Source organism: Rhinatrema bivittatum, chromosome 2, assembly GCF_901001135.1.
Source record: "Rhinatrema bivittatum chromosome 2, aRhiBiv1.1, whole genome shotgun sequence".
NCBI classification, from domain to species: domain Eukaryota; kingdom Metazoa; phylum Chordata; class Amphibia; order Gymnophiona; family Rhinatrematidae; genus Rhinatrema; species Rhinatrema bivittatum.
The window spans coordinates 548,146,748-548,435,105 of NC_042616.1; the positions used below are offsets into that span (position 1 = coordinate 548,146,748).

The 288,358-nt window shown below is 44.9% G+C and overlaps 2 protein-coding genes across 2 annotated transcripts; one reads left to right on the top strand and one right to left on the bottom strand.

Annotated features, from left to right (window-relative positions):
* Positions 1-17,802: 17,802 nt before the first annotated feature.
* LCMT2 (leucine carboxyl methyltransferase 2) lies at positions 17,803-123,911 on the bottom strand. Its single transcript, XM_029590891.1, has 14 exons — positions 123,765-123,911; positions 123,167-123,291; positions 122,706-122,787; positions 114,940-115,129; positions 113,363-113,519; positions 112,899-113,088; positions 98,032-98,139; positions 93,512-93,599; positions 93,060-93,314; positions 82,291-82,521; positions 60,750-60,847; positions 51,710-51,897; positions 37,535-37,670; positions 17,803-18,839 (listed from the first exon to the last, which is right to left on the bottom strand). Exons 1-14 carry the CDS (start codon positions 123,879-123,881, stop codon positions 18,681-18,683), a joined length of 2,124 nt encoding a protein of 707 aa, XP_029446751.1. The 5' UTR covers positions 123,882-123,911; the 3' UTR covers positions 17,803-18,680.
* CBLN2 (cerebellin 2 precursor) lies at positions 123,892-211,883 on the top strand. Its single transcript, XM_029590893.1, has 5 exons — positions 123,892-124,001; positions 205,110-205,197; positions 206,450-206,945; positions 209,916-210,035; positions 210,718-211,883. The coding sequence occupies exons 3-5, from the start codon at positions 206,604-206,606 to the stop codon at positions 210,913-210,915; spliced, it is 660 nt and encodes a 219-aa protein (XP_029446753.1). The 5' UTR covers positions 123,892-124,001; positions 205,110-205,197; positions 206,450-206,603; the 3' UTR covers positions 210,916-211,883.
* Positions 211,884-288,358: the final 76,475 nt, after the last annotated feature.

The following is a 288,358-nucleotide window of genomic DNA, read 5'->3' on the forward strand; positions in this document are numbered from 1 at the left end:
TCCCTGCCTTGTGGCCTATCCAGGCCTTCTCTTACCTAGAGGCTTTCAGGCCTTCTTCCTCCTTGCCTTGCAGCCTATTCAGGACCTACCTATGTGCCTTCTTATTCCTTGCCTTGTAGTCCTCAGACTTTCTGCTATCGTACCCTTCCCTGTGGCCTCTAGGCCTGCTCTCACTTCATATCTTGTTCTGTGGCCTACTCTAGGTTTTGCCTTGTCCTGTGACCTTCGGGCCTGACCTAATCTTGCTTCTGGTTCCGTGGCCTCTCCAAGCCATTTCTTGCTTACTGGCCTTCAGGCTTTATGCCTAATGACCAAATTTCTCTTCAGATCCCAGCACATTGGAAATGCAGTAAATGCATGCCAAAATATGTTCTGCTTTTTCCTGATTGTTTGTAATGTGGCTCCATTAACCCAATTTGATGGAAGTGTAGGTATTAGGGATGTGAATCAGGCTTCGGACGATTGAAAATATCGTCGATATTTTCAAAATCGTCTGAAATTGGGGGCTCCCCCGAAACGATAGGAAAACCCCACGATATTGTTCGTGGGGGTTCTCTTATCATTTTGGGGGAGGGCGGGAAAAACGTTACACAAAAATAACCCTAAACCCACCCCGACCCATTATGTACGTAATTTTGTATATCGCTTAGGCCATTTGTGTTAAGCGATTAATACATTTCTTTAAATGAAATGAAATGAAATGAAATGAAAATTAATCCCTTTGCTTCCCCCACCCTCCCGACCCCCCCAAAAAACATTTTACAGGTACCTGGTGGTCCAGTGGGGGTCCCGGGAGCGATCTCCCGCTCCCGGGCCGTCAGCTGCCACTAATCAAAATGGCACCGATGGCCCTTTGCCCTTATCACGTGACAGGGTAACCGTGCCATTGGCCGGCCCCGTCACATGGTAGGAGCACGGCCAAGGGCATGGATACCCTGTCACAGGGTAAGGGCAAAGGCCATCGGTGCCACTTTTATTAGTGGCAGCCGACGGCCTGAGAGCAGGAGATCGCTCCCGGGACCCCCACTGGACCACCAGGTACCTGTAAAAAGTTTTTTTGGGGGGTCGGGAGGGTGGGGGAAGCAAAGGGATTAGTTTTAAAGGGTCGGGTGTGGTTTTTGTTTATCGGCTCGGGCACAGCCGATAAACAAAACCGTGATCGGGCCCAATGAAAAAAAAACCACATGTGAATCGGAACAGGAATCCGAACCGATTCCGGTTCCAATTCAAATCTCTAGTAGGTATATCCCCAGGTACCTTTCACCAGAGAAAAGCCTCCAGGCCAGTTTTCAGGAGAATCACAGAGCCCTGTGGCCTTCAGGTCTGATCTTACTTACTTCTGGCTCTGTGGCTTCTATAATTCTCTTCTTGCTTACTGGCCTTCAGATCTTTTACCTAGTGGCCTTTGGATCTTCTACGGTATGTCACTGCCTTTGTGCCTTTGTTCTCTGTTTTCTTGTCTATTTCTTGACTAATCATGTCCTGCCCAGTTCTAATCTTATTATCCTTTCCCTGCCTTGCCTATGTATTGTCTTGCCCCAGACTGTACCTAGTTCTAGTCCCTGCCCAGTTCCCTCTTGACTGTATCAGTATTCATTTCCAGTCCCAGCTCTGTGTTCTCTCCCTATATCGATTACTCATATAAGCCAGAAGCTTAAGATATTGTTCTTGCTCTGAGTAGCAAAGGTGAATTATATTGCAAAGGGAGAACCACTGTTCACTCTCTGAAGTAAAAAACTGCCAGGGAAGAACAATAAAGGTAAATGGTGACATGTGAACTACTTGGCAGCACCTTTGTTGGTCGAGACAGAAAGGGATGAATGCAAATTATTTCCTTTGAAGCCTACAGAAGTCATTCTCACCTATGCAAATGTTAAATTACCCTCTGGCTCCACTACAATGGGGAGGGTGCATTGGCTGGAAGCCAGTGGTATTATCCCCTGAACTGCAGTGACACCAAGTGGACCTGACTACAATTGCTAGGATTAAATGGATATTTCCACAGAAGGAAAAGTTTGAGTTGAATGGACCTATGGCAATTCATGGAATCAGAGCTTGGGGTATAATCCCTGCCAGAACCAATGTGTGTCCGTGTGCGTGCGCCGGGAACTACGAGCACATGGACACGCACGTGGTCATTTTAAAATCTACCTTTTTGCTATACAGTGTTGTACTTTACACAGAATAAACCAATGTAAAGAAATAGCTGATCTCCTATATTCAATTTACATTTTACCCATATCAGGTAATACCCATCTGAAGGGATTCTTCATCTGCCTGGGCATCTAACAATTGAGGGACCATTACACTGTATAGCAAAAAGTGAAAGTTTGATTTCTGTTCTTGTTGATACTTTTTCAATTCAATAAAAAACATAAAAAAAAAAAGATCCTTGAGAATTAATAAAGCATACATCATCCATATTTGGAGAAGTCTATTAAAACTTCTCTTACATTCTTTGAAGGGATGAGTTCTTCAGGGATGCAGATGAGTGGAATAGGTGGGAGAGTAGTTGCTTCTATGAAATGTGTATTAATACCATCTCAGTTTTCTCCAAGGTAACTCAATTTATACTGTAGTTGAAAAAATAAATGTGGTTGTCATCATCTAACTTCTCCCAGTGATAAATGCTGCCACCACTTACAATATTGCCCTTAAATCCCCAGTCCTTGCAGCAGTCTTCTTAGGCACTAGTTTGTATGATAGTTATTCAAATTGGTCTTTTTTTCCCTCTTTGATCCTGTCTCCAGGAATTTGTCTTCTCACCCATAATGTCCCTTTCAAATGTCAAAATCTGAGCATAACTCTAATTAAGTGCACTTTAATAACAATTATTAACATATTATGAACTTAGAGCATTAGATTATGAATGGTGTTTTCCCAACATTGGCAATCAGTGGAAGAAATAACCAGCTAATAAGGTTTAATTGAGAAATTATTGCATTCCCACGGAGTAGATGGGAAAATAAATGGAATGAACATTAACAAAAGAGGAAACCAGAGGCTAAGTAATTTATTTATTCAAGTACCATTTACTTCTAAGTTTATTTTGCATCAAAACAATTATCAAGGCTACAGTTCTTCATAAGGATACACTTTTTTCTTCACAAAAAAAAAAAATCCATTAATTTCAATCATAGCAGCACTTGCAGCTGAAACATAGTTTGTGTTGCTTTAATCTCTTTTTCACTGCACCTAGTCAGATGTCAACATTGTGTATATTTATATACAGTAAAACCAACTGCTTAAACAATAGTGGTCTCAATCAAACAGGATGGAAATCCATCTATTTCTCACAGGACAAGCAGGATGGTAGTCCTCACATATGTGTGACATCACAGGATGGAGCCCAATCACAGGATGGAGCCCAGTAAGAGCCAGGCAAAGTTTCCAGAACTTTGACTGGCCCCTACTGGGCATGCCCAGCATGGCACTAACCCTGCAGCCAGCAGGGGTCCCCCTTCAGTCTTCTTTTTTCCGCACAGCAGTAGCCTCGCGGTTAAGGAGCTCTGTAGAGATTCCTGACAGGAATTTTCCTCATGGAATTATTAAAAGTTAAATTGCCCCACAGGGGCAATAACATTTTTCAAGCCGTGGTATTCCGGTAAGTTTCTACCCGTTTTCCATCGATTACTGTCGAGTTTGGCCCTCGCGGCCTACTGGCCGACGACCGTACCGCGGCTCGATTTTTTTCTATGGCCATGGCATCGGGGTTCCGTTGGTGCCCGGACTGTACTCGTACCATGTCCATTACAGACCCCCATACGGTTTGTGTAATGTGCCTTGGACGAGAGCACAATGTCTTGACCTGCACCAAATGTACCCTAATGACACCAAAAGGTAGCAAGGCCAGAATGGAGAAGATGGAACTTCTCTTCCGTGCTCAAACCCTGACTCCATCCATTGCATTGACGTCGTCCGAACCGGCACCGTCAACTTCGCGCCAGCTTCGACCACCAGCCGGTGACCGCCCAGCATCGACGACTTATCGGCCTTTGACACCCTCTACTCCCTCTCAAGACCGAGGGGATCGTAGGGAGAAACATCGCCATCAGCACCGAAAGACTCAGCCCATCGAGAGAGCGAAATCATCAACCTCGCCATCATCCAAACCGCCGTCGAAGAAACCCCGTCCAGAAAAGGCACCGACCTTTTTGGCTACCGGGTCACCAAGGCAACCATCCCCTGATGAGGCATTGGGAGCCACGACTCCACCTTTAATGGTGGTCCCTTCCGGCTATGCCTCTGCCTCCTTCTTCTGTTCCGGAGCCGGGGCTGCTTGCTCCAGGTCTCCAAGAAGAACTGGACTGGATGGTTCAGGAGGCTATCGACAAGGCGATGCAACGACTCCAGGTTCCCCCAGCACCGACAACGACACCAGTACCGATAGTGGAACCGACCACCGACCCGATTCCGGCAGCATTGGCACCGCTGCTCTCCAGGATGGAAGTGCTTATCACCACTTTTCCACCGATGGACCCCGCTTGCTCTGTCATCTGGAGGAGAAACACGTTCCGCATCCCTCCATCGGGAGTTCTGCCTCAGCCTTCGAGACCGATACAGCCATTGCCACCGATTCCATCTGTGCCGATACGTCCATCGGCGCCATCGAGCCATCCATCGAGGCCCTCAATGCCTGCGCCGAGATCTTCAATGCCTTCATCGGTGCCTCCGGTAATTCCTTCAATTCCTTCGGAGTCTAGACCGGGGCCTTCAGGTATCCAACCACCCCATCCCCTCTAGTTCCTAGAGGGACAGGTGCTGATCCTTATGATACCTGGACTGATGACTCTTCACCAGACACTGATGACTTGCCATCACCACCTTCACCCACTGAGAGTAGAAAGCTTTCTCCTCCAGAGGACCTTTCTTTCATAAATTTTGTGAAAGAAATGTGTGAATTGGTTCCCTTCCAATTACAGACTGAACAGGACGATAGACATCAGATGATAGAGTTGCTCCAATTCCTTGATGCTCCCAAGGAAATAACCTCCTCCAGAAGAACTGGGAACATCCTGGCTCCATTGCCTCAGTCCACAGAAAAGCTGACACTATCTATTTGGTGCAGTCAGCTCCAGGTTTTCAAAAACCTCAATTGGATCACCAATCTGTGGTAGTTGAATCTGCACAGAAGAGAGCAAAAAGATCAAAACCTCATACTTCTTTTCCCCCTGGAAAGGAGCAGAAGTTTCTAAATGCCATTGGTCACCGAGTCTTCCAAGGATCAGTGCTCATCCAGAGAGCAGCGCCAGTCTCCTCTTTGTAAAAGAGGAAGGAGCGAGCCTAAGGTTACCATCTTGAACTTCTCTTGCTAGATGTACTTGTTGAGGGCCCGTAGGTCCAGGATAGGACGAACGCCTCCCGATTTTTTGGGGATTAGGAAGTACCGGGAATAGAACCCTAAGCCGTGCTGAGAGCAGGGTATGGGTTCTATTGCCTTGGACTGGAGAAGGAGGGAGACCTCTTGATCCAGAAGGATGGAGTGATCGGATGTTCACCACATCGGTAGAGGTGGGGAGTCCAGTGGTATGGAGAGAAAGTTCAGATGGTAACCCTGAGAAATTATCGCCAGTACCAATTGGTCTGAGGTGATTGAGTGCCATATGTTGTGGAAATGGCACAATCAACCTCCCACTGGTATGTGAGGCAGTGGAATCTGGCTTCTGCTCTCTAGGTGGAAGTCAAAAACCTGAAGCAAGCCCTGGCTGAGGAGCTGCTTGTGGTTTTTGTTTACGTGTTTGACGAGTTTGTGCTTTTTGAAAAGGTCTCGTGGCTCGAGATCTGGTTGGTGGCGGGTGGGACTTCTTCGGGCGGAAGAATTAATTTTTAGAGTCCTTTCTGAAGGGCTGTTTAGAAGAATAGTCAGAAGGCATCAGAGAGAGCTGTCTTAGGGTCTCATGATGGTCCTTAAGTTCCACCACCGTTCGCTGAATCTGTTCACCAAACAGATTGTCCCCCACACAGGGCAGGTCTGATAGCATGTCTTGTACTTCAGGGCGAAGGTCAGAAGACTTGAGCCAGGCCCATCTTCTTGCCGAAATAGCGGCTGAAAATACCCTAGTGACAGTGTCAAAGAAATCATAGGATGATCTGATCTCATGCTTGTCTGCCTTGAAACCCTTGTTTACTAGGCTTTGAAGCTGATCTTGGAATTGTTGAGGCAGGGTATCTGAGAAGACTTGTATCTACTTAAAAATGACCCTATTATATTGGGTCATATAGAGCTGATAGGTGGCAATCCGGGAGAAGAGCATTGAGCCTTGGAATACCCGGCGACCAATGGCATCTAAAAACTTCTGTTTTTTGCCCGGGGAAAAGAGGTATGAGGCTTTGATCTCTTTGCTTTTTTTTGTGCAGATTCAACAACTACAGATTGGTGATCCAATTGAGTTTTCTGAAAGCCTGGAGCTGACTGCATCAAATAGGTAGTGTCAGCCTTTCTGTGCACTGGAGCAATGGAGCCAGGATGTTCCCAGTTCTTCTTGAGGAGATCCAGAAGAACCTGGTGAATAGGGATGGAGGTTATTTCCTTGGGAGCATCCAGGAATTGGAGTAACTCCATCATCTGATGTCTGTCATCCTGTTCAGTTTGCAATTGGAAGGGAACCAATTCAAACATTTCCTTCACAAAATTTATAAAGGAGAGGTCCTCTGGAGGAGAACGCTTCCTACTTTCAGTGGGTGAAGGTGGTGAAGGTAAATCATCAGTGTCTGGCGAGGAATCATCAGTCCAGGTATCATAAGAATCAGCACCTGTCCCTCTAGGAACTAGAGGGGGACGGGGTGGCAGGATACCTGAAGGCCCTGGTCTAGGCTCTGAAGGAATCAGAGGAATTATCGGAGGCACCGATGAAGGCATCGAGGGCATTGATGGATGGCTCGGTGGTGCCGACGGACATATCGGCACCGATGGTTGGATCGGTGGCAAGGGATGTATCGGTATCGATGGCTGAGGCAGGACTCCGGATGGAGGGATGCAGAACAGTGTTTCTCCCCCCGATGACAGAGTAAGTGGAGAGGGCACCGGAGCCATCGGTGACCCGGGGTCCATTGGTGGAAAAGCAGCAATGAGCGCTTCCATCCTGGATAGCAGCAGTGCCAATGCTGCTGGAATCGGGTCAGTGCTCGATTCCACAATCGGTACTGGTGTCGGTGCCGGAGGAACCTGGAGTCATTGCATCGCCTTGTCGATGGCCTCCTGAACCATCCGGTCCAGTTCTTCTCAGAGACTTGGAGCAAGAAGCCCCGGCTCCGGAACAGAAGAAGGAGGCAGAGACATAGCCGAAGGGACCACCGTTAAAGGCAAAGTCGCGGCTCCCGATCCCCTGTCACGTGAGGGTTGCCTCGGTGATCCGGTTGCCGAAAAGGTCAGTGCGTTTTCTGGATGGGTTTTTTTTTTTACGGTGGCTCGGATGATGGCGAGGTCGATGACTTCGCTCCCTCGATGGTCCGAGGCTTACAATGTCGATGGCGATGCTTCTCTCTGCGATCCCCTCAGTCCTGAGGGGAGTAGAAGGTGTCAAAGGCCGAGATGTCGTCAATGCCGGACAGTCACTGGCCGGTGGTCAATACTGGCGCGAAGTTGATGTTGCCAGTTGAGATGACGTCGATGCAATGGATGGAGTCGGGGTTTGAGTACAGAAGAGAAGTTCCATCTTCTCCATTCTGGCCTTGCGAACTTTCGGTGTCATTAAGGCACATTTGGTGCAGGTTAGGACATTGTGCTCTCATCCAAGACACATTACACAGACTTTATGAGGGTCTGTGATAGACATGGTGCGAGTACAGTCTGGGCACCGACGGAATCCTGACGCCATGGCCATAGAAAAAATTGAGCCGTGGTGCTGTCGACGGCCAGTAGGCCGTGAGGGCCAAACTCGACAGTAATCGATGGAAAATGGGTAAAAACTTACCGGAGTACCACAGCTTGAAAAAAGTTAAAGGAGGGACCCCTGTGAGGCAAATAAACTTTTAGTAATTCCGTGTGGAAAATTCCTGTCAGGAATCTCTGCAGAGCTCCTTTACTACGAGGCTACTGCTGCAAGGAAAAAAAGAAGACTGAAGGGGGACCCATGCTGGCTGCAGGGTTAGTGCCATGCTGGGCATGCCTAGGAGGGGCCAGTCAAAGTTCTGGAAACTTTGACAAAAGTGTTCCGTGATTGGGCTCCATCCCGTGATGTCACCCATATGTGAGGACTAACATCCTGCTTGTCCTGTGAAAATGGAAAATACGCATGTGCTGTCAACTTTTTTAAAATAAGCTACCTGCGAGTACATGCTACTTATATGCATATATGCTAAATTTACATATGAAACCCATTTGAAAGTTTACTCCACAGGTTGTAAGGTATGATAAATGGAAACTTTCTAAGGGCCATGAGTGATGACATTACAAAACAACCATACTGAATGACATCAGTTTATGGTGCTATCCATTCTGTACCTTTCATAAGCACTTAAAGGTTAATTTTAAAACACGTGGGCATCGATGTGTGTGCGGCTCCTGGTGCGTGCACATAGATGTACTGACAAAAGCATTTTATAAAATTTGCTACTCGCATGCATGTACACACCCACTTTTATATCGGCACGTGTGAGTGCCGATTCACAAGTGTAAGGTGGGGGGGAGGGGTAAATTTTCTAAGGGCTGGATTTTGAAAAGGTTATGCATACCAGGCCTATTTTCAAAAGACCTAGTGGTGCATATAAAGCCCCGGGACGCGTGTAGGTCCCGGGGCTTTACAAAAGGGGCAGTCCGGGGGCGGGGAGGGGTGGGCCGGGGGTGGGGCGGGGCCGGGGATCGCACACCGGCAGTCAGTCAGCGCGCACAATTTACTTCAGCCCAAGGGCTGAAGTAAGTTTTGAAATAAAAAAAGAAATCATCAAAGGTAGGGGGAAAGGGCGGGGGAGGCAGGGGAAGGGAAGATGGGGGGGGGGGGGGGGGGGTAAGTTCCCTCCCAGGCCGATTTCAGAGCGGCCTGGGAGGGAACAGTGGAAGGCAGTGCGGCTCGGAGCGGGCTCGGCGCGTGCAAGGTGCACAATTGTGCACCCCCTTGTGCGTGCCGAGCCCGGATTTTATAACATGCATGCGCGCATGTTATAAAATCGAGCGTACCTGTGCGCATGTTATAAAATCTACCCCTAAGTGCGCAGCGACGCAATAGGGCCTTTCCCCAGTTCCCTCTGGAGCCGATCTTCAATGAGTATCGGGAGATGCGCACTGCTCAGCCACCTGCGTAGCTCCCGGTTTTAACACATGCCGGCCTTTTAAAATTAGGCCGTTAGAAATAGAAAATGAGTCTATCGATCTCTTACTTTTTAGCACATTAAGGCAATGGTAACTGCAGTGAATGTGCAACAGTAAGTTGTTTGGACTTAGAGACTCCATAAAGTAATTGGATTATTACATTTGGCCTAAGGAATGAATCTAAAATTCCATATGCACAGCTGCAACAAAAAGGTGCAATTTACAAGTTTAGTGATGTAGAAATTTCTTGTGGCAGCAAAAAAAACATTTTCAAAATCCTTCTTAAACTTTCAGCTGCAGGCCAATTTTTCTATTTCTGTTGCAGTCAGAAATAATTGAAAAAGTTTCTCATCTCACCATGTCTCTATTCTTTAAAATTTGATTGATTCTTTTCTGTTCCATCAAATGCATTCCATATGATCTTCCCTGGTATATATTTATACCATTTTCTACTGAAAAACACTTCAGTTTGGCATCGATACTCATTCTTCTTGACTTCTCAACTGCATCAGATACCATTATTTCTCTTGGTGCTTGAACTTTCAGGATCCATTTTAGGTAGGTTAACATGTACATCTCTTTCCACTTTTACAGAGCTGACTTCTACCCCTGCCCTGCCCATTTGTTTTCTGTTAGTGTTAGAGGTCTGTACTCATCCATTTCATTTCTCTAGTTTACAACAATTCTCTGTGTCACCTTCATGCCACTGTTTGGTGCAGCATGCCATTTCTATGCCTATGATACTCAAATATTTATCTTTTTATCTTCAGTTCTGATACTCAGTACCAGATGTCCTTCTGCCTTATCATTGTATCTAACTGGGTGCTAATTCATCACTCAAATCTCAATGTGCATGATTCACCCCTAGCTTTCTGTTCATCTCATATTGAGATTTCACAATATATTTTGAAACAACCAAAAGGTTACTCAGAAAGGCCTGAAAAAGAAACTCGGAGCATGCAAAATGTGGACTCTGCCTATTCTCTCTATTGTCTGTTTCTACTTTGACTTTGGCCACTCCCTGCCCCAAAATGGTTATTCACCCACCTAGTGAACTGCATAAAAAGCAAAAGAGCAGGAACCTCAGCATCCCACAATTTATATCAAAAAAAGCTTTCACTAATACATATACATTACATCTAAAAAATATCTCAAAACAAACTCCAAATTCTTTAAATTGTTGAACACAGAATTAGAACTTTTCTGCCATGCTTTTAGTATAATCTACCATCTCTTGCCACACAATGGGCTACAGATGGTGTCACAAGAAAACAACCATGCAATCATTTATTTGCAGGTTCAAAATTTCTTCCCAATGCAATCCTATATACAACATTTATCTTAAAAAAAAAAAAAAAATCTCTGTCAATCGCAGTCCAATGGTTCAAATGGCTTTGCTCAATCCAAACCCTGAACCCAACATAGGCCCAAGTTTCAGTGTGAAAATGCCTGCCTCAGGGCTTCAAATTACTTATACCATATCTCACAAACGGCTTCACTGAAAGCTTAAAAAATGGCAGCTGGACAGAGATTTTTTGAGATAAGTGTAATGTATATAGGATTGCATTGGGAAGACTTTTTAAACCAGCAAATGAATGAATGATTGGTTGCTGCCTTCTTCTGACACGGTTTGCAGCTCATTGCATGGCAAGAGACAGTAGGATTGTATTAAAGGCACTGCAGAAAAGATCTGATGCTGTGTTCAATAATTTAGAGTTTGTTTTGAGATATTTTTTTTAGATGTAATGAAGTTATGAATTCTTCATATTTTGCACATACGTAAACTGCACATGTGCAATCACTATTTAAAAAACAATGAAGGTATGTGCATACTTTGGGTTTCACGCACGCATATACATGCAAAAAAAAAAAAAGGTGCAATCCAGGGATGTTCCAGGGCAGGGTCAACAGTTGCTCAAGTAAGTTGCTATTTTACAAGAAACTTATGTGCATACATTTATCAACTTTTGTAATTTTACACCTGCTAATTATCTTGTGTAATTGATATCATAGTCTTGTTTACATTATACAACTGTCTGGGTGAGAGATATGGGTGAACTGGTGGGAGTGCAGGCTGAAGAACCAGGAGGGTCTCGATGACCTGGAGAAGGACTGGGAGAACTGGTGGAGGAATTGGAAAACTGATAATTTCAGTTACATATGCATGTTTTAAAATATACCGACTTAAGGCCTGGATTCATCATTCATCGCTGAATGATGAATCCAGCGAAAACGGGGGGCGGGGGGCAAAGGGGAGGGGCAGGCCTGTGAAAACCCACAGCCTTCGCACCACCGCAGTGTTCGCTGCCGGCTTTCACACCAAATAGCGCCACCGTGAAAGGTAGCGCTATTCAGCGCGCTACTGGTGACGATAATGTTACTAACCTTATCGCCGCCAGCGAAGACACCACCGAGTCCACCCCCTCGCTGCCCCGACTCCACCCCGAATTAATTTTGCATGCTATCACACGCGATACAGCCTTATCACGTGCGATAAGTCTTTAGAAAATAACCCCGTAAGCTTGTAAATTGAATTTTATGTGAGCAAGTCAAACTTTATGTTCACACATAAAATGTATGCACAAATATTTTTAAAGTTGGCAGGAAAAGTGCGTGAATTAAAAACATTGAAATACTCGCTTTCAATGGATTGCATCTATTTGCACCTAAGCAGATATATTTATTTTAAAATACACACATATCTGATCACACGGGTTATAAAATGCTATCGTAGAGCTCAATGTGGCCTATACATATGTATATGTAGCCACACAGAGTTATTTGAAAGTTGTCCTCATAATTTTTTTTTTTTTTTTTTACCTCCCTTAGGTCCTTACTCCAAATAGATTGTCCTAGTTGCCCCTTTTGCTAATGTAGCTCTTATTATTTCCTATGGAAAGAAAAATAATATTTTTCATGGAGAATCATGGGAGTCAGTCCCATCACCTTTTTTTCTTTCACTCTTTTCCCAGTTCCTTTACAATGGAACTGCATAAGGTGGTGCTGGAAAAAGTCCCATTTCAAAGCAATGTCTTGCTTTTATTAGACAGTACCATGTGTGCATGCTTGTTCATATAAGACAGAGAGGATTAAAAGAATTATAATTGTGAAGTAGAGAAGCAAGTACATAACTAACCCCTAGATTCATCAAATTGCTTAAAAATTGTGCCCGTGATAAAAAATGGGGGTGGTTAGGCAGAGTCCTATCACACAACTAAGAGAGAGAGAGAATAAATATGACATGCTATATATATATATATATATATATATATATATATATCACTGTAAGAAGGGACACTTTCAACTCAGGGCGGATTAGGAGGGGATGGTTTTACATACACAGAGGAATTAACTGCAAATTTGATATGAATCAGTCATATCAAATTTGCAGTTAATTCCTCTGTGTATGTAAAACCACCCCCACAAACTTGGCCTGAGTTGAAAATGTCTCTCTCTCTCTCTCCATTTTCCCTGCTAATGTAGGAAGAGTGCACAAAAAAAAGGTGTAGTTGCATTCCACGCTAGCAGACCCTCATTTCCATTAAATCCTCCCACTTGCATACTAAATATAAAATTTGCATACTAACATGCGTTGCAATATTTATCACACGCAGTAGGGCCTTATCACATTTTGATGAATGACACAGTAAATGTCAAGGCCAGACAATTTGTTTGCTTGTACACTGTTCTCTGGTAAGCGAGACAGTTTTATGTTTCTGCAACTTTAATAATAAAATAGCTTTAGATTATATTCTTTGTATATTCTTTGTACTGTTATTTGTAATAACGTAGCTAACAAACCTCCCAAAAATTAACTCATCTATAATGCTGCTGGATAGTCAACAATCTACTTTCTATAAATGAGGGACAATACAAATTATTTTTCTATGGCCAAGATTCATCATTTTGCTATAAATTTGCAGGAATAATGTTCGCATCTCTATCTAGCTGCTATCAAGTTAGGTCGAGATTATAATATACAAATATCATCTTTGTGTACCTTTCCTCATTCCAAATCACATCAAATCTTCACTGATGTATAATGTGCTGTTCGTACTTCTGATTGTGCATGCAAAACTGCCCCCCAAACCCTAGACCACCACCAAAACCTTACCTTGAGTTAATAGTTGACCCTCCTACAGTGGTATAAACAGTTTACTAATATGTGTGCCACCCCAGAGGCTCTCTCTCTCTCGCTCTCTCTACTCCACTCCTCTCCACTTCACTCCCCCTCCCCTCTCCCTCTCCTGCCCGAAACGGGATTCATGATAAATATCGCAAATCCTGGTTTGGGCATATTGCACAGCATAATGCCAGGAAGAAGGTGTAGTTATTTCCAGTGCTAAAATATGCGATAACATGCATTATGCTATCGCCCACAACGTTAAACACCCCTCATTTTCATAAACTCCACCCAAACCCTTCCCCTTTGACACAATTTTGAAAATTGGCAGACACACGATAAGAAAAATAGTGCCCTAACGCATTTTGATGAATGATGAATGATCTTCTTGCAAACACATAGGTCATATTTATAATCAATCATTTACCGCACAAAACATTTTAATAAAAAAAAAAAAGACAGCATCACATTCTCAAAAAAAAAAAAATTCCGTCCAATTTATATCAAAAAGACTCACATAAAAAAAATCCAATAACATAAAAAGGTCAAGATAATTCCCTCATTAAATCCATAATTGCACAGGATTCTACTTTATCCAAAACCCTACAGAGGAATCTCTGTCAAGATAACATAAAAAATATGTTAAATGTCTTCTACTTCACCAGACCCCAGCTGATGTTTCAGTGTTGCCTGACTCATGGGAGAGATTGCAACAGCTTAATTCACATATGCAGAATCCTTAAACAATATTCATAGATAGTTTCCCTTTGAAAATTGCCTATGATAGAAAGGACCCGCAGACTCTGTACCTGCTTTTTTTCAAGTCAGATTTTTGCTAGAAAACAACACATGTAGATTTGAAAATCTAAACTATGTGCATTATTTTCCATCCTCGCACTAAGCACACTCCCAGGAATGCTTCCCCCTCAATCCAACTAAAAATAAATACATTATGGAAACACTATGTGTATTTTTAGCTGGATTGAAAGCAATTTTCAGACAGTCAATTTACATAGTAATTTGTTATTAACCTGGGTAAATAGCTTTGAAAACAGTCCTCTAAGGAGATACATTTGAAACAACCATGCGTGCACCCCTATGCACAAGTATACAGGCAATAATCAAGAAATGTAAACCAATTTCTTACTTGAATTAGTTTGAGTGGACTAATTAAGAAACTGTGTTTAAGCAACCTGTTGCTTAAACACAGGGTTCAGTAATATGTTATCTGGTAACCCATAAGCGCAAGCTTCCGTGTGCTTAAGGATATAATCATCAGTCGCTAGAACACAGATGATTTTACATTTATTTGCTTTTTGTTTTTGTTTGCAATTGAATTTATAGCATGAGAGGCACTTATCTGGTGCTGGTCGCTGAAGCTCTATATAAATCGAACTGTGCTTGGGTTCATTGTAGTTTAAGAACCATATGCCTGTTATGATAGGGTATATCCAAATATTATTATGTTCCTTCACCCTCTTAACGCCGTCTGAACACCTGACACTGCAGCGTTTCGGAGAATTCTCCTTCTTCAGGGGAAACAGCCAACTTGTGAAATCATCACTTAGGGCCTTAATTTCTAAGGCTAACGCATGCTTGCGCTAGAAAAACGTGAAGCCCTGGGCTTTTCCTCCGGGAGCTTGTAAACTTTATTGTCTTCCAGGTATTTAATAAGTTGCTCCAGCTGTTCGCCAAACAGCAGCTTACCCTTGAAAGGAAAGGAACCCAGCTGAGACTTAGATGTAGAATCCGCCACCCAATGACGGAGCCACAATAGCCTCCTGGCTGAGACTGCCGAGGACATCATGTGCACAGAAGTCCTGAGAAGATCGTATAATGTGTCAGCCGTGTAGGCAACCGCCGACTCTATGCGGTTCGCCTGTTCAGCCTCACCCGGAGAAAGTTCCTGTGATGTGAGCAATTGTTGAACCCAGCGGAGGGTAGCTCTTTGCATAAGGCTGCTACAGACAACTGCCCTTACCCCAAAGCTGAAACCTCAAAAATACGTTTAAGTAAAATCTCCAATTTCCTATCCTGAAGATCCTTGAGTGCTGTCCCTCCAGTCACGGGAATCGTGGTGTGCTTGACGACAGCCTTAACAGCAGAGTCCACCTGAGGGATCTTGAGGAGATCTAAAGATTCCTGAGGTAACGGGTAGAGCTTTGCTATAGCTCTACTACTGACCCTTAAGGATGCTTCAGGCAAATCCCATTCTTTAGAAACAATCTGAAAAAGTTTTGGATGAAAGGGAAAGGTTTGAGGTGGAGGTGAAAGCCCTGACAAAACAGAATCCCCCGGGGAGAGGTCCAGGGTCTTTGGGGGCAGGGGAACTTCCAGCTCTCGGAGCACATGCGGTATCATGGGATCCAACTCCTCCTTACTGAATAAACGCAGCACCTGCGGATCATCTCCCTCCACTAGGACAGCAGTATCTACTTCAATATTCACATCCAGATTGGCCAAGTCCTTAAGGGAAAGATCTGCAGGTGCCGAGGGCCCCGGAATCTCAGGAACTGCAGCAGGAATAGAGAGACTCGGCCCAGAAACCCCCGGGTCCGGAACAGGACTCAAAAGTCTGGCTCGGGTAGCCCCTGTATTATTTAAGTCCACTTCAGCCTCTAAGTAGGCTTTATGCATTAAGAGAATAAATTGGGAGGAAAAGGGGGGTTGTTTCTTTAACGGCCCCCCCCTGGAGGAAAAATCGAAGGAGGGGCTGTAAGAGGGAGCGAATCGTGCTGCCTCTGGGGGCTTAATGCCAGCAGGGAGAGAGGAGGAACCTCCTCCTCCTCCCCAGTGCTGCTCTGCATCGGCACCCGATGCAGACAAAATGGCCGCCACTTTTTCCCCTGAGCGTGCCCGGCCTGAATCCTTTGGCTGCCGGCACCTCCGATGTGCCGCGCAAACGGGAACTCCTCCCAAACATCGGCCTCCACGAGGGTCCCTCGACCCCGGGAAGACAGCGGGAGCAGAGACCCTCGCGGGAGAGCCGGCTCCCCGACTCCCCACAAGCCGCACAAGTGTGTCCATGCGGCATAAAAAAGGCACGAAGGAACTGCTTCAGACTGGATGAGAGAAGCTCACCCCCTCCGGAGGCCCGGGAAACGCGGCAGGCGTAAGTGCTGACAGTAATAACAATGAATATTTAATAATAATACCTTGCTCTTTATTTTATTATGCCTCTTGATTCTCCTGTTTCTCTTTTTTTTTTTTATCTGTCACAGCCACCAGAGGACTAAGCGTCTCTGGTCAGGGCCAGAGGAATGACCCTTCTCTGGTGCAAGGTAGAAAAGGGGAGAAAGTGACCGGCCCACCGGTAAATAGTCTCCTCAGTCACCAGGCTAGCAGCCAAAGTCTCCGGGTATAAAGGCTTAAGGGCAATGCCCTGCCTTAGAGAGAAATTCTTAAGCATCTTTCTTGTTTTTTTTTTTTTTTTTAATTGATCTAGTCAAAGGTAATAGACAAGATATCAATAACCAAACCTGGTCATGTCAAATACATGTAATTTGAAAATTTGACAGGGATCAGGACCGCAGGTCATGCCTCTGCATCTGCTGGAGTCAGAGAGATACTGAAGGGGATGTAGGTGGCACACCGGTATGTATGGGGGTGCCTTTTTAGTTTTCTCTGACTCCATCTGCTGGAAGGGACGCATAACCCAGCAGTCTGGACTGATCCTGGTACTTACAGGGAACGGTTATTTACTGTTTTGGATAATAGAAAGACTAGGGGGCACTCCATGAAGTTAGCATGGGGCACATTTAAAACTAATCGGAGAAAGTTCTTTTTTACTCAACGCACAATTAAACTCTGGAATTTGTTGCCAGAGGATGTGGTTAGTGCAGTTAGTATAGCTGTGTTTAAAAAAAGGATTGGATAAGTTCTTGGAGAAGCCCATTACCTGCTATTAAGTTCACTTAGAGAATAGCCACTGCCATTAGCAATGGTAACATGGAATAGACTTACTTTTTGGATACTTGCCAGGTTCTTATGGCCTGGATTGGCCACTGTTGGAAACAGGATGTTGGGCTTGATGGACCCTTGGTCTGACCCAGTATGGCATGTTCTTATGTTCTTACTACTTGTTTTGTTTTGCTCTGTGTTATGTGAAAAGCATTTATGTGTGAGAAATGTAAACTGTTGAGATTTTCTGATAAACAATATAGAAATAAAATAGAGGATATCAGGACATACCAAAGGCGCATGGGTGCCTGGAGATGTCGTTAAAGGTGGGTAGGATTATCTGTCCCACAAGGTAAAAGAGGGAGTGATGATGCAAGACGTGGAAGATAGCGAAGCAATGACAGAAGGCTCCAAAGGAGTCATAGGAGAACTGCAGAGGCAGCCTTTAGGCCAGATGACAAGGACTCTTTAGGTAAGAACTGATCTCTGCATGATGTATTGCTATGTCAAACAGTACACTGTTACCCTATCACAGTTCTCTTTAATAAGTATATTACACATTTTAAAAAGCATTTATGTACAATAGTAAAATACAAGGTACAATTATTGTAAATGAGCCTGACTTAACAACATGACTGGATGAGATCTACAGTTTTCTCCATATCATCCCAACAAAAAGTGTCAAAAGGTTTATTATAAATGTTTCTGCAGCAAGAAATTTTGTTTCTTACCATAACAGCACCATACTAAAATTAAATAAGAGGAATAATGGGTAGAATTTATTTCATATGGATTTAGCAAGCACTGCCAGGGGAAATGGTGTTCCTTAAATGAAAACTCAGACACATGCCTTATCTTTTTTTTTTTATCTGGAGAGAATGTTACTTGTTAACTTTTAATATTAAGCAACCACAAAAAACAAATTGCATTGTGATTGCTTAATGTACATTAATATACAACTCTGGTTGTACTGACGCAAGCCATAATGAGTCAATACAATCAGTTGTATATTAAAAAAAACTAAATGCTTCCATGTACTTTAAATATAAATAGCTACTTTAGGCAACTCTTGGTAAAAGCTAAAACAAATCTCAAGTGATCAAAATGTATATGGAATAACCTAACTTGAGAGTTTGCTGATAGCTGCTGACTCAAAACATGTATCAGCTCTCCTAATGCTGCTTTGTTCTGTTATCACTGCTTTCCAATCCCAGATGACAGCTTTACAAAGAGGTGCAAAGCATGTACAGTATTTCAAAGGACATAAAAAGCATACAAAACAAAATCTTCACTGAAATGCACGTGAACTGTTTTAAGATAATTAGGTATGATGCATGTGTTGATGAATATGATAACCCTTTACATGAAGTTTCATAAATTGTTCTTGCAGCTGAGCTGCCTGCTAGCAGATCACAGAATACTTGTTAAGTCCAATAACACCGGCTGTCTGTTCAGGTGGGTCCCAAACGAGAAACAGTTTCCTCCTCCACCAAGTATCAGCAAATGCCTTTCATCCTGTAGAAGGACACTACTGTGATTGTGCAGCATTAAAGGCCACTGGAGCAGAGACTAAGAAAAGAAAGATAATTATTATTAGCATATTAGTGACTTTTACAGTACGTATAATAGTGCCACAAATTGCCATGTACACACTAATGGATCTTCATGTAGCTAGAGGTCACCAACAAGGAAAGGTGAAGGAAACAGGAAGAGGCCCCTACCAGCATAAAAGGCACATAAGCACAAAAATGGTTATTTCTCTTAGATATCCATGTAAATGATTAGCTAAATATCTTGCACATTTAGATATAATTGATTTCTCCTAAGCAGTTATGTTTTTTTCTAGATCAAAAGATTATCAACATTCCAAATGGATCTTGAGGCTTTACACAGAAGTGTGCTGGATCCTGCATGTTAAGCCTTTACTTTGATAATCTGTATTTGGGAATGATTAGCTCCCAGAATATTCTTCTTCCCCCCCCCCCCCCCCCCCCAACACACTTACGATTGAGGGCTAATGGGAATGAATACAATTTTCCTTAGAATGTTGTAAGTCTGTGTTAAGAGCACTCCAAGTTCTACAATACTCTGCGGCAAGATTGAGCTCCGGTCTCCCTAGATGGGTGCACATCTCTCCTGTTCTTCATGAGCTTCACTGGCTCCCTATACATGAACGTATTTTGTTCAAAACTGCATTATTGATTCGTAAACTGCTAAAGATTGATTTTTTGCCCTGGATTAACCAACAGATGGGTATATGTAGGGGCTTTTTGGATATACCATCCTTTTGACAGGTGCGGCTTACTGACATCGGGGCACCTCTTCTTTGTCACCGGCCCCACATTCTGGAACTCTCTACCCATGGACCTGCGCATGACTGAATGCATGGCTACCTTTAAGAAGCTGCTTAAGACACTTAAAACAGTTCTCACGTTGTCATGCTGAGCTGGAAGTAATTGTAGTTTTTACTTTGAAGTTTTACTTTGTTTGCTTCGGTGTTTACTGAAGAGGATGTTGGGGAGGTACCCGTAATGGAGAAGGTTTTCATGGGTAATGATTCAGATGGACTGAATCAAATCACGGTGAACCTAGAAGATGTGGTAGGCCTGATTGACAAACTGAAGAGTAGTAAATCACCTGGACCGGATGGTATACACCCCAGAGTTCTGAAGGAACTAAAAAATGAAATTTCAGACCTATTAGTAAAAATTTGTAACTTATCATTAAAATCATCCATTGTACCTGAAGACTGGAGGATAGCAAATGTAACCCCAATATTTAAAAAGGGCTCCAGGGGCGATCCGGGAAACTACAGACCGGTTAGCCTGACTTCAGTGCCAGGAAAAATAGTGGAAAGTGTTCTAAACATCAAAATCACAGAACATATAGAAAGACATGGTTTAATGGAACAAAGTCAGCATGGCTTTACCCAGGGCAAGTCTTGCCTCACAAATCTGCTTCACTTTTTTGAAGGAGTTAATAAACATGTGGATAAAGGTGAACCGGTAGATATAGTATACTTGGATTTTCAGAAGGCGTTTGACAAAGTTCCTCATGAGAGGCTTCTAGGAAAAGTAAAAAGTCATGGGATAGGTGGCGATGTCCTTTCGTGGATTGCAAACTGGCTAAAAGACAGGAAACAGAGAGTAGGATTAAATGGGCAATTTTCTCAGTGGAAGGGAGTGGACAGTGGAGTGCCTCAGGGATCTGTATTGGGACCCTTACTGTTCAATATATTTATAAATGATCTGGAAAGAAATACGACGAGTGAGATAATCAAATTTGCAGATGACACAAAATTGTGCAGAGTAGTTAAATCACAAGCAGATTGTGATAAATTGCAGGAAGACCTTGTTAGACTGGAAAATTGGGCATCCAAATGGCAGATGAAATTTAATGTGGAAAAGTGCAAGGTGATGCATATAGGGAAAAATAACCCATGCTATAATTACACGATGTTGGGTTCCATATTAGGTGCTACAACCCAAGAAAGAGATCTAGGTGTCATAGTGGATAACACATTGAAATCGTCGGTTCAGTGTGCTGCGGCAGTCAAAAAAGCAAACAGAATGTTGGGAATTATTAGAAAAGGAATGATGAATAAAACGGAAAATGTCATAATGCCTCTGTATCGCTCCATGGTGAGACCGCACCTTGAATACTGTGTACAATTCTGGTCGCCGCATCTCAAAAAAGATATAATTGCGATGGAGAAGGTACAGAGAAGGGCTACCAAAATGATAAGGGGAATGGAACAACTCCCCTATGAGGAAAGACTAAAGAGATTAGGACTTTTCAGCTTGGAGAAGAGACGACTGAGGGGGGATATGATAGAGGTGTTTAAAATCATGAGAGGTCTAGAATGGGTAGATGTGAATCGGTTATTTACTCTTTCAGATAGTAGAAGGACTAGGGGACACTCCATGAAGTTAGCATGGGGCACATTTAAAACTAATCGGAGAAAGTTCTTTTTTACTCAACGCACAATTAAACTCTGGAATTTGTTGCCAGAGAATGTGGTTCGTGCAGGTAGTATAGCTGTGTTTAAAAAAGGATTGGATAAGTTCTTGGAGGAGAAGTCCATTACCTGCTATTAGGTTCACTTAGAGAATAGCCACTGCCATTAGCAATGGTTACATGGAATAGACTTAGTTTTTGGGTACTTGCCAGGTTCTTATGGCCTGGATTGGCCACTGTTGGAAACAGGATGCTGGGCTTGATGGACCCTTGGTCTGACCCAGTATGGCATTTTCTTATGTTCTTATGTTCTTATATTTGTATTTGTTTACTGTTTTTTTTTTTGTTTTTTTTAATATATTGTGTATGTAAACTTGTAAGCCATTTTGGGCTGTGTATAAGCGGCATAGAAATCAAATAAATAAATATTTTTTTTTGTATCCTTATGAATCCCTTAGTTTCTGGAAAGGATTATTCTTATTTGCATTTGAAACATAATTTAAAAAATATATGGCAATTTCTGGCACTCATGTTTGTTCAAAAATGCTGCTTCCTTTCTCTTCTAGATTTTTCCTTCCCTCTTCTTACTCCACTGAAAAAGGGATGCCTAATGGTTAGAGTAATGGGCTGGGAACAGAAAACCAAGTTTCAAATCCTGTTTCTGCCACCGACAGTTACTCTAGGGAAATCATTTTATATCCCATTACTTCTGGTACCATTTAGATAGTAAGCAATTTGTGGCAGGGACTCATGCCTACATAAAATATGTTGTACAGCATACTGGTGTGCAAGGTGCTACATAAATACTGAAATAAATGGTTTTCCTCTCATCTTTCTACTCTTTCACTACTACCAGTAGTATTTATCATTTCTAAAGCTCTACTACACATATGCAGCATGGTACAGAAACAAATAAGATACAATCCCTGCTTCAAAGAGATTACAAGAAGAGCATAAGAACATAATTGCCATGCTGGATCAGACAAAAGTCTATGGAGCCCAGCATCCTGCTTCTGACAGTGGACAATCCAGGTTGCAAATAGCTGGCAGATCCCATAAAGTAGATCTAATTCCTATTACTCACTCCCAGTGATTAGCAATAGCATTCTGTAGTCTACCTGGTTAATAATGTGTTATCGACTTTTTCGCTAGGAGGAACTTGTCCAAATCTCTTTTAAAGCCCACTATGCTAGTTACCTTGATCATATCTTCTAGCAACAGATTCCACAGCTTGATAGTGTGCCGAGTGAAAATCTACTTTCTGTGATTTGTTTTCAATCTGCAGGTTGTTAGTCTCATGGAATGCCCCCTTGTTTTAGTATTATTTGAAAGAGTAAATAACTGTCCTTTATTTACCTGTCCCATCCCACTTATGTTTTTATAAAAAATCTATCATGTCCCCTCTCAGCCGTCTGTTTTCCAAGATAAAGAGCCCTAGCTTGTGTAGCCTCTCATCATAGAAGAGATATTCTTTCCCCTTTTTTCATTTTTATCGGCCTCTCTACACCATTTCAAGATCTGCTATGTCTTTCTTGAGATGGAGCCAACACAACTCCACACAGTACTGAAGATATGGTCGTACCATACTTACCTGATAATTTCCTTTTCTTTAGAACAGAGAGATGAATCCAGAACCAGTGGGTTATGAATCTCTACCAGCAGATGGAGACAGAGCAAAGTAGACATCACAGTATATATATACCCCTGCAGTGACATCAGCCTGCCAGTATTCTCTACAAAAGCCAACTGTGGACAAACTAACAAAAACTTGATTAATATCAAACACTCATTCTAGTACTCAGCCAACAGGAAATACTAAACTCAGATAAATAATGTATTAACACTAGTCTAGGGACTAGATTAATATTTATTGGTAACCCCTGGAACACGTAACCATGCAGGAGGACCATAGCACAATCATTCGGCAACCAAGGGTGGGAAGCTGGATTCACCTGTCTGTTCTAAAGAAAAGGAAATGATCAGGTAAGCAGTAATTTCTCATTTCTTAGCGTCCAGACAAATGAATCCAGGACCAGTGGGAAGTATGCAAGCTACTCCCGAATACGGTGGGAGGCTGCCCGCAGTCCGGTCAAAAATGCACGTGCAAAGGCTGTGTCTTCCCGGGCCTGCATATCCAGACAATAATACCTGGAAAAGGTGTGTAAGGAGGACCATGTCACAGCTTGGCAAATCTCAACAGGAAACAATTTAATTTCCGCCCATGACACTGCCTAAGCCCTAATGGAATGAGCCCTAATCTGACAAGGCAATGGCTGCTCAGCATCCACATACACGGCCGTGACTGCCTCCTTAATCCAGCGATCTATTGTAGCCCCCAAAGCAGGCTCACCCTGTTTACTTCCACTGTGGAGGACAACAGGCGATCTGTCTTCCTGAGAGGTCTAGAAACCTCCAAATATCTCACGATTATTTTCTTAACATCCAAGGGTCACAACAGGCGATATTCCTCCGCATCTCTCTCCCTATCCAGAGACGGAAGGGAAATGGACTGATTCAAGTGAAAATCCAACACCACTTTTGGCAAAAAGGAAGGAACAGTACACAGCTGTATCGCCCCTGAACTCACTCGAAGGAACGGCTCCCGTTAAGACAAGGCCTGCAGCTCAGATATTCTACGTGCAGAACAAATTGCCACAAGAAACACCTTTTTCAAGGTTACTGCAAGGAAAGTTTATGCATTGGTTGAAACATACAGCTCGCTAAGAAATCCAAAACCAGATTAAGACTCCACAAGGGCACCGGTAACTGCAAGGGAGAAAGAAGATATTTCACACCTTTCAAGAAACGGGTCACATCTAGATGAGCCGGCAAGGGATCATCATTCACCTGACCCCCTGAAACAGTCGAGAGATGCTACTTCTACCTTTAAGTAATTAAGGGCCAACCCATTATTCAATCCATCCTGCAAAAATTCCAAAACGAGTGGGATCTTACCTGAATGAGGAAGAACTCCTCAATCTTCATACCAAGCCTCAAATACTTGCCAAACCCACACATAGACTAAGGAAGAGGAGAACTTTCTCGCTCCTAGCAAGGTGGCAATCACCACAGAGGAATATGCATGCTTCAACAAGCGAGCCCTTTCAAGGGCCATATCGTAAGATAAAATTGAGTTGGATCTACATGAAGAACAGGCCCCTACTGCAACAGATCCATGTGCTCCAGAAAAAGGAGGGGGGAGACTACCAGGAGTCTTCACGGATCAGCATTCCATGGTCGCCTGAGCCAATCTGGTGCCACCATCCCTCTGTACCATTCTGCCCAACATGGGCCACAGGGGAAAAGCATACAGCAGCTTGACTCTCTGGCCATTCCTGCACGAGAGTACACTAACAACCTTTCTCCATTTGGAAAACTGACTATTTAATACTACCCTCTGTTTCAGGACTATTGCGCCCGGTCGCAGATGGCTGCGACCTCTCATACTCACCTCTTTTTTCCCTGCTCCGTCTATTCTGGGAAGAATGGCGGCGTCTGGCCGCGAACGCCGAATTCTCCGGACGTGGGCACTGCCGCCCACCATCTTACTTCTGGAATCATCTAAGGTGAGCGCGTGCGCGCAAGGGCCTCCTTTGTACCTGTCATGGCAGGAACCTCGGGGGCGTCCCCTCCCGATGACGTCAACTTGATGTTGTACTTAAGTTGACCGGCCCATTGCAAAGACGAGTTAGCAAGGAGTTCCCTCGTTGCTGAATCCGCTCCAGTCTCAAACTCTGTTCCAGATTCCTTCTTGGCGTGTGGACGCTCTTGAGTACCTGCTCCTCGGGGGCTCTTCCGCGTCCTGGCTATCCGCTCCTCGGAGGGCCTTCTGCCTTGGACTTCATCTTGTCCCGCTGCTCAGGACATTCTCCTGGGACTTTCTCATGTGAGTACCTATTACAGATTTCTGCGATTCCAGCCTTACTGAAGCTATCCTACGGTGTACCCCGTATCTCGTGCCACTACCTTTCTCTTTTCAGTTCTACTGATTCCATTCTACCTTGAGCTGCAGGGAAGTGCCATTCCAGCTACGAAGTCCACTTACAGGATCTGCATCTCTGACTACCTCACTATTACCACGACAGATATCCTCGGTGTACCCCGCACCGTGGGCCACTACCGGATCTGCACTTCTGAGGTAATCTCTATCCATCTACAGACACTTCCTGGCATACCCCGCTCTGCGGGCCACTACCGGATCTGCACCTCTGAAGCAATCTCCAGTCATCTACAGAGACTTCCTAGCTTACCCCGCTCCGCGGGTCACTACTGGACCTTCTCTTCACTGGCACCTCTCTGGGTATACCCCATGGCTCTGAACCATCTATTTGCATTCCCCGCTCTGCGGGCTCTGCCTTTGTCCTGCACAATAAAGTTTCTACTTTACAGCTGTGTCCTGTGCTGCCGAGACTACGCCTACCGATGGCGAGGCTCACAGGGCTCCTCCCTGTGGGTGGAGACAACTCTCAACTCGGCCTAAGGTTCACATCCGTACAGAAACATAAAGACTTTTAACCAGTTACAAATCCACAACAGAACAATGCCTCCTCTCCCATGAATTTGTAATTTCCTGAGGAATCTCTCATAGGGGACTTTGTGAAATGCCTCTTGAAAGTCCAAATACACTATATCAATTGGATCATCTTTATCTATGTTTGTTTATACCTTAAAAAATTTGTAAAAGATTGATAAGACAAGACTTTTCCTTGCTAAAACCATGTGGACCCTTTCCCACTAAGCCATATCTGTCATGGCTAGTGATTTTGTTTTTATGAATGACTGCTACCATTTTTCTTGGCCCAGATGTCAGGCTCACAGGTTTATGGTTTTCTCAGATCACCCAGGGCCCTTTTGATATTACATTAGCTACCTTCCAGTCTTTAGGAATCATGGCTATTTTAAATGAAAGGTTATAGATTACTATTAACATGTTAGCAATTTCAAATTTTAGGTTTTTTTTTTAGAACTCTGGGGTGGATGCCATCCGGTCCTGGTGATTTAATACTCTTTAGTTTATCTATTACATAACTCCTCCATTGTCACGGATATTTGTTTTAGTTGCTCAGAATCTCCATCATTAAAGAATGTTTTAGGTGTGGATTTGTTCCCAACATCATCTTCTGTAAAGATGAAGGCAATGAATTCATTCAATATACTATTTATTTATTTATTTATTTATTTAAAAGTCTCTTATATACTGCTTATTCATAGCATGGTCTAAGTGGTTTACAATTTAGGTAGCACATACATAATTTATAGAGTAAAAACACAGGCATTGAAAATAAAATAAATTTGATTGAAATCATATAAATATAGTAAAAAAATTAATATTTTAAGCAAAGCAAATAAAAGTAACAGACAATATAATGCAGGGAAGGTATCGTAGGTGGAATGGTGATATTAGTCTGTGTATGGTAAATTGAAGGCAGAGCATTGTCATTTCTAGTCTCGCGTTTTTAACTGTTGGAACCTTGAGGAGGTTTTTGTTTAATGATCGTAAATGACGCTGAGGTTGATATAAGCGGAGAGTTGTTCATAATCAGATAGCCAATGGATTGTGAATTAAATTGAATATTAAGATTAAGATTTTATATTGAATTCTTTGTTAACTGGCAGCCAGTGTAGGTTTAATAAAACTGGAGTTATGTGGTCTCTGAGTCTGGAGTCAGTTAGGAGTCAAGCAGCAAAATTCTGAATAAGCTGAAGCAGACAAAGTGTTGAATCTGGAAGGCCATTATTTAAGGAATTACAGTAATCTAAACTGGAGAGAATAAGTAATTAGAGTACAAGTCTAAAATCATCTTGGAATAGTAGAGGCTTGAGTCTTTAATAAGTTGAGTTTATAAAATGAGGTTTTTGTTAATTTTGATATATGTTCTGACATTGACAGTTTTGAGTCCATGATAACTCCTAAATTGTGTGCTTGCGTGGTAATTGGAATGGAGTGTGAATTAAATGTAAAATGTGACCGGGGTGAGCATGAAGAGTTTGGAATGTTTGATATGTATATTAGTTCTGTTTTTGCATCATTAAATTTCAGTCTGTTATGTGTGAGCCAGGTTTTTATTGTGTACAAATATAAGGTAATTAATGAAAAGGTGTGTGCCCATGAGGAAGTGTAAGGGATGAGCAACTCTATATCGTCAGCATAAATTTTGAAATCTAATCCCAAACCTGATAGTATATGACATAATGGGAGAAGATAATTGTTGGAATACATGGCAGATAATGCAGAGTCTTGTGGTACTCCAGTTGTTGTGGTGTACCAGTCTGAGTGATGGGTTTGAGGTTTATCTGCTGAGAACAATTTGATATAAAAGAAGTGAACCAATCTAACACAGTATCTTGAATGCCAATGAACTGTAAGCTTGTCTTCTCTGAGCACCTGTTTTGCTCCTCAGTCATCTAGCGGCCCAACTGACTCCCTTCACAGACTTATTGCTTCAAATGTATTTTAAAAAGTTTTGATTAGTAGTTTTTGCCTCTCTGGCAAGATTTTTCTCAAAGTCTCTCTTGGCCTGTCTTACAACTATTTTATATCTTGCAAGTGCTTATGCTTTTGCTTGTTTTCATCATTTGAATCTGCTTTCCATTTCTTGAATACTGCCCTCTTGGCTTTAATTGCAACTTTTACCTCAACATTAAACCATGCTGGCAGTCATTTGGTCTTCCATTGACCTTTTTTAATGCATGAAATACATTTTATCTGGGCTTCCAAAATTATATTTGTAAACAATGTCCTTGCCTCATGCAATCTTTCAACCCTTGCAAACACTCCTTTTATTTGTTTTTAACTAAATTTCCTCATTCTATCATAGTCTCTCTTTTTAAATTTATATGCTACTGTAGTAGTTTTACTTAATGTCCTCCCCTCTAGTGATTATGTCAAATTTTATTGCATTATAATTGTTATTGCTTAGTGGCCCCACCACAGTGTTGCACCCGGTCGCAGATGGCTGCACCCTTTCTTTCTCACCTCTTTTCTTTTTCTTTCCTCTCCTCTGGGCAAGATGACTGCCTCCGCCTCTCTCCGCCGACCTCTCCGGCATCCCCGGACTGGCATAGGCGATTGTGTTCGCCATTCTTACACTGAGATCACTTAGGACGCATGTGCCGTCCTCTTTTTTGAAGACGTCATGGTGGGAACCTTGGGGGCATCCCCACCACATGATGTCACTATCTCCGGGTACTTAGCCTCCGATCCAGCTACGAGTTAGCAAGGATTTCGCTCCAGCTAATTTCGACTCCTTCAGAGACACCCGCTCTGAATAATCGCTCCTACAAACCCTCCGGGGTTACGCTGGCTACACTAGGGCGTTCTAGGTACCCGCTCCTCGGGGGCCTTATTCGTTCCTACCCACCCTCCGGGGTTTTGCTGTTCCAGCAAGGACGCTCAAGGGACCCACTCCTTGGGGGTCTTGCTTCGCTCCTATCTACTCTCCAGGTTTCCCAGCTCATCAGGATCCTAGGTACCCACTCCCCGGGGTCTTGCACTCACCTGCCTTCCTCCTGGGTTAACCTGCATCTACAGAGGATATCTTGGCTCCGGTGCTCCGGGCCTTGCATCATCTCTACATCCATTCTGCACAGGCCATCTCTTCAGCAGCTACCAGCCTTCATGAGTACCTTCTCTCTTCAGTCTCTCTATCTTGTCTCACCACAGAATAGATTCTCAGCGTACCACGCTTCGCGGACCACTACCGGATCTACCATCGCTGACTACATCATCTGTGACTGGGTTCTCGGCCTACCTCGCTCCGCAGACCACTACCGGACCCTTCACTTCCAGCTTCTGGTGAGATCTTCCCTGCACTTGATACAACTCAGTGCCTGGGCTGAACTAATCAGAGACCTACTCCACTGTCTGAGGAACGCAGCCTGCTTCTCAGGCCTTGCCAACCTCTGTATAATAAAAGCTTCTATTCTCTCTGTGGTCATTACTGAAGAGTTAGTCTATTGCTATATTTTTCCCATGGGGCTCCTCCCCGTGGGAGGAGTCATCAATACAGCAACCAAGGGTCCACAAACATGTCAAACTTACAACACCCGCTTCTGATAATCTCCTGTCCTACCGCTGCCAAGGGGAAGCCCCAGCAAGGGACTCCCCGCACTGCTCTTCCTGCTTCTCTACTTTTTTTTTTTTTTTTTTAAACTTTAGGAACAAAACAAAAAAACCAACTACTTCCCTGTAGAGTCCGACAGAGGCAGTGGTAGAGGAGAGAAGGAAGGGGAGAGGGAGCTGGACCACCAGCTATCACTCCGCCGGTTGATATGAGGACAAATAACGGGGTTCCCAACCCCTGCTCGTCCAAAACACCTACGACCAGGGGGGATGGTCCCACCAGGACCTCACAACCCCCTGGGAAGCTCCAAGAGAAGACTAAATCCCTTTTTTTTTTTGCTTGGGTCATAACCGCAGGTTGTGCACCACCTCCATTTGCTGGAGACAGAGAAATACTGAAGAGCAGCAGGTGGCTCACCAGATTAAGAGAGGGCGCTCTCAAAGTTTTTCTCTGTCTCCATATGCTGGAAGGGAGGCAAAACCCAGCAGTCTGGACTGATCTGGGTAAGTACAGGGAAACAGAAGATATCAAAATGGCTCTGAATCAATCCATGGTGACACTGTACCAGTTCCAGTCACTCCATCTTAAAGATACAGCAGAACTAGAAAAGGTACAGGGAAAAGCAACCAAGATGATAAAGGGGATGGAACAGCTTTCCTATGAGCTAAGGTTAAATAGGTTAGGGTTCTTTAACCTGGAGAATAAATAACTGAAAAGAGATATGATAGGGGTCTATAAACGCTTGAGTGGGGTGGAACAGCTAAATAGGGAACAGTTGTTTAACCTTTCAAATAGTACTAGGACTAGGGGACACTCCATGAAAATAATAGCACTTTTAAAACAAAAATTAAACAAAGCATTTTTTTCATTTAATGCACAAACTATGGAATTTGTTGCCAGAGGATATGGAGAAAAGTTAGTATAGTTGGATTTAAAATGGATTTAGGCAAGTTCCTGGAAGAAAAGTCACGTAGATTTGGGAAAGCAACTTTTTATCTGTAGTTATGAGCAAAAAGGACTGGACCTATTCTTTAGTATCCAGCCGGATCCTTGTGACCTGGATGGCCACTGTTGGGCTTTTTCTTTGGCCCAATATGGTATTTCTTATGTTCTTATAAAAAATGCAACTTTTTTTCATGTTTTCATTTCTTATTTGATGGCTTTTGTACATTACCTTAACAGAGGACAGGACGTTTTCCAAATACATTGATTAATTGAAGACGGTACCATTATCAAAGTGTTTCTCCTTACTCCTTCTGCTTACTTTATTGTTGCCAACTATATGCTGGAAATGTGCATCAGCAGCTATATGGCAAATTTAAGGCATTGCAATGTATACAAGCAAATGCTGAGTAAATTCTTAATCCCAACCCTTCTAATATTACTGGTCCTGCTGCTAAAGAAGGAGCAGCTTGCAAGAGGGAGGTAGGAAGCACTTTTGTCAGCTGCAGTCAATCCTGTCTCCTCTTGTGGTTTATTAGTTGTCAGGAACTATACTGACTACATAATAAGGGGCAAAAGTGGCAGCATTTTTTGCCTCCCTCCTAAGCCAGACCCGCTATAATAAACTGTGGAAGGCTGATGTGTGCACATTCTTCACCATCACTATTAAACTAGATTTCAAGGCACCAGTGTGACACACAGGTTTGGTTTTCAGGATATTCCAAATAAGAAAAATGTAGCCATGTGGTATAGCCAACACTCATGAATACAAATTCAAAGCAAATAAAGCTCTTGATTATTCATTGTAGGGCGGATTTTAAGAGCCCTGCTTGCGTAAATCCGCCCGGATTTACGCGAGCAGGGCCTTGTGCGCCGGTGCGCCTATGTTCCATAGGCCTACCGGCGCGCGCAGAGCCCCGGGACTCGCGTAAGTCCCGGGGTTTTTCGAGGGGGGCGGGTCGGGGGCGTGTCAAATCGACGCGGCGTTTTGGGGGCGGGACGTGGCTTTTCGGGGGCGGGCCCGGGGGCGTGGTTTCGGCCCAGGGCGGTCCGGGGGCATGGCCGCGCCCTCCGGAACCGCCCCCAGGTCGCGTCTCGGTGCGCTAGCGGCCCGCTGGCGCGCGGGGATTTACGTCTCCCTCTGGGAGACGTAAATCCCCCAACAAAGGTAGGGGGGGTCTAGATAGGGCCGGGGGGGTTGGTTAGATAGAGGAAGGGAGGGAAAGGTGAGGGGAGGGCGAAAGCGAGTTCCCTCCGAGGCCGCTCCGATTTCGGAGCGGCCTCGGAGGGAACGGCGGCAGGCTGCGCGGCTCGGCGCGCGCGGCTACACGAAATCGGCAGCCTTGCGTGCGCCGATCCAGGATTTTAGCGGATACGCGCGTATCTACTAAAATCCAGCGTACTTTTGTTTGCGCCTGATGCGCCAACAAAAGTACGCGAAGGCACGCTGTTTGAAAATCTACCCCTGTGGATATAGGAAAATTGGTTTTTTACTTGCTAATTCTCATTCCTGTAGTACCACAGATCAGTCAAGATTGCTGGTTTTGCCTCCCTGCCAGCAGATGGAGACAGAGAAAATTTCACTGACACTGTACATAACCCAGTGTGCTGACCTGTACCCAAGCCAAGATGACAGCAACAACCATAAACCTCTAAGCAAACACCCGCCCTTTCAAAGGAAGTTGAAGTTGCCCAAAAAGACAATAGAAAATCAGCACTGAAAACCTCCAACAACTCCACACTATATACAAAGCAACAGTACAAGAAGCGGACTCTTCCTCCCAAGTAAATGGGCAGGTTTCTGGACTGATCTGTGGTACTACAAGACAAACATTAGCAGATAAGAACCAATTTTCCTTTCCCTGTATGTACCGAGATCAGTCCAGACTTCTAGGATGTACCTACCTGCCCCTTAACTCAGGTGGGACCTGGAGAGTTCCACTTGTAGAACACTCGCCCCAAAGCACATGGAAGTGGAGCCCAACATCCAAACGATAATGCCTATCAAAAGTGTGAAACAACTACCCTGTAGCAGCCCTGTAAATTTCATGAGACACCTGTTGTGACTCAGCCCAGGAGGTCGCCTGAGAATGCGTTCAGTACGCCCCTAAACCCCCTGGCGCCCTTTAGAAATGTAAGTCAACTCGATTGCTTTCTTCAGCCACTGTGCAATTGAAACCTTATCTCCCTTCTTTTGACCACTCCACAGTATAAAGAGGTGATCCGATCTATGGAAATCATTTTAGTGACCTTTAGATACCTCAATAATGCACACCTCCCATCCAAGAACCTAAGCTCCCCTGCATGAGGTGTAGAGGAATTCAAATCTGGAAAAGCTGGAAGTTCCACTGTCTAAGATGAAAAGCCGAGACTACCTTAGGCAGAAAAGAAGGCACCATGCATAAAGATACTCCTGAATCAGATATTTGTAGGAAAGGATCTCGATATGACAGCACCTAGAGCTCCGAAATTCTCCTAGCTGAATAAATAGCAACCAAGAAAACCTCTTGAAAAGTCAAGTCCTTAAACTCTTTATTGGTTCAAACCAAGCCTCATACAATCCTCTAAGGACTAGATTCAGATTCCAAGATGGACAAATGTTATGCACCTGAGGACGCAAGTTCTTAGCTCCCCGAAGGAACTGTATAACATCCGGATATGTGGACAGAGGATAACCTTGCACCTTACCCTGGAGATAACCTAATATTGCTACCTGGACTCTCAGAGTGTTAAAGGCTAGTCCCTTGACCAGAACTTTCCTGTAGAAATGCCAAAATATGTGACACTGTAGCCTGAATAGGCTGAGGCTGCACTCCGTCAATAGCATACCAGGACTCGAAATCCCTCCAAATTCGCACATAAGCCAAGGATATAGAAGGTCTCCAAGTCTGTAATAAGGTGGAAATAACTGCTTTAGAATATCCCTTTCATCTCAGTCTCCTCACAGAAGCAAAGCCGCGAGACTGAAGTGAGCTGCCTGAACCGAAAAAATTGGGCCCTGGTGGAGAAGCACTGACAGATTGCCGAACTTCAGCGGCCTGTCTATGGCCATGTTGATCAGATCAGGGAATCATTGTCAATGTGGCCACTCTGGAGCTACCAAGATCATGTTATCTGGATTTTTCTCTATCCACTGTAATCCCTTTTCTACCAGAGGCCATGGAAGGAAGACAAAGAATCAAGTCCATGGCAGAACCAGAGCATAGATTCCTTCCATACAGTGTTCCCTTTGGTGGATATAAAACCGTGATGCCTTCATGTTCTTTTTGGTCACCATTAAGTCCATATGGGGATACCCCCATCTTACATGAATGAGACACATCGCTGCCTCCAACAGCTCCCATTCCCTGGGGTTGAACTTTCTCAGACTGAGAAAATCCACTCCGGCGTTGTGAGATGCGACCAGCCGTTCCAAGTGCTGATCTGTCCAGAGAATCAATTCTCAGGCCTCTTGAGCCACCGCCTGTTTCTTGGTTCCACCTTGATGGTTGATGTAGGCCATCGTCATTGCAAGGTCCAATAGGATCTGTACTGGATGGCCGTGTAACCGTAGCAGACATGCAAGCAATGTGAAATGCACCGCTTTCCTAATCAATTGACAGACCATGAGGCTTCCAGTTTCGACCACTGGACCTGCACCGACTGATCTTGACACTCCGCACTCCATCCGGAGAGGCTTATATTGGTGTTGACTATTAACTCCAATTTTGCACCACACTCAAGATTGATGTGAGTAAGTCACCACAAAAGACTGTCCCTGGCTTCCCCCTCTAATGGAAGAATAAGATGGAACTCTTCCAATAACAGATTCCAGCAGGAGTGAAGTGGCCCCTGCAGAGGCCGCATATTTCTCGAACACCCAATGCATTAATTCCAATGTCAATGCCATAAAACCCAGGACCTGTAAATAGTCCCAGACCCTGGGCAATGAAAGCTCAAGCAGATGCCAAATCTGACTCTGCAATTTCAGCAATTTCTCTCCATGAGAAACACTCTCTCTGCCAGCATGTCGAACTGAGCTCCAGATACTCCACAGTTTGAAAGGGGACTAAATGGCTCTTTGTTAGGTTCATCATCCATCCTAGAGACTTCAAGCAATCAAGGTTTTCTGATTTCACACGAATGAGACAGTCATCCAGACAAAGATGCATCAACACATGCTCCTTTTGCAATGCGGAAGCCACCACTACCATCATCTTGGTGAAGGTACGTAGAGCCATCACCAGTCGAAGGGAAGGGCTCGAAACTGAAAATGCTCCCTTAGACTATGAACCTCAGGAATTGCTGATACTCCGGCCTGATGGCTATGTTCAGATATGCTTCTGTCAAGTCGAGAGTTGCCAAGATCTCTCCCTTGCGTACTGCCGCTATGAAGAACCTCAGAGTTGGACCTCAGAGTCTCCATACAGAAACGGGAAACCCTGAGAGCTGCATTTACTTTCTTTAAATCCAATATTGGCTGAAACATCCCTTCCTTTTTTTTTTTTTAGAACCCCGAAATAGATGGAATATTGGAAAATTGATTCTCCCACTTTGTAAACTTGCCTCCGGGACATTCCACTAAAGGCCAATTAACTCTTGATTTGGATACAGTGGGAAAAGAAACAGGATGATAAACTTAAATTGACCTCTGGCAACACTGAGCATGTTCAAGGTCTGAGCCAACAGACTCAGCAAGACATCTCTGCATAAAAGGAAAATATCTGAGCAGAATCCAATGAGGCTCTCAATCAGATGCAATTTCTCACTTTTCTAGAGGTGAGAAAACAGGTTCTCCATCAGAATCCTCTGATGTCTCATGATCCACATACCCTTGAATATTACCAGGGACAGCCTCCCTGCGATGTTTGTCTGCCATAACTGACAAATGGGAGGCCTGTGCATGCAATTCCTATGCTGTAGGTTGCTTCACCTTCACTGGGAGCCCCTGCAGAAAGGTCTGCAGGCCCTGGAAAAATTCTACCCAGGAGGAGGATGGCTCTATACCAAAGCAAATAGGTCCAACTTTCTCTCAAGGAAGCTTCTGCCATTGAGGAGGAAAAGTAATCATTGCCTCGCCTCCCACTCCACTCCCCTCCAGAGACACCATAGACCAATGTGAAGTCCCAACATGGGCAAAAGCTGTAGTAGTCAAATAGCTTTGTGCATTTAAACAGTACCGACACAGACAGAGAGAGAGAGTGAGGACTGAATTCCTGTTAGATGGCAAGCTTCACAGATAGTAAGGCGCTTGGACCTGTTCTTCCCCAGTACTCTCCTGAACTTCGGCTCTAGGTGGCCTCCTGCTTCAGGATGCATGCAAATACACACTCTAGGCTATGCTGTGGTCGTGCGCACAAGTATCTATGCAAATACGCGTTCACATTTAGGTCGTAGTCTTACGCACTCAACTATCTGCACAAATACACACTTAAGTCTAGGTCACAGATGTAAGCGCTCAAATCTAGGCTGCAGCCTTTCGTGCATAGGTCCCTGCGCATGCAACCGCCACGTGGCAAGAATATGCACTCATGCCTATGTGCGTGGGAAAACAACCGCTGCTACGGCCTACTACATGGCTAAGAAAAGCCTGTCTGCACTTTCAGCGCATTTAGGCCCGGATCTGTTCAACATCTGGCACCAAAAATCACCAAATGCCTGAAGAACTTCTCAAAAGCTCAGGTCTCTTGACCGACCGAGAGTAAGCATCCCTCGCTGCATGTTCTGCTAAACAAGCTTTGAGCATAAGCAAATTAAAACTGGCAGAAGACCTCTACCAGAACCAGAAACTCCTCAGTGGTGTACCTCTCTGTACTTCCGCAGGACAAGGAACTGTCAGCGATAGTTGAGGAGGGGATTCCCCTGCCTCTCCCACCAATGCTGCAGACATTGCTAGGGAATCGAAAATGGCCATTGTTCATGAGCTGATGGGGAAAGTCTCCGTGCTAGACCCTGTCTCCCGTGAGGCTCCTTTAGTCATCGGTCCAGCGCTGGGCTCCCCTGAAGTGCCATCCCCACCAGGGATGCACACAGAATACACAAGCTGTCTGAATTTAGGAGTGAACGCAAATCTGCACATGAACAGCAAAGTCTGCCTCAAGCCATTACCAAGCGTCACTATTGCCACCCTGTTTACCTGAACCTCAGGAAACCCCCGGGATCTGCCACAGTGATCAAGGCCCCCGCGTGACCAGCGCAACGATTCTACTCCCTCCCAGTCGCTTTTTTTTTTTTTTTTTTTTTTAACAAGCTTTAAAACTGCAATCGCTGCTGTAACCAGCGCCAGAACAGAAATTCAATACTTCCCTGCTCAGACGGGACACGGAATGCAGAGCTGCCAGCGGAACCAACACTGCCTCATGGGGGATGAGGGATCTGGGCCACCAGATATACACCCCCCACAGAATCTCAGAGCAAGCTGCCATCAAGGATCACCAAGCCGCTGCTCGTCCACCTCAAACCCGAAGGATGGCCCCACCAGGACCTAACAACCCCCTAGGAAGAACTGGAGATCTATCTTCTCTTTTTCTTTTAATATACACTCCCGACTGAAGGTTTTACACCATCTACGATCTGCTGGAGACAGAGAAATACTGAGGGACTGCAGGTGGCACACTGGGTTATGTACAGTGTCAGTGAAACTTTCTGACTCTATCTGATGGCAGGGAGACAAAACCCATGAATCTGGATTAATTTGGGTACGTACAGGGAACTTTAAAAAAAAAACCCTAACAAAAAAAAACCCCAAAACACAGCTGGTCAGGCGCTCTCCATATCTGCGCTAGTTGGAAGCATCACAACACAACTTGTGGCAGTGTGCAAGGCTAAAAATGTATTGTAGCCTTTTGTGGCAACTTCTCTTTTATGAAAAAATGATGGGACAAGGTTATAGCTTTCTTATGCTTTAAGTGGCATTGCCCCATGCGAATGGAAGCTTGCAATTAGGTAGAAAGAACAAACAGTTCTATCCATTGCAATCCCTTCATACCACATTACCAGCATGAACCAGGAAGAGATCACAAGAAGCATAAAATAATTGCCCCATTATGTATATGTATATATATATACATAATTACAAAGGGCAAGTGCAATACTGCACAGCATGTGCATTCCTTTCTTTTTAGAAGCGGGCTACTTAAGGGATATTAAACTTGTGAATAATATCCCTGATATTTCAGAGCAGATATATTACTAGACCGTTCACTGTTCTTTTAAAGCTTATTTATTAGAACACTTAATCCCTCGGCAACATGATGCATTATTGCTCAAGATCAAGGACAATGGTAGGTGAATGGAGGAAGGAGAGAGATTAAAGTTACTCACAACATCTATCTTATACTCATGGGCCTGTCCTGCATTCAGATCAATCACTGTCACTCCTGGAACTGAACGGGAATGAATCCAAACTCCACCGACCAGCAGGAGCTTGCCTTCATGCACATGGGCAGTATGAGAGTACCTGTGATGGAGGAGCAAAGATTTCAGAACACTTTAATGCCTTAGGGAGCTTTGATATCTTCACAAAATAGTGTGCTAGCCATTTGATTCAAGAAATTAAATCAAATTTATATGCAGACATTTTTAAGTGGAAACAAGGAGACTAGAGCGCCTAGCCTTCAGACTGGTGAGCTACCTCTTATTTTTGTACTCTTCAGTGTTCAACAACACCAAAAACCTAGAATAACCTTACTTCTGAGTTTAAATCCCATTTCATTTTACTTAATTTATTTCCCATAAAGTCTCATTGCACCCACAAATAAATTATGGACAGATTTATGCTCAACCTTCCAGAAAAGTTATAAGAAACATAATATGGGAAATCATCAACAATGGTGAGAGCATAACAATTACTTCAAGCTTGGCAGAGAACATACTAAAAGTATCACACACCATGGTAAAGCATAGAAGTCAATTAATATTCTCTACAATAGTCACCAGAAATCAATAGAATTACCGCTCATAATATGAACTACATTGTTTTTAATTTAATTCCCAATCATCTTTATACTGAACGTTATAAGAACGTTAATAATCTAATGGAGTACCTTGATATTAATCATATGATACTTGTGCGATATCTGTGGAAAGTTGGCTTTGAGTATACCATCAAAAGATACCACAAATATAGCGATGAACATACTGATGAAGGCTTCTTTAGGACATTTTTAAGCTTTTAAACTAAACATTGCCAGACAGTTTGCTTTTCTGGTGAATTCAGTAGCTTCATCTTGATTTCTAGCCTTTAGCATGATGCTCCATCTCTTGGTCAGCTATCAATCGTTGTACCACTGAACAAAATGACAGAAGTCTGAACATTAATACAGTGTTTCATTTGCATGTTTTGCTGTATCCACCACATGACCTGCATTAATGCAGAGGGGAAGGTATAACTGGACCACAAGATGACAGCTGGACCAAGATTACTATGCCTACTAGACCCTATACACTGACTACGATTTCTTATGAGCTGAAGAATCAGTATGCAGCCTTCAAAGTGGAGAAGAAGAAACCATCCCCTGATGAGGAAGAACCAAAACATGCAGACCCCCAAAGCTATGAGCTCAACAACCACTGCACCTAGGAGGCAGAGGGTAGTGGTAGTTAGTAACTTGCTTTTGAGGGGCATCCAACTGCCAAGCAGACATGTTGTCCTGGGAAGTTTGCTGTCTGCCAGGTTCTAAAATCCAAGTCATTATGGAGAAACTGCTGAAAATCCTCGTCTATTGACTACTATCTGATATTGCTCATCCAAGTTGGCACGAATGACACTGCCAGGTACCACTCAGATCACATCAAAAGTGAATTCATGGCTCTGGGAGAGAGGATACAGTAGATAGAAGTGTACCTTTGAACAGGAAGAACTTCCTTTCTTGGGATATATTATCTCTTTAAAAGGCCTCCATATGGATCCAGAGAAACAAAAAGCCATACTGGAGTGGCCCCGATCTATAAGCCTCAAGATGCTGCAGCGCAATTTATCGATGATTACTCCTCCTTGGTGGCCCCATTCACAGCCATAACTAAAAAGGGCTCAGACACCAAGAACTGGACTACAGCAACTATTCGAACATCTCAAAAAGGAATTCACCCTTGATCCGTGCCTACACCAGCCAGATCTGTCCAAGCCATTCATCCTGGAGGTAAATACATCCACTCTTAGTGTAGGCACTGTCCTCCTACAGAATAACCATAATGGTACTCTTGTGACCTGCTCCTATTCTTCAAAGAAATTCTCTCTGGCAGGGAAGAATTATACCATTGGTTATCGTGAGTTACTAGTGGTCAAGCTAGCCTTGGAAGAATAGCAATACCTACTGGAAACAGCCAAGCACCCAGTAACTATCTAAATGGATCACAAAAACTTAAAGCATCTAATACAAGCACAGAGACTGAATCTCCGGTAAGCCCACAGTTTTTCTGTTTTGTTGGTTTTTTTTTTTAATCGGTTTGACTTTGAGTTGTGGTACTGTCCCGCAGAGAAGAACTGACAAGCCTATGTCCTCTTGCATTCCTTTGATAAGAACAGAAGAAATTGCCATGCTGGGTCAGACCAAGGGTCCATCAAGCCCAGCATCCTGTTTCCAATAGAGGCCAAAACAGGCCACAAGAACCTGGCAATTACCCAAACACCAAGAAGATCCCATGCTACTGATGCAATTAATAGCAGTGGCTATTCCCTAAGTAAACTTGATTAATAGCAGTTAATGGACTTCTCCTCCAAGAACTTATCCAAATCTTTTTTGAACCCAGCTACACTAACTGCACTAACCACATCCTCTGGCAACAAATTCCAGAGCTTAATTGTGCATTGAGTGAAAAAGAATTTTCTCTGATTAGTCTTAAATATGCTACTTGCTAACTTCATGGAATGCCCCCCAGTCCTTCTATTATCCTAAAGTATAAATAACCGATTCACATCTACTCGTTCAAGACCTCTCATGATCTTAAAGACCTCTATCATATCCCCCCCTCAGCCGTCTCTTCTCCAAGCTGAACATGCCTAACCTCTTCAGTCTTTCCTCATAGGGGAGCTGTTCCATCCCCTTTATTATTTTGGTTGCCCTTCTCTGTACCTTCTCCATCGCAACTATATCTTTTTTGAGATGCGGCGACCAGAATTGTACACCGTATTCAAGGTGCGGTCTCACCATGGAGCGATACAGAGGCATTATGACATTTTCCGTTTTATTAACCATTCCCTTTCTAATAATTCCTAACATTCTGTTTGCTTTGTTGACTGCTGCAGCGCACTGAGCCGACAATTTTAAAGTATTATCCACTATGATGCCTAGATCTTTTTTCCTGGATGGTAGTTCCTAATATAGAATCTAACATCATGTAACTACAGCAAGGATAATTTTTCCCTATATGCAACATCTTGCACTTGTCCACATTAAATTTCATCTACCCTTTGGATGCTCAATTGGATGCTCAATCTTCCAATCTTGCGAGGTCCTCCTGTAATGTATCTCAATCCGCTTGTGATATAGCTACTCTGAATAATTTTGTATCGTCCGCAAATTTGTTAACCTCACTCGTCGTATTCCTTTCCAGATCATTTATATAAATATATTGAAAAGTCCAAGTACAGATCCCTGAGGCACTCCACTGTTTTCCCTTTTCCACTGACAAACTTGACCATTTAATCCTACTCTCTGTTTCCTATCTTTAAACCAGTTTGTAATCCACGAAAGGACATCGCCTCCTATCCCATGTCTTTTTAGTTTTCTTAGAAACCTCTCATGAGGGACTTTGTCAAATGCCTTCTGAAAATCTAAATACACTACATCTACTGGTTCACCTTTATCCACATGATACAGATGGTTCTCTAGAATCTCCACAGCACAGTATCGATCTTGCAAATATTGTGGCTGCTGCCACATTTACAGTTTCTCCTGGGAAGATTGAGGTGCCCTGACGCTGACAACAGAAGGTTCTTTAGTGGGCTCATTACTCTCACATGGTAGGTCACCCAGACATCAACTGAACCTCGGAATTAATAATCCTAGGAATTAATATTGGTGGCTTCAGATGAAGACAGATTTGAAACATTATACAGAATCTTGCTCCACCTGTGCCATGAATAAAATGTGCGAGCATGACCATGGGGTTGCTGCAGCTGCTGACAGTCCATGCCAGCCCCCAAAGAACCCTGGACCCACTTGTCCACTGACATCATCACAGACCTCCCCCCCCCCCCCCCCCGGCAGCAACATCGCTATATGGGTAGTAGTGAATAGATTTTCTAAGATGGTTCATTTCATGCCCCTTCCGGGCCTCCCACCTACACCTAAACTGGTTAAACTCTTTATCCAACATATCTTCCGACTGCATGGGCTCCCCTTCACATCCTCTCTGAACAGGAAGTTCATTTCACTGCTTACTACTGGAGAGGATTATGCAGGAAGTTTGCAATTTTGTTGGAATTCACCTCAGCTTATCATCCCCCAGAGAAATGGGCAAACTGAGTTGGTGAATCGAAGTATCGAGGCTTTTCTAAGAACCTATGTGAATCAATGGTAGGATAACTGAGCATATCTCTTTTCATGGGCTGAATTAACCAATAATATCCACACGAACAGCTCCACAGCTCTATATCGTGTTTGGGCACCATCCTGTACACCTGGGCCTGTTACTATCTCTGACACCTGCTCAGCAGCTAACCTGATGGAATAGAAGCTGCAGGAACCGTGCCAGAAGATACACCATCTCCTCAAACAAGCCACTGAGCATTTTAAAAGACACGCAGACAAGAAACGTCACCCAACATCTCAGTTTCATTCGGGAAACTTAATAGCACTAAAAATCTTCGATTGAAGATGCCATTTCATATTTGCACCACAGCTCGTAGGTCCATTTCCCAATGAGCGACAATTGGGTCCTGTGGCTTACAAGTTTAAATTACCAGCTTCATGACATGTTCCACGTATCTCTGTTGAAAAGGAAAATTAGTTTCTTACCTGATAATTTTTGTTCCTGTAGTACCACGGATCAGTCCAGGCTCCTGGGTTTTGCCCCCCCCCCCCCAGCAGATAGAGACAGAGAAGTTTTCAAAATAAAACTCCGTCTTATATAGAATGGTGCCACCTACAGTCCGGCAGTATTACTCAATGTCAAAGCAGAATGGCTATCAAAAAACCACCATAACTATGTACAATAACCATTCAACAAGAAAAAGAAATAATCGGTTCACTTAACCCTCCTAGGAACTGAATCTGTAGAACCACTTGAGGATGGTCAATCCAATTTCTGCAGATCTGAAAACAAATCAATCAATAACTGAGCGGACTCTCCCTTACTTCCATGCGTTCCCCGAGCGGGACTCTGGACTGATCCATGGTAATACAGGAACGAAAATTATCAGGTAAGAAACTAATTTTCCTTTCCCTGTACGTACCCGGATCAGTCCAGACTCCTGGGATGTACCAGAGCTTTCTTGCCTAGGATGGGATCTGGAGAGGCCCGCTCTAAGCACTGCTTCTCCAAAGCCTCCTTAACCTTCTGAACATCTAGTCTGTAGTGTCTGGCAAAGGTATACAAAGACTTCCAAGTCGCTGCCCTGCAGATCTCTTGCGGTGAGACCATTTAACACTCCGCCCAAGAAGCCGCCTGCGAACGGATAGAATGAGCCCGAAGACCAAACGGTACAGACTTACCACGCAGCAAATATGCAGAGTCTACAGCCTCTTTCAACCAGCGTGAAATCCTAGCTTTAGATGCCATATTTCCTCATTTCGGACCAATCCATAGCACAAAAAGATGGTCCATCACATGAAACGCATTAGTAACTTCCAGATAACGCAACACCTGACGAACATCCAGCTTCCGTCAATAGAAGTTCCACTGACTGATTCACGTGAAAAGCAGACACCACCTTCAGAAGAAAGGAAAGAACGGTCTGCAAGAACACACCAGAATCCAAAATTCTCAGAAATGGCTCCCTAAAGGATAGAGCCTGGAGCTCCGATACCCTGCGAGCAGATTTGATAGCGATAAGGAAAATCACCTTTAATGTGAGATCCTTTATTGTAGTCGTTTTCAAAGGCTCAAAGGGTGCCGTACACAGAGTTGAGAAAACCAAGTTCAGATTCCAAGAAGGACAAGGGTGCCTGATCGGAGGACGTAAATGCTTTGCCCCCTTTAGGAATAGAACAACATCGGGGTGACCAGCCAACGATACATGGAATGGAACCGTGCAAACAACCAAGAGCTGCCACCTGAACCCTCAGGGAACTACACGATAAGCCCTTGGTGAGTCTGGATTGTAGTAAACCTAAAATATTCGACACCAAGACAGAGTAGAAACAAATGCCCGCTCCACGCACCAAGATTCAAAGATTCTCTACATGCGTACATACGCAAGGTTGGTGGATGTCTTGCGCGACCGGAGAAGTGTTGCCACCACAGCATTCGAATACCCTTTGCTCCTCAGGCGGCGGCTCTCAAGAGCCATGCCACTAGACAAAAGTGATCGACCTCTTCCAAACACACGGGTCCTTGATGGAGAAGGTCCGGGATCAGTGGCAACCGCAGGGGACCCGCCACTGCCAGACTGTCCGAGATAAGCAACCAATCGAGACTGGAGCCCGCCGTATCCGTAAGAGGGAGAGGTAAATGAAAGTGTTCGGAGACTGGATTCCAACGAGAAAGCAATGCTGACTGTAAAGGACGCATATGAGCAAAGGCCCAGGGCACCAGCTCCAGGGTGGAAGTCATGGAGCCGAGAACCCGAAAATAATCCCGCACTCTGGGGAGACGGTTGGCCAATAAGTCCCGTATTTGTCCTTGTAGCTTGACAATTCGGTCCGAGGTAAGGAACACTCTCCCCTGTTCAGTGTTGAATAGAGCTCCTAAAAACTCCAAAGACTGGGCGGGCACCAGTCAGCTCTTGGCTAAGCTGGTCACCCAATCCAGTGATCACAGGAGTTGAAGCACTTTGTGAATTGCCAACTGGCCGAGCGACTCCGACTTTGCCCGAATTAGCTAGTTGTCCAGGTATGGATGCACCAGGAACCCCTATCTGCGCAGATGAGCCGCCACCACAACCATTACCTTGGTAAACATTCTGGGCACGGTGGCAAGACCGAAGGGCAAAGCTCGAAACTGAAAATAGCGACCCATCACCGAGAACTTCAGAAATCTCTGGTGGTCAGCCTAAATGTGAAGATACACTTCCGTTAGGTCCAGTGATGCCAGAAACTCTCCTTTTCTTACCGAGACAATGACTGACCGTAATGTCTCCATGTGAAAAAGGGGCACCCTGAGGCAGTGGTTTACGAGCTTCAAATCCAGAATGGGTCGGAAGCACCCCTCTTTTTTTGGGGACTACGAAGTAAATGGAATAACGCCCTTTTCACTGCTCCACCTGAGGAACTGGGGTGATGGCGCCGAGTTGCAGAAGGTGTTGCAAGGTATCTTGTACTGCCTGTTTCTCTTCGTAACCACATGGGGAGACCAGAAATCGCTCCGGAAGGCGGTGTGCAAAATTTAAAGTGTAGTCTTGATTTATCACAGTAAGGACCCACTGGTCCGTTGTCACCTTGACCCATTCCTCATAAAACAGGACAATCTGCCCCTGACAGCTGGAACCGAGGAATGGGTCGGCGTCCCTTCACTGGGAGGTCTTGGTCCCAGATGCGGACTGGGTAGCCTCGGTTCTGCCAAAGCGTCGGCCACGAAAGGGCTGAGACCAGGACTGTTGGCGACCGGATGCTTGCTGAAAAAAAGAAGCTGGAGCTCTGGACAGACAAAATCTCCGATTCCCTCTGAATCGAGACCATGAAGAAAAGGAGCCCCTTGACTTGGGCCTATCCTCTGGCAGTCGGTGAACCTTGTTCTCCCCCAGGGATTGAATCATATCCTCGAGGTCCTTGCCAGAAAGCAATTTACCCTTGAAAGGCAATGACCCCAGCTGAGCCTTGGAGGAAATATCCGCTGACTAGTTTCTTAACCATAGGAGCCGACGAGCCAAGACTGCTAACAACATGGATCTGGCCAAAGTCCGTAACAGATCATAAAGTTCTTCCGCACTATAAGCGATTGAAGCTTCCAGACGCCTGCTTGCTATGCTTCTGCATCGGAAAGACCAGCATTAACCTGTAACTGCTGAATCCAATGAAGGCCCGCTTGCAAGGCAAAATTGCTGCACATAGCTGCCCGCACTCCCAGTGCCGAGACTTCAAATTTTTCTTGAGCTGCAGCTCCAATTTTCTATCCTGCAGGTCCTTCAGGGCTTTAGCACCCATAAACGGGATTGTGGTCCTTTTGGTGACTGCGGACACTGCCGCGTCCACTTTGGGCACCCACAGTATGTCAATTGCTTCCTCCTGAAGAGGATATAGCTTATCCAAAGCCTTGCTAACTTTCAATCCCAGATCCGGGGTATCCCATTCTCTATATAGCAAGTCCATGGCAGAAAAATGAAAAGGAAAGGAAGTAGCCGGGCCCCTCAGACCCAACAACACTGGGTCCATAGCCCCTAGCCTGGACTCCTCTGGCGGCATATCTATGCCTAGCTCACCGAGTATGGCAGGGATAAGTGGAGCCAACTCCTCCCTCCTAAACAGATGGACCACCTTAGGGTCGTCTCCTTCCACAATGTGAAAGCCTTATGCTGGATCCTGTGGATGTTGATAAGGGTCTGTATCCACCTCCATCGGAGGCTTGCCCTGTGGGTCCTGGTCCCCTGGGTCCATATCCTGACCCGTGGAATCAGTATCGGTCTGATGAGCCCCTATACGCAAAGGGCGCTTAGCCTTGGAGGACCCAGAGACTCCCTTAGATTTAGACCACTTTCGAGAAAGAGACTTAAGACCACTAGAGGAAGTTGTACCCCCAGCCTGCAGCTTCCCTTCCCTCTTGGCTTTAAAAGCCTTATGGAGAAACAAAATAAACTCAGAGGAGAAGGAGTCAGAAGCCCCCTCGGGGCTATCCTCCGTTACAGGTGAGAGAGACTGTAAAGGTTCACTCCCTCAAGGAAACCCTGGCTGAGGAGAGAGAAGAGACGGGAGAATCCCCTCCCCCATAGCTGCACGAGTTGCTGATATAAGAGACTCCAAAATAGCCTCCGTTCCTGCGCTCAGCGGGAACTGATCTGCCTCAGCTGATCTCGGTGCAGCTAACATTGAAGGAGCTTGAGCTGCCTTGCTTTTAACCATTTTCACGGCCCCTGAGAATTGAGATACAAATCCGAAAAAGCCGGTAACTCTACGGACTGATTCACCATCAGTTACGCTTCGGAAGGCACCATCCGAAGCGTAACCCCAGAATCTGATATGCGCAAGAACGGTTCTCTGCAGGATAACGCTTGAATTTCAGATATCCTTCTAGCAGAACAGATAGCCATGAGGAACACAGTTTTGAGTGTCAAATCCTTCAACGTAGCCCGCTTGAGAGGAACAAAAGGAGGACCGCACAACCCCCAGAGAACCAGGTTTAAACTCCATGAAGGACACACTGGATGCACTGGCGGGCATAAATGCTTGGCCCCCTTCAAAAAACACTGCACATCAGGATGCCCTGCAAGGGAAACACCGCCAACTTTACCTCTTAAACAGCCAGACGCCGCTACTCGTACGCGAAGTGAGCTGTACGCCAATCGTTTCTGCAAGCCATCCTGCAAGAAAGCTAGAATGTGTACAATAGTGGCTTTGCATGGGGAAACCTTCAACCCACTGCACCAGGTATCGAAAACCTTCCAAACCCACATATAAGTGAGTGAAGTAGAGGTCTTTCGTGCCCGTAGCAGAGTGGAGGTAACCGCATCTAGATAACCTCTCTTTCAACTGCCTCCTCTCATAAGCCAAGCCGCTAGAAAAAAACGAGCCGCCTGATTGAAAAATACTGGACCCTGACAAAGTAAGTTCGGAAGGTGACCGAGATGCAAGGGGCTGACCACCGCCAAGTTGATCAGGTCTGCGAACCACGGCCACCGTGGCCACTCCGGGGCTACGAGGATAACCGACCCTTGGTGGGACTCTATTTTCCTCAAGACTTTTCCCACCAATGGTCAAGGCGGGAACACATAGAGAAGCATGTCGCGGGGCCACTGGAGGACCAGGGCATCCATTCCTTCTGCCCCGTGTTCACTCCTGCGACTGAAGAAACGAGCGGCCTTTGCATTCAGCCGAGTTGTCATCAGATCTAGTCGGGGCACTCCCCACCAATGAGTCAGGAGCTGCATCGCCTCCCCGGACAGCTCCGTCTCTCCGGGGTCTAGTTGCTGACGACTGAGAAAATCCACCTGTACATTGTCTACTCTGGCTATGTGAGACGCCGCCAACTGGGCCAGATGACGTTCCGCCCAGGCCATGGGCTTGTCCGCTTCAGCGGACAAGCCCATGGCCGACTTTTTGAGCCCCCTTGATGATTGATGTATGCCACAGTCGTCGCATTGTCGGATAGAACCCTTACCGACTGATGCTGAATGAGAGGAAGAAAACTGTGCAGAGCTAGACGAACCGCCCTCGTCTCCAAGCAATTTATGGACCACTTGGACTCCTGGGTTGTCCACTGACTCTGTGCCGATCGCGACTGACACACTGCTCCCCAACCTGAAAGACTGGCATCCGTTGTCACAATCAGCCACCGGGGAGTCTCCAGGTTCATCCCCTGTTGTAAGTACTCTAGAACTAACCACCATCCAAGACTGGTCCTGGCTGGATCCATGAGGGGTAAGGGAAAGTGGAACTCCTTGGACTTGAGGTCCCAACGGGAAAGCAATGCCCTCTGCAAAGGCCTCATATGAGCAAAAGCCCAGGGAATCAACTCCAGGGTAGACGTCATAGAGCCAAGAACTTGTAAATAATCCCACACCATGAACAAAGGGAGGGCCAACAGCTGGCGAACCTGAGTCATCAGCTTGTCCATCCTCTCCTGAGGAAGGAAAACTCTGCCCACCATTGTGTCGAAACGGGCTCCCAGGAATTCCAACATCTGGGACGGTACCAGCTGGCGCTTGGAATAATTGACGACCCATCCAAGCGAATGAAGACGGTGCAATACTGACTGAACCTTGCAAAGCTCTTCCAACTTTGCCCGAATGAGCCAGTCATCTAAATAGGGGTGAACCAAAATCCCCTCTCGCCGAAGAGCCGCTGCTACTACCACCATTACCTTGGTGAAAACCCGGGGAGCCGTCGCCAAACCGAACAGAAGCGCCTGAAACTGGTAATGCTCGCCCAAGACCATGAAGCGTAGAAACCTCCGATGATGCTCCTGGATCCCTATGTGAAGATAAGCCGCCGTCAAATCCAAAGAGGCCAAAACTTCTCCTTTGTGGACGGCCGCAATGACGGATCTCAACGTCTCCATGCGCAAAAGGGGTACCCGAAGCGCTCTGTTGACCTTTTTCAGGTCCAATATCAGACGGAGGGAGCCCTCCTTCTTGGGAACTATGAAGTAAATGTGGAGTATTTGCCAGTCCTGCGCTCATCCGGTGGAACTGGTATGATCGCTCCAAGAGCCTGCAATCGGCACAGGGTCTGAAGGACCACCTGCCTTTTTGCCTGAGACCCGCAAGGAGACACCAAGAAAAGATCCGGGAGCGGGCGAGCAAAATCCAAAGCGTTACCGCGTTCTATGATGCTTAGAACCCACTGATCCGAAGTGATCTTGACCCATTCTTCGTGAAACCGAGAGAGACGACTTCCGATCACTGGAATGGAAGAATGGGCCGGCACACCTTCATTGGGTAGACTTGTTTGTGGAGAATCATTGGGAGGCTCCGAAACGAGGAGGCTGTCTGCCTCGAAAGGAATAAGCCTAAGCCTGGGACCTCGCAAATGACTGCTGCAGAGCAAAGGATGGGGCCCTACCGGTACAAAAATGGCGCTGACCACGAAAACGACCCCAAAAAGAACTGAAGGGGTGAGAAGACCTGGGCTTGTTCTCAGGGAGCTTGTAGATTTTGTTGTACCCTAAGGCCTTAATGAGATGTTCCAAATCATCCCCAAATAAGAGCTTGCCTTTAAATGGGAAAGAACCCAGAGACTTTGAGGAGACATCAGCCGACCAGTTGCAAAGCCACAGGAGCCGCCACATAGACACCGCCGAAGACATCGTGTGGGAGGAGGTACAAAGGAGATCATACAAAGCATCCGCCATGTAAGCCACCGCCTTCTCCATATGCTCCGCCTGCTCCATCTCTGCCGGGGGAAGCTCTTGAGTGGTGAGCAGCTGCTGCACCCAACGAAGGGTAGCCCGTTGAATGAAACTACTGCAGATGGCCACCCTAATGCCCAGCGCTGATACCTCAAAGATCCTTTTGAGAAGGACCTCCAATTTCCTATCCTGAAGATCTTTTAGCGCAGCCCCACCTGTCACTGGGATCGTAGTGCGCTTGCGATCGCCAAAACGGCCGCATCCACTTTCGGAATCTTAAGAAGATCTAATGAAACATCTGGAAGCGGATAAAGCTTTTCCATGGCCCTACTAACCCTGAGGCCGGCCTCCGGCGCGTCCCATTCCCAGGTCTTAAGCTACAAAAGACTCGGGTGAAAGGGAAAAGTTGCAGGTGGAGCCCTCGTCCTCGTCCAAGGTGTCCATGTCCCCTATAGAGAGGCTTTTGGCCGGGGAGGGGGGGGGGTGGGGGGAGCACGCCACTGGAAGGCCTGGAGGGCCCTGGGAGGCAAGGGTCCTCTGGTGGCGGTTGTGACTGTGCCATCGGTGGCGGCTGCATGTGGACAAAAGTGTGTGGACCCTTAAAGAATTCTACCCAGGAGAAGGATCCTGGGTCTAGATTAAAGGCCGCTGCGTTCCCCAGGGACACCGTTTGGGGGAGGGACGTGCTGGGGATAGAGAGGTCCGGGGTACTATCGGTGGATCCGGACTCCTGTACTGGCTGGGGAAGGCCTTGTCCAGTTTCTCCCAGGGCTTCCTCACACTGTAGACACAGAGCCGTGGCCTCCTCGTGCTGCGCCGCTCTTATGTGGCAGGCTGGGCAGAGGGCTTGTGCCTTGGTTTTCTTGGCTGGTGGTGCCATGGTTTTGTGCTCGTAGGTCGTTGAAACCTTGGTCTGTGCGTTTAATGTGCACACCGGGAGGCTTAGCTATGTGCTCCGGGTGTGCCCAAGATAAGCGTGTAGGCCGGGATGCGTGCTCACTGAGATGCACGCGCCGCTGTGTGCAGGGCCTTAACGTGCGCCCGGCACAGTTGTGTGCATAGCTGTGCATACAGCACCTATGCACGCGCCGCTGTGTGCACATGTAATTTGTGCTTCCGGCTCGTCCCTGTGCGCACGGTTCAGTTAGGCGGACAGAGCAGCGAAATGGCGTCGGCGACCACGAGAGCAAGATGGTGACCACCTCAGAGGGTCTCCATGTGGGAGGACCCTTGTATCCGATCAGGGTCTAGCCCGGCCTGGGATGATCAACCCGATGGTACAAATGCCGGCAGGCGATCTGTGCGGCTATCCGAGCCTCGGAGACCGGAGACTTAGGAAAAAAGTTTTCTACCTTACCTTGTCTCGGCGTTTCCCGGTTTTGTTACGGGCGGTCTCCGGCTGCGGGGGGAGAGGGGAGTACCTTCAACGCCGTGCTCGGTATTGCACCCGCTGCCTCTCAGCCGCTCCCGTTGCCGGGGGCTAAGTCCACGCTGGGAACCAGCTACCGGACTGAGGCCTACCTCTGAGGGATCTCAGAAATCACCTTAGGAAATCTCAACTGGGGGAGGGACCCTTAGGTATCACCGCAGGAGAGCGGGGCTCCTCTGGAGAGGTAAGATTTCTTCTTTGTTTGGAGTTTTCTTTCTTCTTTGGTTTGAATACTCTAACGCTGAGCAAGTGTGTATAGAGTCCTGAACTGCTATGGAGACGGAAAATACTGAAGAGCAGAGCTTCCTGCACGGGTACATGTACTGGTGCTGACGTCAGATTGAAATCTGACTCCGTCTCCAACTGCTATCAGGAGCACACTATACCCATTGGTCCTGAATCCATCTGCTACACGCTAGGAAAACAGGAGTTCTCTAAGAGAGTGATGGGGATTTTAAGGGTTATATAAATTGAATTGATGGGCAGACTAGATAGGCCATATAGTCTCTTGCTGCCATCATGATTCTAACTTTAAGCAGCATGTGCTCTCACCTCAGTGGAAAACTTTGCATAGTTTTGTTTACACACACATCTTACTTCCTAAAAAGCCATCTTTTTCCAAATTGTAAAGACTTTGATTGTATCTTCTAAAGTGTTTATGGATAGTGTTATATTCAGTTAATATTGACATCATTACAGAACACAGACAGCCCCTCCCCTCCTCTCATGGTATCTAGCTGACCAAAGTAGAAGGAAAAGAAAAAAGAATGTGAACTGGGTTGTATGTGTTGCACCATCAAGAAAAGTGCACCTATTTCTGTGACTCTACTCACAGTCTTAGTAGTTTCCAATACCTTTTAAATGACCAACAAAGAAAATATTTCCTGAGCTTTTGAGACCAGATCTTTTTATCAAAAAGGCTGCATCCGGAATTTTAAAATGATGGTACAAAGCAACTAGGCTATTACCTGGGGATAACAGGAGGATATGTATCTATAGTTTGCCAGCAAAATCCAGATGGTGAGGGTTTTAAGAAAAAAATGGTCCCCAGTGGCAAACCTTCAGCTCCCAAACCACCTGCAATTACTGCTCCCCCCTTCCAGCTGCAGGCACTGTGGGAATGGCGGCCTTCAGGAATGCTCCCTTCCACTGGGATCTGGAAGAAAAATGTAAAATAAAAAGTCACAGTGCACACCATGTCCCCTGTGTGACTCTTCCACAAGTTGTGGGGCAATGGTATCAACTCGCATCTTCTGCTTAAGGCAGACCTGGGAAATTTATAATTATGCGTCCTATGATCAGATCACAAAGTGGAATCCAAACTTCATATAAATTTGTCTTTTCAAGCAACCTTTCTTAGCTGTAAAAACCCAAAAATAATTATGTTAAGGAAAACCTCAGATCAAACTTGGTTACCAAGGTTGCAGGTACATGAGAGCACCATATATCAACTAAATCAAGGGTGCACAACCTTTTATGCATGAAGAGCCACAAAATCAGACTGCACAGTAGCAGAGAGCCTAACCTTTGAGGAGGGTAGAAAAATGTTGACTCCACCCCCCAAAAAAAAGCCCAATTATGTGTCTCTTTCCCCACCATATCTCCACCAGTTTCTCTGTCTCTCTCCCCACATTTTATCTAGCCTCTCTGTCCCTGTCTCCCCCATCCCAACTCTGCCTAGCATACTTCTCTCCACAATCTGCCCAGCTTCTCTTTCCCCAGCCCTTACTCTGCCCAGCCTATCTGACCCTATCTCCCCAACCCCCACACTCTACCCAGCCTCTCTCACACTCTCTCCACACGCTAACCAGTCTCTCTCTATTCTCACACCCCTACACTCTATCCAGCCTCCGTCTCTCATACTCTGCCAGCTTCTCTCTCCTCCCTGTTCCCTCATTCTGCCCAACCTCTCACTCTACGAAGCCTTTCTTATGCTCTGCCCCACCACCTCTGACCTCACTCTGCCTAGTCTCTTTCTCTGTCTCCACATTGTGGCCAACCCCTCTCTCTCTCACCCCACCTTCTATTCTTCCTCTCTCATTGTCTCTCTACACTTTGTTCAGGCTGTGTTTCTCTCCCCTTCCCCCACACTTTCACTCTCCCCACATTCTGCCCAGCTGCTCTCTCCCTCACCCCCAAATTCTGATAAGCCTGTCTCCCCTACCCTTGTCTCCTGCACTTCCTTACACTCCACTCCTCTTCCCCGCCAATCACCTTCCCTTTCCTACTCTCTTCTCTCCTTGGCATCAGTACTTTCTCTTTCCTTTCCTTTGCTCTTCCCCCCACCCGACACCTCCAGCTTCCTTAAACATTCAGCTGCCTCTTCCAGCAGCACTTACCTGGTGTTGCTTCTTTCTTCTATGCCTGTTTCCCTCTTTAATCGGAACTGCATGGGGCCAGCAGGGCTTGTGAGCCCACAGGGTCCCTCATGCCATTTCAGTTGTAGAGGAGAGCAGGCAGAGGGGAAAATAGAAGCAGCAGCAGATAAGCACTGCTCTCTGACTCTCCCTGCTGGCGGGAGGATATCCTGTTGGAGTAAGAGAAACTGAAGATTGCCGCAGCACACCCGAGCTACAGCTATGGCACACTGGTTGGGAAATGCTGCTCCAGGGTCTGCCTTGCCTCTCTCAGTCTTTCCTTCTTTCAGCAATTTCTCAAACTCCTCTCCACCACCGTACTGTTTGTTATCCTGCACAGGCCTCCTCCTCCAATCTTCTGTGGTCGGCAGGTGGGCTCTGGCCAAAGATGTAAATGAAAGGAAAATTGGTTCTTACCTGCTAATTTTCGTTCCTGTAGTACCAAGGATCAGTCCAGACCGCTGGGTTGTGTCTCCCTTCCAGCAGATGGAGTCAGAGAAAAAAGCTGAAAGACACCCCCTCTTATACTGGTGTGCCACCTGCGATCCTTCAGTATAATCCATACCATAGCAGAATGAAACATATCATAACCTCAACATAAGAACCAATGACTATATCAAACCACCTAATGAACAAACTGCATAACTTCTGGAACTTATGTACATGGAGAGAGAACTTCCATATGCAATGTGAATGCTGTCCACTTGAGAATTTTCTGCAGAATGAAAATGATACGGAACGGACTCTCTAGATTCCTTGGGCAGGCATCTGGACTGATCCTTGGTACTAGAGGAACGAAAATTTGCAGGTAAGAACCAATTTTCCTTTCCCTCTACGTACCAGGATCAGTCCAGACCGCTGGGATGTACCCAAGCTGCCCTAAATGGGGTGCAACCTGGAGAGTCTCGCTCGAAGAACACTACTGCTAAAACAGTCGCCATCCGGAGCACAGACGTCCAAATGGTAATGCTTAGCAAAAGTGTGTAAAGATTTCCAAGTAGCCGCTCTGCAAATTTCCTGCAGCGAAACAAACTGACTCTCCGCCCAAGACACCACCTGAGAATGGATTGAATGCGCTTTCAAACCATCCAGTACTGCGCGCCCAAGACATATATATGTCGAAGTTATGGCTTCCTTCAACCATCGGGCAATAGTGGCTTTAGTTACCTTATGTCCTTTCTTAGGACCACGCCCATAAGACAAACAGATGATCAGACAAACGAAAAGCATTAGTGACCTCCAAATAGCGAAGCAGAATCCGCCCACATCTAATCTTCACAAGTCGCGAGCCTGAGGCGAATTCCGATCCAAATCTGTGAAGGCAGGCAACACCACGGTCTGATTCAAATGAAACTCCGATACGACCTTCAGTAGAATGGAGGGCACCGTCCTTAGGGACACCCCTGAATCTGAAATCCTGAGAAGAGGCTCCCTACAGGACAATGCTTGAAGCTCAGAGATGTGCCGTGCCGAAGTGATAGCCACCAGGAAAATTACCTTAAGTGTCAAATCTTTCAAGGTGGCCTGTTTCAAAGGCTCAAACGGAAGAAGCCACGGAGAACCAGATTCAAACTCTAAGAAGGTCACACTGGACGAGCCGAACGGTTCAAATGTTTAGCACCTCTCAGGAAACGCGTTACATCTGGATGAGATGCCAAGGATGTCCCATCAATCTTTCCCCGCAAACATCCCAGGGCCGCTACTTGAACCCTGAGAGAACTGCACGCCAAGCCTTTCTTCAGACCCTCCTGTAAGAACGCCAGAATATGGACAACTGAGGCACGCCGCAAGGACACATTCAACCCACTACACCAGGAATCGAAAACCTTCCAGACTCAAACATAGGTGAGCGAAGTAGACGTTTTTTGCACCTGCAGAAGGGTGGAAATAACCAAATCCGTTTAACCTTTCTTCCTCAACTGCCGCCTCTCATAAGCCAAGCTGCTAGACAAAAGCGATCCACTTGATCGAAAAATACTGGACCTTGTCAAAGAAGATTCAGTAGATGACCAAGCCAAAGAGGACCGTCCACCGCTAAGCTGATCAGATCTGCAAACCATGGCCGCTGTGGCCACTCTGGAGCCACGAGAACGACTGAGCCTGTGTTAGCCTCTATCCTTCGCAAGATTTTGCCCACCAATGACCAAGGAGGAAAAACGTACAGCAGAACATCGCGAGGCCACGGCAGGACCAGAGCGTCAACACCTTCTGCCCCGTGTTTCCTCTTGCAACTGAAGAAGCGAGCCGCTTTCACATTTCTCTGAGTCGCCAACAGGTCCAGGCGGGGAACACCCCACCGACGAGTCACGAGTTGCATCGCCTCCTTGGAAATTTCCCACTCTGAGGGACCTAGATGCTGGCGACTGAGAAAATCCGCCTGAATGTTGACCCCTGCTATGTGAGAAGCTGCTAGACGAACCAGATGGCACTCCGCCCATAGCAATAGCCGGTCGGCCTCCAATGTCACTGAACGACTTCTGGTTCGCCTCTGACAATTGATGTAAACCACCGTTGTCTCATTGTCAGACAATACTCGCATTGATCGATGGCTCACCAGGGGAAGAAAACTGCACAACGCCAGACATACTGTCCTGGTTTCCAAGTGATTTATGGACCATTTCACCTGCTGCTCTGTCCATCGGCCCTGTGCTGCGCTCGATTGGCAAACCGCACCCCAGCTGGAGAGGCTGGCGTCTGTCGTCACGATCACCCACTGGGGCTCTTCCAGGTCCATCCCACACTGCACGTGGGCCGGAATCCACCACCAATGGAGACTGGACCTGGCAGGTTCCAAGAGTGGCAATCGGATCTGGAACTCTTCCGACTTCGGGTCCCAATGAGAAAGTAACGCCCTCTGCAAGGGTCTCATATGAGCAAAGGCCCAAGGTTCTAACTCTAGAGTAGACGCCATAGAACCAAGCACCTGCAAGTAATCCCAAACCCGGGGTAGCGGTAGAGATAACAGCTGCCGGATCTGCACTGTTGACTTGCTGATTCGCTCCTGCATGAGAAAGACCTTGCCGACCAATGTGTCGAACCAAGCACCCAAGACATTCAGCACCTGGGAGGGACTAATTGGTTCTTGGCAAAATTGATGACCCAACCGAGGGATTGGAACTGGTCCACTCTGAACCGCTGACATGCAAAGCTCCTCCGACTTTGCACGGATGAGCCAATCGTCCAGAAAGGGATGAACCAAGATCCCCTCACACCTGAGAGCCACAGCTACTACCATCATTACTTTGAAGACACGGGGAGCTGTTGCCAATCCGAACGGGAGCGCCTTCAACTGATAATGCTTGCCCAGAATCATGAACCTGAGAAACCGCTAATACTGTTCACGGATTCCTATGTGAAGATACGCTTCTGTCAGGTCTAAAGAAGACAAATATTCGCCGGAGTGGACGGCCGCAATGACTGAGCAGAGAGTTTCAATGCGAAAACGGGGTACCCGAATCTCTTTGTTCACCTTCTTCAGATCCAAGATTGGGCGGAAGGAGCCCTCCTTCTTGGGAACCATGAAATATATGGGGTATCTTCCAGTCCTGAACTCCACCGGTGGGACCAGGACAATGGCTCCCAGTGCTTTCAACTGGCCTGGGGTTTGAGACACCGCTGTCCATTTCACGCGGGCCCCGCAGGCGACATCAAGAACAGGTTCTGCAACGAGCGTGCAAAATCCAAAGCGTAGCCGTGTTCAATGATGCTTAGAACCCACTGGTCCAACGTAATCTTAACTCACTCCTCGAAGAAGAGAGACAGGCGGCCGCCTATCACCGGAAGAGAGGAGTGGGCCAGGACACTTTCATTGGGAGGACTTGCCCCGGAAGATCCCTGAGGACCCCCGTCATGAAGAGGTCTGTGGACGCGAAAGGAATGAGACCAAGCCTGAGACCTCGTCGATGGCTGATGTGGAGTGAAGGCCGGAGCCCTGCCCTGCCGAAACGTGCGCTGTCCCGGAACTGAGGGCGTGCCGACCCAAAAGCCCTGGAGGTTTGATGCTTGTCCTCCGGCAACTTGTACACCTTATCGTCCCCTAGGGATTTGATAAGGGCTTCCAGATCATCCCCGAACAAGAATTAAAGGGAAGATTGCCTAGCTGGGCCTTGGAGGAAACATCGGCCGACCAGTTGCGGAGCCACAGAAGCCTTCTAGCCGAGACCGCCAAAGCCATAGTGTTTGAGGACGCCTGAAGAAGATCATCCAAGGCATCCACGGTGTAAGCCACAGCTGCCTTACGTGATCTGCCTGCTCTGCTTCCACTGGAGGCAACTCCTGCGTGGTGAGCAACCGTTGCACCCAACGAAGAGTCGCCCTTTGCATGAGGCTACTGCAACCCTAACGCAAAGCGCTGAGACCTCAAAAATCCTCTTAAGAAGGACCACCAGCTTCCTTTCCTGAAGATCCTTAAAAGCGGCAGCCCCTGCAACCGGAATGGTCGTCCGCTTAGTGATGGCTGAAATGGCCGCATCCACTTTTGGGACCCTAAGGACGGCCAAGGACTCGTCTGGCAGCGGGTAGAGCTTCTCCATGGCTCGCCCCATCCAAAGGCTGGCCTCAGGAGCCTCCCATTCTCGGGTCACGAGTTGTAGTAGCATAGGGTGAAAAGGAAAAGCTTTAGGAGGGGCCCAAAGCCCCGAGAGAACGGGGTCCCCCTTGATAGTCTCTGAGCTCGGCTGCGCCGCCTCAATACCGAGCTCCGTCAGAACATGAGTGATTAAATGATGAAGTTCCTCCCTCAGAAATAATCTGAGGACTCTCGGGTCATCCCCCTCAACTGGGGTGGGCTCATCAACATCCCCGTCAATATCCACAAGGAGAGGGTCCAGCGAAGGGGGATCCAGTGGATCGGAGGCCGGGATCTCGGAGAGATCCAAATCCGCACGGCCCGTCCTCCCCCTGGAGGAATCGGAAACCCCAGAGAGCCTAGCCACCTTCGCAGGCGGAGGCTCCTCAGCCTGCAACTCAGCCTTGGCCTCCAAAAACGCCTTGTGCATTAAAAGCACAAATTTGGAAGAAAAGGGAAGCTGCCCTGGGTTATGTCCCCCTTCCAGCAGATGGAGTCAGAGCAAAAACTGGAAGGACACCCACTTATAAGCAGGTGCACTCTCTGCGTCCCCTCAGTATAAAGTATATCAAGGCAAGAAAGAATGCAGTGGATGGAGCAAGCTATGCAAAGAGAAAAACTGGTACCCTGGAACAAGTAACTAAACATCCAGAAACATCAACTTGCAAAAAGAACGATCAGCAAACCGCCGAATAGTACTGAAAAACCTGAGCTGAGGAATAGAGCTGTCTGTCAGTCTGACACTTTAACTTTTGGGTGGGCGTCTTGACTGATCCGTGGTACTACAGGAACGAAAATTAGCAGGTAAGGAATAATTTTCTTTTCCCTGTATGTACCCAGATCAGTCCAGACCCTGGGATGTACCAAAGCTTCCCTTATACAGGATAGGCCCCTGAAAGCCCGGCTCGAATTACCTGAGCGGAAACACAGAGTAAGATCTTGGGAGAACCAGAGCATCCACGCCTTCCGCGCCATGCTCCCTTCTGCGGCTGAAGAATCGCGGGGCCTTCGTGTTCTGGTGAGTGGCCATGAGGTCCAGATGAGGGACTCCCCACCTGCCGAAAACAAGCTCCACCACCTCCTCGGAGAGTTCCCACTCTCCTGGATCTATGCGTTGACGGCTCAGGAAATCCGCCTGGACATTGTCCACCCCAGCTATGTGCGAAGCTGCCAGACGGGAGAGGTGGCGTTCCGCCCAGTCCAGACTGTCCGCCTCCAGTGAGACGTGGCGACTCCTTGTGCCTCCCTGGCGATTGATGTAAGCCACTGTGGTCGCGTTGTCGGAGAGCACTCTTACGGCCCTGACCTGAATGAGAGGAAGGAACCGCCTCAGGGCCAGTCAAACCGCCCTGGTCTCCAGGCGATTGATAGGCCTCGCCGCCTGAGCTGTTGACTAATATCCCTGTGTGGAGGTCCTGCTGCAAACTGCCCCCCAACCGGAGAGGCTGGCATCCGAGGTTACTATGATCCATTGAGGAATTTCCAACTCCATCCCCTGTAACAGATGGTCCAGCTGGAGCCACCAGGAGAGGCTGTGATTGGCCACCTCCGGTAGCGGCAGGGGTGCCTGGAAATCCTGGGACACAGGCTTCTAGCGGGAAAGCAATGCCATCTGCAAAGGACGCATATGCACAAATGCCCACGGAACCAGATCTATAGGGGAAGCCATAGTACCTAGGACATACAGATAGTCCCAAGCTGTCGGGGGCGAGAGGCAACGAAACTGCTGTAGCTGGCCCAGGAAAGCATGCGCTCGGTCCTGGCGGAGAATAACCTTGCCCACCTTGGTGCTGAAGTGCGCACCCAGGAAATTGAGCTCCTGCAAAGGCACCAGACAGCTTTTGGCAAAATTGACGACCCATCATAGAGAGTGAAGGAGGTGCAGGACCTTGCCGACTGATTGTTGACACTGGGACTCGGATTTTGCTCGGATGAGCCAATCATCCAGGTACGGATGAACTAGAACACCGTCTCTCCGGAGCACCGCCACCACCTCCACCATTACCTTGGTAAAGGTGTGGGGTGCGGTCGCTAGTCTGAATGGCAGGGCTTTGAATTGAAAGTGCTGGCCGAGGATTTTGAAGCGAAGAAATCGTTGATGATCCCGTAGGATTGGGATGTGAAGGTAGGCCTCCGTCAGGTCTAGGGAGGCTAGAAACTGCCCCCGATGCACGGCTGCAATAACCAGTGTTTCCATCCGGAAATGAGGGATCTTAAGAGCCCTGTTGACCATCTTGAGGTCCAGTATGGGGTGGAAAGAGCCTTCCTTCTTGGGAACCACGAAGGTGATGGAATAATGACCTAACCCGTGTTCCGACATCGGGACCGGCAGGATGGCTCCTAAGCCAAGGAGTCGATCCAATGTCTGGCGGACGATCGCCTGCTTCTTCTGAGGCCCGCAGGGAGAGAAGAGAAACCTGTCTTTTAGGGGTCGCGCAAATTCTAAGGCGTAGCCATCTTTTAGAATATCCAGAACCATTGGTCTGAGGTGATTTTGGTCCACTCCTCGTAGAGGAGAGATAGGCGTCTTTTGGCAAACCCCTTCAGGATGCCTAAAGACATGAACTTCTGCTGATTTCCAAAAGTCTAGTTGGAACTAGCAAAACAGAAATTAGACAAGGCAATGGGAATCAGGAAGGTTAACTTAAGTAGATTATTAAGCAAGGTCAGAGGCATTTATAACCCTGGTCAATTATTTTTTGGAGAGAAGAATAGTTCCAAAGAACTGATGAATGGCAGATATGGTCCCAAAAGTGTAAGCAAAGAGAAGGCTGGCATCTATAGACCAGTTCACCTATTGTCAGTGGTTGGGAAATTGATTGATTCAGTACTGAAGGAAAGGACTTTAATTCAGCAAAGAAAATAATCCAAGGGAGCATGGATTCAGCAGGGTAAAATCATATCAAACAAATCTGATGATTTCTTTGACTAAGCAACTAGGGAATTAGATCAGGGAGAGAACTGTACATGGTCACTTGGACTTCCCATTCCTCCATGGAAGAGCCTAAAAAGCAGGCTGATCAGTCAGTCTTGCAGGTGGTAAACTGGGCTAGAAACTCTCTGAACTAGAACATAAGCACATACCTTTTCCCAGCAGAGCTTTTCAGAATGCAGAAAACCCCAGTCTTCCAGTGCCAACTCTGTGACAGAACGACCCCCATAGATGAACAGGTATTTCTGACCTCAGGAGAAAAACATAGTGCATTTTATGAGTAGGAAAGAAGAAAGCAACCAGCAACTTCTCTCTCTTAGCATTATAAAAGAAAATTGGTTCTTACCTGATAATTTTCGTTCCTGTAGAAGCAAGGATCAGTCCAGACTCCTGGGTTTTGCCCTCCCTCTAGCAGATGGAGACAGAAGTTTACCAACAAACTCTGCCTTATCTAGGATGGTGCCACCTACAGTCTGGCAGTATTACTTAATGTTAAAGCAGAATGGATCCAAAAAACCCAAACTAACTATGTACAGTAACCTAACAACCTTAAGCTGACTCGTTAACCCCCAAATGGTTACAGAACCCGTGCTATTCGGAAAAAAACTCGAATGATCTATCAATAAAAGAAAACAAAGATTGAAAAACAGTGCGGACTCTCCATTACCTTCAAATGGACGGGACTCTGGACTGATCCGTGGTACTACAGGAATGAAAATTATCAGGTAAGAACCAATTTTCTCTTCCCTGTACGTACCTGGATCAGTCCAGACTCCTAGGAATTACCCCAGAGCTTTTATTTACTTGGGATGGGATCGAGAGAGGCCCGCTCTCAGCACACCTTCTCCAAATTCTCCTGCCCCTGAAGCCTGAACATCCAGCCGATAACGCCTGGCAAAAGTATGTAAGGACTTCCCAGGTAGCCGCTCTACAAATTTCCTCAGGGGAAATCTGTTGATATACCTCCCAGGAGGCAGCTTGAGAACAAGTTGAATGAGCCCGAAGACCCTCGGGCAAGGACTGACAGCTCAATAAATAAGCCAAATTTATGGCCTCCTTCAGCCACCGAGCTATGGTAGTCTTAGAAGCCATGTTGCCCCTTCTTGGCCCACTCCCGAGCACAAAAAGATGATCCAAAACCCGAAAGCCATTGGTAATCTCCAGACCATCAAGCTTCCGTAGGTCCTTAGACAAGTGATCCGCCCTATCCAAATCAGAAAAGGATGGAAGCTCCACTGACTGATTTAAATGGAATGAAGAAACCACCTTGGGAAGAAAAGAAGGCACTATACACAGAGAAACACCAGAGTCCAAAATTCTCAAAAAGGGCTCCCTACATGACAAGGCCTGAATCTCCGACAGTCGGCATGCAGACACAATCGCTACCAGGAATACCACTTTCAAAGTGAGGTCCTTCAAGGTCGCCCTTCACAAATGTTCAAAAGGTGCCGCACACAAGGCTTTAAGAACCAAATTTAGATTCTAAGATGGACACGGCTGCCTCACTGGAGGGCACAAATGTTTTGCCCCTCGCAGAAAACGAGTGACATCGGGATGTGCCACCAAACACGCTCCTTGAATATTACCGCGTAAAGAACAGAGAGCGGCCACCTGCACTCGCAAAGAATTACACGACAAGCCCTTCACCAAACCAGCCTGAAGGAAACTCAAAATGTCCGGTACCCCCGCGCGAGTAGGTTGGATACCCCTGTTGAGACACCATGCCTCAAAGATCTTCCAGACTTGTACATAGAATAAAGAAGTAGAAGTCTTACGTGACCTCAATAACGTAGTCACAACAGCATCAGAGTACCCTCAGGACTTCAGTCGCTTCCTCTCAAAAGCGCTCGACCTGGTCAAAACAAACGGGACCCTGATGAAGCAAGTTTGGCAGGTCCGGGAACCATAAAGGGCCTTCTATGGTCAGATTGATCAGATCCACAAACCAAGGACGTCTCGGCCACTCGAGAGGGGCCAAGGTGGAAACACATACAGCAGCACATCTGTCGGCCTATGAGGGGCCAAGGTGGAAACACATACAGCAGCACGTCTGTCGGCCAAGGAAGAACCAGAGCACCCATGCCCTCCGCTCCTGTGTCCCGTTGATGAGCGAAGAATTGAGGAGCCTTGGAATTCTTGAACGTCGCCATCAGATCCATGCTGGGCGTGCCCCACCAAGCACAGAGTATCTGAAAAGCCTCTTCTGAGAGCTCCCACTCTCCTGGATCTAGAGAATGTCGAGTGAGAAAGCCCACGTGTACGTTTTCCACCCCAGCAATGTGAGATGCTACTATGGTGACCAAGTTCTGCTCCGCCAACGAGATCAGCAGATGAGCCTCCAATGCCAACGGTTGACTCCGGGTTCCACCCTGACGATTGATGTAAGCCACTGTGGTTGCATTGTCAGAAAGAACTCTGACCAACTTGCTGCGGATAATCGGAAGAAACGCCTGTAGCGCCAATCTCACCGCTCTGGTCTCCAGGTGATTGATGGACCATTGCACTTCCTCCTGGGAGCACTGCCCCTGCACCGATTTCCACAAGCACACCACTCCCCAACCGTACAGACTGGCATCCGTAGTGACCACAGTCCAGTCGGGAACAACTAAAGGAATCCCACGTTGCAAGTTGTCCGGGAGAAGCCACCACTCCAGGCTGGACCGTGCGTACTCCGTCAGTGGTAAAGGAAGATTAAACTGTTCTGAAACAGAGTTCCATCGGGAGAGCAAAGCTGATTGTAAAGGCCGCATATGCACAAATGCCCATGCGACTAATTCCAGTGTCGAAGTCATGGAACCTAGGACTTGTAAGTAATCGCATACCTTTGGAATTCGCTTGGACAACAAGGCTTGCACCTGCCCTTGAAGCTTGACCATCCGTTCCTCCGTTAGGGACACTGTTCCCTGACAAGTGTCGAACAGAGCTCCCAAAAACTCCAATGACTGGGATGGTACGAGACGACTTTTGGATATGTTGACTACCCAGCCAAGAGTTCTCAACAATTGAAGTACTCGGTGGATCACCTCCTGACAAAGCACCTCCGATTTCGTTTGAATTAGCCAATCGTCCAGGTACAGGTGTACTACAAACCCCTCCTTCCGAAGCTGCGCTGCCACTACCACCATAACCTTTGGTGAAAGTCCGAGGTGCTGTGGCCAGACCGAATGGCAGGGCCTGAAATTGGTAGTGTTGTCCCAACACTGAGAACCTCAGAAACCTCTGATGATCAGCCCGAATCCCTATGTATAAATATGCCTCCGTTAGATCCAGGGATGCAAGAAATTCCCCTCGTCGAACTGATGCAATGACGGACCTTAACGTTTCCATGCGGAAGCGAGGGATTCGAAGACATCTGTTGACCAGCTTGAGGTCGAGGATGGATCGAAAGGTCCCTTCTTTCTTGGGTACCACAAAGTAAATGAAATAACCCCTTCGAAGCTCCGCCAGAGGAACCGGAACAACAGTGCTAAGGTCGAGAAGGCGCTGTAGGGTTTACTTTACCGCACGGCGCTTTGTTGCATGCCCGCATGGAGAGACAAGGAAGCTCTGGCGGAGCCGGTGTGCAAAATCTAACATGTAACCGTGTCTTATCACCGACAGTACCCACTGATCCGACGTGATTTTGGCCCACTCCTCGTGAAACAGAGACAATCTGCCCCCCACCATGGGAACCAAGGAATGGACCAGCCACACATCATTGTGAAGGCTTTCCGCCCGGAGCTCTCTGGCCAGAGCCAGGTCTACCGAAACACTGCCCACGAAAGGACTGAGAGTACGTCTGCTGTCTGGTGGCATTGTGCCAAAAGGAAGAAACCGATCCCCAAGAAGTCCTAGGCCTCTGGCCTCCTCTAAATCGAGACCTGGAAGCAAAGGAACCTCTCAACTTCGATCTATCCTCCGGTAAGCGATGCACCTTATTCTCGCCCAAGGACTGAATCAGGTCTTCCAGCTCTTTCCCAAAGAGCAGCTTTCCCTTAAACAGCAGAGAGCCCAGCTGAGACTTAGAAGACACATCCGCTGCCCAATTGCGTAACCACAGCAAACACCTTGCGGACACGGGCAACACCATGGTTCTGGCCGACGTGCAAAGCAAATCGTAGAAGGCATCCACACTATAGGCTATCACCACCTCTAAATGCCCCGCTTGGAGAGATTACTCCTGAGAGAGCGATTCGTTAGCCAAGAGCTGCTGCACCCAACGCAGACCTGCCCTCAAAGAAAAATTGCTGCACATCGCCGCACGGATACCCAGCGCAGAAACCTCAAAATTCTTGAGTTGAATTTCCGGTTTGCGATCCTGCAAATCCTTAAGGGCCGTCCCCCCAGTGACTGGAATGGTGGTCTTTTTCGTGACCGCAGCCACCGCTGCATCACCTTAGGAACTCGTCCAAAGCCTCCTCAGGAAGCGGAGAGTTTATCCATAGCCTTAGCCACCTTAAGGCCCAAGTCCGGCGTGTCCCACTCCTTGAAGAGCAAATCCGTAGCCGAGAAATGAAACGGGAAGGACGATGGAGGACCCCGTAGGCCCAACACCACGGGGATCCATAGCCCTTAAGCGAGACTCTTCCTGGGGGAAGTGGAATGCCCAACTCCCCCAAAATAGCTGGAATGAGCAGACCCAGTTCATCTTTCCGAAATAGGCGGACCACCTTCAGGTCGTCTCCGTCCGCCCCATGAGACGCCCGGATACAGCACTGCAATTACTCCGCCTCCCCCTCCACCCCCCTTGGGGGCTGGGAAGGTAACTCCCAGTCCTCCTGGTCCTCAGAATCCGTGGAGGTATCAGGGTCTGCCAGAGGGTCCGCAAGTTGAGGGGTCCTGTATGGTCCTGGTTCGCTTCTGAGCTCTGGTTTGGGATTCCAGACTAAGAGGCCTCTTCTTGCCCGCCTTCCGGACCTTAAAGGCCTTATGCAAGAGAAGGATAAAATCAGAAAAAAATGACGAATCCGAGGACTTATCATCCTCATCCCCTGCAAGGACATCCCCAGCATCATGGCTGTCAAGACCTGCGGGCCGTTCCCCCTCAGGGACCCTCCGTTTTGCGGGAACGGGTCCGAAACAGATGGGGGCAGCTCCCTGACCGCTCCTGTTACAGTCTGCACCCTAACAACGACCCTCTGCGGGGTCGTGGAGGCTCCCTCTCCCCCTGAAAGGCAATTGCTTCACAGCCCATTCCGCGATAGGCGCACTCACGCGGCACCACAGGCCCGACGCATGTTGAAACCAAAATTAAAATTCTAATTTCACTGCGGCGAAACGGCGCTACTCACCCCCGCGATCGGAAGGGAAGGGAAAGTAAGCCGCAACAAAAAAAAAATGACAATCTGTTTTTTTATTTTTTTTAAAGCAAATACTTGCAGCTAGCCTCCAGGTCCTAGACCTACACTGGGGGAGTGAGCCAGGCTCCCCGGTATCACCCCCAGTAGTCAACTGAGCTAGAAAACAGGCCTTCCACCCAGTACCTCAGCTGCCTCTGAAAACCAGGGAGGATGGTCCCCTCAGGACCTCACAACCCCCTGGGAGGCGGAAGACTCTGACCTGCAGGTAGTCACTGTGGTCCCTCTCCTGGAGCCACTCTTATTGATTCCTTTTTTTTTTTTTTTTCTTTTTTTTTCTTAATATCTAACCAACAAACACTGTCACCAAAGACAAAACCTACCTTAGGCCCTAACACAGACTGTAGGTTTTGCACCCCACCATCTGCTGGAGACAGAAGAATACTGCTAGACTGTAGGTGGCACCATCCTAGATAAGGCGGAGTTTGTTGGTAAACGTCTGTCTCCATCTGCTAGAGGGGGGGCAAAACCCAGGAGTCTGGACTGATCCGGGTACATACAGGGAACTTAAAATACAGGATCATTCAATGAGACTCAGCCTCATCTGGAATAAGTAAAAGCAATGTGGGAAGGTGAAAAAACTCAATGACAATCTCAAGCCCCAGCCACACAAATGTAAATCATTTTCCAGGAAGAGAATCAGGTAACGTAAAACTTCCTCCTCTATCATAGCGTCACACAGTTTTGGGAAATATCAGAGGGCTCTTTTCTCTTCATCATGGGCCACATAGCCCGGGACCCAGCTGGCACCAGGATACAGTTTGATATATGAAGGATTATTACATTACTAAAGCCCCTCCCAAAAAATAAGAAAATTATTCCTTACATGCTAATTTTCGGTCCTGTAGTACTAAGGATCAGTCCAGACGATGGGTTATGTCCCCTGTCCAGCAGATGGAGTCAGACAAGGCTTCGAAGGGTGCTGACATAAGTACCTGTGCATCCTCTGCAGGAGCTCAGTATAGAGAATATCAAAGCCAAAACAACCACTTACCAAGGATGGATCAAGTGTTAAATAATACAAAAATATCACAACTAGGGCAACTGGTGCCAGAACTGTAACTTGCAGAACGAACTAAGTAACAGACTCATGAGTTGAACAGGCTCAAAAAGGAGAGCGTAACTAGAGAAAAAATTCAGAGTGCAGCAAATAGATCGAACAGGGAAGAAAGAATCCCATAAACCCCATGATCAAGAGGCAGGCGTCTGGACTGATCCTTGGTACTACAGGAACGAAAATTAGCAGGTAAGGAATAATTTTCTTATCCCTGTACATACCAGGATCAGTCCAGACGGTGGGATGTACCAAAGCTTCCCTCCACCGGGTGGGCCATTGAAAGCCCTGCTCGAATGACCTGGTCGCCAAAATATCCAGAAGTCGACGACGGTAGATACAATCGGTAATGTCGTGCAAAGGTATGAAGAGACTTCCAAGTTGCCGCCCAGCAGATCTCTTGGGAGGAGACAGAATGTACTTCGGCCCAGGATGCAGCCTGTGAGCGGAGAGAGTGTGCTTTGACACCCAGCGGAGGAGTCTGACCCGTACCTATGTATGCTGTGACTATGGCTTCCTTAAGCCATCTTGCAATCGTCGTCTTCGAGGCCTGGGAACCCTTCCTCGGCCCCAACCACAACACAAACAAGTGGTCTGAGACTCGAAAGTCGTTAGTGACCTCCAAATAGCGAATGAGAGCACGCTTGACATCCAGAAAACGAAGGTGACCCGGTTCCCCCGCTGGTAAGGACGGGAGTTCAACCGTCTGATTCAGGTGAAAAGACGAGACGACTTTGGGTAGAAAGGAGGGCACTGTGCGTAGCGAAACACCTGAATCTGTGAACTGGAGATAGGGTTCCCTGCAGGAGAGCACTTGGAGTTCCAAGATGCGGCGTGCGGAACTTATTGCCACCAGGAAAACAGTCTTGAGCGTGATATCTTTAATGGTGGGGTTGCGTTGTGGCTCAATAGGAGGGCCCGCCAGAGACTTGAGTACCACGTTAAGACTCCAAGAAGGGAACGGATCCCTAACCGGGGGCCGTAGCTGTTTCGCCCCTTTGAGGAAACGGGCGATATCCGGCTGCCCCAAGAGAGAGGAATGGTCTGCGTACTGAAGGAGCGAACCCAGGGCAGCGACCTGTACTCTTAAAGAATTGTAGGCGAGTCCTTTATCCAAACCAGCTTATAGGAACGCTAGAATCTGAGGAACCGAGGCCCTCGAGGTATAGGTATCATGCGCTGTACACCAAGCCTCAAAAACCTTCCAGACCCTCACGTAGGTGGCCAAAGCCGAAGATTTCCGGGCCTTGAGGAGAGTCGAGACTACTGCATCAGGGTATCCTTTGCGCCGGAGACGGCGCCGTTCAAAAGCCAGGCCGCCCTGATGAAGCAATTGCGGAAGATGGCCCAACTGGATCGGACCATCCACTGCCAGATGGAGCAGATCTGCAAACCAAGGGTGCCGTGGCCACTCAGGAGCCACCGGAATGACGGGACCCCGATGAAGCTCTATTCTCCGAATGACCTTGCCCTCAAGGGGCCAGGGGAGTAGAACGTGGTCCGGCCAGGGGAGCACTAGAGCGTCTACTCCTTCTGCCCCACGCTCTCGCTGGCGGCTGAAGAACCGAGCTGCTTTGGTGTTGAGAGACGTCGCCAAGAGGTCCAGGCGGGGCGCCCCCCAGTGATGTCGAAGAAGATGCATGGCTTTGTCGGAACATAAGAAGAACATAAGAAAATGCCATACTGGGTCAGACCAAGGGTCCATCAAGCCCAGCATCCTGTTTCCAACAGTGGCCAATCCAGGCCATAAGAACCTGGCAAGTACCCAAAAACTAAGTATATTCCATGTTACCATTGCTAATGGCAGTGGCAATTCTCTAAGTGAACTTAATAGCAGGTAATGGACCACTCTCCGGGGTCCAGTGGCTGACGACTCAGGTAGTCGGCCTGAATGTTGTCTACGCCCGCAATGTGCGATGCTGCCAGGCGCACTACGTGCTTCTCCGCCCACATTAGGCGGGCCGTTTCGAGCGACACGTGCCGGCTCTTTGTGCCTCCTTGGCGATAGATATACGCTACAGTGGTCGCGTTGTCCGATAGAATCCTCACCGCTCGATTCCGCACCAAGGGTAAGAAATGCATGAGAGCCAGACGCACCACCCTTGTTTCCAGTCGATTGATCGGCCAGGTTGCTTGCGCCTTCGTCCACTGCCCCTGCGCTGAGCTCCAGTGGCATACTGCCCGCCAGCCAGATAGACTGGCATCGGTGGTGACCACCACCCAATCCAGTATCTTGAGAGAAATGCCTTGGGCCAGATGATGCGGGTCCAGCCACCAGCCCAGGCTGTCCTTGGCAGACTGGGGGAGAGGAAGCACCAGCTGGTAATCCTGAGAGACTGGTTTCCAGTGGAAAAGCAGGGCCGCTTGCAAGGGGCGGAGGTGCGCAAATGCCCATGGGATGAGATCAATCGTGGAGGCCATGGAACCCAATAGCTGCAGATAGTCCCAGGATGTGGGATCTGGTAACATAGAAAAACGCTGTATCTGCTCCCGGAGGGACTGGGCCTTGTCCGGGCGTAGGAAGACCTTGCCCTGAAGCGTATCAAAGTGTGCTCCCAAGAAATCCAAGTGCTGTGAGGGGGTGAGGGAGCTCTTGGCAAAGTTCACCACCCAGCCAAGGGACCGGAGAAGATGGACGACCCTAGAAACCGCCGACTGTCCCTGGGAGAAAGACTTTGCTCGAATAATCCAGTCGTCCAGGTAGGGGTGGACTAGGATCCCCTCCCGTCTCAGAGCGGCCGCCACTAACACCATGATCTTTGTGAACGTCCGTGGGGCAGTCGCCAGCCCAAAGGGGAGGGCCTGGAACTGAAAGTGCTGATTCAGAATCTTGAAGCGAAGAAATCTCTGATGGGCCTTGAAAATGGGGATGTGGAGATAGGCCTCTGTCAGATTGAGAGAGGCAAGGAATACCCCTTGATGTACTGCCGCAATCATGGAACGCAAGGTCTCCATGCGGAAACGGAGGACCCTTAAGGACTTGTTAACCTCCTTGAGATCCAAGATTGGGCGAAAGGACCCGTCCTTTTTGGGCACGACGAAGTAAATTGAATAATGGCCCGAGCCCACCTCTCCGAAGGGGATGGGAGCGATGGCCCCGAGGCTCAGAAGTCTGTCCAAGGTCTGTTGTACCGCCAGTCTCTTGAGGCTCGATCCGCAAGGTGAGAAGAGAAACCTGTCCCTTGGGCGGTGGGCAAACTCCAAAGTGTAGCCGTTCTTTAAGATGTCCAGGACCCACTGGTCAGAGGTGATGCGGGCCCACTCCTCGTAAAAGCGAGATATCCGTCCTCCGATCCGCGGAGTAGGTGGGCTCTGCATCATTGAGCGGGCTTGGACGAGGCCCCCTGACTCGTCCCCTCCCGAGCGGGCCTGCGACAGCAAAAGGAACGGGGCCAGGACTGGGATCTGGAAGACGGGGTCCGGGGCCTCTGCTGTTTGTAGCCACGCTGCGCCCGGGACCGAGATCTGGAGGGAGTAAAAGACCTGAAGTTTCACTGGCAGTCCTCTGGCAGCCGGTGGACCGAATTCTCCCCCAGGGACTTGATGATCTGGTCTAGATCTCCACCGAAGAGGAACGTCCCTTGAAAGGAAGAGACCCTAGACTGGACTTGGAGGAGGTATCCGCCGACCAGTTGCGAAGCCATAGGAGGCACCATGCGGACACCACTGAGACCATAGATCTTGCCAGGACACGGAAGAAATCATACAAAGCGTCCGCCCCGTAAGCTATGGCAGACTCTAGCCGGTCCACCTGACGCGCTTCCTCGGGTGGTAAGGCCTGCGAGGTGAGAAGCTGTTGGACCCAGCGGAGGCTCGCCCTCTGCGCCAGGGAACTACAGATGGCAGCGCGAATCCCCAAGGCCGAGACCTCAAAGACCCGCTTGGGGTAGACCTCCAGCTTTCTATCCTGGGTATCCCGCAGAGCTGTGCCGCCCGTCACCGGTATAGTCGTCCTCTTGGTCACCGCTGACACTGCCGAGTCCACCTTCGGGACCTTAATCAACTCCAAGAAATCCTCCGGGAGAGGATAAAGTTTTTCCATGGCCCGTCCGACCTTAAGAGATGTCTCGGGAGTATCCCACTCCCTGGCTAATAACTGCAGAAAGGTGGGATGGGTGGGAAAAGCCCGGGACAGAGGGTGCAAGCCGGCTAAGACCGGATCCCCCTTCCTAGTGGACGAGGCGACAACTGGAGCCGGGGGGACTGGCGGGTCGGGTGAAGGGTCGAGGTCCAACTCCTGAAGGATCTGCGGAATAAGGTCCTCAAGCTCTTCCCTCCTAAAGATGCGGAGGACCCGCGGGTCATCACACTCTAGCTGCGCCTCCGAGATTGGATCGTCCGGATGAGATGGGGGGATCCCCCCCAGATCCAGGAAGGAGCCCGCCCCCCCCAACCCGAGCGAGAGGGGTGCGAAGAGGACTCTGGAAGCCCCATGGGAGGGCCCTGCCCCCCCGCTGAGTCTTGGGTCCCCTGCGAGGTGTCTTGGCGGGAGGTAGGTCCGGAATGGGAACCCTGGGAACCTCCAGGCGCTGCAGATAAGCATTGTGCATAAGCACAATGAACTCTGGAGAAAAAGGTGGGGGACCCGGGGGGGGGGGGGATGATGGGTGAGACATCCGGGGGCCCCTGGGCCCACAATAGGGGTGAGGATCGGTGGAGGGAAGTCGCCGGGATCCTCTTCTTCTTCCCCTAATGGCTGCTGAAAATGCTCAGAGGAATTAAAAATGGCAGCCGTTCCCACAGACAGCGGCGAAGGGGGCAGCCCACAATGCTCGGATCGCGCTGAGGCGCGAGGAGGAAGGAGGTCCAGCGGCCCGGAGGTGCCCTCCCCAACAGGGAGGCACCTGGAACAGATTCCCTCCCTCGAGATCCTCGACCCCGGCTCGCCACAGGCTGAGCAGCGGGACGGCCGCGGCATGCTGACAGGCAGCCAGGGGAGGGGCGAGCCACGGGGGGGGGGGGGGGGGGGGGGGGGTCGACGGAGCAGAAAGAACTGCCGCGGGAAGCGCGGAAGAAGCCCTGCGCTCCTCCGAGTGCCCTCGGATCAGCAGCAGAGGAATGTGCCCTCTCTTCTCCTCTGCCTCCAGGTAAGTGGTTGTTTTTTTTCTGTGAATTTTCTCATTTTCAGCTGGAAGCTGCCTTTGGTTGGGAAAGCTGGTGGTGCCAGCCTCTTCCCCCTTCATTGCCGCAAGTTGCCCCGCAGCCCCGAGAAGTTTTCATTCCCTGGGGCCGCCCCAGTTTTATGCTCAGGTTGGATCAAGTTTGTTAAAAAAAAAAAAAAAGGGGAGGAGCGAGGAAAGTTTTTCCTCCTCCGGGGCTTGCAGGCAGGGCTGTTTCAGTCTCTCCCCTTCCTCGCTCCTCCCCCTTTTTTTTTTTTTTTTTTTTTTAACAAACTTGATCCAACCTGAGCATAAAACCACTAAAGAAAGGAAAAATCCTTCATGGAGGGGAAGCACCAGGTTCCCCTATTCCTATCTGCTGGAGTCAGAGATATACTGAGCTCCTGCAGAGGGTGCACAGGTACTTATGTCAGCACCCTTCGAAGCCTTGTCTGACGCCATCTGCTGGACGGGGGACATAACCCACTGTCTGGACTGATCCTGGTACGTACAGGTACAATATTTAGTTGTGTCCCAAAAGTTTTTGGGAAATTCATTTAGCATGGATATGTAAAGAACGTTCTCTGTTTTCACAGATCCAGCTTCTGAAAGAATGTTTTTCTTTCAGAGTCAGAGTGCATCATTTACTTGTTAGCAGAAAGGAAAATTAGTTCTTACCTGTTAATTTTCGTTACTGTAGTACCACGGATCACTCCAGACCTTGGGTTGATTCTCCTTTCCAGCAGGTGGAGACAGACTAAAACTGCAAAGGTGCCCCATATGAGGACAGAGCCCATCCTGTAACCCTTCAGTATAACCATTGTCAAAGCAGAAAAAAACAACAAACCCAGAATAGGATCAAGCAAGTACCCATAAAGCTCAATTGAGCAACTGTAAAACAGAATAAGAAAAACATGGTAGAACTATACGCTCTTGCATATACTTGGCACTTGAACAATCAAGGCTTCTGGTATAATTGCTCAGGATTATAGTATAGAATTAAGCATCAAAATCTGTGAATCTGTAAAACAAGCTTCGAGAGGACAGGAAAAGAGAATGAAGACAGGGAAGGGCGTCTGGACTGATCCGTGGTACTACAGGAACGAAATTTAACAGGTAAGAACTAATTTTCCTTTCCCTGTACGTACCCGGATCAGTCCAGACCTTGGAATATACCAAAGCTTCCCTATCCCGGGTGGGACCGAGACAGTCCCGCTCGAAGCACTTGCCGCCCAAAGGAACCAAAGACTGGTGCTTGCACATCCAGATGGTAGTGCTGAGCAAACGTAGGCAGGGACGTCCAGGTGGCGGCCCTGCAAATCTCTTGCAGAGAGACCAATTGGCTCTCTGCTCAGGAAGTAGCTTGAGAACGTAGCGAGTGAGCCTTTAAGCCCTCCGGATTTGACCGATTTTGGCAGAGATAAGCCGAGGAAATGGCTTCCTTCAACCATCGTGCAATAGTGGTCTTAGAAGCCGGTTTGCCCCGATTGGGACCACTCCAGAGGACAAAAAGATGGTCCGAGACCCGAAAGTCATTGGTAACCTGAAGATACCCGAGTAGAACGCGTTTGACATCCAGTTTACGAAGGTCGCCTCCAGCGGTACCCGCAATCTCGTCCGGAGAAAACGCAGGAAGCTCTACTGATTGGTTGACATGGAAGGCGGACACCACTTTCGGAAGAAAAGAGGGCACCGTTTTGAGAGAGACACAGGAGTCGGAGATTCGCAAAAAGGGTTCCCGACAGGACAACGCTTGAATCTCAGTGACCCGTCGGGCGGAGCCGATCGAAACAAGGAAAATAGTCTTGAGCGTAAGGTCCTTTACTGTAACCCGACGGAGAGGTTCGAACGGAGCAGAACAGAGGGCCCGGAGGACCAGATTGAGACTCCATGAAGGACAAGTATTGCGAGCGGGAGGACGCAGGTGTTTGACTCCCCTCAAAAACCGAACTACGTCCGGGTGAGCCGCTAAAGGATGACCATCGACCTGTCCAAGAAGAGAGCCAAGAGCGGAAACTTGCACACGGAGAGAGCTGAAGGAGAGGCCCTTGGAGAGACCCTCCTATAGAAAAGAAAGAACTACTGAGACTGGGGCAGAGCAAGCTGAGACACCCAACTTCTCACAGTCTCAAAGACTTTCCACACGTGCACGTAGGCTAGAGAAGTTGACTGCTTTCGGGCTCGAAGCAAAGTGGAGATGACCTCTTCCCTTACGTCTCAGACGCCGCCGTTCAAAAGCCAGGCCGCTAGACAGAAGCGATCGGCCTGGTCGAAATATACAGGTCCCTGCCGCAGGAGATGAGGAAGATGGCCCAGCCGCAGAGGACTGTCCGTCGCCAGATTGAAAAGATCTGCGAGGCCACTCGGGTGCTACCAGAACCACTGGTCCCCTGTGGAGTTCTATTCTCCTGAGAATCTTTCCCACTAGCAGTTAATGGACTTCTCCTCTAAGAACTTATCCAATCCTTTTTTAAACACAGCTATACTAACTGCACTAACCACATCTTCTGGCAACAAATGCCAGAGTTTAATTGTGCATTGAGTAAAAAAGAACTTTCTCCGATTAGTTTTAAATGTGCCCCATGCTTACTTCATGGAGTGCCCCTAATCTTTCTATTATCCGAAAGAGTAAATAACCGATTCACATCTACCCGTTCTAGACCTCTCATGATTTTAAACATCTCTATCATATCCCCCCTCAGCCGTCTCTTCTCCAAGCCGAAAAGTCCTAACCTCTTTAGTCTTTCCTCATAGGGGAGCTGTTCCATTCCCCTTATCATTTTGGTAGCCCTTCTCTGTACCTTCTCCATCGCAATTATATCTTTTTTGAGATGTGGCGACCAGAATTGTACACAGTATTCAAGGTGCGGTCTCAACATGGAGCGATAAAGAGGCATTATGACATTTTCCGTTTTATTCACCATTCCTTTTCTAATAATTCCCAACATTCTGTTTGCTTTTTTGACTGCCGTAGCACACTGAACCGACGATTTCAAAGTGTTATCCACTATGACGCCTAGATCTCTTTCTTGGGTTGTAGCACCTAATATGCAACCCAACATTATGTAATTATAGCATGGGTTATTTTTTCCCTATATGCATCACCTTGCACTTATCCAAATTAAATTTCATCTGCCATTTGGATGCCCAATTTTCCAGTCTCACAAGGTCTTCCTGCAATTTATCACAATCTGCTTGTGATTTAACTACTCTGAACAATTTTGTGTCATCTGCAAATTTGATTATCTCACTCATCATATTTCTTTCCAGATCATTTATAAATATATTGAAAAGTAAGGGTCCCAATACAGATCCCTGAGGCACTCCACTGTCCACTCCCTTCCACTGAGAAAATTGTCCATTTAATCCTACTCTCTGTTTCCTGTCTTTTAGCCAGTTTGCAATCCACAAAAGGACATCGTCACCTATCCCATGACTTTTTACTTTTCGTAGAAGCTTCTCATGAGGAATTTTGTCAAATGCCTTCTGAAAATCCAAGTATACTACATCTACCGGTTCACCTTTATCCATATGTTTATCAACTCCTTCAAAAAAGTGAAGCAGATTTGTGAGGCAAGACTTGCCTTGGGTAAAGCCATGCTGACTTTGTTCCATTAAACCTTGTCTTTCTATATGTTCTGTGATTTTGATGTTTAGAAAACTTTCCACTATTTTTCCTGGCACTGAAGTCAGGCTAATTGGTCTGTAGTTTCCCGGATCGCCCCTGGAGCCCTTTTTAAATATTGGGGTTACATTTGCTATCCTCCAGTCTTCAGGTACAATGGATGATTTTAATGATAGGTTACAAATTTTTACTAATAGGTCTGAAATTTCATTTTTTAGTTCCTTCAGAACTCTGGGGTGTATACCATCCGGTCCAGGTGATTTACTACTCTTCAGTTTGTCAATCAGGTCTACCACATCTTCTAGGTTCACCGTGATTTGATTCAGTCCATCTGAATCATTACCCATGAAAACCTTCTCTATTACGGGTACCTCCCCAACATCCTCTTCAGTAAACACCGAAGAAAAGAAATAATTTAATCTTTCTGCGATGGCCTTATCTTCTCTAAGTGCCCCTTTAACCCCTCGATCATCTAATGGTCCAACTGACTCCCTCACAGGCTTTCTGCTTTGGATATTTTTAAAAACGTTTTTACTATGAGTTTTTGCCTCTACAGCCAACTTCTTTTCAAATTCTCTCTTAGCCTTCCCGACGAAGGGCTGCCGCCACCACCACAATGATCTTGGTGAAGATGCGAGGTCCAGTTGAGAGACCGAATGGTAGGGCCCGAAACTGGAAGTCCCGATTGAGAATGTGGAAGCGAAGATACTTTTGATAATCGTGGTGGATCGGGATATGGAAGTACGTCTCCATCAGATCGAGGGAGGCAAGGAACTCTCCAGGGCGAACCGCTGCGATGACCGTTCGCAGGGTTTCCATGCGAAAGCGCGGGATTTTGAGTGCTTTGTTGACCCGGTTGAGGTCCAGAATCGGCCGAAAAGCCCCATCCTTCTTGGGAACGACAAAGTAGATGGAATACTGGCCTACGCCAAGCTCCCTTTCCGAGACCGGGACAACTGCACCCAGGCTCAGAAGTCTGGTGGGGGTTTGCTCCACCGCTTCTCGTTTGGAGTGCCCGCAGGGGGAGAATAGAAAGAGATCCGGTGGGTCGCGGACAAGCTCGAAAGGGTACCCGTCTCGTACAATGTCTCGGACCCACTGGTCCGATGTGATCTTGACCCATTCCTCGAAAAAAAGGGAGAGGCGATCGCCGAGAAACGGGATCGAGGAATGGGCCGGCTGACCTTCATTGCGTGGCAGGCTTAGGGGTGGTGCGCGCGGGCTGGCCCTCGCGAAAGGGCCGCGACCAAGACTGAGACCGGGAAGAATAACCCCTCGTGGCACCACCCCGTCCGCGTGGGGTATACCGTCTCTGTCCCCAGAAATGAGGACGGGAGGGCGTGAAGGAGCGTGCTGGTCTCGGCCGATCCTCCGGGAGCTTATGGATCTTATTGTCCCCCAAGGAATCCATGAGCTTCTCTAGGTCCTCACCAAACAGTAACTTACTTTTGAAGAGCAGCGAGCCCAACCGTGCCTTGGAGCAGTGGTTCTCAACCTTTTTTCTGTCGGGACACACCTGACAGATGGTTCTCACATGCGTGACACACTGACCCATGATCGTCACAGGGCTAGATGTAAAAGTCAGTTTGCATCCACGGGAACCCCCCTGACACACAATAATGGATATAAAGCAGAATTATGACATTCCCTGTACAACTCACCCTACAAAAAAGATATTCTGGTTCTGGTGTCATCTCAGTAACAGCAACTCAAACTCCTTCTACTTCCAGGCTCAATAGCCCTACTTATGAAAAGACAGCAGTTTACCACCAGTGCATGTCCTCTTGAGAAAACACAACAAATAAGACTGATACAAACGCTTACATGCTGGTAAAATATCTCGGTAACAGACACAGAACCGACCTAACATACTCCCAGGATCTGTAGTAATGCACATAAACTAATCCACACACAGTTACACCTGTATTATGGATTACACTCAAACAGGAGCAACCCTATCTATGAAAAGGCAACACTACAAATATTAAATCAGGTCCTAAAAACCAATAGGAAAACAGAACTAGCAAGCAGCTATAGATCCCCACACAGAAATAATTGTAAAACTATACTAATAAGCAGAATAAACATTTCACAACAACTATGAACAGAATAACATCCAACAATTAAAAACTCATAAAAACTATTAAAAATTCTCCAAACACCGATAACATGTTTCAAAAAAAGCAGACACATCACATAATATTAAATAATTAAAATGGCAGTCAATCAAGAAAAATAAACTTAAAAAGCCACCTTTACTTACCCCCTCCAGCAGCTCTCCTACTTCCCTTCCATGCAGGCTGTAGCACACACCAGAAGCAGCAGTAGTGGTTAAGCTCTATACTCATGGTCCTCTTCCTTAGGGCCCATGTCTCTCACACACACACACCATATCAGTCATGCCCCCATGACCAGTTTCTCTCACACACCAATCATCTCCCAAACAGTCTTTGACAAACACACCAGTTACCTTCCTGAACAGTTTCTCTCATGCCATACACACACACAGGCTTCCCACTCCTGTGTTCCACTTACATATATGGGCTTCTCACTCTCATAATCACTTTCTCTTTCTCACACACACTCACCAGTCTCTCACTCTCATGCTTGTTCTCTCCACATGCACAGGCTTCTCATTCCCATAATCACTTTCTTTCTCTCACACACATACACAAACACACACACCAGTCCTCCTGATCTCTCTCATGCATGCATACATACACACAGGCTTCCCACTCCCATGTTCTCTTTCAGATATACAGGCTTCTCACTCCCATGCTGTGTCTCACACACACCCAGGTTTCTCACTCCCATGCTCACTCTTCATATGCAGAGGCTTCTCATTCACATAATTTCTTTCTCTTTTTCTCACACACACACACACACACACACACACACACACACACACACATACTATTCACTTGATCTCTCTCATGCATACACACACAGGCTTCCCACTCCCATGTTCTCTTTCAGATATACAGGCTTCTCACTCCCATGCTGTATCTCACACACTCCCAGCTTTCTCACTCCCATGCTCACTCTTCACATGCACAGGCTTCTCATTCTCATAATCACTTTCTTTCTCTCTCTCACATACACACAAACACACACCAGTCACCTGATCTCTCTCATGCATATACACACACACACAGGCTTCCCACTCCCATGTTCTCTTTCAGATATACAAGCTTCTCACTCCCATGCTGTGTCTCGCACACACCCAGGTTCTCACGCCCATGCTCACTCTCTTCACATGCACAGGCTTCTCATTCCCATAATCACTTTCTCTCTGTTACACACACACACACAACAGTCTCTCTCTCATTTCCATGCTCGCTCTCCACGTGCACAGGCTTCTCATTCCCTGAATCACATTCTCTCTCATTACATTCTCTCTCTCTCACATTCACATACACACCAGTCATACCGTCACCTTACCAACCAGTCTCTCTCTCTCATACATGCACACACACACAGGCTTCCCACTCCCATGCTCTCTCTCACATAATCAGGCTTCTCACTCCCATGCTTTCTTTCACATACACCCCCACAACACCAGGCTACTTACTCCCATGCTTTCTCACATACCCAGATTTCTCACTTCCATGCTTTTTCTCTCTCACACACACATGCACACACACACACACACACACATCAGTCACATCCCTGACTGTCTCACACTCAGTCATCTCCTTGAGCAGTCACTGTCTCTCACATATACACATACATCATCTCTCTGACCAGTTTCTCTCAATCACACACATGCTCTCGATCAAATACATTCTCTCACTTACACACAGGTTCTCAATCACACACACATTCTCTCACACACTGGCTCTCAATCACACACACATTCTCTCACTTACACACTGGCTCTCAATCACACACACATTCTCTCATACACTGGCTGGCTGGCTGCTTCTCTCTCTTTCTCTCACTCACTTTCTCTCCCCCCCCCCCCCCCCCCGAGCACAAATGGTAGCTGCAGCGGCCTCCTCCTCCAGCCCCCGCAGGCCAAGAAGGAAGAATTCCATCGACCGCAGGAGGCTCATGCTTCTGTCTCCTTTCCCGATTACCGGCTGCTTCAATTGCTCGGGGGCCGGTGCTGCAGCGGCTGCTGCTACTTTATCACGCGGCACTGCTCTTTCTCTTTCCCGTGCACCGCGTATCACTTCCTGTTCCGGGTCCGGGGGGAGGAATGCAGGCGCGGGTGCCACAGCTTCTTTTAGCACTGCTGCCGTTCCCACTGGGCATGAACGTTCTGATAGCCCGGCGGCAACGGCAGCAGGGAAGAAAGAGCAGCGGGAGAGACCGGGAGAACGCAACACACCTGCCGGTGCTTGGCGACACACTGGTGTGTCGCGACACACCGGTTGAGAACCGCTGCCTTGGAGGACGGGTCAGCCGACCAATTGCGGAGCCACAGGAGTCACCTAGCTGACACCGCCGAGGCCATTGCTTTTGCCTGGACGCGGAGGAGGTTGTAGAGCGCATCAGCCCCATAGGCGATGACGGCTTCTAAACACTCGGCTTGCTCCGCCTCTGCCGAGGGAAGATCCTGGGCCCCGAGAAGCTGTTGGGTCCATCTGAGACCTGCCCGCAACATGAGACTGCTGCAGGCAGTTGCGCTGACCCCCAGAGCCAGGATCTCGAAAATGCATTTCATGTGCGCGTCAAGCTTGCGGTCCTTCCCGTCCTTCAGGGCTGTAGATCCCTCCACCGGGATGGTAGTGTGTTTGGTGACCGCAGAAACGTAGGAATCCACAGAGGGATTTCTCAAGATTTCCAAACCGTCCTCCGGGAGGGGGTATAGCTTGTCCACAGCGCGCCCCACCTGGAGTCCCGCTTCAGGAGCCTCCCATTCTCGCAGGAGCAATAGCTTGTGCATGGGATGAAATGGAAAAGCGCTTGCCGGAGCCCTGAATCCCGCCAGGACCGGGTCCATATTTTTAGGCAAGGAGTATGTGAGGGTATCCGCAGAGGGCCACTCCAACCCCAATTCCTGGAGGACAAAGGGGATGAGGTGCTCCAACTCCTCCCTTTGGAACATACGTAGGGCTCTGGGGTCATCCCCTTCCAGGGGAGGGAGGATAGCCGCAGAATCAGAAAGGGGGTTGGATTCCGGGAGGACCGGGGCCACACCCGGGACCACTCACACCCGAAGGGACCCTGGGGCTCCGCAGCCGGGCCGCAAGTCAACGGCGCGGAGTGAGGAATTTTTGCCGGGGGGGGGGCAGGAGGGGGGCTTTCCCCTTCCTCCTGCAGGCTAGCTAGGTAGGACTTATGCATGAGCAAAACAAATTCCGGAGAAAAACGGGTCCTGGAACTCCCGGGGGGGGGGGGGGGGGGGGGGGGCCTTGGGGCTTAAATCAGGGGATAGCTCCAAACAATTTGGCTCCCCAGCCCCAGGCAGCTCCGAAACGGGAGCTGACCAAAAATCCAAGATGGCCGCCATTCCTGGGCTTTGCCGACCCGGGAACGGCCTGGCCATGAGTTGGGGATTCGATCCCCGGGCTAAATTTGCCTGCCCTGCTGAGGAGGGGCCTTCCCCACCCGGCAGGCAAGCAGAGCAAAGTCCCTCCCGCGAAAAACGCAAAGAGGGCAGCCCACAAGAAAGGCAGGCTGCCTGCCGCAGCATTGCAAGAGCCGCACTGAAGAAAAAAAAAGTCTAAAAATAAAAATGATTGGCAGCCTGCCGGCAGGAGTGAAGCAGGGGAGGAACCTGCTGACTCCTGCCTGTCTGGCTGCCGGTTCGAGGCCCCTAAACACCAAACTTTTAAAACTTCTTTTCCTTTTTTTTTTTTTTTTTCTGAGCACAGCACTGGGCTCTAAGCCCCTTCGGCAGCCAGAGGAGGGAGACGAGCACTGGACCACCAGTCTCGGTCCCTACACTGGGAAGCACAGACAGACTCAGGCTATGCAGCGCACAAGGGGCTAAGCCCCCCTGAGTCCGGCAAGAGCTAGGAGACGGCACAGTCTCCTGTACAAGAAAAGGAATCCTAACGGATCTACTTTATTAATTCTACGAAGAGAAAAAAACAGCTAAGAATGAAGTACTTGCTTGAACCAAAATAGATAAGGATAGCCAGTTAAGAAGCCGAATCAGGAGACCGAAGGGAGAGCTGATCCACCTGCTGGGAGACAGACAAATACTGAAGGGTTACAGGATGGGCTCTGTCCTCATATGGGGCACCTTTGCAGTTTTAGTCTGTCTCCACCTGCTGGAAAGGAGGCTCAACCCAAGGTCTGGACTGATCCGGGTACGTATAGGGAACAAGTCCAGTACTGTCTACTGTAGTGTTCTTGCTTATGTGAAATCCTCTAAGCATAATCACAGAAGATATTAGGAGAGGGCAGAGGAAGTATATGAATGGACACATTAGGTATGCTGGATATATCTTAATGGCTGATTTAGTGCCAGTTGCCACACTAGTTTTAAATATTACACCCGCTAATGAGAGTGGTGCCCAGAGAACTGTGTCTGACCTGGTGGCAGGGAATGGAGTAAAGTCATACTTTGCATTATCCAACGCAACGTAAAGAATCAGTAGAAGTCTTTTTTTTTTTTTCTCTTACCACGATAAAACACCTCTGTGGCAGAGTGGCGCCAGCGATCTGAATAGCGTTCCTCTTTGGGATGCATTTCTGCCTTTTCCACCACTACACTATGCTGCTTCTCATCCTGTAACTGCTGGAACTTTAGGCACAAGATCTGCGAGGATGGAGAAATGGGGGAGGATCTCCCTCCCAGCACCAGGCAGCACTCATACTCTGAGAGCCATGTCATACTGTGAAAGAGACGTCCATCTGTAAGAAAGCACCCAACACAACACATCACCCAAGTCCAACCATGAAAATGTCCCACCTGTACTTTGTATAGAATAAGCAAATCATTATGAGTGTGAAGTAACGATATAAAGCCATGTAAATATGAGTGCCTTTTCATGCTTTCTAACATATTTATCCACCCAACTGAGAATAAATAACTCTCCAGCGAAGGGATATGAATGACCAAATTTGACTCACTGGAAGAAAATGAGAATATGTTGGACAAGCCTGAAAGCAAGAAACATCAGCTCAGTATTTTCGGAAAATGGATCCTCTCAATAACCACCCTTTGATTTACTATGGGAGGCACCCACGCCCAGACACACAAATAAGCACCTGAGACACATCTGAGAATTATCACTATTCAAGTGTTTGTGGGTATACTTCTCCTCCATGCCTTTCCAAACAGAGGGAATACAAATTTTGTTTAGCACTGGAGTGCTTGCTCTCTGAAGTTTGAATTTACACCAGAATATTTAGTGGTAACTGAGCAAATTGGGATACTGCTTCAGTTTTTTTCACCATTTGTCTGCCTGTCTTGCTGTGGGAGAAACAGCTGAACAGGGATAGGAGAGGAGCATTGAAATATAGCACTCAACATTCTGCTGCCTCTGCCTCCCATAAGAACCACAATACTACCCAAGGCCTCAGGCATAGAATTTTGGACATTTTCTTTCTGAAACAGTTCTGTCTAAATCTTTTTCAGTAGATTTTTGTTTTCTTTTTAGTCCTAATAAAGATTTGAACATCTTGCAACAAGTGGAAAAAATATCCTGAGGCATAACATACAGGTCCGAAGTGATATATGAAGCCCACCACCCGCTTCTACAAGTCTATGCTGAAAATAATTCCCAATGCCATACTTCTGTCTGCTTTCCTTGCTTCTTTAAAACTGTATGAATTTCATTCTTGCAAAAAACGATGGGCAGCACTGAAAAACGGAAGTTCTCCATTGAACTACAATATAAGTACATTATAGACAGACTCAACGTCAGCTTCCCCCCCCATGTCCTGCCAACATCTGTCAGCAGTATCCATGTCACTTCAATCAATGGTCTCTCTGTTGAGCCAACCAACAATGGTTTTGTAACATTTGCAAAGGAAAATTGTTTCTTACCTAATAATTTTTGGTTCCTGGAATACCCAGATCAGTCCGAACACATAGGTTTTGCCTCCCTACCAGCAGATGGAAACAGGGAAGAAAAGCTTTACTGACATTCACGTTTCCACAAGACCGATCAGATTGGTTTACAAAGGATCACTCCAAGCCCCCCCTAATAAATCCACCAGTCACACTTCCATCCAGAAACGAACCTTATCCACGGCCGGCCCGTATCATTGGAATCTTCTGCCCCCGGAACTTCGAGAAGAACAATACCCGTTTTCATTCAGAAAGAAACTAAAAACGTGGCTGTTCACACAAGCCTTCCCTTAATGGACACCCTACTATCAGCACTGCTATGCACTCTATTTTCACAAATCCGCCCCCTCCTCCTCACTCATTCGTGCCTACAGTTTTATAGACCTAAAGATTAAGCTATTGTCTAAGTTCCTATGTTATACTTTGTTATACTACACTTAGTTACGTTATAATCTATTATGTTAATCGTATGCGTTTACTCTCTACTCTCCCACTCTGTAAACCCCTGTTCATTGTAACTTTATCTTCCTAGTTAATTGGTTACCCCTTGTTTCAATGTAAACCGGTACGATAAGACACTAGTCTTGAGTATCGGTATATCAAAATTATTTAAATAAATAAGTAAATAAACAAATAAATAAATAAATTGCTACTAAACCTAGTATGTCACCTGCAGTCTCTCAATATGACCTGTACCCAAGCCAAAATGAGATTATCTGTAAACACTAACATCAGCCTTTCTCTTAAATTGAGCAGGAGGAAGGCAGAGCCCTTTGAACTAGAGCTCTTCTGATAAGTATGGGTGATAGATCTTTCCAGCCAACAACCAACTCTGCACTATTTACACACCAAAAACGAGAGCAGGATTTCCAGAAAGGACAGGGCTCTGGACTGATCTGTGATATTCCAGGAATGAAAATTAGCAGATAAGAACCAATTTTCCTTTCCTGTTCATACCTCGGATCAGTCCAGATGCATGGGACATACCCAAGCTCCCCTACACTGGGCAGGAACGTGACAGTCTCGCTCAAAGTACACTCTCACCAAAATCAATGGATTCTGATGCCCAGACCTCCAGCTAGAAATGTCTGATGAAAGTATGGCGCGAAGCCAAAGTAGTTGCCCGAGAGATCTCCTGTGGAGAAACTAGCTGACACTCAGCCCAAGAAATTGAATGGGCCCACAGTCCCTTAGGAACAGGTCGACCCCTGCAAATGTATGCCGATCCAATTGCCTCTTTCAGACACCGCGCAATAGTAGCCTTGGAAGCCTTACTCCCTCTCCTTGGTCCATTCCGTAGAACAACCAGGAGATCCGACTTCCAAAAACTATTGGTAATCTTGAGATATCTCAACAATGCCCAACTTACGTCTAACAGATGAAGATCTCTCACATTCGGCATCACCAAATCCAAATTTGGAATAGTGGGAAGCTCCACCATCTGACTGAGGTGAAAGACCGAGACTACCTTCGACAGAAAGGAAGGTACTGTGCACAATGACACGCCCACCTCCGAAATCTGAAGAAAAGGATCCCTAGATGAAAAGGCCTGAAGCTCCAAAATCCTTCTGGTCAAACAAATAACCACCAAAAAGACTACTTTCAAGGTGAGATCTTTTAGAGATGCCCTCTTCAACAGTTAAAACGGAGCTCCACTGAGCACCCACAGCATTAGATTAAGGTTCCATGAAAGACACACCTTTCTCACTGGAGGTCGCAAATGCTTCACCCCATGAAGAAAACTAACCACATCCATATGTGAAGCCAGGGACACACCCTACACCTTACCAATGAAAAAAACAGCCTAAGGCCACCACCTGCACTTGGAGAGAATTGAAGGCCAGTCTCTTCACTAGACCCCTTGGCAAAAAATGCCACAATATGCAAAACTGATGCTTGAGTAGGCTCAACACTCCTCAAGACACCATGTCTCGAACACTCTCCACACCCTAATATAAGCCAAGGACGTGGAAGGTCGTCTAGCTTGCAGCAAGGTGATAATGATCTCTTTGGAATATCCCATCCCTCTCAAACAATTCCTTTCAAAAGCCAGGCCGCGAGACAGAAGCAATCTGATTGATCCAAGAAGTCTGGTCCCTGCTGAAGCAACTTTTGAAGATGCCCAAACCATAGCAGTCCACCCACTGCCAATTTACTAATTGGCAAAGCACGGCTGACGGAGCCACAAGAATCACCTTGCCTAGGTGTCTCTCTATCTGTCATAACATACTTCCCACCAGGAACCACGGAGGGAAAACATATAGAAGGATCCCTGGTTGCCATGGCAGAACTAGAGTGTTGGATCCCTCTGCTCCACTCTCCCATCTGAGACCAAAAAAGCAGTATGCCTTGGTGTTCTGTCTCAGCGCCATGAAATCCATCTGGGGAATACCCCGCACAAATAAGGAGCATTGCTTCCTCTGCCAGTTCCCATTTTCCGGGGTCCAACCCCTTCCCATTGAAAAAGTCCGCCTGAATATTGTCGACCCTGGAGATGTGAGATGCCGCCAGAGCTGTCAGGTGTTGCTCTGCTCTCTTCCATTACATTGTCCAAAAGGACTTGTGTTTGTGGCATAGTGGTCATCTCCTTGGTCGCATTGGAGATGACTCCGACCATGGGGAGGGGCCCCGTGGGGAACCACTGTGATAGGCTGAACTCAGCAGACACAGTATGGATAAAGGCTTTATTGTACTTCTGTAGATAGATGGTGAAAGCAGGAAGGTAAGGCACTGATCCAAGAAGTGCCAGTAAGTTCAAAAGGCTCAGATGTGAAATCTCACCCAGATGTTCATGATAGGCAGGAGTCCGCAGTGCGGGTAACGTCGCAGCTGGTGGGTGGAGCAGGAGCACCGGATCGTAGAGGTACTCACAGGAATGATGGCATCTTTACTGATGGTGGAAAGTTGGGACCGAAGGTCCATGGTGCAGGATATAATGGCTGGTAGGCCCTAGAGGAACGAGTACCCGATGGTCCGATATCCTGAAATGTAGAAGAGAGAGAAAGACCCCCGAGGAGCGGTTGTCTTAGTTAGAGAGGACCCCGAAGGGTAGTTGGAAGCGAGAGACCCCCCAAGGAGCGGGTATCTAGAGCTTCTACAGGAGCGAGGCCCTTGGAGTGAAGCAGTGTCTAAGCGTGCAGCGGTCAGAGTAGCTAAAACCAAAGTCCTTGCTAACTCAAGGTGGTAGCGGAGGCGGAGGCTAGATATACCCGGAGGTACTGACGTCATGCGGTGGGGCCGCCCCCGAGGTTCCCGCCATGACGTGTATTTGAGTGTAGGAGATGTGCACGCTCGCCCCTAGGAGACCACGGGAGTGAGCATGGCGGATGGGGATACCCTTGCTGTTTTGGAAACGCCGAGACCCTCAGCACTCGGTACCGGAGGCAGCCATCTTGCCCAAAGAGCGTGAAAGAGGAGAAAAAGAGGTAAGGCAGAGCAGTCGCAGCCATCTGCGACCGACGGATGCAACAGGACTCTTACTGCCTGCTCATGCAATAGAAGAAGCAAACACCATAACACCTCGTGAACCACTCGAGACTCCACTCAAGTGACAGACCATGAAGTTTTCTCCACTGACCATCGGCCTTGTGCCATCTGCCCCTGACAGATGGCTCCCCATTCTGTCAGACTGGTATCAGTGGTCACTACCACCCAATTTAGAATCTCTAACTCCCCACCCAGCTCCAAATGGACCCAAGAAAGCCACCGGGATAGACTGGACTGAGAATCCCCTTGCAGGGGCAGTTGAAGTGAAAAATCCTCCGACAGAGGATTCACCAAGACCTGTAAATAATCCCAGACTTTGGATATGGCCAGCTATAACAACGTCCGCACTTGCATCCACAATTTCAACATTCTCTCCTCCATGAGAAACTCCTTGCATCGAGTGGTGTCTAAGTGCACTCCTAGGTATTCTCATGACTGGGAGGGGACTAAATTGCCCTGTAACAGATTCACCACCGCAGCCTCTGCATGACCTGATGAATCAAGCATTAACATAGTTCCTTTGACTTTACTCGAAGAAGCCAGTCTTCCAAATATGGATGCACCCATATGCTTTCTCTTTGAAAAGCAATAACCACCACTACCATCACTTTTGTGAATACACATTGGGCTGTCATTGGCCAAATGGAAGCTCGCAGAACTGAAACTGTTCTCCCAACACCATGAATCTCAGAAACTTTTCATGTTCTGCCCGGAAGGGTATATGAAGATAAGTGTCTGTTAGGTCAAGAGACACCAGGAATTCCCCTTTGTGGACTGCCACCCTAACTGAGCATAGAAATTCCATCCAGAAACAAGGCACCCGCAGGGCAGCATTCACAAGTCTAGAATGGGACAATAGGTTCCCCTCCTAGTTTGGAACCACAAAATAGACCGAGTAGCACCCGAGGCCCCACACTCCTCAGGGAACCAGGTCTATTGCTTACAGTTTTCGAAACCAATCCATCATGGACCGGACTGCTTCTCACTTGGCGCTGTAGGTACAAGAGAAGGCTAGGCAGGCTTCATGTGTTAGATGAGCCGATTCTAAGGCATAACCCTCTCTTATGACTGTTAGGATTCACTGGTCCATTATAATGTTGATCCACTCCTCGTAAAAGAGAGCCAATCACCCTCGTCTTACTTCTGGAGAGGAGTGGACCAGCCACAACTCATTGTGTGTTATCTCCTCCAGCCCCTTGGCCAGTGCTCTCCTTGGAGGGTGTATGCAATGTACGAAAGTACTGTGATCTGTCCACCCTCTGGCTCTGAGACGAGGCCTTCTACCGAGGCGGTATAACCTTGCATTTCTGACCTTTGCCTGCTTAGAAAATCTATTTATTTCCCTTTGGGTGTACCCTCAGGCAACTCATGCTTCTGGGTCTCACCTAAGTACTTTACCAACTGCTTCAGGTCCTCACCAAGGAAGAGTTTGCCTTTAAAGGTAAGATTTTCCAACTACGACTTGGAGCATATAATCACCCAACCAATAAGCCGTTGCAATATAGTGTGCTCAGCCCAGTGCACAGCCTGACATACGTTTTGGATACACTAGAGTAACTCCTCATGCAATAATGGGATCAGCATGTCCAAACCATGTGTCCAAACCAGCACATACAGGCCGATACAGTACAGTGCGCTCCGAAGGAGCACACTGTTAACCTGCCCTTGGATGCGCGTTTTCCCTTACCCCTTATTCAGTAAGGGGAGGAAAACGCACGTCCAACCCGCGGCACCTAATAGCGCCCTGAACATGCAAATGCATGTTGATGGCCCTATTAGGTATGCCCGCGGGATACAGTAAGTAAAATGTGCAGCCAAGCCACACATTTTACTTTCAGAAATTAGCGCCTACCCAAAGGTAGGCGCTAGTTTCTGCCGGCACCAGGAAAGTGCACAGAAAAGCAGTAAAAACTGCTTTGCTGTGCACCCTCACACTTAATATCATGGCGATATTAAGTCGGAGGTCCCGAAGAGTAAAAAAAAGTTCAAAGAAAACAAATTTTTTAAATGGGCCGGCGGCTGTCGGGCCGAAAACCAGACGCTCAATTTTGCCAGCGTCCGGTTTCCGAGCCTGTGGCTGTGAGTGGGCTCGAGAACCGACGCCGGCAAAATTAAGCGTCGGCTGTCAAACCCGCTGACAGCGTCGACTGTCAAACCCGCCGCTCCGCTAAAAGGAGGCGCTATGGACGCGCTAGTGTCCCTAGCGCCTCCTTTTGCCCGTTTCTACCGCACCACTTAATTTGAATACTGAATAGCGCGCACCGGCGAGTGGCCGATGCGTGCGCCGGGAAAGCGGGCGTTCGTCTGCTCTCCCGCGGACTTTACTGAATCGGCCTGACAATAAATAATGCTCATCACAAGTAAATGCCATGTAAATGAGACTATTAGCTATTACCCCTGATGCAAAAAATCACCGTGTGCCTGACGCACGCTTCAACGTGCAAAAAATAACACCAACCCTGGAGCTGGCATTAAGTCTTCAAGTGCCCCAAAGCCCCACAGAAAAGCAAAAAACACTACTAAGTAGCAGCAACCACAGAAAGCAGCATGAAAATAAAAAATCTTGATGGCGGTTAGATTAGGAAAACAGACATTCAATTTACAAGTGTCCATTTTCGTAACTTGTGACTGTGCGCGGGTTAAGAAAACAGACGCTCGTTAATTGAGCATCCATTTTCCTACCCCACGACAGGCACATCTCCTGGGTGCCCGATGCCATGGATGCAATAGGGACACACAATTTATTCCTAGCACATCCTTTTTAGTGCAGCCACTCATTTACCTATTACATCAGGCGCCTAGGAGAGGGGATGTGCGTGCATTGAAAAAATGTGCTCCCAGTTTGGACACACATTTTTTCGCGCTTCATATTGCATCGGCCTGCAACTGAGCAACCCCTGAAGTCACCTTGTCGACCCTGCCTACCTCATTTTTTGGGCGGACTACGCAGCAAGTCATCCGAGGCATCCATAACAGAGGTCATCCCAGCCTCCAGTCATTCCAATTGCTTGGCCAGAAGAAAGGTCTCCAACCCTCTTCATCTGAATCTGTCAACACAGGATAAGCAAGCCCATCCTATGAAGCCAGCGCACACCGCCGCACATATGCCCAGTGCCAAGACCTAACATCATCTTAAAATGTATCTCCATAATCCGGTCTTGAGTGTCCTTCAGTGCCACCTATTCCATCACCGGAATGGTACCATCGCTCTATCAACTTTCAGCCTGGCTTCCGTAGTACCCCACTCCAGAACCACTAGCTTCTTATAAATGAGATGGATGGGAAAGTCCTTTGGCAGGCCCTGGAGCCCATCCAGAATAGGATCAATTCCCACATGTGCCGACTCTTCCCAGACCTCGTTCAACACCTGGGGAATCAGTGGGGATATCACCTCCTCCCAGAAACTTAAACACTTCTGCCGAGGCTCCACTGAATGATCTCCCTCACCCCTCCCACCCCTCGAGCCCACTGAATCCTCTGATTCAGCCTCAGTCCTACTAATATGGCTGAGGGAATGCAGAGATTCTATGCAGGGGATACCATGTGCGTCTTACTTGGGCACAGAAGGCTGTTAGACGGGGGTGACAAAAATAAGTTGTGTACCTTACAAGAACATCACTCACTGAAAAAGCCTACTCCAAACCTAAGAAGAGTCCCCCCAAACTTCTCTGAATCCTCCAGAGCCCTATCGAGGACCTCCATGGCAGGGGATAATGGCGGCGGAAATGAAGGCTTCTCCCCCGTCCTTTCCTGCATCGTGGGAGACGGTTCTAAAATGGCTGCTGTTCCAGTGCTGCCAGGCAGAACAGTCTAAACAGACGCTGCCGAACAGGTGGATTTCCTGCCCACGTCCACTGTCCCGGTCAATTTCGAGCTGCCTTCCTATCCATGCGTGCATCTCTTGCACAGCCCTGTTGCGTTTAAGTGCACCCTTCTGGTCCAAACAGGCCCAGCAGTGTTTCCTGCACGCAGCAGTCGCCAACATGTGCGCCTAAGATGGACGAGCTACCCTGTCTTAGAGTGATTCGCCCCCACGGAGGTAAATGCTGGCCCCAGCCTGCACGTCCAAAGTGGACGTGCCACAGCTTATGCATACAAGCTGAATACGCTACCTGGTCTCAGAGGGATTCCCACCCCCGCAAAGATAAGCACCGACCTCCGTCTATGTGTCTACGCTACCCAGGCTGAGAGGGATTCCCCCGAAAAGGCTCACCGTAGTAAGAACTGGTCCCCAGCCTTCCTTGCAGCCAATGCACCAAGCCTCTACCCATGACCCTAGTCGAGTCCAGCCTGTGTGTCCATGTTACCCAGGCTGAGTGTGATTCCCCTGAAATGGCTTGCGGCAGTAAGAAATGGACCCGGCCTTTCTAGTACCAGATGCCTCAAACCTCAAGCTTCTTCATGTGGCCCTAGCTGCACCATTCTCCTTCTCAGCCTCCTTTTTCTTTTTTTTTTCAAAGAGAAGAAATAAAGCAGGAATACTTCCCTGATCTGCCTTCGGTTGTTGGAGGGGAGAGTAAGTGTAATCTCCATGGGGAAAAAGAGGGAACCAGACCACTAGGTTTCAGTGTTCTCACTTTCCACGAGTCGAAACAAAGACAGGGTCACTAACCCCTGTGCTCACCCTGCTCTACCAGGGAAATGTTCCTCCAGGGCACATAACACCTCCGGGAGCAAACTTCTCCTTTTATTCCTTTTTTTTTTTTTTTAATCTCCAGACAGCAGGTTTTGCACCACTACCATCTGCTGAAGACAGAGAATCCCCTGAAACCTTGGACTTTTTCCTGGGCTGCGGACCTACTGATGACTCCAGCCTGGAACCATGCCACCCCCGCGGCTTTCCGGGTCAAATAAGCCTTGTGCATCAACAGAACGAAATCAGCTGAGAAGGTGGAAGAATCATCAGAAGCTTCCCTCAGGAGGTCCTCTTCCCTCCCCCCCCACCCCCCGGCCCTCTACGAGGCGCAGACCAGCCGGGGACAGTGGTGGAGGGAGTCCCCCTCCCCCCACAGCCTCTGAAGCAGCCGCGAAGGAAGACAAGATTGCCACCGTTCACGCGCTAACCTGGAACGGATCCGATGCTTTCCCCGATGCAGCAAAGGGCCTCCCAGACCCGTGCTGCTATCCTGAAGCCGCTGTGGTCTTTCCCAAACTGCTCTCTCCTCCTGAGAGGCATTGTGAACACAGGTTGGCCCGAGAGAGTTGCGGGTGCGACTCATCACACGCAGTGCATTTGCAGCCGCGCGGCATGCTTCGACCCACCCCGAAGGGGAGTGCTGGCAGTCTCCTGAGGAATCCAAACGCGAGAGCCCCTGGAGCTGAGCCCCTGTCCGACGCAGCCCCGCTCTGCCACCGAACAACAAAGAAGAAAAAGACAAACACTTTTCTTTTTTTTTTAAAGTTTACCCAAAGAGACAAAAAAGCATTTCCCTTTACTGAAGAGTGGCAGCAGGCTCCGCTATTTCTTCAGGAGAGAGAACTGGCTCTACCAGCTTTTTGACTCCAGAGGAGAAGAACCACACACACTAAAGATCCCCAAGCCCCTGCTTGTCCACCTCATAACCAGGAGGGTTGACTCCACCAGGACCTACCAACCTCCTAGGAGGAAAATCTCCACTCTTCTTTATTATCTATTTTTTTTAATTAGGTTAAGACTGCAGGTTTTGCACTTCTACCATCTGCTGGAGACAGACAAATACCGAGTGACTGTATGTGGCACACCAGGTTATGTGGCAGTGCCTGCGAAACTTGCTGTCTCCATCTGCTGGAAGGGAGGCAAAACCCAGGAGTCTGGACTGATCTGGGTACGTACAGGGAAGTAACGAATAACCCAGTCTCTCTTGCCTATTAAGAGCATCAATCTCTTTAACAAGTTTATCTTTCATCTTACCCCATCCATTATCTGGTTCACCTATCTTCATACATTCATTTCTCCATTTGCCTTCATGTCTGACAAGAACATGAATATCTCTAAGACGTCCATGTTGTCCATTTTTCTCCCCAAATCCTCCAGTGCTGACAACCACATCAGGTCTGATCAGCACAGAATGGTGCCCGTACCTCCTGAGGCTAATTTCCATACTCCCAGGGCACAGAAGGGCTGGGACAGTACCACACATTGCTGGAGGTTCCATTATTAGGAAACCTGAAACAGAAAAAGGAATAAATTAAAGAAGATCTGAACTTCACTTCATAGAAGTGTAGGTGTGATCTGTCAGGATATTATGTGTTTTTAAAAACAGAGCAATGTAAGTATGCAGTATCTAGGTACTAGTTTTGTCCCAGCTGGACAAAATCATGTTTCCTGCGAAAGGTGAGGATAAAACCCAAATTCCCCTTAACCTGTGGAGGTAGAGAGCGTTGAGTTTCGGCTCAGACTTCCCTTTGATGCGATCAGGATAAAATAATGAGAGCACTTCAGATGCCATTCCTGTAATATAGAAATCATGTAATAAAAATGCAGGTGGACCAAAATTCACCATGCCCTCAGTCCTATGAATGAAAGGAAAATTGGTTCTTACCTGCTAATTTTCGTTCTTGTAGTACCACGGATCAATCCAGACCGTGGGTTAAGTCTCCTGTCCAGCAGGTGGAGACAGACAAAAACTGTGAGGGTATCCTATATTAAGACAGAGCCTACCCTACACCCCTTCAGTATAAAGTACTTTCAAAGCAGATATAATTTCCCAAAGATCAAGCAAGCAATAAGAAAAAAAAAAAATTGAACAAGTGAACAATTGAAAGGATTCTGTATGAATAAAAACACTCTTGCATACAATTTTATTTTCATGTGGTAGATGCTTCCGGTGCCTTTAGTAATAGTAGACAACAAATCAAATAATTGAAAAAACCTGTAGAAAAAGACAAAACTTTCGAGCGGACGTATCAGATCTACTACGGGTGGGTGTCTGGACTGATCCGTGGTACTACAGGAACGAAGATTAGCAGGTAAAAACCAATTTTCCTTTCCCTGTACATACCTGGATCAGCTTCCCTAAACAGGGTGGGACCAAGACAGTCCCGCTCGAAGAACCTGCCGCCCGAAGGAGCCAAAAACTGGAGCCTGTACATCCAGACAGTAATGACGAGCAAACGTATGCAGGGATTTCAAAGTAGCTGCCCTACATATTTCCTGCGGAGAAACCGATTGACTCACCGCCCAAGAAGTAGCCTGAGACTATAAGGAATGAGCTTTTAAGCCTTCCGGCACAGGGCCGACCCTTACAGATGTAAGCCGACGCAATAGCCTCCTTTAGCCAACGTGCGATAGAGGCCTTGGAAGCCTTATTACCTTTATTTGGCCCACTCCACAGAACAAACAAGTGGTCAGAGACCCGGAACTCATTTGTAACCTGAAGGTAATGCAGCAAGACCCGTTTCACATCGAGGCGCCGCAGATCACCCCCAGTCGTATTTGCTACTTCTGACGAAGAAAAAGCCGGAAGTTCCACGGACTGATTGACATGAAAAGACGACACGACCTTTGGCAAGAAAGAGGGTACCGTCTTAAGGGATACCCCTGAATCCGAGAAAAGTAGAAAAGGCTCTCTGCACGACAACACTTGGAGCTCTGAGATTCTTCTGGCTGAACAAATGGACACCAAAAGACGGTTTTGAGAGTGAAATCCTTAAGCGTAGCCCTCCTTAAAGGTTCAAAAGGAGCTTCGCAGAGATCCTGGAGAACCAAGTTAAGACTCCAAGTAACCCGGACCGGAGGATTCAAGTTCTTGGCTCCCTTGAGAAAACGGACGACATCTGGATGAGCCGCCACTGAGTAACCGTCAATGGTACCTACGAGAGAACCAAGAGCGGAGACTTGCGCTCACAAGGAACTGAACGACAACCCCTTAGCGAGACCATTCTGGAGAAAAGAAAAGACCTGGGAAACTGGAGCCTTACGAGCCGAAATACCCGAGGCGACACATGCATTTTCAAAAACCTTCCATACTCGGACATAAGCAAGTGAGGTAGTCGGCTTCCTGGCCTGCAATAGAGAGGATATAACTTCTTCCTTATATCCCTTCTTTCTCAATCTCCGCCATTCAAAAGCCAGGCCGCTAGACAGAAGCGATCCGCCTGATTGAAAAATACGGGACCCTGCCGAAGAAGTTGGGAAAGATGACCAAGGCGTAGGGGACCATCCGTGACTAGATTTATGAGGTCCGCAAACCACGGTCTGCAAGGCCATTCCGGAGCCACTAGAAAGACAGGCCTGCGATGAAGCTCGATTCTTCGGAGTACTTTGCTCACTAACGGCCAGGGAGGGAACACATACAGTAGAATGTCGGGGGGCCAGGGAAGGACCAGGGCGTCCACCCCTTCCGCGCATTTCCCGTCTGCAGCTGAAGACCCGAGGAGCTTTAGCACTGGTCTTGGTGGTCATCAGATCCAAGTGAGGGGGACCCCACCTGCGGATGATCAGGTTCATCGCTGCATCTGACAATTCCCACTCGCTTGGGTCTAACCTCTGGCAACTGAGGAAATCCACTTGAACGTTCTTCTTCCCCGCAATATGGGACGCCGCTAAGCGCTCTAGGTGACGTTCCACTCATGCGAAGAGCCTGCTGGCTTTCAGAGCGACTAGGCGACTCCTGGTGCCCCCTTGTCGATTGATGTAGGCTACAGTGGTGGAACTGTCCAACAGAACCCGCACCGCCTTGTAGAAGCGTAGGGGAAGGAAGGCCTTGAGAGCCAGTCGAACCACTTGAGCTTCCAGTCGATTGATGTGCCAGCGAGATTGGGTTGGACCAATAACCCTGAGCAGACTGGGTCAGGCATACATCTCCCCAGCCGGAGAGGCTGGCATCCGTTTTACCATGATCCACTGCAGTGTCAGAAGGGACATCCCTTTCTGAAGATGGGCAGGCGATAGCCACCACTGCAGTTCTGCGACGGTAAACTCGGAGAGCAGCAGGGGCGTCTGAAACTGTTCCGATACCGATTTCCAGCGGGATAGCAAGGCTTTCTGTAACGGACGCATATGCGCAAAAGCCCAGGGGACCAGATTGATAGTGGAGGCCATGGACCCCCCAGCACGAAATCCGTAGTAAAAGCTGGAGGGGGAGGGGGTCCCGAGGGAGGCGCAGCCAGAACGGGCCCCAGAACTGCCCCCCCCCCCACGGGGGGTCCTCTGGAGTCAATACGGGGGGAGCAGGAAAAGAATCTCCATGTTGGCTGCGAACCAGCCTCATCTTCCGGGAAGGAGCATCAGCTTATGCATAGGGTGAAAAGGAAAAGTACATGGAGGAGCCCTAAGTCCCGCCAGGATCGGGTCCATGTTGGCAGGCATTGCGGCCGTAACCGTATCCGCTGGGGGCAACACAATTCCCAGTTCCTGCAAAATGAAGGGAATGAGCGGTTCTGGTTCCTCCTTTTGAAATTAGCTTAACACTTGAGGATCGACCCCCCTTGGGGGGGGGGGGGGTTAGGAAGCAGCGGGTCAACATCCGGATCTGGAATTGGGACAGGCGGCAGCTGTGGCGGATCCGGAGGCGGCGGGACCCCCAGGACCACCCTAACCCTAAATGAGCCCTGGCCCTCCGGTGCCTTCGGAGGTTGCGGAGGAGAGATTTGTGGGTTTTTTGGTGGGGGGGGCCAAGGATGGATCTTCCTCCTGCTGTAAGCTGGCTAAATAGGACTTGTGCATAAGAAGTACAAACTCCGCGGAGAAACAAGACTTACACTTCCCCGGGGGGGGGGGGGGGGGGGGGGGGTGTCAGGGAAAGGTCAGGCACCCCCTCCGGGGCATGAGGGGGGCTCAAATCCGGAGGAGAAACTAAAAAAATCGGGCTCACCTTCCTCCTGCACATCCAATTCTGCATTTGAGCCTGCTTCCAAGATGGCCGCTGTTCCTACGGTTTTCCGGGCCAGGAACGACCTGGCCACGTGGCGGGGAATTCGGCCCCGGGTCACTGTGGGCGAGGTGACCGATGAGGGACCCTCCCCACCCGATAGGCACCCTGAACAGAGGCCTTCGCGGGAAAAACGTGTGGCAGACTCTCCACATACTTTATAGGCGCTGGAATGGGGTATCAGCGCTGAAGAAAAAAAAACACTAAAAAAGTAAAAACAGCTAAGCTGTGCAGGGCTGAAGTCAGTCAGCGGAGGCAGCAACTGAACTCTGCATGTTGCCGGAGCTGTCCACAGTTCTTAAAAAGTAACAAATACACGTAACAAATACAGCCCTGCTCGTACCCTTTTTTTTTTTAAACTGCTCAGCTAAGTCAGGGGAAAAGCACTCCCTGAGAGGGTACTGTTTTACAGCGTTCAGCTAGATAATGGAGGAGGGACTGGACCACCAGTATCACCCCAGATGGTCACCGGGAAAAAGGGGCCTAGGATGGGTAAGGCCCCCCCCCCCCCCCCCCCCAGGCTCCCAGCAGAGCGGAGAGACCGAACTGTCTCTGTAAGGAAAAAAAGGGAGAAAACTTTCAAAGTCTTCTTTTTTTTTTTTTTTTAAAACAAGAATTTAATACTTGCTTGATCCAGACCAAAAGTAAAGAAAATCCCCTCAGGAAAACTAAGGGAAGAAGAAGAAGGGGAACCGTAGGTTCAGCTGCCTGCACCTGCTGGAAACAGACGAATACTGAAGGGGTGTAGGGTAGGCTCTGTCCTGATATAGGATACCCTCTCAGTTTTGGTCAGTCTCCACCTGCTGGACAGGAGGCTCAACCCACGGTCTGGACTGATCCGGGTACGTACAGGGAACCACAGCTTTCCTAACATTAAGAAATTAATTACAGTATGACTCTCCCCTCCCCCAGTCAACATCAAGAGACTTGCTACTGTGCGACACTGGAAGAAACAGCTGTAAGCAGCATAGCAAATGTTGCGGAATCTAACAAGGAACAGGATAAACTTACCTCAAATTCATCAAACGGCTCTATAGTTTCAATCCTCCTTCTTTCAGACTTACTGATGAAGTTGAAGTGAAATTCATTCATATCCATAACATGGCACTCAGACCACCCCTGCAAACCAAGCGGGCATTATAAGGAACTGGTTAGAGAAAAATATTGTTTCCCAAGATCTCTGCAAAGAAATCATGGAACACACAGGCAACCATGTGATGTCCTACACAAAGATACATACACCATATGATACTTCTTCAAGACAGTGAAGTTACGTAATCACTAAAGTTATTCAGGAACAGGAGGCTATACTGAAGAGCCCCTCCAATGCTTTTGGTTCTGTCTCCCTCACTTTCACTTGTTCTTTTGAACATCACCAATATATTAACTCCTCCACTCAATACACTTTCTCTTCATCTAGGAATTTATCAATGCTAAGCAAATTGCATCTGCTTGGATTATTCCATGTTTCCCACATGTAAGAACCATGTCTTCTCCACTTCATTTACTTCCTTGCTATTCACAGCTAAATTTTCCATGCTGAGATATCCAGGTCTCACTCTCCTCCTACGACTCTAACTACTCCTATGCCCTTTATCATGGATCCCACCTCTACTCCATCAAACCCATTTCATTCAATGCTTGGAACACTCAAGCTAATTTCATATGCATAAAAGTGTTTACAAGCATCTCTGGATGAAGTTCCATTCCGAAAACAAATAAATTAAAAATTCTGATCACATCTTTCTGCTCGAGTTTCTCCTTGCTAAACCACACCATTTGTACTTTTGCAGGAATACGCATGGATTGATCCATCAATATCTGTTCTGATGCTCTCTGTGAAACCTTATAGGAAAATGGGTTCTAAAGGAAAAATTAGTTCTTACCTGCTAATTTTCATTCCTGTAGTACCATGGATCAGTCCAGACTCCTGGGTTTTGCCTCCCTTCCAGCAAATGGAGACAGAGAAGTTTTTAACAGATTCTGCCCTATATCCTAAGGTGCCGCCTACAATCCGGCAGTATTACTCTGTATCAAAGCAGAATAATCCAAAACCAAACTAACTATATACAAATTACACTTTATCTGAACTGGCTCACTAAACCCTAATGGGAACAGAACCTGTTGAACAATGTTGAACAAAAAAGATCTGCAGATCCCAAAAATAACAAATACTGGACGAGCAGACTCTCCGTTACCTCTGTCTACAACGGGCGGGACTCTGGACTGATCCGTGGTACTACAGGAACAAAAATTATCAGGTAAGAACTAATTTTCCTTTCTCATGTACGTTTCCGGATCAGTCCGGACTCATGGCATGTACCAGAGCTCTCTTACTTGGGATGGGATCCGGAGAGGCCTGCTCGGAGCACACCTTCTCCAAATCCACCGGAACCCAGTGCCTGGACATCCAGCCTGTAATGCCTCTCAAAGGTATGTAAAGACTTCTAAGTAGCCACCCTGCAAATCTCCTGAGGCGATACTTGTTGGCATTCTGCCCAAGACGCTGCCTGCGAACGAGTGGAATGGGCATGAAGACCAACCAGTAGAGGTCGCCCACGCAACAAATATGCTGAACTTATAGCCTCTTTCAGCCAGCGAGATATTGTAGCCTTAGATGCCATATTACCTCTACTTGGACCACCCCATAGCACAAAAAGATGTTCACATGACAAAAAGCGTTTGTAACTTCCAGATAATGCAGCAAAGCTCTGCGAACATCCCGCCTTCGTAAGTCTCTAGACAAAGGATCCGACTGGTCCAAGTCTGGAAAAGACGGAACTCCACCGATTAATTCAAATGAAAAGAGGAAACCACCTTCGGAAGAAAAGAATGGACCTCCAGAGTCAGAAATTCTCAAAAAAGGCTCTCTACAAGATAGTGACTGAAGTTCCGACACTCTACGAGCAGATGTGATAGCTACAAGAAAAATCACTTTTAATGTGAGATCTTTCAGAGTCGCCCTTTTCAGAGGCTCAAAGGGCGTCAGACACAGGGCTGACAGAACTAAGTTCAGGTTCCAGGAAGGACACGGGTGTCTGTCCGGAGGATGTAAGTGTTTCACTCCCCTAAGGAAATGAGCCACATCCGGATGTGTAGCCAACGGTCCGCCTTGTATGGAACCACGCAAACAACCAAGAGCTGCCACCTGCACTGGGAGATGCAAATGCTTTGCCCCTCTCGGAAAACGAGCCACATCTGGATGAGATGTCAGCGGCTTTCCCCGAATCCTGCCGTGCAGGGAACCCAAAGCTGCTACCTGGAGGGAATTGTATGCTAGCCCTTTAGATAACTTGCATTGCAGAAATTCCATGAGCAGCGGGACATCCACCTCTAAGAGCTGTACCCTCTTCAGCAAACACCATGATTCAAATATTCTCCACACCCAGACATAAGCCATTGAAGTGGAAGGCCTCCTCGCCTGAAGCAAAGTTGCAATCACCGGCTCGAATATCCCTTCAAACGGAGCCACCACCTCTCAAAAGCCAGGACACTATACAGAAGTGATCCTCCTGGTCTGAATATATAGGACCCTGATGAAGTAACCCCGAGATGAGCCAAGCAAATTGGTCCGTCTACTGCGAGACACAGAAGGTCTGCAAACCATGGCCAGAATGGCCACTTGGGCGCCACCAGAATTACCCTGCCTGGATGAGTTTCAATGCGCCACAGCACCAGGCCTATGAGTGGCCTCAGAGGAAATATGTATAGAAAGAGGTGTGCCAGCCACGGTTGAATGAGAGCATAGATGCCCTCCAATTTGACCTCCCGTCTGCAACTGAAAAAGTGACCCGTTTTCGCATTTGCCAGAATTGCCATGAGCTCTATCACTGGTTTTCCCCACCTTATTTGCAGCAAGGCGAAGGCTTCGGCCGATAACTCCCACTCCCCAGGATCCAGACGCCGTCTGCTGAGGAAGTCTGCTTGCATGTTATCCACTCCGGTCACACGTGAAGTAGCTAGTCTCTCCAGATGTTTCTCTGCCAACAGGAACAGCACCTGTGCTTCCAAATCCTCTAGATGACTCTTCATACCACCCTGACGATTGATGTATGCTACTGTTGTCGCATTGTCTGAGAATACTCGCACTGATTTTCCCCAAATGCGGAAGAAACACCAACAAGGCCTTGCTCTGGTTTCCAGTTGACTGATCGACCAAGCCGCTTCCTCCAGCAACTACTGACTCTGGGTCGATTTCCCCAGGCAAACTGCCCTCCATCCAGAAAGGCTGGCATCCGTGGTTACAAGTATCCATTCAGGCATTTCCAGATCCATTCCCTTCTCAAGACTGTGCCGCGACAGCCACCATGAGAGACTGGATCTGGCTTTTTCTGGCAATGGTAAAGGAAGCTGAAATTCCTCCGACAGCAGGTTCCAGCGGGATAACAGAGCCCCCTGCAGAGGATGCATGTGAGCAAAAGCCCATGGCACTAAATCCAACATAGAAGCCATGGAGCTCAGGACCTGTAGGTAAGCCCAGACCTTGGGCACTGCCAAGCTCTGCAACCGAAAAACCTGACTCTGCAGCTTGAGGACTCTCTCCACAGTCAAGAACATCTTCCCCAGATGGGTATCGAAGCGAGACAAAGGGGGTTCCCCACCAGAAGTCTTCACATGTCTGCGTACCACAGCCTTCTTGGCCAGTCCAGGGCCACTAGGAGTACTAGCCCCCTGTGGTGTTCTATCTTGCGGATGATCCTGTCCAGTAGTGGCCATGGAGGAAAGACGTACAGCAGTTCTTCATGTGGCCAGTTTTGGATGAGGGCGTCGATCCCCTGGGATTGATGGTCTCACCTGCGACTGAAGAACTTGGGAACTTGGGTGTTGGACCGGGTTGCCAGAAGATCCATGACTGGGGTTCCCCAGCGGTCTATTGTCAATTGGAAGGCTGTGGATGACAGCCTCCATTCCCCTGGGTCTAGACTTTCTCTGCTGAGGTAATCCGCAGTGACGTTGTCTTTTCTTGCGATGTGGGTGGCCGAGATCCCTTGCAGATTTGCTTCCACCCACATCATTAGGGGGTCTATCTCCATGGACACCTTTTGGCCTCTGGTTCCTCCCTGGTGGTTGATTTAGGCGACTGTTGTGGCATTGTCCGACATGACTCTGACAGTTTCTCCTCGGAGTCTGTGACTGAATCGTACGCAGGCTAGTCTGACTGCCCGGGCTTCCAGTCGGTTGATGGTCCATCCCGACTCTTCCTTGTCCCATTGCCCCTGGACCGTCAGTTCCTGACAGTGGGCTCCCCACCCTCGTAGGCTCACATCCGGGATGAGCAAGAGCCAGGTCGGTGGGGATAGTCTTACTCCCTTGCTCAGATGTAGCCACCATAAGAGCTGGGTCCGTACCTCCGCTGGCAACTGGAGGCAGACGTTGTAGTCCTGGGACATCGGGTTCCATCGTGACAGTAGGAAGCGCTGTAGTGGTCGCATGAGGGCCCTTGCCCATGGTACGACTTCTAGGGTTGATGTCACAAGTCAGAGGACTTGTAGGTAGTCCTATACCATGAGGCGAGCACCATTCAACAGTTTTCTCAACTGGTCCACCTATTTCCTTCTCCTTGTAGGAGGAAGAATGACCTTGTCCTGTTGGGTGCCGAACCAGACTCCCAGGTATTCCAGAGATTGGGAGGGCTGCAGACAGCTCTTGGTTGCATCAACGACCCATCTGAGGTTCTCCAGGAGGTTCTTGACTCTGGTGGTCATCTGATGACTTTCTTCTGGGGATTTTGCCCTGATCAGCCAATCGTCCAGATATGGGTGAACGAGGATTCCTTCTTTCTTCAGTGTCGCTGCCACAACAACCATGATTTTGGTGAACATCCGAGGGGCTGTAGCTAGCCCAAAGGATAACGCTTGGAACTAGTAGTGATGGTCCAGGATCGCGAAGCGTAGAAAGCGCTGATGATCGTGATGGACCGGGATGTGCAGGTAGGCTTCTGACAGGTCCAGGGAAGTCAGAAATTCACCCGGCTGTACCGCCCTTATGACAGAGTGTAGGGTTTCCATGCAGAAGTGTGGTATCATCAGGTAGCGGTTGACTGACTTGAGGTCCAGCATGGGCCGGTACGTTCCCTCTTTCTTGGGGATGATAAAATAGATGGAATAGTGTCCAGTATTTCGCTGGTGCGTGGGCACTGGTGTTATGGCCTTTAAGGCGAGCAATTTGGTTAGTGTGGTTTCCACTGCTGTCCTCTTGGAGGGGGAATGGCAGGGAGATTTCACAAATTTGTCTGGAGAGATGCTGTGGAAGTCCAGAAAGTATCCCTCTCAAATGATGGTTAGGACCCACTTGTCCGACGTTATCTCGACCCATGTTTGGTAGAATCGGGCAAGCCTGCCCCCTATGGCTTCTTCCTGTGGATGGGTCTGTTGATTCTCATTGTGGGGTGCGGCTGGGGCCCAGACCTGAGCCGGCTCCCCTCTTGTTGTGTTTGTTCCGAAAGGACTGGCCCCTGCCTGCGGGGCGAGGTGCCTGGTATGTATTCTTGTACGGTCTCAAACGCTGTGATCCTCTGCCCCTGGATGTACGGGGAGAGGGGCGCTGGCTTCTCTTGATCTTGTCCTCCAGTAACCGAGGTGCTGGAGATTTGTCCCATTTGTCAGCTAACTTCTCCAGTTCGCTGCCGAACAGAAGGGCTCCTTTAAACGGCATTCTCATGAGTTTCATCTTGGATGTTGCGTCGGAGCCAGAGTTGCCTTATGGCTGCCACAATGGATGAGATTCCCCTGGCTGAAGCATGCACCAGATCGGAGGTCACATCCGTGAGGAAGAATATTGCTGGTTCTAATGTTTCGACGGGCATGGTTGTGTTCCTGGCCTGTTACAAGCATGCACATGTCACCACGGCACAGCAGGCAGCAATCTGCAGTGACATAGCTGCTGCCTCAAATGACTGTTTAAGGATGGACTCCTGACGTCTGTCTTGGGCATCCTTGAGTGGAAGCTGAAATTCCTCCGACTGGAATGGTGGTGTGCTTTGTGACTGCGCAGACCATGGTGTCCACTTTGGGGAACCCCAGGAGATTTTTGCCTGAGGGTTCCAGTGGATATAAGGCTTCTAGGGCCCGTCCTCCCTTGAAACTGGTCTCCAGGGCATTCCATTCCAGGTCGATCAGCTATTGTACGGCTTGCAGCTATGGGAAATGGCAAGAGGCGTGACGGAGCCCGACCAGAAGAGGGTTCATCTTTGGCTCCGCTGAGATGCTTGTGTCTGGGATGGCCAGTTCCGTCAGACTCCTGAACACGAGGTCTGGTAGTTCGTCTTTGGAGAAAAAACGCATCATGGTTCGGTATGGTTCCATTCTGGGAGGGATTTCCCCTTCCTCCAGGGATACTTGGTCTTCCTCCGAGGTGTCCGTGTCCCCTAAAGTTAGGTTTTTGTCCTGAGGAGGCACTTCTCTGGGAGGCCGAGAAGGGCCTAGGAGGTTAGGGTCCTCTAGTGGAGGCTCTGGCTGTGTCATCGGTGGCGCCGATTGCGCCTGGACGAAGTTTGCAGACCCTTAAAGAATTCCACACAGGAAAAGGTTCCTAGGTCTATATTGAACCCAGCGGCGTTCCCCAAAGGCCCCGTCTGGAGGGCCAAGCTGGGGTAGAGAGGTCCGGGGTACTATCAGTGGATCCGGATTCCTGTACTGGCTGGGGGGGGCCTTGCCCTGGTTCTCCCAGAGCAGTCTCGCACTGTAGGCACAGGGCAGTAGCCTCTTAATGCTGCACAGCTCTTATATGGCAGTCTGGACAGAGGGCTTGTGCTTTGGCTTTCTTGGCCAGTGGCACCATGGTTTGTGCGTGTAGGGGCATTCAAACACGGTCTGTGCGTTTATATGCGCGCGCCGGGACGTTTAGATATGCGCTTTGGGTGCGCCGAGGGTGTGCGTCCAGGCAGTGAAGATATGCGTGCAGGCCGGTCTGTGCGCTTCCGGGGATGCGCGCGCCGCTGTGTGTGCCACCGAACTTGTGCGCCCGGCGCTGTTGAGCGTGGCGCTATGCGCCCGGCACCCTCGTGCGCCTCGCTGTGCGCACGGCACCTATGCGTGCGCCGCTGTGTGCACAGCTATGTTATGTGCCCGGTTTGCCGCTGTGCGCATGGCTCAGTTAGGCGGAGAGTAAGGTGATCAAGGAGGGGAATGGTGCCGGTGACCACGCAATTAAGATGGCGACCCCCCAGAGGGTCTCCACGTGGGAGGACCCTCGAGCCGGATCGGGGTCTAGCTTGGAAGGGGCTGCTCAACCCGAAGCGACAGACGCAGACGGGCGATCTGTGCGGCTATCCGAGCCTCGGAGATCGGAGATTTAAGAAAGTTTTCTACCTTACCTTGTCTCGGTGCTTCCCAGTCTCGTGTCGGGTGGTCTCCGGCTGCGGGGGGAGAGGGAAATACCTTCATCACCGCACTCTGTCTTGCACCCGCTGCCTCTCAGCCGCTCCCTCCTGGGGGCTAAGTCCATGCTGGGAACCGGCTGCCGGACCGAGGTTTACCTCTGAGGGATCTCGGAAATCACCTCAGGAATTCTCGACTGGGGGAGGGACCCTTAGGATTCACCGCAGGAGAGCGGGGCTCTTCTTGTAGAAGTAAGATTTTGGAATTTTCTTACTTCTTTTGGGTTTGGATTTTCTAACGCTGTGCAAGCGTGTGTAGAGTCCCAAACTGCTATGGAGACGGAGAAATACTGAAGAGCAGAGCTTCCTGCAGGGGTATATGTAGTGCTGACGTCAGATTGAAATCTGACTCCATCTCCAATTGCTATCAGCACACTATACCCATTGGTCCTGAGTCCATCTGCTACACGCTAGGAAATGCTATATTTTAGTGCCATACAACCTGAAGGGATCATTTCAGTCTAGCTAAGGTTGTTGAGTCATATACATTGGGCTACCTATCCATCCATTCAGTGGCCTCCCCATTATCTCTTTCAACAACTCAGTCACAGAAGTCCTTCCTCTTGTCCATGTTCTCTCGTGGGTGCCGTTACAGGTTTACCATTTCCTTCCATATGAAAATAAGAAAATTATTCCTTACCTGCTAATTTTCGTTCCTGTAGTACCATGGATCAGTCCAGACGGTGGGTTATGTTCCCCGTCCAGCAGATGGAGTCAGACCAAGCTTCGAGGGGGGCGGACCCATATATACCAGCACCCCCTCTGCAGGAGTTCAGTATCGAGTATATCAAAGCCCGATAGAGAAAACTAAGAAAACATTCTGGATCAAGCTTGCTTAACAATGCATGCAAAAAACAACGGTAACATCAACAGAAACTGTAGACAAACAATTAACTTGTAGGGAGCTGTGTGAGACACAGAAACACAGAGTACTGCTACAGAGTGTGAGAGCAGAACGGAGCAGGACGAAAGACCCAAATGCGGCGGGCGTCTGGACTGATCCATGGTACTACAGGAACGAAAATTAGCAGGTAAGGAATAATTTTCTTTTCTCTGTACGTACCAGGATCAGTCCAGACGGTGGGATGTACCCAAGCTTCCCTAAACCGGGTGGGGTCCTGCGAGGCCTGCTCGAAGAACCTGCTCGCCAAAATGCCCAAACTCTGAAGAGGCGAGATGCAGTCGACAGTGCCTCGAGAACGTGTGCAGTGACTTCCAGGTTGCTGCACGACAGATCTCCTGAGACGAGACAGAACGGGTCTCTGCCCAGGAGGCCGCTTGAGAGCACGTAGAGTGAGCTACGATGCCTGGCGGAGGAGTACGTGCCGCTCCAATGTAGGCAGCGGCAATACAGTCCTTTAACCACTGGGCGATAGTCGTCTTCGAGGCCCGGAAACCCTTCCGGGGACCAGACCAAAGGACGAACAGATGATCCGAAATCCTGAAAGCATTAGTAGCGTCCAGATAGTGAAGCAATGTGCGCTTGACATCCAACCGCCGAAGGTCCCTTGGCTCGGAGGAAGCGAAGGACGGAAGCTCCACCGTTTGGTTCAAGTGAAAAGACGACACCACCTTCGGAAGAAACGAGGGTACAGTGCGTAGGGAGACCCCCAAATCCGTGAACCGAAGGTAAGGCTCTCTGCACGACAACGCTTGGAGTTCCGAAATGCGTCGAGCAGAGCAAATGGCCACAAGAAAAACATCCTTAAGAGTGAGATCCTTAAGCGTTGCGCTGCGTAGAGGTTCGAAGGGTGGTTCCGACAGGGTGCGAAGCACAAGATTAAGACTCCAGGAGGGACAGGGATCCCGTACCGGAGGACGTATATGCTTGACACCCTTGAGGAAACGGGCGACGTCCGGCTGGAGTAGGAGCGACCCGCCATACTGTAAAAGCGAGCCCAGGGCAGCCACCTGGACTCGTAACGAATTATAGGCGAGGCCTTTATCCACCCCATCCTGGAGAAACTGTAGAATCTGAGGCACCGAAGCCCGCGTGGGATTCGTGCCCTGGTCAGTGCACCACAACTCGAAGACTTTCCAGACTCGAACGTAGGCCACCGAAGTCGAAGTCTTACGCACCCACAGCAGCGTGGAAACTACAGCCTCCGGATAGCCCCGGCACCGGAGGCGACGCCGCTCAAAAGCCAGGCCACAAGACAGAAGCGTTCTGCCTGATCGAAAAATACCGGACCTTGGTGAAGAAGACGGGGGAGATGTCCCAATCTTATTGGCCCGTCTATCACCAGCTGTAGCAGGTCTGCAAACCAAGGCCATCAGGGCCACTCCGGGGCGACGAAGATCACGGACCTCTGATGATCTTCTATTCTGCGAAGAATTCTGCCCACCAAGGGCCATGGTGGAAAAACATAGAGCAGGAGATGTGGAGGCCACGGGAGAGCCAGGGCATCCACCCCTTCTGTGCCGTGTTCCCTTCTGCGACTGAAGAATCGAGGAGCCTTGGCGTTGAGGGCGGTCGCCATCAGGTCCAAGTGGGGGGCCCCCCACCGGAGAACGAGAAGGCGCATCGCCTCTTCGGAGAGGGACCACTCTCCGGGATCCAAGTGTTGACGACTGAGGAAAACCGCCTGGACGTTGTCCACTCCGGCAATGTGCGAGGCCGCTAGACGGACGAGATGTCGCTCCACCCACTGCATCAGGAGCGCCGCCTCGGCCGCTACATATCGGCTTCAAGTGCCTCCCTGCCGATTTATGTAGGCCACGGTGGTGGCGTTGTCCGAGAGGACCCTGACTGCCCGGTGCTGAAGCAACGGGAGGAACTGTCGTAGAGCAAAACGGACCGCTCTGGTTTCCAGACGGTTGATTGACCACTTCGTCTCCACCGCTGACCACGTTCCTTGCGTGGCACTTCGATCGCAGACGGCTCCCCAGCCGATGAGGCTGGCGTCCGTGGTCACCACTACCCAATCGGGGACCTCGAGGGAGACGCCTCGAGCCAGATTCGACGGGTCCAACCACCAGCCCAGGCTGTCCCTGGCGGTCTGCGGAAGGGGGAGTATCATCTGATAATCCTGCGAAATTGGCTTCCATCGGGACAGAAGCGCCGCCTGTAAGGGCCGCAGGTGGGCAAAGGCCCAGGGCACCATGTCGATGATGGAAGCCATCACTCCCAGGAGCTGTAGATAGTCCCAGGAGGTGAGTTCTGGTGACGCAGAGAATCGTCGTATGTGGTCCAGCAAGGATTGGGCCTTGTCCGGGCGTAAGAAGACCTTGCCCTGAAGCGTGTCGAAGCTCGCCCCCAGAAAGTCCAAGCGCTGAGAAGGAATGAGGGAGCTCTTGGAGAAATTCACTACCCAACCCAGGGATTGAAGGACCTGGACGACCCTGGCTACTGCCGACTGTCCGTGGTCGAAGGACTTCGCACGTATGAGCCAATCGTCCAGATAGGGATGAACAAGAATGCCCTCCTTCCGTAAGGTCGCAGCCACGACCACCATGATCTTGGTGAATGTTCGAGGAGCGGTCGCCAACCCGAACGAGAGTGCCTGGAACTGAAAATGTTGGCCCAGAATCTTGAAGCGAAGGAAACGTCGGTGAGCCGGGAGGATTGGAATGTGTAGGTAAGCCTCCGTCAGATCCAGGGAGGCGAGGAACTCCCCCGGATGCACTGCCGCAATCACCGACCATTCGAAACCGGACCACCCACAGCGACTTGTTGACTTCTTTGAGGTCCAGGATGGGCCAGAAGGAGCCGTCCTTCTTGGGCACCACGAAGTAGATGGAATAGTGGCCCAAGCCCACCTCGCCTAAGGGACGGGAGAAATGGCCCCTATGGCCAGGAGCCTGTCCAGAGTTTGCTGTACCGCTCTCCTCTTGAGGTCCGACCCACAGGGGGAAAAGATGCACCTTCCCCTCGGGGGGCGGACAAACTCCAAAGCGAAGCCGTGACGTATGGTATCCAAGACCCACTGGTCTACAGTGATATGCACCCACTCCTTGTAAAAGCTTGTCAGGCGACCCCCGATCCGGGGAGTGGAAGAGTGGGCGAGGCTGGCATCATTGTGTGGCCTTGGGGGGGGGTTCCCCGAACCAGACCCGTCTCTCGCGGGCTGGCGCCCACGAAAGGAACGTGACCAGGTCTGCGATCTGGGCGCAGGAGTCCGAGGTCCAGCCTGTCGGTAGCTTCTGAAACGCCGCTGCGCTCTGGCTCTGGTCCGGGAAGAAACAAAAGCCCTCGAAGGTCGGTGTCTATCCTTCGGGAGACGGTGAACAGCGTTCTCCCCCAGGGACTTGATAATCTGATCCAAATCCTCCCCAAACAAGAATTTGCCCCTGAAAGGGAGGGAGCCTAGGCTCGATTTGGAGGAAGTACCCGCCGCCCAGTTGCGAAGCCACAGCAGCCACCGTGCCGCTATCACCGAGACCATAGATCGTGCCAGAAACCGGAAGAGGTCGTAAGAGGCATCCGCTCCGTACGCCACGGCAGCCTCCAGCCGATCCGCCTGGGCAGCTTCATCGGGCGGCAGGTCCCGAGACGTGAGGAGTTGTTGCACCCAGCGAAGACTAGCCCTCTGCGCGAGCGAGCTGCACATTGCCGCCCGCATTCCCAGGGCAGAAACCTCGAAAACCTGTTTAAGAAAAACTTCCAACTTGCGGTCCTGAGTGTCCCGTAGAGCTGTTCCGCCCGTCACTGGAATAGTTGTCCGCTTTGTCACCGCCAACACCGCGAAGTCGACCTTCGGGACCTTGATGAGTTCCAGGAAATCCGCCGGGAGAGGATACAACTTCTCCATAGCCCGACTGACCTTCAAGGAAGCCTCCGGGGTATCCCATTCACCCACCAGGAGCTGTAAAAAGGATTCGTGAATGGGAAAAGCCCGCGTTCGGGGACGAAGCGCTGCCAAAACTGGATCCCCCTTCTTGGCAGACGTGACGACGGCTGGGGCTATTGGAGCCGGAGGGTCCGGCGGTGGATCCAGGTCCAACTCAAGGAGGATCTGCGGTATGAGGTCGTCCAGCTCCTCCCTCTGAAAAATGCGTAGGGCCCGCGGGTCATCCCCCTCCGGCGGAACCTCCGGCAGGCCCACGTCCGGAGACTCCGGGAAGTCCCCCCCGGGTACCGAAGCTGCCCCCACTGCTCCGGAAGCCAAGCGAATCCGAGAGGGGACCTGAGGGGCCCCTGCGCCCGAACCCGAGCCTAACGGGTCAGGGGGGGCCAAAGGTGCTGATGATAGCCGAGGAATCTTGGCGAGGGGGGGGCCCCCGGGAGCTTCCAAACCCTGAAGATAGGCCGTATGCATAAGTAAAATAAACTCTGGGGAGAACCCCGGCCTGCTCGAGGGAACCCCCGAGGAAGAGAAGCCCAAAGGCTCCGGAGCCTGCAAGGTGCCCTCCGGAGATAAAATCGGCGGAGGGACATCCTGAAAATCCTGTTCCTCCTGTGCTGCAGGAGCCTCCGCAGCGCGGTGCTGACTTAAAATGGCCGCCGTTCCCGCCAAGGCTGGCGAAGGGGCCGGCCCACGCCGCCCGGGCAAAGGAGAGCAAAAAGAAAAATCCGCGAGGGACTGCGAGGAGCCTTCCCCCCCGGGGAGGCACCGTGCGCAGATTCCCTCGCGTGATATCCGGGACCCCGGCTCACCACATGCTGCGCAGCGCGAGGGCCGCGGCATCACCACGCCGGCGAAGAAACCCAGAAAAAAAAGCCTCGGGGGGGCCAAAGAGAAGGAGGAACTGCCGCGGGGGGGCCCGATCGGCCTGCGCTGCCCGCCGGCTCGACGAAGTGTTAGGTTCCGCGGGGGGGCCTGCACGGCCGACGCTACCCGCTCGGAGGGTCCCCCCTCCCTGCCCCAGCCACCTCCGAGGAGGAGAAGACGGGCCCCGGGCAAGTGACACACGGAGAGGCTGGCCCCACCGGCGTCCACGAGGCACCCGGAGTAGACCCTGAAAGGAAGAAATCACAAAGACACTTACCCCCAAAGAGCAAACAAGATGGCGGGGACAGGGAGAGCTGTAGAGAGGCAGGAGAGAGAAAGCCACGCCACCCCAAAAGCGAGTTAGTCTTTTTTTTTTTTTTTTAAACTTGATCCAAAATGTGACAAAAACAAACTAAGTAAGACAGAAAGAAGCACAAAGACAGAAAATTCCTGTCAGACTGGGGAAACACAGAGACCCCTACTCGCATCTGCTGGAGTCAGAAGATACTGAACTCCTGCAGAGGGGGTGCTGGTATATATGGGTCCGCCCCCCTCGAAGCTTGGTCTGACTCCATCTGCTGGACGGGGAACATAACCCACCCTCTGGACTGATCCTGGTACGTACAGGGAAGATAGGTTGCCCTCCTCTCTTTCAAGAACTTGTATTCTTATTCTTATTATTTATTTTTATTTATACATTTTTATATACCGACATTCGTATACACATCACATATTCTTCTATCCTTCCCTAAGAAGTTGTCATACAGGGTTAGACTGAGGGTCCATCAAGCCCAGCATCCTGTTTCCAACAGGGGCCAATCAAAGTTACAAGTACCTGGCAAGCACCCAAACACTGAATGGATCCCATGATACTAATGCCAGAAATAGCAGTGGTTACTCCTTAAGTCAACTTGATTAATACCATTTTCTGGACCTCTCATCCAAACCTTTTTTAAACCCAGCTACACTAACTGCCCTAACCACATCCCTTCTGACAACAAATTCCAGAGCTTAATTGTGCATTCAGTGAAAAAGTATTTTCTCTGTTTTAAATGTGCTACCTGCTAACTTCATGGAGTGCCTCCTTGTCTTTTTATTATCTGAAAGAGTAAATAACAGATTCACATTTACCTGTTCTAGTCCTCCCGTGATTTTACAGACCTCTATCATATCCCCCCTCAGCCATATCTTCTCCCAGCTGAACAGCCCTAACCTCTTTAGCCTTTTCTCATAGGAGAGTCGTTCCATCCATTTTATCATTTTGGTCGCCTTTCTCTGTACTTTTTCCAGTGGAAATATATCTCAGTCCTCCTTTTCTTACTTATCCCCTTCTCTGCCCTGATTTTAGTAAAAGCCTCTCTCTTAGGCTGAGGTCCTTTAGCAAGCTTTTCCTTTACTGTTCCTCTAAAACGTGCTATACCAGATCCTTTCCTTTTTCCACCTTCAACAGCCAATTAAATACTTCTTCAGGAATGTACGTCCATTAGTCTCCATTATACTTTCAACACTCCTGATATAAGGTTGCAATTTCTTCCTTTTTTGGTGTTAGTCTTGTTCTTGCAGACTATTATCAAACTTCCATGCAATCACTCTTCATTCTTATTGTGTATCTCTCTTACTCTCACTTGTATGTTTTTTGATCCTGTAACTTCTACTAATCATTCACTACGTTTTTTTATTTTTACTTATTTATGTTTACTTAGAAAATAATTTTGTTGGCTATATATAAAATTAAAATTAGATACAAGTCACAGAAATAAAAACTTGGGCATGCCTCTAACCATTTCTCCAGTACTGATCCCTCTATGCCATTTCTTGCAGTGCATGAAACAGGGCCCCATAATACCAACATTGTTCAGGAAGCGCAGTGTCTGTCCCTCCCGGTCTGGGTACTCGCGAAGGGCGTGCAGCTTGGAATTCAGATGGTTGAAATGCTGCTGCATGACCTGGCCAAAGGGATCTTCAGGATGGAATTGTTCATAGATTATAAACTGAGCTAAAGAGAAGTAATCAGCTGCCCAATGGATCACGGCAGACGACCTAGGGAAGAGAGATAGAGAAAAAAAAATGAGTTGGCTAAAAGCATAGCCTTCAGAAAGCCTGAACCATGCACTCTGACAATATCCCCTTCCTTCACTCAAATATGTTCTTCCCAAATGTTTTCCTCATTCTCAAAAGTGCCCCTTTCTTATAGTTCCAGCCAGGCACCCCCAACCTTATTTTCCAACACCCACAACTGTGGCTTACAAAGTTCTCCTCATGTGCCTCAGTTATGACCCTGTCACTCTTCAAAGTGTAGCCTAGAAAAACAAACCTGATATTTTCCATGTATGTCAGCACGACTTCTGCTAAGAGCAGAGTGGGGCAGGAAGGGTCCACACCTCTTTCTTTTAGCTCCTTGTCCAGCAGGATTACATCATTGAGGTCAATGCCTAGGAGTTTATAATCATCCCCATTAAGGCTCAGGAGACCTGAAAAGTGATGCCATTAGAAATATATATCTATTATTAAAATGTTAAACTTCTTGTAAGTTTGTTCACTGAAGCACGCTAGCGTCTGATGATATACACGAACATACACACATAACATGCACATCAGTGAAGATACCAGACACGAAATATAATTTAAGGGTGACTAAGAAAAGCAATACAAGATACCGATATAATAAGAACATAAGAAAATGCCATACTGGGTCAGACCAAGGGTCCATGAAGCCCAGCATCCTGTTTCCAACAGTGGCCAATCCAGGCCATAAGAACCTGGCAAGTACCCAAAAACTAAGTCTATTCCATGTAATCATTGCTAATGGCAGTGGCTATTCTCTAAGTGAACTTAATAGCAGGTAATGGACTTCTCCTCCAAGAACGTATCCAATCCTTTTTTAAACACAGCTATACTAACTGCACGAACCACATTCTCTGGCAACAAATTCCAGAGTTTAATTGTGCGTTGAGTTAAAAAGAACTTTCTCCGATTAGTTTTAAATGTGCCCCATGCTAACTTCATGGAGTGCCCCCTAGTCTTTCTACTATCCGAAAGAGTAAATAACCGATTCACATCTACCCGTTCTAGACCTCTCATGATTTTAAACACCTCTATCATATCCCCCCTCAGTCGTCTCTTCTCCAAGCTGAAAAGTCCTAACCTCTTTAGTCTTTCCTCATAGGGGAGTTGTTCCATTCCCCTTATCATTTTGGTAGCCCTTCTCTGTACCTTCTCCATCGCAATTATATCTTTTTTGAGATGCGGCGACCAGAATTGTACACAGTATTCAAGGTGTGGTCTCACCATGGAGCGATACAGAGGCATTATGACATTTTCCGTTTTATTCAACATTCCTTTTCTAATAACTCCCAACATTCTGTTTGCTTTTTTGATTGCCGCAGCACACTGCACCGACGATTTCAATGTGTTATCCACTATGACACCTAGATCTCTTTCTTGGGTTGTAGCACCTAATATGGAACCCAACATTGTGTAATTATAGCATGGGTTATTTTTCCCTATATGCATCACCTTGCACTTATCCACTTTAAATTTCATCTGCCATTTGGATGCCCAATTTTCCAGTCTCACAAGGTCTTCCTGCAATTTATCACAATCTGCTTGTGATTTAACTACTCTGAACAATTTTGTGTCATCTGCAAATTTGATTATCTCACTCGTCGTATTTCTTTCCAGATCATTTATAAATATATTGAACAGTAAGGGTCCCAATACAGATCCCTGAGGCACTCCACTGTCCACTCCCTTCCACTGAGAAAATTGCCTATTTAATCCTACTGTTTCCTGTCTTTTAGCCAGTTTGCAGTCCACGAAAGGATTAACTAATGTCCTTAGTTAATCTATACCCCATTAAATCCCAATATCTATTTTCTGTTACTACTTTACCAATATTTAGGCACTTTACTCCTTTGGTGATGGCCACGAGCTCCGCCAACTCATCCGTTCCCTTAATCATCGAGGCCTTTCGGCGAACCACTTCAGGAAAGTCCACTTCATATACAATAGTGTTGTCCAGATAACCACCAGCCTTCAGACGGAAATACAATGAATCGAAACCAGCCCCTAAAGAGAGAATCTGCAGGAAAGGAAAATTACATAAGAACATAAGAAAATGCCATACTGGGTCAGACCAAGGGTCCATCAAGCCCAGCATCCTGTTTCCAACAGTTGCCAATCCAGGCCATAAGAACCTGGAAGTACCCAAAAACTAATTGGTTCTTACCTGCTTACTTTCATTCCTGTAGTATCACAGATCAGTCCAGGCTCCTGGGTTGTGCCTCCCTTCCAGCAGATGGAAACAGAGAAAGTTTTGCTGACACTGCCACATAACCTGGGGTGCCACCTGCATTCCCTCAGTATTGACCTGTACCCAAGTCAAGATAGTAATGAGCATAACTTCAAGAAAACATAAATACTTTCCTCGAACGAGCAGTAGGAAGTGGAACCTTTACCACGTGAGGAATTAAACAAAACCTGTGCCATTCTTCAGACTAATAACAATAACAGATCGAGCTGACTCTCCAATTCTCCCTTATCAGGTCGTATACACTTGTGCAATACCTCTGTTCCTTACGTACACATGATACAAAACCAGAGGAACTCGGCAAATTATACTGCCAAAAATTAATTGTATATTCAATTTTATTTAAACAGTTTCAAATATTTATATTACATAAGTTCCACTATGTGCTACAAGAACTCCCAAATTAAGACCATCATAAACATATTTCACCTTACACACATACCATTCATACCACTCATACCACACATCACAGTTAAACTCACTAAAATCAATGCCCCCTATATACTAACAACCTGTATCTCTTATGCCTCACATCTGATATTAACATAGACATAAACCAAGATATAATTATAATGATTTCATTACAGCATATTGTAACTGGTAACAAGTACCTACAAAAAAAATGTTATAACTTATAATATCATGTCAACAGTATAATAATATAACTTCCATATAATGGTATGACTCCCAACGAGATACTCGTTTCACCCGTACTGCTGGGCTTCTTCAGGGAAAATTGATGGCTTCCACAAATTATATATTCATACTGGCATCTCCATGATACAGTTATCTTCATATCCATGCATCAGTTAGAGGACTCTGTTGTCATTGATGCTTGCATATTAAAAATGACATGCGCACCTAGCACTGGACTCTATAACCCAAAACATAAAATTCAATAACAATTCAAATAAATATCATCTATACATCACGGGTATACACACCCTGTGTACCATCACCAAAAATCAAATAGTATATATTATATTATATATATTATTATATAATATATATTATAATATATAATATATTCAATACAGGTTGTGAAGGTCCAAAACCATGAAATTTGATGTATGATATCCTGTTATGAGATGATCCCGTGTATTTCAAAAATGGTAAAACCATGAAGTCATGGTCTGAAAAGGGATAAGCTTCACACCAGATATGGAGGATAAAATCATCAATAAAGTTGTCTTGAGAAAACTCCAACATATTATTTAGTGTGGGGTAAATTGAATTGTGGAAAGGATAACTGGTTGGTACTATTTGATTTTTGGTGATGGTACACAGGGTGTGTATACCCGTGATGTATAGATGATATTTATTTGAACTGGTATTGAATTTTATGTTTTGGGTTATAGAGTCCAGTGCTAGGTGCGCATGCCATTTTTAATATGCAAGCATCAATGACAACAGAGTCCTCTAACTGATGCATGGATATGAAGATAACTGTATCATGGAGATGCCAGTATGAATATATAATTTGTGGAAGCCATCAATTTTCCCTGAAGAAGCCCAGCAGTACGGGCGAAACGAGTATCTCGTTGGGAGTCATACCATTATATGGAAGTTATATTATTATACTGTTGACATGATATTATAAGTTCTAAAAAATTTTTGTAGGTATTTGTTACCAGTTACAATATGCTGTAATGAAATCATTATAATTATATCTTGGTTTATGTCTATGTTAATATCAGATGTGAGGCATAAGAGATACAGGTTGTTAGTATATAGGGGGCATTGATTTTAGTGAGTTTAACTGTGATGTGTGGTATGAGTGGTATGAATGGTATGTGTGTAAGGTGAAATATGTTTATGATGGTCTTAATTTGGGAGTTCTTGTAGCACATAGTGGAACTTATGTAATATAAATATTTGAAACTGTTTAAATAAAATTGAATATACAATTAATTTTTGGCAGTATAATTTGCCGAGTTCCTCTGGTTTTGTATCATGTGTCCAATTCTCCCCACATCAACTGGGTGGGACTCTGGACTGATCTGTGGTACTACAGGAAAGAAAATTAGCAGGTAAGAACCAATTTTCCTTTCCCTGTATGTACCCAGATCAGTCCAGACTCCTGGGATGTACCCAAGCTTCCCTAAACAGAATGGGACTGCGAGAGTCCCACTTGAAGTACACTTTCACCAAAGCCCATGACCTCCACAGCCTGGACATCAAACGATAATGTCTGGCGAAAGTGTGCAATGACTTCCAAGTAGCTTCCCTATAAATCTCTTGTGGCGATACTTGCTGACATTCGGCCCAAGATGCCGCCTGAGATCGAGTAGCGTGAGCCTTCAAACCCTCAGAGATAGGACGGCCCTGACAGATGTACGCTGAACCTATTGCTTCTTTCAACCACCAAGCTATGGTGGACTTTGAAGCCTTATGAAACTTTTTTGCACTTCATAGCACAAAAAGAGGATCCAATAGCTGAAAGCTATTAGTGATTTTGAGATACCGTAACAAGTCTCACTTTACATCCAAGAGCCACAACTCTCTCGTGTGACGCACTGCCGCATCCAGGCTTGAGAAGGCCAGAAGCTCTACCGTCTTTTCAACTGAAAAGATGATACCAACTTCGGAAGAAAGGCACAAACCATACGCAAAGAGACTCTAGAATCCATAATTCTCAGAAAAGGATCCCTAGATGACAGAGCCTGTGGTTCTAAAATCCTTCTAGTGGAACAAATTACCACCAAAAAACAATTTTTAAAGGTAAGATCTTTCATAGTTGCCCTTCTAAGTGGCTCTAACGGAGCCTCACACATCTCCTTGAGGACCAAATTAAGGCTCCAGGGGAGACAACTTCCACACCGGAGGTCACAAATGCTTCGCGCCCCCCCCCCCCCCCCCCCCAAAGAAAATGCACATCTGGATGTGCAGCTAGGGCTGCTCCCTGCACCTTGTCTCTAAGACAGCCCAACTCCACCACCTGGACCTCTGAGGGAATTAAAGACCAAACCCTTCACCAACCCTCATTGTAAGAAGGTCAAAACGTGCACCATAGATGCTCGAGTAGGTTCAACCCCCTGATCTGCGCACCAAGCCTCAAAAACCTTCCACACCCTCACATAGACTAAGGATGTTGAAGTCTTCCTAGCTTGCAGCAGAATGGAAATGACATCATCGGGATACCCTTTCCACCTTAAACGCTTCCTCTCAAAAGCCAAACTGCGAGACAGAAGCGAGCCGCCTGATCTGAAAATATAGGACCTTGGTGCAAAAGGCTTGGAAGATGGGTGAGACGCAGCGGCCCGTCCACCGCTACCCTGATCAAATCTGCAAACCATGGCTGCCAAGGCCACTCCAGTGCCACTAGAATCACTTCTCCCAGCTGAATCTCTATTCACTGCAACACTCTGCCCACCAGCGGCCACGGCCAAATTACATACAGGAGAACCCCTTGCAGCCATGGGAGCACTAAGGCATCGACCCCTTCCGCTCCGCGTTCTCTTCTGCGACTGAAGAAACGCGGAGCCTTAGCATTCCTTTGAGTTGCCATCAAGTCCATGTGAGACATGCCCCATTTGAAATGGATAAGCTGCATTGCTTCCTCCACAATTCCCACTCCCCGGGATCCAGCTGTCAACGACTGAGAAAATCTGCTTGCACACTGTCTATCCCAGCTCTGTGAGAAGCCACCAATAAATCCAGATGTTGCTCTGCCCAGCGTATTAATTCCTGGACCTCCTGAGCCACTGCTCGACTCTTGTACCACCCTGTCGGTTGATGTAAGCCACAATCTTCACATTGTCCGACAAAATCCTTATCAGCCGCTCGCGTAAGAGAGATAGAAAGGCACGCAACACGAACCACGCCACTCTTGTCTCCAAGCGATTGATAGACCACGACACCTCTTCTGCCGACCACCGGTCCTGTGCTGACCAAGTCTGGAATACAGCTCCCCATCCGGAGAGACTGGCATTGGTGGTGGCTACTATCCAATTCGGAACCTCCAAGTCTACACCCCGACCTAAGTGTTCCCATCAAGCCACCATGAGAAACTGGACCTGGCTAGCTCCGTAAGAGGCAGCGGCAAATGAAACTGTTCTGACAACGGATTCTACCGGGAAAGCAATGCCCTCTGCAGATGGCTCATCTGAGCAAATACCCAAGGAACCAATTCTAATGTCGAAGCCATGGAACCGAGAACCTGCAGGTAATCCCAAACCCTGGGAACAGCTCTCTCCAACAAGCTGCGAACTTGCCTCTGCAGTCTGCAAATACGTTCCCTGGTGAGAAACACTTTCCCGATCCTGGTATTGAAACTCCAACACCTGAGTATGGGGTAAGATGTCTTGACAGATTCACTATACAACCCAGGGATCTTAACTGCTGCAGAACCAACGCCACCGATTGACTGCAAAGAACCTCTGACTTTGCTCGAATAAGTCAATCGTCCAGGGGTGAACTAGAATGCCCTCCTTCCTGACAGCCACTGCCACCATGACCATCACCCTTACTGAAGGTCAACAGAGTAGTCACCAACCCGAATAGAAGGGCGCAAAATTGAAAATATGTCCCAAGAATCATGAACCTCAGGAATCTCTGATGATCTGGCTGGATCGCTAAGTGTAATTACACTTCGATCAAATCTAGAGAGGCCAAGAACTCTCCTTTGCATACCTCTGCAATGACCGAGTGCAGGGTCTCCATCCGAAAATGAGGAACTTTGAGAACAACGTTCACCTTTTTAAAAATCCAAAATCTTTGGGACCACAAAATAAATGGAATACCTCCTTGTCCCCTGTTCCTCTACAGGGACGGGAACAATGGCTCCCAATATTTGTAAGCGGTGCCCTCCTTCCTGACAGCCACCCGCCTTTTGTTTATGGAAGCGCAAGAAGAGACCATGATTAAGTCCTTTAGCAAGCGAGCAAATTGGTCAGTGGTGACCCTGGCCCACTCCTCATAGAAAAGAGTCAACCGACTCCCTATGACCAGTACAGAGGAGTGGATTGGCCTCTATTCATTGGGCGGATTTGGATCCAGTTGCCCCCTGGCTGAAATCATCTCTGTTCTGCTTTCAGCCTTGAAAGGACTTGTTTCAGAACCTCTGCCTCCCAGTACCTTGTCTCTAGGCTCCTCCCGAAGTCCTATTCTGCTGAAACCGCCGATTCACCCTAAAGTGGGGTCGCATAGAAAAGGACCCTTTTCCGCCCTTCGGTTTATCTTTCGGCAACCTATGCCCTTTATTCTCTCCCAGATGCTTTTCGAGCTCCTCTATGTCCTCTCCGAAAAGCAGTTTCCCTGTAAAAGGGAGCGCCCCTAACTGAGACTTAGACCAAACGTTTGCCAACCAAAGAAGCTGCCTGGCTGAGACCACTGACAACATAGTCCTGGAGGACATTCTGATGAGGTCATAACACACATCTGCTCCATAGGCCACCATGGCTTTCAGCCGCTTGGCCTGTTTTGTCTCTGCTGCTGACATCGCTTTGTCAGCCTGCAGCTGCTGTATTCAGCGCAGACCAGCACGAAGCATAAAACTACTGCAAACCGCAGCACAAATGCCCAGAGCAGACACGTCAAAGATCTTTTTGAGATGGATTTCTAACTTCCTGTCCTGCATATCTTTAAGCACTGCAGATCCGGCAACTGGAATGGTTGTTTTCTTCATAACTGCCAACACAGAGGCATCCACCTTTGGCAGCCTCAACAATTCAAGCATGTCCTCTGGTAACGGCTATAATTTATCCATTGCTCTACCAACCTTCAAACCGGTCTCTGGAGTATCCCACTCCCTAACCACAAATTTCTTCACTGATTTATAGAAAGGGAAGGTTTCTGCTGGACCTATTAAGCCATCCATGACTGGGTCCACCTCTTCCTGAATAGATTCTTCTCGCAGAACCTCAATTCCCAGCTCCTTAAGGACACAGAGAATAAGGAGCCCCTTCAACAATCGGGCTTGACCCCGCCCCTCGTCCAGATCTTGCTCCTCCGGAGAAGAATCTGCCTCAGGAGGGTCCTCGACTGGAGGCTCCACGTCCTCCAAATCTCCCAAGGTCTTGTCTGCAGCATCTGAATGTGCAGTCTTATCCAGGACTCACCGAGCCCTGGTTGTACCACTGATCCGCAAAATTTTGGACCTCTTTCTAAGCCGCAGACCCTGCAAACCCTCTTGCCTGGAAAAATGCCACCCCGCAACCTTCCTGGCAAGATACGCCTTATGCATCAAAAGAACAACATTGGAAGAAAAAAACTGCAGGATCATCAGGATCCTCCCCCAGAAGGTCCTCATTTTCCCCCGACAGAGGCTCATAGGCCTCCGATCAGCTGGGGACAGCAGTAGGAGATCCCCCTCCCTGCAGCTTCAGAGGCAGCCGCGAGGGAAGCCAAAATGGACGCCGTTCCCGCACTAACCAGGAAGGGACTGCTGCCAAGCAGGCATCACCCGCAAGCCCTGCGGACTCCCAATGCCTCCCCGACCTTTTTGGGGAGTGTTCCCGAACTGCCCTCTCCCCCAGAGAGGCAGCAGGAACAAACGCTGGTTCAGAACAGAAGTGCGCATCGCTGCATGTGGAGCACCAGCTGCCACGTGATATAGCGCCTGTCGGCTCGATCGCATGACCCGACAGCTGCTCAGAGGGCGCCGAAGAAGAAAAAAAGGAGTGAGAGCCATCGCAGCCTTGCTCCTGTCATCTGCTTCTTGGTTGAGCGACACAAAAAAAAGAAAAAAGAAAACCTCCCCCTTTTTTTTTTTTTTTTTTTTTAAACTTTAAAACTTTAAAAATTTAAGGGCACTTCCCTGAAGATGGACAGCAGGTCCCAGACATCCTCCTGGAAGTGAGGGAACTGGCCCCACCAGTTATCTATCCCAGTGGAGATAAAATGAGCCAAATAAGGGTCCCCAACCCCCTGCTCATCCACCTCAGGACCAGAAGGGCTGGTCCCATCAGGACCTGCCAATCTTCTGGGAGTAAATCTTTTTTTTTTTTTACTATTATACTTATAACTAATTTACAGACTGCAGGATTTGCACCTCTACCATCTACTGGAGATAGAGAAATACTGGGAGACTGCAGGTGGCACATCAGGTTATGTGGCAGTGTCAGCAAAACTTTATCTGACTCCATCTGCTAGAAGGGAGGCAAAACCCAAGAGTCTGGATTGGTCTGGGTACATCAGGGAATGTTACTAACCTAATATCACCAAGTGAATAATAACTCAGACCAAGAAAAATGTAATCCACTGAACCATCAATACCTACCGTGCCTTCATCAGGACAGCACCTATTGCCACTTCCTAAGATAGCATAGAAACGTGGCACATATTGCCCTCCCCTAAACATGAGCACAGGCCCAGAATGACTTTGCTTCGATTATCCCTTGATGCTCACCTGTCTCTTATTGTAAGTCTGAGTCTGTAACAGAAACTGTCTTATGCAGTGATCCACAGCCTTTGCCCGAATATAATAACCCCTGAGAAGATAATGGACATACTATTAAAGACTGAGCATGAATCATCAAGTCTATGAATATTGCTCACTTGAACTTGCATGACAATCTTTTAGGAGAGCTAAATTGTCTCTATGGATGTAAACAGCGAATGAGTTAGAAGATGTAGGGATAATAAGTGAAAAGAAAAGCATAGGAATAAGGTGAGAGGAAGAAGTTGGTATTCTCTCTTAAGAATGGAGGTCAGAGGATGTTGAAATGGCATGGAACTCAAAGGAGCCCTCCTCTAGAGAAAGCTGGTGAGTCACAATGAGCAACAAGAATCGGGCAAGATGAGGATGTGGATGAAATGCTTGAAAAAGTACTATATACTGGATATTTTGGTGTTATGAGAAGTACAAACCAATTAATCAGAGGTGCTCTTCTGCTTCTCTTAGCCACAAAGTACTGGAGGAATTCATCTTTGAAGTAGCCCAGAGATGCCATGGAGCATTTACTGACTATGCTACTGTCATTGGTACCCTGGACCTGAACATAATGAGAAACCAAGAAAAAATATATATTAAGACAATCCATCTCTTCTACGGCAAGTTTCCCCATCCTCTTTTTTTTTTTAATTAAATGTACTTTCTTCTTTTCTTTACACTTTTTTTCTGATTTTCTATGTCATCTCTACGGTTTGTGGGTTTTCTCTGTGATATACATAGAAGAAGAACTCCTGATAATCGGAGGAACGTTAGTGTAGCAACACTGACCCCAGACAACAGGATCCCTGCTTGGCTCCAAACCCATTATCACTGCCTACATAGCAGAGTTCTGAAAAAAAAAAACCAGGGACTGTGCGGCATTTGAACGCAAGGGAGCGCAGGAACTTTTCGGACGGGAGCTGAATACAAAGAATAGGAGGCTTAAAGCGTGGATAGGGGGAATGCAGGACCCGCGCAACTCGCTCTCTGCCTGTCCCGCGCCTCTCGTGACGTCACCCCGTCCCTGCCTCTCACCGCTGCTGCCCGCTGCTGCTGCCGCCGCTGGCGGCTCCTGCGCTCCATCCCGCCATTCTCCTCTGAGCGACCGCAGCCTGTTGGCACGGTAGAAGCCGGGCGCGCTGCCGCCGCCATCTTGTGGGTGGCGGAACCGTGCCCACACGATCCTACGCAGGCGCAAAGAACCCGGAAAGCGGAAGGAAAGCTGATCTGTGATTCTGTGTGCTATTGTGGTGCATGCTAGATCCATGGAAGGTATCAGGGTCTGCTCGGCGTGAACTTTATTTTTAGCCTGACCATTATACTGAGCATTTTAAGCAAGTGGAGAGAGAGAGAACTAGATGGGATAGTTTTCGGTCTTACTGTTATTGAAGTCTTCCAATCTGACCTTACAAATGCCAGTGCTGCACTTTTCCCGTTCTTACACTTAAAATGTAAATTCATTTTTTTAAAGTTTTAAATTGTTGTAATTGTCAATGGCAGCTATAGGCTAGCCATTGGCGTGTTTACAAATCAATAAAAAGGCTCTGGTGCGCAGTCATCGTGGCGGTACGTTTTCTCCCCTTAACCGTGCCACGACGAAGGTGCCTTTCTAGCTATCCCAGGCCATGCATGTTTGCAGGGGTGGAAAATGTGCAGGTATCAGCTTGCCCGAGTACCTAAAAATTTGATGCCTGGTGTTTCGCCCTAGTTTGGGCCCAGGAGTTGCTGTTGCAATGGGCCTAAGTTGCAGGGGCGCCACCCTTTTTGGGGTGGGTTTAAGCAATCCAAAATAATAAAAACAAGTTTCCAAACATGACAACACAATTAGAAAAGAAAACAGACAAAAACTGAAAAACAAAATAGGCAAAACAAGAAAAAGAACAAAAAAGCAACAAAAGTCCAAAAAAAATAACAAAAATAAGGTTACTAGGAAGGTGAAATTAGTACTTTCTTTGAGTCCAGTTAGACCAGTCCAGTTGTATGGTTTATGCTCACCTAACAGCAGACCGAGACCAACAGATTTACTGATCTCATCATTTCATATACATTCTCAGCCTTCCTATATTATCTGTAACAAGCCATGAACAACTTCATGTAACTACTTGTAACTATCGTTAGCTATTTATTTACCTGTCATTGCTCTTCCCTCTTCGCCCAGTTATAGCCACCCTTGTTACATGTAACTGCTTTTCCGCACCATAGTTCTAGTTTAAGTGTTTTTTATTATGCACTCCTGTTTTATGTGAACCAGCATGATGTGACTGCTGTCTCGAATGCCGGTATATAAAAAACCTAAATAAATAAAAATAAAATAAAATAAAATTCAAACCAATCAACATTATTTATATGGAATATGGCTATTCCAAATAGCCTTCCAACCCTCAAACCTACCCCCCCCTCCTCATACCCACCCCAACCTCACAACAAAAGAGAAACGTCACAATCCCTATTAACCTCTAGACATGTCTGCGTACCTCAATAAGCCCCACCCTGCCCCCCATGTACAGACTCCCCCCCCCCTGTAAATAATTAGAGATGCCTACCTCCCTATCAGGCCGATACAGTACAGTGCGTGTTTTCGACGCACTAGCTTTACCCCTTATACAGTAAGGGGCATGCATGCTTGCAGGGGTGCGTTTTCGACGCACTAGCTTTACCCCTTATACAGTAAGGCAGAGCTTTCCAAAGTGTGTGTTGGGACACATTAGTGTGTCGCCTGTAGTGTGGAGGTGTGTCGCCCGGTCCACAGGGCCGGCGGAAGCAGGGAACTATAGCAGGAAGATCGGCGGGCAGTGGTGGAGCTTACATCACCACGGCCCGAAGAAAAGGGTCACGTTCACTCCTCCTCCTTCCTGCCTGTGCAGCCCTGGAAGAAAAACGTTGCCGGAGCCGCGTGGGCAGGAAGGAGGAGGAGCATCTGCTGCGTACAGAAGAAGAGCAGCATTAATGGGCCATTGCGGATCCCACGTCGCGACGGCCCGAGAAGAGGAGGAAACCCGATAGCAGGGCTGTTGCGGATCCCACGTCGCGGCAGCCCGAGAAGAGGAGGAAACCCGATAGCAGGGCCGCTGCAGATCCCATGTCACGGCCAGGGAAGATCAGGGCCTCTGAAGAGCCCATCCTTCGGCAACCCGTGCAGAGGGACAGCATGTGCCAGTGAGAGCCTGTGCTTGAGCAAGAGAGCATGTAGGAGTGAGAGAGCCTGTGTGTGTGAGAGTGAGACAGCATGTGCACGAGAGAGACAGTATGTATGTATGTATGAGAGAGAGGCATGTGAGAGTGAGAGCTGTGGATGTGTGAGATTGCATGTGAGTGAGAGCCTGTGTGTGTGAGAATGTGTGAGATAGCGTGTGAGAATGAGAACCTGATTATGTGTTTGAGGGAAGACAGATGGAGAGAAAAGAAATAGAAAAAAAGACCCTGTAAAAGGAATTGGCAAAAAAACAAGAAAGGAAAGCTGGAAAAAAAAAGCCTGTGACCAACCGATTAGAAAACTAAGATCAGACAGCAAAGGTAAAAAAAAAAATTACTTTTAGTGATTGGCACATGTAATCTTTGGGAATGTGCAAGAGTAGCACTTTCTCTATGCCGATCTCACAATGTACGAGATCAGCATGGAGGAAGTGGAAGCCTGCAAATATTTATTATGAGATAGGTTGTGTTGTGAAACATTTTATTTATGTATATATTTAAGGAAACATACATAAATTGTTGAAATACATTTTGTTCGTTTAACCTTTAACTTCTGGTTTGCTGGTAGACTGAATTACTGTGTCACGAAATTATGTTTGTCTAAAAAGTGTGTCACCAACATGAAAAGTTTGGAAAGCTCTGCAGTAAGGGGTAATAGTGCGTCGAAAACGCGCGTCCAACCCCCCCGAAACTAATAGCGCCTGCAACATGCAAATGCATGTTGATAGCCCTATTAGCTGTTCCCGCGAGATCCAGAAAGCCAAATGTGCAGCGAAGCCGCACATCTTACTTTCAAAAATTAAAGCCTGCCAGTGCCTGGGAAGTGTACAGAAAAGCAGAAAAAACTGCTTTTCTGTACACCCTCCGACTTAATATCATAGCGATATTAAGTCGGAGGCCCCAAAATTTAAAAAAAATTAAAAATTAAAAAAAATAAATAAAATTGGCCCGCGGGTCGGAAGACGGAAGCTCAATTATGCCGGCGTCTGTTTTCCGAACCTGTGGCTGTCAGCGAGTTTGAGAACCGACGTTGGCAAAATTGAGCGTCGGCTGTCAAACTCGCTGACAGCCGCCGCTCCTGTCAAAAAAGAGGCACTAGGGTTGCGCTAGTGTCCCTAGTGCCTCTTTTTTACCGCGGGCCCTCATTTGCATACTAAATTACGCGCAAAGGAGAGCGGGTGCTCGCCTCGGAGCGCCGGCTCTCCCGCGGGTTTTACTGTATCGGCCTGTATGTAACCATAGTTATCGACCTACTGAGGTGTTGAATCAAATCACCCCCTTAAGCCATTTGAATCAACTCCATTTCAATACTCATCACTGCCAAAAGGTAATTGTACTAACTGTTGACTTCCAAAATATAATTGTACTAACTGTTGAGCTGTTTAAATCAATTCCATCTCAATGTTCACCACTGCTAAAATGTAATTGTACTAACTGCTGATCTGCTGAAAGGTAATTATACTGTCGATTCTCATAACGTAATTGTATTAACTATTGATTTGCCTCCTCCATGTAAAATAGTAAGACATGCTCGTCCTACTATCTCTCCATGCCAACATGTAAACCGATGTGATGTACCCCAACGAATGTCGGTATACAAAAGCAAATAAATAAATAAATATTTACTTCCCTGTACGTACCTGGATCAGTCCAGACTCCTGGGTTTTGCCTCCCCTCCAGCAGATGGAGACGGAGAAGTTTGAACGGATTCAAACTCTGTCTCCAGCAGATGGTGGAGGTGCAAATCCCTTCAGTCTGAATTAGCTAGTATTAGTTTAAAGCTTAGATTGGTTCTAAGACTTAGATTGTTTTTGAGGACTTAGTTTAGTTTTTAAGACTTAGAAGGTTTAAGGAAAACAAATAAATAAAAAGGAGCTGAGATCCTTTAAGCCTCCCAGGGGGTTATCAGGTCCTGGTGGGACTATCTCCCCTGGTAATAGAGGCTGAGGAGTGGAGGGTTGAGTACCCAGTAACCTGCCCTCCGCAGCAATTGAGGGCGATACCGGGGAGCCCGGTTCACTCACTCTCAGGGAGAGGGGGGGGCAGAGCTTGTGTTTAAAAAAAAAAATCCCCTCCCCGCCGCTGCTTTTCAGACCCCCCGATAACCACCGAGCTCCCGTTCTAAATTTAACCCAATTTTCATGCCACGTGGTGCGGCCTGCTTGGTGTGTGTGGGAGAGCACACGCGCGCGGCTCTCAAGAGCTGGTATTTGCTCTGACTGCCTCTCCGGAGGGGAGGGCGGTGATTGAATTTTCCTGCAGCGGCGGTTCCCAAGTGCACCTAGAGCCTGGGAGGCGCGATAATTTGCATCAGCCCTCAGACCCGTTCCTGCTTAGCGCGAGAACGGAAGCCATTTTGCAAACATTCAGGGCACAAGAGCAAGCAGCTTTGGGGGAGGGGAATTCCCCACCATCTCTTTCGCCGCGGCCTGGGGCCTCCGGTAGGGGGTGATTCGCAGGCTGATCAGGAGCACTCGTCAGAGGATGGCCCTGTGGGAGCCGCGGATGATTCCTCTTCATCATTCTCCTCAGAATTTGTTTTGCTGCTCCACAAGGCCTTTAAGGCCTAGAAAGCAGCCAGAAGGCATGGTAGCAGGGTCCCTCGTTCAACTCCAGCGCCCTCGGTTGGGGGCAAGGACGCCATCTCGACCCATAAGCGTCCCAAGTCCCTACTGGGGAAGGGATCCTCAAAGTCCAAATGCCCTCAGGTCTATTTCTTGTCAAGCAGACAGTTCGTCTTTGGAGCATTCGGATGGAAAGGAGACCCATCCGCAGGATCCTCAGGGATCTGATGCGATCAGGATAGCCAGCTCCAGTCTACCAAGCAAGCTGGCACGCCAATGGTTGAATGTGATGACCCAAAGGATTCCGGAAGGATAAATTGGGGCCACTCATCCCAGCTATTCTGGAGGAATTGCGGATTAAGGTCCCTCAGGAGGATTCATGGCTGGGCACTGTGGGTCCGGTGATGGTCGGACTCAGGGGTCCAGCTCGGTCTTTCCCCTTCCATATGTCAGTTACTGACCTATTATTTCGCAAATGGGACACTCCAGACTTGGGATTGAAAGTCAGCCGAGCTATGGACAAATTGTACCCGCCACCAGAGGAAGCTCTGGACCTCCTCAAGGTGCCCAAGGTGGATGCGGCAGTCTCCGCAGTGACAAAAAAGACCACCATCCCGGTGACAGAAGCCACAGCCCTTAAGGATTTGCAGGATCACAAATTAGAGTTACAGCTTAAAAAGATTTTTGAAGTCTCGGCTCTCGGGGTCCGTGCCACCATGTGCAGCAGTTTTGCACTGAGAGCCAGCCTTCACTGGGTGCAGTACTTACAATCGGCAGCATCCCTTTCCAATGCAGAAGCTGTTCAAGCCGGTCGGTTGGAGACCGTGCGCTTACAGTGCAGATGCACTTTATGATCTCCTTCGTACTTTGGGCAGGACTATGGTTTCGGCTGTCTCAGCCTGCAGACTCCTCTGGCTCAGGAACTGGTCCCAATTCAGATCCCTGAGGCACTCCACTGTCCACTCCCTTCCACTGAGAAAATTGCCCATTTAATCCTACTCTCTGTTTCCTGTCTTTTAGCCAGTTTGCAATCCACGAAAGGACATCACCACCTATCCCATGACTTTTTACTTTTCCTAGAAGCCTCTCATGAGGAACTTTGTCAAACGCCTTCTGAAAATCCAAGTATACTATATCTACCAGTTCACCTTTATCCACATGTTTATTAACTCCTTCAAAAAAGTGAAGCAGATTTGTGAGGCAAGACTTGCCCTGGGTAAAGCCATGCTGACTTTGTTCCATTAAACCATGTCTTTCTATATGTTCTGTGATTTTGATGTTTAGAACACTTTCCACTATTTTTCCTGGCACTGAAGTCAGGCTAACCGGTCTGTAGTTTCCCGGATCGCCCCTGGAGCCCTTTTTAAATATTGGGGTTACATTTGCTATCCTCCAGTCTTCAGGTACAATGGATGATTTTAATGACAAGTTACAAATTTTTACTAATAGGTCTGAAATTTCATTTTTTAGTTCCTTCAGAACTCTGGGGTGTATACCATCCGGTCCAGGTGATTTACTACTCTTCAGTTTGTCAATCAGGCCTACCACATCTTCTAGGTTCACCGTGATTTGATTCAGTCGATCTGAATCATTACCCATGAAAACCTTCTCCATTACAGGTACCTCCCCAACATCCTCTTCAGTAAACACCGAAGCAAAGAAATCATTTAATCTTTCCGTGATGGCCTTATCTCTCTAAGTGCCCCTTTAACCCCTCAATCATCTAATGGTCCAACTGACTCCCTCATAGGCTTTCTGCTTCGGATATATTTAAAAAAGTTTTTACTGTGAGTTTTTGCCTCTACAGCCAACTTCTTTTCAAATTCTCTCTTAGCCTGTCTTATCAATGTCTTACATTTTACTTGCCAACTTTTATGCACTATCCTATTTTCTTCTGTTGGATCCTTCTTCCAATTTTTGAATGAAGATCTTATGGCTAAAATAGCTTCTTTCACCTCCCCTTTTAACCATGCCGGTAATCGTTTTGCCTTCTTTCCACCTTTCTTAATGTGTGGAATACATCTGGATTTTTCTTCTAGAATGGTATTTTTTAACAATGACCATGCCTTTTGCACACTTACTTTTGTAGCTGCTCCTTTCAGTTTTTTTCTAACAATTTTTCTCATTTTATCAAAGTTTCCCTTTTGAAAGTTTAGCAGGAGAGCCGTGGATTTGCATACTGTTCCTCTTCCAGTCATTAATTCAAATTTGATCATATTATGATCACTATTGCCAAGCGGCCCCACCACCGTTACCTCTCTCACCAAATCCTGTGCTCCACTGAGAATTAGATCTAAAATTGCTCCCTCTCTCGTCGGTTCCTGAACGTATTGCTCCATAAAGCTATCATTTATTCCATCCAGGAACGTTATATCTCTGGCGTGTCCTGATGATACATTTACCCAGTCAATATTGGGGTAATTGAAGTATCCCATTCTTACCGCACTACCAATTTGGTTAGCTTCCCTAATTTCTCTTAGCATTTCACTGTCCGTCTCACCATCTTGACCAGGTGGACGGTAGTATACTCCTATCACTATAGTCTTCCCCGACATATACTTAGCTTTAAAGTTGACAATATCATCGGTTATCACAGGACCAAATGTCTCTATGCATTTCTCATCAGAACAGAGACCTCCGGTATGAAAGGGATTTAAATACCAGCTGAGGACGCCACCGGCATTATCCCGATGTGAATCAGCTGGAGATGCCATCAAATACGTCAGCAAACATGATGACATCTGTGTAAGAGAAAAAATTTTTATAGTATTCACCAGTATAATTGGTATAACCGTGAATTCTATACAAATAGACTCAGACCAACAAATATATGAAAACTGATAAAGACAATTTTGTAATGTTAGAAAAACACTTGTAATTCTAGTGCAGAATTAAGACCAGCAGGATGTACAGTTTTCAAAAAATTAATCCATCGTTGTACCGCTTGAAGTAATCTTAAATTAAGGTCTCACCTCGCCACTGGGGTGTAAGTTGTTCTAATACACAAATCCTTAGCTCATCAAATGTATGTTGTAGAGACATGCAATGTGCTGCTAAAGGAGCTGTTAATCATTGATTGGTGATATTGGATCTATGTTCAATAATCCTCACTTTCAGTACACGTGGTTTTCCCAATATATGATTTTCCACATGGACACTATAAATATAAATTACACCAGCTGACATGCATGAAGTTATTGACTGCAACTTAATGGTCTTCTCAATAGCTGGAAAAGTTAAGGATTCAGTTGTCATCATCACATGACATACAGAATAGGAGCCACAGGGTTCATGGTGGCCAGACTGATGTGATATTATCTTAATAGTAGAATCAGATTGAACCAACTGGTCTTTCAGGCTCGCTCCCTTGGTGTATGTATACCGAGGTGGTCTATCAAATTCAGAATAGCCTTGAAGAATAAACCAGTTGCACTGAATGACTGATTTAACCATATGGGCCATTGGAGAAAAGGGACCCACACAAGTGAGACGATCCTCACTGTCTTTCACCTTAAGAGTAAACAACCATTCTCGATGGGAGTGTTTTGCTCGTAAAAAAGCTCTCCTAATGCAACATTTGGGATAACCTCTTGTTTCAAATCTCTGACCAAGGGACTGTAGATTGTTGACGATATTCATCCAATGTTGTGCATAATCTACTGATCCTAAAAAATTGACTCATAAGCAAGTTTTCTTTGCGTGATCTTGGATGTGCACTTGAGTAATGCAGCAAAGTGTTGCTGCTTACTGCTTTACGAAATACTGAAGTGGTGAAACTTTCTTTTTCTTTTGTAATGTTGATGTCCAAGTAGGAGAAGTGCGAGATTGTATATTAGAAGTAAACTTAATATGTGGATTTATTGAGTTTAACCATACACAAAAATATTGAAAAACTTGTATTGAACCATCCCAAATGATAAATACATTGTCTATGTAATGTTTGCATGAATGTATGTGTCGAGAAAAATTATGTGTCTTGTGTATCCACAGCTTTTCAAAATGCCCCATGTAGAGATTTGCAAGGTCTGGAGCCATAGTGGCACCCATGGAAGTTCCATGGATTTGCTGGAAAAATTGTTGTTCTACTGCAAAATAATTTTCTGTCAGAGCAGTTTTAAGCAAGGATAAGAGAAATTCTGACGGAATCCTCTGAGGTCTCGGTCGGGCTTCAAAATATGTCATAGCAACACATGTCAAAATATGTCATAGTAACACGCTAGAGAACTATATAGATCTTCTCTAGAAATCACATGATCTTTGGCAGTCTATTATCAAAACCCAACCTCTAGCCTATATTAGGCTCCGTACATGTTAATTATGTTATTACCCCCATATATCTTAATCCAAGTTAATTCGACCTGTTCATTGTAAGACATTTACTTGTCATTGTTGTTATTGTTTAAAATGTAAACCGAATTGATCAGTAATTCTGTTATTGGAAAGTCGGTATAGAAAAATGCTAAATAAATAAATAAATAGCAATGTCTAAAGCTTCTTGTTGTGGTATACAGGTGTATAATGATTCCACATCCATTGTAACAAGAAACAAATGAGTAGTTAAATCACAAGCAGATTGTGATAAATTGCAGGAAGACCTTGTGAGACTGGAAAATTGGGCATCCAAATGGCAGATGAAATTTAATGTGGATAAGTGCAAGGTGATGTATATAGGGAAAAATAACCCATGCTATAATTACACAATGTTGGGTTCCATATTAGGTGCTACAACCCAAGAAAGAGATCTAGGTGTCATAGTGGATAACACATTGAAATCGTCGGTGCAGTGTGCTGCGGCAGTCAAAAAAGCAAACATAATGTTGGGAATTATTAGAAAAGGAATGATGAATAAAACGGAAAATGTCATAATGCCTCTGTATCGCTCCATGGTGAGACCGCACCTTGAATACTGTGTACAATTCTGGTCGCCGCATCTCAAAAAAGATATAATTGCGATGGAGAAGGTACAGAGAAGGGCTACCAAAATGATAAGGGGAATGGAACAACTCCCCTATGAGGAAAGACTAAAGAGGTTAGGACTTTTCAGCCTGGAGAAGAGACGACTGAGGGGGGATATGATAGTGGTGTTTAAAATCATGAGAGGTCTAGAACGGGTAGATGTGAATCGGTTATTTACTCTTTCGGATAGTAGAAGGACTAGGGGGCACTCCATGAAGTTAGCATGGGGCACATTTAAAACTAATCAGAGAAAGTTCTTTCTTTCTCAACGCACAATTAAACTCTGGAATTTGTTGCCAGAGAATGTGATTAGTGCAGTTAGTATAGCTGTGTTTAAAAAAGGATTGGATAAGTTCTTGGAGGAGAAGTCCATTACCTGCTATTAAGTTCACTTAGAGAATAGCCACTGCCATTAGCAATGGTTACATGGAATAGACTTAGTTTTTGGGTACTTGCCAGGTTCTTATGGCCTGGATTGGCCTCTGTTGGAAACAGGATGCTGGGCTTGATGGACCCTTGGTCTGACCCAGTATGGCATTTTCTTATGTCTTATGTCTTGTATTGTAGTGTTGATTCTCCAAAAATTGAATCATCTGCTGTAAATCTCTTACATAAGAGGGAAGTGCGCTGACAAAAGGAGCTAGAAAAAAATCTATAAACTGAGACAAGGGTTCCTAAAGAGAGCCACGGCTGGATACAATGGGACGTCCAGGAGGATTTCCCACGTCCTTATGTATTTTAGGCAAAATATACAAAATGGGAACTTCTGAGTGTTTCCGAATCAAAAGATTGGTTTCCTTACTGGTCAGAAATCCTTACTTGTTGGCTTCATTTACTAGTTTCTCAATCTCGTTCAACAATCTTTAAGTGGGATCCTGATCCAAAGGCAAATATGACGTATGAAAAGCCAGCCGGAACTGTTTCTATAACATTACACCTGTTTTCAGTACTCATTTATGGCCCCTGAAGAAGCATTGATATATGCGAAACACCGGCATTTGTTGGGCTAATTTTGAGTAATTGTTTAATAACAGTGAACAATAATATTTAGCAAACATTTTTTGACACTTGTATTTGACTCTATGAAACCCGAAAATGATTGAGAAGGAGGGGTTTAAAAGGGTTACGCGCGTATATAAAAGGTAAGTTTAAATTTCAACTTCCTTATTGTCCATGTCAGACCTGTCCAGACAAGTGAGATGTACATAAGCCTCACCTAGACTGGGCAGGAGGAAGCCATGATAGCTCTTAGGACTCCTATATTCATGACATAGCCTTTCCTAGCCTGCTCATTTACACTGAGGTGTTTAGAGCAGAGATGCAATAAAGACAAGGATGCTGCCCTAACATTATCCTCTGGAAAGACGTTTTTATTTCTGCACCCTCATCAAGTGAGCGTATGTACCGGGGCTTAAAAAAAGGGGCAGGGTATAGGCGGTCCAGGGCGGGGTGGGGCATGGCAGAGGCATCGGAAGGCCCGCTAGGCCGGGGGATCGCGTTCCGCACTCAGCTGGCGAGCACAGCCTATGCCTGTCCAGAGGCAGGCGCAACTTAAATAATAAAGGTAGGGGGGATTTAGGTAGTGCTGGGGGGCGGGTTAGATAGGGGAAGGTGGGGGGGCAAAAGGAAAGATTTCAGAGCGGCCTCGGAGGGAACGGGGAAAGCCATCGGGGCTCCCCTAGGGCTCGGCACGTGCAAGGTGCACAAGTGTGCACCCCCATGAGCACGCTGACCCCGGATTTTATAACATGCACGCACGGCTGCGCACGCATGTTATAAAATGGGGCGTAGATTTGTGTGCACCGGGTTGCGTGCACAAATCTACGCCCGCGCATAGGTTCGAAAATCTGGCCCATAGCGTTTATAGTTGTGACCATAAAGTTCAATTTTGGTCTCATCACTCCAAATTATTTTGTTTACAGAAGTTTTGAGGCTTCTCTAGGTGCTGATTGGTGTATTGTTTTTTTTTATTATTTTTTATTTTCACTATTTCAAATAGAAACAAGAAGAAAATCTTGTACAGAAATATCAGTGCATGGCAATTATTACATATACCAATAAATGATAATACAATACCAGTATTCAAAACTTGTACTGATAAAAAATAAAAGAAAAAATGGGGGACTCAGTAATAGGAGCAATTTTTATAATCTAACATCTGTGAGATAACTATAGGAAGCTGATCAAGGTTCACAACAAACATACCTCATTGCCAAACCAGCTTAAGAACATTAGCGGGCGGATTTTAAAAGCCCTGCTCGCGTAAATCCGGGCGGATTTACGCGAGCAGGGCCTTGCGCGCCGGCGCGCGCAGGTCCCGGGGTTTTTCGAAGGGGGCGTGTCAGAGGCGGAACCGGATGACGCAGCGTTTCGGGGACGGGGCGTGGTGTTTCGGGGGCGGGACCGAGGGCATGGCGCCAGCCCGGGGGCATGGTCCAGGCCTCCGGACCAGCCCCCAGGTCGGAAGACGGCGCGCCAGCAGTCTGCTTCTCGCAGGCGTAAATCTAGGGAGAAAGGTAAGGGGGGGGGTTTAGATAGGGCTGGGGGGGTGGGTTAGGGAGGGAACGGAGGCAGGCTGCGCGGCTCGGCGCGCGCAGGCTGCCCAAAATCGGCAGCCTTGCGCGCGCCGATCCATGATTTTAGAGGATACGCGCGGCTATGCGCGTATCTTATAAAATCCTGCGTACTTTTGTTTGCGCCTGCTACGCAAACAAAAGTACGCGATCGCGCTTTTTAAAAAAAATCTACCCCTAGGTGTGCATATCCAAAAACGCTCTAAGTTGTACAGGCTCAAAAAAGGTATAATTCACATTTTGATACATATTACAGCACTTCAAGGGTAAAGAAGAACAAATTTGGCCCCTAATTGGAGCGCATCCGGGTGCATAGAAAGAAAATTCTTTTTGTGAGATTGAGTAGATTTTGTAAGGTCAGGGTAAACCCAGATCTTTCAACCATAAAATAGAGACTGTCTATTGCGAAAGAAGAGTCTCATAATATTATTCCAATCCATAAGAAAAGCGAAGGAAATTAAGAACAGTCTTCTAACAATCTCAGTCTCTTGAGACATTTCCAAGATTTCCGATATATCCAATGATGGAAGCTGTCTTGATACGTCCTCAGCAGTTCCAGGGGCTTGCGGTAGATAGTAAACCTTTGTAATCACAGGCATAGCAGTGTCTGGTATTTTCAATACCTGGAGAACATATGTTTTAAGAAGTTCCAATGGTGATATCATATTTATCACAGGAAAATTCAATATTCTCAAATTATGAGATCTCAAGGCATTTTCTATATTTTCTAATTTTTTACTGTTAACTAGATCAGCTTGAACCAAATTCAGTTGTATTTTTTCAGAAGCATTTAAACGCTGTTCCATATTTTCAACTTTAAGATTGTAAGAGGAAATCATATTAGTATTTATTAATAACTGATTTTGAGATAAAGATACACTAGTTTCCAAGGATTTCAAAGTAGACCATATACCTTCAAGAGACATAGCAGTAGTTTTAGGATAGACTAGGGATGTGCAGCAGGAAAAAATTCATTTTGATTTGTTTTTCGTTTTTCCGGGACCCAAATTCATTGCATTAGTTCCATAGGGGGAAAAAACAATTTGTTGATTAGTTTTATTTGTTTTCCGTTTGCCATTAAAGTCAATGGGGGAAGTATTTGCAGCCTATTTTTGGCTGCAGAATTATTTGGGTTTTTTTTTATCAATTCTGATGAAACTTCTGGGAGCAATCATCAGAACGAGAAAAGAGCTCCAAGGTACTTAGACTGTGGCAAAGTGGCACCAAAGTGGCATGAATAGCCTAAGGCACTGTAAAGGGCAAAGGGGTACCAGGAGTGGCAAGAGTGCTTTATAGACATGTGAATCGTGTGCCCGATCGTCTTAACAATCGGGTTCGGCTGGAGGGAGAAAAAAATCTGATCGCTGGAGATGTGAATCGGAATCGGTTCCGATTCACATCGTTAATTTTATTTTAGTGAGGCCCAACCCTTTAAAATTGACCCCTTATGTTCCCCGAACCCCCCCAATACTTTTTACGAGTACCTGGTGGTCCAGTGGGGGCGCGGGGACCAATCTCCCGCTCTCGGGCCATCGGCGCCATTTTGACTGCCACTAAAAAATGGCGCCGATGGTCCGATTAAAAAAAAACCCACCCGACCCTTTAAAGATGACTCCTTAGCTTCTCCCACCCTCCCAATCCCCCCAAAACATTTTTAAATTACCTGGTGCTCTAGTGGTAGTCCCGGGAGCGATCTCCCGTTCTTGGGCCGTCGGCTGCCAATCAAGATGGCGCCATCCAGCCAGTGCTCCTACCATGTGACAGGGGCCGGCCAATGGCACGGATACCCTGTCACATGGTAAGGGCAAAGGGCCATCGGCGCCATCTTTATGATTGGCAGCTGACGGCCCAAGAATGGGAGATCGCTCCCGGGACTACCACTAGAGCACCAGGTAATTTAAAAATGTTTTGGGGGGATCGGGAGGGTGGGAGAAGCTAAGGGGTCATCTTTAAAGGGTCGGGTGGGTTTTTTTTTTAATCGGGCCATCGGCGCCATTTTTGAATGGCAGCCAAAATGGCACCGATGGCCCGAGAGCGGGAGATCGGTCCCTGCTCCCCCACTGGACCACCAGGTACTCGTAAAATGTTTTGGGGTTCGGGGGGGTGGGGGAAGGTAAGGGATTTGTTTTATAGGGTTGGGGTGGGTTTAGGGGTTGTTTTGGTGTGTCAGTTTTCCCGCCCTCCCCCCAAATAACTCCCGTTAGTGGACACTAATGGGAGTGACGACTTTTCACGATAAATCGTGAAAATTTCTATTGTATCGCGCACTGTACTGATTTTTGACGATTTAAAAAATATCGGACGATTTTTTTAAATCGTCAGAAAACGATTCACATCCCTAGTGCTTTAACAGAGGTGCAAAGTAGCAGCGCAAGTGTCAAAAACACACCACAACTTCAAAAGAGAGCACCAATATCAGTTGCATGAACCCTCGAAGGCAGCATGACAGGCAAAGTGGCAAGACATCCTACAGCACAATGAAGGGGGAACATAGCAAGCAGAAAGAGTGTCAAAAAAACACAAGGCGCCGATAAAAGGACAAAGCAGCAGAAAGACTAGCACCAACACACTGAGGAACCATGATAGTGGCAAGAACACCACAAGGAGTAGAGTGAGTCATCTGGTGTATGGCAGCAAGGCAGAGTGGTAGAATCGCAGATGCCTTTCATGTTCCCTTCGGGGTGGATGCTGGCACTGGAGCTGAAGTAGTGGGTGCACCCTGAGAAGCAATGCCAGGGGCATCAGTCACACTTTGTGCCTGCGCTGACTGCTCTTCCTCCTCCTCATCATCAGTTTCATCTCTCCCCTGCAGCACGGAAACCTTCATCAGCTATTACTTCTTTCATTTCTGATGAGAATCCCACACTAGATGATTCTTCATCAGAATCAGAAGCAAACAGTGCCTGTGCTACATTGTCAACGCTAAGTTAAAAAGGGACAGCAAGACTGCTGTCCCTTTTTAACTTTAATGGGGAACTGGCACTCTCTTTTGAGGTGTCTTGTCTCCCAGTCCCAATCAATCGACCACGTCTAGCTTTCCATGACATTATGGATTTAATGTCACTGCCTACTAGGGATTTCAATTAGAAGAATTATTTCCAAAAGAGGCCCACTGGTGATTTGGCTTCAGAGACAACTGCTTTCCCAATATAGGTTAGTCTGCTAAACTGCCTGTCCACAGGCACAGTGCCTTGATGTGCACTAATGTAATGTGTGTGCACACAACAACTGGTAACTACAAAAGAGGCCTACTGGGGATTTGGCTTAAAAGAGCACTGCTGTACCAATATAGATGAGTCTGGAAAACTGCCCATTGATCCCCACGAGCAGGCAGTGCCTTGCATCCTTGGTTAAAAGAGCACTGCTGTACTAATATAGATCAGTCTGGAAAACTGCCCACAGACTCCCACTGTACTGCCTCCTTGGTTAAAAGAGCACTGCTGTACCAATATAGGTCAGTCTGCAAAACTGCCCACAGACCCCCACTGTACTGCCTCCTTGGTTAAAAGAACACTGCTGTACCAATATAGGTGAGTCTGGAAAACTGCCCAAAGACCTCCACGAGCAGGCAGTTCCTTGCCTCCTTGGTTAAAAGAGCACTACTGTACCAGACCAATTAAACAAAGTACAGCCAAAAAATAGTATGGCTAGCTAGCGGCGACACTGCAGCCAAATCAAACAAATATCTTTTCCAATGGCAAATTATATCACAGTAGCTAGCAATTGAATACAGATTTGAGATGTTCAGCACAGCCACTTCCCCACACCATCCCCGCCAAGAAAGTATGTGGCACGCCGCGTGCTTACCGTATAAATAGTGCTGTGTCATCAGGAGTGAGAGCGGCGATTGGCCGCATTAGAAAAATGCTTAGCGCTGATAGATTGCATTCTGGTCTCCTTGCCAACCTGTCTGACCCACTCTATGACAGGGCTGTGAGGTCACTTATGACTCACAGGAAAGGGCTGGTTTTTGCTATGGATACTCCCCCCATGGCCTTCTCCTATTTCAAATGGCTGCTAAGAAATCAAATTACTGCGAGCCAAAAAAATGAAACGTATGATATGTTTGTATTCATGGGGGATTGTGATCCGTTTCACGTACCCACGAATAAAACGGATAGGGACGTATACGTTGCGGATTGCCAATACGCTGCAAATGAATGCACGTCCCTAGTGTTTTTATGAGTCCCAGCAGACACACCCATAGAAGTTAAGCTTCCTTCCTGCTCAGAAATGAATAGCACCCAGTGTCACATTCATAATGAGGACACTAGAGAGGGACTACATAAAGGAACTTATTAACTTGACCACAGGCTTCTTCCAGAAGATTAAACAGTTTGAAAAACAGGGATAGCACTTAGATGACAATGAAAATTGTCAGCAATGTAACACACACATCTTTGGTTTGAATGAACAGGCTGCAGAAAATGTTACAGCCCTTGTGCAGGTCCTTAATTGCTACTTGATTAGAAGGGAAGATAATCTGGAGAGAAAACTGGCAGGGAGTACATAGCAGAAGGCTATGCTCACCAAACCAATATGTTCCTCAGACTATAGTAGTCTGCATCCATCATTATCCTGACAGATTAATGGAGACACTCTGTGCTCTTGATTCAATTAACTACATTGGTGATAACAATAACATTGATCAGGATCTATCACAGCACACTTAGGCAAGAAAACAGAGCTTCCAGCCACTTGCAAGCATTCTCTGGGATAAAATATGCTAGAATTATCCTTTTGCACTTCACCATTCAGGTACTAAAGATTGCTTTCTTTAGATTTGGATAAATTTCTAGAAGCTATGGAACACCTGTCATGGGAGAGAATTTTGGTACTAGGAATTTGCAAGAGCTAGAAGATGACTTGTGACACTGAAAAGTGGAGTTCCAAGCCACAGAAGATTTATGCAGTCTGGTTACTTGAAACCCTAAGCCTAAGAACATATGTGGTAAGGAGTGATAGATGTGCAAAGAGCATAGATCAGAGGGAGAAACAGCTTTAACATGTAAGGTACATGGCAGGGGACCTATCCTTCTCCATCCAACAGAATTCCTCACTTAAACACCTCTTGGAGAAGAATAGTGAGTTATTTCCTCTTAACTAGAAAGCAGGGAACTCCTTGCTGTTTTGATTAAAGATTATTTTATTTTCTCTCTTCATTGATATATCCAAGTATGCTTAGACTTTAAAAGAAAATATAGGCATTTGAAATGTGGTATTATACAAGAATTTGAAGATTAGTTGAAAGAGCATAATCTCAAATGAAAGAGTGTGTGAGATGATGGGAGGTAGATGAAGCCTAGTAGAATGCCAGGCCAAAAGGTATTTGCTGGTCATGTACAAAAAAGCTGTGATTGCAAAATAGCTAATCCTTAACCAGAGAACATGATAGAGGAAAACAGAGAGTAGTCAGTAATGTAAAAAAAAAAAAAAAGGGTCATGTTCTAGAAGCATGAGTGAAGCAAAGAGGAAAGCTGAGCACAGAGAGAGAACTGGTACAATGTAACTGCCAGTGTATAATAGGAAGCAAATTGAACAGACTGGATGGATTTATGGTCCTCCTTTGTCATTTTCTCTGTTTCTAAAAGTATCTTTGCAGTACTAGCTGAAAAGTGATGAAGAGCGACATATATATATTGGGGTACATTTTTAAAAAAAGCACGAGCTCGTACTTTTGTTCGCGCACCAGGTGCAAACAAAAGTACGCCGGATTTCAATAGATCCGCGCGTATCTTTTAAAATCCGGGGTTGGTGCACGCAAGGGGGTGCCCATTTGTGCACCTTGCGCGTGCCGAGCCCTGCGCGCACCGAAATCGGAGTGGCCTCGGAGGGAACTTTCCTTCCGCCTCCCCCCACCTTCCCCTCCCTTCCCCTACCTAACCCACCCCCCAGCCCTATCTAAACCCCCCTACCTTTATCGCAAAAGTTACACCTGCTCGAGGCAGGCATAACTCGCATGCGCCGGTGGCCCACTGGTGCGCCATCACTCGACCCGGGGGCTGGTCCGGATGCCTCGGCCACGCCCCCCAGAACACCCCCGGCCCGGCACCACACACCCCAGAATGCCCCCCGGAACGCCCTGAACGTCGCACTGTCCCCCCCGACACGCCCCCTAGCAAAGCCCCGGGACTTACGCACGTCCCGGGGCTTGCGCGCGCTGCCGAGCCTATGCAAAATAGGCTCAGCGCACGCAGGGTTTTTTTTTAAGGGTTAGGTGCTTAACCTATGCGTGTAACCCTTTTCAAATCTGCCCCATAATATATAGACTATATATATATATATCTATAAATATATTTTAGGATTTCCCATCTAGGTTGTGATCGTTACAATGGCAGGCTGACTAGGAAATTGTTAGCTTCGTGGACCCTTGGGCAGATCGGAACCGAAGGATGGAATGCTGTGAGGGTTCGCAGCAGTGGTCCCGACCGGGAGGCGGACTCGAGGATGGCTGGTGGAGGAAACCACGGAAGGCCCTATGCGACCAAGGACCCAGAAGGGAGATGAAGAGAAGGTGGGACTGGCCTGGTGGTAGAAGGTCTTCGCCCTGGAAGCCGGTACTCCCCCGAGATGAGCTCATAAGAGTCCGGCCGCTGGGACTTAGGAGATTCACCCTGGAAGCCGGTGTCCCCCCAGGAGGAGCCCTTAGGGACCCGGCCGCTGGGACTTAGGTGGATCCTCGGAGACGGAGTCCTGAAGAAGTCCAAGGTCGAGAGCCAGAGGGTCGTTGCTTACCAGGCCAAGTCGTACACCAGAGGATCACCGCTTGCCGAACCGGGGTCAGGAACCAGAGAAACACCAAAGCCAATCCAAGTCGGGAGCCAGAGAATCACCGAAAGCCAATCCGCGTCAGGAACCAGGGAATCACCAAAGCCAATCTGAGTCAGGAACCAGAGAATCTAGAAGATAAAGCAGGAACACCGCAACTGGAAGCAGGACAAACCTGGGAACCTCGTTGCAAGGCAGGGAAGGCTTGTAACTGCAGGGCTTAAATAGCCCTGCAGCATCTGACGTCAGCAGAGGAGGAGCAGGGCTCTCCCATGCTGGCCCCTTTAATTCTAGGGCTCAGCCGCGCGCGCGGCCAGCCACGGGAGGACGTCGGCAGCCATGTCGGCGCGGCAGCGCCGCGTCCCGAGGCCTGCACGGCCTGTTCGGGGCTGGAGGGGACCGGAGCTGGGTGCAGGTAGGTGGCGGCGGTCCCGGCCGGCCCGGGGTCGCAACAGAGATTGCGGGTGACTGGGTTGAGTAATGGACAAAGGCACAGTTATAACAGTTGTCCAGGAGCCGGGTTGCTTATATTCCTCAGCTTCTCAAACAACACAGACTCTAACATAGAATTTTATCAGTCAGTAAAACAAATTACAGTTTCCCTCAGCATTAAAGTAAAAGACAAAATGAACTGCTAAGAAAAATAAATATTTTACTCTGTCTTGGTAACAGGAGAGTCAATTGGAAGCAGTGTCAGCAAAGTCTGCAGTGTTCTGGGTCCTTTTTATGCTACCAATATTCCCTAATTTAAGGTGTGGCAGCACTTGTTCCTGAGGATTTATTAAACAGTAAGCCTGGATTCTATGTTTAAGTAATAGCAATCTCCTGACCCTTTTACAGTGATACTTAAAAATAAAAAAAGAGAGATTCCATTTTGGGCCATGTCTTTTATAAATTGTAGAATCGTGTTATGTTCATGTTGAATGAGCTATTAAGATTTCCACACCTACAGCAAGAAGTTCCACAAGCAAGAAAAAACAGGTCAGACCTCTTCGTTTTCCCCTACATAGCTGCATGAATAATTGATCTTTTTCTTTTACATGCTTGGGTGGTGGTTTTTTTTTTTCCCCGCTGGACTTCTAAAGATACTATAGCTATTTATGGCACATGATTGAATAAGTGACAGTGAAAGCTGATAGTATTCATGAATTCTCATGGATTAGTATTGTTGATCAAAAGTGAAATTTGTTGGACTTTATTAGGGTAATTTTATAACTGTTTGCATTCAGTAAAGTCTATATGTACCTTTTGGGGTAGATTTTAAAAAAGCGCGATTTGGCGTACTTTTGTTGGCGCATCAGGTGCAAACAAAAGTACGCTGGATTTTAGTAGATACGCGCGTTGCCGCGCATATCCGCTAAAATCCTGGATCGGCGCGCGCAAGGCTACCGATTCCGTATAGCCTGCGCGCACCGAGCCGCGCAGCCTACCTCCGTTCCCTCCGAGGCCGCTCCGAAATCAGAGCGGCCTCGGAGGGAACTTTCTTTTGCCCTCCCCTCACCTTCCCCTCCCTTCCCCTACCTAACCCACCCCCCCCCCCCCGGCCCTGTCTAAACTCCCCTCTTACCTTTGTCTGGGGATTTACGCCTCCCGGAGGGAGACGTAAATCCCCGCGCGCCAGCGGGCCGCTAGTGCGCCGAGACGCGACCTGGGGGCGGGTCCGGAGGGCGCGGCCACACCCCCGGACCGCTCCGGGCCGTAACCACGCCCCCGGACCCGCCCCCAAAACGCTACGTCCCGCCCCGAAAACGCTGCGCGGATTGGGCCCACCCCCCGACACGCCCCCGACACGCCCCCCTCGGAAAACCCCGGGACTTACGCGAGTCCCGGGACTCTGCGCGCGCCGGTAGGCCTATGTAAAATAGGCGCACCGGCGCGCAGGGCCCTGCTCGCGTAAATCCGGGCGGATTTACGCGAGCAGGGCTCTTAAAATCCGCCCCTTTATGTTCAACTTTTATCCTGAATTTCCAAAGTGAGTTTATGCATATGTTTGCTTTAAAAACTTTTGGTTAATTGACCTGGTAGGTGGAAAGAATAATTTGCAGAAAGTTATACCTCTTCAATGGGCATAACTTGAGAGAATTAATTTACATGCATACGTTTTATAATAGAAAAATATATGAGTTTAAATTACAACTCTGCTTGCCCGGAATGCTTCTCCCCAATTTGTGTGAAAGCTGTTACATGCTTACTTTTACATAGCTATTTTATCACAGCCATTTACACATAAAAGCATATTTTCTGCACATACATGTCTTGAAAACTCAGGATCTATAGACATGTTAGTGTGTGTGAAGTCTGAGTAACTATGAGAGAGAAAGAAACTAAAATACAAATATAAGCAGTAAACTCCATTGTCACCTGGTACTATAAGACAAATAAAGATAGCTTTTAAAAGGAGCATGCGGTTTCCAGCATGCCCACATGGACACGCAGATTTTATAACATCTGCAAGTCACAGTGCGCATGTTATAAAATTTGATATCTATGTGCACATGCGTACTGGATTTTTACATCCGCATGCACACGTGTGGTTGGCCCTTGACTCATGCATGCAGGGTGCTATTTTTTACTTTACGCATGGCGACAATATTTCATGCACGGCACGCGACCACTAATGCTCACCTCTTTCTTTGCTGCCTTGTCATCTTTTGGAAGAATGGCAGCCTCCGCCAACCACCGCCGACCTGCCTGGCATTCCCGGGATGGCATGGGCGCTGTTGAATGCCATCTTGTTTCAGGGATCACCTAGTCGCGTGCGCCCCACCCCTGTCCACCTTTGTACATGTCATGGCAGGAACCTCAGGGGCATCCCCTCCGGATGACGTTATCTCTCTGCTGTACTTAAGCTGGCTGGCCCTACAGTTTGACTAGTTAGCAAGGAGTTCCCTTGTTGCTGAATCCACTCCATCCTTGGACTTCCAGTTTCAGATTCTACACTTGGCGTGAGATGCTCTGGGTACACGGCTCTCGTGGGCCCTTCCTCATCTCTGGCTATCTGCTCCTCGGAGGGCCTTATTGCCTTGGACTGCTATCTGTCCCGCTTCCCGGGACCTCTCCTGGAACTGCCTCTTGTGAGTACCTTACTACTATGGACTTCAACTATACCAAGCCTCAATGGGGGATCCTCTTCGGTGTATCCCGTGCCTCGAGCCTCTACCGTATCATCCCTAGTAGGAACCACTCCTGTATAACCTGCGCTGCAGGTCATTACCGCACCACCGCTACAAGACCCTCATCCGGGTTCCTGCACCTCAGACTACCATCTCATCACCACTACAGAGAGACCTCTTTGGCATACCCCGTTCCGCGGGCCACTACCGGATCTGCACATCAGAGGTCTCACCCTTGCTCTGCTCAGAACTGTACTTTAACTGCACCTCCCACTCCGCAGGATGTGCCTTTCTTCCTTCCTAATAAAGATGCTATTCCACAGCTGTATCTGACACCACTGAGACCACACCTACCGACAGTGAGGCTCACAGGGCTCCTCCCTGTGGGCGGAGAAACCTCTCACCTCGGCCCAGGGTTCACACTCTTACAAGTTATAACATAATTTTTCCCAATTCGCTAACCCTACCCTTCCTACCTTTTCCCCTCTCCTCCCCTACCCCTAACCCCTACTTATTTAGCCTATTTTTTGTTTAACTTCTGTTCCAGGCCTGCTTCCTGCCCCGCCCCTGTCCACCCAGACCCTGCCCCTGGCCTGCCCCTTTCTAGAGGCTCGGCACTTCGGCGCATACCAGGGTTTATGCACGTGGCCAGACCCCTTCGAAAATGTGCACGGCACGCGCAGGGGCCTGCCATGTGCGTAACCCCAGATTTTTGCGCATGTGGGCATTTTAAAATCGTGCCGATAATGAACACAATATGCACAATATTGCTGATGTCCAGATGAAGCAAAACCTCTAGTTCTAGTGATGAAATAAGCAGTGTCTCATGAAATATCTTGAAATGTGTTTTTTACCTGGGACATTCTAGCAGTATTTGCAAGGAGCAAATACAAATGCTTCACTTAACCTTGTATATAACGAACGTTATATAAACTTGTATATAACCTCGTATATAACGAGTGTTATATACAGGGTTATATAACCTTGTACATAACCTTGTATATAACGAATGTTTCGCTAAACTCTGTACATATCCTTTCCCCTTGTGTCATTGTTTTACTCCCTCCCTGCCCCCACCTTTGTCACTCCTAGTTGAATCCCTTCTTTCTAATTTAGCTAGTTTTTGCTCTGTTACTGCGTTCTATTGTTTGCTGTTCTTTGTAAAGGCAATGCCTATATATACATTGGTTGTAAGTTACCTGTAAACCGACACGATGTGCAAACGGTTGTCGGTATATAAAACCGTTTAAATAAATAAATAAATAAAATAAGGAGCAAAAAGTTCACTTTTCTCTCACTTTGTTTACTTATCTAAAAGCAGAGAAAAAAGTTTACACCTCATGCAGGTAAGTTCTTCTGTGGTTGTTTTGACCTCTAGGAGGCAATTAGCACAATATTTCCTGTCATAGAAGGGATTGTTTACTTGCTGTTCAGACTTTTTCAAACTCTGTAAAAGATACTTATAGGATCAAGAGTATAGGAAGAATATATGATTGCCATGATATTTGTAGCAAGCAGGAGGTAGGATTTTCCTATACCCTTCACAGTGGAGCTCCTCCATACCTCTTTTCTAGTCACACTTAGCAATTTATATCTAGATAACTGTTTTTTCTTTGCTTCCAAGGGTTATCTACCTTGAATATCTGTACTGTAGCTTAGAGCAGAAGTCTGTCTGGCATCCTATTTGTCTGGCTAGTTCCCATTATATCCTATGGGAGGAATTCATTTCTTTTGTCCTATGAAAAATCATGGAAGCTGGATTCTGTAACACAATTATTTTAACTCTGATTCCATTGAAATGACACTAAAATGAAAAGGCTTAGGAATATATATATATATATATATATATATATATATATTTTTTTTTTTTTTTAAGAGACCTGTTTTTAGCAATTTCTGTTGTCTTAAAGAATTCTGCAGCAAGTAGCCCAATATCGGTTGGGGAAGACCAGCAGGAGAAAGAGATAGGGGTCACTTGTCGCATCTAAAATGTATTCCATGTTCATTTCTCACAATTAACAGCAGGTCTTAGGTGCAGGCCTTTGTGGAGGAGAAGATCCATAGCATGGAAGAGGTTGCAGGCCAGCACGGTAAGAGGCAGGCAGAGACTGGTTCAGGCTGTGGTCAGAGCGGGAGGAGTGAACTCAGTGTTGTTGTTCAGGCAGTGGTCAGGGCAGGCAGAGTTCAAGCAGTAATGGTGAGTAGGAAGCAGTCAGAGGTCAGTAGAGGTCAAGTAGCATTATGGTCCTATCCGAGGTTATGCCAGAAATCCAATCCCAATTCAAAGCCAGAAGTCCAATCTGAGGTCAAGCTAGAAGTCCAATCCGAATGAGATGAGGAATGAAGAAGAAGAAAACAAACCACAGGAGCAAGACGAGATGCTGAAGATAGAAGAAGGGGATACCGACCATGAAGATAAGAAATCAAAAGGCAAAAACCAGTGTGCTGTGGCAGTCAAAAAAAGCAGACAGAATGTTTGGAATTATTATTAAGGGAATGGTGAATAAAGGAAAATGTCATAATGCTTCTGTATCACTTCATGGTGAGACCGAACTTTGAATACTGTGTACAATTCTGGTCACCGCATTTCAAAAAGGATATGGTTGCAGTGGAGAAGGTATAGAGAAGGGTGACCAAAATGATAAAGGGGATGGAACAGTTCCCTTATGAGGAAAGGCTAAAGAGATTAGGGCTGTTCGGCTTGGAGAAGAGACGGCTGAGGGGGGGATATGAAAGAGGTCTTTAAAATCATGAGAGGTTTAGAACGGTTAGATGTGAATCAGTTATTTACTCTTTTGGATAATAGAAGAAATAGGGGTCACCCCATGAAGTTAGCAAGTAGCACATTTAAAACTAATCAGAGAAAATTCTTTTTCACTCAACACACAATTAAACTCTGGAATTTGATGCTAGAGGATGTGGTTAGTGCAGTTAGTGTAGCTGGGTTTAAAAAAGGTTTGGCTAAGTTCTTGGAGGAGAAATCCATTAACTGCTATCAATCAAGTTGACTTAGGGAATAGCCACTGCTATTACTGGCATCAGTAGCATGGGATCTTCTTAGTGTTTTGGTACTTGCCAGGTACTTCTAGCCTGGTTTGGCTACTATTGGAAATAGGATGCTGGGCTTGATGGACCCTTGGTCTGACCCAGTATGGCAATTTCTTATGTTCTTAAAGGTACAAATACAGTGATGCTTTCTTTTTCTCTTCATCTAACCAAAATGGATGGATTTGCATCTGAGGAATACATTAGTGGCTCTAAGAATTAATCTGCTATTTTATAACCATTGTAGAAGATGCCACACTCTTTGCAGCAGAGGAATTGATATGAATTAAGTGTCTGCGTAGATTCAGGCTGACCAGAGCTCTCATCTCCCAGCTCTGAGAAGTTTTGTGGCCATGTGGCCTCTTGAATAGGTTAACCTCACAGTTTGTCTGTTGAGGTGAACACGATTAATAGTTATTTTGCTAATAACCTCTTCAGTATGGTAGCAAGAGACATGGCACACCAGGAATGTTAGAGATGGGGTTTGCATTTGCTTTTTTTTTTGACAGGCAGATATCTTCTGTTCCTGCTCGCTTGGAACCAGGGCTAGAATCAGGTATAATGAGTCTGGGATTTTTCTTTTTCCTTATTTTATATCCCCTCCCAGCTTGTATTTAGTCCAATCATTGTAGTGATAGTTTTGGGCCAGGGGTTATGCATTGTGGCTCCTGCAACATTGCAGTCATGGGTCCAGAATCCAGCCATTTGTTGTCACTTTTATTCAGTGACTATGATTCCTTCCTCCCCCCTCCAAGACTTCCCAGCCAGCCATGTTTTCAGGATATTCATAATCATGTTTACTTCTGCTCTTGATAAGGTATAAGTTTTTATAAATCTCTATTAAGGCCTCAATTGACTGGGTAAAAGGTGTGGGTTAACTGGGGGAGTGCAGGATGAAGAACCAGAGGAGTCTGAATGATCTTGTGATAGACTGGACAAACTGGTAGACTAACTGGTAAAACTGGGAATGTCCTTCATGTGAACATGTTTTATAATCTGCTTCCTTGTGCACATTAAAGCCGACAAATCCTTAAGGAGGATATGCACTTTACGTTTGCTCGTGTAACTAATTAAAATTCGGAGCACACATAGGCAAATTTTAAATCATACATGCATAAATGCACACATGATTTAAAATTCCAGTGAATGTTCCCTCGTGTACCCATATGTGCATATATGGGTGCCCATGCGCTTGTTTTAAAGTTACCATTTCAATCTTTGGCCTCACAATCTGTTGATTTGTGTATATATTCAGAGTAGTTACAACAGGAGGTGAGCAGGGCATCTTATCCAAGAGGACCCTATGCCAATATATCTAATAAATGTTTTGTTAAAGGTGTGAGGATGCATATAAGCAGTGACCTTAGACTCCTGTGATGTTGTGGGGAAAAAGCACTTATCGTATTTTTTGCTCCATAAGATGCACTTTTTCCCCCCCAAAAGTGGGGGGAAAATGTCTGTGCGTCTTATGGAGCGAATATAAAAAAAAGTTAAAAATCTAACAAAACCCCCACCCCCCAGACCTTCCAAATTAATTTACTATAACCCCCCACCCTCCTGACCCCCCCCCAAGACCTGCCATAAGTCCCTGTGGTCCAGCGGGGGTCCAGGAGCGGTCCGGGAGTGATCTCCTGGACTTGGGCCGTCGGCTGCCATCAATCAAACCAGCGGACAATATCCCGTCGAAACTCTTACTTCTCATCCCAAACACGATCTCTGGATCTCTGACGAGCATTATTAACTGCCTTCTAACTCAAGGGAGCTACCCAGATAGTCTAAAAACCGCTTCCCTTAAACCCCTCCTTAAGAAACATAATTTAGACCCCAATGAATTGGTCAACTTCCGCCCCATCTCCAATCTCCCCTTCCTAGCCAAACTAACGGAGAAACTGGTAAACACCCAGCTTTCAGAGTATCTAGAAGATCACAACATCTTATACCCATCGCAATACGGCTTCCGTAAATCACGCAACACGGAAACCCTCCTCATTTCACTTACAGACCATATCATCATGGGATTAGACAAAGGCCACTCATTTTTACTGGTCCTGCTAGACATTTCGGCGGCATTTGACACCGTCAACCACTCCATCCTCCTGGATCGCCTAACAGACATTGGTATCTCTGGATCAGCCCACAGCTGGTTCAAGTCCTTCCTCTGCAATAGAACCTATAAAGTCAAAATCAATAATAAAGAATCACCCTTAACAAAGTCCCCACTTGGTGTACCACAAGGATCCTCCTTATCTCCGACCCTTTTTAACATCTACCTCCTCCCCCTCTGCCAATTGCTAATGGATCTTAACCTTATTCACTACCTCTACGCAGACGACGTACAGATTCTGATCCCTATTACAGAATCTATCTCGAAAGCTCTCACCAACTGGAATAACTGCCTACTTTCTATCACCAGCCTTCTCAACAGATTAAACCTAGTACTGAATGCTTCGAAGACAGAACTCCTCCTCATCTCTACAAATCAAGATAACGTTCCCCCACCACACTCCGACAACATCCACCTCACCCATACACATGTAAGAGACCTCGGGGTAATTCTCGACAATCGTCTAAACCTAAAGAAAATGGTCAACACCACAACCAAAGACTGCTTCTACAGACTCAAGGTTCTAAAACGCCTCAAACCACTCCTATTCTTCTACGACTTCAGGACAGTTCTCCAAGCCTTGCTGTTTGCTAAAATTGACTACTGCAGCACCCTTCTCCTAGGCCTTCCCAAATCTACCACCAAGCCACTGCAGATGATACAGAATGCCGCAGCGAGATTGCTGACCAACACTAACCGTAGAGAACACATTTCACCCATCCTCAGAAACCTACATTGGTTACCAGTTAATTTCAGAATTCTGCACAAATCAATCACATTAATATACAAATCCATCTACAACCAGCTTCAACTTGATCTCGAAATCCCCTTCCAACTTCATTCCACCAACAGACCAACTAGAGAAATTCACAAAGGATCCCTGCAATTTCCCCCGACTAAAGCCACACGCCTCTCCTCGACCAAAGACCGAGCTTTCTCGACAGCAGGCCCATCCATCTGGAATAACATCCCATCAGACCTCAGATTGAAACCCTGCCTCTTAACATTTAGGAAAAAACTCAAGACTTGGCTTTTTCGCCAAGCCTTCTCAGACCCCCCAGATACACACTAGTCTGTACGTCTTCCCTGCTAGAACGATTGACTTCTCCTCTTCATGAATGGTGGACCATGGTATTACTAAGCAAATGATAATTCAACCTGTTCTCGATTGTATTATATTTATAATTATCGCCAGTTAACCTTTTCCAGCTATTTAAGCTTCCAAGTTCATACCCCTTGTTTGAATGTAACTTTGCCTTTTCCACTTCATTGCTTATTCTATTTATTTATTCTAGTTGTCTCTCTAGTTTTACCCTGTTCGATGTAAACCGATCCGATATGGTTGCTTACTATGAGGGTCGGTATAGAAAAGTGTTAAATAAATAAATAAATAAATAAATAAATAAATATGGCGCTGACGGCCCTTTGCCCTTACTATGTCACTGGGGTCAACCAATGCCAGCGGTAGCCCCTGTGACATAGGGCAAAGGGCCGTTGGGGGCAAAGGGCCGTTGGGGTCGACCGCTGGCATTGGTCGACCCCAGTGACATAGTAAGGGCAAAGGGCCATCGGCGCCATTTTGATTGCTGGCAGCCGACGGCCCAAGTCCAGGAGTTCTCTCCCGGACACCCTCTGGACCACCAGGGACTTTTGGCAGGTCTTGGGGGGTCAGGGGGGTGGGGGTTTGTAGTAAATTAATTTGGAAGATCTTGGGGAGGAGTCAGGAGGGTGGGGGTTGTATTTAATTAATTTGGCAGGTCTTGGGGGGGTCAGGAGGGTGGAGGGTTGTTAATTAATTTAAAGGGTTGGGATGGGGGGGGGGGGGGTTCCCACAGAATTAGAAAAACAAAAGTTTTCTGATCTGGGGAATGGACCGAAATGGCCCTCCCCAGACCCAAAAACAAAATGGGGAGAAAAAAAATGTTATGCACTCCCCTAATTTGCTCCATAAGACGCACAGATGCCTGGGGACAGAGCCGGTTTAGCACACTTTTTTTTTTTTTTAAATTTTCCCCCTCTGAATCCTAGGTGCATCTTATGGTCAGGTGCGTCTTATGGAGCGAAAAATACAGTAATTAGCTTGTTGCCACATAATTGACAACCTGCCAAAGAATCAACATACCTGAAGCTTTGCAATCTCTTAATTAAATCTTTTGGATTCAGTCTCTACTCTTCTTGCTCCTGCTCCAGCCCCTCCACTTGTAAGCAGTCTACAGGGAACAGGAGGAGCTTGGAGTTGAGGTTAAGGCTGTAGTAGATGAAAGAAGAGTCATTCTGCTGCCTAGTCTAGGCACTTTCCTTCTGTTGTTTCTCCCTCTTCTAATGTTCTGAAGGGAACAGGAGGGGAGGGAAGAAGTTGGAGTGGACAGAAAAAGCAGTCAGAATACTTGTTTGATCCCTCAAATATCTCTTAAATCAAACCATATCATTCCTGGATAGAATGGATTTCATATTTATGCAAAGGTTCTTGCATCTGTATATGTGTTCTGTCATACATCATTTACAAAGTTCTGGATGTGTTTTTGGAAGTCTGCAATTTCTGGTGTCCCACTGCTGGTAGAGAAGGTATTAATTTCAGTTCATAGAATCTTTGATGACAGGCACTGCTACTGACAAGTTTCAATCTTGTGTTTATTCATTGCCTTTTTATGTCTGCTAACAAGTCAGTGAATAATATCTTAAATTTGCTTTGGTAATATTAAATTCTAATGTGACCGTCGCTGCCCGACGTCTCTACTCTGCCCACCTTACCTCTTTTGCGACTCCCTCTTTGGTTGATGGAAGTTTGGCTGCCGCGGCGTCATCTTGCCGACCTCCTCCGGCGTTCCTGGACTGACTAGATGCTAGGGATGTGCAGAGCAAAATTTTATGTTCATATTTTTTATGTCCGAAAGGGGGTCCCACTTACGGCCAATATGGACATAAAAAAAATCCAATGAGTTGGGTATATGTACATATGTGCAAAAAAAAAATTTAAACCCCCTCACCCTCCTTAATCCCCCCCCCAGACTTACCACAACTCCCTGGTGATCGAGCGAGGAGTGAGGACGTCATTTCTGCAATCCTTGGCGAGAAGCATGTGACGTCGGTGGCACGTCGAGTGACGCGGCGTCACGTGATTCCCGGCTCGTTCACGCCGGACGGCTCGTTCGGCCCAAAAAGAACTTTTGGCCAGCTTGGGGGGGCCTCCTGACCCCCCCAAGCTGGCCAAAAGTTCTTTTTGGGCCGAACGAGCCGTCCGGCGCGAACGAGCCGGGAATCACGTGACGCCGGCGTCACTCAACGTGCCGCCGACGTCACATGCTTCTCGCCAAGGATTGCAGAAATGGCGTCCTCACTCCTCGCTCCATCACAAGGGAGTTGTGGTAAGTCGGGGGGGGGGGGGGATTAAGGAGGGTGAGGGGGTTTATATTTTTATTTTGGCTCAACAATCGCGATTTCCCACATATCGAACATATCTATGTTCGATATGTGGGAAATCCGATCGTTTATGTCGAATCAATTTTTTAAGTAAAAAAAAAATATGAGTTGCGTTTTACTAATGCGGTCAATCCGAATGCACACCCCTACTAGATGCTGCCTTCCGCCATGTTCTCCTGAGGCCTAAGGGCGCGCGTGCGCGCGGCGCAGCCCCGACTCAAGTACCAGCTGTGGTGCGAACCTCAGGGCTGTCCCCCTGGGGTGACGTCATCCTCACCGGATACTTAAGGTCTTCGTTTTTGCTAGCTATTCGAGTTAGCAAGGGCTTTCTCCAGGTATCGCTGCGGATGGGATTCACTCTCTGCATACCTTGCTACTCTGCCTCCTTGGATTTTACCAGAGGTACCCGCTCCTCGGGGGCCTCGCTCTCTCTCTTGCTTTTCAGGTCGCAGTCTGGAGCCGGTACTCACTCCTCGAGGGCCCACGTTCCCGGACCTGCTACCGAATACTACTTCTGCCAGGAAGTCACCGCTGCCTACAACACCAGTGAGTTACCATCTCTCTCTCAGAGCTTTCCCTGGAACCAGGTACTCGCTCCTCGAGGGCCTACTTCATTCCAGCCTCTGGGCTGCCTCAAGAGACTATTGTGTGAGTGTTACCATCAAGATTCTGTTCCTGAACTCTGCATACTCTGCCTACTCACTATATTCAGTTTCTCTGCAGCTCAGCCATCCTGGGATCACTGTTCCAGTGCCTGAGGGATTACAGCCCAGTCGGGCTCTTCTAGCTCACTACTGCCACCTCCGGTGGTTCACTATACAGTTTAATAAAAGATCTAGTGTGTGTCTGTCTCCCAATTCTGAGCCTGACCGGTGGTCCCTCTCGGGATCTTCCCCCGTGGGCGTGGTTATCTGTCACCGGCCCAAGGATCCACCCACAATTATTACAAATAATAACAGATTCCTTTTGTGATTAAATTGTGTTTTACATCTGTAAAATGTTTCATGTTCAAATTTTATTTTAAATACTTATTTTATGTATGTTTTATTGTATATTGCCATGATCAGAATTGTAATGACGGTATATAAATAGATACATAAATAAAATGTGCCCAATATACGCACATATATTTTTCGCAGTAATAGCATGAAAAACTGCTGACTGAGGGCATTTTTGACATACATAAGTTCACATACTGAGAAAGACAACAAGGACATTCTGTACAAAATATAGAAAGGATGGCTGAGCTATTTCAATTCAAAACAAAAGTGACATTTCACAGTTAATTTCTAATGTCTTAACTTGATAAAGTGCTATTTGTATATTTTTATTTGTATAAAGTTTAAATAATGTTTAAAAACAAAAAAGGTGTATGATTTCCATTAACATTTTTTTGCAAAGTCAGAGGTGTGAATGTTAATGCAAATTTATGCACATTTGTCACATAATTACCACAACATTTTGAAAAATCTGCCACAGAATTTGCTAATTCTTGCTGCAGAATATTGAAAAATCTGCCACAAAAAACCAGGATCTCTGCTTGTAATTGTTAGGACTTTATTTTGCTTATTATTTTTTGTGCACTCTTAAGTGTCTTCTCAGTTTAGAATTAAGCAGGTCATTATGGTAGTTGATCTTGAAGCAGACTTCTCATTGCTTCTGGAAGTCTCCATTTTGTATCAGCAGCAACAGTTGTAAAGTCTGCCTGTAAACAGAGAAAGAGAGCCAGGCCAGGCTGTGTGTACTGTGTGAACTTGATCTTGTATCCAGTTGTGGAAATTTGTGTGTGGGTGATAGAGACAGTTTTGTCTAAAGAGCACCTGTATTATTAACTTGATAACATGAAGATTACAGCAGGGAACAGCAAAGTGTTACCATAGGCACTGTGGTAAACCTTATCAGTACAGAACTGGTGCATATCCAATACTAAGAAAGGGAACTATGTTGGTGGTAGGGGGGAAGTAGAGTAACTGGAAATTAATGATTACTGGAAATTTACATGAAATCTAATGATGCATGATAGAAGAGCTAAAAATGGTCAAAGAGCATAAAGCCTTTAGCATGAAAAAATGTATATAAGTTTAGCTGTGACAGGCATTCAGGGAAGGAGGAACTTGAGACATACCCAAGCTTTCTGGGCTGTCAGTCCACCTTCCCAATACTTTGTCTGAACAAGGCATATCAATCAAGCTTATATCTATTGCTTAACTTGTGTCCTGAGTATTGGTTATTAGGGGCAAACACACACAGAGCAGTCAATTACACTAGCATAATTCTGCCTTTTGAGTATAAGGAGGCATGTTGATGTAATTTTTGTGTTGCTGAACCACAAAATGCAGGCTCCCAGTTTCAATAGAAACACAGAGCTCTAAATCCATTTGTTTCTAAAATATTTTTACCAAATAGGCAAGCAATGTCTACTGGGCTGGGTAGTACAAACACATTTTTTGTTGACCTGCCAATTTTCTCCTATACCTTTTGGGCTTCAAACTCAATCACAGTGAGTTTCTGTTGGGCTATAACACTACCTGCACTCCTCCCATTTCATATTCCCTCCCAACTCTGTGCAGCTATTGTGGCAATCTTCCCGAGGTTGGGGCCACAAATTATGTCTCCATATAATACAGAGCTGATGTGGATCCTAAATCTGGCCACTAGGTGTTACCATTGAGTGATGGCTGCAATGTCCTTCTCCCCAAAGGGCTATAAACATTACCTCTACAACATCCCTATCTCTGGCTGGCCTGGGGAGCAGAAGCTAGGCTTGGGAATTCATCCAGGCCTTCCTAGTGCTGGTGCACAGCACTTGCCGCAGAACCACCATACAGGGCCTACAATAATTATCTTTAAATGTTGAGCATGAGAGTTCTTTCATACATTCCATTAGGAAAAATAAAAAATAATTACAATAAAAAACATGGAGGTGTGTGCACACCAGCTGTCCTTAATCTACGTTTTAGTGAATAAATCATTTTTATTTTTGGTTTCTTTTCTCCAGCCACTTCCCAATTCACTTTGTTATTCTTTCTCTAACCCCAGGAGCCTCTAGTTTCAAAATAACTTTTATCTTTGGTACCATATAAAATGCCCTTTAGAAATCTAAACAGAATAATGTCAAATGCATCCAATTGCCACCCATCTCTGTATTATCCTCAGAAAAGGAAAATGAGTCAGTTAAACTGGAGCTGCCCTTTCTGAATCCTTACTGAGCTTGGTTAATTAAGAATGTTCCTTCCATACAACTTTGCTATTGCTTTCTTCATAAATAGCGGCCCCATGTGAACTTCAAACGAACTTGGTAAATTTCAAGGGCTTATTGTAGTGGAAATATCAGATATAATTTTTTCATCAGGTTCATTTACAATGTCATATATAAGAGAGGGATATGCTCATAGATATAAAATGGAAAAAAAAAAATCTTTAGTACATTTGGTCCTAAATCTAGATGTGCTCATGAGCTTATACACCAGCAAGAAACAGTATTGCCAGATACCTGTATTAATAAATCTCTAAATCTTTACCAGATTCAGATCATGTAATTTTGTTGGATTTACTATACCATATTCACTGAAATTTTATACACACACACATACATACAGAGAAAGCAACATTTTGCAGAGATGTTATATGTCAGCCTCAGGCAAATAGGAGGCTGTTTTTTCCTTGCTAAAATATCTACTATGTGTAGCCTATTTGGGAATGGATTAAAATGGAAATGGTATCCTGACCAGGAAGAGGATGGAGAAGCTCCTATGGGAGGAACATCTGCCACATAACATGAGGAGGCTGTATTTTTGCCCATGGGCCCCATTCTTCTCCCTGACTCCTGCCCCTTTCACCATTCCCTGTTTTCAGCACATTTTAAAACAATTGCTTCTATATTATATTTGTCTGTTTGTTCACATATTATCTCCTGAACAAAACAATCTACAACAACCACATTTTCAGGATAGATATATTTATGTAAAAGCTAGAAAACCAAATAATGTTTTTCCATAAAATGTATGGATCTCGTCTAATATTGAAAATAAAGCCCAAACTCATCAACCTTTGCTTCCAGCAGTTTCTAATCTCACTCAACATCAATGAACTTTCTCATAAATTAGTTCATTAAATTTGAGTTCCTGTATATTGAGACCAAGAACATCTTATTCATGAACATTCTTACACAATCCATCACTTTATTTCCACAGAAATGCAAACAAAAATATATAAGGTGATACCTTTTTATTGGACTAACAATGCATTTCTTGACTAGCTTTCAAGAGCTAATTCTTCTTCAGTAAGAATTCAAGTAAGTAAAAGATGACATTACTAGGAAATATAAAATAGTGCGGTTGCAATAAGCAAATCATAAAAGGCATTACAATGATAGGAAGGTGTGGGGAAGGGATGAGGGAGGTTGGATGGGTGATCAGAAGGTGACAGATAATGTGTTAGGAAACCTAGGTCTTTATTGAATCCTTTTTTGTCACTTCCAAAGTATCTAATCATTTTGACTTCAAAAGTCTATGATTATTCTGATCATAAGACCATTGATGCAGTGGTCTAGTTCCAAAAAGTATTCCTCCATGGAAGTGTTGGTCTGGTTTTCCCTATGGTGTTTGATTTTGTGATATGAATTAATTTTGTCTTTAATGTCTGGCCTCTCTTACCAATATAGTATGCTGCTTCACATTTTCTGGTTTGAATGAAATACATTATATTAGAGGAGGAACATAAATAGGATCCCGTTATGTTGAATGTTTTTCCCATGTGGATGACTGTGAGATCCTGTGATATATATTGGCATAGTTTGCCACTGTTTTCTTCCTGGGTTTCTGTCAAAAGCTTTTTGACGGTAGCGAATCAGAAAACCCAATATTAGAAATTCACATGGATATGAGTGCAGGTGTAGGTGAAACCATAACTTGCATCAATGCAAGAAACCCCACAACTCACATTTATTTCCACCCAATTTATAGAAAACGTTTAGGCAATTGAAGTTCCAGAGAGGTGGGCCCAGTCAGGATGGTTCACTCTGGCTGTTGGTAGAGCTCTAGAGAGAGTCCAGCTTCAGCTGTAAGCATGAAGTTGAGACTGCCTCTTTAAGTTCCTTTACATATTTTAGGTCCATAGGGAGCTGTTCCATTTTATCTGTGCCTTTGTTTGGGCTGGTCCAAGCTAGCCTTTCCTGCTCTGCTGAAAGAAATGAGAAGGTACTTTAGAGAAATCAGGCATTCTGGAGTAGATATTCTTTTGCCTGAAGTAGCCGCTGTTCCCTGCAGGGTTGGGTCCTCAGGTGCAGACAACTATCAGGACTTTCCAGGTGGAAACAGGCACCAGGAAGAAGCCAAGGACCAGAACCAGAGCAGGAACAAGGAATCAGAAACAAGCAGGAACAGGCCAGATGAATAGTAGAATTACAGAGCAAACTCTATGAGGACTGATGGGCCAAGAAAGGTTTGTCAGGCTAAAGCTTCTTACATCCAGCTCTCAATTCGGGACACATCTACTGCTACTCCAATAGAGAGCCTCCAGAAATGGGTCACCCTACTTCTGTTTAGCTTGATAGTTCCTACACAATTCTTATTCAGTCAGAGTCCCTGTGACTCTGCTTCAAGATCTCATGTTATTAAACATGGAAGCTATATTTTTCTCAAGGAGGTAATGATTAGGGCATGGCATAACATTATAAGGTAAATGCCTTCTTTGACACTGATATGCATTTGTTTAAAACAAATGTGCATTCTGAAATGAATGAGGCCAATTTCATTGAATCAAAAATGTATCTGAAAATGTTTGGATTTTTTGTTTCAGCATATAGTACATGGTATTTTCAATTAGGGCACACTATTTGCCAAAACAAATAAATCTGAATAAAAATAAAATAAAAATCCAAAATAAAATGTAGCCAAAAACAGGCTAAAAAAGAACAAACTGACAGAACCAAAATTATTTTGTCTGCACGATCCTATCAAGTTGTGTCTGGTCTCTGCAATACACTAGAATGGACTCCCCTTGTCAGTGAGGATACGGGAAGGAAGATGTACAATATGAAGGAAGAGATTTATAATCTGGCTTCATTCCCATTTGGCTTATGAAAGGATGTGTGGTTGATATACTAGTGTATTGGAGAACATGTGAGCCATCATTTCTATATCTATTATCGCATAACTGTAGTCTTCGGTAATCTTTTTCTTTCTTTTAAAGCAATTAATTTTTTAACAGACAAAAATAATTTTTTTAAATTATTTATTGGATTATAAAACTATAAATTTACACAAGATCATCTTGTATCGAGAAATAATACATAATATAAACGAAAAATATGAAAAGGAAACATTACTAAACATATGTAAACAACACAATTATTCTGTATTAACAAAAAGGAAATATAGGAGAAGTACTGTTATTTGGAGCATTAAATTTGTTGTAATAATCGAATAAAGTGAAAAAGTAGATTCCCCCCTCATTTACTTTCTTCTGCCTGTCCTTCATTCCCCAACAATAAACCAAGATGTTCAGGAATTGTGAACACATAGTTATGCCCCTTAAATTTTACAAAGCACTTGCAAGTGAATTTTAATAAGAATTGTCCTCCACTTTCAATTACCCTTTTCCTTAGGCTAAAAATTTCTTTCTCCTTAATTGTGTAGATTTAACAAAATCTGGATATATCCAGATTTTTTGCCCATAAAAGTTCTTCCCTCTATTTCTGAAAAATTTTTTTATTACATTTTCCTTGTCTGAAATGAATGCAAAGGAGACCAACAGTGTGGCACGATTATCAATACTTATTTCCTCTTGCGAGTTCATCAGAAAATCCGTTAAATTCATAGATGTATCTATATCTGTCTTATCTTTACTTATGGCCCTATCCCCTGGGCCCTCTTGTTCTCTATTCTTTACAGTTGTATTTAAATAAAAAGCTTTTGTTATAGTTCGTATACATTTTTCTGGCAATCCTAGTACTTGCACAACATAAGACCTAAACCATTCTTTTGGACTTATTTTATCCATTTTGGGGAAATTGATAACCCTCAAATTTAAGGCACGGATATGATTTTCTAGAAATTCAATCTTTCTTTGAATTTCTCCTTCTGCCTTAATTTGTAGATTTTGAACTTTTTCAACCTGTGACACGCGATTTTCTATATTAAGAATTTGCTTTTGTTGAGTTTCTAACACATCAGAATTTCTTTTTACCACCACTTTAATTTCTTGAACCACATCAGCAAGTTTCATAATAGATACATCAAGTTTAGCAATATAATTCCACAGTGTTTCCATTGTGATATTTCCAGGTTTTATAATAACATTTTGACTTTTCTTATCTGTTCTATTCCCTGCATGTTGACTAATACTTTGTTCTAATCCCTTGACATTCTTCGGTGTACTCTCTTGATCAGGTACAAATAATTGAACATCTTTTACCACGAACTCAGATGATATCTCTGGTGTTTGTATTCCTTCCTGAGAGTCTTGGTTTTGTTGGGGCGTATATGGTATCTCCTTGGGGATATCCCCATTTTTACCAGGAGCCATAAGTTGAAGTTTCCGCTCCAAAACTTCAGCTAGTGCGGCTCCCTCCATGGGGTTACTCTGAGGGGATTTTAACTATTCCGACACTGTTCTCTGAACTGATTCTGATGAAGCACTAAGAGTAGGCCTAATCTTTGCCTTTCTCTTAGTGTGTGACATACCGAATACTCAGCGTGAGGAAAAATAGCAAAGAAATCTTATTCAGAGTAGTCCGGCGGTTAACTCTACTATATTTATCTGTACTATCTCCTAGGAGGTTTAGAGAGAGTTTAAGAAAATGCCTCCCTGATATTTTTCAAAATTTCCAAAAAGTCCTGCAACAAATCCGGCGAATCCGGTCGAAGCCGGTCAAAGCCGTGCGCGCCCCTTTGGCGCGTGGCTTCAGCAACGCGCCGTTGGCAGCTACGCACCAAAGGAGAGCCCCTATATCCACCACTTCCGGCTCCTCCTTTCAGCGTGGCTGAAGGTGATTGGCTGGTTTTACCGTCAGGGCAGTCGAAAGCTACCCCCGGAAGTCCAAACACAGTCCTGCAGCGCTGTAATTATTAGCAAGGTAAGACCTCAAGGCACTCAGGAATCAAGTAGGCAAACTCTCTCCTCCTCCCAGACAAAAATAATTTGATAATGATATCATGTTTCATGGTCTGCTTCAGGGTCTTCTGCATATGGAATCTAAGGAAATTAGCCTCCAATTTTAATTACAACACAGGAAAAATTCATATAAAAGTTATAGAATGGACCAATGATTATTTATGTAACCCCTGAGTGGGATGGAACTCTTAGACTGGACCCAGGGACACTTAGAAATAGAGATGGACCCTATCTGCAGCTAGTTCTTCATGGATAGCTTCTATTTCTGAGGCCCAGGACTCCCTCTGGGGGGAAGCATAACTTCAAGGTGCTTTTGCATTATCCAAGAACACAGCCCTTTTCCCAATCTCCGTAAACAGCACTGATACTCTCCACAGACTATAGCAGCAATGATTATACCAAGAAGAAATGTGGTTTTAAACTTCTTTATTGATAGTTGATAAATTGACTGAAGAATATTTACAGCACTTAAGTTTTAATTAAAGTTGATGAACGATGATGAAGAAGAAATAATTATTTCTGACTTCACTCTTCTAATAAAGTCCTTGAATTTCTGGAAGCCAATTTCTTAATAATTGATCTCTTTCTAGTTACTCATTCTGAAGAATGCCTAATCCTTCTTTCAACTCCTAAATTTATCTCAGATCTTCTTCCCACTGTAGAATGGTTAGAATAAAGGCCCAAGCACCTATCAGAACATAACATCCCATTTCTCATACCTTTACAGAAGTCTTCTTAAATATCTTAGATCTCCTTCTGAAAGTACCTGTGGACACTCTTAAGTGCAGCACACTTGAGTCAGAAGCAACAGAGTTCTTAAACAATAACTTCAGGTCCTTCTCTCTGGCAATGGACAGGAATCCATTTCTCCTCTGATGGAAAACTTCACAGGCTCTTCCTAGGTGAAAGATGCCTCTTCCTCCAATAGATTGGAAACTGATTCCCTGGTACCAAGGTACTCAGTTCTAGGTGGAACACAAATAAACCTTGTCTCAAAAATACGGGATAAACAAAGAAGAGACAGAAAGGGCAATAGTAACTGAGGAAATAGTAACTGAAGAAACACAACTCAAGACTGAAACTACTCTGCATTGGGTCATTGACAGGCCTATACCCTGGAGGAGTGATAGAACACTGCAGAATCTTCCCTATCCCCTGATCTAACCTTACACAGGAACACCCCTATCCACTGTGAAGTGGAAGAAAGGCTCTCTCAGGGAAAGTCTCCAAAATGGATCAAAAGAGTAAACAGAGACTGAAACAGGTCAGTCTAAACAGGCTGACTTCAAGGGACAAAACAGCAAAAACCTTCTCCAATAAGTTAGCAAAATTAATATATGGAAGACAGAGGTCTCCTGCCTTCAGAAAATCTAATTATATATCCCACACCCTAAATTAGTGCCTGGTGCTTAAAATGACTAGGGCAACACCATCTTGGTTTCCCATATGGGGTAGCAAAATCCAACCCCTCTTCACTAAATCTCTCTGCACGTCCCCAGCTAGTTAGATTACTCCTTTTGGTAAGGAAACCAAGGATACCTTACATTTATGACCGTTAACAGGGGCGGTTCTTACATGAGGCAGCTGCCTCAAGTGGAAAAATACAGAGGCAGCAATAAATGGTCCCCAAAAGCCCCTGCAGTGACTGTCTCACTTGATAAAGCAGAATGCACACTTGATTACCTAAAATCTGTCTGTAGAGGTATAGCATCCAGTCACCACAGTGCGCAGGCTCATTGCTCTGTTCTGTCTCCAGTCCTCATGCTGCAGAGCTTTTCTGATCAAGGGGCAGCACTGAAGCAAAGATGTAGACTGATGATGGTTCCCCTTGCTGGTTCCACATACACTTTCAGGTTTGTCGCTTTGCTTGTGCCACACTGCTGGTTTGAGATCTCAAATTAAAGTAAGCAGTAAGCATTATATTAAATTTAAAGACAAAGTTGCTGCATTTTATTGCTCAGTCTCCGTCATCTCCTTCTGTCCTCCCTGCTGCTCAACAGCCTCAGGAGAGGAGGAGGCCAGAAAGAGGTCTTAGAAGGAAGAATCGAGTGAAACTCAGAGAGGCATTCATCATCCACACTGGGTGCTGGGGAAGTGAAATAGAAGTGGGATCCAAAAAGTTGGGACATGATATGCTGAGGCAGTGGCAGCGGCAGCATTGCAGCACATAGATGGGAAGCTGTGACAGGGCATGGCTGGGAGCAGAGCAGAGATCTAGTGGAAGGCCCCTCTTCAATAAGCAGCAGGATCAGTGCTGTGGGACAAGGTTCCCTCATCAAGCCTCAAGTGACAACGTGCCAGCTCCTCCCTGCTCCTGGTCTGGCGGGGAGAAGGTAACACTGACTAGAGGGAGAGAGAGTCTAGTCTGAGGAAAGGGGGTGACATAGTTTAGTTTATTAAAATTTCTTGATCGCTTAATGCATGCACTCTAAGCGATTAACAAAATGACATACATAATGGGCCTGATTTTAAAAAGCATTTACTCGAGTAAAAACCAGGTTTACTGGAGTAAATTCACTTTACTTGAGTAAGTGGGTTTTTGAAAATTGCTACAATATATGCCATTGACTTGTCTATAGGATTTACTCACATAAGTGCACTTTACTTGAGTAAATGGCTTTTGAAAATTGCTACAATAGTAGCTACATTTACGCATGTAACTCCTTTTGAAAATTACCCCCAATAATTGTAAGACAAAAACAAAATTAACAAACAACAATAAAACAAAAGAGCCATACCATCAACATAGTCCAGATCTTAAAGAGCTAAATTTAGCTGAACGCCTGCTTGATAGGAAGGCCTTTAACACTATTTTAAATTTTTTTGTACATTCCTTAAATCTCAGCAATACAGGAATGGAATTCCACAGGGCAGGAACAGTAACTGAAAAAGCACAATCTCTTGTGGAAGATAACCTCGCTGCTCATATCGTGAGTACCTCAAGAAGGCATCTCTCTTGCGATCTAAGGATCCTGGTTGGTTGGTATATGCACAATAAAAAATTTATCCAATGAAATGAAGGTGCTGAGTAGTTTATGAGTCAAGAGAAGGATTTTTGATTGAACACTGTGATGGACAGGCAGCTATTGGAGATGGTGTAGAGATGGCGTAATATGATCAGAACATTTTGATCCAGTAATTAATCGTGCTGTAGAATTGAGCAACAACTGAAGCAGTTTTAAAGTCAGTTCAGGAACACCAAGATATAGTGCATTACAATAGTCTAGGACCAGTAACAGTGATGCTTAGATCACCAATTTAAAATTGCTAGGTTCAAGCAAGTTTCTCAAGCCATGCAAATCCATAGTGACTGGAGATGGGCTAGTCTGGGGATAGGAAGTGACAGTGATTGGAGAGCGAGAAAGAGACTAGTCTGGGAGGAGGGGTGAAAGTGACTGGAGAGACATTGATTTGGGGGAAGGTGGTGATAGTGACTGGAGAGAGAGAGAGACTAGTCAGGGAGGGGTCAAAGTGACTGGAGAGATAGAGAAACTGGTTTGGTGGAGTGGGTGACAGTGACTGGAGAGAGAAAAAGAATCAAGTCTTGGGGAGTGGATGACAGTGATGAGAGAAAGAGAGAGACTGGTCCTGGGAGGAGGCGATGACAGTGACTAGAGAGAGACCAATCTCAGGGAAGGAAGTGACAATGAGTAGAGAGAGAGAGAGAGACTCATCTTGGAGTAGTGGGTGACAATGACAGGAGAGCGAGGCTGGTCAGAGGGAGGGGTGACCGAGAGTGGAGAATAAAAGAGAGAGAGACACTGGTCTGGGGAGTGGGTCACAGTGACGAGAGAGAGAGAGACTGCTTTGGGGAAGGGGTGACATTGACTGGAGAGAAAGAAAAACTGCTCTAGGGGGAGGGGTGACAATAATGAGAGAGAGAGACTGGTTTGGGGAAGGGTTGACAAGAGAGAGAAAGACTGGTCTGGAGAAGGGTTGACAGTATCTAGAGAAAGACTGGTCTAGGGGGAGGGGTGACAGTGACAGGTGAATGAGCAGTGCCGGTCTTTCGCTAGGGCACATAGTACAGTTGCCCTGGGCATCATGAGCTGAGGTGCACCCTGGGCACCTCCAGCATCCCTCTCATACCTGAAGAGAGGCCCAGCGAGGCCACAGCAGACCCCATCTTACCACAGCCTGAAGAGATGGGGAGGCCTCAGAGCCTGTGTGCATGTGTGATATAGAGAGAGCCTCTGCACATACATGCATATGTGTGTTTGTATGTGTGTGTGTATATATATATATGTGAGGGAGTGAGAGTGACTGTGTAAAAGAATAAACGTGTATGTGTGTGTGTGTGAGAGAGAGAGAGGATAAAGTTTGTATGTCCTCCCTTTCCCAACTAAAATAATCTCAGGGTGACTGAAAATCAAAAGATCCACGGTATAATCCATATTAGTTGTAATTATTGTGTGTAGTTTAATGTTTCTGCTGTTTTGAAATATTTTATTGGTGTTTTGGGATGTTTATAACATTTTTAAATTATTGGTTCTTTTATTCATCAGATGTTTCGAAATATTTTTGTTATTATCATTTAACTATTAAGATTTATATATATATATATATATATATATATATATATATATATATATATATATATATATATATATATTTATTTTTTTTAATTTGATTTTATGAGGAAGGGTAATGTAGCACTGTATACATCTTCTGGCTTATTGTGGTTTGCAGTTCAGTTATTGTCTGTACATTTCTATTTATGCTTTATGGTCTCTTTATTCTGCATTTGCTTTAACAGTTAACTGAAGCTTGTGGGTATTAATTTGCGTAAACTATGAGGTGTCAATTGATTTAAAAAATAATTTTGCTGGGTGGCTAGAACTAGATAGGCTTTTCTTTATTGCATATAAGGCCCTTAGAAGTTTTTCTTGTAATGTCTTATACCAAGTTGCCAGATACAGTTAATAATATTAGGCCAAGGTATACATAATCTAGGGGTGTGCTCTATTTGGTTATTTAGCCAAAATTTTAAATTTGTGTTGGACATTTTTTGGCTCAATTCTGCTGGTGACAATGTGTGATCCAGGGTTACATGATTGATAGAACATGAAAAAGTATGTCTTTTTATTCTATAGATGCAGCATTTATATATCTAGAGAATATATAGTTCTGTATTTCTAAGGCCAGCATGGGAATGATGGAATGGGAAGGTACTGAAGTCAGAGGGAGAAAGTATGCCCACTGCCGCTAATCCATGTCACTCTAAGGGGGGAATGGCTGTTCACTCTTCTCCTTCTCCCCTTTCTGGCTTCCTTACCCTTTGCTCCTGAGGAGCAGGGATCAGTTGGAGATGGCCAGAGATGGGGGGGGGGGGGGGGGAGGGAAGGGGGTCACCATCAACGATTTTCACTCAGGGCACCATTTGCCCTTGGCCAGTTCTATGAATGAGATTTCTTTGAGTACCACCAAGATTCATACTGATTCACCCTGCATGAAGGCAAAATATTGTGACTAAATTGCTTCTATACTACGAGGGTAAGTCAGTAAGTAAGTCACAAACATACATGGGATTAATATTCATAAAATTTATTTAAATGCAAAAGATGAATCATTTACTGTGAAATATACAGAATATAGTCACAAACAGTTTTTCTGGAAAAACCAACTACTTTTCAACGTAATTGCCGCGAGCATTTATACATTTGTCCCAGCGTTTGAAAAGTCCGTCAAAACCTTCTGCGTAAAAGTCTTTTGGCTGGCATCGTAACCAGCTCTTCACATCTTGTTCCACTTCTTCATCGCTGGTGAAATGTTTACCACCGAGATGGCTTTTCAGTTTGCCAAACAAGTGAAAATTGCTGGGTGCCAAATCCGGACTGTATGGTGGATGTTCAAAAACTTCCCAGTGCAGGTTCGCAATTGTCTGATGAGTCTCATTCGAAGTGTGTGGCCTGGCATTATCGTGAAGAATCAGCACTCCTCTTTTTTCCAGATCTGGGCGTTTTCTACGAATAGCTCCTTTAAGCTTTAATAGAGTAGCACAGTAGGAAGCCAAATTAACAGATTCACCACGCTTCTGAAAACTGGTTAAGAGTATCCCATCTCGGTCCCAAAACACAGTCAACATCACCTTTCCTGCAGAAGGCACAAGCTTGAACTTTCTCGGTGTCGGTGATAGTGGATGCTTCCACTGCATGGAATCGCGTTTCGCTTCTGGTTGATAGTGGTGCACCCACGACTCGTCACCAGTAACAATATGTGCCATCATTGATTCACCTTCGTTTGCATAATGGCAGAGATTTTCCAATCAGATACCCATCCGGTTGTTCTTATTGTCTTCGGTCAGCTGTTTGGGAACCCATCTTGCACAGACTTTGCGAAAGTTCAATGCATCATGCACTAAGGAATATGCTAATCCGTGAGAACACCCAATTTCTTTGGCAACTTCGTCAATTTTACCCTCCGGTTAGCGCGAACCATCTCTTCAACCTGCTTCACAGTTGCCTCTGTCGCAATCTCTACAGGTCGACCAGGTCTGGTTTTGTCGTTCACGTTGGCACGTCCTTGTGCAAATTTATCAGTCCAGTTATAAATTGCTTTACACGAGACACATTTCTCTCCATATACTGGATACATTTCTTTATGAATATCTTTTGCCACTAAGCCCTTAGCCCATAAAAATCGGACAACAGCACGTTGTTCTTCGACCGTACAATCTGTCAAAACGGCAGCCATTTTCCTTGTGTACACAGCCCCTGCACATGCACAGTTTAAATAACTATTTATGTACATAAGAACTTCTAAGGTGCTGTCATCTATGGCATATGACAACATTACAGATATATGTTTTATTACCTTAGTAGAGAGATTTGTGACTTACTTACTGACTTACCCTCGTATTTGAGAATAGGGTGCACCTTTTTCTGAAATAAAAAAGAAAAAACAAAGAAAAAAGCCTACAAAATGAAAAAATGAATAAAAAATTATCCAAAAAAATGAATAAAATGAGCTGAACGAAAAAAGTTTCCCTGAACATTCCTAATATTTGGATACAGTGGAGTCAGTGCATGCAAAATCTATTTTATACATATCAAATAGGGCAATACTAAAAGCCTAACTGGTTGGAGATGAGGAGGTATCCTGAGAAGTAATTTGAGCACTACTGATATAGGACCTGATTTTAAAAAGAATGTATTTGAATAAAATAGGTTTTACTCAAGTAAATGTACTTTACTAGAGTAAGTGGGCTTTTGAAAATCGCTACCATATATGCCACTGAATTGTCCATAGGATTTACTTAATTAAGTGCAATTTACGTGAGTAAATGGCTTTTGAAAATCGCTACAATAGTAGTTACATTTATGCACATAACTCCTTTGAAAATTACCCACATAGGGTCTGATTTTCAAAAGCATTTACACGCTTAAGAATGGGATTTACACTTGTAAATGCACTTTACACATGGAAGTGGGCTTTTGAAAATTGCTACAATATATGCCAATGAATTGTCCATATGACTTACTTGTATAAGTGCATTTTACACACGTAAATGGCTTTAAGAACATAAGAACATGCCATACTGGGTTAGACCAAGGGTTCATCAAGCCTAGTATCCTGTTTCCAACAGAGGCCAAACCAGTCCATAAGAACCTGGCAAGTACCCAAAAACTAAGTCTATTCCATGCTACTGTTGCTAATAATAGCAGTGGCTATGGCTATTTTCTAAGTCAACTTTTAAAATTGCTATGATAGTATGTTCCTGAAAATTCACCTGATAGTATATAGCTGAGATCATTTTCTTAATGATCAAACAATACCCTTAGTTTGGGGACAGACTGATTCTGAAGACCTTGTCCCCCATCAACATGATGAGGAAGTGTAATGTCAATGAGGACATATATTATAGAAGCAGGCAGAGATGTTGTACTTGGTAAAAGATTTATAAGATATATGACCATTTCAACACTGATGTAGAATATTTTTGTAAAGTTAATTGTTAATGAAAAGTTAATTTCCAAGTCAACACATACATTTTTTGTTTGTCCCATTGTTTTCTATGAAGTAAAGGTGCATCAGTTTTGCAGAAGAAATTTAAATGAGACAGTGTGGTGTTGTAAGTGTGGGCAAATAGTTTTGGTTTCTTGCCCATAGTTCACGTTGACACCACATCATGCACTTGTTCCATGTGCTTTTCTGAAATCATGAGTGACTTTGCAGGTCCAAAATGGAATAATTGGGCCAAGCTTATGATAATGAAGTTGTTGTTAATGTATAAATTGCTGAAGAACAGAGACCACTCTAAAATCTTGGTCCATTTCAAAGATGCATGGGGCCTCTCAACTAATGTTTTCAAAGACAGGGTATTTAACTTGGAAAGTAACTTTCTGATGAAAACTTTTCTAAGCCTCAAAGCTGAGTGAATCGAGGTGATAGTAAATTGTGCGTCAAGGCACATGAGTTTTGAATTTCACAAATACAGACTTTGTCAAAATGGGGATGTACCTGGAGGAAGAACTGGAAGACTGGGAGAAAATGAGTGAGGTAGAATAAAAGTGGTCCAAATTAAAAGGAGCTATTACAAAGGCAATAAATCTATATGTTAGAAAAGTAAAGAAGAGTAAGAGGAAAAAGAAACCAATCTGGTTCTCTAAGAAGTTGGCTGAAAACATTAAGGCAAAAAGAACAGCATTTGAGAAGTATAAAGGGTCTAAAAAAAAAAGGAACACAAGGAAGAATATCTGTTAAAAATGAGTGAGATGAAAGAAATCAGGAAAGCAAAAGGTCAAGCAGAAGAAAAAATTGCCAAAGAGGTAAAGAGTGGAGACAAAATATTTTTCAGATATATCAGAGAAAGAAGGGAGGCCCAAAATGGTATAGTGAAGTTGAAAGCTAACAAGGAGCACTATGTGGAGAGGGATGAAGAAATGGCAGAACTATTAAACAAATACTTCAGTTCATTGTTCACTAAAGAAGACCGTGGGGAAGAACTATTGCAGATTGACAAGACAATAGATGGAGATGGGGTAGAAGAGACTCCATTTACAGAAGAGAATGTATGGGAAGAGCTAGTAAAACTGAAAGTGGAGAAAGCCATGGGGCTGGTTAAGGATCACCCCAGGATACTGAGGGAGCTCAGAGATGTGCTGGTGGGTACACTACATGACCTGTTCAATTGATCCCTGGATACAGGAGTGGTACTGAGTGATTGGAGAAGTGATGTGATGGGCACACTCCACAAGAGTTGTAGTAGAGAGGAGGTTGGAAACTACAGGCCGGTTAGCCTCACCTCAGTGGTGGGAAAATTAATGGAGACTCTGCTAAAGGAAATGATAGTGAACTATCTAAAGTCATTGAGGATTACTGGAACTGCGTCAGCATGGAATCACCAGGGGAAGCGGCTGTCAGAAAAATCTGATTGATTTTTTTGATTGGGTGACTAAAGAATTGGATTGAGGAAGACCGCTTGATTTGATCTACTTGGATTTCAGCAAAGCTTTTTATATGTCCCACATAGGAGGCTTATGAATAAAATGAGAAGCTTAGCAGTGAGTGCCAAGGTGGTGGTGAGGATTACAAACTGATTGCTGGATAGAAGACAGCGTGCAATGGAAAATGGAACCTACTCTGAAGAGAGAACGGTGCTAAGCAGAGTGCCACAAGGATCCGTGTTGGGACCAGTTCTGTTCAATATCTTTGTGAGCGTCATTGTGGAAGGGATAAAAGGTAAAGTTTGTTCATTTGCGGATGATACTAATATCTGCAACAGAGTGGACACATTGGAAGGAATAGAGAGAATAAGTTGTGATTTAAGGAAGCCTCAACAGTGGTCGAAAGTATGGCAGCTGGGATTCAATGCTAAGAAGTGCAAAGTCATGCATCTGGGGTGCGGTAATCCAAAAGAGCTGTATGTGATGGGGGTTGAAGGGCTGTTGTGCACAGAGCAATAGAGGGACCTTGGGATGATAGTGTCTAACGATCTGAAGACGGCAAAGCAATATGACAAGGTGATAGCTAAAGCCAGAAGAATGCTGGGCTGCATAGAGAGAAGAATAACCAGTAAGAAAATGGGAGGTGATAATCCCCTTGTACAGGTCCTTGGTGAGGCCTCACCTGGAGTACTGTGTTCAGTTCCAGAGACCGTATCTCAAAAGGGACAGAGACACGATGGAGGCAGTACAGAGAAGGGTGACAAAAATGATGGGGGGAACTCCATCAAATGTCTTATGAAGAGAGGTTGAGGGACCTAAATATGTATACTATGGAGGAGAGGAGGTGCAGGAGAGATATGATACAAACCTTCAGATACCTGAAATATTTTAATGATGCAAAATCAACAAAGTTTTCTGTTAGAAAGAAATCAATAGAACTAAGGGTCATGAAATGAAACACCAGGGAGGATGACTCAGAACAAACGTCAGGAAATATTTTTTCACAGAAAGGGTGGTGGATGCCTGGCATACCCTTTTGGAGGAGGTGGTAAAGATAAAAACAGTGAAAGATTTCAAAGGGGCATGGGATAATACTGTGATCCCTACAGGCTAAAGGATGGAAATGAAGAAAATAGTGCATGGGGGTAACTTGCTGGTGTGGCGGTTATTATCCTTAGCCAATAAGACTTCATGCTGTTGATGCAACTCCATTATTGATCTCTCTTTCAACAGCTTGGGGAAAAGAGGAAAAGGGGAATTAGATTCAGACAGCAACCAACAAGGACATTGAATTTTACAGTCTGGGAAAACAAATAAGCATGGGAGTAACTTGCAGATGTGGCTGTTATATCCTTAACCAATAAGCCTGATATTTTTGATGTAGCTCCAACATTGCTCTGTACTTCAACGTCAAGAGGTAATGGGGAATTGGATTGAGACAGCAACAAACAAGGGCCATGACTTTGAAGGTCTGGGAAACTGATAAGTATGGGGGTGACCTGTATGGCGCAGCAGATTCTACCATAAGCTTTCTGGGCAGACTGGATGGACTGCTATTTCTATGTTAAGGCAGTTTCAAAGAATATAGTGTGTGATTGTGATCATTGAGCAACTACATCGAGACAATATGGAGCTTTTATTTTCCAAGCAGTAAAAGATAATTTGTTAAAAAAAAAAAAAATCTACTGTTACTGAGTAGATGTGAACCCTTTGCTTGCTTTGTCTTTCTTTTATTGAACATGGGAATTTGGTTCCCATTGTTTACCACTTTGCCCCTCACCCTCTCCACTAACTAGCACTTTTGTAAATGGAGCCTTTTTCAAAGAATATGTTGCTCAATTTAACTTTCTAGCTGTTAAATCATTTCTTTAAGCAGTAATGACAATCTCTACCATGTGACAAACAATTCTGAGAGAAGAATCGAGGCTACTTCCATTGCTTCTTAATTCAGTGTTAAAGCTTGTATTAGCACTAAACAGAAAAGAAAGGCTCTTGTGAAAAGTGTTAGTATGTCTTTTAGCATGTACAGTTGTGTTATATAGTTCATTAAATATATTTTTTTACTTAAAGATAGTGTAAACTTGTCATTTATAAATTCTATAACTTTCAGTTAAATTCTGCAAATTGTTTGCTATCAGATATTCATAAATAAACACAACCTTTGTCATCATTTTAATGCATATTGTTACTGGCAGTAATTTTGCAACTTCTCACATTGGAGCAAAGTCTGCAGGTATTTTTTGCCTGCAGTCTTTACATTAATTTTCAAAGTGGGAACTATGCAAATACTTTCCCTTTGAAAATTATCCCAGAAAAACTACAAGCATTTATACTTGCTATCCTTTATGGGTATTTTTTTCAACTATCACCCCATCCTTGCCCCAGACAATGCTTCTTGTCATTGTGTTAAACGTAGGCACATAGAGGCTCTCTGTACATACATTTACATGAATATTAGCGTGGCAATTTTTAAAAAGCTTATTTCCACAAATCCTATAAAGCCCTGAGGAGGAATAGGCTAATGGTTAGAACAGTAGGCTAAAAACAAGGGGAAACAGGCTTCAAATCTAACTGTTACTCCATGTGACCTTGGCCAAGTCACTTCACTCTCCATTGCCTCAGGTACAACCTTAAGAACATAAGATATGCCATACTGGGTCAGACCAAGGGTCCATCAAGCCCAGTATCCTGTTTCCAACAGTGGCCAATCCAAATCACAAGTACCTGGCAAGTACCCAAACATTAGATAAATCACAAGCTACTATTGCTTATTAAGTATCATATTAGACATTTATGGATTTATCCTCTAGGAACTTATCCAAACCTTTTTTAAACCCAGTTACACTAACTGCTGTAACCACATCCTCTGCCAATGAATTCCAGAGCTTAACTATGCGCTGAGTGAAAAAGAATTTTCTTTGATTTGTTTTAAATGAGCTACTTGCTAACTTCTATTATCTGAGAGAGTAAAGAACCAATTTACATTAACTTGTTCAAGTCCTTTCATGATTTTGTAGACTTCTGTCATATCCCCTTTCAGTCATCTCCAAACTAAACAGCCCTAACCTCATAGGGCAGCTGTTCCATTCCCCTTATCATTTTGGTCGCCCTTCTCTGCTCTTTCTCCAGTGCAGCTATATCCATTTTGAGATGCGGTGACCAGAACTGCACACAGTAATCAAAATGCATCCTCTGTTTTATTTTCCATTCCCTTCTTAATAATTCCTAACATTCTGTTTGCTTTTCTGATCGCCACAGCACACTGGGCTGACGAGTTCAATGTATTATCCACTATGATGCCTCAATCTCTTTCCTAGGTGGTAGCTCCTAAGATAGAACCTAACATCGTGTAACTACAGCAAGGGTTATTTTTCCCTATATGCATCACTTTCCACTTGTCCACATTAAATTTCAGCTGCCATTTGGATGCCCATTCTTCCAGTCTTGCAAGATCCTCCTGCAATTCATCACAATCCGCTAGAGATTTAACTACTCTGCATAATTTTGTGTCATCTGCAAATTTGATCACCTCACTCGTTGTAACCCTTTCCAGATCATTTATAAATACATTAAAAAGCACTTGTCCAAGTACAGATCCCTGAGGCACTCCACTGTTTACCCTTTTCCACTGAGAAAACTGACCATTTAATCCTACTCTCTATTTCCTGTTTTTTAACCAACTTGCAATCCTCTCATGCGGGACTTTGTCGAATGCCTTCTGAAAATCAAATACACCACATCTACCGGTTCACCTTAAGGCCTGATTTACTAAGACTTTTCTGCCACTCTGTGTCTATAGGAAAAGTGCTTAGTAAAGGAAGCCTTTAGATTGCAAGCCCTCTGGGGATAGAAAAATACCTACAGTACGTGAATACAATCTGCTTTGAAGTATCACAAAAGGTGGAATATAAAAAAAAAAGAATATGTAGAAATGGTTTTTAAAATTACCATCACAATTTAAAACTAGATTGAAGGATGATGGGTCTATTAAGTTAATTTGCCTTTATAGATCCTACATTTTGGGCAATTATTTGCTTATAGTGAACAAATGAAGGCAGATAGATTCCATTGGTCTGTGTACTAACCTTTGTTAGTTGTGGCTGTAACACTGGCATAAATGGTTGCATAATATGTCACCTGTCCTGTTTATGTAGCACTTTAAAAATTAAATCAGCAAAAAGGTTATAGAAATAACATTTACTATGAAACAAAAGGCCAAAAACCATTTTATATATATATATATATATATATATATATACACACACACACACACACACACACATAGTTTAGTCCTTATTCAGTGACTACTCGACTCTTCTTGCCTTGCCTCTTGTATTCATTTGTCACTGTCCAGCAATACTCTGCAAGCATTGATGGGCTATACTTGCCTTGGTACTATTTTTTTCCTTGCTGCAATGTCCTGGTGAAATTGTTTGCAATGCTCATTGCTCAGTGCTCTATAGTTTGATGGAAAAAAATCTAAAAGAGAGGGCAAAAAATGTATCTTTAGTGACATGTTGAAGCCAAGGCATTTGTCTGCCTTCTTATTTCCAAGAAAAAATTTTACCACTAACTGGAAGGATTTCCATGCCATCTTTTCCTTTGCACACAAACCCAGTCATAGATTTATTCATAGATTCCGTCAAAGATGTATATTAGTCATTTCTGGTTTAATTTGAGATCCTTTCCCTTTTTAACTCACTTATCTTCTGCAATTCTAGGGTTGCCAACTGTCTGGATTTTCTCTGGACCATACAGAATTTTAAAGCAGTGTCCGGAAGCCATATCTGGAAATTGTACAGATTTCAACCCTCCAGTCTGGTGCAGCAGCTATTTTGGCATTCGACAGCAGAAAGTTTCTCCAAGCCTAGTGAGAAGCAGCTGTGGTTTAATTCTAAAGTGAAGGGTGGCGCTACCCCTACAACTGGGAAATTGTCTTTGATTCTTTGGCCACCAATGGGTCCTCTCCTGCCCATGGCAAAACAGTAAGAGTACCAGCGGAGCTGTCGTGCAGCAGCTCCCTTCACAGCTGCGGCCTGTGAGTAAATGCCAGTGGGCAGCCAGATCCTCCTTTCCTGTCTGCGGCATGTAATGGCCCTGCGCAACCATAGGAATCTCCCCTTCCACCCAGGCACATAAGAAAAGGCCCAGCAGACCGTCCAACAGGGCCACTAGAACCTCCCCTCCCACCTTCAGTATCCAAGTAAAGAACCCAGCAAGCCTCCAGAGCCTCCTCTTCTGCTCGCGGCACACAAGTAATGACTCAGCAGGGCTGCAGAAATCTCCTGCCGTCGTTGCACAAAGGTGACCAACTGACCGGCTTTGAAAAGGAATAGGCCAGTTTTTCAGCTTGATGTACAGTGTCCGGTTACCATTGTAACCGGACACTGTACAACCTGGTCAGCAAGGCCTGGTCTATCTTGGGCCAGGCCACTAGCCAATCAGCTGAGAAAGTAGGCAGCCTCACCAGCATAACACCAATCAGCTGCCATTTTCATTTTGGCGCTGGCACAGTTGTGAATGAGAGAGGAGAGATGTATGGCTTGTTTTTCCTGAGCACGTGCATTTTCCATCTTCTCCTCTCGCAATTCCTTTTGATCTCCGCTGCCTGCCTGCTGCAGTTTTATTCCCTTGCTCGCCAATGCTGTTGTATTCTGCCTAGTTTCATCGACATCTCAATGATTCAGTCAGACTCCAGAGATTCCAGTGATTGGACTGCAAAGCCCAGCCATGGCCAAACTGATTGCTTCATTTTGCCTGACTAGGGTGTGCTGCTGGCCCAGGACCAGAGATTGATGGATGGAGATATTCCTTCTGGCCATGTGAATCCTTGCTGATGGTGCTGGTGCCACAGTAGTGGTTGTTGGCTAAGCTACACACGTTGCCTTGCTATGCTGCACTCAGCCAGTCCACTGCTGTTCTCCTCCTCTCCAGAGTCCAGAACCAGCCTTCCTCCAGGTAAAGGTGCCCTGTTACTATGGGGGCTGGGGGGAGATACATATTTATAATAGGGATGTGCAATCATTTTTCCCAATTTAGGCAATGTCCCGGAATGGTTTGGGAGAACTGAAAAACAATTGATTTTTTTCCAAAATTTTGGGAAAAATTCATTTTTTATTTAGTGCACGCTACCTCCAGATAGTGCGCACTAACTCTTCCAGGTTAGTGCGCACTAACCCGAAAATTGGGGCCCCTGAAAAAAAAAACCCCCGAACAACAGGAAAAACTAAATTCCTGTGGGGGGGCCCTAAATGAAGCCTGACACACAATTTTTACCTGAAGCACATCTCTGATTTCTAATGCTTCTGTTCAGCTGCTTCCCATGCCCCTCTTTCCTCATTTCTGTTTGTTGGGATATGGGCTGTGCCCAAATGAGACAAAAAAATGAGGTGGGTAGACATGTGTTTGTGTGTGAGACAGAGACAGAATGTATGTGAATGGGAGAGCATAGGGGAGAGAGCATGAGCATGTTTATGTACTTAGGGAGAGGCTTGGAGTGTGAGAGTGTGTATGTGTGTGTGAGAGAGAGAGCCTGTGTGAGGGGGAGAGAGAGAGAGCTTGTGTGTGTGTATGTGAAGGAGAAAGCCAGTGAGTGTGAGAGAGCCTGTATGTGTATATGCGAGGGAGTAAGAGCCTGTATGCATGTGTGTGTGGAGAGAGCACCAGGGTGCAAGCGATTGTGAAAAAACTCATGTGTGTGTGAGAGGGAGAGCGTGCCAGTGAGTGTGATAGCAATAGTGTGTGTGAACAAGAGAGCACCAATGAGTGTCAGGGCCAGTGGATGTGAGAGAGCCTTTGTGAGTGAGAGAAAGAGCACAAGTGCGTGCAAGAGAGTCTGTGTATGAGAGAGACAGTGCCAGTAAGTGTGAGAGAGCCTCTCTATGTGAGGTGAGGGAGAGAGCACCAGTGTGTGTGGAAGAGAGTGCCAGTGAGTGTGAGAGAGCCTGTGTGTATGAGTGAGGGCGAGCACCAATGAGTGTGAAAGAGTCTGTGTATGTGTGTGTATATGAGGGAGAGAGAGCCAATAAATGCAAGAGTATGTATGTGTGTGTGTGTGAGAGAGAGAGAGAGAGAGAGAGAGAGTGAGAGAGAAAGCAAGCCTGTGTGAGAGAGAGAGAGGGATTATGCATGAGGGTGAACATGTTAGTGTGAATGTGAGGGAGAGAATAAAAAACATTTGTATGAGGAGACAGGATAGAGTGTACAACCTTTCTCTCAGAGTGACTGGAAATAAAAAATTTCCAGAGGATATTTTTTACTTTTATTTGTTTTAATTATTGGACTTTATTTGATGTGTCTGCTATTTTGAAATGTTTTATTGCAATTTGTTAAAATTTAAAAAATGTATGTATGTTTATTTATTTATTTATTTATTTATTTATTTATTTATTTAAAATTTTTTTATATACCATCGTTAAGTTATATACCATCACAACGGTTTACAGGAAGTATGAGAGCTTGTGTGTGTTATTCATTATTGGATGTTATTCTTTTCATCACTTGTTTTGAAATATTTATTATTTTTATTACTATGGTTTACTATTATGATTTATAATTCTTGGCTTTATTGTTTGTTTTGTGAGGAATGGTGATGTTTATGTTTTTTCATTCTTGCACCATATACAGAATCTAGCTTGTTGCGGTTTCTACCTGCATGTTTCCATTTATACTTTATGGTTGCTTTTCTCTGTTTTTGGTGAGGGTATGTCTGTGTTCTGCATGTGTGACCAAGGTAGGTTGAGGTATTCTGCTAGCATGTAGTTTCTGTGTTGGGATCTAAAGTAGCCTACCTTATATTGGTGTTTTAGGAGCTGGTATAATATTTGCAGTGTTGTCTTTTCATAGTAGAATTGTTTCTGTTTGAGTGTTGGCAGTTAGTGCTGCTTTGGTATATGAGGTTTACTATAGTGAATTGTAATTCAATTTACTCATGGTTTTCTGACAGCCAAGTCCACACCCAACAGATATTATAACAGGCCTAATACCATATGGGTTCAAAGTGTCTTTTTTGTAGGGTTTTTTTGTTTGGCATCACAGCAATACATGTAAATTTAATATATATGTTATGTCTTTTTTTTTTTTTTTCAGACGGCTGTACTTTGTTCTTGCCCATGTAAAATCTGTTACAATTGCATAATTTGTAATTGTGTGTGGGGAGGGGGTCATACATAGCTGCAAGCTTTGCCTAGGGAACCTATTATCCTTGCATCAGTCCTGGGATGGCAGTGATGGGTGATATCGGGTAAAATAATAAAAAAACAAGATAGTGGGGAGAAGCTGGCTATGGGTTGCATGTGGGAATTTGTATTCTCATCTACCCATAGCAGAGGAATCTAAACTGGGCAGGTTAGATGAATCAGTTTGAGCATTATCTGTATCTTACTATAAGACTGATCACTGGCTGAAGAGATAAGCAACAGTAATAGGGCAAAATAGATTGAATAAGTTATTAGAAAATGTATGTGACCTGATAAGTATTTGTGATTCTTCTTCATATCAAGTGCATGTTTTCCTAATGGTGGGGGTGGCAGTTATTAAGTAATATAAATGTTTTAAATATTTTCCTGACTATTCTAATGGAATATTATTGAGATTTTTATATTTGAAATCATTTGTTTGCACCTCGCTTTGTGCACAATTTTCTAGTTAAGAAGGCAAGTAATACAAATTTAAAATAAACAGTGTGGAAGGTCATAGTCGACAATTTTACTCTGCCTCCAAGTGTTCAGAATTTTTACAATTGAAAGTTGGAAACCCTATGCAATTCCCAAGTCAAAGGTTGTATATATTGATCCAGTAGCATATCTTGAAAACTAAAGCCAATCAACTATTTTAAGCATCATTTTTGTTCTTAGTGACCCAAATTTACTAAAGTTTGACTATATTCATTTCAGAAGCATTCTTTTTCCTTGCCATGCAATGCACGATTAAATGTATCATCTTGAAGACGTTCATGAATCTGAGGGCCATCAAAGAGAGCTTCCTTTATCTTAGTTTCACTTAACTGGTCTGTTTTAGTTTTGTCCATGGCCTTGCCAAAGTTCTTCATCAGACCCAACTTGATATATAAGGTGCTGCGCTTCCCGGCCGCATCCGCTCCACGGCCGGGCCTGCTCACCTTTCTCGCCTATCCACGAGCTCTGGGCTCCCCTCCTCCGCAGCCGTAGCCAGTTCATGGCATCCCTGGCTTCCCCACTCTCCGTCTCCATGGAGTCGGCCCCGCCCCTAGGTGCCCACGTGGACTGCCCAGCCTCTTAAAGGGCCAGGGGCGGATTCCAGCTCTGCAGTGCGCCCTGATTGATGGCAGTACTTAAGGAAGTGGTCAGACACCACTTCTTTGCCTTGGCAATCGGGTCGTACAATCCAGTGTCTCTAGTTTGCCTGTTCCAGTCTCTCTTGTTCCAGTGTCTCCTGTTCCAGCATCTCCTGTTCCAGGGTCTCCTGTTCCAGGGTCTCCTGTGTCTCCTGTTCCAGCATCTCTTGTTCCAGCATCTCCTGTTCCAGCGTCTCCTGTGTCTCCTGTTCCAGTGTCTTCTCTTTACAGACCTCAAGAATCTCGAACACTTAAAGGAAGCTCAGCTATTGAACCTCAGACAGGCCTGATGGGCGTTGTTCTTCAAAAGTTTTAACTCTGAACTCCGCTACCGCCCTGCAGCAAAGAATACCCAAGCGGATGCTCTCTCTTGCTCTCTCGAGCCAGAAGATACGCCCGAAACTCTTAGACACATCAGTGACCCAGCCTGCATAACCCTCGCAGTCACCAACACAGTGCCAGCCTGGAAGACAGTGGTCTCACGCCGTCTCCAAGAGCGCGTCCTCCACTGGGCCCATGACTCAAAGTTGGCCGGCCATCCTGAACGGGCTTGGACCCTTGAGATGTTAAGAATACATTACTGGTGCCCTAACATGGTTAAGGATTCCCAAAGTTATGTGGACTCCTGCCCCATCTGTGCACAGCAGAAACCTCTGACTGGCCATCCTTGGGGACTCCTCCAGCCTTTTCCGGCTTCCACCGAACCCTGGTCAAGCATCTCTACTGACTTCATCGTCAATCTGCCCCCATCAAAGGGCAACATGGTCATCTGGGTTATTATCGACCGCTTTTCAAAATGGCCCACTTTGTTCCACTACAGAGCCTTCCTTCGGTTCCTGAACTGGCAAAACTCTTCCTGAATAATGTATTCTGCTTACATGGATTACCCAAAGAGATCGTTTTCGATCATGGGCCACAGTTTGCTGCCAAGTACTGGAAGTCTCTGTGTAAAAAGTTTGATATTACCCTGAATCTGACTTCGACCTACCACTCTCAAGCGAATGGTCAGGCTGAGAGGACAAACCACTCTCTGACGACATTTCTAAGATCCTACATTAATGATCAGCAGGATAACTGGGCCGACCTCTTGCCCTGGGCTGAGTTATCTCACAATACCCATGTCGCCTCTGCCACCGACGTCTCTCCCTTCTCCGTAGTATTTGGTCACCAGCCACACTTGCTCCTACCAGTGCTGCTTTCCATACCCTCGCCTGCAGCCCAGTCGATGGCACAGATGATTTGCCGTCTCTGGAATCAGGTCAAGGAGAGACTGGGTCAGGCCGCCGAGAAAGCCAAACGCTTCACTGATGCTCACCGTCGCACTGCACCTCTGTTCTGGCCAGGCCAGAAAGTTTGTCTCAGCATGAAACACATTAAGTTACGTCTGCCCTCGCAACGATTGGCTCCAAGGTTCATTCGACCATTCCCTATCATTCGATGCATAGGAGCAATCACATACCAGCTGCAGCTTCCCACCTCCATGGGAATCCACAATACAATGTCTCCTTATTAAAACCATTGGTCTTGACTTGGCTTTCTCGAAGGTCTCCTGCTCCTTCCCAGCTCACCGCCGAACCTGAAGACGTCTTCCAGGTAAAGGAGTTCTTGACGTCCAGAGAAGAAGAAGTCATTGGGAATACCTCCTGTCGTGGGAGGGCTTCGGTCCAGAGTAGAACTCCTTGGAGCCCTCCCACCACATCTATGACAAAGATCTCTTTGCGGAGTTCCACAGGACCCATCCTGACAAGCCCAGGCAGGTAAGGGGGAGGCCTAGAAGAGGGGATACTGTTGTGCTTTCCGGCCGCATCCACTCTGCTGTTGGCCTGCTCACCTTTCTCGACCATCCACGAGCTCCGGGCTCCCCTCCTCCACAGCTGCAGCCAGTTCGTGGTGTCCCCGGCTTCCCTGCTCTCTGTCTCCCATCCAGGTCTCACGGTGGGGCTCAGCATCCTTCATGGCATCGGCCCCACCCCTAGGTGCGCCCGCGGACTGTCCGGCCTCTTAAAGGGCCAGGGGCAGATCCCAGCTCCGCGGTGCACCTTGATTGACGGCAGTACTTAAGGAAGTGGTCAGACACCACTTCCTTGCCTTGGCAATCGGGTCGAACACTCCGTGTCTCTAGTTTGCCTGTTCCAGCGTCTCCTGTTCTAGTGTCTCCTGTTCCAGCATCTCCTGTTCCACTGTCTCCTGTGTCTCCTGTTCCAGCATCTCCTGTGTCTCCTGTTCCAGTGTCTTCTGTTCCTTCATCTCTCCATCCCTGGTAGTATCCTTCAGATTGAGCTCATGGTACTGACGTTTGCTTGCTTCTGACTACTCCTGATTGCTGCCCGGATCTGACCTCTGCTTGTTCACGGACTATTCCTGATCGCCGCCTGGAACCTACCTCTGCCTGTCCACTGACTACTCTTGATTGCTGCCTGGACCTCTGCCTGGCCTGACTACTCCCGGATTGACTACTGTTACTGACCCCTGCTTTGGCTGACTATTCTAGACCGATACTCTAGCTTTGATCCTCACTATCCACTCAGACACTCTCTTCTGGCCTCCTGCGACCTCTGAACTTTCATGCCTGTACATCGACCATGCACCCTTGTTCGTGGTGGGCACTCCCCTGCACTTCCTCTCTAGGAGACCCTGCGAGGCCTACTTAAGACCAGGAGGCCCGGGTAACCAAGGGCTCAACCTGAGGGAACCCAGGGTTGCTATTGGCGAAGCTCTAGCTAGCCTCTGACTCCTCCTGTGCTCCGCCTCCTGGTGGCAGGCTCTCTCCGGGTCTGACCGGAGGGCCGCACCATTCCTGCACCAGGCCAAGGGTCCACCTCCAGTGCAACTTAAGGGTGGTAACAAAATCTTCCTTGATTTGTCAAGTTCTGGATGATGAACACTTTTCCTCCATGCTTCTAGGAGTAACATAATGCAATTTATATCATGTATGATGTAATATGAATTTCAGATTGCATCATTCATTGTTGTGCCCAAAAAGCAAGTACTGACCAAATCCAGCCATAGATGTATTCTTAAATTCAGGCAAAGATGTATATTAGTTATTTCTGGTTTAATTTGAGATTATTTCCCTTTTTAATTCACTTATCTTTCACAATTCCCAAGTCAAAGGTCATATATACAGATCCAGTAGCATATCTTGAAAACTAAAGTCAATCAACAATTTTAAACATCATTTTTGTTTTCAGTGACCCAGATTTAAAGTTTGACTACATTCATTTTGGAAGCATTTTGGCTGTAGACCAGTGTAATATATGAAACTTTTGAGATATAGAATGCAATGGCATTAAAATGACTGAATTAAACTGAACATGACCATTTTAATTCTACTGTATTCTGTGTTGGCCCCCTGCAGCATGCATTAACGAACCCTATAGAATATGACTAGTTAATAAATGCTGCAGCAGACCCAGTGAATAGAATGCTGATTGAAGAGATCCTCCAATATGAGGGCTATCTGTTCCCTTCTCTACAAATCCAAGATCAGGCCTCCAAACCTTGGTATTCCCCAACCCCATGAAATACAGTGTGGACCTCCTGGACTGTACTTCCACTTGAAGAACAGCAAGAAATTCCTTTCCTAAATTCTCATACCTTATCACCCTGGAGGCCTCCCAATTTGAATAAATCACTACCACCACCACAGTCCCCCTGAAGAGCACAAGAGCCTTCTAGACTGAAGAACAATAAAGACCTTCTGTTCCATACATCCCAACTCCCTAAAAACAGCATGGATCTTCTAGCTCATATCCCCACCCTACCCCCACAACATAGCAAGGGTCCTTATCCCCACATCTCTCAAACCAGCAAGGGCCTCCCAGCCCGAAATACTTGTCCACTAAAGACAATCAAAGACTTGCCAACATGGAACCTTCCCCCACCAAAGAATAACAAGGGCCTCCTGGACTGAACATTCTCCCCACTCAAAGAACAGTAAAGCCCCCTGGCCATAAGAACATAAGAACATAAGAAAATGCCATACTGGGTCAGACCAAGGGTCCATCAAGCCCAGCATCCTGTTTCCAACAGTGGCCAATCCAGGCCATAAGAACCTGGCAAGTACCCAAAAACTAAGTCTATTCCATGTAACCATTGCTAATGGCAGTGGCTATTCTCTAAGTGAACTTAATAGCAGGTAATGGACTTCTCCTCCAAGAACTTATCCAATCCTTTTTTAAACACAGCTATACTAACTGCATGAACCACATTCTCTGGCAACAAATTCCAGAGTTTAATTGTGCGTTGAGTAAAAAAGAACTTTCTCCGATTAGTTTTAAATGTACCCCATGCTAACTTCATGGAGTGTCCCCTAGTCTTTCTACTATCCGAAAGAGTAAATAACCGATTCACATCTACCCGTTCTAGACCTCTCATGATTTTAAACACCTCTATCATATCCCCCCTCAGTCATCTCTTCTCCAAGCTGAAAAGTCCTAACCTCTTTAGTCTTTCCTCATAGGGGAGTTGTTCCATTCCCCTTATCATTTTGGTAGCCCTTCTCTGTACCTTCTCCATCGCAATTATATCTTTTTTGAGATGCGGCGACCAGAATTGTACACAGTATTCAAGGTGTGGTCTCACCATGGAGCGATACAGAGGCATTATGACATTTTCCGTTTTATTCATCATTCCTTTTCTAATAATTCCCAACATTCTGTTTGCTTTTTTGACTGCCGCAGCACACTGAACCGACGATTTCAATGTGTTATCCACTATGACACCTAGATCTCTTTCTTGGGTTGTAGCACCTAATATGGAACCCAACATTGTGTAATTATAGCATGGGTTATTTTTCCCTATATGCATCACCTTGCACTTATCCACATTAAATTTCATCTGCCATTTGGATGCCCAATTTTCCAGTCTCACAAGGTCTTCCTGCAATTTATCACAATCTGCTTGTGATTTAACTACTCTGAACAATTTTGTGTCATCTGCAAATTTGATTATCTCACTCGTCGTATTTATTTCCAGATCATTTATAAATATATTGAACAGTAAGGGTCCCATGCCCTCCCCAATCTTCAAATAATACTACGGTCCTCTCAGCATTTAGCTTTCTCATATACAACAGAAAGGATCTCTAGCATTTTATTCTTTAAGAACAGTATAGGCCTCTTGGCTTTCAAATTCCTTCCTCCACCTCCAACTCTTGAACAATAGCAAGAGCCTTTAGCATACTTCCCATCCCAGGGAAAAATACTTCTTCCCTTCAAAGAGGAGCAAGGATCTTCTAGCCTGACTCTCTCTCTCAACCAACGAACAGTAAAAGCTTCATAGTATAATGTACCTGAAAGCCTGCAAGCACCTTGGGTTGTATAAAAATTGCCCCTATATTGGATACATGGTAACAGGCACACAAATGGGTTGAAATAGAACCAGTTTGAAACTTGTGGGCAATAGTGCCAACCATCAATATTTCAACAATCATTATTCACCATGCACATTTATTTTAAAAAGCATTAATAATTCCGTTCCCTTAAATGTACAAAAAGAAAATATTTAAAGTAAAAATAAATCTTCATTCACTCACTTCCTGCTTGGATCAGTAGGAAGAGCTGAGCATGCTAGCTCTGAGCTCATGAGGGTCATTTTCAGTTGCTGTAACGTCGGTGGGCACTTTCTACCCCCAATCTTTACGCTAATTTCAAAGTGAAAGTATGGGTGTAGTTTCACTTTGAAAATTATCCCAGGAAAACTACCTGCACATATTTATTCTTGCTAATGTGTACAGACAGTTTCCCTTGCAGAATTTATATGCATATTTTTTAAAATAAAAAATGTCTGCAAATAAGTCCTGACCCCACCAAGTTTGCGTGGGGTCAGGACCTTATATGAATAAGGGAGAATACCTCTCCCTTATTCATATAAAACTATGCACATTCGGGGCAGATTTTAAAAGTTATGCGCGTGGCTAAAAATGCTGAGTCTAGGGGAAGACTTGGTCAAACCGCTAAGCTTAAGATTTTTTTTTTTTTCAGAAGGTGATATAGCAAGTTTTCTAGTACAACATTAGAGGTAACTTGTTCCATATTTTAAGATCAGAGTAGCTGAATGTACAAAGTCTCATACATTTTAGTTCAGCTGAAGCTAGTGGAAGGGAGGTTAGAAGGCCTGTAGGGAGGACTGAAGTTCCCCGGTGGTGGTTTAAGAGAGTAGATGTTGGGAAAGGTATTCAGAGGTGAATTGATTCATTCATTTGAAGACAAAGTAAAGTGCCTAAAAATATATATACATGCCCTTCCATAGGAATACATTTTAAAGTCTAACATATTAAACTAGCTACTGTAAAACCCTACAAGTGACTATCAGCATCACAATCAAGTTTTTAGACTTGAAGACAAATAGAAACCCAATTATAGAAAAGCAAAGCAAATGGGAAAGGAACATCTTTATTTGATAGTTTTGACCAGACCCTTGGATAAATATGATAGCTACCAGTATATAAACTGCACCTTTTCTTGCTGCAGAATGAAAGTTCCAGATGATAGTGCATCTAGAAACCAAAACCCCACTTCCAGAGAAAGAAAGGACCTTAACCATCCTGGAACAACCCATCACTTTGACTAGCCAGGATCTCAGTCATTCCTCAGTCTCTAAAGATCAGAGCTGATTTCTTCAGCTATTAATGAGCAGAGCAGCAGACTGGCAGCCCCACAAGGTCAGTTTTCATCTCAGGAAGATGGAGGTCTTGGTCAATGATTTGACCTTACATGTCTCATAATTTTTGGGGTAGCACTGAAAAATCATTGACAATGAAAAAAATAGTAAGTGAGAAAGTCAAAAGCAGTTGAAGAGAAACAAGGTCACAGATCTTCTGTAAATTAACTAGGGTGAAGCAACATCTCATCCTAGAGAAAATGATCATTGTCAACAGTATTTCAGAATATACTTTGTAGGGCAGGTAGTTGACAACATTTTTTGGCCTTTTGCCAAAAAAATGTCAGCCCTGTTGTTGTTGCATCCTGTTCCTTCTTAGCTGCCACTGGGGAAGTGAGGGAGGGAGGGTCCAACCTATCTTTGCTGTCAATATCAATTCGCTCTCCCTCCTGATTCAGCTCAACAAAGTCCTGCCACTGCACCCTGCCTGATATCACTCGCTGCTCAATGTAAAATGCTGGTATTACAAGCATTTTCAAAATGTGCAAGCCAGCTCTTCTTGTCTTGTGCAACACAACTTGCATGCTGGTTGGCCCAGAGACCCTCCCAGTGGGAGCAGAGCTCTTCAAGGGCTCTTCCCCTTAAGGGAGAGGAAAGGCCTTGGAAGGAGAAGGGTTTTTATTCCCCCCCCCCCCAAGGAAATATCCAGAGAAAAAATATCCAGAGAAAAATGGCCAGGAGTCAGGAGGGATTCTGAAATGATGTGCCCCAGAAGGTCCACTACATGAAGGATATCAGGAAAGCCTACAGACTATGGGAATGGAGAAGTGTGGAAAATGAATGGAAGACTAACTGAGGAGTTGTGAATAGTTTGAGAAACTGCAAGTCCCTTTTGAGGTGAATTTTGATAGGGTATATAGTGGGAAAAATTGAGTACCTAAGAAGTGTGAGTAAGATACAAGGGTGTACCATATTCCTAGGAGGAGTATAGAGATGAGTCAAAGTGAAGAAGAGGCTGTGAGAGTGGAATGGGTCCCTTAGATTATGGGGCTTGGGAGCTATGGGAAATGAGGAGTATTCTATGGGAGAAATGAGGAAAAAATGTAATTTGAGGAATGTAAACATTATGTTCCTGAGAAATTTATTGGGTGATCTAAAGGATTTTTCACGTGAAGGCTAAGGGACTGAACTCTACGCCATTGGGAGCACCATATATTAGTGGTTGAAATAATGGGCTATTATGCACTGTTGAATACCATGAATTCTGAATATTTAGTCTGGGCAATGGTTTACCCAGTGCTAAAAATGTACATACAATAGTTGCTGGTTGCTTAAAAAAACAGAAATAAAGTTTTAGAGTTGATATTTTGAAAGCGGTGATTGTAGTACTTCATTTGGGCCAGCATGGGGTCAGAGTTCATGGAAGGGAGGTGGAGTGTTCTCCTTATCCAGTCAGAGAGAAGAGTTGTAGTGTACTGCCATCCCTGTTGTCTCTATACAGATCCACTTCACCATCTGCATGACCTAATTTCGGAACCTACTACATACATTTTGGAGGATGACACTCAAACAGGGAAATCCGTCTCTTTATTTTATGTACCCAGGTTTGGGTTTACACTAACATTTTTCAGCAAGTGGCATGCTGGCAAAAAAGTGTTCTCATGCCATAATGTGATATATGAGTCAGAAGTTGCTGACTCTGGCTCTAGGGGGTGAAAAGAAAAATCAGCTCTGATTCAGGTAATTTCATTTTACTGATGCAATGTACAGCTCTACGATGATATTCAGGTAAAAGAGAAGGGAGAGGGAAGGAGGTTCTGAGATTGAGGAATGGGAGAAAATAGGAGGGTGATCAGAGGAGAAGGGATGATCTTGGATCAGGGGTTTTGTGTGTGTGTGGGGGGGGGGAGGGGGAGTGTTCCAGGATCTGGGAAGAAAGGACAGGCAGGAAGGAAGGAAGGAAGGGATATTCCAGAATCAGGAGCATAGAATCCAAGGTCAAGGGAGGGAGAATCTAGATGGGAGTCAAGGGATATCCCTTCAGTAATCCTCCTCCTAGCATCTTCATCCCCTCTCTAACTTCCATGCAATCTGACATATACACACATATGACACTGATCCTTTCTCTCTCAGACACACACACTCTGACTCCATCCCCTGTTCCCTTTTCTCTCACAGAGACACATAGTTCTCAGCTGATCCACTTTCATCTCCCAGCCCCTTTCTTCACTTCTCAGCTCCTCCTAACTTCCCCAAAATGATCCCTCTTTACTCTCTCTGCTCCAGGCTCACCCCGTCCCTTCCTGACTCCGAATGACAGGAGAGGAGGAGAGTGGCTCTTCTTTGATCTGCTATTTGTGCACTCCTGGCTCAGCCCCTCCCTTTCTGTTCTTTGCATACTGCCAAGGAAGCAGAGGTCTGTTCTCTGCTGAGTGAGATTCAGCTTATCAGAGAGGCATGACATCTTCAGCCATCCTGCTATCTCCAGATTTTTGCTGCCTTAGGCACAGGCTTAGTGAGTCAGTCTATTGGCAAAGTCAGGCCTGGATTTATGAGTGTGTATTTGGTGCTGAAGGGATTTTCGTGGTGCATTAATGCTACTGAGTTTCAAGGTATATAGTTACCTTTTCTGAAGTCTACCTGTTGTGGAATAGAGTGTTTTGGGAGCAGGAATGGTTCATGGAAATATGCTGCCTGAGGTGAGGGAATAGATGGCAATCTCAATCTCTCCCCTAACTCCTGAAACACCCCCCCCCCCCCCCAGCCAAGGCATAATACAGATTAAAGTACAACACAAAGTGCAGGCAAAATATCATAGTCCATATTAATATTGAATAGGTTGTGTTTTATTTAACTTTTTTCAAATGGCACTGTATCAGAGAATAGCTATTTTAGTAGGGGTCCCCTGACACAGACCCGTGTTTCGCCGAGGCTGCGTCGGGAGGGACATGGGATTCAGAGAAAATCTGAGATCAAGTACACAAAAATCAGGACCATGTACAATAATGGACTTACATGCCGACCAATATGAATAGTTAAACATACCTTTATATGTGGCATTCAAACTTGGGAAAACTCTGTGTGTACTAACCTGTCCCTTAAACACTAGTGGTTTACACCAACCTTGTGGACACTGTACTATGTGTCCTTTGACATCAACGTTATCGTCCTTTGAGAACCCTAGTCAGCATAGAATATTTTATTTGAAATCACGTTCGGACTGTTCTTCACAAGAAGTGGTGTACGCCATTAGATGTTCATGCCCCATGTTGTATGTGGGTAAAACCACAAGAATGGTTAAAACCCGCATCATAGAACATTGTTCAAATATTAGAAATTCCCGGGAAAATGCCCCCCTAACTGAACATTGGGCACAATTCTCTCACTCTCTCTCAGACCTTTTCTTCTTTGTTCTACATCACGGGGGGGGGGTAATTACTCTGAATTTTTGGGGCGACGAGAACAAAGGTGGATACACACGTTAGACACAGTAATACTGAAGGGTCTGAATAAAGATCTTGAATGGCATCAGTTTATTTAACTGTGATTGGTGCTTTCGATAGAATGTTTTGATTGGCTCCTTACAGCCTTGTGATTGGTCAACTTGTTTCGCGCCTTTTCTGTTGTCTTTAAAGGTACCTTTGTTTAATCTTTTGGCGCACTCCCTGCCAAGTTTGAATGCCACAAACTATGTTTAACTATTCATATTCGTCGGCATGTAAGTCCATTATTGTACATAGTCCTGATAGTTTCAGATTTTCTCTGAATCCCATGTCCCTCCCGACGCAGCCTCGGCGAAACACGGGTCCGTGTCGGGGGACCCCTACTGAAATAGCTATTCTCTGATTCAGTGGAGTTACCGTTTGAAAAAAGTTAAATAAAACACAACCTATTCAAGATTAATATGGACTATGATATTTTGTCTGCACTTTGTGTTGTACTTTGATTCGTTTTGAAGTGCAGTTACTGCTCTTACATTTTCTCTGGATAATACAGATTAAATCATCAAGAGGGGGGGGGGTCTCTTTAGTCTGACCCTTTCAGTGATTTCAAATGCTGTGGAAGGGGGGAGAGCAGCAGTCAAGGAGTAGCAGATGGCAATGATATTTCTAGGAAGCTGTCATCTCTGCCACACTCCCAGGAACCTAAGACCTGCCTCCCACATTTTCACCAGCATAAGTAAGAGATGGGAGTCTCTCTGGGCCGGTGCACTCAATTAAGGCAACATAGGTGAACTTTACAGCCTTGTGCCCGCACTATCCCTGCCCTTACCACACACAATTACAATTTCTACATTTATAATAATTAATTTTACATGAAAAAGGACATTGAAAGTATAGTCTTCTGAGGTAAAAATATCACAACCCTGCAATAAGCACACTTGGAGTGCATATGGTATTAGGCCTATTGTCATGTATGCTGGGTGTAGGCTTTGCCCTCAGAAAATCCAGAGTAAACTGGATTACATATAGCAAACCTCCCATACTAAAAGAGCACTAACTGCCAGCGCTCTAACATAAAAACATCATAACTATGCAAAGGCAGTGCAGCAAATATTACACCAGGCCCTAAATACCAATACATCTCCTATTGGGAAAACAGAACAAGCCAGGCTGCTATAGATCTCTACAAATAAACTACACACTAGCAGAATATCTCACCTCGGTCACAGATGCAAAACCCAAAAAGACCTCATCAAATTCAGAATAAAGAGACCATAAATAGAAATGCAGAGAAAAAAACTGAACTGGAAAACGCAACAAGCCAGACTGTATGCAGTGCAAAGATGGAAAAATAGAAATAACATTCTTCAGACAATAAAATCAAGGAATATAAAACATTATAAAACTAAAAACATACTAATAAAAAGAATAAATATTTCAAATAAGGCTGATGAATAGAAAAACAGCCAATAATTAAAAACTCATACAATAATTATACAATTTTTTCCAAACATCAATAGAATATTTTAAAATAGCAAAATGAAAGAACAGCCAATAATTAAAACTATTAAAGATAAAACAACCCCACGTTCCATACCTGGTAACTTTTGATTTCCAGTCACCCTGAGATTGTTGTGGATTAGTGCGGGGAGCAGGGAGGAAGATCTTTCTCCTTTTATATTCACAAGCTCACATGTTCATTCTCTCTCTCTCTCATCTCACACACACACAGATTTTCTCACACATGCTCTTTCTCTTACATGTGCTCTCATATATGCTCTTTCACACACACACACTACATAGATGCTTTCATATATGTATGCTCTCACACATACATACTCATAGAAGCGAACATAGATGCACATAGACACACACACATATGCTCTCACATAATGCTTTTTCACATATAGATGCCCTCACATGTTTAGATGCTCTCATTTATATATGTTCACACACACACACACACACATGTTCTCACATAATGCTTTTTCATATACACTTGTTCTCACACATGCTCTCACCCCCACATACTCTTTCATATATATACTCTCTCATACATACAGATACACACAATTTCCTTACCTTACTTACATGCGATGAGCTCAGCAGGCAACCGGTGGACTCATTTTCTTCTGCTGCCTGCAGCCATTGGACATTTTCCCATTCTTTGGACACCAAAGGCCTGAAGGATCTCAACTCATTCTTCACCACCAGTTGCATGTCGGGCTTCTACTCATTCGTCTCATCTGGAGGGTTGGGCTCGGCCAGTGGACCAACAGACCTCCTCCCATTTTTTTTTTCCAGTGGATTGTGTTCCTATAGTGTCATGCCAGGCCTTCTCTCATTTTTTTGCTGCTGGCAGGTGGGCTCCGCTGCTGACATGCCAATCCTCCTCTCAATCCTTGTTTTTGGCGGGTTCGGATCTGCCAGTGGCCCAAAGGGCCTCCTTCTATTCTTTGCCATTGGTAGGTTGAGCTCTGCTGGCAACACGCCGGGCTTCCTCTCATTCTTTGGCAGGTTGGGTTCTGCTGGTGGCATGCTGGGTCTTCTCCCATTCTTTTCTGCTAGTGGGTTGGGCTCTGCCAGCGGGACTCTGGGCAACCGCCATTCTTTGGCTGCCAGTGGTCCACCAGGTCACCTTCCTTCTTCACTGCTGCTGGCACACGGGGCCTTTTCTCATTTTTGGCCACTAGGCCTTTTCTCTTTTTTATCCTCATTAGCGCATCATTTTCCTGCATTGCCATGAGGCTCCTCTTCTGGTTCTCAGGGATAGGAACCCTGTGGGCATATTATTTTTATGTGCCACCACAGGGCTCTTCTTCCAGCCTGTGGGGAGAGGGAACCCCACAGGCATATCAGTAAATATGTTTGGTGGCAAGGTGAGGCGACTACTGGAGGAGTGTTTTTGGGTGCAGTTTTTGCCTCTTCCAGATTTTGCTGCTTAGGGTGGCTGCCTCACCCTACCTCATTTTAGAACTGCCCCTGCTTGGGAGATCTCTTCAAATGTGGATGGTTGTTATGCAGACAGAGAAGGTATTTGTAGTCTAGTGTCTTAGCAATGTGTTGAGATGATGGGTAGTTGTAATTCATATCCTACTTAAGAGTTTTCTTAGTTTGCTCTTTGTTAATTTTTTTTTTTTTTTGCTTATTTGCCAGGGTTGTGGTCCATGCAATTAGGAAAATGCTTTCTACAACTGCTTGATGTGATGCTTTGGCACAGAGTGGAGGAGCATTACTGATATGATTCTATCCTAGCAAGGAGACCTTACTAGACAGAAAACATCATAGTTGATGGTGAACATCTTGGAAATTCCTTAAAAGCACAAAGGTTCAGAGACTTCTGTTGTGGGTACAGTAAGAAAATACAGCTATTACCAGTTGTGAGAAATCAGAATAAAGGTTTGAAATGTTTTAAGAAATGCCCAAAGGAAATAATAGGACCTAGTCAGCCATAGTGACACACTGACTGGACTTGGCTAGTCTCAAGCAGGAATTAAAAAAAGAAATAAAAAATAAAAATAAAAAATATATATATCTGAGTGCACTGGACACAAATTACAAGTGTGAATGTAGCTGAGTGAATCAGGGTTTGTATGTATTAATGCACTCCTGTAGGTGGACAGGAGTGCATTAATGAGCATCCTCCTGTACACGTGGTATAATTTCTTTTGGTCATTCTGAATATCTTTTCTTTTGCCAAATATCTTCCCAAATATCATTTTCTATGGCATTTGCTATTTGGGCTCTTGCCAATATTTACCCTTCAGTAGTCAGAATTAATTAATGTGAATCGGTTATTTACTCTTTCGGATAGTAGAAGGACTAGGGGACACTCCATGAAGTTAGCATGGGGCACATTTAAAACTAATCGGAGAAAGTTCTTTTTTACTCAACGCACAATTAAACTCTGGAATTTGTTGCCAGAGAATGTGGTTCGTGCAGTTAGTATAGCTGTGTTTAAAAAAGGATTGGATAAGTTCTTGGAGGAGAAGTCCATTACCTGCTATTAAGTTCACTTAGAGAATAGCCACTGCCATTAGCAATGGTTACATGGAATAGAATTAGTTTTTGGGTACTTGCCAGGTTCTTATGACCTGGATTGGCCACTGTTGGAAACAGGATGCTGGGCTTGATGGACCCTTGGTCTGACCCAGTATGGCATTTTCTTATGTTCTTATGTTCTTATGTTTATCCCCAAGGTAGAATTCTGGAACTAAGAATGCAAATGCTACCTGTGAGAGTCAGAAAGAGTAAAGAGGAATTGTGTGCAGAATGGCTCCATTCATTTTCTTTTTCTTTTTCTTTTATAAGCCCCTGGGAGTCAGCTAAAGGATCCATCCCAACCAAGGGTTACATAAGTAATTTTGTTCATTAGGAAGCTTTAAACTATCTTTCCTGGTACTTACATAAGGTTCACTGGTCTGTAATTTCCCAGATAATTCCTGGAATCCTTTTTAAAAAGGGGCATTATATTGGCCACCCCCCAATCTTCAGGTATTGTAGCTAAATTTAATAAAAATTTACAGATTACTAACAGTAGGTCTGCAATTTCATTTTTCAGTTCTTTCAGCATTCTGGGGTCTATACCATCTGGTCCAGGTAATTTGCTACTTTTTAGATTGACAATTTGTTCTATTACATCTTCCAGCTTAACTGAGATTTGTTACATTTCCTCTGAATCATCACCTTTAAATATCACTTCTGACATGGGTATCTGCCTTACATCTTCCTCAGAAAAAAATGAAGCAAATGCTTCATTCAATTTCTTCTCTATGGTCTTGTCCTCCCTTAGTGCCCTTTTCACCCCTCATTCTTCTAATGGTCCAACTGACTCCCTCACAGGTTTTTTGCTTCGAATATATCTGAAAAAGTTTTTATTGTGACTTTTTGCTTCCACAGCAAGCTTCATTTTTTAAATCTTCTCTTTATCTTCTCTATCAATGCTTTGCATCTAACATGCCAGTACTTATGCTGTTGCCTGTTTTCTTCATTTGGATCCCTTTTCCATTTTGTAAAGGATGTTCTTTTGACTAGAGTAGCCTCTATCTCACCTCACATTTTAACCATGTCATCAGTCATTTGGTCTTCCTTCCACCTTTTTAAATGCATGGAATATATCTGGTCTGGACTTCCAATATGGAATTTTTAAACAACATGCACACTGCCGCCCGAATTCCCAAGGCGGACACCTCAAAAGACCCGCTTGAGGTAGACTTCCAACTTGCGATCCTGCAGGTCTTTTAAGGCGGCTCCACCAGTGACTGGTATGGTGGTCCTTTTTGTGACCGCCGTCACTGACAAATCCACCTTTGGTACTTTAAGAAGCTCCAGGACATCCTCTGGGAGAGGATAGACTTAGTTTTTGGGTACTTGCCAGGTTCTTATGGCCTGGATTGGCCACTGTTGGAAACAGGATGCTGGGCTTGATGGACCCTTGGTCTGACCCAGTATGGCATTTTCTTATGTTCTTATGTAATTTGATTGTATTGAACCCGAGTTCTTAAATTAATCTGATTGTAGAAAACAGCACATTTTAACTTAATTCATTGTGAACATCAAACAGAACGTGTCCATCAGTAAAGCATATTGATATAAAATGTTTACATTCTTTCTATCACTGTCACTTTCCAGTGCATGATGAGCAGGAACTAGAAGAACATACATTTGGTATAATAGCCTAAGTTTATTGCATTGTTTCCCAACCAGTGTGCTATGGCACACTGATTTGCCATCAGTCTCGATCAGATGTGCCACCGAAAAGTCACCACTGCCTGATGCTCATAGTAACATAGTAATGACAGCAGAAAAGGTCCAAATGGTCCATCCAGTCTGCCCAGCAAGCTTCTTATGGTAGTATCTGCCTCGCTGTGAGGGTTAGCACTTAGGGTGTACTCGCTGCTCCTCACAACAACATGAAACATAAGCAGTGGCTCTTACCACATTTTCCAGAAAGAAGTTTCTACAATTTTATCGTGCAGGCCTCCTCATAGCTACAGCAAATCCCCAGTGTTTGATAAATAATGGCAGCATGCAGCTACAAAAGTAGGTCCCATGCAGGGCATGGGACCTACTTTTGTGCGGCACACACATGCCACACACACCTCCTTATCTTCCCCATTTTCGAATCCTTCCAACCGTTGTCTTATTCACAAGCTGAGGGAGACAAGGAGAAAGTGCACTGAGCACTGGATATGCCACTTTGAGTGTTGGGAGCAGCAGCAGTGAAGGAGCGCTGGCATCTACCTGAGGCAGCCAAGGTAACTAACAGAAACAACGTCCTGCACCACGTCAATGTCTCCCATCAATTGCACTCATATGAAAAAGGAGCTGGCTCATTGTGATGTGGTCATGGGTGTCTTCACACCATCTCTCCTTTTCTTTTACATTTTTGAAGAGAGACTGATGGGCTTTCAGTGCTTTCCATCAGCTTCTTTGGGCCACATGAGTCCTCTCCATGTCTCTGCATTGCCTGCTCTGCGAAGGCTGGTGTGCCCCACAATATTTTTCTTAATGTAGGTGTGTCTTGGCCATGAAAAGGTTGAGAAGCACTGGTTTAGTGCTCTGCCATATACCCTTCCATGTCATTTATTTATTTAAGTTCTTTTAATATACCGATGCTCAAGAACAAGTCTTATCGAACCGGTTTACAGTACAATTAGGGTAGAACCAATTAACAAACAGGTCGATCCAGTAACGTGCAGTTAAAGATTGCCCGTCTGTAACGTGCTGGGAGCGCACAATACAGACGAGTAAGGCCATCCAGCCATACAGTCTCCAGTTTCACGCGTCCTTAGCGCTTCCTAAAATAAACACCTAACCCTTTCCGCACCCAGCATGTAAATGAACGAAAAAGCTGTATAATGAAGGAATTAGCTATTCCCCTCCGATACTGTAACGGGCGCTGATATTATCTCCTTAGGAACGCGCTGTTTTGCCGCGGCCTTAACCTGTTAGTTTACCGCCTCCCCCTAGTAGGAGTTAGGACTGTGTAACAAATCCATCGACACCGCTTAAGATACTCAAACACAATAAAACAATAAGCCTGGCACCTTCCTTGATGTAGTACGTCCCGGATGCCCCCCCCCCAGCGTGCCCGCCACTACCCCTTTCATCAGCTGCATCCACCCATTATGCCCCTCACGGGCATGTCCCGCTTCACAGAGCGCTCCCACTCAAATCCGTTCATGGGTATATACCCTTTCGCCCCCCTCACAGCGCCATGCTACCACTGTGACCCGGAGGAGGTGAGGCACAGCGGCGAAGACAGACGGGAGAGGAGAAAAAGCAGAGCCGAGCAAAGCAAAAGCGTGCAGCAAGCCGGCGAAATAGACCTGCGAGCAGAGGCAATAGCAGCGGTTCGGTAAGCCTGGCACCCTCCTTGATGTAGTACGTCCCGGATGCCCCCCCCTCCCCAGCGCGCCCGCCACTACCCCTTTCATCAGCTGCATCCACTGCGACCCGGCAGTCCCGTGAGGCCTACAAAAAAAAAATAATCCCCGGCTCCCGCGCCCCCGCACTGGCCCGCCGACTCTACCCCCCCCCCCCCTCCTCCCGATCGGGCAGGTAGGTGGCGGCGACGAAAACCAAAGCAATTTTTTTTTTTCAAAAAGCGACATCACACATTGCATAAAATAATTTCTCCAGCCTTAAAGCGACTTACTTTTGGGATCTGTCAAGATCCCAAAAGTAAGTCGCAAAAGTAACTTACTTTTCTGAAGCCATCAGGAACACGATCTTAGCTCCTCCGGACGAAGACGAAGATGGCCGCCTGCACGGGGAAAGCATGCAATTGGCCGCTGAAGACGTGACGTCACGTCTTCAGCGGCCAATTGCACGCTTTCCCCCGTGCAGGCGGCCATCTTCGTCTTGAGCTACGATCGTGATGGCTTCAGAAAAGTAAGTTACTTTTGCGACTTACTTGACAGATCCCAAAAGTAAGTCGCTTTAAGGCTGGAGAAATTATTTTATGCAATGTGTGATGTTGCTTTTTGAAAAAAAAAAAATTGCTTTGGTTTTCGTCGCAGCCGCCTACCTGCCCGATCAGGAGGAGGGGGGGGGGGGGGGTAGAGTCAGCGGGCCAGTGCGGGGGTGCGGGAGCCGGGGATTTATTTTTTTTTGTAGGCCTCACGGGACTGCCGGGTCGCAGTGGATGCAGCTGATGAAAGGGGTAGTGGTGGGCGCGCTGGGGAGGGGGGGGGGCATCCGGGACGTACTACATCAAGGAGGGTGCCAGGCTTACCGAACAGCTGCTATTGCCTCTGCTCGCAGGTCTATTTCGCCGGCTTGCTGCACGCTTTCGCTTTGCTCAGCTCTGCTTTTTCTCCTCTCCCGTCTGTCTTCGCCGCTGTGCCTCACCTCCTCCCGGAGCAAGGCTGCTTTCGCGCCCTGCTCCGGGAGGAGAGACACAGCGACGAAGCAACAAAGACTTTTCGTGTTTTTTTACACTTCCTGGTTCCTGTCATTCCAAATGACATTTGAAATGACAAGTACCGTCGCACCCTGGTTACTGTATAGGCGCTGTATTAAGCGCCTATACAGTAAAATGGGTTACGCGGCCATAACCCTTCCCTACCGCTTTAAAGCCGCGGCATGCATTTGCATGCGATTAGAGGAGAGTATCGGGGAGTTAGTGAAGAGAACTGTGGGTGCGGGGAGGAAGGGTGCGCCTGACACTGCCGCACTGTTTCTACCGCGGCCTTACTGGATCGACCTGAAAGAGAGCAAAAAAGTAACAATAAAACAGGGAATGTATAACATGGCCGTTAGAAGAGGAGGGATAGATTAAACAGTTTTAACTTGAGAGGTAGAAGCAGAGAGCTGTTGTTTAAATAGTAAAAAACATATTCGGTTAACATAGTGCATGTTTAACAGGTAATTTGGAAGAGCAAATTTTAGCAAGACATGTTTAACAGGTAATTCTAGCAAGACATGTTTAACAGGTAATTTGGAAAGAGCAAATTCTAGCAAAAACAGTTTCTTCGAGAGGGGAATTTAATGGAGTGGGGTCTGTATTGGAAGACCTCTAGATCTGAATATGTACAACCGTGGGGGCAACCAGGGGGGGGGCAGGGAGGGCAGGGACAGGGGGGGGGGCGGTACTTGTGAGGAGAGAAGTCAGTGCAGGTTGTGGTAGGACTACTTCAGCGATAAGCTTGAGCGAACAGCCAGGTTTTCAGTTTTTTTCTGAAGGTGGGATGGCATTGTTCCTGACGTAGATCTGGTGGGAGTGAATTCCAGTGATGCGGACCAGCGGTGGATAGTGCTCGTTTCTGAATGGAGTTGTGAATAGAGGATTTGCTAGGGGGCACTTGGAGAGAGCTTCTGTATGCCGATCTAATAGGCCTTGATGAAGAGTGGAGTTTGAGAGGGATGGTAAGTTGGAGTGAGGATTGCTGGTAGATGGTTTTGTGAATGATGGTTAGTGTCTTGAAGAGTATTCTATGATGGATGGGTAGCCAGTGTAGTATTTCTAGAATCGGTGTGATGTGGTCCATGCGACGAGAGTTTGTAAGGATCCTGGCTGCGGCGTTTTGCTGCAATTGAAGTGGTTTGATGGAGGAGGCGGGTAGCCCAAGCAGAAGTGCGTTGCAGTAATCAATCTTTGAGAATAGTATGGCTTGAAGGTCTGAACTGTAGTCATGAAAGTGTAGGAGATGTCTTAGCTGTTTTAGGACCTGTAACTTGTAGAAGCCTTCTTTAGTGGTGGCGATGAACTTTTTAAGGTTCATTCTAGAGTCCAGGGTGGCTCCTAGATCTCTCACATGGCTTACTAGTGGTACAGTTGTGGTGCTGGCGAGGGGGTTATTATCATTAGGGGAGATGACCAGGAGTTCTGTTTTGGACGTGTTGAGAACCAGGTTGATACTCGTGAGAAGGAGGTTGATAGCGTGGCAGGCAGCTGTTCAAGAAGTTTAGCGTGTTGGAGATGTGATCCTTGATGGGGATTAGGATCTGCACGTCGTCCGCATATATAAATTGTGTAAGGTTGAGGTTACTGAGTAATTGGCAAAGGGGGAGTAGATAGATGTTAAATAGGGTAGGGGAAAGTGAGGAACCCTGGGGTACTCCTTGTTTGGTTGGTATGGGTGGAGATTCTTTGTTGCTTATTTTTACTTTGTAGTGCCTGACACTAGAAAAGATTTTAACCAGAGGAGTACAGATCCTGAGATGCCTATTTCCATCAGCCAGTTGATGAGGATAGTGTGGTTTAATGTGTCGAATGCCGCAGAAAGGTCGAGGAGAGCTAGCAGGTAGGATTGGCCTTTGTCAAGGCCCATTAGGATGTTGTCCGTTAGTGAGAGTAGGAGAGATTCTGTGTTTCGGTGTTTCCTGAATCCGAATTGCGATGGATAGAGAATGTCGTGGGCGTCGAGGTATTCTGTAAGTCGAGTGTTGACCAGTTTTTCCATTAACTTGGCTATGAAAGGTAAGTTGGCAATGGGGCGAAAATTTATAGGATTTGCTGGGTCCAGGTTTGGTTTTTTAGTAAGGGTTTCAGAGGCAGTTTTTAATGCATCCGGGACCGTTCCTTGAGTAAGGAAGCAATTTATGATGTCGGCCAGCAGTTTTGCAATGGTTTTCGGAATTGTGAGAAGGAGTTTGGTAGGTATTTGGTCAATTGGGTGCGATGAGGGCTTCATTTTCTTGATAATAGATTTGATTTCCAAGCATGATGAAGATCAAAAGATTCTAGTGTCTGTTCGTGTATAGTTGGGGGGTAGTTTTGGTGAGGTGGTGGCTGGGTGTTGGGGGTAGGGTTGGCTGTTGTCAGTGGAGTAAGTAAGTTTTTGATTTTGTTGTCAAAGAAGACTGCAAGTTCTATGGATTTGTTTTGGGCTTCTTCTTCTGGCATAACTGGAGGAACAGGGGTGGTAAGGGCCGCCACAAATGAGAAAAGAGTTTTTGGGTCGTATAAGAAGCTGTGTATTTTTTTGGCGTAGAAATCCCTTTTGGTGCGAAGAATGGAGGTTCTGTAATAGCTCATTGCGGTTTTGTAGGAGGCCTGTGTGGTAGGGGAGGGATCCTTCCACCAGCGTTGTTCTTTATGCTGTAGGTCTTGTTTGAGTTTTCTTAATTCTGTTGAGAACCAGGGTTTTTTGTTAGTGCGGGCTGGATTGATAACTTTGGAAGACATGGGGCATACTTTATCAGCTATTAAGCGAGTGATGGTTAGCCAGGAGTTCATAGCTATGTCGGCATTAGTGAGGTCCAAGTTAGGTCCTTGGCGAGGCTGTTGCTGAGGACTACCATGGAACATGAAGATGTCATGACGGTATTCCTCACACTTGCTAAAAATGATAGTGCTGGTCTGAATCTCTTACAAATGCTTTAAGCTAGGGATAAAATTAAAAACTGCTCTTGTGGTTACTCTCTAGGGCATGCTAAGAAGAGTATAGATATAAAGACTTCTTTAAAATTGGTTCCGTAAACAATTCAATGCACCTGGAAAAATTCTGAAAGTTGGTCAAATCGGTACAATGAGCCCTTAAAAAAAACAAACAACAACATTTAAATAATCTGAAGTGGATCCCAAAATCCACTTTGGCTATTTGGAAAATAATATGAAGAGGATGTCATCAGTTTGGTGAAGAACCACCAGAAAAAAAACAAACATGGCTTTCCATGGTGGATTTCAGGAATACCCCAAATTACCTTCAAACTGAAATTAGATGGAAACGCTCCTGGTTCAAGTTTGACTTTGAATTATTCATGTGTTCCTATCAAAGAGCAGGTTTGGAAGCCATTCTTTAAGGCGTGGATCCCAGAGGGGCCACAAACCAGTGTGGTTTTCCAGAATTTCCACAATGGGTATGGAAGAGGAATATTTTCATGCTTGCCCCCGTTGAATGCAAATAGATCTCACGCATTTATTGTGGGAATCCTGAAAAACCTGACTGGGTGGGCCCCCTCCCTCCCCCCCTGCTTTAGATAGTTGCATCCTGCTCTCAGTCAACAAAGTCACTGCAATATTTGACCTCTGTGGTGAGAGAGGAGGAAAGAAAGAAAACACAAGTGATCATTTTAAGGGCCCTCACGAGACCTTAATAAAAAATAAATAAATAAATAAAATAAGGGTATTTCAAAAAGCCTGTAAAATGTAGTTTCAGTTTTACATATCTCCCTCTTCCACAGAACAAGCAGTTGCCAGCACTTAACTTGATTTTCAAACTCATAATCTAGAGAATGAATATAGAAAAGAACAGCAGAGAACTGAGAGAAACCCTGCAAAGAACGCTTTCCATTTCTTATTTTTTAATCCTGTGGCCTGGTTTACAAGTAGGAGTAAATATTGTGTTCACAGCCACTACGTTTTATTTTCTGTTTAAGTCGTTCTCCACTATCAAGCCATGAGCACGAGCAAACACTACACCTCTTCAGTCAGCACGCTGAAAAGATGTACAGTGCCCATATTCATCTTCATGACAGAGCACTTCTAGTAAGTCCATTATGAGGCAAGTGATTCACAGAGTTTTATTCCATTTAGGGCCTATGGGAACAATCATTAGTGAGCAGGGTCTTAAGAGTGCTTGCCGTTTAAACATTTCATGAGAACAATTTTAATTGTATTAAGTCTCGGCCAAAGAGCAGTAGCCTCTTACCAGAGACCAATAGCCGAGAGCTTTAGGAAAAGGAACCTACACTTAAACCAAATAAAAACAAACTTGTTTGACGTTTTAAGCACGTCTCTTGCTGTTCTTTCAGCATTACATCTCTTCTGCCTCTGCCGTGTTCTAACAATACTACTACGAACCAGGCAGAGCTTTGTTCCGCAGGGAGTCATGACATCATCCTGGCACGACAACCTTTGTAAATCAGTAAAGATGCTCTAACCCAGCGGTCCAAGATCGCATTGGAACAAAACTTAATTAAGGTTTATTCTGCCTTTTGAATGACTGGAGCTGCTTCACCAAGAACAATCATGCCATCAATCAGTGGTTTTCCTTGGTGGCGCCACTAGATGGCAATACAAATCTACCATTTGGCTGTGGAGCAAAATGGCTTTAATTTGGATGTAACAGAAGGAGCTAGCATTTTAATAAATAAGTAAAGTGCCAAAGCGAAAAATGAAGCATGATGCTTATAAGAACAGGGAAATGAACCCATAAGGATAAGCTCATTTAAAAAAAAAAAAATACTTGCCAATATATGAGGACTTCGCAATTTCATAAACAAAATTAAGTCAATAAATTCCATGTTTTAGAAAAAGCTGCCACCTCTCGCCAGCATGTTCTTACAGCTTTACTTGAATGGAATATAGAAAAAGAAGTACATAAATGTCTCAGTTCGCTTCTGGGGATAGGAATCTACAGTAATTATTACGAAATCTTTCTTTTTTTTTTTTTTCTAAAGGTTTCCCTTCCTCAGAATGTATTTGCCTGATTGCCCTGGTGATGGCTATGCCTATGGTCTTTTAAGCGAGTCATTCTTGAGTTAGTGAAATTCAGGGCTGGCCACAAAGGGGGTAGATTAATGATGGGCTTTTTATATGTTCTTTAGAAATCCAGGTGAGGGAAGTACCTATTATACAGTGATTTATGACCCCCATGTATTATGTATATATGTGTGTCTTTTATATATATATGTGTGTGTGTGTGTGTGTGTCTGTCTAAATATACAGTATGTGTGAAACAATGAATGTGTGACTGTGAAAGTGCCTCTGTGAGAATGTGTGTGTGTGTGTGTGCAAGAGACAGAGGGAGATAGAGAGAGAGAAAGAGAGAGATTATTGGCAATGGGCGGGAGAGAATGAGGCAACTCCTGTTTCCTTTTTTTTTTTTCCATCAGCACAATCCCAGCTCATTTTCTCTAAGCAATACAACTTCACAGACAGCTATCTAGCCAGTTCTACTTTCCCCCATCATGGACTTACCAGGTAACGTTCTTTTTTTTTTTTTTTAATCTCTTGTTACTGTAGATAATTTTTGTCTGTTAATGCAGTCATTGGGAAATTATGAGATTACTGGAAAATATATTTATGGCAGTATTTTATATTTAGAGTGAAGGGAACATGCAGTTAAGTTCAAACCTTTTTCTTACTGAGCATTCAGGTTTCATTGCATAATTTTGAAAAAAAAAAAAAGGTTACTTTTGTTTTCATCCTAACCCCTCCCCTTCCCGTAGTGCATTGATTGACGGATTGATTGCTGTGATTGAGTGATTTGTATCTAAGACAGCCCTGCAAATCAACGCTAAGTGGCCTTGAAAATATGGTTGCAAGTGCAAGTTGGTGCTAAGTTTACTACTGATGTTCAAAATAAGAATTTCTTTTCCTTGGGAAAGGACTCGATGCTCAGTAGCTCATGCAAGCAGAAGTCAGTAGTTCTGAGTCTCCATGCACCTCTGCTTTACAATGGTAGAGGCACCACTACAGATTTTGCTAATGATCTCTAGTTCCAAACAGACTGACAATAATCTATGAGATTTCTTCCCTGGAGTTTGTTTGTATTCCATTGCTAGAATCTGTCCTGAAAGTGGTGTATAAAAGAGTGCAAAGAAGTTGCAATCTAAAGGATGATGGCATTGTTTTTAATCTATTCAGCAGCCTAGAAAGGTCGATTTAATGGGATTAAGAGCTGTACAGAGGGCGGACTCAGCTGTCAGCTCAGTGGCATAGTGGCTTCATTTCAGACTTTGCTTCAACCTGCTACTTTTACACTTTCCAACTATAAACTTTCCCGAGGCTCCTAATCACATGGATAAGTGAATGCTTATTTCATTTTTATTTACATGGATTTGAGGAATTCAATAAAATTCATATTTCATGGCAATCTAAGCTGGTGGCAAGGCTAGCATGACCAGTGCCCCTAGGTAGGGACCTTTGTTTTCTGCTTTTATTTTATTTATTCCTGGGATTTCATCAGTGTTTATTATAATGAAGAAAAAAGAAGAACATCTGTGAAAAAAGTGATTCCTTTTTTTACACAAATATTCTCCTGTTTTTCTTCATTATAATGAACACTGATAAATTCCAAGGGAATACAAAATATGAACTGAAAATGAAGGTCTCTACTCATAGGATAGGATGAAAAATTATGGAAAACTGAATCCGATATTAATTTATTATAATTGTTATTATTTATAACTTAATACTAATCTCTATTTTTTCCTTATGATTTTCTTTGTAGACTTTGTCCCTCAAGCTGTTTAAGGAGGGTCTTATTGGCTTGACATCTGGGAGGGGCAGTGCTTGACTGGGCAGTGAAAAAGTGAAGGGAAGCCGGAACTGTGGCCGGAGCCGGACCCAGCCGAGAATTGGCAGCAGGTTGTTGCGGCTGTAGGATGAGGGTAGGGTGGAGAGGAGCTGGAGCCACCCTAAGGCTTAGCTGCTGGAAACTGTGCTACAGCTGCCACCTGGGGTTGGCACTGGTGCTGTCCATGGTACTGTTTCTGGGGCTAGTGCTGCCGCCAGCCAGCGCACAGAATGACACCGAGCCCATTGTGCTGGAGGGCAAGTGCCTGGTGGTGTGTGACTCAAGCCCATCCTCTGATGGAGCCATTACCTCTTCACTGGGTATCTCAGTGCGCTCCGGTAGTGCCAAAGTGGCCTTCTCTGCCACCAGGAGCACCAACCACGAGCCTTCAGAGATGAGCAACCGCACTATGACCATCTACTTTGACCAGGTGAGTGAAACATTTTGTGTGCTGTACAGATTCCATTATTGAACTAGAGCACACTGCATGCACATTCACTAGTATGCCATCCCTGGTAAATCAGCAAGCATGCCACCTGTCATCACAGCTCTGGAAAAAAAAAATTGAGATTTAAAGTGAATGCAGTTTGATTTGAGAGCATAAACCTCAACCTTTGCTAGCTGGAAAGACACATTGCAATGCCTGGTTACTCCTTTCTCTGCCCTAAAGGGAGACAGGTCATCATGTGGGCTAGTGTCCTCATTCTCACCAAGCCTTGCTTCTAACATACTGTTTCTTCTCTTGATCTCATTCTTGTTTATGTTTCAGTGCCCTGCATATAAAGTATTACTATACTTGTCACTCTGTTGCTATATTCATTACTATTTACGTCATTTCACTTGCAGTGGTGTTTAATTTGATCACCTTAGAGGAAAACAAGAAACTTTACAAGATAAAGGTTTATCGATGGTTTTGGTGTAAAAGTTTAAATGCATTTAATTGCAGGCTGGTTGGGGCAGGGGGAGGGTGGGTGTAGAAATGTAATATTAATAAACCCATATTGAGGAGTATTCCTTATATTTAAACTGCCTAATTATAACAAACAGGATCTGGAGTTAGCTTGCTTCTCTCTCTCTCTATTTTTTTTAAGTTATTTTTCTTTTTCTAATGATGGAGAATATTTTTGTTAGCATAATAAGCTAATTTTATGCTTGATAATTGATAACTGGAAATATTACAGAGTCTAACTTCTTCTAAAGAATATAGATTCCTAAGTTTTAATAATTTCCAATTTCTGCTGACACTGAATTCTAAATCTCTTGAGAGAAAAGATGAATGTGTTGCCTGTTCAGTGTACTGTTTGGTTTTTTTTAATTTTTTTTTTTTTTTTTGCTTTATACTCACGCTCATGAAATAATGCATCATGCCAAATATAGAAATTGTCATCTTATGGCTCAGCGATTTTACATACATTCTGTACTACATTTCTAACAAATGTTTGCAATGGGATTAAATACAAAACACCACTTATGTAGTTCTTAATAAGCCTAGTCTATCCATTAAGCCTTATTCTATGCTTATGTACCAACTTATTTTTTTCTACCCCTAGACAAATCTAAAGTAATTTCACTGTTTTTTTTTCTCTATTTATGCTTTAACCATTGTGTTAAAGTTAATAAAGGAGTTAAACAAACTAGATACATGGGAAAGTCATTGCCTGAAGGAAAATATTCAAAAACTAGGTTACTGGCTGGTGGGGTGTTTCATTCAGTAGTAATAATTAATGATGGGTAAATTGCATCATCATCCAATAAAATAGTTTCAAATATTTTTTCTTTCAAGCAATGATTTATCTGCTAATCATTCATTATGATTCTGGAAGTGCTGATCTATGAGGCTTGAAAGATGATGCTATTTTTCAGGGAAAATAGAAGGGGAAAGGTCTTCCATTGTGTTCTCAGAGTTCCTTAATCTTCTAAATCCTGAGTGTGGTTTTAATAACCCACAAAACTGATACCGGATTTCCCACTCTTTCCATATACACAACTGTTTGTAAATTTACCTAAATACTGCACTGTATCTAAATTACACTGACAAGCTTTTAGTAGGTAAGGTGAATAATAAAATGCTGAAAAGGACATAAAATTATCTTTTGTGAAATATTCATTCTTACCTAGTGATACAGAAGCAGCTAATTAAATTGCCTTTTACAGTATTGGAAATACTATATTCTATACAAAATTGATAAAATAATAGTTATTATAGTTCATAAAAAGCTTTATAGCACAGTGCATTTTTGTTGCCTAATCCTATTCATTTCCCTTTTCTTTATTTGTAATAACTCTTACTTATGCTTTTTACTATCTGGGTGATTCTTATTGGGAACTTTTAAAAAAAATCCCTCTTTTGTTAACATTTTCAAATGTAACCCAAATAATTATCTTCCACTGCAAATCTACTTTTGAAGTATTTGACTTCACTGTTTCCCTACAGTTCAGTAGCATTTTGCATCCCAAAGCTCAAATGTCTTAGATGATGCCAGATTGTCTTCTCACTTTGGAATAATATCCTCCCCCATTGTTTTATTCTGCACTGTTGAAATAGACAATGATTATCATTAGTTTAAAAAAAATGTCTTTGAAGAAGGTGAGAAAGAAATGGTGTCAAAATGCAGGTTGGAAATGTAATTAGTCAAAGTCTTTTCTTAGTAAATTTATTTGTTGTAATAATGAGACAGTAACATAAAAGTTATCAAGCATGTGTTCAAAGTACCTCCTACTCCAAGAAGTCATTATATAGAGAAGTATATATGTTGGATTTAATTAGTTGCACTGTTCTTTTATCAGAAGCATAAACTGATTTCAAATTTGCTTTATAGAGTTTTGCTTGTATGTCATCTGCTATTTACTAAGCAATTTTTCACAAGTTCTATTCTGTGGCTCTGTTATATAACAGACTGCGGATAGATTATTGTCATATCATTTTTCATTCAGTTTCAGTGCCATTAATATTTTCTTGTCCTCCTACATTACCCATTCTACAGTCAGATCTAATCCTGTTGTTGCTTAATTGCAATTTACATCTGTCATAGGTTTCCCACGGCCATTTATAGTTTTAGGGGCAAATAAAAATTTGGCCTTGCGGACTAATGTTACTTTGAATTTAATTGACATTTTAACAAGGAATTTTACTTTCATTTATTAGGAATTTTGCATTTATTTATTAAAAACATAAATACAAATAGATAATGAATCCAGACAAAAATGTACATGAAAATGAATATATTATAAATTAGCCAACAATATTTGAAATCGATAACTGGAATAGAAAAATGAAAGCAATTTCAAGACATGCTATTCTTTTCGATAAATTTTTGATAATTTTTTCGCCATTGTTCCAGTTTCTTTGCTGTAAATTACTTAAGGAATGACATCATCTTTTTTTTTTTTTTTCCATTAGGTATTAGTTAATATCGGCAACCATTTTGATCTTGCCTCCAGTGCATTTGTAGCACCCAGGAAAGGAATTTATAGCTTCAGTTTCCATGTGGTCAAAGTTTATAACAGACAAACTATCCAGGTACGTAGTGAATCTAAAAAAGCTTTCTTGTTCAGATGCTAGCATTATTTTGCACAATGCCTGTGAGCATTAGATGAGATTGGTAGGTAAAAACCTAGGAATAGTATATTGTTATGCATTGCTTCTTACCCCCCCAAAATTGTTTTGCATACCTGCTCTAGTTTCTATAAGAATTGTGGTACACAACAGTATGATACATAATGGCTAGTTAGGAAATGGAATCATAAAGCTATGAAGATGTGGTATGATCTAATCTAGTCTGGTCTTTAGACTTATTTCATGCTTTTCTGCAGAAGTACCCAACACAGGGCAACAACAGCTGAAGCAGGCCTCAATTACAGGGGGCTCAAATCAGCAGCATTCCCTTCTTGGGTCTTTCAAAATTTCTTCCATTTTTTTTAAATTATGAAATGATTTTCTGCTAATCTACCTATCTTTTCAGTAAAGCTATCTGGATTACACATTTTTCAGTAAAGCTATCTGGATTACACATTTTCACACATATATAGGTAGACATAGATGATATGATATGATAAAAGGCTTTATTAATTATGTTTATGTATGCTGATAATGGTGGCATTTGAGTGTTGAGGTAGCTTTAAAAGGAGTGTAACTATTGTTTTTCCTTTAATGTCTTTAACTATTTAGAAAACTCTGATTTTATTTTTTGCTTGTATCTTAGGTAAGTTTAATGCAAAATAACTACCCAGTGATTTCAGCTTTTGCGGGAGACCAAGATGTAACCAGAGAGGCTGCTAGTAATGGGGTCCTCCTACATATGGAAAGAGCGGACAAAGTTCATCTCAGACTGGAAAGGGGTAACCTCATGGGAGGGTGGAAGTATTCAACCTTTTCTGGTTTCTTAGTTTTTCCACTATAAAAGAAGCAAGAGTCAGAGCAAGCTTCAAGCACCGAGGATGATTCAATCATGATTGATGCCGTGAAGCTGGCAGAACATGATCATATTTCCAACCACCCAGTCACAGTGTCACGGTAGAAGAACTAATTACCTTCCAACTCAAATATTTACTTTGATTATTGACATCTCCTTGGGAACCTGCGCCTCTGATTAGTTTTAGACGATAGTGGTCTTTAGGATAAATGAAGTTATCGACCTGAGCAATTTGTACCTGTGATTGTAAAGTCAATTTTGGATTTTATTATTGGGATCATTGACTCTTTTTTTTTCTGTTTGTTCTGCCACAAGTACTCAGACTACGCTGTTGATGACAAGAATCGCAATCAGAAAAATCAACATCCTGATTAGGTGTTCTTGCTATGCTTTCTTTTGTGTTTGTATAGCCTTAAGAAATGAATGGCTTTAGTCTCAGTAATGTATATATATATTTATAAATATATATATATATATATATATTTTTGGGGAATTAAGGACATTACTGTGTCAAGAAGTGCTTTATCCAGAGAAGCAAGTTTTGCACGATTGGAATAACCTATTTTGTTTTGTGTTGTTCGTGTTTTCTCGACCTTTTTTTTTCCTTTTGTTCCTTCATTCCTTTTTTGAGTGCTGAAAATGTAAACAAAAGTGATCAATAAGACAAAGCGTATACCTGTAGATCAAAGTAAAACTTACTGATGAGCAATTTGTCTGTTTTTTATTTTCCCAAAGTGATCTTCCTAGTGCATTTAAGGAGAGATTTTATTTTACAATATGGACACTTTTAATGGACTTGAAATTTCTGACCAATCTAGTAGCTCTTGGAAGGAAAGTGGAAACTAGCACTCTGGTGTTACCTTAAATGCATCTTTCCTTTGCATTACTGAGTGTATTAAGAGTTTTAGCTGATATTTATTTAACAAAAATTTGTTCGATATTTATTGAGTACACATTGTGGAAACCCTAAAAGATGACAGACCAAACTTTCCCCTTACAAATTAAATAAAGAAAATCCTCACAGTATCCTTACATGTCATGGCTTGTGTAAGAGGGTACATTCATTATTCTCATACCTATTGAGAGATTTCTCACAGTGGGCCACCAGCCAGATTTAAAATTATGCCGTACGATTGGTTTCATCACCAATAATATTGTTTACTTTTTAAAATGATTTATTCTGACAAATGTACATAATCATTCCAGAAGGGTTCCAGAAAAAAAATCCTCTTAAAGGATGCACATAATATGCCAGGAAAAATTATTCCAAATTTATAAATACTGTGCCTCAGTTTAATTTGAATGCCTTCTTTGTCACCACCCTAAATTAAAACACATTTTGACCTAACTCCTTACCCTGTTTTCTTCTATATAGAAACAATTTAGGAGAAACCTCCATGAATTCATGAGGATTTTCTCCTAGTGAATACCCAGAGCAGAATTTGCTACGGAAAAATGGTCTTAAAATAGTAGTAAATTAAAAGTTAAAAAATTAGTGGGTTACATATAATTTTTGTGAATTTTTCTCATTTGCTAAGCACTGAAAAAAATGCAAACAGGAATGGCAAACCTGACTGGCCAGAGTAGAAAGCTTGGGAGAATTATACCTGTGTAGGCTACACAGGGCTAGATTTAAGATGTTGGCGCCCATAGGCAGAGTACTGCATGATGCTGTATTTAAAGCTGTGCCAGCACACTGCCCCAAAGCAAATAGAGGCAAACTCCTTTTTGGTCTGGATATTTGGCACCTTCAAATTTGTTGCCTTAGGCGGGTGCTTAATTTGCCTGTACCTGCATTCAGTCTTAAGGCTACAGGGTCACAGTAGTCCGTTATTAATTTTTATATTAAGAAAAAGTGAGATAATTTAATGGTTAAAAAAAAAACTTGATACTATTAGTATTTATTCTTTGCATTATATATATTTATTTGCATGATTACAATGTCATATTCCTGCATCAAAGGGTTTAAAGCCATGTTTGAGCTCAGGGAGAGTCAGTGAATTTTTCAAGGACACACAGTCAGAGACAGAGGGAAATGGAACAGACTGTTCAGGATTTGAAACCTTAGGTACATTTCAGAGTTGAATTCTGGATGGTGTTGCTGCTAAGTTATGTATTATACATGCGATTCACTGACTTTCAGATAAGAGCATAAAACTACAAGGAAATATAATTTAATGAATCCATACTGTTCCCAATAAATAATTTATATTGCAACTTTAATATTATTAGCCAAAAGCAAACAGAAAGGCTTTGATAGCCTCAAACCTGTATATGACTAGTCCTAGGACAGTGGTATTTCCTATTAAAGGCACAGGGGATCATGGACTAGTAGTGACTCAAATGCCTCTAAGCCTCTTAAGGAGCTGACTCAAATGGGGCATGACCCTGCTGCTAGATTTAGGGTCTTGAACTAAAAGTGAGGGGGCACAGGGCCCTGATGCCCACCCGTGACTATATGACTGCCCTTTCCCATTTCCTTTTGTATGTAAAAATCTCTTATGACTTTGTTTATTTAGGTAATGCTGTTGTGGTGTTCATGTTGAAGGTCAATATCTACATCACTCACATACACACATACAAAAGAAATTACTAATTGAGCCTGTGAAATTCAGCATTGTTGAACTTTATGGCTATAGTGAAATTGGGGTTAACTGATCTGATCATCTTTTTTTCTAATTTTAAACAACTGATGTATGTTAGGAACATTTAATTAACCCTAACCAACACAACAAATGTACAGTTAGAACTCTATTTGGCAAAAAAAAAATAATTCTATTATAGGCATGGAATAGGAGAAAGTCTTAAACTAATTGGACCCCAAGAACATACCAACATATTTAGCTTACTATGAACAGATAGGGAATCCCTAATGTTTATGCTAGCAAAACCCCAAGGAAAAGATTCAGTACAAAGTGTGGCAATGCATTCCATTTAAAATAGTTAAGTTCTTGCTTTCTAATCAAAGGGGCAGATTTTAAAAAGCATTTACTCGAGCAAAACTGGTTTTTGCTCGAGTAAATACACTTTACTCAAGTAAGTGGGCTTTTCAAAATTGCTACAATATATGCCATTGAATTGTCCATAGGATTTACTCAAGTAAGTGCACTTTACTCGAGTAAATAGCTTTTGAAAATTGCTACGATAGTATGTCACATTTACATGCGTAACTCCTTTGAAAATGACCCCCAAACTGTGTTATGATTCCAAATTCATATTAGTTACTGTCCACATTGATTTCAAATGTAAAGAATGGAGCTTAAAGATTGTGATGTGTTGATGTAAACCTATGAGTAAAACATGTGTTTGTAATAGCAGATACACAAAGGGGTAGATTTTCAAATAGCGCAAATTGGCCTACTTTTGCTGGCGCATCAGGCGCAAGCAAAAGTAAGCTGGATTTTAGTAGATACATGCGGAGCCGCGCGTATCTGCTAAAAACCTGGATCGGCGCGCGCAAGGCTATTGATTTTGTACAGCCGGCGAGCGCCGAGCCGTGCAGCCTAACCCCGTTCCCTCCGAGGCCGCTCCGAAATCGGAGCGGCCTCGGAGGGAACTTCCTTTTGCCCTCCCCTCACCTTCCCCTCCCTTCCCCTACCTAACCCACCCACCCGGCCCTGTCTAAGCCCCCCCTTACCTTTGTCGGGGGATTTACGCCTCCCGGAGGGAGGCGTAAATCCCCGCGTGCCAGCGGGCCTCTGGCACGCCGGGACGCGACCTGGGGGTGGGTACGGAGGGCGTGGCCACGCCCCCGGACTGCCCCGGTCCGGGGGCGTGGCCGCGCAGGGCTCTGAAAATCCGAGCAGGGCTCTGAAAATCCGCCCCAAAAGCTTTAACAAAAAACTTATTAATTTAAAGACATCTATTTATGGTTCCAAAGGCAACTCCTTGAACCCTTGCAAAATAATTGACATGTACCTGTCTATTCTTAGAATAAATCGTAGCTCATGTGCAGGTCCGGGGGCGTGGCCGCGCTCTGCTCGCCTAAATCCGCCCGGATTTGGGTGGATTTAGGCGAGCAGGGCTCTGAAAATCCGCCCCAAAAGCTTTAACAAAAAACTTATTAATTTAAAGACATCTATTTATGGTTCCAAAGGCAACTCCTTGAACCCTGTCTATTCTTAGAATAAATCGTAGCTCATGTGCAGGTACCATGTTGTCACCATTCATCTTCCACATGCTTCCAATTACTCAGTCAGCTGCTCTTCCACTTCCCTGAATTGACTGTTTACCCCCACTGCTAGCCCTTCACCTCAATACTCCATACAGCAGCTGCTGTTCCTCGACGTGTTTCCACTCCTGCTGCTCCTCCAAACCCTAATGCTGATGTCATTATTCCTATTCCCTGCCACACTATGTAACCAAGTCTACTTTTTCACAGTGTTTATTGCTGTCATAGTTTCTTTCTACAACCACACTGCCTCTGCTTCCACTTCTGCAAATTCCCACACCCCTATTACTATCACTCTTTCATAACCCCACCACCACAGTCCACTCCTTCTGCAGCTACTCCACAATGTCATTGCTGCTCCTATGGCCCTTCACACAACCAGTGCTGCTGTTATTCTATAACCCCAATCTATTGATGGCAGCCCTATTCTTCACATACCTCCATTGTCATTCTTAGGGTAATTGTTGCTCTTTGAAGTTTACCCCAGTCAACCCAAGTAAGCCTTTTCTTTATCTCCATCATTTAGCCTCTAGGTATCCTCTATGTTTATCCCATACCATTTTCAATTCCATTACCATCCTTGTCCTTACTACCTCTTCTATGAAGTTCCTGATGTTGGTCCTGACTCGACCCCCTTGGAGCTTCATATTATGACCCCTTTTTCTACAGTTTTCTTTCCATTATAAAAGATTTGATTATTGTGCATTATTAATACTTTTCAGGTGTTTAATAGTCTGTATCATATCTCCTCTTCTCCAGTATATATTAAAGTCCTTCAATCTAATCTTATATCTCTTTTGGTGCAGGCTCCACACCATTTTGGTTGCCTTTTTTTGGACCACTACCATCCTGTCTATCCTTTTTGAGTTATAGTTATAGCCTCACCAACAAACTGTGCAGTGGCATTATTTTGTCCTTCCTGCTGGCTATGCTACTTTCTATGCAGCCTAAAATACCTTTGGCCTAAGCCACCACCTTGTCACATCAGAATTTTGCCCTCCTTCATGTACAGATCCTTTGAAATTCTGCACCCCAAATACATGACACTACACTTCTTGGCATTGAACCCCAACTATCAAACCTTCAACCACTCCTTAAGTTTTCTTAGATTGCTTTTCATTCTCTTTACTATTTCAGGTGAGACCACTCTATTGCAGATCTTAATGTCCTCTGCAAAAAGATAAACTTTTCCTTCTAAGCCTTCTGTATTATCACTTACAAAGATATTGAACAGAACTTGTCCCAGAACTGATCCCTGAGCCACTTCACTTATTACTTTTCTATACTCAGAGTTTTATCCATTTACATCGACTCACTGTGGTCTGTCAGTCAACCACTTTCTAATACATTTCACCTCCTTGGGACCCATTCCATGATTTTTCAATTTGTTCATGAGCCTGCTGTGTTGGACAGTATCCAAAGCTTTGCTGAAATCCAGATAAATCACATCAAATATAGAAACATAGAAATGAAACATAGAAATGACGGCAGAAGAAGACCAAACGGCCCATCCAGTCTGCCCAGCAAGCTTCACATTTGTAGAGAGCAGTGATGGAGCTGCAACCAAGTGAAATATCAAGCTTGATTAGTTAGGGGTAGTAGGGGTAGTAACCGCCGCAATAAGCAAGCTACACCCATGTTTATTTGTTTTACCCAGACTGTGTTATTCAGCCCTTATTGGTTGTTTTTTCTTCTCTCCCCTGCCGTTGAAGCAGGGAGCTATGCTGGATATGCGTGTAGTATCAGTTTTTCTTCTCCCCTGCCGTTGAAGTAGAGAGCTATGCTGGATATGCGTGAAGTATCAGTTTTTCTTCTCCCCTGCGGTTGAAGCAGGATATGCATTGAAAGTGAAGTATCAGGCTTATTTGGTTTGGGGTAGTAACCGCCGTAACAAGCCAGCTACTCCCCGCTTTGTGAGTGCGAATCCTTTTTTCTTCTCCCCTGCCGTTGAAGCAGAGAGCTATGCTGGATATGCGTGAAGTATCAGTTTTTCTTCTCCCCTGCCGTTGAAGCAGAGAGCTATGCGTGAAGTATCAGTTTTTCTTCTCCCCTGCTGTTGAAGCAGAGAGCTATGCTGGATATGTATTGAAAGTGAAGTATCAGGCTTATTTGGTTTGGGGTAGTAACCACCGTAACAAGCCAGCTACTCCCCACTTTGTGAGTGCGATATCCTTTTTTCCACATTTCCTCTTGCTGTTGTAGCTTAGAGTGATGTTGGAGTCACAGTAACCATGTGTATGTTTATTGAATAAGGGTATTATCTCCAGGCAGTAGCCGTCATTCTGGCGAGCCACCCACTCTTTATTGACGGCCTCTTGATTTTATGGATCCACAGTGTTTATCCCACGCCCCTTTGAAGTCCTTCACAGTTCTGGTCTTCACCACTTCCTTCGGAAGGGCATTCCAGGCATCCACCACCCTCTCCGTGAAGAAATACTTCCTGACATTGGTTCTGAATCTTCCTCCCTGGAGCTTCAAATCGTGACCCCTGGTTCTGCTGATTTTTTTCCTATGGAAAAGGTTTGTCGTTGTCATTGGATCATTAAAACCTTTCAAGTATCTGAAAGTCTGTATCATATCACCTCTGCTCCTCCTTTCCTCCAGGGTGTACATATTTAGATTCTTCAATCTCTCCTCATAAGTCATTTGATGAAGACCTTCCACCTTTTTGGTCACCTTTCTCTGGACCGCCTCCATCTTGTCTCTGTCTCTTCGGAGATACGGTCTCCAGAACTGAACACAATACTCCAGGTGAGGTCTCACCAAGGACCTGTACAAGGGGATAATCACTTCCCTTTTCTTACTCGATATTCCTCTCTCTATGCAGCCCAGCATTCTTCTGGCTTTAGCTATCGCCTTGTCACATTGTTTCGCCGACTTCAGATCATTAGACACCATCACCCCAAGGTCTCTCTCCTGCTCCGTGCACATCAGCCTTTCTCCCCCCATCGAATACAGTTCATTCGGATTTCCACTCCCCATATGCATGACTTTGCACTTCTTGGCATTGAATGTCAGCTGCCATGTCTTCGACCACTCTTCCATCTTCCTTAAATCCCGTCTCATTCTCTCCACTCCTTCCGGCGTGTCCACTCTGTTGCAGATCTTAGTGTCATCCGCAAAAAAGACATACCTTACCTTCTATCCCTTCCGCAATGTCGCTCACAAAGATATTGAAAAGGACCGGTCCCAACACCGATCCCTGCGGTACACCGCTTAAAACCGCTCTCTCTTCAGAGAGAGTTCCATTTACCATCACACATTGTCTTCTGTCCGTCAACCAGTTTGCAATCCAGGCCACCACCTCGGCACTCACTCCTAAGCTTCTCATTTTATTCACCAGTCTCCTGTGCGGGACAGTGTCAAAAGCTTTGCTGAAATCCAAGTAGATGACATCGAGTGCTCTTCCTCGATCCAATTCCTTGGTTACCCAGTCAAAAAAGTCAATCAGATTTGTCTGACAGGATCTTCCAATGGTGAATCCATGCTGCCTCTGGTCCAGCAATTCTCCCGACTGTAGATAGTTCACTATTCTCTCTTTCAACAGTGACTCCATTACTTTTCCCACCACCGAAGTGAGGCTAACCGGTCTGTAGTTACCAGCCTCTTCTCTGTTCCCACTCTTGTGAAGCGGGACCACCACCGCTCTCCTCCAATCATTCGGCACCACTCCCGTTTCTAGGGATCTATTGAATAGGTCACACAGCGGACCTGCCAGCACATCTCTGAGCTCCCTCAGTATTCTGGGATGAACTTCATCAGGCCCCATGGCTTTGTCCACTTTCAGTTTCACCAGCTCTTCCTTGATCTAGTTTTCTAATCACCCATCAAAAAAGTCAATCAGATTTGTCTGACATGATCTTCCTCTGGTAAAACCATGTTGTCTCAGATCATGCAAGCTATTACATTGCAGATAGTTCACTATTCTTTGCTTCAGAAGAATCTCCATTAGTTTTCCCACCATTAAGGTAAGGCTAAATGGTCTGTAGTTTCCAGGCTTCTCTCTGCTACCATTTTTGTGAAGTAGGACCACCATCACCCTTCTCCAATCTTGTGGTATCACTACCGTTTCCAAGGATCTATTGAACAGGTCTATCAGAAGACCTGCCAGCAGCTCTCTGAGTTCCTTTAGTATAAATGGGTCACTTGGTCTTTTTCTGACAACATTTACTGTTACTATTGCTGCTGCTTCTATACCTCCATCACCACCTCTTCAGATATTCCTCCAAATCTCCCTTCATTGCCACATTCCTCCAATTTTCTTACCATCAGCAACTCTTCTATATAACCCCTTCTTTAGCTGTTCCACACTTCACACACCATACCTGATCCTACATCCATCCCAGGCCTCTGGTCTTTCATATCTCCCCAGGTCCCCATTCTTAAGTACCTTACTATTCTTTCCATCAGCAGAGAGGCCTTTATATACTCCTCCTAACCACCACTCTCCCACTCCACCAAGACTCCTACCACTGATTTTCAATCATCATCCCTTGCAAGCCATCACATATTCTTCCAAACATAGACCACTTCTCCAAAGAATGTGGAACAAAACCATACAAATGGCATGTAAATAGTGGGTAAGAAAAAGAAAGATCAGTTCTCATTCCCCTGCCTTTTCTATATTTATTTATTTATTTATTTTTGTATACCGATATTCATGGTAGCTTCACACCAGTTTAGATCAAATGTACAGAGTATAACAAATAAAATAAATATAAAAACATTCATAAAATAACCATTAACATCTAACTGAAATATCAAAAGTAATCTAAAATGGCATAAAAGAAAAAAAACAATACATCATAAAAAACTTAATAAATATAATTAATACAAGTTAAAAACTAAACTAAAAAGAAACATAATGCCTTCATCGATACTGAACTCATCACATAAAAGCTTGCAGGAATAGCCACGTTTTAAATTTTTTTGAAAGTCTGCAAATTCACTTCTAGCCTTAATTCAAGTGGTAGTGCGTTCCATAACCCTGGACCTGCAAGGGATAGTGCTCTTTCTCTTACTGTATTTAAATGTGCTAATTTGGGGGATGGGATCCTTAAAAATCCCTTGCCTGTGAAACACAAGTTTCGCTGTGGAGCATAAAAATGTAAAGCAACATTCGATTTTTCATTAAATATCATTTTGTGAATTAAAACTAATGTCTTAAATGTTATTCTAAAAGTAATCAGCAGCCAGTGCAATTCCTTTAAAATTGGAGTTATGTGATCGTATTTTCTGTTAATTTTTAGAAGTCGTGCAGCGGCGTTCTGGAGTAGTTGAAGCGGGCAGGTGGTAGATGCTAGGAGGCCCTGTAACAGGGCATTGTAGTAGTCTATTTTAGAAAAGATAAGTGCATGTAAAACAATTCTAAAATCATTGGCATGAAGGAGAAGTTTCAATTTTTTTTAAATATGCAGCTTGAAAAAAAACATCTTTTATTAGAGTGTAGATAAAATTCTTCCAATTTACTTCGCTATCTAAAATTACTCCTAGGTCTCTTACCTCATTTGCAATAGTATATTTGGGCTTTAAGGATTCAATTTCAAGGTAAGTGTTGTTGTTTAATTTATTACAAATTAGCAAAATCTCTGTTTTTGATTGATTTAAAGAGAGGCTCATATGAGTTAAAAGTCGTTATATGGATCCAAGATAAATTTCCCATAATTTGAGGGTGTTTTCAATAGTGTCGTTAATAGGAAGTAAGATTTGGACGTCATCTGCATAAATATAATATGCAATTCCTAGGCCAGCTAATAGCTTGCACAATGGCAATATATAAATGTTGAAAAATGTGGTGGAAAAGGAGGAACCCTGGAGCACTCCATGGACAAGTTCAATTTGATCAGATTCAAAGACCCTGATTTTGACTTTGAATGATCGATTTTTTAAGTATGATTTAAACCATTGAAGGGTGATACTTGATAACCCTATTTCAAGAAGCCTATTTATTAGAATATCATGGTTTATCATGTCGAACGCTGCAGATATATCCAACATTATTAAAAGATATGATTGGCCATTATCTAGTCCTCTTAAAATGGTATCAGTTAGAGAGACAAGTAAAGTCTCAATATTAAAAAAAGTTAAATCCAAATTGTGCAGGGTAATAGGTATAAAATATTGTTGGTATCTAGGTATTCAATAAGTTGCTGGTTAACAACTTTTTCTATTAGCTTGGATATAAATGGTAAGTTAGAAATGGGTCTAAAATTACAGGGATCTGTAATATCTAGTTTAGGTTTTTTAATATTGGTTTAACAACGGCACATTTCAGTCTATCAGGAAAAATACCTTGGTTTAAAGAAGTATTGATAATATCAGCCAGAGCACTGGCAATTGACTCTGGGAGCCGTGACACCTCTCTGGCTCTCTTGGCATCCTGCCCTCTTTCCAACCCCTAAATGATAGCACACTACAAATTTTTTTGGTGTAAATCGGCCGCAGCTTTTATTAACATGCAGTTAATATGAATTCAACATTATAACAGTTTACCCCCACCTGGGCTAATCCTTCGGTCTCACTGCTAAGGGACCACGCCCCCCCTTTTGTCGCCCGCCACTATTTCTAGCAAGGCGACGTCACTCTGAACCCCCGCTGCGTTTACAAGCAAGGGGGGCCTGCATCTGGGCATGGCCCCCAACCCTTTGACAAGCAGCCTTTTGCAAGCCCCGCGGCTGACCTATGTCTACTAATTCTCTATTGGCCTGGGTACCTGCCCTTCAAGCTGCGACATACCTACGAGCAATTATCCGCTCTGTCCCGATACTGATCCTCAATACTTTTATCTGTTCCTTGGGATGGGTGGGTGGGATGTCTACTCCCTTGGGAAATGGGAAAGAGGGCAGCTGCAGTCCGGTTCGCTGTTTAAATAGCCCAGGCCAACGTCATCAGGGCCAGCCGCATTGGCCCCTGATGATGCCGGCCCCCTATGACCACCCCCAGCGCGGCACAATGCGTCTGATGTCATCGGGATGCACCAGAGAGCCCCGAAGAAGTCAGCCCCATGCTGTCCCCGGAGCAGAGGAGCGCTCCGAGGCCTTTTCCAGTGCCGATCCCCGGCGCCCCTTTCTTCGCCTCCGGGCCCACGGCCCCAGGTAAGCCGAGGGCCCTGGCATTCGCCGCGGGCCCACCCATGATATTAGGTATTAATTTTAATGTTTTTGTTGGAATAGCATCAATTGGATGGACAATAGGGTTCATTTTAGCGACTAATGTCATGATTTCGGACATTACCATCATCCTTGACTTTTTCTCCTTCTCTTTCCTCATAGCATACCGCCATTATTCTTCAGCCCCACAAGCCCTTGCTTTCTCCTTCATTCCCCTGCCTAACTTATACACATCCCTTCCATTTCATTTCTACCCCAAAGACATTCACTTTTCAATACCTTCTTCCTAGCTATTGCTCTTTCATGCTCCTTCATCCCACAGACACTCACTATTCCATTTCCTCAAGGCCCTCAGACCTCAATTCTCTCACTGCTTTAGCCCACTGCTTTAGAAGCCATTAATCTTCCATATTACTTCTCCTCTTTGCTTCTTATCTATCTTATCCCTGTGCAAATTTCTGCTTTCCTGTATCACACTTTTCTCAATTCCCAGAAGTGCAAAAGTAAAACTGAGATAGTTTTCTATTCAAAAGGGCCTAATCTATGGGAAGAAAGCTTAGTAAATCTGACACCAAATCTGCTAGTTTATTTAACAATGAAAGGACCTCTCATTCTGAAAGCTGAATGTATCACACTGATCTCATACTTCAGCTAATGAAGCCAGGGCTACTATAAATAAATTGTAGATGCTTAGGGCCAGATTTTCAAAGACCTACACTCGTGGGGGAGGGGGGGGTGTTACGGGTGCCGGGCCTATTTTATAAAGGCCCAGCGATGCTCATAAAGCCCCGGGACACGTCTAAGTCCCGGGACTTTACTAAAGGGCCAGGGAGGGTGCGGGGCGGTCCGGGGGTGGGGCGGCCATTGCCGCTGTGTCGGAGGATCGCATTCCAGCAGGCCGCTGGCGTGCACAACCTGCGTGCGCAAGTTATAAAATCGGGTGTACATGTGTGAGTGCCGGGTAGCGTGTGCACATGTACGCCCGCGTGCTGTTTTGAAAATCTACCCCTTAATATGCTACATCACAAGATAAAAAAATATTCACATGTACTACAGTTTGCTACTACTGAGTTCTGTAATTTAAATGTCTTATCCTTGTCAGTCAATAAGTTTAGTTTCTATGAGGTCAAATGTCATTACTGTGGTAAGCAGCAAGTTACCTGAGTAATTGTATTGAGATATTCAATAGAACTTACCTGGGTAAATCTACCACTGGTTATATAATAACGTGATCTGAGTAAAGTTACCCAGATATCTTTAGGACAGTGTTTTGTGTGATCAGACCAGAGCTACCCAGCTAAAATTAAGCCCTGCCCCTAGAATTCCCTCTGCCTTATCTTGTTTTAAATGGCTAAATTTTATACAGGCAAAAATATCCAGTAAAATTTGCCAGTTGGTAGGGTGGGAAATTTAAATCCTGGGGTTTGTTTGGGTAGCCTAAAAGTTATTTGAACCTACCCCTTTGAATATTATCAACCACTATATATTTATAATCAAATGAGCCGAAAAAAGTACATTTCTTGCCAAACCAATTATTTTGCAAGGATTAATACTATTCACCTTTTTTGACAGGCTGTAATGTAAAACCTTTCTTGACAGCACTGAAATACAATGAAAGATTTTACAAAAAAGAGAGAAAAGCTTTATCATATTCTGTTGCTTGAGGAAACAATCTGTGGATGATAATATACTTATTTCATAATATGTTATTTATGTTGTAATTGATCAACAAATGTGCAAACAAAATGAAATCTAAGTCCTTTAAGGTAAATTATCAGTAAGGTTCCTAACACAAAGGTATGTGCGTACTTGGAAGCTCGCACAGAAGAATATGATTTTCAAACACAATGTACCCACAGAAATGTAGGCACATTGGCGCATACTATTTATGGACATGCCTTTTTGAAAAGGAAAGGCACACACATATCATCTAATACATGCTCCTCCAGAATGACTCATTTCTTATGCTGTCAGGTTTATGCATGTTATGACGTACACACATAGTTTTAAGTGGCTCACAATTCATGTACCTATAATTGAGTTACCACGCAACAGGTGACCAAGGATGGGGGGCAATTTTCAGATAATCTGTGTAGTTGCAAAGTATGTGGGCACTTTTACCAGATATGTGGAAATTAGCTGGCAATAAAGTATGCACATTACAAGCTATTCCATCTTCTTTATTTGAATAGAAATCCCAGATGTACATAATGCTGTACATAGATGTGTATGAGACCATCTCTGCTCCTTAGAGCTTACAATCTAGTCAGGAAACACAGACAAGACAGTGAAAATAATAAATTCTGGGTTAAAATCATCAAGGGCTTGTTTGAGAAATATCAGAACCAGGTGGGCTACTTCCTTTTCTAGAGAAGAAAAGCAGGACTTGGGATGGATGGATTAGGGGAAAAATGATTTCCCTTCCCTTCATAGCCAGCAGTTTTATTAGTACATCATTGGCCATGAAAGACACCCAGGAGCCTTTAAAGAAACATATACCAATGAGGACAAAACCGTACCAGCTTTAACAGAAAAAAACAAAAGCATAATTAAACCAAAGTTTTCAGGTTTAGTATATTCCAGGTTTTATGCAAAACCGCCTTGAAGGGCAAGTGTCTTCCCAAGCTAGGGACATTTGATTTTAAATATTCTGCTCCAATGTACCACAAAACATCAAATAAATAATTGGCCACAAATTTGTACCTGATTTTTGTGCAGGCAGTGGTGGGCAGTAAAATAGTGTGTTTACTTTTGGAAATATGATATATGCATGCTCCTTTCCTCCACAATCTAAAAATTTCTCTTTTTATCCCAATTAACAGAGCATATGTTGTAAAGTCCACATATACTTTTATCTGAGCAGAGGAGGGCAATCTTCAGACATGGAAAATTACCTGAATAAATCTCTATTTACCCTGGTAACTGGCTTTGAAAATTGTCCTTTAAATCTTAGAAAATATCTCGCTTAGGGGGTCATTTTCTATCGCTTTCGCATAGCGATAAGCGGCTATTGCACGCGAAAAGTAAGCACTGTTATCATCGCCAGTAGCGCACCCAATAGCACTACTTTCACGGTGGCGCTATTGGGTCGAAAGCCGGCAGCAATGGCTGCCGGCTTTCGCAGGCCCGCCTCCCCGCCCCCCGTTTTCGCTGGATTCATCATTCTGCGGTAGAATGGTGAATCCAGGCCTTAATGTGTGAATGCAAAAGGAGAATATTTTATGAACTGGATAACGCTGAACATTAACATCTTGCTTAGTTACTCAAACACTGCTGAATGTGACACGACTGCTTGCTAGCTTCCGTTCTAAGCTGATTCAACTCCCTGGTATGTCTGTTGCCATGTGTCCGGTACAAGGGTAATTGTATAAAAGTCCACCTAGATTAGGTGGCAAAAATGCACGTATGTTACATGTGCCCATGTCCACTTTGATAAGTATCCCACCAAATTTACCCACACACAATTGCACTTGCTGTTATGTGCATGGAAACTTTTCAGGAGAATATACGCACACACTTTTTAAAAATGCAAAGTATGCAGGTAACTCCAAAGCCCTCCCCAATTCCACCCATGGGAACACCTCTGCTCAGCTGAATAAACGGAAGTGTGAACAGGAGTTCACTCATGTTTTGGGTGGGCAATTTTGGAAAAGGTCATTTCTGCAGGAATAAAAAATTATTTCACTCATGGAAATGCCTTTGAAAATTGCCATCCTTATGCACTTCAATATTCAAACTACCCTACACAATATTCAAAGACATTTATCCGGATAACTCAAAAGTTAACTTATATGGTCTGTTACAAATTTAAAGGGATCATTTTAGGGCAGTGGTTAGGATAGCAGCACTTTTGTCCTGTTGTCTTTAATTGGATTTTCAAAGACACTTGACTGACTAGATTTGCAGCTGAAAACGTACTGCCACATTTGATTGGTCAAAGTTAGCCAGTTAGCACAGAAAATCTGTGCTGTCTGGCCAAACCAAAAACAAATAGCTTAAGAATGTTTCTGTTTATCTTGTTTCTGACTGGCTAAATTTGGACACCTTGCAATTCTGTGTGTGCATATATAGCTGGAGTGGGATATTTAACTGGTTGGATTTATCTGGCTAGTTTCCAAAGTTAACTGGATAAATCTTTTCAAAATTGATCTAAATGTGTCTTTATATTCTGAAGTAGACTGTATCATGGCAACTATAGTGTAGATACACCATAGGAAAATTAGAAAGGGCCATACCTCCGACTGAGTAAAAACAACATAACCCCCCTCAAAAAAAAAACATTTTTTGCTTGTATCATTGTGCATATTAATACATTATCAGGTGAGATAAGGATGTAAAACACACAGGGCCGGATTTTAAATGCCCTGTGTGCGTAAATCCGGCCGGATTTACGAGCGCAGGGCCCTCGCGCACCAGCGGCCTATTTTGCATAGGCCGCTGGTGCGCGCACAGCCCCAGGATGCGCGTACGTCCCGGGGCTTTGTAAAAGGGGCGGGGAGGGGACGTGTCCGGGGGCGTGTCCAGGGTCAGGGGGCGGTTCGGGGCAGGACCGAGGGGCGTGGCGCCAGCCCGGGGGCGTGGGCGAGGCCTCCAGACCAGCCCCCGGGTCAGGTGATGGCACACCAGCAGCCCGCTGGCGCTCGCAGATTTACGTCTGCTTTCAGCAGGCATAAATCTGCCAACAAAAGGTGGGGGGGGGGGGTTAGATAGGGCCGGGGGGGGGGGGGGGGGTTAGGTAGGGGAAGGGAGGGGAAGGGAGGGGAAGGTGCGGGGGGGGGGGGGGTGGTGGAAAGAAAGTTCCCTCCGAGGCCGCTCCGATTTCGGAGCGGCCTCGGAGGGAACAGGCAGCGCGCACCGGGCTCGTCGCTCGCAGGTTGCACAAATGTGCACCCCCCTGCACGCACCAACCCTGGATTTTATAAGATACGTGCGGCTACACGCGTATCTTATAAAATCCAGCGTACTTTTGTTCGCGCTCGCGCAAAATTATAAAATCTACCCCAATGCTTATAGCCATTGAGGCACTAGCATTCTTTGGGCCTGATATATTAATGGATTTCTCCTAGTTTGTCTACAAGAAATGGGCCGGATTTTAAGAGGTACGCGCAGGCATACATTTGTGCGCGCAACCCAGTGCGCACAAATGTATGCCAGATTTTATAACATGCGCGCGCAGCCGCACGCATGTTGAAAAATCCGGGGTTGGCGCGTGCAAGGGGGTGCACACTTGTGCACCTTGTGAGCGCCGAGCCCTAGGGGAGCCCCGATGGCTTTCCCTGTTCCCTCGGAGGGAACATTCCTTCCGCCCCCACCTTCCCATCCCTTCCCCTACCTAATCCGCCCCCCAGCCCTACCTAAAACCCCCCCACCTTTATTTTTCAAGTTGCGCCTGCCTCTGGGCAGGCATAGGTTGTGCACACCAGCACTTGGCTGGCGCGCGATCCCCTGGCATGGCCACTGTGCTGGAGGCCTCGGTCCCGCCCCCGCCCCACCCCGCCCACTCCCTTCCCCTTTTTTCAAGCCCTGGGACATACGCGCGTCCCGGGGCTTGCGCGCGTCGCTGGGCTTATGCAACATAGGCTCGGCGCACGCAGGAGCGGGTACTCACGGTTATGCGTGTAATATTTGGGCGTAACCCTTTTAAAATCCGCCCCAATATGTTTAGTGATTCTGGCCTAATCCTTTATTAATCTACTGAACATTTTTAGTGTTAAATGTGGGGGAAAGCATAATAAGAATGTAGGCAAAATGGGCGTGAAAAACATGAAAAATTATAAAAATAGCAGCGTTAACAAAATAGTAAAAGATGCATAGGTCCTCAGTATAGTGATGGCGCTGCACAATATACATGTGACCCAGTGTTGTTAATAATTAGCATACATTAATTAAAAAAGATCATAATCAGGAAAAAATTTAAAAATGCCAAATTGAAGAATCTCAGACACTTCTGAGAACAAATGTACCAATAGTGCACTAATTTGACATCTGCTGTGTTTGGTACTCCCTTGCCTGCCTCAAGGGATTCTTGTAATCCAAGTGTACTCTAGTGAGTAAACTACATGCATACAGTCATCAACTTTATCTGGATGTAATGTCGCAACATGTAACTAAAAAGGTACCTGGAGATCAAACATCTGAATACATATGATTATCCAGTTTTTCATGCCAATAGAGATGTCTTCTAGCAAAAGAAATACCTCCATTTTCACTGCTCTATTTTAACCTGAAAGGAGGAAATGGCTAGTTAAAAACTAACAGTCTGTAAATTCACTCTGTAAATCCTGAAAAGAAAACTGCATGAGTTACATTAAAAACTCATGTAATTATGCAGTACTTGTTGCAAAAATAAAGCTATGTGTATCAGGCAACAAAATCTATAGCAGTTTTAACACACAATCCAACCTATGTCTGAATTGAGGCCATGTGGTGACATAGCATGTAATCTGAAAATCCGTCTTTGTTCACGCTGTAAAAGAATATGGTCACAGTCTTCCTAGAGCCACAATAAGCTGAACACTGTCAATCACAGTAAACCTGAGATCTTCAAAACAATCGTCATGCTCCATTTTGAGGGAAGTATAATTACTGCATTTGCTAAGCAGAAAAACAATGAATTCCTTTTCAAATAAGTGCAGATGTTGGTATGCCATATTTAGTGTGCCATGTTCATTTATACTTAACTGTAAAAGAAAAAAGTGGGAAAACTCGGGCAAACAATAAAACAATAGATATTTAGCAAATCTTTTTAAAATCACGTGCAGTATATTAAATAGCATTCTTCAATTCACATTTTTCCAGAAAATTGTAATATTGACTGCAAGGTTTTTTAAAAAGCTTGTTTTTAGGGTTTTGAAAGCAAAGTTTAGAACTCCTATAATGAGCTTAATGTGTCTATACATCTGACTGAAAATCACAGCTCAGTCATGAAAGTCTGAAGCCTGTGTGCAGCCAATGTCATGACTCATCCAGTCTCCATGATCAGTTGTTCAGCCCCGTCACTGTTCCTAGAAATACATCACCAAATATCACTGTCCTCTTTCCTCTCCCCTTCCCTGTCCAATGCCACCACTCTCTATCCTGCTCCCCCTCCACTTCGGCCATCACGCCTCCGTCAGCAGAAGTCCCAATGTTGCCCGGCACATGCATCCCCTCACTGTTCTCATCATACTGGGGGAATTCAGCTAGCGCCATGGCAACAGAGTAGATTACCAGCTCCGGCTTGCACAGCTGAGCTCCAATTCCGGAGCTGCAGGAAGGATCAAATCATCAGGACATGATGGGAGAATCTGGGAGGAAGGAGAGATAGGAAGGCAAAAAAAGAGAGCAAACAAAGAATGAAGGAAAGTGAAGTGGGAGAAGTAATAAAGAGGTGGGGAAGGAGAGGGAGGTTGGGCAACAGAACAACGAGTTAAGTCTTCCTTCTCTATCCCTATATTTTTCTCCCTCTCTCCAACCCATTCTGTCTTTCTCTTCCTCATCCAGCATGCTGTCAACCGTTTTCCCTCTTTCCCACTTTTCAATCTATTTTTGTCCCTGTTTCTTCTCCTCCCAAATAGACCAGTCTCTCTCCCTTTCCTGTTTCCCCAACTCTCCAGGCTGCTTCCTGTCTTTTGTATTCAATTAACCCCAGCTTTCCTGCTTTTCTTTCTATTTTCCATTCTCTCTCATTTCCATTTCCTTCTCTTTACTTGTCCTCCCTTATTTCCATCTTCCTTTTCTCCACTTCCCCCATTATGGGAAAACTATGAGTGTTAATCTCTAACTTGAACATGAGTACTTGAACAATTCATATACGCAGAGATGGAAAATACTCTCTGAGTACCTCACCAGCACCTATTCTTCCACCTATATCTTGGGCTTCAAATTCTATCATTCACCTTTTTAATAATGGCAGGGATCCCTCTGGGGCTCCAATGAGGCACTACAAGAAGTTACCATCAGGAATGGAGAGCCCAGTGGGATGATCTCATTCACTTCCCTAGGAGCACTGAAGCTTCTCAAAAGGGCGATGGATAATGTGCACTTATTCTATATTGACAGAAGTAGTTCTATCATTAGGCAGGGTGAGTAGGTCATCTCAGATTGCAACATTTTGGGGTGGTAGAAAGTGCCCCCCAAAACACATCTGCAGTGACCACTCCATTTTTCAGCAATCAGGCCGATACTGTAAAGTGCGCTCGGCTGAGTGCACCTTTTTACTCGCAGTTGGATGACATTCCAGTTTGATGACATGCCAGGGGCTGCCACACCCTTTGGCTGGGGGACCTATGGATCTGCGGGGTTTTCACTTCCTGCCATCAGAAGGATGACTGCAATAAGTTGCTAGTGTGAGCAGGAAGAGGACCAGGAGGAGGAAGGGGAAGGAAGGGGGTGATTATGTGAGAGGGAAGGGAAGGGAAGCGGAAGGGGTATGTGAATGAGAGAGAATGAAAGGGGAAGGGAAGATGGGGTATGAGTGAGGATAGGAAGGAAATGGGTGAATAAAAGGAAGGGGTGAGTAAGTGAGAGGGAAGGGAACAGAAGGAAAGGGGAAGGGAGTGTGTGGGTAAGTGAGAGGGATGGGGTGAGTGTGAAGTGAAGGGAAAGAAAGGGGGTGTGTAAGAAGGAAGGGAATGAGAAGGGAAGGAAGGGAAGGAGGATGAGGATGAAAGAAGAGGAAAGAAAAAGGGAAGGGGTGTGAGTTTGGTGGAAGAAGGTAGTGAAAGGAAAAGGAAAAGGGAGATGGATCAGGAGAAAAGGAGGGAAGCAGAGAGGAAAGAAAGACTATATGTCTGTATGTGTGAGTGGAGACAGTGCCCCACACATAGAGCCCCACCATTACTCCCACTTCCCAGGGAGAAGATGCTGGGGAAGGGTGGAAAGCAGGTGGTAGGGTTCCCAGGAGTGAGGCAGGATTTCTAACTTCCTAGAAATATTACTACTGACTCCTTATGCCACACCTCTGGGAATCCTGAGCCCTGCCTCCATCCTTCCCCAGAATTTCAAATCACCAAGAGGGCCAGATTCCAAGGTACATTCGGAGATTTCAGCTCCACCACACAACAACTCATCTCTCACCTCAGGCACATCATCTCATCCCCTCTCACCTCAGGGGTACATACACTCATCTCTCACCTCAGGCAACAAATTACCTTGAACCACCCCCGCATACTGGCAGGCTGCTGCATATAATTAACTATCTACTGTCCCACTTTCAACTCCTTTTAAAAAATATATTATTTTATTGATTTATATTCTGTCTTTCAGCACTTCAAAACAAATTTCATTCAGGTACTGTAGATATTTCCCTATTGTCAGAGGATTTAAAATCTAAGTGGTACATTGACTAAGGTGTGATATGGGTATAACACACGTAAAACGCACGTATTGCTGAGCTATTGCACAATATTCAGAATAACACACTTTAAAAAAAAAAAATCTGACTCTATTGGAATTACATATTTTGCAGGAATTCATATGCATAAAATATACTAATGCATACAAAATCCTATGCAAATAAAATAATGTGGCTTCCCTCAAAAAAACAACCCAACACACTTAGAGAATACTAAGGTTATTAACATGAATATTCAATATCACCTTAAATTGATGTTCAATATCACCTTAAATTAATAAATTTTCATATACTTTATTGTTCCATATCGAACCACATAGATATTATTGTATCACTTTTAACATCACAAACAGACAGCAATTTAATACATAATTTCAAACAGTACCATATTCAACAGTACATATACATTAGTACCTATCACCCCTCAACATAAACATATATCATCACACTATGTATTATAATGACTTTAATAATGAATTTTAGTGATGATTTTAATGTGCACCTAGTCCGGACATGTACTGAACACTACTCACCCATAGCCACTACCCTAACCCCCTAATAACACATACTCACATTCACTCATCATTCATTCATTCACTTAAAACCTACATACCCCATTAAAATATCCCTATACCCTTTAAATAATCTTATTCAGTATCATGTAATGGTATATTTCAATTGTTGTTTCAATTACTAAACAGTACTCTCCATATATTCCATAGGGATTTATCTAATCAGAACCATTTCTTATGTTCCTCAATAGTTTATTCAATCCAACAGTGTTTCCAAATGATCACCCATTTCAATACTGCTTCTCAGTTTTTCAAAAACAAAGTTTCTTACACCGATCACCCAAATCTTCATCAACAAGTGTTTCAACACCAATCACCTGACAAGGCATCTCGTTTCACCCCTAATCGGGCTTCTTCAGGGGATCATTTCTTAATTCCAATCATACATCTTTCTCGAAAAATGGGTATCTGGAAAACATGTACACTTCCTATTAATTATAGTCACCACATATCTGGACCACAATGCCCTCACTTATAAGGTACATCCAAACACTTCCATTACAGTCCTCTTAACCGATTAATGAAAAACCAGCTGACCGGACACACTTCAAGGAACTCAATCTTTCTGTGCAAAAATACAGATGTCACACCACTGTATACTGGCCTCTCACTTTTTTTTACCAAACAAACTCACCACCGCTACCAGCTGCCGTTCCACTCACTTCCTCTCCGTTCCAACAATATCAAGGGTCAAAAAAAGCAAGCCACATTATTTTAATGAAAATTGAGAAGCTGTATTTATAACATTGTGGGGGCATCAGGACACTAACGCATTTTGATGGCCTTGCAATATTTGTTAATGGGTCACATGGTCCAAAAATGACCCACCCTCACAAAGTGTAAAATACCCTCCGGTGATCTTGACAGATTCCCGTCTACAAACTCCCCTAACCAGTCGAGGTGTCCTGCATAACAAAATGTAAAAATTAATTCTTTGAATGGTGCATGGTGATGCCCAAAATACCTTTCCTTTGAATAAAATATCTCCCCCATAGGCATTCAAAACCCCCACATACCTTCTGGACACCCCTTCATAGAATTGATTCCATGGGGTCTAGTTGCCTCCCACCCCCAGACTCCTCAGGTAAAAGGAAGTTACTGGTATCCAGAGGCATACAAAAATATCAACCTGGGAGATTTTTTTTTTTTAACCAGACTACAGGGAATATGTTTCACTTCCTTGTGCTTTCCCTGCAGCGCGTGTTACAACAGTTTCCAAAAACACGCCAAACTGCCCCTTCAGAGGCACGTCATGTGATCTGCAGCCTGACAGAACTGAAGCAAAACATTTCCAACATAAATTTCACGTTTTTTTCTGATAACCCTTAAAACATACCTTTTCAATAAGGCATTCGAGGATCAAATAAAGCAGAATTCAGACACTTAATATCTCCCAGCTCATTTTCAAGATATTCTGTAGACATTTGAGCCAATCAGTCTAATTGTCTTGTAATGTGATTATATGTTTGTTTTTATTATGAATGTTTTTATGTTACCTGCCCTGAACTTTGTATGATGTGAGATATAAAGTTTTTAAAGAAAGAAAGAAAGAAAAAAGCATACCCAAAACTAGGGGTGAGCAAACACAGCTGCATGCCCCTTCGGTCTATGTAATCAGTTGTGTGTGTCTCCTTCCCCTCCTCCCAAATTTCATTACATATCATATAGACATATATTCTGGAGTCCTAGTCTAGTATTAAAGTCTCTTGCTAACCAATCAGCTCTTGAACCAGTTGCCAAGTAAAGAGAAAACCACACTGCCAGCCAGTGTTAGATAAAAACACTCACAGTATCTCAGACACACATACCAAAGCACTCTTTCAGAAACCCACATTGTGTCTGCAAAAGTGTGTGAGTGTCTTTCTCTTTGACACAAAGACACCCAACACATACAGTATCAGTATGTGGATGTGCTTTGTATGTTTCACAGAGTATGTGTGGATGTCTTTCTGTATCAGAGGAAAACAAGATACCCAACTACACAGACACAAGTATGTGTGTGGGTGTCTGTGAAGCAGAAAGATGTTCCTAATATACTCTCTCTGACATACACATTCAGTCATTATGCTGCTGCTCATGTGCTCACACAGATAGTAACTTTTAAACAGCCACACGGATACATATGTACATGCATATGCTGGCTCGTACTAGTGGACATGGCCATTTTATAACATATGTGCATATATGCTTGCAAGATATAAAAAAGGATATATGTGTGTACATGTGCATGCTATTTTATATGGATGCATGCATGTGCATGCAAATGCCACTTCTACCACGTAAATGGGGGGATTTTGGTACATATGCATGCCAACACAATTACCAGTTTCCCTGTCCATTCCCAGTTTGCCAGATAAAGGATAGGACTTCCTAACCCCCCCCCCCCCACCCTAGTTAATAAGCCTCCCTTTTACCCTTTTAGCCCCAACCTTTAAAATATCACTAACTAGCTTCGTTGTTTTTCTTTTATTAGTTTTATGCCATCCATAGCAGAAGCAAAGTTACACAGTAGGGGACCCTGATGCACTTTTGTGTGCATAAATACATATGGATTTCATTTATAAATCTAGGAATGCCCATGCCCTACCCAGACCACACTCACACTCCACCCCTTTTTTGTAAAAAAAAAGTTTGTGTGCATATCAGGAGATACGCATGTACTCACATGCTTTTTAAAATCCAGGTGGTGCTCGCTGGCCCAACTTCGGCATGTATCTCCTGGCTTCAGCATGCATAGGGCTTTTAAAATTCACCTTACAGTGAGTGCCCCTGCTCAAGTACTGCCGTAAAATTATGTAAAGTTTTTATTTGCTGCCAGCCCTTCCCCAGCTTGACTTTTCCTATTCTCACTCCTTAGCTGCTGTAGGTGAACATTACAGCCTTGTACTCTCCATCCCCTCCCTCCTTAGACATAATAAATAATTATGCATTTTACATCAACAAGGACATTTCCTGTGGTTCTGATTTAATGCCAGAAGGGACAATTTTTGTTAAATATCTATTTGAATAAATGTATAGTATGATATACATTTGCATATTGATTAATATTTATACATTTTTTGCTTACATGTTAGTATGTACAATATAATTAAAACCCTGTTACCAAATTACATATTTATTCATTTTTCAGCTTTGTACAAAATTTATCATAATAAGAGCAATTTGATACAAAGGAAGTAACTCGTTTTTATAAACAATTTTCAAGCATAGGCCCCTATATATTATATTTTGAACACAGCTGTAACTTAATTTCAGAACCTTTTCAACTAAAAGGTGTCAATGCATTTAGATCATTTTTCTTTGCTCAGAAAAAACTTATATAGGTTAGTATATGAAATTCATCTTTAGCCCATATCCAGAGTTTCGGTACTTGGTTATCTGAAACTAAGGAGAACAAAGGACATTTGAAGAAGACAGAGTTTCAGGATAAAAAGAGGTAGATGTAATAGAAATAATTTAGGAGCAAAAGGGTGTCCTCTTTTTTTTTAACAACATTTCTGAGGTTGAGGCCATTTCTGGTTGAGAGCTATCATCTATGATGTATTTCTATTTCTTTTTAAAGTCTAAATAGAACAAAAAGTGAAATCATGCATTTATCACAGAAAAAGGAAAAGGAAAAGTAAATCACTTATCCTCTACTATTTTATTCACTTATTTTTGTCACACATGACAAATACATTTCATTATTGATTTACCTAAATGGAAAAGAGCTTCCATATAACACTTCACATTTAATATGAGAGAAGGAAGAAAAACTCTTTTAGATGAAATGACTTAAGAAAAGGTAAACAATTTTTGAAGAAAGTTTGATATCAGAATTAACTTCTAATCAAATGTAATGCATGCCCTGGTTGCGTCGGTGCCGTGCTCGGGCCTGCTCGTGCTCACCTCGCGCTTCCGTCCACCATCTCCGGCTTCTCGTCTCTACCTGCTGCAGCCAGCTCCCGTCACCTGCGGCGCTCCCTGGCGTCCCCAGGCCCATCGGGGCCTTCCGACTCGCAACAACCTCAAACTGGAGCTCGGCGTCCTCCTTGGCGTTGGACCCACCCCTAGGCACGTCCATGGCCCGCGGTTCCCTATAAAGGGCCCAGCACAGGAAACCGTTCCATAGCGCATGATGATGACATCAACTAGTCTGTGTATAAATAGCGAGGTCCTGACCCCAGGACCTCGCCTTGGAAATCAGGTCGACACCGTGGTGTTCTGAGTTTGCCTTCCAGCGTTTTCTTGTTCCAGTGTCTCTTTGTTCCAGCGTCTCCTTGATCCAATATCTCCTTGTGTTCCAGTATTCCTGCACTCTGTGTCCTTCTTGAGTCCCCACTCAGGTAGTACCTTCTCGAACTGATCTTTGGTACTGACCTCGGCCTGCCTGACTACTCTCTTCGTCTGCTGCCTGGAACTGACCTTCGCTTGCCTTGACTATGCTTGGACTGACCTTGGTACCGACACCTGCTTTGGCTGACCACTTCTGGATGGACACTCTGGCTTTGACACTTGTGCTTCACTCAGACACTCTTCTGGCCTTCCGTGACTACCAGACAAACCTGCCTGGAATCCATCTGTGGCCTTCATCCAACTAGACCCACAGGTGCTGCCTGTCTCGTCCGGAGGACCTTCCTGAACTGTTACCTCCCTGAGGTCTCCGGAACTTCCAGTTTGGGTCTAGTTCATCCTTACTTGTGGTGGGCACACTTCTCCGCTACCTCTCCGGGGCACCCTCTGAGGCCCACCTAAGTCCAGGCAGTCCGGGTACCCGAGGCCTCAACCTGAGGAAACCCCGGATTGCTATTGGCGAAGCTTCAGATTTCTTCTGTCTCCTTGTGTGCTCTGCCTCCTGGTGGCAGATGCTCTCTGGGCCCAATCAGAGGGCCGTACCAATCCTGCACCAGGCCAATGGTCCACCACCAGCACAACAGGTTGCCAAGGCCATGGACTTGGCGGAGTCTCCTGCCTTGCAGGCCATCCCTGGTCTGGTCACTTGTGTCCGAGAGCAACAAAGAATCATGGAAGTGTTGGCCTTCTCTGTGGAAAAGATGCGTTCCCAATTAGAGGAAACTACCATGGCCAACCCAGAGGCTCTTGCCCATACATTGTCCTCACGGGCACCGCTGGCTCTCCCAGCTCCACCCTGTTTCAACGGGAATACTCGCCTCTGTCGTGGCTTCATAAACCAATGTTATATGCAGTTCTCACTGCAACACTCTCTTTTCCCAGATGAAGCAACTAAGATTATGTTTATCCTTTCACGTCTTGAGGGGAAGGCCCTGGTATGGGCTTTCCCACTCTGGGAGCTTTCTGGCACCATTCTTCGCCAGCTCCCTCAGTTCATCTCTGTCTTCCGATGCACCTTCTAGGACCCAGGCCGATGGGCGATTGTGGGCCACACCTACTCCACCTCCGTCAAGGTTCGCACCTGCTCGCCGAATATACAGTGGAGTGCAGAACTCTGGCAACAGAGTTGGGTGGACAAGAAGACTGCCTGTGGGTGCTCTACCTTGAGGGACTGTTGACTGCCCTTAAAGATGAACTAGCCACCCGCGAGATCCCCGTATCTCTGGAAAACTTGATCTCCCTAGTTGGTAGAATCGACTACCATCTTCGGCAATGGCATCAGGAGGTAAGAGCTCTCTGGCCTCCAGCCTTACTGCCACCCCGGTTGGCATGTCCCTGGTTGAAGGCCTTCCCAGCGGCCCCTCAATCTCCTGAGGAACCAATGCAGATCAACTGAGGATGCCTGACTCCAGAGGAACGTCTCCAACGAAGAAAATCTGGTCTCTGCTTGTATTGCGATGGCTCTGGACATCTTCTCCAGACTTGTCCTGTGCGTTTGGGAAACTCCAAAGCCTGAGCCCGGCGGGGCTCCTGAGCTTGGGCGCTACTGTTTCTGACCCTCAACTCTTGTTGCCTATCTCCCTCCTTAGGGAGTCACGTTCGTTCACCACCACCGTCCTAGTGGAATTTTGTTCTAGAAGAGCTTGTCACATTCCTACAGATACCAGTCCAACCATTTGAAGTACCACTACGTATCACCTCAATCCAAGGAGAACCTCTCCATGACTGGATCACTCACCATGTCATGGCTATTCGCCTCACTGTTGGGACCCTCAATGATGAGGAAATATCCCTCCTGATCTTGAAACAATCAACACATCCCGTGGTCCTTGGACTTCCTTGGCACCAGTTTCATTCACCCCACTTCGACTGGCCATCCCTACAACTCACTCAATGGAGTCCTCAATGTCAAACCCACTGTTTACTGCAAGTGTCTCCATCTGTGAAAGTCCTAAGCTCTAAGACCCTTCCTGGGTTACCGGTTCCATACTTAGAGTTTAAAGACGTATTCTCCAAGCAAAACACCAATATCCTGCCTCCACTCAGGAAGTTCAGTTGTCCCATAGAACTCTTACCTGGAACTATGTCTCCCAAGGGCAGAACCTATCCTCTTTCACTCCCAGAAACCCAAGTGATGTTAGCATACATCAAGGAGAACTTGGCCAAGGGATTTATAAGACCCTCTAATTCCCCGGCAGGAGCTGGTTTCTTCTTTGTAAAGAAAAAAGATGGCAGTCTAAGACCATGCATAGACTACAGAGGTCTGAACGTAGTAACCTGTAAGGATCAGTACCCACTGCCACTTATCATTGAACTGTTCGATCGCCTGCAGGGCGCACAAATCTTTACTAAACTAGATCTCCGAAGGGCATGTAACCTAGTACGGATTCAACCGGAAGACATCTGGAAAACCGTCTTCAACATGAGAGACTGACACTACGAGTACGTAGTCATGCCCTTCGGGCTTTGTAATGCCCCTGCAGTCTTCTAGTGACTAATGAACGAGATCGCCTGGGACCTTTTGTATTCATTTGTCGTAGTGTATCTGAATGATATATTAATCTTCTCCAAAGACCTGAAGTCACATCATTCTCACGTTTAAACAGTCCTCCAAGGTCTCAGAGACCACCATCTTTATGCTAAATTGGAAAAGTGTATTTTTGAGCAACCCAGTCTTTCATTTCTGAGCTATATTATATTCAGTCGTGGGTTCACCATGGGCCCCGACAAGCTCCAGGGTATTCGAGATTGGCCTCAACCAGTAGGCCTCTGAGCCCTACAAAGATTCCTTGGATTTACTAATTACTATCGAAACTTCATTTCCAATTACTCCACATTGGCTGCTCCACTCACCGCTATGACAGGGAAAGAATGTGATACTCGAGTATGGAGTCCCAAGGCCCAATCAGCATTCCATGCCTTGAAAGAGGCCTTCTGTACTGGCCCATGTTTATGCCACCCAGACCCTAACTGCCCCTTCAGAGTCAAAGTTGATGCATCCGCCATTGGAGTAGGAGCGGTAGTAAGTCAATACTCCACCAAAGGAACACTAGTTCCATGTTCCTTCTATTCACATAAATTCTCCTCCACAGAACAAAATTATACCATAGGGGACTGCAAGCAACTCGCAGTGAAACTTGCCTTACAGGAATGGCGCCCCTGGCTCGAAAGGGCACAACACAGGTTCACAAAATTTACCGACCATAAAAACCTGGAACACCTAAAGGAAACCCAATTACTTAATCCTAGACAAGCCTGCTGGGCCTTATTCTTTGCATGCTTCAACTTCGAGCTCCGCTATCACCCAGCAACAAAAAATCTCTGTGAAGAATCATTTTCTCACTCCCTCAAGCCAGAAGACACACCCGAGGCTTTCAGGCACATTATTGATTCAGCCTGCAAATCTCTGGCCATCACCACGATGGTACCAGCCGGGAAGACAGTGATCCCCCGCTGTCTTCGTGAACGTGTACTTTGTTGGGCTCACGATTCCAAACTGGCCAGGCACCCCGGTCGAGCCCGAACTCTTGAGATGCTCCAAAGGCATTATTGGTGGCCTGGTATGACAAAGGACTCCCGAGAGTATGTGAACTCCTGTCCAGTTTGCACACAGCAAAAACCCCCAACTGGCCACCCATGGGGGCTCCTTCAACCACTTCCTGCACCCACCGAGTCCTGGTCTAGTCTATCCACAGACTTCATCGTGGATCTTCCACCTTCAAAAGGAAATACTATCATCTGGGTCATAATAGACCGTTTCTCAAAAATGGCCCACTTCGTCCCCTTATCTGGACTCCCATCAGCTCCAAAGTTAGCTCGACTCTTCCTGACTCACGTGTTCCATTTACATGGATTACCACAAGAGATCGTCTCTGATCATGGCCCCCAATTTGCTGCTAAATATTGGAGATCCCTCTGCAAAATGTTCAGCATTACGCTAAACTTAACCTCCGCTTACCATCCGCAAGCAAATGGTCAGGCCAAAAGGACTAACCAGTCCTTAAAAACCTTCCTATGATCATATGTCATTGACCAGCAAGATAACTGGGCTTACCTCTTGCCCTGGGCAGAATTGTCCCATAACACTCATGTCACCTCCGCCACGGAAGTTTCTCCCTTCGCCTTGGTCTTCGGCCGCCAACCACATCAACCCTTGCCAGGTCCGCCCAGTGTACCTTCACCTGCAGCCCAATCTACAGTGCAGACCATACACCGACTCTGGAACCTAATCAAGGAGAGGCTCTGTCAAGCAGCAGACCGGGCCAAGCGTGTCACTGACACCCATCATCGGGCTGCACCTACGTTCTTTCCAGGACAGAAAGCATGGCTCAGCTCTAAGCACATTCGGCTACTCTTGCTGTCCCAACGGCTAGCCCCTGGATTTGTAGGCCCATTCCCTATCCTACGATGGGTAGGAGTGGTTACCTACCAACTAAAGTTACTTACTTCCATGGGGATCCATAACATGTTCCACGTGTCCTACTCAAGCCCCTGGTCTTGTCTTGGTCTTCCCGAAGGCCTCCGCTGCCCACGCAACACTCTGGAGAATCCGAGGACACTCTACAGGTCAAAGAGGTCCTAGACATCTGATGCCGTAGAGGCCACTGGGAGTACCTCCTTTCGTGGGAGGGCTTTGGCCCAGAAGAGAATTCATGGGAGACCTCTCACCATATCCTTGACAAAAGTCTCCTCCAGGAGTTCCATCGACAGCACCTAGACAAACCCAAGCTGGTAAGGGGGAGGCCTAGAAGGGGGGTACTGTTGCGTGCCCCAGCCACATTGGTGTCGTGGTCAGGCCTGCTCACCTCGCGCTTCCATCCATCAGCTCCGGCTCCTCGTCTTTAGCTGCTGTGGCCAGCTCCCGTCGCCCATGGTGCTCCCTGGTGTCCCCAGGCACATCGGGGCCTTCTGACTCACAACACTCCTCATACCGGGGCTCAGCGTCCTCCTTGGCATTGGCCCCGCCCCTAGGCATGCATGTGTGGCCCATGGTTCCCTTTAAAGGGGCCAGCATGGGAAATAGGTCCGTGGCACCCTATTATGACATCATCTAGTCTGTGTATAAATAGCGAGGCCCTGTCCCCAGGACCTTGCCTTGGCAATCGGGTCGACACCGTGGTGTTCTGAGTTTGCCTTCCAGCGTTTCCATGTTCCAGTGTCTCTTTGTTCCAGCATCTCCTTGTTCCATTGTATCCTTCTGTTCCAGTATTCCTGCGCCCTGTGTCCTTCCTGAGTCCCTACTCAGGTAGTACCTTCTCGGACTGATTTTTGGTACTGACCTCGGCCTGCCTGACTACTCTCTTCATCTGCTGCCTAGAACTGACCACTGCCTGCCTGACTACTCTCTTCTTCTGCTGCCTGGAACTGACCTTTGCTTGCCTTGACTATGCTTGGATTGACGTTGGAACTGACCCCTGCTTTGGCTGACCACTTCTGGATGGATACTCTGGTTTTGACCCTTGCGCTTCACTCAGACACTCTCTTCTGGCCTTCTGTGACTACCAGACCAACCTGCCTGGAATCCATCCGCAGCCTTCATCCAACTAGACCCGCAGGCACTGCCTGTCTCACCCGAAGGACCTTCCTGAATTATTACCGCCCTGAGGTCTCCGGAGCTTCCGGTTCAGGTCTAATTCATCCTCTCTGCATCAGCCGCACACCCTTACTTGTGGTGGGTACACTTCGCCGCTACCTCTACGGGAGACCCTCTGAGGCCCACCTAATCCAGGTGGTCTGGGTACCCGTGGGCTCAACCTGAGGAAACCATGGATTGCTATTGGCGAACATAAGAACATAAGCTTGCCTCTGTCTCCTCGTGTGCTCCAGCTCCTGGTGGCAGTTATTGTCTGGGCCCGACCAGAGGGCCGTACCAATCCTGCACCAGGCCAAAGATCCACCTCCAGCGCAACAAAATGTGCCTGTGTCCCTAAGATGGCAAAGTGTATGAAGATTTTGAAAATATTTAGATGCCTTCAAATCAATACTTTGTTTTCATATAAATATACTTAGTCAATGTATTACTGTTTTTCTACTCATGAGGGATATACATAAACACTTTTAATTTGTTTTAAAAGTAAAATCTGCTTGAAATCAAGTCTGATATTTGTTTTTATGACAGGGTAAAATATATACTACATATAACATTTCTTGGACTCTAATTTCTACGTGCATAATAATGTTTTCTTGGGTTGGGCATTCAACAGAAACAAAATAGTAAATGAGATGAAATTTCCTATTTCATTTTGGATCATTTTCAAAATCGAATGAGTTAAATTTCAACAAACTTTCGACAGAATCTCATTTTATTTTGAAAACCTATTTAAAAAAATGTCACCTGTTAGGCCTTGGCATAGCCCTGAAACTAGGGCCTCACCTAGAGAGTAGGCCAAGACCCAAAGCAGGGGGTCCTAGCCTATACCCAAGTGTGACTCCTGTACTTCATCCTAGACCTAGGCCCAAAGTCTGGGCCTTACCTAGGCATAGACTGTGACCTGATGAAGGTGCTGTGGTCTATGCCTGAGCATGACACTGGGGTCTTAGCCAAGGCCTAAGGTGCAGTAGGTTGCCATGACTTCAACCTAGGCCCCATACAAGGCCCTGACATGGGCTGAGGTCTAGGCCTAATTTAAGGATCCCCCCCAGACTGGGTAAGTAGGGGCAGGGAGAATCCTGGCCATGGTATTTTTTAGGTAGGAGGGATGGGTGGGGATCATGGGAGGCCCCATTATTTATGTTTTTCCATTTTGTTTTTTTCAATATTTATTTCATTTTTATTTAAAATAAAGAAATGAAAAAAAAACCATTACACAAAATGATATATGATATTTCATATTTGAAATGATATTTCAAAAATGAAATGAAAACCAAAACTAAATTTTCCCCTTTTACAACCCCTAATGTTTTCTAACAAAAATGAAGGGAATTTGAGGGTCACAGGTTAGTGAAAAAAAAGGAAAGAGTGAGGTAAATACTTTTTTCTTTGATTCATAAGGCACAAAGAAAGACAGATACAATCACATAGCAGTTTCTTCTTATGTTTATACATATGCATAGGCTAGTACAGATAACAGAGACAGAGGTAAAATCTGAAAAAAAAGTCTTCTTTCTTACTAAGCACAGAAAAGGATACAGAATTAAAGAAATAAAGGAATTTCTCTCACCAGAAGTATAAAAACCTCTGTGGTCTTTGAACCAATTAATACAAGAATAACTATCATTCCCTGTTCTTTCTTTTCTTGTTTCTCACAGCTGACCAGATCACATGCCTTTTACCTTCAAAGCAATGAAGTAGATTTTAAGATCTGCGCACGTGTGCAAATGTTTGCCAGTGAGCGCACATGGATATGGTGATTTTAAAACATACACACATATATGTGCATATTCGCATGTTTTAAAATCAGCTATTCGCACATACATATGCTCATGATTTCATAATGATTCACATGTGCACGCAAATGCCGCCTTGCTCATGTAAGTAGGGGGATTTTACTAGACAGGTACACCAACGCAATTAACTCAATTTCCATTTTGTTCCCAGTTTGGCCCAGTAAAGGAGAGGACTTCCTAACCCCCTAGCTAACTTGCCTCTTTTTTTACCCTATTATCCCCGATTCTTAAAATTCTGCTTGCTACCATATTTTTCTTTATTTTACAACTTACATACAGTCCATAGCAAAATTAAAGTTACCTGATAGGGGATCCCGGTGCACACTTTTGTGCATAAAGACTTAGCCGCAGACTTCATGGTGCAGTTATGGTCTGCCCATGTCCCGCTCATGCCCATGCCCTGTCTATATTCCACCCATTTCCTGCCCCTTTTGGTAAAAACATTTTCGTGCATATACCAGGAGACATACACATACCCGTGTGGGTTTTAAAATCTACATGGTGAGCGTTATGCTGAGTCCAGACATATATCCCTGCTTTGACATGCACAAGGCTTTTAAAATCAACCAAAACATTTCCCAAGTAGAAATATTTTCATATTAAGGAAGAAAGAAATGTTATTGCAGAGAAATGAGAAACACAAAAAAGAATTCAAAATATTTCACAAAGATAAACATTTGGAGCCTGAAAAGAGAAACCAGGTTACCAGAAAACCTGCAATGGATTTGAACATTTTGTAATTAGAAATAGGCATTTTGATTGGCAAATCAAATTAATCTACAATGTGCAGAGAGCAGTGCTTCAGAAACCTGGACACTGAGGATTGAATGAAATGATAATCACAGTAGAACTAATGTAACTTTAGTCTTGCACATGTAAATTCACCAGTGCGTTAACAGCTTCATCAGATAACCTTTTCAAAGCACCCTAACAGTATAAGCATAAGCATGCTGAATTGATTAAAATATTGCTTGGGCAGCTGAGAAGGGCTGGGCGTGGTGGTGGGACAGAATGGGGAATTGGGTGACATTGGGAAATGGGAGAAATGGAGGTATAAATCCAGTGTGGGGGCTAAGGTGGAACAGGTTGTCAATGGAACCTCAGATTTGGTTCTCCAGGTAAGGGAGAAGGTATCAGGTGTAATTATTGATGTAGCAACTGATGGGCAGGATGGTATAAAGGCTGATTCAGTCACAAGGGATGCAGATGAAAGTGGGGGGACATCTGGTAGGGTGGTCATATTCTAGGATCATCTTGAAGGGAATAAGGTAGGTGTGGGGGCCAACAGGGATGGGCAAAAAGGAGCCATGACAGAGAAAGGATGTGGTAGTTGTGGTTGGGATCAGTGAAATACAAATAGAAGCACCCCCTTTGGTGAAAAGATTTCAAATGTAATTAAAGGGAAAACTTGGCCCAGGAAAATATTGACCTGTATAACTTACTAACCCCAGAATATTTTAAAGTGAACAATAATGGGGGAGAAAAAGACAAAGGGGTAGGTTTTTAAAAACTGCGCAATCGCGTACTTTTGTTTGCTCAGCAGGCGCAAGGCTGCCGATTTTGGGCAGCCGGCGCGTGCCGAGCCGCGCAGCCTGCCTCTGTTCCCTCCAAGGCCGCTCCGAATCGGAGCGGCATCGGAGGGAACTCTCTTTCGCCCTCCCCTCCCCTCACCTTCCCCTCCCTTCCTCTACCTAACCCACCCCCCGGCCCTATCTAAACCCCCCCTACCTTTATCTATGGATTTACGCCTCCCGGAGGGAGACATAAATCAACGCGCGCCAGCAGGCTGCTGGCGCGCCGAGACCCGACCCGGGGGCGGTTCCCGAGGGCTCGGCCATGCCCCCGGAACGCCCCGGGCCGAAACCATGCCCACGGGTGAAGAATAGGCCGAGCAGATAACCAAGAATTCCCAGATGCCTCTGCTGTACTGTGGCTTGTCAGAGGTGAATGAACTTTGAGTGCTTTTCTGAGCATGACTTGCAGAAAATCCCTGAGACAGATTTGCTGGCAACAACAGGACAGAGGCCTATTTAATGGCAGCATTTACTTCACAATACAGAGAAACTGGGTCCAGGCTGCAGGCTTTTGTCTTGCAGATGCCTATTTCAACTGACAGGAGCCAGGTAAATGAAGATGCCCCTGAGGGTGCAGCTTTAATTAAATCCTGGTGCCACAAAACGGAATTCATGCTGAGCTTCTATTCAAAAACCAGACTTGTTACCTGTTTATACAACAAAGAATATCAAGAGAAGAACAGAAGAACAAAAGCCAGCAAAGCCATGATTGATAAAGGAACTTTTTTATGGTGGGAGGATATACAGGTTTAGTTGGTTAGGAATTCTCAGAATGGGGGGAGTGATCTTCACAAGCATTTCCTATACATGATAGATTGTTATGACAACAGCATAAGGTATCTTTGTAAAAAAGTCTTTGGGCAGTCACGTCATTCATTCTGGAAGCTTCGGGAATGTTGTATTTTGATTATATAAGTCAGGGCATGTCAGAGATTCACTGAGATGCAAGTTATTACAGATAGAGGGCAGTTATATTGCATCTCCCAGAACACTTGTCTTGGACTTTCTTATAAACAGCTGAATAAATTATATTTTAAAATCTTTTTCTGAATCGAAGTGTTCTGATTGCCCTGTCCCTGTGTACACAAAATTATGTACACGGGGCCGTCCCCGAAACGCCGTGTCCCGCCCCCAAAACGCCACGTCGTTCGGCCCCGCCCCTGACACGCCCCTGACACGCCCCCTTCCGAAAACCCCGGGACCTACGCGCGTCCCGGGGCTCTGCACATGCCGGCGGCCTATGCAAAATAGGCGCGCAAGGCCCTGCTCGCGTAAATCCGGGCGGATTTACGCAAGCAGGGCTTTTAAAATCCGCCCGAAAGAGAATGAAAATGTGATCCAAGTTCCACAAACTGTTGAATTAATGTGAGATCTTTGGAGTTTGGAAAGCATTGTGGGGGAGAATGTACCAAAACAATATAGTGATCTGTATAATTGTATGGTTATGGTCATCAAGGCCATTAATATGTTTAGAAAAACTGGTGGAAGAGGAATGGAGTATAGTCAAAAGTTGACTTGGTGCATGAAATATATTGTTTAAGGCTAATCTTAATGACACAGAGGCCAACCTCCATTCTAAGGTCAAGTGTCTACAGTTATTTCTGAAACCTAGGTACAATGAGGTCCCACAAGGATCATGGAACAAGGGTTTAAACAAAGGGAATGCAAAAGTTTAAATCAATGTTTCTGGCAATGACAATGCAAATGTAAATATGTGTGTAGGGATATGAGAGTGAACACTTTTTAGCAAGAAGTATCTAGCAAAGGTGAAATACGGGGACATGAAGTGAGATTCATGATAGAAGATTTAGTAAATGCACCAACTATTAATGCACCAAATACTTGTGTTCACCCCTTTCAGCCTTCCAGCTCTCTGTTTCTTACCCTTTCCCAGATATCTAGCACTCATCCCTCCATCTCATTCCTTTCAACTCTCATTCCTCCATTTTTCATACTCCCTCAGCCCCCTAACTTGTTTCTCAATTCTCCCAGCCTCAATTTCTCCACTCTGTTTCTTCTTTTCTTCCAGTCTAAATCTCCCCCAGCTTCTTCCATTCACTCCAGTTTAAAATATTGCTATAACAATTAGTAGAAAAAAGTACCAATTTGATATCACCAGTGATTATTAAATGGTGGAGAAGCTCACAATGGGTGTGTGAAAGTGGAGGGAATAGAGAAGAGGGCTTAGATATTCACCCACAGCTCTGTGCCTAGGCTCATGGTATCACAAATCTGACTTTCTCTCCTTTGTTCTATCTGTCATTGCTCCCAAAGGGTTCTCACTGCAATTGCCACTGCTCTTGCGCTCTATTGATGATCTTTCTCTCCTTCCATCAGCTGCTCTCCCCTCCTCTTTCTATTCTTCTCTTTTTTCTCCTCTGCTGCTCTCCTCTTCTCTCTTTGTTATTCCTTTCTCTTTTCTCTCTGTTTCCTACTCCTTACTTTTCCCTTTTTCTTCTTTCCTCAGCCTATCCTTATCTCTATTGTTTTTTCCTTTATACCTTCTCCTTTTCCACACCTTTCTCTTCTCTCTGCTGCTTTTCCTTCCTCATTTGTCCTCTTCTCCTTCCCTCTGATGCTCTTCTCTTGTTTTACCTGTTTTCCATTTTCCCTGTCCTCTAATCTACTATACTTCTTTTCCTCTTTTTCCATTCCTTTCTCCCCTCTCATCTTCCTTCTATTTCTTTCCCCTCCACTCCTCTTCTCTGTTCTATCATTCCCTCGCCTTGACTGTTCTCCTTCCTCTCTGATGTCAGCAGTGGTGCTATAAACAGCTTGTGCCAGAGGGAAGCAGGACCAGAGTAGCTTCAGGGAAAGAAGAAAGCTATTCGGAGAACTCTGCTTCTTCTTCTGCCTCCCTCATGTCAATAGGTCACTCTGTTGAGAAGAACCATTCAGCTACAGAAGATGGAGAAAGTGGCAGCACACTCAATATAGCTGCTTCTTCTTGCTCCTGTAGTCACTCCAGTCTTGCTGCCTGACTAGCACAGCTTTTATTACACATGCTACTAATGAAGGGAAGAAAGAGTCTGCTTTACTGGAAGAGGGAGGTTGTGCAACAAATTGGTAATCTATAATTCAGGGGAAGCACCTCCTATGGTGACACTAATGAGCAATTGCTATGGCCTCTCTATATCCATGTGCAAGAGCAAAAAATTATTCTGGTCATTTCATTCTTTCTTTAATTTTGCATTTTTAAATTTAATTTTCATTCATTTTGCTACCTTACATGCTCTTTTGTGGACAAATTAACTCAGTTTTAAATATTTTAGTGGAACAGGTAGCTCCCCTGAAGACCTCATGAAAAATGCCCTGAGGCTTCACAGTGTGCTTCAATAACTGAAACAACGGTCATATTAGAACGCCAGTGGTAGGAGATCCAACAGTGACTGACAAGGAAGATATAAAAAACAGGTAAGAGAATACAAATTGAGAGTCAGGAAGGCAAAAAAGGACTTTTTCAAACATCAACTAACCTCAACAGACAATGAATCAAAAAAAAAAGTTTCAAATAATGAAAAAACTTTTTGGTGACCACTCAGGCACATTAAAAGCTCACATGTAAGTTTTATAGTGTGAGGACTTTGCTTGTGTCCTTCAAAAATAAAATTAAGAGCCATACAGACTAGTTTTCATTTTTCTATGAGGTAAATCTAAATCACTCACCCAGCTTCACAATCTAGGGATCAGTTAGACTTTACTAAAGACTTATTGATCACCTATACTACTTGGGATGGGTTTCAGAAATCGATCATTTTCAACTTTGAGGTGAGTAAAACTATAATGGCAATGAATGTGACAGCATGTCAGCTATATCCAGAACTTTCTATTTGGTTAAGTTTTTGCAGTAAGATCTGGCACCTTTCAATATTTACATCAGTAATAGTTCCTTGGAAAAAGGCAAATTGCCTTGTTTATTATAAAAGGCAATGGTTAAAACTATATAATAAATAAGATTTCTGATTTTAGGTTTTAACTGATAAATCCTGATAAAATGCCCAAATAGGTTAGATAAACACTGAAAAAAAACACCTCTTCCCCTTTCAGCTGCCTACCCTGGATCCTCACCTTTGTTTTTGTGCCTTTGCCACACTAATGACTACTCAACTGCACAAATGTATGCATTTGATTTACCCAGAAAAGGTACCCAACAATAGTACATATGACACAAAAATTCCAATAAACACCAATTTTTGATACCCCAAAATAACCCCTAATTAGCTGGAAAATGAACATCCAGATTTACAATTTATAAACACCTAAAATCAGAAGGGAAGACTAGATCCTACTTCAGTTAAGAATTATTTATCATTCTGCTTTGAACTCCTTGATTACCTGACTAGAGAAAAATTCTCCTTCCCAATCAGTCAGAATTCTGTGCAGGTCATGGAACAGAGACAGTGCTGCTGGCCTTAGCAAATGAGGTTAGAATTCAAGAGGCTAGGGGAAGGCCACACATTTAGTCCAACTTGGCTTATCTGTTGCATTTGATACCCTCGATCATAGGTTGCATTTATTATGCCTAACAAACTTGGATTTCAGAGGGACCATACTAAGGGCTTGATTTACTGAGGCTTTTCTCCCGTTCTGTGTCTAAATCAGACCCTAGGGGGGTCATTTTCAAATGTTTATTGCATGCAATAGCATGCTGGGGACAGAGTTGGGGAGGAGTTGGGGCGGCGAGGAGGCAGACTTGGCAGTGTCTTCGCTGGCAGTGATAAGGTAAGCAACGCAGAATGGTGAATCCAGCAAAAACAAGGGGCGGGGGAGCAAAGGGGGCGGGCCTATGAAAGCCAGCAGCCTTCGCACCACCACGGTGTTTTCGCTGCCAGCTTTTGCACCCAATAGCGCCACCGTGAAAGGTGGTGCTATTGGGTGGCTACTGGAGATGATAACGTTGCTTACCTTATCGCCGCCAGCGAAGACACAGCCGAGTCCGCCACCTTGCTGCCCCGCCTCCTCCCCGCCTCTGCCCCGCCTCTGCCCTTAGCATGCTATCACATGTGAAAAGGGACTTTTTCGCGTGCGATAGCGGCTTATCGCACGCAATAAGCATTTGAAAATGACCCCCTAAGTTGGTTGACTTCTTTTTTAAGAAACAGATCAGATATTCTTCAAAGGAATGGTTTCTGTTCTAGGCACTGACCTGTGGTGTATCCTGAGACTCATGTTGTCCCTCGTCCTGTTTAATGTTTATGTCACTCCACCCCCTCCTTGTAGGAATTTTTCATGAATATGGAATAGACTTCCATATTCTTGCTGATGACAGTCAGCTTTTTGCATATATGGTAAATAAAGAACACTATTCTGAACTCTTAAAGCTTCTGAACTGTTTAAAAGTACTTTGGGGCTAGTTATATCATTGCAAACTCAAACTAAACCATAGAAAATCAAAGGTGCTATAGATAAGCAATTTGAATAGATCACTGATCACCCTTTCCCTTATATTAGGATTTGCTCTTGTTCCAAAGGAGGAAGTAGCAAGTCTTAGTGTGAAATTAGACTCACATTTGATGATGATTTGCGATATCTTCAGTTGTACAGAAAGTCTACAAGCCTTATTTGAACAAAAAAGACTTGGGAACTATCTGCCAGTCACTGGTAACAAATTGTTTCTTCTGTAACTAATTATTTCAGGATCTACCTAAGAATAGAACTAGCCATTTACAACTACTTCTTGCCAGGTTTCTTTCTTTAGGGAAAATGAGAGATCATATTTCGTCTATAATTCATGACGTACATTGACACTTAGTTCAAGCCAAATCAAGTTTTTAAATGTCTGAAATGAGGGACCCCAGAATATCTTGCAAATTAATTTACACATTTTGAATCTACTAGGGTACTAACATCTCCCTTTGACAACAGTTTACTTAGCTTCCATGAAACACATGGCATTTAGATAGTATCACTCTGTCATCTGGAACTCAATTCCAATAGAATTACAGAATAAGATGAGTTATTTAATGCTCATAAAAAAGGTGAAGGCTTGGTCCTCTATAAGCAAATCTTTACAGACAAGAGTTATCCAAAATGATTTGTTTACCTGTTGCAGAGATTACTTACGTTTAACCACTGGACTGTTACAATTGGGCTGGGAGATAAGATTAGTTACACAAATTAAAGAATTCATCCAGAATTATTTGCCAAGCTTCAGAAATTATAAGGACTTGTCTTAGACTTGATTTATGGGAGATCATTTTTATTGTTGAGGGTCACATAGCAGGCTCATGGAGAAACTGAATAGGAATTTGTGGGGGTGGGTTTAATATGTTTGATGTTATTATCTGAAATGCAATTAGAATGTTGTTATTGCTTTCTACTTTGATGCCCATGAAGAAGAGTGGATTAATCAAATTTTAATAAATACAAACTTTGGTTTTACATGAATATGTGTAAAGTTGTACTTTTTGTGTTTATGTGCAGAAGTTTATTCATGTAAGAAACTTATGCAAATAAGAAATGAAACTAATGAAACAACTGCACATCTTTACTGCTCTTTATGTTGGCTTCTTTGCAGCCTAGTCTTTTTGAGATCCACTGAATCCCTTTGAAGGATGTGACCACACATTACTGTAGGACGTTATGGGAGGTGGAGGTGACATAGAGAGGAGAACATTTAAAAGCTAACCAACACACTTGTACAGGTTGATAGGATAAGGGCATGGACAGTGCCATATAAGTCAAGGGGAAGCATTATTTATGTTCAGGGATTTCATCAAGAGACTATTCAATTTTGGGGGTGAATGGATTCATAGGTTTGTAACAATTTGAAGTCTGGAATAAACTGAATAAGGACATCAGGATAAGGTAACATTCATTAATTCCAGAGAATTCAGGTTGATTCATCATCTGTCTTTACCAGAGGGGAAATTGGTTAATAATTTTTTAGATCTTGTGGTTTGTTTTCTAAGCTAAGAATCATTTGACCAGGCAATGAAGCTTGGAGACATATGTGGCAGAGATGAATAGATAGTAAAACCAGATACGGAATCAGAATTTTGTTTGTTGCCAGGTCACACAGGTAGTTCATTAGATTACAATGGAAAGGTAGATTTTATTCTGAGAAATATTTCATAGGAGGGGTTAGAGGAGGTGTTATTTATTGCACTTATTTTGAGAAGCTTACTACTTTTTGTGGTGGGTACTAGCAGAGGTCAAAGCAAGGTTACAGTGCATTATTTAGATTAATTTTTGTTTTTGTGTCCATTTGATGTTAAGATGTCCCAGCACATGATGTGGGCATTTCAAGAGGTAAATCATAAACAAAATTGGGGAAATGGAAACTAATAAATTACACAAACCCCAAATATAGCACTCAAAAATCTGACATGTATAACACCAATATCTAAATGGGAGGAAAAGACCTCAGACCTAAGTTGAAACAATCAAAGAACTGAAACAAGTTCAGTAGTGTCAATTAGAGGACTGAAAAAACAAAATGTTTTATTTATGTGAATATATGTAATTTCATGAAATAAACTATTTGGAATGTTTTATTATATATTTCCTTTTTAAAATATTTTCTAATGCACATCAGGCACCACATTATTGTCACATTGATAAACTCTTAAACTGACAGATGTGAAAAACTTGTGTGGCTATGCAAAAGAGGAACTGTTCTTATAAAGTTGTTCTTGAACCTTATGTCTCTCATGCAATATTGTAGTGCACTGAGCGTAAATGTTAAAACATTGAACTCTTACATAAAGATACCTTATAAGCTTATAGTCCTTTTTTAAAAAACGAAGGCAGAGCAATTTTACATATAACACAACACTCCATTAGTTGAATGAAACATTTTCCTGTGATTTACATCAATGTTGTGGGGATAACACATCTTTGGCACAGTGCTTTTAGTTGTTCACAAGAATATGTATCCAATTTATTACAACTCTCACTCTTTCAAACAGCAGCCTTTTAATTTTTATTTGGCACATGGGCTGAGATTTTGACTCTATCAGAACAAATGATCCGGTGTAAATTGCATGGAACAACTTTATTTGAATACTGCAGACAGGAAAAAATACCATGTGGTTTGAGAATATATGGGCGCATTTTTAATCCGTCATGCGCGTAAAATCCGGGGGGGTTACGCATTCACGCGCGTAAAAAATCCAGGGGTTACGCATGCGGCTGGGCCTTGTGCATACCATGCAGAAGTGCTGGGCCAAAGATAAGGGGTGGGGAGGGGCGGGGCTGGAGGTGCCGGTACAGCGGCCATTTGCCACTGTGCTGGGGAAGCGTGCGCCGGGAGCCTGTGGGCGCACACAAGTTACAACTGCTCTGGAGTAGCAGCAACTTGAAAAACAACAACAAAAAAAAGGTAAGGTAGGGTAGGATTATGGGATGGAGAGGAGAGGGGAAGGGGAAGGGAGGTTAGGGAAGGGGATAGGGAACTGAGGAATCCCGGGATGTGTCGTCGTGCGAGCATTGCATTATTTCATCCCCTGTGTATGCTGCATGCACTTGCGCACTCGGATTCTAAAATCTGGCATGCACAAGCGCGCATGTTATAAAATCAGCATGTCCATGTGTGTGCACTGTGAGGCGCGTGCCGCATGGACACGCGCACACATGTATTAAAATCTACCCCATACTGTATAAAGAACCCAAATTGTTGAAAGAGGATCAGCAATTTGTGGCGTGGTGGAATGCAATATTAAATAAATGCTTGCTAGACTTTATAATTCTGGTTACTGAGTCTATGCTAGAGGTAAGCAATCATCTTAAAAAGAACTAGATACAAAAATTAGCAGAACTGAAAATTGACACAGTAACAGAGACTTTTATCAGTACTTTCTCAGACATGCAAAAATCAATAGAACATTTAAGAAAAGAATTACATCTGTTTAAGCTATCCAAATTCACAAGGGTCGAGTCTGATTATAAAAAAAGAAAAGGAAATATCAATCCATGGATGAACTCAACTGTCAGAAAATCTAAAAAAGTAACCTTTGACAACACATCTGATGGGTCATCTGAGGATGAAAACCAAGAAATGTTAGAGTTAGTTAGTGATGCAGCTTTAGTACAAAAGGGCCACCTCAGCATTTTTTGTAATCTGAAGAGTTTTGAGTATGTTGAACTCCTTATATACAGCCTTTCATTTAGGACACACCTAATGCTGATCTGATAGGGAGCCTCTAGAAGCAGGTCTCTTTAACTTTGCTTTGCTTAATATTTTCTGCTGATGTAGGGTCCCCTGGACTTAAATACTCAAGGGCTGCAGGTTTGATCCCTGCTGCTTCTGACTCGTGGACACTTTAAATGATAGACATACCCCTGTCACATGGAGGGAGCACTGGATGGCTGGCGCCATCTTTAAAAATGGCGCGGGCCATCCAGTGCTCCTACCATGTGACAGGGGCCGGCCAATAGCACGGATACCCTGTCACATGGTAAGGGCAAAGGGCCATCGGCGCCATTTTGATTAGTGGCAGCCGACGGCCCAGGAGCGGGAGATCGCTCCCGGGACCCCCACTGGACCACCAAGTACATGTAAAATGTTTTTGGGGGGGTCAGGAGGGTGGGGGAAGCAAAGGGTTTAGTTTTAAAGGGTCGGGTGGGTTTAGGGGGTATTTTTGTGTGCCGTTTTTCCCGCCCTCCCCCAAAATGATAAGAGAACCCCCACGATCAATATTGTGGGGTTTTTCTATCGTTTCGGGGGAGCCCCCGATTTCTGACGATTTTGAAAATATTGACGATATTTTCAATCGTCCGAAGCCCGATTCATATCCCTATTCTATAGTTTCCTGGAACACTCCTTGAGCCTTTTTTAAATATTGGGGTTATATTGGCTACCCTCCAGTCTTCAGGTACAATGGATGATTTTAATGATAGGTTACAAGTTTTAACTAATAGATCTGAAATTTTATTTTTGAGTTCCTTCAGAACCCTGGGATGCAGGGTCCACGTGATTTGCTACTCTTTAGTTTGTCAATCTGGCCTACTATATCTTCCAGGTTCACAGTGATTTGATTCAGTTCATCTGAATCATCACCTTTGAAAAACCATCTCCAGAACTGGTATCTCTCTAACATCCTCATTAGTAAACACAGAAGTAAAGAATGAATTTAGTCTTTCTGCAATGGCCTTATCTTCCCTAAGAGCCCTTTTATCCCCTCAGCCATCTAACGGTCCAACCGACTCCCTCACAGGTTTCTTGCTTCTGATATATTTTAAAAAGATTTTATTATGAGTTTTTGCCTCTTTGGTCAACTTCATTTCAAATTCTCCCTTCGCCTGCCTTATCAATGTTTTACTCTTAATTTGACAATGCTTATAGTTCTTCCTATTTTCTTCAGATGGATCCTTCTTCAAATTTTTGAAGGATTTTTTTTGGCTAAAATTGTCTCTTTCACCTCACCTTTTAACCATGTTCGTAATCGTTCTGCCTTCCTCCCATCTTTTTTAATGCATGGAATACATCTGGACTGTGCTTCTAATATTGTATTTTTAAACAATGTCCATGCCGTTGTACACTTTTAACCTTTGTAGCTGCATCTTTCAGTTTTTTTCTATATTCCTCATTTTCTTAAAGTTTCTCTTTTGAAATGTTACTGTTAGAGCTGCAGATTTACATATTGTCCCCCATTCTAGTCATTAGTTCCAAGAGGACCCACCACCATTACCTTTCTCACCAAATCTATACATGGAGAGCCGTTACCGGGTGATGTTACCTGTTGTACCGAACCGTCATCCCTTCGCACCGGAGCTCTCCATACAGAGTCAATTTCCTTCTTTGTGTTAGAGAAGGCCATGCACCCTATCATTCTGGGGTTACCCTGGTTGCAGCTGCACATGCCACAATTCAACTGGGCTACATTGGAACTCTCCCGTTGGGGCCCAGAATGTCATGGCAAATGCCTAAAGGAGGTCTCTCCTATTCTCTGCATGCTTACAACTCCAGCGATGCCAGGACTGCCACCTCAGTATGCATAATTTCATGATGTTTACTCCAAAGAAGCTGCTGACATTCTTCCGCCACATAGATCTTATGACTCTGCAATAAGACTGAAACCTAATGCTGAACCTCCTAAGGGACGTGTCTACCCACAGTCGTAGAGAACAAGGCTATGTCCGAGTACATTGAGGAAAACCTGCAAAAAGATTTCATTAGACCGTCTAAGTCTCCTGCGGGCGCAGGCTTCTTCTTCATGGGGAAGAAGGACGGCACTCTGTGTCCTTGTATCGACTATCAAGGTCTGAACGAGATCACGATTAAAGACCGATACCCCTTACCTCTGATATCAGAGCTGTTTGATCGACTTCAAGGAGCCAAGATATTCTCAAAACTTGACCTATAGGGAGCCTATAACTTGGTTTGCAACCGCAATGGCGATGAGTGGAAGACAGCTTTCCACACTCGAGATGGCCATTTTGAATATTTGACCTTCGGGTGTGCAATGCTCCCGCTGTGTTTCAGAACATGATGAACGACATTCTGCGGGACCTTCTGTACAAAAGTGTCATTGTTTACCTAGATGACATCTTGATATTCACACAGGATATGTCTACTCATCTAGCAGATGTCAAACAAGTATTACTGAGATTTCGATAATTGCGTCTACGCCAAATTGTCAAAGTGCAAATTTCACAAAGTGTCTGTGCCTTTTCTTGGCTATATCGTCTCGAAACAAGGCTTCCGGATGGATCCCCAAAAATTAGAGAGTATCAAGAATTGGTCTCAACCTACCAGTCTGAAGGCCCTGAGATGATTTTTGGGGTTCACAAATTACTATAGAAGCTTTATAAAGAATTATTCTTCTTTGACAGTGCCCTTAACTGCAATGACACGGAAAGGGGTCAACGAGTCTAAATGGTCTGCAGAGGCCATTTCCGCGTTCAAGAAATTAAAGATTGCCTTTTCCACTGAGCCATGTCTGCGTCATCCGGACCCCAATAGACCATCGTGGAGATTGATGCTTCAGATGTTGGAGTAGGGGCCATGTTAAGCCAAACTGGAGATTCTAAAGCCTTACATCCCTGCTCCTTTTTCTCTAGACACTTTTCTCCTGCAGAGAAGAACTATGGGATCGGAGATAAAGAGCTCCTGGCTATTAAACTGGCATTTGAGGAATGGCGGCCTTGGCTCGAAGGCACTCAACATCAAATTACCATATTCTCGGACCACAAGAATCTAGAGTATCTCTGTCATGTGCAACATCTGAACCACAGACAAGCCAGATGGTCATTGTTTTTTAATCGCTTTGACTTCGTGCTCAAATATCGCCCCGGAGACAAGAATACCAGAGCTGATGCCCTGTCACGCTCTTTCCTCTCTGAGGATGTTCCTGAAGAACCTCAGTACATCATCGACCCGAAGAAAGTCATCTTGGCGGCTACCCATTCTGTGCCTGCCAGTAAAACAATTGTGCCTAAGAACCTCAGAAAGAAACTTCTATACTGGGCTCATGATTCCAAATTGGCTGGCCATCCTGGTCAACCCTGTACCCTGCTGAAATTACAGAAGTACTATTGGTGGCCTACTATCAAAGAAGACACATACTCCTATGTAGCGTCATGCTCCAAATGTGCCGAACATAAGCCTACTTCTGGTCAGCCTTGGGGATTGCTACAACCGCTGCCAGTTCCAGAACAGCCATGAACTCACATCGCTACTGACTTTGTAGTTGATCTACCTCTTTCTGGAGGAATGAATACTATCTGGGTGACGGTTGACAGTTTCAGCAAGATGGCTCATTTTGTGGTGCTGCCTGACTTACCCTCAGCCTTGGAGCTTGCAAAGCTCTTCATCGCACACATCTTTCGCCTTCATGGCCTACCGAAGCACATAGTCTCGGATAGAGGATCTCAGTTCACGGCAAAATTCTGGAAGGCTTTATGCAAGCTATTTGACATCTCTCTGAATTATACAACTGCCTATCATCCACAATCTAATGGCCAAACTGAAAGGATGAATAGGACCCTAAAACAGTTCATTCGGGCCTATGTGAGTTGCCGTCAGAATAACTGGGCCGAGCTGTTACCATGGGCTGAATTTGTCATTAATTCACATCCAGCATCATCCACTGGATCAACACCTTTTGAAGTGGTATATGGACGTTTACCTTCACCGCCATTTCCACTGAAGCTCTCAGTGTTGTCCCCAGCAGCTCAATCCACTGCTGATGATATCCATCAATTATGGACTCAGACTAAAGATATGCTAATCAAAGCGGGTGATCGAGCAAAGAAGTCCTAAGACGCTCAGCATTCTAAAGCGCCTGTCACAAAGCCTGGTGACAAAGTCTGGCTATCAACTAAGCATCCGAGACTAAAGTTACCCTCCACTCGATTTCCTCCTCACTACGTTGGACCGTTTCCAGTCCTCTGACGTCTTGGCAACATTACATACAGTCTGAAGCTACCGCCTGGATTGAAAATCCACAACACATTCCACGTTTCACTTCTGAAACAACTCATTTTCAGTGAGTTCTCATCCAAGTCACCTGAACCAACTTCTATCAACACAGAAGAAGACCTTGAATATAAGATTGAAGCTATTCTAGATGTAAGAAGGTGTGGCAAAACTTGGGAATACCTTCTGTCTTGGGAAGGTTACAGCCCTGAAGAAAATTCATGGGAGCTGATGGCTAATATCCTGGATAAAGAGATGCTTCTTCAGTTTCACCAGATGCATCCTCTAAAACCAAGAACTGGTACAAGAGTTGGAGTCCGCCCTTTGAAGGGGGGTACTGTTGCAACCGTTGGTCTTCGACGGCTTTGCCCCGCCTACCTCTCACTTCTTCCGGTTCCTCCTGCTTACCTCGGACTATTGGCTGCATCGGTGTCTGTTTGCCGTCCTCTCCGGCGTCCCCAGACCGGCTTTGGTGCTGCCTCCCGCCATGCTCTTCCAATGTACCTTAGGGCCCACGCGCGCACACCGCCCTCATCTTTATTTACACGTTGGCACGAACCTCAGGGGCATCCCCCTGATATGATGTCACGCTGCCCGGATATTTAAGCCTACATTATTTGCTAGCTCATCGAGTTAGCAATGGTAACCTTACAGATGGGATTTGCTCTCCATACCGAAGCTGCTCTGCCACTCCAGTGCTATCTGGAACTCTTACACCCTTCGGGGTTGCTAACGGGGTACTTGCTCCTCGAGGGCCTCTTCTGCTCCTTTCAGGTGCTATCAGGAAACCGGTACTCGCTCCTCGAGGGCCCATGTTCCCTGAGTCGCTGCCTGCATCTTCAAACCTTTCTACATGGAAGACTTCACTAACAGTTTCCATCTGTGAGTACAACTACCATCTATTCCACAGTACTGCTTCACTGGAACCAGGTATTCGCTCCTCGAGGGCCTGCCCTCTCTTTCGGTGCCAGACCTCTCGTCTAGTGGAATATCTGTTACTGAGTACAACTGAGTCTCTCTGCTCTAAGGGATCAGGTACTCGCTCCTCAAGGGCCTGCTCTCCCTGTCTCGGAGTTTCTCCTATTTCTACCTGGGACTCTGAATGCTTTTCATTGTGTACTCATAACTCTCAGTCTCTTTCCACTGCAGCACAGCCTAGCAGAGGATTCGCTGTTCCAGTGTTCTGTGGGAGACCTGCCCAGCTGGGCTCAACATCCACTACTCACTACTGCCACCTCTGGTGGTTTCCAAAACTGTTTAATAAAAGATTCAAATCTGTGTTTGTGTGTCCAGAGTCTAGCCTGACACTGTGGACCCTCATGGGACTGCCCCCCATGGGCGTGGTCAGCTGCCACAGTGTCCAAGGATCCACCCAAACATCAATAACCATAACACAAGCATGTCCTGATGTTACATTTACCCAGTCAATATTGGGGTTTTTGAAATCTTCCATTATTACTGCACTCCAAATTGGTTAGCTTCCCTTAATTTCTCTTAGCATTTCATCAACTGTCTGATCATTTTGGCCAGGTGGACGGTAATATACTCCTATCACTATACTCTTACCCAACATACATGGGATTTCTACCCATGCAGATTCTACTGAGCATTTAGTCTCTCATATAATGTATATCCTATTGGACTCTATACCCTCCCGGACATAAAGTGCTACACCCCCATCAATTTGTTCCTCCCTATCATTGCGGTATAATTTGTTCCCTGATATAGCACTGTTCCATTGGTTATCCTCCTTCCACCAGGTCTCTGAGATGCCAATTATATCTATCTCATTATTCATTGCTGTACATTCTAACTCTCCCATATTATTTCTTAGACTTCTGGCAATGGCATACAGACATTTCAAAGTGTATTTTTTGTTTGTATTAACAACCTTCTTTTCAGTTGATATGGATAATTTGGAATTCTTTAGCTCAGGTGATTCTTTTCTTATAGGAACATGGGCTACTTTTGCATTTATTGGAAACGCTCTGTTGGGATGCCCTAACTCTCCTATTTCATTAGTATCCTTCAAAGATACATTCTTCCAAACTATGCACTGCTTAGTGACTGTTTGCTTTCCCCCTTGTTCTAGTTTAAAAGATGCTCTATCTGCTTTTTGAAAGTTACTCCAGAAGCCTGGTTTCATTTTGGTTAAGGTGGAGCCTGTCCTTTTGGAAAAGTCTTCCCCTTCCTCAAAAGATTGTCTGGTTCCTTACAAAACTGAATCCCTCTTCCCTGCACCATCGTCTCATCCACGCATTGAGATTCCGGAGCTATGCCACCCTGGAGGTTCTGGATTTCAGCTTTCTTTTTTGTGTTTAAATCTTTTTATTATTATTATTTAAGCCATACACATATAGGTACAATGTGAGCCACAATAATCAACAAAATAAAGATAATTAAGTAAGTATATACATAAAGCTCTAAGTTGAAGCAAAATGAAGCTGTCCAAACAACATTGACCCCCCCACCAGAGGATAACAGAAACCGTGGAATTATAATAAAGAAGAAGAAGACGAAATATGACAGAAACCAGGGTGAGGTCACAATGAAGAGAGTATAAAAAAGAAAAAATTAATAAGGAAAGAGATGAGCAGTGGGAAAGAATCTGAGATAAGAAAAGGTATTGAGAGAAAGACAGAGAGAGAATAGAGGGAAGAGGGGTGGGACAAGAGGGGAAAGGGAGGAAAAAAGGGAGGAGGGGGAAAGGGGTAAAGGAGGAGCAGAAAAAAGAGAGCCTCATCATGGCTGCTAAAGAAGAGGGATGACAACCACATATAAGGACTAGGGATTAGAAGTTAGATAACCATCCAAAGGCTTCCACACCTGGGACCAAGCAGCTAACTGGTTGAATTTTATAGCCATTGCCTTTTCATATTTGGAATACAAACAGATGGAATTCCACCATAAATGATCTGAGAGCATATCACTATTCTTCCAGTTAGAGAGGATATTATACTGGGCAACAGTGAACAGAAAATCTAGCAATTTGCGATGAGGGTTGGAAAGTGAAAGGGAGGCATAAGCACCTTTTAGAATAACAATAGGATATGAGAGTGGGATATCAAGCTATAAGACACTTGATATGGTTGTCCAAATCTGTGACCAGAATCTTTGCCTAAAAGGGCAGGAGTATAACATGTGATGTAAAGTGGCTTTATTCTCTAAGCATGACCAGCAAGTGTGGGAGTGACTGAGTCCCACCCTATGCAGTTTCCAGGGGGTCCATACCGCCCTGTGCTTTATGAAATAGGCCGTTTGAGTTAAACTGGATGATAGTGATATACAAACAGAGATATTCCAGACATAGAAACATAGAAACTTAGAAATGATGGCAGAAGAAGACCAAACAGCCCATCCAATCTGCCCAGCAAGTTTTGCACTTTTTTTTTCTCATTCTTATCTGTTACTCTTGGCTCTTAGTAATCTTTTGGTTCTATTTCCCTTCCACCCACACCATTAATGTAGAGAGCAGTGTTGGACCTGCATCTAAGTGAAATATCTAGCTTAATTAGTTAGGGGTAGTAACCGCCACAATAAGCAAGCTACACCTATGCTTATTTGTTTATCCAGACTATGTAATTCAGTCCTTGTTGGTTGTTGTCTGTATATAGATCCACTTTTCTTCATTCCCCTGCCATTGAAGCTAAGAGTTATGCTGGATATGCATTGAAAGTGAAGTATCAGACTTTCTCCCCTGCCATTGAAGCAGAGAGATATGCTGGATATGCGTGAAGTATCAGTCTTTCTCCCCTGCTGTTGAAGGAGAGAGCTATACTGGATATGCATTGAAAGTGAAGTATCAGGCTTATTTGGTAAGGCGTGATCGCCAAGGCATCTGACCTGGCGCTATACATAGCTGGTAAGGAAGCCCCTTGAGACAACTGCTTAATCAGTTTATATAGGCACGATACAATGTCTCCTTTGGAACCAAGTTCTCTATAAACTTCAAGCAAGTAAGGGATTTTATCAAAGGTGAATATATATCCCTTGGAGGATTGTAGAGCGTCTCAAAGCTGTAACCAAGCATAAAATTAAGACTGAGGAATATGAAATCGATCTTGCAACAACGAAAAGGGACAAAATGCACTGTTTTGAAATACATTGGATATGGACCAAATGTGGGCTGTTTGCCTGATAGGCCAGTGGAGAGACCGGCTGTCAACACGAATGAGGGTATTACCCCACAAGGGGGCAAGCCTTGAAGCTCGCCAAGAAAGGTTAACGGTGGATGTAATGCTTCCAATTCCACTAATGCCCTATGTAGAGAGCATAGTATCGGATTTGAAGCAATCCAGAGGGTAGGGTCATACCAGGAAAAGATTCCAAAGGGAAGGGAGAAAATAAATGCAGTTCTATGCAAAGCCATATTGGATGGTCTAATTTATGGGCTGAAGGAACAAAGTAGTGATATCCTTGCTGCAAGATGAAAGCTTGATGGTACGCATAAAAATCAGGGAAGTTGATGCCCTCAGATTGTTTGCTAGCCTTTAATTTTTTCAGTGCAATCTTAGGTGCTTTATTATGCCATAAGATGCTCATCAGTAGGTGGTCCACATGAGCATAGAAATCATCAGAGAAAAAAATAGGAGGCATTGAGAGAACATATGTGATTCTTGGGGCCAGAACCATTTTAATAGTTTCTAGTCTGCCCCACAAGGTTAAATACAGTGGATACTATTTGAGTGCTGCATCCTGGAGTTGTTGCAAGATCAATGTTTCACTCTGGGTAATCGTGTCCACCGGGTCCATATAAAAATAGACCCCTAGGTATTTGAGACCTTTTTGCACCTTTTGTATCTGAAACTGGGAGAAATCTATTATAGAGCCACTATAATTTATAGGGAGGAGTTCCGTTTTGTGCCAATTGATTTTATATCCTGATAAAGAAGAGTAAGCGAAGATGAGTGTGAAAAGACTAGAGAGGGAAGAAGCAGGGTTAGAAAGAAAAAGAAGAACATCATCAGCATAAGCAGACAACTTAAACATTTCAGTGCCAGTCATAATCCATGTAATAGAAGAGTCATGCCGAATAGCTGTTAACAGTGGTTCCAAAGCCAGGTTGAACAATAACGGGGAGAGAGGACACCCCTGCCATGTACCTCTAAAAAGGGGGAAACGCGTGGACATTTGGTTGTTGACATAAAGAAAAGCAGAAGGGGAGTGATAGATATGTTGTACCCAAGACAAAAAATTAGGACCAATTCTGAACCAGTGGAGTACCTGAAACAAGAAGGCCATTTGACACGATCGAATGCCTTCTCGGCATCTAGCGATATCACAACCACTGGGGAATCAGTGGGGGACATTAAATGATTAAGATGCAGAAAGAGTCGTGAATTGAACCAATAGATACATGAGGTGAGATAATCTGGTAGCTAGGATTTTCGCAAACATTTTATAATCTGTGTTAAAGAGAGAAATGGGGCGATAGTTTGCTATAACAGTATCATCCCTTCCTGGTTTTGGAAGCACCACCCCACAGGTTTCAGAAAATGCAGATGAAGCATCCGGATGCTGGAGAAGAGAAGAATAAAATGTTTGCAGATGCGGAGCGAGATCCTTTTGGAAAGCTTGGAAAAAATCTGTGATAAATCCATCTGGACCAGGCGCTTTACCCGATGAAAGAGATGCTATAGCTGATGTAATCTCAGTTAACTTAACAGGTTCGTCCAGGTTGGCCACTTGAGTGTCCGAGAGAGTAGCATGAGGTAAGGGCAACAAGAATCTACTAATCTCTGCGGATGATAAAGAGACTTCTGATTGATAGAGAGATGCATAAAAGTCCCGAAAGGCTTGCAGTATTTCCGTTTCTGATGTCAACAATTTCTTAGAAGGAGATTGAATTTTCACAATTCGTTTTTTATCCATTCTTTTCTTTAATAGTGATGATAATAGACGACCACATTTATTGTTTTCAGCATAATAATGAGCTTTAGTCTGAAAGAGATTTAGCTTCACCTGTGAACTGAGTAAATGATTATAGTGATATCTGGCTTTCAACAAAGTATTAAAAGTCAAATATGAAGGAGCTAAAATGTGGGCTTGTTCCTAATGTAAAGCTTGTAGAGTAGCCCTATGGGCTTTTTTCTGACGAATGGCATAGCTTATTACTTCGCCCCGAGTAGTAGCTTTAAAAGCTGCCCATAGAGTAGGAATAGTGATATCTGATATGTCGTTAAGCCAGAAGTATTCCGAAATCTTAGTTCTGAGCAGGTTTAGGAAGGCCGAATCTGATAAAAGGGCGAAGTTGAAGTGCCATTGATGGTAAACTCGTAGCGGCATCTGAAGATTGCAAAACATTGATACCGCTGCAGAGATCAAGATTGGGTAGATCTTAGCCAATTGAATCTTGGGGATAATACTGCTGGTGGTGAGAAAGTAGTCTATCCTTGAGTAGGAAGAATGAGGAAATGAAAAGAAGGTGTAGTCCAAACTAGTGGGGGTGAAACAGTCTCCAAAGGTCTGATTAATCCGTGGAGAAACAATGCCTCAGCGTGGTTGTAGATTTAGAGAGAAAAGGTTTATCTGAAGATTTCTTATGCAGGATAGGGTCCAAGGGCTGGTTAAAATCACCCCCTATGATGTACTGAGCTGAGTCCAAAGAGAGCAGGTGTGCAAATGCCGTCTGAAAAAAGATCGGTTCATCCTGGTTGGGTGCATATAGGTTGAAAATAGTGAACTTCTCATTTTGTAGGAGAATTTGAAGAAGATTCCATTGGCCCTCAACATCTGCCGCTTGATGCAGAATCTGTGCACCCAAACGCTTGTGGAGCAGTATGGCCATCCCCCTTTTTTTCTTGACTGCTGGACTAAAAAAAACATGTCCAACCCATTGCTGTTTCAGTTTAATGGATTCTAGAGTATTCAGGTGGATCTCTTGAATGAGAGCAATGTCTGTATGCAACGTTTGCAGATAAGTTAGTACTTTCTTTTAATAGGGTGTGAAAAGCCATTAACATTTAGCGAAACCAGAGTAAATTGGGAAATAGTAGTTGCCATGAGGAAGGTGTATTGGAGATGAGTATTCGTGGGTATCCTCCAGCAAAAACAATAAGACCTACAGTCATAGATGAGCCGGAGAGAAAGCAAGGGAAGAGAAAGAGAAGGAGAGAGAAAACCAGAGTAACAGAAAGAACACAAACGAACATAGAAAGAGAAGGAGATAAGCTAAGAAAAAAAAATGGAAAAAAGGAAAAGATCCTGAAGTTCTAATACCAATCAGTGCAAGCACTGCGGGTCAAAAAAATAAAGAGCCTCTAGGCGGACAGAGGGCTCCAAACTCTCTGCTTCCATTGAGACCTAAATCAATAAACCAGTGAACTATAGCAAAAAACCCCAAAAACCTTCATGTATATCAAACAAGGCTCGCTAGGGAAAACATACTCTATGTATAATATTAACAGTGAAACATGGGCCCGAGAGAAAAAAAAGGAAAAGAGGGGGCACCTCGGGTTCCAGGCTACTGCCCTATGATAAATATTGTGAGCAAGTAGATACATATAAAAGTCATTTGCATGATTGAAAAAAAAATGAAAATATCAACAATCTGTTGAAGGAAGAATGCAACCAGTATCATGGAAAAACAAGCTCTAAGTGAGCAGTAAGGGTGAGGAGAGATCTAGAGTAGGAGTTCTTTCATGTAACCATCCCAGGAGCCTCTTCATGAAACAGCAAAAATTCTTCCGCATCTTTCAATGTATGAAAGAGTTTTGTCTGATTTTTAAGACTTACTTTTAGCTGGGCCGGATAAAGGATGCCATATTTCGTCCCCAAAGCCTATAGCCGAGGTCGCATGGCAAGAAAGGCCTTCCGGCGGTCGGCTGTGGTTTTCGCCAAATCTGGGATGAATAAGATTGAATTGCCTTGATAGTTAATTGGAGTTCTTCTCCGGGCTGACATTAATATCATCAAGGCCTGAGGGTACCTTAGAGCCTTAAAAATTATAGGCCGGGGAAACCTCGGGTTCCGTGGCATTTTTGAAGGGACCCAGTGAGCCCTTTCATTTTCGAAGAATCAGTCGAAGTTTACCTGCAAAGTGGAGGGAATAAATTGAAGGACAAAGGCCATGATATCTGTTCCTTCAGCTCCCTCCGGCACAACTAAAATCTGAATATTGTTGCGGCGATTTCTATTATCTATGTCTTGCTGCAGTTTTTCGATATCCTTAGTAAGACACGGCAGTGGCACAGTAGTCAATAATAAAGCTGAGGTTTGAGTCTCCAAATCGTCAAGTCGAGATTGAAAAGTACCCATTTGGGTGGACATAGTTTTGAGATCGTCCCGAATAGCTGCTGTTGCATCAATGTTTAGCTGAATCATTTCCTTCAGCTGTTTTAGTTCGGTCAGAACTAATTCCGCCAACGCCATCAATTTGGGAGCTGGGGCCTTGTCTGGCGAGGGCGGATCTTGCTTCGCCCTTTTCGTGCCAGCCACAGCTGCAAAAGCAGCCTCAATTTTGCCAGACTTGGGAATAGCCATGAGAAACTAGATTTAGGTGAGTTTCGATGCGGTGCACATCCACTAAAAGGCTTTTTTTTTTTGCAGGAAAGGCTCACGGAGCAAAAAGTTCAGGTGGCCATCTTGTCGCTGCACTAGAGCACCCCCTGGATTTCAACTTTCTACCTAAAATCCTAAATATGGCTTCCAGAACCTTCTTCCCATATTTTCCTATGATGTTGGCTCCCACATGTACCAAGACAGCCAGCTCCTCCCGAGCACTGTCTATAGTTCTTTTTAGGTGATGCATGAGGTCCGCCACCTTCATATCTGGCAGGCAAATTACCAGACAATCCTCAAGTCTACCAGCCACCCAGCTATCTACATTTCTAATAATCAAATCACCAAATACGATGGCCAAACTAACCCTTCCTTCCTGGTCAGTAGTCCTAGGGGGCTTGTCCTCAGTGCGAGAAGACAATGTATCACCTAGAGAGCAGGTCCTTGCTACAGGAGCACTTCCTGCTACACCAGAGTAATACTTTCCATCTGTTCTGATCCAAGACAGCACCAGGGCTGCCAGACTGGACTTGGGACTAGGTTACTATGTCCCTGAAGGTCTCATAAATGTACCTCTCTGTCTATCTCAGCTCCTCCAAGTCTGCAACTCTAGCCTCCAGAGAACAGACTCATTCTCTGAGAGCCAGGAGCTCACATATAGTCTCCTACAGGCAGGTAAAAAATCATACATATGACACTCGATGCAAAAGACTGGAAAGCTCCCCTCTTGCTGCTGGACTGCTGCCTTCATCTTAATTTTGTTGAGGTGATAGTTAAGTTTAGGTTGTTAAGGGAGTTGGAATTAGAGTACTTTCAATTTATAGGTGTATTCACTAATGAATCTGCTGGTGACCTACAAGGGAATGATTAATCACTCAATAAGGGATGGTGCAATAGTATGATTTAGAAAAGAACCTGATTGATTTTTACTGAGAAAGTGTCTCTAGCCTAAAAAAAAGAGTTGAGCTAGGGGTGGATGGGAGAGAAAGACAGACACTAGAATTAACTCTCTCTGACTTGCTTATTATCTCAGAAACACACAACTCTAAAGAATATATCCCACAATTTAACCCCTCTCCAGATGTTTCTAAGTCCTAAGAATTTCCAAGGCTATACTTATTATTTATTTATTTATTTATTTATTGTTTTTGTTATACCGAGTTTCATGCTAGGCATCACATCAACCCGGTTTACAAATAACAAGGAGTGTAAAGCATAACGTAACGTAAAAAACAATATTTTCAATAAGAACCTTGAACTTTAAATACAGTGAATCAGAAAAAGGGAGAGGGAAAGTTACAAAAAACAAGGAAAATAAACTTGGGATGGAAGGGGAGAAATTGAACAGCACAATATTTACATTTCAGCCTATTGATACATTAGAATAGCAAGTGAAAAAATAAGACTATGAAATGGTACATAGGTAATCAAATGAATAAATATGACAGTTGTGAATGGTAATAGTATGATAAATATTCAGCAGGAATTAGTGAGAGAGGGTTTGAGGTTGGTTGATTCGTGTTTACATACCATTATTGCATACGAGTTAGTGCTAGTGAGAGGAGGTTTTATTCAAGGCTTGGAAATGCTTTTTTGAAAAGCCAAGTTTTTAGTCTTTTCCTAAATGTTAAAGAGCATGGCTCTTGTCTCAAATCAGGTGGGATCGAGTTCCAGAGAGCTGGACCTGCTGATGAGAAGGCTCTGAGACTCAAGGATTTATGTTGGTAGGTTTTGGCCTTTGGAATTTGGAGTGACTCTTTGTAGTGTTCCCTGATAGGCCTGGCGGAGGTGAATTTTTTAAGTGGTATTTGTAGGTCAAGTTGCGTGTGTTGGTTGATAGTTTTGTATATGATGTTAATGGTTTTGTACATGATTCTATAGTGGATCGGAAGCCAATGGAGGTTTTTGAGAATAGGTGAAATGTGGTCAATTTTCCTGGAATTTGTAAGGACTCTGGCTGCAGAGTTCTGAACCATTTGTAAAGGTTTGGTGTAAGAAGCTGGGAGGCCTAATAGTAATGAGTTGCAATAATCTAGTTTGGAAAAGATTATTGCTTGCAAGATTGTTCTGAAGTCCTGAGTGTGAAACAGCGGTTTTATTCTTTTCAGGATATGTAATTTGTAGAAGCAATCTTTGGTGGTTTGGTTAATGAATGTTTTGAGGTTGAGACGATACTTAGCAATCATCTTCAACTACCATTAAGTTGATCTTGACTCAAAGGATTGAGAGGTTTGAGATTCACTTGCTACTAGGTCTAAAACTGTCTATGTACTTGGGTACCCAGATAACTTTAGACTTGCTCTCCATCATGACCAGACTAACCTGGCTATGCTAAGCTGTTGAGTGCAGATATTCAGAATTAACCAGCTAAGTTTAAGCCCTGCCCCTATAAAGCCCCACACTGCCTCTTTTTTATATCCAGCTAAAACATAGCTGGTCAGCGAGGGGAGGTACTGCTGGACAAATCTCTTTGATCATGAACATCCATAGGCCAACCAGTCTGCCCACCCTCATGTCTTGTTCAGCTTTATGGTTTCTTTCTTGGGAAGAGAGGAAAACTTTAGAGGGTAAGATTGAACAAAAAATAGCAACTGGAAAAGTCAGACTCAAAAAGAAATAGAAATGATAAAGTAAAAATAAAATATATACATTTTTTAAATTCTGTTTTTTGGCACTTCAAAGCAGATTACATTCAGGTACTATAGGTATTTCCCTGTCCACAGAGGGCTCATAATCTAACTGCCTGATTCACTAAGGCTTTTCTCCCATTCTGTGTCTATGGGAAAATACCTTGCTGAATCAGTCCCTAAGGCTAGATTCATCAAACTATCACATGTGATAGAAAGAGGGGTGTATTTTATGGTAATAGCTTATTTATTGCAAAGTGTGCTTTGCTAACCTTTTGCAGTAAGTGCCATAATTTTTGTAAGAGAGAGAGAGAGAAAGAGAAAGTGAGAGACTAGTGATAAGACCCTCATAGTAGTTAGGTATTTATACCTCTATAGGAGACAAACCTAGTTACTCAAGGTGAGATTTAGGTATTAGTGTAGGGGTTAGGGGCCACTTTGACATTCAGAGTGAGACATACGAACAGAACAGTGCACTCTTGTGAAGATTTGATGACCTTCGAAGTGAGGAAACTCACACAGAGATGAGATTTGTACAATGTTCTCTCAACCTAGCTTGATGGACTCTCTACCTGGGTAACATCACGCTACATTGAGAGAACATTGTACAAATCTCATCTTTGGATGAGTTTCCTCACTCCGAAGGAAATCAACGCTCTCTCTCTCTTCCTCCCTCCCTCAGTGGTGGTAGGTAGACTAAAAATGCTATGTGTGAAAACATTGGAAAGTGTGATAAAGCCATGTTGCACAGCTTAACACAAAAGAAAAAGGTGTAGTTGTTTGCTGTGTTAAAACTGTGCAATATGTCTTCATGAAGCCAGCCCACTTGGCCAGAAATCCTGCCTCTTTTCTAAATTAGCATCACACCATGCATTATGGTGCTTTTCACTTGCAAAAAAAACACCTTAACGCTTGCGAAAGGCCCATAACGCAGCTTGGAAAATAACCCCCTAAGTTTGTACCTGAGGCAACAAAGAGTGAAGTAACTTGCCCAAGGTCACAAGGAGTGGGATTTGAATACTGGTTTATAGTCTACAGCTCTAACTCCTAGACTACTCCTCCATTGGATAGATAAAAACAAAAGAAGAAACATTATAATATCATGAGAGACCAGAGTAAAATTGTGTGTTAAAATTATCAGGATCAATCAGAACACTTTCATATTCTAAGTCCTTATTAAAACAGAATAAAGACTTTTTAGAGTGCTTCCATCACTTAACCTCAATACTAATCTAAACCAGTAAATAGCTTAGAACTGGTGTACAGTGAAATGTACAGAAGTAAGAGACAGAATAGGTGGCGCCTTTAGGACACATTGTTTGTGTGCTGCTAAGGAATGTGTTACATCTGTGGCATGATTTTGGCTGTTTCTTAGCTTTTACTGATACATTTTTTTTCACTACTTCTTTTATTTATAGCAATATATCTCAAACAAAGTCATGCCTGTTTTCTATGATATAACTGCATTCCTTTTTGTTTTTACTTCATGGGTGCTGGCATTAAAATAAAAGTAAGACTGATGAGCAGCTGTTGTTTATATTATGAATTATTTATTTGTATAGCACTAAGAGGAAAAAACGCTGAATTGCTGGCCAACATACAAATCCAAAATGCTGGTGGTGTGTTTCACAGGTTCCTCTTCTATGCATGTGTCAAGTTTGGTTGTTAAACAAATTTCTGCCCCCCCCCCCCCCCCCAATAGGAATAACACATTGAAATGGAAATGCAAAGAACAAAATAACTCTGATAAACTGCAATAACCTCATGAGCTGAGAAATCATCTTCTCTAATATAATTTGTGAAAGGTTTTAATTTTTTTTTCCAGATTTCAAGAGATTAACTTGTTTTTATTTGCTTTTGGCATGTTCTGGAGTGCTTTGGTTCTCTGCTTGCTCAGCAGTGATCCCTTTACTATTGTCTTTCATTGGGTCACTATGGTATCTGCCATAAGCAGATGATCTCTTTTGTAAACTTTATGATATTTTGCTTTCAAATTTCTAACAATTTATTATGGATATCCTGAAAATGCAGCCTGTTTGTGGCTTCTGAGGACTGGAGTTGGCCACTCCTGCATTACATATGCATGTACTTCATACAAATGAGATTAAGAGAGGGAGGATCCATATTCAGAGGAAGGGAGATGTTCCTTCCCTAGCTTTGATCTTTCTCCCTCTTCCACATACCCTCTCTCCCCCACCCCCAACAATTCTCTTCCTCACCTATCCACTACTCATTCTTGGTCTTCTCTTTTAATCCCACCCCACCCTGCATTTCCTCTTTTTCTTTCATAATCATTAATCACCAAATCCTTTCTCTCTCTCTCTCTCTCTCTCTCTCTATCACACACATACACAACCAATCCCTCTTTCACAGTCCCTCGAGTCTTTCTCTCATGATTCCCCTCGTTCACACCAAGCTGATCTCTTCTATCACATACTCCACACTGATCCCCATTCTAACCTCTAAATCTTCCTCATCCTCTCTAGGGGTGTGCATTCGGATTGACCGCATTAGTAAAACGCAACTCATATTTTTTTTTTACTTAAAAAATTGATTCGACATAAACGATCAGATTTCCCACATATCGAACATAGATATGTTCGATATGTGGGAAATCGCGATTGTTGAGCCAAAATAAAAATATAAACCCCCTCACCCTCCTTAATCCCCCCCCCCCCCCGACTTACCACAACTCCCTGGTGATGGAGCGAGGAGTGAGGACGCCATTTCTGCAATCCTTGGCGAGAAGCATGTGACGTCGGCGGCACGTCGAGTGACGCCGGCGTCACGTGATTCCCGGCAAGTTCGCGCCGGACGGCTCGTTCGGCCCAAAAGAACTTTTGGCCAGCTTGGGGGGGCCTCCTGACCCCCTCAAGCTGGCCAAAAGTTCTTTTTGGGCCGAACGAGCCGTCCGGCGCGAACGAGCCGGGAATCACGTGACGCCGACGTCACGTGATTCCCGGCAAGTTCGTGCCGGACGGCTCGTTCGGCCCAAAAAGAACTTTTGGCCAGCTTGGGGGGGCCTCCTGACCCCCTCAAGCTGGCCAAAAGTTCTTTTTGGGCCGAACGAGCCGTCCGGCGCGAACTTGCCGGGAATCACGTGACGTCGCGTCTGAGTGACGCGGCGCCACGTGATTCCCGGCTCGTTCGCGCCGGACGGCTCGTTCGGCCCAAAAAGAACTTTTGGCCAGCTTGGGGGGGTCAGGAGGCCCCCCCAAGCTGGCCAAAAGTTCTTTTTGGGCCGAACGAGCCATCCGGCGCGAACGAGCCGGGAATCACGTGACGCCGCGTCACTCGACGTGCCACCGACGTCACATGCTTCTCGCCAAGGATTGCAGAAATGACGTCCTCACTCCTCGCTCGATCACCAGGGAGTTGTGGTAAGTCTGGGGGGGGGATTAAGGAGGGTGAGGGGGTTTAAATTTTTTTTTTGCACATATGTACATATACCCAACTCATTGGATTTTTTTTATGTCCATATTGGCCGCAAGTGGGACCCCCTTTCGGACATAAAAAATATGAACATAAAATTTTGCTCTGCACATCCCTAATCCTCTCCAGTTCTCATTTGTTATCCTCCCAGTCAAACCCTTCCTTAATTCCTCAAATTATCCTCAATGCCCTTTATCACTCCCAGCTCTTTTTTTTTTACCTTTTTTGGTACCTCTCTTATCCCTAGTTGATTCCCTCTCTGAGCCCTTTTCTCACAAACCACTAGACAATCTCCCCATTGATTCCCACATCCCCCACTCAGATCTGGCCAACAATAGAAAGAAGAGAACAGTGGTGTCTCAGGCAGCATCCTTCTCCTCTGCTGTGAGAAGTGAGGGAAACACATTTTGGACTATGAAGGATACAGTAGTGCTTTTTGACTCAATGTATTATTCTGGACAAAGCAGCAGAGGAGGATGACATGACCTGAGGCATCTTAATGCTGGTTTGGTAGCAGCAGGGATAATTGATTGGAAGAGGGGATTGCCAGAGAAAGGAGAGTGAGAGAGTAAATGTTTTGTTTCTGAAGTCTAAGTATTCTGATTATATCTTTTGAATTTCTTTTGCTGCTTTTTACTTTTCATGCTTATTTTACCTATTGTGCTGGATTGGTTTTTTTTTATTTGTCTATCATTTTTCCACATTGTCCTGGTTTTTACCTGCCTAATTTAAATATCTGCCTTTCATTTTTTTTTCTCTTTTGTGTTCAGTTCATTCTGTTATGGTTTGATAGTAATCACCGTTTGGAATTTGAACCTCAGTGTTATGTTTTTGTAAGGATGTGAACCCTGGGTCGAGATGAGAGATGTCTCCGCTCACAGGGAGGAGCCATGTGGGCCTCACTGTCAGTAGGCATGGTCTCAGCAGCATAGAGCACCCTGAATGATAGAGACTTTATTATGCAGGGAGGAAAGCAGAACCTGCAGAGCGGGTAATGCAATTAAATACAGTTCTGAGCAGTGGGGTATATCCAGGATGGTGCTGGTGGTGTGAATGTCTGGTAGGCCCACAGTACAGGGTACACCAGGAAGTCCCTTCAGATAAGTTGAGGTTACCTCAGAGATGCAGCTCCGGTACTTGCCCACAGAGTGGGGTACGCCGAAGATGATTGTACTGAAGATGAAGTAGTCTGAGGAACACAAACCCGGAAGTGGATCTTGTAGATGGTACGGCAATACCCTGCAGCACAGGATATACTGGGACCACTAGTACTGAAGAGGAACGGCAGTGGCCCGAGGCTCAGGGTATACCACAGAAGGCTTTTTTAGGCTGGTATCGATGAAGTCAGTAGAGAGGTACTCACAAGCAGTGATTTAGAAGAGTAACCGGCGAAGCGGGTCAGTAGTCCAAGGCAAGAAAGCCTTCTGAGGAGTGGATAGCTAGGAACGGGGAAAGGCCCCCGAGGAGCGGGTACCTAGAGCATCCACACGCCAGGAGAAGGGAAAGGAACTGAAGTTCAAGAATGGAGCGGATTCAGCAACGAGGGAACTCCTTGCTAACTCGTAGTAGCAGAGGGCCGGTCAACTTAAGTACATCAGTGAGTTGACATCATCAGGAGGGGACGCCCCCGAGGTTCCCGCCATGACGTGTACAAAGGAGGCCCTTGTGCGTGCACACGCCTTAGGTGATTCCGGAGTCAAGATGGCAGTTGGCAGGGCCCATGCTGTCCCGGGGACACCAGGGATGTCGGCGTTGGCTGGCGGAGGCCACCATTCATTCCAGAATTGATGGTGCAGGGAAAAAAGAGGTGAGCATGAGAGGTCGCAGCCGCCTGTGACCGATGGGCGTAACACTTAGTTTTTACCTGTGCAGAAGAAACATTTTCATTTAGTTCATTCAGTCATTTCATAGGGCACCTAAATTTGTTTCATTAGTTTCCAAGAAAAAAAAAATTCATTTCATTAGTTTCTTTTTTTTTTTTTTTTTATAATTTCTTTATTCAATTTTCAATAATCACAGAGAAATAGTTTCCAATATTACATATACACATTCAATATGCAATCCTTTCTATCCCTACTTCTTTTAATCTTTTAAGGCAGTTATATAAGTCTCTGAAAAGAAATGGAACAATTAACCATTTTAACTAACTAAACTAGTTAGAACAAAAATACAAAGAAAAGGAAGGTAACCCATATTTATTTGATTATTCCTGAGTAGGTTGAGTGTTGGTTCTTCCTATTCCCTGGTTATCTATCAGGAACCTTAGTTGAGAAGGTTCAAAGAAAAGGTATCTAACATTATTTAAATGTACCAAACACTTACATGGATATCTGAGAGACATCCTAGCTCCTAACTGTCTAACCTCTTGAGTCATCTCTAGAAATTTCCGCCTACGAATTTGAGTAATCCTAGTTAAATCTGGGAAAACCCATATCTTTTGCTCCAAGAACAGTTTATTTCTATTCCGAAAAAACATATTCAAAACTAAATCTCTATCCGATGATATTACAAAAGTCACCAAGAGCGTACCTCTGTATTCTATCTGTTCTTCCTCTGTAGTTTCAAGAAAATCAGTTAAATTTTCTTCAACTGCCACACTAGACTCCCTTACTATCCCTTGCTCTTTTAATACTTTAGACACAAAATAGATTTTCGATATACCAGGTACACTCTCCTTTGAAATTTGAAGTATTTCCATTAAATATTTCCTAAACTGCTCACGAGGAGATATGAGTTTTACTTTTGGAAAATTCAATATGCGTAAGTTATGATATCGAATATGATTTTCTAAATTTTCTATTTTCTTTGAAGCAATATTATCATCTTGAAGTAATTTTGTTTGTATTTCTTGAACATGCAAAATCTTTTCTTCAATTCCATTTATCCTAGTTTCATGCAAATTTAACTTAGGCTCAATTTCTAGGATTCTCTTCTGAGAGTTATTTACAGATTCAGTTAATAACACAATCATATTTTGAATTTTCAAAGAAGCTTCCCAAAGATTTCCAAGGGTAACTTCAGAGGGATTAACCAGTTTTTCTTTGGGAGAATCCCTCACTCCTCCTAACTGACAAATCTCTACAATCCTGCTGGATTCATTTGTCAGCTCTTCTCCTCCTACCAAGTTGACAATTGAGGCATTCATCCTTCCTATGATGCCTCTACCTTTAACATCCTCCGTTATTGTCTCAGACACAGCTTCTGCGACCGGTTTAGTACCCAGTATCTTTGGATGCGCTGACCAGTCCTGTAGCTGGATATGGGTGTTAAATGGAGGAGAAGGAGTCTCTGGAGCCCCAGGGCTTAAAGATGTTAAAGAATCTAAGGAGGTCTGGGTGTGCTCCTCACCCAGCCTCACAGCAGATATCCCTGGGGTTGATACATGGGTTGGGGCGAAAAAACCCTGAATAGTTGGTTGAGAAGGGATGGGCATGGCAACTGCAGGAGAAGCTGTCCGCACCCTTCCCTTCCGCTTTGTATGAGGCATGCAGTTAAAAAGTCAATGTGTCACAAGGGAGTTTCAGCTCTCCTTCCTTATTACATAAGAGACTTATAACACGAGGGGACTCGAGAGAGGAGTGAGAATGCAATATTTTAGTTAGAAAGTCTTACTTACAATTGATAATTGAGCAAACCCAAACTCCACTCTTCTTAATCCAGAATTTTCAGCCTAAGCCGCGCGCGCCAAAGGGGCGCGCGCGGCTTAGGCGACGCGCCGGCGGCTCTCACGCGCCGCAGGAGGGTCCGGTTTTAAATCCTTCCGGTCCCTCCCTGATGACGTGTGCGGCGCGACTTCACCACCTCCGGGGCCGGGGCAACGTCCTCACCCGCTGAAGGAATCACTCCGGGGCCGGGTCAAAGTCCTCACCCTCAAGGCAGGCACTGGAGCCAGGCAACGTCCGACTTCTGAAAGCCAGGTAGCAGATGGTCTCCTCTCTCTCTCCTGTCCCCCGAGTCTCTGCCGCAGGAGGGTCCGGTTTTAAATCCTTCCGGTCCCTCCCTGATGACGTGTGCGGCGCGACTTCACCACCTCCGGGGCCGGGGCAACGTCCTCACCCGCTGAAGGAATCACTCCGGGGCCGGTTCAAAGTCCTCACCCTCAAGGCAGGCACTGGAGCCAGGCAACGTCCGACTTCTGAAAGCCAGGTAGCAGATGGTCTCCTCTCTCTCTCCTGTCCCCCGAGTCTCTGCCGCAGGAGGGTCCGGTTTTAAATCCTTCCGGTCCCTCCCTGATGACGTGTGCGGCACGACTTCACCACCTCCGGGGCCGGGGCAACGTCCTCACCCGCTGAAGGAATCACTCCGGGGCCGGGTCAAAGTCCTCACCCTCAAGGCAGGCACTGGAGCCAGGCAACGTCCGACTTCTGAAAGCCAGGTAGCAGATGGTCTCCTCTCTCTCTCCTGTCCCCCCTCATTTCATTAGTTTCATTTGTTTTTCATTTCTCATTAAAAGTCAATGGGGGAAGCAACACAGCCTATTTTGGGCTTCTAAATTTTGATTTTCTAATAATTTCTAAATGAAAATAGTGGGTAGACATCATCAGAAGGGTGAAGCATGCCAACAAATCAAGATTATGACAACGTGGCACCAAAAGTGGCATGAATAGCCTAAGGCTCCTTAAAGGTGCAAAGGGTTACCAGCAGTAGCATGAGTTCTCCAAGGCACCATCAGTGGAGCAAAGAAGAAGGAAGAGTGGGAAGAACACCTCAAGGCTTTAAAAGAGGGCACAAACAACAGTTGTGTGAACCTTCCAAGGCAGCACAAGAGGCAAATTAACATCAAGAGTGGCATTAACTCCCTAAGAAACTAAGAAGGAAGAATGAATCAGAAAATATGTGGCAGGAAAAAATCCCAAGGCACTGATAAAGTGACAAAGCAGCACAAGGAGTGGCATCAACACACCAAGGCACCATGAGATTTACAAAGCAGCCCCTCACCGTGGCAAAAATGCCCCAAGGGGTATAATGTGGGGTATGACAGCATGACCCTCAGGATATACAAAGTCTGGTATGGCAGGTATGCTGAGTGGAAGAAACACTCCTATGATGTAGGATAAGTGGTATAGCAGCAAGGCAGAGAAGCATGGAAGCACTTGCCACTTAAGAACATAAGAACATAAGAAATTGCCATACTGGGTCAGACCAAGGGTCCATCAAGTCCTGTATCCTGTTTCCAACAGTGGCCAATCCAGGCTAAAAGTACCTGGCAAGTACCAAAACACTAAGTAAATCCCATGCTTTTGATGCCAGTAATAGTAGTGGCTATTCTCTAAGCAATTTGATTAATAGCAGTTAATGGATGTCTCCTTCAAGAACTTATCCAAACCTTTTTAAACCCAGCTACACTATCTGTAGTAACCACATCCTCTGGCAACAAATTACAGTGCTTAATTGTGATTTGAGTGAAAAAGAATTTTCTCCAATTAGTTTTAAATTTGCTACTTGCTAACTTCATGGAATGCCCCCTAGTCCTTCTATTATCTGAAAGAGTAATTAACCAATTCACATTTACCCATTCTAGACCTCTCATGATTTTAAAGACCTCTATGATATCCCCTCTCATTCGTCTTTTCTCCATGCTGAACAGTACTAACCTCTTTAGCCTTTCCTCATAGGGGAGCTGTGTTATGAATGTGGACCCTTGGGCTGGCTGAGAATGATGTTGTTGCACCGTGGAGGACCCACAGTGGCCGTTACAGCTGGGAGGCAGTGCTGGAGGAGTAATCCAGAGAAGACCACCACTGGAAGCACGAGGTCCCCCCAGGAGGAGCCCACAGGGACTTGGGCCTCTTGGTTTAGGTGTGATCCTATGTAACCAAGGATCAGACGAGCAGGTCAACAAGGTAGTCCAACGACGAGGCGGAGCCCAGGAGGTCAGAAGAGGCTTCACCCTTGGAAGCCCGCAGCCCCCCAGGGAGGAGCCCATGAGGACCTGAGCCACTGGGACTTAGGCGAAACCTCCAGGCGAGTGAAGAACCGGATACCTGCGGAAGCAGAGAGAACTGAAGCTGGGGTCCAGGGACAAGCCAAGGTCGGGTGTCAGAATTCAGATGTCAGAAACCAAAACCAGGAACAGGAACTGAAGCTGGAGTCGATGAACGAAGCAAGGTCAGGAGCCAGAAGTCAGAAGTCGGAAGTCAAAACCAGGAACAGGAACTGAAGCCAGAGTCGATGAACGAAGCAAGGTCAGGAGCCAGAAGTCAGAAGTCGGGAACAAACAGGAACCGGGAAGCAGGAAGCACAACTAGATACTCCGAAGAGTGAACCTCATTGTAAGGCAATGTCCTAGTCAAGCTGCAGGGTTTAAATACCCTTCAACGTCTGACGTTATCTGAGGGCGTCCTCTTCCTTTTCCCGCGCTGGCCCCTTTAAAGCTCGAGCCCCCGGGTGTGCGCACGTCTAGGGGGTGGGGCCAATCGTCCGAAGCCCGATTCACATCCCTAGTAAATTGCATCCCTCTGTCGGATAGGATATGTTTAGGCATCCCATGAAGATGAAAGATGTGTTTAATGAAGAGTTTTGCTAACTCAGTAGCAGCGGGTAATCCTGGTAATGCTACAAAGTGTGCCATTTTAGTGAAATGGTTGACTGTAACCCATATGGTGTTATTGCCATTGGATGATGGCAGGTCCACTACGAAATCAGTAGTGATATGGGTCCATGGTTCATTCGGTGATGGTAGAGGCTATAATAGACCCCAAGGATGCCCGGGTGGTGGCTTTTGATTGGCCCAGACAGCACAGGAACCCACATACACTTGTACATCTGTCTTCATGGTTGGCCACCAATAGTATCTTTGAAACATTGCTAAGGTATGACTCTGTCCTGGATGGCTTGCCAGACAGAAATCGTGTGCCCATTTCAACAGTTTTTTCCTTAAACTTCTGGCCACTGCCGTCTTCCCAGCAGGTACCATGTGGGTGACTTTGAGAACCACTCTTTTGTATCAATGATATGACGGGGTTCATCCGGCACATTCCGAGGTGAGAAGGAATGTGATAGAACATCAGCCCAGGTGTTCTTCTCTCCTGGATGGTATTTCAGAAGAAAGTAAAATTTGTTGAAAAACAGAGACCATCTTGCTTGACGGTGGTTGTGTCATTGAGCATGTCGAAGGTACTTTAGATTCTTGTGATCGGTGTATATTACTATTTGGTGTTGTGTGCCTTCTAGCCAGGGATGCCACTCTTCAAAAGCCAGCTTGATCGCGAGAAGCTCCTTGTCTCCTATCCCATAGTTTCTCTCAGCAGGTGAGAATCACCTAAAAGAAGGAGCAAGGATGGAGCACATTGGATTCACTATACTGACTTAGAACCGCCTCCACACCATTGTTGGATGTGTCGACCTCCACGATGAAAGGATGGTATGGGTCAGGGTGGCGGAGACATGGCTTCTTTTGAAAAGCCTCTTTGAGCATCATGAAGGCTGAGATGGCATCTGGAGACCAATTGGCAGGGTAGCTCCCTTCTTGGTCATAGCAGTTAAAGGGACTGTCAATGATGAGTAGTTTTTAATAAAGGACCGGTAGTAATTGGTGAATCCCAAGAAGCGACACAATGCCTTCAGGCCTGTGGGTTGAGGCCAGTCCCAGATACTCTCAAGTTTCTTGGGGTCCATTTGAAAATCATCCTTAGAGATAATGTATCCCAGGAAGGGTACAGTTTCTTTGTGAAATTCGCACTTCTCAAGCTTTGCGTAAAGGTGGTACTCACGCAGGTGTCTTAGGACTTTCTTAACATCCTCCTGATGACTTTGCAGATCCTGAGAAAAGATCAGTATATCATTGAGATATACTATTATGCATTGATACAGTAAGTCCCATAAGATGTCATTCATCATATTTTGAAAGACTGCAGGTGTGTTACTTAAACCGAAGGGCATGACGAGGTATTCAAAGTGTCCATCACGGGTGTTAAAAGGAGTCTTCCATTCGTCTCCTTCTCAATACGCATCAAGTTGTAAGCTCCTTTTAGGTCCAATTTGGAGAATATTTTGGCCCCTTGGAGTCTATCAAACAGTTCAGATATTAAGGGCAGGGGCAACCTGTCCTTGATGGTAATTTATTCAGACCCCTGTAGTCAATGCAGGGGCATAAGGTGCCATCCTTCTTCCCTACAGAAAAGAAGCCTGTACCAGCAGGAGATTTGGAAGGTCTGATAAAACCCTTTTGTAGATTTTCTTGTATGTAGGTAGACATAGCTTTGGCCTCAGCTACTGAAAGAGGGTAAACTCTTTCTTTGGGAGGTTCTGAATTTGGCTTCAGATTTACGGCACAATCGAACTCTCTGTGTGGCAGAAGAACATCAGCTGCTTGCTTAGAGAAAACATCCTGGAAGGAGGCGTATTGTGGAGGTAAGCCAGGTAATGATGGGGTAATAGGCATGCAGATGAGCGGTGAATCTTCAGCAAGACACCGACCCCACCGGGTCAGTTCCAAGGTAGCCCAATTAAATTGTGGCATATGGTCTTGAAGCCACGGTAGGCCCAATACCACCAGAGGCATGGCTTTTTCCAACACTAGAAAAGACATTGATTCTGAGTGTAGAGTTCCAGTGCGCAGGCCAATGGCTTGGGTGGTCAATGAAACTTTCCAGGAAGTGGTTCTCCATGGATGGATGACAATAGCAGAGGCTTAGCTATTGGTGTGGTAGGAATCCTTAGATGTTCAACCAAGCGCTTCAGAATAAAATTACCTCCGGCACCAGAGTCAATGGGAGTGAGAGTCTGAAATTTGAGGCTTCTGCAAAGCAGAGATACTGGTAGTGATAATGGAGGAGTAGGAGAGGTTATGCCCAGGAGAAGTCCTCCTGCAGATCGCAGGCCCGTCAGTTTCCTGGACAAAATGACAGTTTTGGACTGCATGACCCGATAGGCCACAGTACATGCACAGGCCCATGTGCTTGCGGTAATGTCTCTCCTTAGAGGTCAACTGGCTATGGCCTAGTTGTATAGGCTCTTCCTCCTCTAGGGGTGCAGACGGTAAGCTGGAAGCATTGGGCACAGGTTTAGGATGGTTAGCCCCCACTGTAGACTTTCGTGGACTCTTAGCCTCTTGAGTACGATCGTGAATACGGCAATCAATTCTCCCTGCTAGTTCCATCAGGGACTCAAGGGAATAAGGCAAATCGCGAGTCACTAGTTCATCCTTTATGTGAGAGTTGAGACTCCCTATGAATATGGCACATAAGCATCCAGTGTCCCAATGTAGTTCGGATGCTAGAGTCTTAAATTCAATAGCAAAGTCTGTAAGTGGCTTGTTACCTTGCTGAAGGTTGAGCAAGGCAGATCCAGTGATGGTCTGGCGAGCCAGGTCATCAAACACAGACTTAAAAAGTTGTAGAAATCCTGGTAGGTTAATCAGGATGGGATCTTCACGTTCCCATAATGGTGAAGCCCAGGCTGGGCTCGTCCTTCAAGGAATGACAGGATGTAGGTGATCTTTAAAGCTTCAGTGGGAAAGGGGGTAGGCTGTAATGAAAAATGCATGCTGCATTGATTAATGAACCCTCTGCACATCTTGGCTTCACCGGTAAAGCGGGTAGGTGTGGATAAAGGTACAGTGGTCTTAAGGGTTACCACTGGTGACAACAATTCCTTCACAAGAGGAGCTGAAGAGTTCAGTTGAGTGTGTAACTGATTGAAAGCAGTAGCTAGGCTCTCCAAAGACTTTTGTTGTTCTGTGATCCGCTGGGCTAGGCCAAGGATGGCCTGCAGGGCTGCGAGCTGAGCCGAGTCCATGGAGTTAGCAATCTGTTGTGTTTATGGCATTGTGGACCCTTGGTCGCAATGGAAATGACTCCGCCCACGGGAGGACCCCTGTCGAGAACCACTGTGATAGGCTGACACAGTTAGCAGACACAGTATGTATAGAGTCTTTATTGTACTGCTGTAGATAGGTGGTGAAAGCAGGAAGGTAAGGCACTGATTCATGAAGTGCCAGTATGCTCAACAGGCTCAGAAGTATAGTCTTACCCAGATGTTCAAGATAGGCGGGAGCCCGCAGTGCGGGTAACACCGTGTATGGTGGGTGGAGTTGGAGTGCTGGATCGTAGAGGTACTCACAGAATGAAGGTGTCTTCCTGGTGGTAGAATGGTGGGACCGAAGGTCTGTGGTGCAGGATATAAAGGGAGATAGGCCCTCGAGGAGTGAGTACCCAATAGTCCAATATCCTGAAAAGTAGAATAGAGAAAAGACCCCCGAGGAGCGGTTGTCTTAGTTAGTGAGGAGCCCTGAAGGGAAGTTGGAAGCGAGAGATCCCCGAGGAGCGGGTATCTAGAGGTTCTACTGGAGCGAGGCCCTAGCGTGAAAGTGGCATCTAAGCGTGCAGCTTAGAGCAGTCAGAATAGCAAAGCGAAGTCTTTGCTAACTCAAGGTGGTAGCGGAGGCGGAGGCTAGATATACCCAGAGGCACTGATGTCATGTGGTGGGGCCGTCCCCGAGGTTCCCGCCATGATGTGTATTTGAGCGTAGGAGATGTGCGCGCTCGCGCCCTAGGAGGCCACAGGATGGGGATGGCGGATGGAGATGCCCATGCTGGTTTGAGAACGCCGAGGCCCTCGGCACTCAGCACCGGAAGCAGCCATTTTGCCCAAAGGGAGAGAAAGGGGAGAAAAAAAGAGGCCCGGCATTTATGTACATACCGAGGATTATGCGTGTGGCTGGGCCTCTTTGAAAATTCGCCTGGCGTGCACAAGGCCCGGCCATATGCGAAAAACCTGGGATTTACACACACAGGCCTTTTAAAATCTATAATCTATAATTATAATTCTCCTAGTTTATGAGAGAGCTGGTATGATATAATGTGAAAAATGGTAGCATGCAATGAGAATATGACAGCTATGAGAGAGGTGTGGTCAGGATATATGATGTCACTAAGTTAATGGCAGTCACCAATAAAATAAGTTATGACATATCTCTAATCTTGTGTCTTCCTAGAACTTGTGAGATTATGAAATGATTCTTACAATCCACTTACATTTACTTTTGTTCCATTTATAGTGCTCTTAGTATTTCTCCAATTTCTAATAATTCAGAGAAATAATAAAAACGTCTTTATTCTGAGCTCTTAATTACTGCGTGTATTACAACCCAGATAGATTTAGCATGCCAAGGTTAATCTACTACTTAACTTTTTTAAAGGAAATTTGACTCCTTTACACAATCCATGCTAAGCATTATTTAATTTCTCCACAACCTTTTGAGCTTTATAGTAAATCAAGGGGTATCATATATGATGTAATACTACATAAGATTCTGCTCAGATTTTAGTCTGTCCTTTATTTACAGGATACATCTCCTAAAATTTGCTTCAAGTACAAGTCAAATATTAAGGGACTTGAACAAATCTTTGAAAGAATTATTTTTTTCAAAGTTACAGGACTTGTAGAGTTTCAGTAGAGTATCAGACTAGTCCTTGTAGAGAGTCTCTCTCTCTCTCTCTCTCTCTCTCTCCCCCCCCCCCCCACCCCGGCACATATAAGCTATGTGTGCAGAATTGCAGACATACACATGCAAAGAATATTTTATTACCTACATATATAGTTTAGAAAATAGTGTGCATCCATATGCACGTTTATGGGCACACGTGTGGCCCTTTCAAAATCTACAAAAAATAAGAAAACAATTCCATAAACATTAATGAATGGAGGAATCAATAAACAAACACAACAATCTTGTTGTTATCGCCCAAAAAAAGCACTCAAGTTTTCAGGATTAAAAAAAAAGGCTGTGATGTTGATGTACCACTTTGAGTCCAATTTTCAAAGCCATTTAGGAAGATAACCTGCAATTTATCCAGCTAAATGGCGAGATTTGAATATCTCCCTTCCTATTCAGCTAACATTTAGCCAGATAAATCATTATCTGGCTAAGATTTAGGAGAAAATGAATGGAGCATGTTGGTGATGTTCTGTGGCAAGAACAAGTTAGCCAAATTACATATCCAGCTAACATCAATATTTGGAGTTAGCCAAATAAGTTATTCAGCTATCTCCAGAGGTGCCTGAGAGCAGTATTTCCAGATAACTTTTCCCTTAGTTGGCTACATTAAAAAAATATAACTGGTTAATTACCAATGTAGTGTTTTAAAAAAGAAAGACAGCGGTGCAGGCCTATCTGCCAGATCCTCCCCTCACCACTGTGAAACGCATATTCTCTTGTTGGATGATCCTCCCTTCCCCTAAACCCTCCCTTTCCCAAACAAGTAAGCCAAAAATCAGCCCTTCCCCCAAAATCCAGAAATTGGGAAATTAAAACTATGCTGGCAAGCCCATTTTCCCTCCTCCTGCTCAACTCACCCTGCACCTTCCCACTACATCCAGAACCCCCTCCCCCACCTCATAACTCCAAAAGCCACCAGGAGCTGGGAAGAAATGCCCAGTTCCCGGTGTGTCTGGTGTGGTTTTGACATCTATCCTAGTCATGCAACCTCAGGATCAGATCAAATCTAACACCATGCAGTCCACCTATAGCAGAAATCTATTTTTCACATCTTCACCTCCTTATGTGATTAGCCTGATGAGTAAGGACATTTAAGTCAAGATGCCATGATTGGCATTCCTGTCTGACCTAAGAGTCATATTTTTTTTATAGAACAGTTGACAGCTCTGAATTATTATCAGGATCTGTCAACCATGAGATGAATTATTCAATTGTAAGGGCTGACTCAAGCCACCAAGAGATTATTCATTTCAATTTGATTCAAGCTTCCCACTTACCTATAATCTGGGACTCTGCAATTAGTTGGACGAAGCAAAGAAAACTGTCTCCCTAAACAAGAAGAGACTGAAGAACCGTTCCTACATTAATTATGAGAACCTCCAAAGGAGTGTTGCATTACAAAGAGTAAATTAGGCAGGGAAATCCCCTGAAAGTAGTATAACTTCAAGATGTATTTGAAGACTCCCTTCCCCTGAATAGCCATATGATTGTCTCATCAAGCTCTAACCAAATGCAAATATTTCCTTTCAGATAATTTATTCATTATCTGAGTTGGAATTACAAGTCTTATGGGAATATTTCCAAGAACATTTAGCCAAAGGGTTTCTTTAACCTTTTTCATCTCCAGCATCTCCAGCATGTGGACTATCATGTACCAAATACAGTCACCATAAAAAAATCACTATTCACGGATACTAATGAAGGAATTGTTTGAACATTTAAAAAAATGCTGAGTAATACATTTTAGGATACAAAAACCCAAAGGAGAGAGGCACAGTATTGGAACGGGATCTGGGTGTGATTGTATCTGCTGACCTTATGCACTACCCTAACAGGTAGATAAAGTGATGGCAAAAGCCAGAAAGATGCTTGGCTGCATAGGGAGAGGTATGGTCAGCAGGAAAAGTGAGGTGATATTGCCCTTATATAGGTCCCTGGTGTGATCTCATTTGGAATATTGTGTACAGTTCTAGAGCTGTACCTTCAAAAGGATATAAACAAACAGGATGGAATCTGTCCAGAGGGAGGCTACTAAAATGGTCGGTGGTTTTTGTTCTAAAGCATATGAGGATAGACTCAAAGATCTAAACATGTATACCCTAGAGGAAAAGTGAAATAGGGAAGATATAATAGAGACATTCAAATATCTCAAAGGTTTCCATGCACAGGAGGCAAGCCTCTTTCAATGGAAAGGAGGCTCTAGAGTGAGGGGGGTTATGGGATTCAGGAGTAAGTTAGGAAATATTTTTTTTATAGAGAGGGTGATGGATGCATTGAACAGCCTCCTAGTGGAGGTAGTGGAGACAAACTCTTATCTGAATTCAAGAAAGCATGAGACAAATACAGAGTATCTCTAAAGAAGTAATGGGAATTATAAAAAATAAATGGGCAGATGGGCAGACTAGATGGGCCATATGGTCTTTTACTGCCATCATGTTTCTATTTATGGATATCTATAGATAGTAATAATGTGGAGGGATATGATAGAGGCTTTTTAAAATCATGAGAGGTAAATGTGAATCGGTTATTTACTATTTCGGATAAATAGAAGGGCTTGGGGGCATTACATGAAGTTAGCAAGTAGCACTTTTAAAACTAATCAGAGAAAATTCTTTTTTCACTGAATGCACAATTAAGCTTTGGAATTTGTTGCCAGAGGATGTGGTTAGTGCAGTTAGAGTGGATGGGCTTAAAAAAGGTTTGGATAAGTTCTTGGAGGAGATGTCCATTAACTGCTATTAATACATTTAATGTATTAATCAAGTTTATTTATTTATTTATTTATTTAGCATTTGTTCATATACCGAGGTACAGCTGACAATGCCTTCACTCCGGTTTACATTATAACGAACCAGTTACATTTGAATTAATAACATTAAAACAGAGATTGAAACAGAACATTAACTTAATAACAGTTAATAAGTACATTGAACATTAGATAAGAATGAATGCAACGCTTGAGGTTGGCGGTTGAAGCCGTTAATGAGAAGGAAGGTTTCTGCAAGTCGGGGCGAGTGTCAGAGGGATTGCTGGAATAAAAAGGAGCAAGAGGTGGATATGAAAAGGATTTATGCTCTGTTATCATTGGGTGAACAGTCATTGTAAGACTGTGAGAGTAGCCATTCTTTAAGTTCTTTTTTAAAAGATTTAAGATTTTCTTGTGAATTGAGGTGTGGAGGTAATGAGTTCCATAATTTTGGGCCGACTATAGAGATGGCTCTATTTCTGGTGGAGGAAAGTTTAGCTTGTGGTAATGAAGGGACATCCAGTTGAATTTTATATGTAGATCTTGTTGTGCGTGATGATTTATGCAGATGTATAATATTGTCCAGGGCAGTGAAGTCTGCTTTGTGAATTGACTTGTGTAGAATTGTGATGACTTTGTACTCTATTCTTTTTTTAACAGGTAGCCAATGTAAGTTGTGGAGTACTGGGGATATATGGTCGGATTTTCTTTTACCAGTCAGGACTCTGGCAGCTGCATTTTGGAGTAACTGCAGTGGTCTTAAGGTTGCATTGGGAAGGCCAATTAGAAGGGAGTTGCAGTAGTCTATACTGGAGAAGATGAGGGTTTGAAGAACGGTTCTGAAATCCC

Coding starts and splice junctions, on each gene's coding strand:
- CBLN2 (XM_029590893.1), top strand. CDS start 206,604: ATGAGGGTAGGGTGGAGAGGAGCTGGAGCCACCCTAAGGCTTAGCTGC. Junction 206,946..209,915: donor TGACCATCTACTTTGACCAG/GTGAGTGAAACA, acceptor TTTTTCCATTAG/GTATTAGTTAATATCGGCAA. Junction 210,036..210,717: donor ATAACAGACAAACTATCCAG/GTACGTAGTGAA, acceptor CTTGTATCTTAG/GTAAGTTTAATGCAAAATAA.
- LCMT2 (XM_029590891.1), bottom strand. CDS start 123,881: ATGGCGGCGGCAGCGCGCCCGGCTTCTACCGTGCCAACAGGCTGCGGT. Junction 113,089..113,362: donor ACATACATGGAAAATATCAG/GTTTGTTTTTCT, acceptor TCTCTTCCCTAG/GTCGTCTGCCGTGATCCATT. Junction 98,140..112,898: donor CACTGCGCTTCCTGAACAAT/GTTGGTATTATG, acceptor CTTGGTTTGCAG/GGGTGGTCTGAGTGCCATGT.